The sequence below is a fragment of the Anolis sagrei genome, chromosome 4 (genome assembly GCF_037176765.1).
Source record: "Anolis sagrei isolate rAnoSag1 chromosome 4, rAnoSag1.mat, whole genome shotgun sequence".
Classification (NCBI taxonomy): domain Eukaryota; kingdom Metazoa; phylum Chordata; class Lepidosauria; order Squamata; family Dactyloidae; genus Anolis; species Anolis sagrei.
In genome coordinates, this window is record NC_090024.1 from 203374190 (window position 1) to 203662547 (window position 288358).

Consider the following 288358-nt stretch of genomic DNA (forward strand, 5'->3'; position numbering starts at 1 on the left):
TTGGAACTTCTTTTGCAACTTTTCCAATGAATCCACACATGTTTTGTTTAGGGATGCAACCAATGGTTTTTTCGCTAACAGATTTTGAGTTGTGGGAAAGTGGCAGAATTTTTTTCTCCTTCACTTGTTTGATGAGGCCCAGCACACCTTGCGGAGGAGGGGGACTCACCCTTCTCCACACCTGGCGGGCCAGATAAATGTCCACATGTGGCACACGGGCCATAGTTTGAGGACCCCTGGTTTGAGGATTGGGTTAGGACTCTGGGATATCAGTGCCTTCCCAGAATAGGATAACCCCCCAGCACCATGTCCCAGAAGTACTTTATTAGAGTTAAGACTCTCTGTACATTGCACTTGCCCAGAATTCCAATATACCACTGTCACATCCAGCACTTTTACCTGTACCCATCATTGGCCCGGCCTGTTTTTAATGTATAATAGTGTAATGTTTTTGTCATTGCTTATGTTTTACTTTTTGCTTTGTATTGTATTGTTATTGTTTGCTGTTGTTGTGTTGAGGCCTTGGCCTCTGTAAGCCGCATTGAGACCTTCGGGAGATGCCAGCGGGGTACAAATAAAGCTTAATAATAATAATAATAATAATAATAATAATAATTTGAATATCCATTCAGTCATAGAAACCCACAACATAAACTTCAGAAATCACATTCTCTCAGCCTTAGAGGAAGGCACTAGCAAACCTTCTTTGTATAAATCTGGCCAAGAAACCCCATAAGATAGGTCACCATGTATCCGGTTCCATTTGGAACCACACAGCAAAAGACAACAAAATTAGAATTTGGCTTTGGCTATTGTGCTAATTGATTGAGTTGTTTTTGTTATTTATTGGCAAGTCATATTTGATTAGGGTGACCCTATGAATGAGAGATATCTATGAGCCAGGTCACCGACAGCCCTGCTCAGGTTTTTCATGATACCTCCAATGCATGTAGCTTGGGAAGGAGGGCCAAACTGAAATTTGGCTAATGGAACCCATAGTAGCCCTTGTTTTCTAACTTTTTCCACCAGTTAATCATTGTGCATAGCTGGGAAAGTGTTGCCTATCCTTTTCACTTCTCAGATCCTTAAATGAGATGTGCCAAAGTACTTTGTGCCCCTATGATAAATATACATTGAAGCAAAAGTAGGCAGAGGCCTCATTTAATATAGACTATGTGTGATTTAGGGGATTTTAAAAACTAACCCAACTTCAGATTTCACTGTAGTGGCAGCTGATGCCTTCTAAAGCAGTATGGATATGAACTGACTTCAGGTTTTACCTGAACTTTAAAGGAATTATCCAAAGTGCTTGTTCCACTGTACGTTGGGGACAAAGTTAGCACTTTGGAAGAGTGGATTCACCAACAACATGAAAGCCAGCAATCCTGCCTTCTATTTTTGTTTGCTTGAATCTAAGTAAAACATGTAGGATGTCTGTGTGCTAAATAAACCTGACTGACTTCCAAGAAATGGGAGAAAGAACCTTTGCAGTTTAGCTGGGACAAAACCTAGTTTTGAAATCTATCACATCTGATTTCAAACCGTGTGAAAATAGTTAACTTTAAGTACTGAAGATTCGAATAGTAAAAACAGTTATTGGGAACAATGCAGGATGTATGATCATGTTATTATAGTAGGATTTTATACATGGCTACTCACAAGTTATCCCATCTGACATCAATGGGATTTGCTTTCCTGAAAATATAAGATTTCAGCTTAATCTTGAGCCCCTTCTACACTGCCATATAATTCAGATTATCAAAGCAGATAATCCACATTATTTGCTTTGAACTGGATTATATTATTATATATATTGTATGTATATATATCTTGTAAGCCACTCTGAGACCCTTTGGGGTGAGAAGGGCAGCATATAAATGTCGTAAATAAATAAATAAATAAATATTATCCAGTTCAAATAAGATAATTTGGATTTTATATGGCAGTGTAGTCTTGGTCTTGAGGGCTAGTATGGTGCAGTGATTTGACTGCTGGAATAGGTCTCTAGGAGAAAAGGGTTCAAATTCCTGCTCAGACAAAGGAATCCACTGGGAAATATTTGGGCCAGTCACACTTTAAGCAAGTCACACTATGCACTGTCTCAGAGAAAGACAATGAGAATAAATCTTGCCAAGAAAATAACATGGTAGGTTTTCCTAAAAGTCACAATAAATAAGAAACATGACTTGAAAGTACACCACAACAACTTGGTTAAGCAGTCTTTGGTAATAACATTTCTCATAGGCACATCACACAGAGTATATGCTTCAACCCACCATTGTTATTTCCATCATACATTAGAAATCTCTCTGTGCATTTTGGGCAATTTTTCCTATGTCAAATACCAACAATATATCATCTTGTAAAAATTGCCCTTAAGATCATAACATGATGTAAAGTTTATTCCCCTTGACCACATTTCCTACCATTGTTCCAATTATATATTTTACCCAAAATCTAGTCTCTGACCTATTCCTCTTTCAACTCTATTTTTAACAAAAGTTTACACATCTTACTAACCAGATGTTTATCATCCATACTATGCATAACAGCAATTCAAATTCAATTGTTCCGTTTATGCCATCTATGGGTCAATACTGACCCAGAGTACACTGGTATGTTCTGTGGCTACAGTGTTTATGGGTGCATGGATATTTTGTAATTCTGTGCCAGAATTTTTAAAAAGTATTATGGGTTGTCAAGAAGTGGAAGATAGATGCATGCCCCTTAGTCTCCTCCTCCTCATTTATCGGAAACAGTACCTATATTTATTTTGAAGGTTATGTTCTGTTTTGGGAAAATATCTGACACTCAGAGACCCACAGAATAGATCCCTATTGTTCATGTTAATTAACAACTTTAGATTAAGCCAGCAGAGCCCTTAATGGCACCACACTGTTTATGAGTTTAATATCCCTTGTACTATTCAAACAAACTTCTGCAAGATGAATTCCAGCCCGGAGGGAAAGAAAACACACAGATATATGTTATCTTTGATAAATGGAAGAATTAGAAATCTAGTAAGTTGGCTGCTGGCAGCTTGACTTGATCTCTAGAAATATGTTAAGGAAGTATCTGCCCCTCCCTACTGCACACATTCATTTTGCAACACCTAATTCTGGATGGTAAGATACCCAGTTTTAATGGAAAGCAGAAATGAGATTGGATTAATGTTTCAAATACTTGCAAGAATTCTTGTGCTTGTTCCACTGTTGGTGATTTTAAAGGCTGAGTATTCCAGAACTCCAGAATCAGCAACAGTACAACTGTTTGCAAATGAGCTCCAGTCCTTATATGCCCTGTACCTTAAAGAAATCCAGACTTTTGCCCACAAGTAGTGAAGCAAATATGCATAATTTGATGCAAGCCATTATATTAACAGTAAGAGATGCTTTAACACTTTAGATTATATTTGGTGCAGTATGTGCTATAGCAATGAAGTTCCAAAATGTAGTAGCAAAGTAGCATTATGGTTAGATGGGCAATCCTCCTTTTTCCTCATGAGCCTCCTTGGGTTCCTTCCCCCTTTCCTGGAGAGCAAAGCTATGTGTATCATAGCCTGTACTGTACTCCTATGAACTGGAAGACTCTATGGATTAGAAGTGCAAGTAGGTTTCAACTGCTAGTTTGCATATGAAATAGGCATATCAGAAGGTACCCTATCTCTTTGCCTTGTAGCTGTCCAAATAATAGCAAAGTGGAAATGGATTGAACCAGTTCTGGGCACCACAGGTTAAGAAAGATGTTGTCAAGGTGGAAGGTATCCAAGGAGGGCAAACAGGATGTCAGGTCAGGAAACCAAGTCCTATGAGAAAAGCCTTAGGGATCTGGGGTGTGTATAGCTTGGAGAAGATTGAGAAGGAATATGATAACCTTCAAATATCTCAAGGGATGTCATGTAGAAGAAGGATAAGCTTGTTTTCCATTATTCCAAAGACTATAACACAAACCAATGGATTCATGTGGGTAACAATGTTGATGCATGGAATGCTATGTGTATAAAGATGCCTGCCTTTTCCATACTTGGTATGCTTGCACACTTTGAGCCTTTGTTGCCATGTGAGCGTCCCTTCTGCTGATTGAATAAAAACTTCTGCTGTTTGACTTCATGCTGGTTAGATCCTGATTTCTCATTTTGGAACATTCACAGTTAATGAAACTTGCCAGGTTATTTCCCTTGGTATCCACAGGGAAGCTAAACTTCAATTTTTCCAAGGATGGCAGCCTTGAAGTGACTGGCTTGACTCTGAAGGAGCTGGGGGTGGTGACGGCTGACAGGGAGCTCTGCTGTGGGCTGGTCCATGGGGTCACAAGAGTCTGAAGCAACTGAACAAATAAACAACAAGAACTTGCTGACTCACATACACATGGCTTTGTTTTCACTGGGGATGCATGGGTTACCTTTCTCTCTCTAACCTTTTGCTATTAAGAACTTACGAGCAAGCATCCAACCTTTAAAGAGCCTGGCATGGTATTTTTTTAAAATTAACTTAATCATTAGGAATACCACAATTTCAATATACCATCACTTGATTTTTCCTGTCATTTCTCCTTCACAGTAATCCTGGCTTTTGAAACTGCACTACTACTAGTTTTAAAATTATATTTTCCCTTTTTGTTCTACCAACTACAGTAAGCTCTGGTGCCTAGTAGGTTTTGGACTTCTGCGATTGAGAGTAAGAAGATTGGGAGGGAAAGGATAGGATCCCAGAGAAGGGTGTCTGGCTTAAGAACGATGTCTCCTCTACAGATACATAGGGAGGAGAGGTGATGTGAAAGATCATAGTTAAATACTTAAATAATAAGTACTTAAATAACAACAGTTATAATTAAAAACAAATAATATATATAATGAGAATTGATGAATGCTCTTCATGTTCATACCAAACAGCTGCTACCTCTTTATCTCATCTTGATTTAAACGGATGGAAAAAGTATGGTGTAAGACTGAGGACTGGAGTTTAGCCAGAAAACCTGAGTTGAAATCGCATTGAGTCATACAGCTCACTGGGTACTCCTTAAGTAGTCCAAATCTCTCATTCTAACCTACCCTTTCCCAACCTAATGGCTTCCAGATGCCTTACCTGCCAACTCCCACATACTTTAATCACTGACCATATTAGATGAAGTTGAGAGGAGATGAAGTCCAAAATAGCTAGAGGGAATCATATTAGGGGATGGCTATTTTATGGTATGTTAGAGCTCACTTTTTGCTTTTAATATGGAAATTTGAGCCTTATTTTTAAAGGGGACCCACTGAAATCAATGGTTTTTCATGAAGACATAACTAACATAAGCCTAGCAAGATAAATAATATTTGCAGATTTTCTTATCCTCCATTAGACATTTTACCAGAAAGCAATTGGACTTCATTAATTTTTCACCCTGTTATGAGAGAAAAGAGCAGCACCCTCTCTCCTATTTGTTTACTTTTATGCAAACATTGCCTTTATATAAAATACGTTTTTGCACAAAAAAGCTTTTTCGTATTAAAAAAAACTTTACAAAATTTTCCTAGAGAAGTCCTGAGATGTGAGAAATATACCAAAATTGCTCAAACATTCCAGTAAGCATTCCTGGTGCAAAAATATTGATCTACTTTGTGAGAATTAAAATGAAATATGCGTGACTTACCTCTCTATGAAACCCCAATGATTTCAGTAGGTCTACTCTATTTACATATAAATGTTTGTATCATTTTCCAGTGACCTATATTAAATATATATCAAGAACAATAATTAACAGAAGGAGAAAAACAGACAAGTGGATAAAACAAACCACAGACATGAGTATTTAATCTAGAATATATATTCTTAGAATGTAGCAAAAAGAAAAAATGTTACAATGTCAGTGCAGAAACATTACCAACTACAAAGATAAGTTAGAGACCAACAACAGAAACAAAGTGTGATATATAATGTAGACCTGGGACTCCAACACAATCACTTTTCTTCTCCCATGTGTTTTAAAAATTTCTTTTGTCTGATGAATATGCTAGCAGAGCTTTGAAAGTTTGCTTTGTGCATTTTGGTTGGTCAATATTGCTTTTTTGTTAATCTGTCTGAAAGTTAAAATGAAGTATAGAAACAATATTTTGGAGCAGGCCTTCCCATGGAAGTATACCATAAATTATCAACAATATTGTTAAAATTGCATAACATTAGGTGAGGGATATAATATGATGACAGAAAAAAGTCATGGAGAAAATCATAGGAAGCCCTGGTAAAAAAGTGAGTGAAGTTCAGCTAACATTAATAAATAAGGGTATCAAACAGATTTCTTAGGGCCCTCCAGAAAGAAAGCCCTATACTTTCTCTTGTTTCTTATCTTTGAAGCTCTCTTCTTTGATTAAATAATTTTGGCACTCTCACTTCACAGCCATAGGCAGGCCTAAAAACTTTCCTGGATTTTGTATAAATTTGTTGCAGGTTCTCATTTATTTTTATCTTGTTACGTTTTTTATAGTAATCCTGATACCCTTTTAATTCAGTTTGTGTAGTGTTGTCAGGATCAAAACTGGAGAAGGATCCTAGACCTTTAATGGTTATGCAGAAGCAGGGATTTTAGCAGATTTTGCTCCAAGGACATTTGCCTGGCCTCCGCCCTAAACTTTAAACTTAAGGTCACCCTGAGTCTGAAACAACTTGAAAACACACAACAACAATCCTAATAGACTAGACTAATCAGCCAAAAGCAGGCCCACACTTAACATTGACATACTGGTAAGTTTATGTTGTTTAAAATTGTTCATTTAAAATATAGTATTGTTGTTTCATATATATTTTTTGCACTACAAATGATATGTGTAGTGTGCATAGGAATTCATTCATGTTTTTACCCAAACTATAGTCTGGGCCCCCAACAGTCTGAGGGACTGTGAACCAGCCCTCTTTTTAAAAAGTTTGAGGATCCCTGCTATAAATCACCAGCAGGCGTCTTGAGGATACATTCACACATACATTCTCTAGGGCTGGGTAACAACGGAAAAATTTGCTTCTAAAATCGATTCGTTTTTTGGGGGTTTTTGCGTTTCGTTATTTAAAATAATTACAAAATTTTCCTTTTAAAAAGTTTGATATTTACAAAATTTCGTAAATGTGAAAAAAATTACAAAACATTAACGAATCGATTTCCGAAACAATAACGAATTGATTCGTTAATGGTGGACGCGACCGCGAAATACGCTAAAAAACCTCCAAAAACTTCTGAAGCTTCCCTCTCCCTCTGTTCTTGACTGTTGGTGTGATATTATAATTTTTTTTCACTAATTAAACAAAAAACTTGCCCCAGACATGCGGAAATAATAACGAAACGACCTCAGAACAATAACAAAACGAATACAATAACGAAATACGAAGCATTTACAAAACGTGTTTAAAAATTCTTTTTTTAAAAAAAATTGCTCCAGAATGGTTCGTTATCGTTTTGTAATTAAAAAAATAACGAATTATTAACGAATTACGAATTAACGAAACGAAACCGCCCAGCCCTAACATTCTCCCTATCATCCAGTGTCACTCAGTCTGCTATACTATGAGTAAAACAGCTGTTTTAGTGTTGCATGGAACAAAATGTGGGTGCAACAGTTCTGGCATCACTGAAATGCACTCTGCATTTATTCATAGGTGCTTTCTGACTGCTTATGAAACATATTTCAGAGCTGATTTCTGGCACATAGCATAAAATATATACACATCACATAGTACATATATTAAAATCCATAGTGCAAGGATTAAAATACAATACAATTGCATATATTAAAATACAATTTCGAAATTTGCCTTTTAATATTGACTTGGCAGGAAGAGATAGACCTTCAGTTTCTGTCTTGAATGCTGAATGACTGAACCATTCGGTTGTTAAACAGGTGAACCATTGGATTGGCCTTCCTAGTGTTTAGAAAGAATCACCATCATGTCATTTGGACATGGTTGTTTTTGTGAGGTTGCGTATGCAGAAATGCAGTATCTATTTGATTGATAGAAAGGAGACTAGAAATTCATATATCTGAAGATAGATACCGCATATACTTTCCAACTGTCTCTTTTTCAGGTTTATATGCCCAGCTGTTTCCTAAAGGACTTGGGTTTCTAGTCTCCTTTCTATTTTTGCTAACCCCCTTTTGATATGTTTCATTTAATTCTATATATTAATTAAAGCAGACTGCTTTCCTTCCTAATCTATGCTATTACCACACTATGAATATGATCATAACTATGATCATAACTCTGATGGTGTGCTTTTGGGGAATGCAGTTCAGTAGGCTTGTCAAGCTGGGCTTTTAGGGACTACACAAACAATGCAGTAAGGGGATGGTAGCATCTCAACATGACTTCTTTCAATATGAAACAGTTATAGAAGGAAAATGAAGAGGGAGTCTTCTAAGGAAGTGTGCTGCCTGTGGGTCCCATTCTTGCTTTTATAGTTAAACGATTTATTGTTGACAGTTGAAATGTCAGTCTTTTGAATGAAGAGTAGGAGGAAAGGGGATGGGGCAGCATAATTGCCCAGGCATTATTCTTCTAAATGACAGATCACAGATGGATTCTTGGAGGGCTAGCCAAGACCAATAGATTACTCCATGGTTTAAATTCTTATTTTTTAATGAAGAAGAACAACAACAAAGCGACCACCAGTGATCGGAGTCCCAGTAGCTATGTAAGGGCTGCTACTTTGCTGAGATTTTGCCCTTAGCTTAAATGTTTGACAAGGGCTTTATAAATGAATTGGAGAGGTGGTTTATATTTCATTAATGAGGCAGATAGTGGTTAATTACCAAAGTGGCGTAAACAATCCACTAACCCAATCTGGCAGGAAGGGTCACTTATGTAGAGATGATCCAGCTGGACGGAACAGGGATTTCATTAACTGTTTCAATACCAAAATGAAGATGTTTTGTCCCCCATCTATAACACCAAGTACATTGACTAGGTTTAATGGATGTGGGTTGACATTAAAAAACAAAACTTATATAATAAACTCAGATTCCAATTCCATCTTGGGGGCACACATCCCATTCTCTGAGTTTCCTATTCCATTGTAGGTTCTTGCACATGGCTTGACCAATATATTCTTGGCCCTCTTACTGTTTACCTACTGGCTACAAAACTGTTTGACACATGTGAAGTGGTAACATTCTCTCAATTTGTAGATTAGGGATGTGGCAAAGCTCTGAAAATAAAGACAATTATCTTTGGAGACCAGCATCCACATTTGCTCTAACCATTTATTGGCTTAATGGAAATATTCAAAGGGTTTTGGCTCTCCTTGATACAAGATCAAAGGTGACTGTAATTCACGGAAACCACCAGCGTAAAGCTATCTCTCTCTCTCTATATATATATGGAGATGGAAAGAACATGCCACAAGGAGGCAAGTAATGTTGGCTTTAGGAAACTCAGCTCCTTTTGAGGCAAATGTATTGATCTCTCATGTTGTTGAATATATTGTTGGAATTGATTTGCAACAAGGGTGTGAATTTCTTAACCTGATGAGACTTTGCCTCTGGGACTTAAGCTATAATACTGAAGGCTAAGCAGATATCTCTATGAATTTTCTTGTTGTTTCAGAGAAAGTGAGTAAGTGGGAAATGAAAAACCTTTCCTAATTCAATTAGGACAGCAGAGCCCCATAGAAAATATATTATGTAGAATACTGATAGACAACTTGTGTCCCTCCAGATGTTGCTGGGTGTCAGTCCATCATTGGCCATGCTTGCTATAGAAATTGAAGTTCAACAATATGCGGAGGACCAATTGTTGCCCAAAGAGCCAGTGTGATGTAGTTGTTTGAGCATTGGATTATGATAATGGAGACAAGGGTTCAAATCCCCATTCAGCCATGGAAACCCCCTAGATAACCCTAGGCAGGTCACACTCTCTCAGAAGAAGACACAGGCAAACCCCCTCTGAACAACCTTTACCAAGAAAACTCTATGATAGGTTCACGTTAGGGTCACTGTAAATCAGAAACAGCTTGAAGACACACATGAAGAATAATGTTGTCCATATTGACCTAAAGAATGTTCAATATATATGGTGTACACAAAATAAAAACCTCAGTGAAAATACATTTTGATATTAAAAGGATAATAAACATTAAGAACAATAAAAATACAGTCCCCTAATTTTTAGCAAGTCATTAATCAAAACGGTTATAAGAACTAAAACCAAGGGTACAAAAATGAACATACTAAAACTATTGACCAAGACTTTCAATTATTTAAAAATATTTCTAGGGCTACTTAAGAGGGAATATGGAGGGGGATAAACCTATTGTATGAGTGAAGGGTTTCTGTTAGGGCCAATCATTGAGAAAGTTCTATGTACTTTTCCTGTCAGCCTCTCTACCTGTCCTGGCAGGCACTCAAATACGCCTCCAGACAGCAGCTGATCTGAATGTTCCAGTCAGGTTCAACAGGACATACATGGCCCTCTGTTGTTTAATTAAAAGCAATGCTTTGGATTGCCACAGAACGGAACAGGTGGACAGTGAAATGGATGCAGAACTGGCGTAGTACTATGGCCTTAAAATTTTACCCCTAGTGCCTTCTCTATCAGATGAGGCTTCCAAGGCAAACCCCAGAACAGGCTGTTGCAGTAGTCTATGGTGTGCTTCTAGATGTGGTGTTCTCCCATCACTAATAAAAATACATTGTGCAGCTATTCTTCCTTTTTTCATTAGTGTTTTGGGGAATAAGAGGAAGAAAAAAAGACAGAAACATTAGGGAGAAATATATAGGGAGGCTACTAGTAAAAGACAATGTTGCCTGGGCTATTTGTAAAGTCCATTGAGCAAGATGATTCTGTGATAAAGAATTAGAATTAACCCAAGACATGAGTATTATTGCATTTATTTATTTATTTATTGCATTTTCTTTTAAAAGGAACAGGATGGCATATGTAGCTTTCCCATTTTTTCTCCTCTTACAGCAGCCTTGTGATAAGAGTTAGGTTTAACCACAAACAACCACAAACCATTGTGTTTTTGTGATTGAAAGTAGTTGCGACTCAGGTCCCTCATATTCTCATCTGGTATGTTAACCACTTCACCAAACTGTTTCATGTTACAAAATGACTGCCATTTGCCTTTCTGTTAACCAGAATGGACAATCTGTACTAATAATGTGCAACGTTGTCAGTATATGAAGCAATTCCAATGAGGAAACAGCAAACTCTAAAGCAGTGCAATAGAAAAGTTTAGAAAGTTGGCTGGAGAGCCTGTTGGGAAAATGTGACGTGTGGGTCCTAATGGCCCCTGTCCCTGATGATTCAGTTATTATTTGATTTATGTGGTCTTGCAGCTGCCCTTGCTTTGACCCTCAGGACGGCTGTGTGGGAAGTTTGTGTCTCTCAGATATAGTGAAGCGCTCACTGCTCTGCAAAGTGTTTGGAGCCAAACTGAACGAAAGACACTGATAAATAAGGAATAGGATATCTCGGCTCTAGATGTACAGTAAAGAGAAAATATAAGACAGCTTTGTGAGACTAATCTGAGTAAGTATTACTTGTTCTTTTGTAAATGTATGACTATTTCACTGTGGCACGATGATAAAAGTTATGTCATGCTTGTCATTTGATTTTCAAAATGCAATACTAATTATAGTGAAATGCTCTGCTATTTTATTCTTTTTAAATCTTTATTTTATTTTAATTGAATTTATCTGCTCTTTAAAATGTTAGCACACAAACAGAACTTTCAACTATACAGTACCTGCTTACAGTAGGTACATAGTAAACATATTTCCTTTTATCATGTGCAGGATAATAGAATCTATTATATTTGTATAAATTGTAGGCCATATCAGAACTTATTTACCTGTGAAAGGCATTAAAAAAGTAATAGCGGTGCGTCCATGTGGACATCTAGTTCTAGCTTTTTTGAACACCCAGTGGAGGTGACTGGATATATTCAACTGAATCAGTGGACAGCATGATTCCCATCCCTGTTTCAACGCCTCCTGCAAGTTACTACAAACCAGAAATAAAAGTAATCCTATAACATATATATTTTGTAATTTCAGATCCATTTTATTTTAAAGCATTTTTTCTAACCTTTGATCATTGCTATAGAGGTGTTTCTTCTTTCTAATCAGGTATTTTCTGCTGGAGGATAACTTTAAAAATTGCTAGAATTTGGATGCGTCTATACAGGCATGTAGCCAGGGGGAGGGGGCTTGGGGGGCTTCAGCCCCCCCCCCCCCACTCGAAATTCTCATGGTGGTTCATGAAAAGGCCTTCCTGGTGCATTATTTAAACTGTTATGTTTATTCATATCATGATCTGATCACCATACTCAATATATCCCATATGCATGAGGGTATTGGGGTAACGATACAAAAGGTTTGCTAGGGTATACCCCTCTTTCACTCAGACTCAGCCCCCCCCCCCCGAAACAAACTCAGCCCCCCTCCCCCCCCCCGAATCAAAATCCTGGCTACGGGCCTGCGTCTATTTGTAGCTCTAAACAGACTTTGTCCTTTTAAAAAAGCCCTCAAAACAAAAAACCAAAATTATTCGCAGCATAGTTTGAATGACAAGACATAATCTCTGAACAGAAAAATGGACAACCAGTAACAATTTTAAAATGCCCTTGCCGATGAGATCCGTTTGAATAATATGGCACAATCCACTTTACTTGAGAATTTAATCAATTTTGCAATGTATACCAAATTTCAAAATCATAATGTTTTATAGATGAGAGATTTGTTAGTTAAATAATATGATATTTGCATAGGATTGGCACTCTTTGGGTTGTAAACAAATGAAGTTCACCTTCTTGAATAAAAGTTATTTGGCCAAATGTGGTATTAGGCCCGATAGAAGTAGCGTGTTAATAAATAAAAGGAAGAGGGAAGGAGAAATAGGGGACTGTGTCTCCAATATCTAAACTCAAGCATGGGTTGATTTGAGTTTTACAGAATTGATTCGTTGAAATCAGTGGGACTGAAACAATAATTCTGATCAAATTCACTGTAATTTTAAAACAGTTATATGCCGTCCATTAAATCATTTCCTCAACCTATCCACTATTAAAAATGGCAGGGGTTCCCTCTTTTCCTTTGCTATATACACAGGGATGCAGTCTTTTGAGACCCCTTGCTGCTTTGCTTTTAACATGGGCTTGAGCTCTACATAAAAATGTTATCAGCTTAATTGGCCACTAAGAAAGCTAGTATCTCTCACTATAGATTCTATGCATTTGCCTGTCATGCACTAGTTTTTGAAATAGAGTATGTTAATACATTAATAGCTGATCCTTTTAAATTAAAATAGAAAGCCATTTTTTTTTAAAAAAAGGTTTGATAAATAATGATTTATAGAACCTACTAATAGAAAGTAGAAGAGGATGTGGCTTTTAAATAGTGTTGGCAAACTTCTAGCTTTTTCAGATTCTGTGAAACTAATCAAATAAAATAGAGCTGTAGATTTCATTTATTTCATAAATTTAGGCAGAACTGTTTCTAAGGGTCTACACAAAGAACTTTTAAATAGGTTATAGTAATAGGATTCAGTAGCTCTTCCCCTAGTAAGGACTTGCAAATAGCAATTACTTTGAGATCTCAAAAATAAAAAGACACTAATTGATCCTTTATCCATTTTATATACAGTACTGTGTATTTTGGAGCCCCCGGTGGCGCAGTGGGTTAAAGCACTGAGCTGCTGAGCTTGTTGATCGAAAGGTCGCAGGTTCGATTCCGGGGAGCGGCATGAGCTTCCGCTATCAGCCCTAGCTTCTGCCAAACTAGCAGTTCGAAAACATGCAAATGTGAGTAGATCAATAGGTACCGCTCTGGCGGGAAGGTAACGGCGCTCCATGCAGTCATGCCGGCCACATGACCTTGGAGGTGTCTACGGACAACACTGGCTCTTCGGCTTAGAAATGGAGATGAGCACCACACCCCAGAGTCAGACATGACTGGACTTAATGTCAGGGGACTACCTTTACCTTACTGTGTATTTCATTTGCGATGTTTAAATTTCACTTGCTTATACTGGCCAACCCTCCTCTGAAAGAATGTCTAGTTTGCTGCCTCTTTCACAAACTATGATACCTGAAAGGAGTGGTAGAAAACGTGTTTCAGTAAAAGAATTAAGTGCATCCTACAGTGGTATATACACTAAAATGGTTTTGCATCCTGTTGGGATCCTGTTATTCCATTTGCTCTAGGATCAATCGGCACAAAGATCTGTATATTTTTAGTGTAGCTTATTTGTATCCAGTATGATGAATTGACATGCTTGTTCTCAGTAAAGGCAACTATCTGAAAGTATCCTTATATCGTATAAAATGTTTATGAATGCAGACAGTTGCGTAAAATTTAGCAATTGAAATGGGATTTTTGAGATGGAGTTGGAATACTATATTTGTTGTTGAATGTCTTCAAGTAGTTCCCAGCACACTCACAGCATTTGTTCAGAGGGGGGTTAGTTTCCATGGTTGGAAACTAACCCCCAGAGTCATAACTCAGTGTTCAAACCACTACACCACACTGGCTAGTTAAACATGAGAGATATTTAAACATGATAAAATAGCATAAAACCCTTATGTAAGTTATCCTGTGTGGCAATCATGCATAACTGTAGTTTGCAGGGAGTGTACAAGCATACTTGCAAACTATGAACCACTGTACAGATGAAATTTGTTTTGTGTTTGCCTCACATGTCAGTCAACACAAAGGATAGCCTATTTCCATCTATTGTCTAGGTATAATTGTTTTGGTAGAAATTTTGTCGCAATTGAGGTAGAATTTAGCTTCATTGAGGTCATGGCCCAGTTGGTGCCTCTGCTACAGCTTTATTTAGTACTTTCATTTTTTATTTCAGTAATTTACAAAGCCATTTTCCGCCAAGACAGTCCTTAAAGCAGTATATAACAACATAATATATTGTATGTATATATACCTTGTAAGCCGCTCTGAGTCCCCTTCGGGGTGAGAAGAGCAGCATATAAATGTCGTAAATAAATAAATAAATAATAAAACTCATAAGTTCACAATACATTAAGCAAAAACCACTTGGTTCAAAAACAATAATAATTAGCTTTAATATATTGTCGAAGGCTTTCATGGCCGGAATCACTGGGTTGTGGTAGGTTTTTTCGGGCTATATGGCCATGTTCTAGAGGCATTCTCTCCTGACGTTTCGCCTGCATCTATGGCAAGAATGACTACCTCTGAGGATGCTTGCCATAGATGCAGGCCAAACATCAGGAGATAATGCCTCTAGAACATGGCCATATAGCCCGAAAAAACCTACAACAACCCAATTAGCATTAATATTTTTAGGATACAAGTTTGTTGCTTTGGGGATGATTACATATTTATTTACTAAATATTTGAATCACAGATGAAGGTTTCCTCTGATAGTATCAATAGGAAATGTGGAACATAATCATGTCCTCATTAGTTAATGTTGGGCCACATTCTGTGGAATCCATGGAATTTATTATTATTTATTATTTATTATCAGCAATTTTTGTGGATCTGGAGCTGAAGAAAAGGCTAGGTCAGGATCCAAATCAAGATTCAAATAGTCATGTATCCAAATCTGGTGACTTTGCTGTAACCTTATTTTCTTTCCCAGGATATGAGTGCACTATAGAAATGCGAGAAGACTTTCAGCTTAAATTCCTAAAATTCTCTCTGGTCAAAAAATTTCCCTTTTGACACTACTGTCAAAATATTTACGATAAATGTTAATGTACAGTCATTTCAAACATTTGGAAGCGCTCCCTGGGGGGTCTCCTTCAAGACCTATGCTCTACATTGTGTAATAGCTAGAACAAACATCACATTTTTTGCCATTAATTACATGTTGCCAACTGAGTGATTTCTTTGTTGAAGTTTAAAAAGAATGCCTGCTGAATAACTGTGCCGAGTTTGAGGTTGCATGTTCAGGTTTCATCTTTCAAAGTTCATCACTACTGCATTTATTGAATTAGGATATTATTAATTTTACACCTTTTTCATAATATATGAAGCTCTTATTATTTACTGAATTTGGAATGCAGCCTTTAAGTTGGAGAGGAAACTGTTATTTTGTATTCCATGTAGCCCAGGGATGAGTATCATCAAGCTCTCCAGATTTTGTTGTACAGAGCTTCCAGCAGCCCTAGCCAATGGTCAGATCGGTGGTTTGAATCTGGGGAGAGTGGGTTGAGCTCCCTTTGTCAGCTCCAGGTCTCCATGTGGGGGCATGAGAAAAGCCTCCCACAAGGATGGTAAAACATTAAACATCCGGGTGTTCCCTGGTCAACGTCCTTGCAGACGCCCAATTCTCTCACACCAGAAGTGACTTGCAGTTTCTCAAGTCGCTCCTGACATGAAAAAACAAACAGACATTCAACTTACCCTCTGAAATGCTTCCTCAAAGCATTTTTGAGGTGAACATATTACATTTTGTCTTGGAGAATAAGTACTTAGGCAGCAATATTTGGCAAAAGTCAGATTCTTAAGATAGTTGCCTCTGTGGAGTGGCCCAGCAAAGAGTATAAACAATGTGCTTGGGGAACAAGAAACATATGAGCAAAAATGCAGTTCACAGAAGGCAATGTCCCACAATCTTCATTTGATAGATTTAAGTACCATGTCGAAATCCAGGTGAATTAAGAGGGATAAAGAAAGGCCAATAGAAGAGTCTTTTTTCTTTTAGAAACAAACTTAAACCAGCTACTTGTGTACTCATCCTGGGATAGATGATAAATTAGACCTGAACCCAAACTGAAAACATGGACCATAAGCCAATATTTAAGTGCCAACCACCAAGCTCTTGTTGACAGGGAATTTCCCCAGATTCTACCAGCAAGATGCAAGTTGGGACACACCTAGAGAACTGGAAAAGGAGCCTCAAAAACATTGCCTGCTGCTTGTCTAACTTAGATGTTAAACCCCCCAGTCCAAAAACTGGAAGCATATATCAGCTGGGAAGCTGTCTTGGCGTTTAATAGCAGATGGTATATACCAACCCCATTGGTAAAGCTAAAATGCAATGGCTGATCTGCTCACTGGTGCTTTCTGAGAAACAGAAGATGCATGAGTGGACCAGAACACTCTGTGATGGAATCTCATCATGCATCTCTACAGTCATGGAAGACAGTTTAATCATTCAATTTTAAAATCAGTGGGTTTTCTCAGTACATAGCATAAAATATATTTTATATTGAGCTAGGCTAGCATGATTCAACTTGTATATAGTGTGCAGAATGGCAGTTCTGGTTTATGTGCCACTTTTGTAGGGAAATCCTGCACAGAAGAGGAAGTAAAGGATTTGGTGAGAGACTGCATTGTTCCCTAGGTTTTTTTTAATGTTGTTAGCACATCTGTTAAAGAAAATGTAATGTAAGCAATTCTCAAACTGTTATGGAAATTTGAATTAAAGTACTTAAACTGTTTTTAAAATACATGACTATAGATTAAAATATGTGGACTTTGTACGTGCCCAGTTAAACAATTGATCTCATTGATAATGGTTTCATGATTCATCAAGGCACTTCTATTTGGAACAAATATTTACAAGTAAAGATAGCATGAGGCAGCATTCTTTCTATGCCATACCTTTTCATCTTTTGCTACTTTGTACTGGAAAAGCAAATAGGACATCTGTGTGAGCATTGGTTGTGAACATGACAGAAACATGTATCTGTTTGGGAATGCGTAAACAACAGTTTTATGTGCCATGAGTAAGCTTCTCAACTTTTGCAGTTGTTTTAATAAAATCAAGAGTTTTAAGGAAGTTTTTACATTCCAATTCCCTTGAAATTATATTAAAACTAGAGGGCTGGCACCAAATAATTGTTGGATTAGTTTGGGTCAGTAAGTGGATTTTGGCTCCCACTGACAGTTTTCAAAATAATGGTTATTCTTTAACATTAACAGGATGCAGTGACAAAAGGTTTTGTAGGAAATTAAACACTAATCAGTGTAGTATCAGCTGCTCCCACAGACCCAAGCAATAATAGCCAAAGTTACAATTAGCAAAATATACTCATTATATAGTTTCTATGCTACTGAAAGGGAGCCCCCGGTGGCGCAGTGGATTAAAGCGCTGAGCTGCTGAGCTTGTTGACCGAAAGGTCGCAGGTTCGATTCCGGGGAGCGGCATGAGCTTCCGCTGTCAGCCCTAGCTTCTGCCAACCTAGCAGTTCAAAAACATGCAAATGTGAGTAGATCAATAGGTACCGCTCCAGGTGGGAAGGTAACGGCGCTCCATGCAGTCATGCTGGCTACATGTAGCCAATGAGCCCAAATGTGGTACTGATAACTGAAAGATTGGCGAGAAAACCTTTCGATCCTGCACATTAGGTAGTTTGAGAAGCATTGCTTAAAATGAGAGATCAAGAAAGAGAATTATGTAGTCCTAAAAATGTTGCTGGATTACAAGTCCAAGCACCTCTATCCTGCTTTATCAATGACGAGGAATATTGGGATCAGTCTCACAATATCTGGATGGCCATATGATTCTTACTCCTGCTATAATCATTGTAACTGCTTCTTTTAATAATGCTGACTTGGCGAACCTCTTTAGCATTACTGACTGACTTCCTTACCTTTTTTGGCATTTGGACCCTTGTGACTTGAGCAATGTCAAACTGATGGTTAGTTACCTTCTCAATCCCTGTGAAGTTTTCCTTTTTTCCCAGAAAAACTAGAGCACAGAACTTTTTAGTGCCTAAAGAAACTGTACATTTTGTGTCATGCCACCATGTCAACTCAGTCAGCACTAGAGGCTTTGTCATAAAGCTGAACAGAAAACAGAACAGAAAGGTTATGCAAGATGACGACTGGTCTGTTAAAGCAAGATGATTATAGCAACCTACTTTTTCATATGGAAGAATATTAAGTTTTCCCTCATCAGAAATAAAAGTAGTCACAGATACTATTGTAAAAAGATCCAGCATGGATTTAGTGTTAAATAATGACTCTGGAGACAGGATTTGAATCCCCATTTGGGCATGGAAACCCACTGGGAGACTTTGGGCAAGTCCCACTGTTCCAACTTCAGAGGCAAACTCCCATCTTAACAAATCTTGCCAAATAAAACTCCATGATAGGGCTGCCTTGGGGTTGTCATAAGTCAGAAATAACTTGAAGTCACACAACAACACTTTTTAAACATTGGATTGGGAGGAGGCAATTTCCTCTTATATCCAGAGATATTTTCTGCAATTTTTGAGGTGAGTTGAAAGGTTTCAGTGGGAAGAAAAAAGTGCCACTTTCACTTCTGTTCACTTTTACGGTTTTGTACCCAGAACTCCAGCACTCTTCCTTCTTTATAAATTAAAATGTACAGAATACACAAATAGCCCCATTTTAAACATCTTGCTTTAATTGATTTTTTAATGAAGAGTTCAATAATAAATATAAACACTAAGTTACAATTACAATCTTTTCAGAATGTAAATATTGTTTTGCACCATTTCTATTTTCAGGATGCTTTAAATCTCTTAATTATTTTCAGCAACCATGCTTACTTTACTGCTTTTATTAAACAACACACACATACATACAACTGCAGAGCTTTAGTGCAAAATTAGTAATTTGTAATGGTGCTAGACTTAGTTATGTGTCCTTAGAGCAAGATTTCCCCTTTACCCACCCTTTTACTGCATAAACTGAGATAGTGGAGGAGACTTTCTATGGAGGGACTGCTGATTTTGTATGTCTGGAAGATGGTAAGCCATTAGTCACACTAATTAATGAAATGTCAAATGAGAAAGTATATGGAAAGGTGAGATGTATTAAGAAGAGATACAATTATGATTTTATAATTAATGTCAAGGCAAATACAATACAATCATGTTCTTGGTTATTTTCATTAGCACCAATATGATATGGGATGTTGTAATCATGTGAAAACTATGGTGTTTTTTTTATTTAGGGATATTTCTAATGAAATCTCTGAAGTTTTTTCTCCTCTCATAAACTGCTTCAGACAGCCAGCTCTTGCTTCATGAAGAATAAAAATAACTAGCAGTGTTTCTCTTCTTTAGGTTTGCTCTTTGGATGAACAGAGCACTTTAGCTGAATGAAGCAGTGGGAACTGGAGCAGAACATGGCAAACGGTTTTATGACAGTACCTGATGGGTACTGCCTTAGTGAACAAATTCAGTATTATGGTGAGTCAAACATAAGAGAGAGAAAATCAATGTGTATGCAAGAAAGTTTGTAATGTCTTTCTTAAAGTTATTATGCTGAATGCCTTGCCTACAGCTATTATGTACTTCACAGTAAATCACAATGTTTCTTTTTAATAATCTTTTCTTGAATGTTTAAGGCATGCCCTTTTGATGTCTTGGGCTTCCCACCTTTCTCCCATTCAGAAATACTGTACTCTCTGTTCAAATGCTTGGCAGTGGTTCTCAACCTGTGGGTCCCCAGGTTGAGAACTATAATCCATTCCCCCAATAATCTGGAAGACTGTGAACTGGCCCTCTGTTTGAAAAGTTTGTGGACTCCTGCACTAGACAGTAACTCCCTTCAAAGTTAGAGGGACTCAAATAGTAAATACACACATTGAAATTTCTAATAATAGCATCAAATATTCACTGGAGGCAAAGCCCTCCATGACAAGCAATAGTGTCTGCAGAGCAGTCTCTGGAACCACCCTGCCCTACAAAAACAACTACTATATATTTCCATTCTAGCCAGTCAAACTGGCAGAAACCAGATGAAAAGCACCTGAAATGTTGAACCAATATTATCCTTATCAGACATTTGGACTACCTATATCATTTATTAATCAGCACTTTTGTTTTTGTTTATAGAAGTTATTTACTGCACAAATGTATTCTTCTTTGATTCTTCTGTTATTTATGTTTGATCCAAAAGCAGTTTTGTATGTAGGTATTTTTGGCGGTTACATTTTGTTCATAAAGGCCTTGGTTTGCAGTTCATTTCATATGGCTGTTTACAAGAATTTGTGCTTTTTCCTTCCTCGTTCTTTTTTCTTTCTGTGCTGTGTCTTTGCAAAATAATAGTGTGGGAGTACTTTGTTTTACTAATTTTAAGTAACCTACGAGTTAGTATAGGAGTATCTTCAGAGTGGAATATCCTTCAGTTAGAAACAAATATGTGACTAACTGAATGAATGAATAAATAAAATAAATCTATTATTCAGAGATGTTAGATCCAAAATTAATATCCCATTTGTGTGATTTTTTTCCTAGATGTGTTGCCAGAACACATTGGTTATCCTCTGCAAGATCTTGACTGCCAGCCTGCTTCTTACTGTCAGTATTCATCGGTTCAGTTTCCTCCCATGTTACAGGCACAATCTCCTCAGACGCATTACAGTGTACACAACTTGGACTCTCCGTATAGTGATGGGCAATACATCATCAGCAATTGTGAACTCAGTAAGCCTTCCTGCATGGGTGCTCACGATGGGGGAGGATATTCTGGACAAAAGCGACCTAGGCTTAGTCATTCAGCCTTGCGAATAAAGGGCCAGGAGGAACTCTGTGTGGTTTGTGGAGACAAAGCGTCTGGATATCATTACAATGCACTTACCTGTGAAGGCTGCAAAGGTAACTGGAAAATAATTGTGATTATGATTGGGTGCTCCTGTTTGAAAGGCTTGAAAATAGAACACTGATTGTCTAAATATTGGTTATTTGAAACCAAGGAGACAAACAGAGGTTTATGTGCAGGAGTCCTGGAATTACTGATAAAGTGCATGTGTTTGTGTGGGGCTCAAGATTAACAAACAGTTTAATATGAATTTTGCATATTTATATGTACATTTTTTGCAAAATAGCAGTAACACAGAATACAGTGATTAATATTACTAACTAAAGCAACCAACAATGTGACTATCTTGAAGACAATGGCAAAATAATGAATGAAACTATAAAATTGTTCAAACCATAACATATATCAAGAGCAAAACATATAAGACCCTATTAAATGAATGCAAAGATAGCTGTAAACCGGGGGGGGGGGGGGGGGGATTCAATTACACAGGAGCCTTTATGGTACTGATCTTTGGTACCTAGCCATTTGGGTAAGCATAAGCATCTTAGCACTCCCTGACAGTGTTGTTGGATTTTCTTGGCAAGATTTGTTCTGAGGAGTTTTTACATTTGTCAGAGGAAAAGAGACTGTGACTTGCCCAAGATCACCCAGTGAGTTTCCATTGCCTACTGAAGATTTGAACCCTGGTATCTACTAAAGCCACTATACCATGCTGACAGTATCTCTATAGAATTGCTTCTGGAAACTAGAGAATTTCAGCTGATGAGGCTGCTGGAGTTTCAATGTTTGGGAACATAAGTGCTAAGAGAGATGGCAGGTTCTCTCTTGTATTCCTCCTTTTCTCTCTGTAAATGAGGAAGGACGCCCGCCTGTCTGTCCACTTAACCCGGCTCCTGTTGCTCCTCTGATCCACCACAGGTCTTCTTCCACTCTTGTTTTTGCTGGCTAAGCCAAAGTGAACATGCAGGCAGCTACTTGTGCTGCACAGCCTTTGCAGTAATATATAATTTTATCATTTATAATGATATCTAATTTTATAAATATTTATTTATTTATAGTAAATGCAATAAATAAATAAAGATATGCAACATTTCTGGCTTATTATAATTTATGCTTTTATCAACAATACATAATATTGTGGGATTGATGATGATAATTTTATTTTTGTATCCCGCCACCATCTCCTCAAAGGGACTCAGGGCAGCTTACATTGGGACCAAGCACAATTAAAAACATCACACAATAAAACAAGAAAATACATATAAAAACATCATAAAACATAACCATCATAACTAACAATCAGTGGCTGAGCACAGTGGACATGTTCAGAACTGAAGGGCTAGAATACATTTGGGGACAACCTTTCTTAACATGGTCACAGCCTTCCTCTGCTCTGTCAATATTGTCTTGCTTCGTTCTCAGGCCTGCTCCTAGATAATTGAGTATATGATTACAGACTAAAAACTGGGTAGAGACAACAGGAAGTGAGAGAAATCTATACCTAGGAAGGGACATTCACTCCTGAAAGAATTATCTAGGGAAAAGGTATCTTAACTGAATCTTTCTCACCAATTCTCGTTTCCACAACATACCAAATTTTTCAAAGTTCTGTTATCACCGAAACAGAAAGTAAGGTGAAATCTTCTGAACAGGGACACAGACAGTAAAACAAACACCACAGAGGTGTTAACCCTTCCCTATGCTATCCAAAGGATGGTACATAAAACCTTCCAGCAGTATGTAGAAGAATGAGGAAATGCTCCATCAAAGGACCCGGTGTCACAAGTGGATGGTGAAGCGGCAGCTCCCCCTGTGGCCAGAATTGAGCATAACCCCATGAAGCTGGAAAAGCTGGGATGTTAAATTGCCTCTGTGTCTGTCTATATATGTCGTATGTCTAAATGGCATTGAATGTTTGCCATGTATATGTGCATTGTAATCCGCTCTGAGTCCCCTGTGGGGTGAGAGGGGCGGAATATAAATAGTGTAATATATATAGACCCTGGTGGCACAGTGGATTAAAGTACTGAGCTGCTGAGCTGGTTGACCAAAAGGTCGTAGGTTCGATTCTGGGGAGCGGCGTGAGCTTCCGCTGTCAGCCCTAGCTTCTGCCAACCTAGCAGTTCAAAAACATGCAAATGTGAGTAGGTCAATAGGTATCGCTGCGGCGGGAAAGTAACGGCGCTCCATGCAGTTATGCCGGCCACATGATCTTGGAGGTGTCTATGGACCATGCCGTCTTTTCGACTTAGAAATGGAGATGAGCACCACACCCCAGAGTCAGACATGACTGAATGTCAGGGGACAACCTTTTACCTTATATGGCTGGAGTAACACCTAAAAAATGTCCCTGTTCTGACTTACATACAAATTCAAGAACAGATCTACATAACCTATCTTTTTCATAACTTGGGGACTGCCTGTATTTTGATATATTCTTCTTCAATTATTTATTATGTCTGTGTAAATAATAGTCTTTGCCAGTTAAGATAAGAACCCTGCTGGGGAAAAATGTGTGGTTTCTTCTTATTTTTATTCTCATAATTCCAAATTATATTAATCGCTAGGATTTTTTCGACGCAGCATTACGAAAAATGCAATCTACAGATGCAAGAATGGTGGTCACTGTGAAATGGACATGTATATGAGAAGAAAATGTCAGGAGTGCCGCCTAAAGAAATGTAAAGCTGTAGGCATGCTAGCTGAATGTAAGTGCCTATATTATAATAACCTTCTCTCAGACATGCTGCTCAGCTAAGGAAATTTCCTACTAACTAAATAGTTCCCCTCCTCTTTTGGAAGTTTTAGCCAAGATCTCTTCCCTAATCTTTATAAAGATTTGTTTGCTATATTTGTTAAACACACAGATTTCTGTAGCTGTTTTTAAAGACAGGATGATATTAATATAAGTAAAAAAATACAAATATACAAGATCACCATAATACGCAGTATATTATATTGACACAGAATTGTAAAAATGATATAGATATGAAAAGTAAAACCAGAATAAACTAAAACAGATCTTTCTTGAATATAGTGGCATTTATATTCAGATGTTCTGGGTATTAGTATTTTTGTGTTTGATAGTAGGCTACATTCATGCTGATCTAATTAGATCTTGCCTTTGAGAAGACAACTATGGGATTGCACTTTAACACAGCCTCAGTAGTGAGAAGGTTGATTATGAAATAATCTTGCTGAAATAAAGTTGTTTTTGACGTAACACATGCTTGCAGCACTGACTCCATAACTAAAGAAGCTCTTAATGAAGCAGCATCTGCTTTTGGAGGGCCTTCCATGGGAGTTACCTTCCATGTGAGTGTTTTTTTTTTCAGAGCAAAATCATCATTGGGAGAATAGTTAAGGAAAGCTGGATTCTACTCCAGCCAATCCTAATGTAGCTGTCAGTGTTGGCCTACAACAGGCAAGGGAAATAGGAGCTTCCTTCATAATCTTTACTGAGCATGCATGAACTGCAGAAGAGAGAACTACAGATGAACCTGCCTCACCAGCTACTCCCAACATATTCATAAAGGAAAGCTCTCTTAAATCTAGGCACCAGATCAAATCATACAAAAAGTAGAGTCTGGTGAAAACATTATGGATGCATTTTAGTGGAAGTTTTCAAGTCGTTTCTAGTTTAAAATATATCTTTTATGAATGCTTCCCTAACCTTGCTGTTTTATTTCACAGGTTCATATTATTGGTTTTGATTTTTTTTTCATGGTGTAGAAACGTATCCATTTCTGTTATCTATTATTTCTGCTTCTGGTACTAAATTTAAGGTTAAAAAAGTAACACCCTAAAACATTTCTTTTTTATTAACCAAGATATGCCTGTATTTTACATTTTATAGGTCTGTTAACAGAAGTGCAATGTAAATCAAAGCGTCTCAGAAAAAAGACTACCTTGCTTTGTAACATAAAAATGGAAGATGAAGGAATGGACAGCAAACATGTATCCTCTACAACCAAACCATTAAAAGTAAGGCCACACTTCATATTTTAATAATTACATTTGAATACTGGTATTTCCTTGACATTTATGCCTATCCTTCTTTCAAAGCCACAGGAGAGAATGGAATTTACTCCTGGGGAGTATGAGCTCATTGAACATATTTTGGCTGCCCATCAAAAATGCACAATTCCATTGGAGGAAGCAAGGAAGTTTGTATGTGTTTATAAAATATAGTATATAATCAGCAAGACTTTTTTTTTTTATAAATATGGCATTTTGATTTTTAATATCTTTCTAATCCTTAGTATTTTAATTAGCTACAGGAAACTTCTAGTCCGGAACAGAATTTTCTACATCTTTCAGAAAGGGCTATGGTTCATGTCCAGGTACTTGTAGATTTTACAAAAAGACTCCCAGGTAATATATTCCATAATGAATTTTATAAAATGATTTTACTAATTTGATTAGCATAACAGATTGTATGCTTTTTATCTTACTCTAAATCTGTGCATCTAGTCTGTTAATTTTTATATCTTTAAAATACTGAAGTGAAATTTGATACATGTGTCTGGGGCTCAGTTCTACGGGATTCTGAGTAGAGTTTTGTGAGTTCCAACATTTGTTTTTAAAACAGAGGCAAATGCACCATAAAGTGTGTTTTAAGAGTTCCTTTGAACACTATACCAAGTGAATGCGTATTGATGTTCAGAATATTGAGATCTGTCTCAAGCATATGCATTAGCTGGGGTTTAGCTACAAGTATTAAATAACTGCTTCACTGGTGAGTTGTCCTTCCCCTCCCAGGACGCTTGTGCCCCGTTTTGTGCTGGTCAGTGACCGTACCTGTACTTGTACAAGTGTGAACAAAGTGATGGCCTTTTCTCTCTGAATAAAAATTCGGATCCTTAAAAATTAATTTGTTCTTAATTGCCCAAATCACTAGAATTGGACAGTGACATGATGCAAAGAATTCACATCTTATGTTCTTTAGAACTATCATATTTGTACCCATACCTTTTTGTATGGGTGCCTAAACTAAATCTGCAATGCTAGAAAATTTTCACAATATGAAATGAACTAAAATTATACAGGGCAAATTGCTGCCTAACTTTCAAACTTTAATACAGGATTATGCCTATATTTTTGTAGACTCACTTTAAAAAGCTTGTTTCACAGAAGAGCTACCATAAGTCAAATTCCAAATGTATACCCACTATTGAAAGGACTGATGTAATTTCTGTTGCCTTTCTGTTTCTTCATAGGGTTTGAAAGCTTAGCTAATGATGATCAGATAGCCTTGTTGAAAGGCTCAACAATTGAAGCAATGTTTTTACGCTCTGCCCAGATCTATAATGAACAAGGAATTGAATGTCAGCCATCATTCATGCAAAGTAAGTTATAGTATTCACAGTTTAAATAATGTCTTAGAAATCAGTTTACTTCATGCCTGTCATGAGGCAAGTTATTTCCTGCCAGACAGACTTTCCCAACTACTGCATACTTTCTCAGGATAAATGCTTCTCTCACATCACTTTGGTAAATGACAGAATTTTATGATATTAGAAAATATATATCTCCATGATAAGATTTTTTAGAGTTAAGTTATGGACTTTCATTTCCCTTATTCTAGGTCATGTAAAATTTTCTGACCATGCTATATGCGGTCAAGATAAAAGTACTTACTCCATAGAAATGTCTCGTACTGAAGAAAGTCCAACATCTACCAGTACAACAGGTAATGGGGACTTCCAGAGTGTGATTGTCTTTGTTGTTATTGTATGCACCCAAGTCCTTTCTGACTTATAAAGAACCTATCATGGGGTTTTCTGGGGTTGAGAGAATGTGACTTTCCCAAGGTCACCCAGTGGGTTTCATGGCTGATCAAGGTTTCAAATCCTAGTTTCCAGAGTTGTAATACAATGCTCAAATCAACCTACCACACTGACCCCAGTGATTTAATGATAGACTAAATGTAGTCTATATTTCTCTCTTTCAGAGTATATGTATTTAGTCAATCATTACATCACTGAATAAAAATAATCTTGGAAAGTTTAAAAATCTCATAAAAATGCTAGATTTATAGGTTTTTAATAGCAAGTTATCTGTCTGCATCTACACAGGTGCATCTACACAGCAGAATTAATGCAGTTCAACAGCACTTTAATTGCCATGGCTCAATGCTATGCTATGGATTGGTGGGAGCGGTGGTTTGATGAGGAGCCAGCACTCTTTAGCAGAGAAGGCTAAAGACCTTGTAAAACTACTATACCTCTATTGATTTCCATTGAGCTATATAAGTTAAGGTGCAGATAGTAAAGGTAAATGTTTCTCTTGTGCAGATAGTAAAGGCAAATATTTCCCCTGACATTAAGTCTAGTAATGTCCGACTCTTGGGGGTGGTGCTCATCTCCATTTCTAAGCCAAACAGCCACTGTTGTTCGTAGACACTTCCAAGGGTGATGTGACCAGCATGACTGCATGGAGCACTGTTACCTTCCCGCAGAAGTGGTATCTATTTATCTACTCACATTGGCATGTTTTTGAACTGCTAGGTTGGTAAAGGCTGGGCCTAACAGCGGGAGCTCACCCCACTCCCCGGATTCGAACCCCTGGATTTCAGTCAGCAAGTTCAGCAGCTCAGTGGTTTAACCAGCTGTGCCACCAGGGGGCACACAGTGCAGATATACTCTATGATATTGGTGATTTTGAAGCAGATCACTGCTTGGATTTAGCATGATTTATTTTACATAAAACGTATAGGTAAAAATAAACCAATATTAAATCATAAAACTATAATTTGAGATTTTTTTTCTTTCTTCTTTGGCAGGTATTACTGAGGAGTTTATCACTGCACTCTTTTACTTCTACAGAAGCATGGGAGAACTAAACGTTACTGAGACAGAATATGCGTTGCTTGTGGCAACTACTGTGTTTTTTTCAGGTATAATAAGCACCTTTATATACGCTCTGATTTAAAATACTAAAAGTGAACATGTTGTGAACAAGATGAAGTCATGTGTATCACAAGTAGACATAACTAGCAAAAGTGTATTTGACAAAGCGAATGCATCCAAAAGAATGAATTACAGCAATTTTGGCATAATAAATAGCAGCATACAGTGCCTATTATATATGCTATATGTTAAAATACTGCAAGGGAATACTTTCAAATAAAGCTGTCTGTATTGAGATCTGTCACAAATATGATGATAATTGTAATAGTTCAAATATCTTTTCATTTATTTCAATTGTTGATAATTGAATTTCTCAGAATAATGTAATATATAAAAATCAAAAATTTACAAGCAACAATACATTATTGGTTATTGCTGTTTGTGGACTTGGTGTTTTGTTGTATTTTGCTGCACAGCCAACAGTTATCTCTGAATATTTTTTCAAAATAGTATAGTTATTAGGTCTTAACTTGTACCATCAGTTGGGATGAAATGTCAATTATTCTTGCTTGATTAAATATTTGCAGCAGGCAATCTGTTATATTCATGCATAAAATAGATTACTACTCATGCAAATGGCAGACTTTTGAGAAATCTATACCACTAGGACAAGCATGTTTTTCTCATACTAAGCATGTTTTAATTTATATAAGAAGGCAATCTTAATCACCAGATGTTGCTTGGTATAAGAGGTTAGGATATGTTTGATTGAGAGGTTAAGAGCTGTCTCTCTGCTAGCAGAGAGGAAGTACCATGCTGTCTGAAAGCTCAGCGTAAAATGAAAAATATCACCAGGAGACAAAATAATTGTGAAAATGCCCCCAAATCTTCTGAAAGCAGACTGGTGTAGAGATTGATTTTTAAATGTTCTATAGATGGAATCATGCGTGTGTGTGTGAGAAAAATATGTATGTATTTTCTGGGATGATGGGAGTTACGGTTCACCCATATCCAAAGACAATTGTGAACCCCACCATAATGAATCCGGACCAAACTTGGCACCCCACCCCCCACCCCCCATGACCGACTTTAAGTACTGCTGTGGTTTTGGGGCGGGGACTGATCTGGGACGATGGCAGTTGGAGTTAACCCACATCCAGAGACCACCGCGAACCCCACTGATGATGGATCTGGATCACACATACCCATCATGCCTAACTTTAACTGTTAGTGGTGTTTTGGCGAGGGGGGGGGGTGAGGGTGGGCGGGATGATGGGAGTGGTAGTTTACCCCATAAACTTATGCATTTTCTAATGGTGCAATTAATAAAATCCAAAAAGATACAATGGCATTTTCTAATAAATAGCATTACAAATTACCTGACCCAGGCATCTAATCATGCACTGTTTTAAATATGGCCTCAGAAGCCATTGACAAGACTCAGATGTGGCCAAACTTGTGAAATGTTATTTTTCATGTTTTTCAGATCGTCCACTCCTAAAAAACAAGGACCATGTGGATAAACTCCAGGAACCCTTCTTAGGAATTTTGTACAAGTATTCAAAAATCTTTCACCCTGATGAGCCACAACACTTTGCCCGTCTCATAGGGCGTCTCACTGAACTCAGGACCCTCAATCATAACCACTCAGAAGTACTAGTAACTTGGAGAACAAGGGATCCTAAGCCAACCTCTTTACTTTGTGAAATCTGGGACTTGCACTAAATAGTTTACCTAAAATGTTCTAATACTGTGTTTTTCTAAAACATGCTATTTCTCTGTTCTTGTATTTCTTGTATTTTTAAAAATCTCATTTATGTTAAATGGCTACAGACTCTTTTAAGTATGCTGTGTTGTGATCAATACAAATATTGTTATATTCCAAAAACATACAGTTCTGTTTTTATGCTGTTGAAAAGGTAAAAATGGGCACAATTTATCTTTACCACATTATCGCCAAAACTGAGAAGGTAAGTGGAAGATGTTTAAGATGTTATGGTTCTGGAAGTTCTGAAAAGTAGTTTTATTTCACTAAGACCAACGAATAGAAAAAGGTTAGCAGCTGAAAACTCATATATAAACAGCAGTACATCAGAAAAGCAAGGGACTCGGTTGGTCACTAATATGTTTAATTTTTTTACAGTTCTTACAGTTTTTTACAGTTACAAGTTTAGAGTGAAACTGGAAACATTGAATCCATAGCAGAAGTTGATAGTGCTGATCACATGCATATATAATCTCTAAACCTGTCATTACATGACAAACATCCTGCCTTTTTTTTGCCAAAGTTGTGTATTCCAAAGCAATTACATACTAGAAATTGTACTAGACATTATTAGCAGTACTTCATTTCCAGATAACTCTAATTAAGGAACAAATGTGTGAAATTATGGATTAGATAATTGAAACTCTATATTACAAAAGAAATAAAATATATAGCCAACAATATTGTAACAATTACTTAGTTTCTGGTGAACTAACACATGGTCTTAATAGTCAATGACTATGGTTTTCTTAGAAGATATGCCCAATATAGATAAATACTTTCATTTCAGCAACAAATCAAATTCTAATAACTAGCAGTGCATGGTATTACCCTTTCCATTTATTTATCAGTTCACTTGAATGAACAAGACTAAAACTTTTAATGCAGTTTCTGTATTTCTTGAATTAAATCTTCCCATTAAGACTCAAGATTCACTGGAGATGCATAACACATTGAACTTTACTGCATGCTCTCTCCACACCCTGCAAGCCACTAAACTAGATATCCAATAAATACCTAAACAAATATTCAAGGAAAGGATGCACAATATATGTTATTTATAATTTGCCATTTCAAGATTACCATGTTTCCATGGCTATCTTTACACAGCTACAGTGTGTATTGGACTCAAATAATGACTATGTTTATTCATGACTCAACTTTTCTATAGTTCTGTTAAAATTTAAATGATCTGGTCTTCAGTTGCAATTGCAACCAACATTTCCAATGGATTTCAAAAGAATATGTGATAAATAAGCTTCAAAATTTTAGTTGCAGTTGCTCATTCAGTTTTGTATGAATGAGTCATGATAATATTTTGTGATAAATTAACAGCCAGTTTATATCTTACTATTATTTTCTGGGTGAAACAAAAACCCAGAAATTACTATACTGTCTTTAGTTCAAGCACGTTTGTAAAAAAAATGTGCCTTAAAATGTGTTGAAGTTTTTATATCTGTTATCTTCGTATTTAATGATTTTCCCCTTCTACATCTGAACTTTATTGTAGTGCAAATGGCATATATGAACATATAGCTATTATTTTAATACATAAAAACATATTGTGTCTAGGACTGCATTTCCAAATGGTGTATATTTAATAAATGCACTCTCAATTTTGTCCTTTGTGGCAAAGAAGCTGATTTTGTTTGTATAATGATAACAAAGATCTTTATTCCTGGTTTATGAATGCATGCTTCCAATATGATAGTACTTTTTTTATATAGCACATCACTAGAACAGTGGCGTAGTGGGTGAAATTGCTGAGCTGCTGAACTTGCTGAGCAAAAGGACAACAGTTCAAATCTGGGGACCGGGGACAGCTCCCGCTGTTATTCCCGGCTTCTGCCAACCTAGCAGTTAGAAAATATGCATATGTTAGTAGATCAACAGGTACCACTTTGGTGGGAAGGTAACGGCGCTCCATGCAGTCATGCTGGCCACATGACCTTGGAGGCATCTATGGACAACGCTGGCTCTTCGGCTTAGAAATGGAGATGAGCACCACCCCCCAGTCAGACATGGCTGGACTTAATGTCAGGGGAAAACCTTTACCTTAGAACAATGAACAACAGAATAAAGTTGGGAGAGGCCTTGTGAGTCATCCAGTCCAACCTCCTGCCAGGAAGCAGGGAAATCGCACTCAAAGTACCCCCAACAGATGGCCATCCAGCCATTTCTTGAAACCAGAGCATTCCAAACATTTTAAAGCTCTTTTTAGATGTGCCTTACTAGCAAACCAGAGGTGAGAACAGCCTCTTTTAAGAGATATGGACATATACATAAACTGTAATAACAAAATGCATGAGGACACAGATATATGATTTGTAAGGTAATAACATATATTTCCAAGATCTTTGGAATACATGAGTAAAGGATACTAATCAGCACTTTGGCTGCACAAAAATGCACGTGACATGGTATGTCTTATTTCACATAGACTCAGATATTTCTCCCTAGGTTTACGAGGCACACCTACACACTGCAGCCATACACCAACGCATGGCGATGCAATTTGGAAATCTCTGCTTGAAACCTTTTGGAAAGAGCACCTCATCTGCAGGTTTCTTTCTATACAGCGGAAGGAGAGTTCCATTCCTCAAAACTTTTACCTAATTTCTATTTTTCTGGAAATAGGAACATGCAGCCTTCACAAGGTCTTACCTAACACAGCATCACTAAAATCTGAAATGCCTCTTTTTCAGAAATGGGCCCTCCAAGTGTTTTGGATTTCAACTCCCACAATTCCTAACAGCCTCAGGCCCTTTCATTTCCCTCCTCAGCTGCTTATGGAAGGAAAAGGAAGCCGCAGTTCAGTGTCTTCCAAATAGCCCAGTCTTCTGTAATGATGACGGAACAGGCACGGGCAAACTTTGGCCCTCCAGATGTTTTGGACTTCAACTCCCACAATTCCTAACAGCCCAAGGCTTAAACGGCTTGGGGAGGGGGGAGGAAAGGGCCTTAGGCTGTTAGGCATTGTGGGAGTTGAAATCCAAAACACCTGAAGGGCCAAAGTTTGCACATGCCTGCTCTATTTGCTCTCCATGCCCCTAACTGCAGCTGATATATGAAACCTAAGTCACCCAGTCTTCTGTGATGATGATAGAACAGGCATGGGCAAACTTTGGCCCTCCAGGTGTTTTGAACTTCAACTCCCACAATTCCTAACAGCCTTAGGCTTAAGTAGCTGGGGGAAAAAAAGGAAAGGGCCTGAGGCTGTTAGGAATTGTGGGAGTTGAAGTCCAAAACACCTGAAGGGCCAAAGTTTGCCCATGTCTGCTCTATTTGCTTTCCATGGCCCTAATTGCAGCTGATACATGAAATCTATGATGAATTATTTTGCCTATGAAAACTGTGGATTTTATCCTCTTTGTAGTGGCGCCCTGGTTCAGCCAAGTACAGATTTCTTTCACTTTTATCAGCTCATTTATGGACTTTTGAGATGATGTGTGGTTTTAAATGTTTCCCTCTGGGGATTATGACCTCTCTGGTGTGTATCTTTAGCAATCCTGTTTATTTCATTAGCTCGGGAGCTCATCCTCCGAAAAATCTCAAAAGTTGGGTATTTGGATGCACCTGCACTGTAGAGTTCGTCCAGCCCGACAGCACTTTATTAACCGACATGGCACAATGCTAGGAAACTCTGGGAGCTGTAGTCTTACAAGGTCTGTAGCTAAACTACAACTCCCATGATTCTACAGCATTGAGGCATGACAGTTAAAAGTGCTGTCAAACTGCATTCCTTGTGTAAATGTATTGTGTGAATGTGCCTGACTTTTTTGGGGGGGGGAGGGGGATCCTTCCCTCAGAGTGGCGCTCTCTTTCTCCTTCCCTCGCGCGCGCACACCCCCCTCCCCCGTGCGCGCGCTTTCAAAAGACCAGGCGACCGTTAAATTCCGTTGGGAGCCAGGCTTTCGCCTCGAGCTCTTTCCCGCCTCTTTCCCCCTTTGGCTCTTTAGCCTCCCCTCTCCTACTTTCCTGCCAAAGCGTCGCGCGCTCCCCCCCCCCCCTTTCCAGCCGAAATAATAACGGCTAGCGAGGGCGCGCGTGCACAAAGGTGCTCGCTCGCTCCTGACGCCCCCTCCCTTTCCCAATAACAATACATATATTATATATATCTCTGTCTTAGACGAAATGGAGCTCGCTTTTACGTTCTCTTTATCAGCTGAATTATAAGGTGACAGAGGTAGCCTTCCCCATCTCTCCTTTCTTGTGGAAAGTGGTGCTGACAGTTCAAATCCAGGCACCACAAAGTCACCAAAAAACAAACAAACATTATGTCTGGCTTCTTACACCAATAAAAAAGCGGCTTGAGAGTTCTCTGGGGAGGTCGAATTAATACAGCTCGAACTGCCAGGGCTCCATCCTAGGGAACTGTGGGATCTATAGTTTGCTGAAGCCCCAGCCTCTTTGCCAGAGAAGCCTAAAAAGACCTTGTAAGATAACAGTTCCCATTACTCTGTGGTCATTCAGCCATGACAGCGAAAATGGTGTCAAACGGCTCTCATTCCACAATAAATGCAGATCTGGGCTGTTTCCTGTGAACACTTCCCTATGGCAAAAATGGAGTTGTTCAGGGAAACATGTCAGTTGAGATTTAAACAGCGGGATTAAGAATGGGAAATGCAAGAGTGTTACATGTGGAAAAAGCAGCCCATACCATAGTGTTCAGAGATGTTCCCACAATGACCATATGTCCTGATTTACTACCATATTAGCCCATTTCTATAGTAGGCTTATGTTTACAGAAAATGCTGATTATTCAAGAACACAGTGCTGCAGAGAGGAAGTTACTTTTCAAAGATAACAGTACATTCGGACAAAACCATATAACCCAGAATATCAAGACAAAACATCCCCCAATATCTGCTTTGTACTGGGTTATCTGTGGGCCCTTCCACATAGCCATATAACCCAGAATACCAAGGCAGAAAATCCCACATTGTCTACTTTGAACTGGGATATATGACAGCAGGCATGTAGCCGGGGAGGTGGGGGGTGGGGGGGGGGTGGGGCTGTAGGGGCTTCAGCCCCCCCCCCGAAATTCTCATGGTGGTCCGCGAGAAGGCCTTACTGGTACATTATTTAAACTGTTATGTTTATTAATATCATGATCTGATCACCATTCTCAATATATCTCATATGTATGGGGGTATTGGGGTAACCATACAAAAGGTTTGCTAGGGTAGGCCCTCTTTCACCCAGACTCAGCCCCCCCCCCCAAATAAAACTCAGCCCCCCCCCCCCCCAAATCAAAATCCTGGCTACGGGCCTGTATGACAGTGTGGATTCAGATAACCCAGTTCAAAGCAGATCTTGTAGGATTTTCTGTCATGATATTCTGAGTTATATGGCTGTGTGGGGAGGCCCTGAGTCCTCACTGCCATATATCCCAGTTCAAAACAGACAATGTGAGATTTTATTCAGCTGTGTGGAAGGGGCCCCAGACATCTATATTCATATTGTCAGTATCCTTGGGATCAAAATGTAAAAAGGTGCTTTTATAAGTTTACTTATAGGTTCACACATTATTTTCAATAAAAATATTTTAAACATTTTTCCAGACAAAGAACTTTTCATGACAGCAATTACGTTTCACATATTTATTTATTTATTTGCATTATTTTTATTCTGCTTTCCTCCAGATATAGGGACTCAAGCTGGCCAACAACATGATATGAAGTAGACTTTTATCACACTTTTGTTTTTTAAAAGAAACTGTAATTTTAATTGAATTTTAAAAGTTTTTATGAAGTAATTTTTTTTTTTACATTTTATCATAATGTGTTAGTTTTATTATCTCCGAAAGCTATCTTGGGCCCCATTCTTGGAGAAACACAGCACACTAAATAAATAACTGATATAAAAAATAGAAGGAACGCGCAATTGGTTTTCTTTTAAAATATTACAGGATTTGGTGGAATAAAGGAAACAACTGAAGAAGTGGTGGAAAAAACAAGAATATGTTATGAATGGGGGACAACATTCACTAAAGCCTCCGAAAAATTTAGTGAAGGAATGAAATAGGGTGATGATGCCATTAAAATCTTCCTCTGAAAGCAGTTGTGTAATGAAAACAACAGATTGTTATTGTTTATTGTTGCTTGTATACTTTATGACATGTTTATATATGGTCAATAATCTACTAGTTTTACATTTTAGATAACAATAACAAGAAAAGAAAACAAAGAGGTAGTTGATACATACAATTTATTCAGTCACACTTGCATTGCTTTCAGTTACACTTGCTTGGATTGCAGCTTCATTCACATTCAATGAATAGCTGTTGTCAGAGTATGAAATAGGGATTGTAACACTTTATACAAATGAAGATTAGGTGATATCATGAACAAATTTCATCCTTCAAAGTTGCAATATTGGATTAGTGACTTCAATCAAAGACACTTAAGAAGTTATGCCCAGATTTAAAATTATTCTCTGCACCTGTTTCTTTGGACCTCATCACATTAGAGTATGAATCCACTTTAATTCCATTTTCTGCCTGCTGCAGAATTCTGGGGTTTTAGTTTAGGGAGGGGCCTTTAACAGCCTCACTAAACTACAAACCCCAAAATTCTGCAGGAGGTAGAGACCGGATTCAAAATGGATTCATTCTCTAGTGTGATGAAATACTTAGTGATGCCAAGAGGTATTTGCACATAGGAATCATGAAGTTTTTCAGATGTTGGGCTGCACTTTTCATCAGACCTAGTCAGCCCATCCAAATTTAGGAACTGCACTTCAATGCATCTGATAGGCTGCTTAATTACAGGACTCTGTGGACTCTAGACCTAGGGCCCTTCCACACAGCCATATAACCCAGGCAGAAAATCCCACAATATCTACTTTGAACTGGGTTATCCGAGTCCACACTGCCATATATTCCAGTTCAAAGCAGAAAATGTGGGATTTAATTCAGCTGTGTAGAAGGGGCCATAAAATGTAGCAAAGGCAATTATATAGTGTTTTGGAGTCGTGTTAATTATGCTCAGAGGGGCATTATCTCCTGCCCAAAGGACCATAAAAACACAATCAGAGTAAACAATAATGACTCCAGGGTTTACTCATGAGGTAAATGTCAGCATTTTTCTGTCCAGTAAGCAGCACTGGCTGTCTGTAGTGCGGGCATTGGATAGGTAGGTGGTAGCTACTTGTCTCTTGTGTGCCAGTGATCAGAAAGGAGGAGTCCTTTGGCAGACTTTAAGGACCACAGCCATGCGCCATTTCAGTAAATTATTGAAGTCTTCTCAAAAGCAGTGAGTTGAGTAAATCAGGCACTGCTTACTTTGGCAATTCAGTATGCTCCCCTTCTCAGTCAATATGTGATATTTGGAGAGCTTTACTATCTTATGCCATAGGGCTATTTTAAGAATTATTTAGTTAAGCAGTTTACATTAGTGGGTTGTTGTAGGTTTTTCCGGGCTATATGGCCATGTTCTGGTGGCAATTTTTCTCCTGACGTTTCGCCTGCATCTATGGCAAGCATCCTCAGAGGTAGTGAGGTCTGTTGGAAGAAGGAAAAATGGGTTTATATATCTGTGGAATGACCAGGGTGAGACAAAGGACTTTAGTCTGCTGGGGCTAGCTGTGAATGTTTCAGCTGATCACCTTGATTTGCATTCAATGGCTTGGAAGCGCCTGGGGGGAATCTTTTGTTGAGAGTGATTTTATGTGCCTGTTTGTTTCCTCTCTGTTGTTTTGCTGTTGTAATTTTTGAGTTTTTTTAATACTGGTAGCCAGATTTTGTTCATTTTCATGGTTTCTTCCTTTCTGTTGAAATTGTCCACATGCTTGTGGATTTCAATGGCTTCTCTGTGTAGCCTGACATGGTGGTTGTGAGAGTGGTCCAGCACTTCTGTGTTCTCAAATAATATGCTGTGTCCAGGTTGGTTCATCAGGTGCTCTGCTATGGCTGATTTCTCTGGTTGGAGTAGTTTGCAGTGCCTTTCATGTTCCTTGATGCGTGTCTGGGCGCTGCGTTTGGTGGTCCCTATGTAGACTTGTCCACAGCTGCATGGTACACGGTAGACTCCTGCAGAGGTGAGAGGATCCCTCTTGTCCTTTGCTGAACGGAGCATTTGTTGGATTTTCTTGGTGGGTCTGTAAGTGGTTTGTATGTTGTGTTTCCTCATCAGTTTCCCTATGCGGTCAGTGGTTCCCTTGATGTATGGCAAGAACACTTTTCCTCTGGGTGGATCTTCATCTTTACTCTCGTGGTTTGTTCTCGGTTTTGCAGCTCTTCTGATGTCTGAGGTGGAGTATCCATTGGCCTGTAGAGCCCAGTTTAGGTGGTTCAGTTCATCTTACATGTTTACATTAGCCTGGACAGTCTGAATAGGCATAATACTTTGAATGTTTGAACTGAAATGTTTAAACTGTTGGTACTGAAATGTTGATTCTTCTGTCTTTATTACATCAGAAAATGGAAGAGGAGAAATCATACAAATTTAAATTATTTCTACCTCCAAAATTGAATAATGCCCAGGTATCTGCTGTCAAACCTCAAACACATACACGAGATGGGGAATATTATCAGGTAAAGAAAAAAGTTTTAAAATGTAGCTAATGTTTAATATCACATCCCCCGTGATAGTCTTAACTGGTGAACTGTTGCCAATATAGTGTGAGAATTAGGTGGATCTATAATTGATTGATTGGCAGAACCTAAAGTGTCTTCACCAATTGTTGCTCTTCATCTTGGAGAAAAGAGACTAGTGAGATGCCTACAGGTTCAGTCTTGAGTAACCCCTTTATAAATCACTTGGGGAGATTTCTATTACCCCAGAGGACAGGGTCACAATTCAGAACGATCCAGACAAATTGAAAAGCCAAAACTAACAAAATGAATTTCAGGATGAAGGAATCTAGGCAGGATTCAGAATACAGAAATACAGTGAAAATGATTTAAAAATCTTAGAAGAACACCTGCTAAAGAAGAATCAACAATGTGATAGGAATGTCATGTAGGGAAAGGAGCCGACATACTCTGCTCCAAAAATTAGAACAGAAACCAATAGAACAGAAACCCACCTAAACATTGGGAAGAAACTTTTCCGTTTAAGAGCTGTTCAACAGTAGAATGGTTTGCTTTGGGGAGTGATGGACTCGCCATCTTTTGAGGTTCTTAAACAGAGGTCAGAAGACCATCTTTCAGGACTGATGCAGCTGTGTATTCCTTCATAACAGGAGTTTGACCAAATGGCCCTAGTGATCCTGCCCAATCTTAAAATTCTATGATTCTATGCTCAATATTTCGAGACTGAAAATAGTTTTTCTTATAATAGTGACCTGTGATAGAAGAGTTTCTGAGCTCAGATTCCTTTCATCACAGAAGAGGAGATATATATTTCTTCTAGGTAGAACTAATTTCCACTTAATGTTTAATTCAGTGTTTAATTGGCCACAAAAATGTCTCCTTCCACTCTTTGGCTCTACTTCCTTAGGAGATTATTGCTCTGATTAAGCCACTACTCACAGTCTTTACCAAACTTGCTTTACTGATATGATGCTACGGGGGTGCAATTTTGTAATGATTCTCATTGTACCTAGGTATCTTTTATGGATGTGGTGATGAATTAGAGATGGGTGAAGGAAGAAGTTCTGTTGGTCAATAGAATAGCCACCGTTGGTTTGGAACAATGGATTCTTGAATGTTGTACAAACTTATAAAGGATCATCATTCCATCTTAAAGTATGCTCTTGGACTCAGTGCTGTTCTTGAAGTACCAAGTTGCTGATGTGACTTTGCTTTATTAGACTATGTACCTGCTGCAACCTACTTGGGAAAGACAAATCTGGATATAGTGTCTGGTGCTTTTGTTTAGACACTTTAATAATATTTCAGTTAGACAACTGTAATACATTTTACTTGGTTCTGCCGATGAAAAGCAATTGAAAATTCTAGTTAGTGAAAAATGTAGCATCCGTAGTATTATCTTCTGTGTACTACAGAGACCATATACCATTGGTCTTCAACCCACTGTTCTGTTCTCAGTTTGTTTTTGAGTAATAATGACAAGAATGTTAATTGTTTGGAAGGGGGTTGTGGCCAGAAAAGCCATGTATAAATGCTTAGAATAAATAGTAAGTCCTAATAATTTCATATATATTTTTATACCACTATTTGATTCCTTCCCCAGAATTTTAACATGGGAACTGAAGATGATTATAACTTGCCATTTGGGATGAATAGTACTTCAAAATATATAGATCTCACAGGTAGGTAATAGGTATTAAACATGGGAATACAACAAATTGTTAAAAGTCACTGTACATGGTTTTTACAGTATTTAATACCGAACCTCTACAGTTGGCCCTCCATGTTTGTGAGTTGCACTATTGAGAATTTGATTGTTTGCATATTTGATTAATATATTCTCTCAGTCTAGGTCAGGGGTCCTCAAACCTTTTAAACGGAGGGCCAGGTCACATCCCTCAGACTGTTGGAGGGCCGGATTATAATTTGAAAAAAGCATGAATGAATTCCTATGCACACTGCACATAATCTTATTTGTAGTGCAAAAAACACTTTAAAACAATACAATAATTAAAATGAAGAATAATTTTAACAAATATATACTTATTAGTATTTCAATGGGAAGTGTGGACCTGCTTTTGGCTTTTTTTTTGTTGTGTCAGGAGCAACTTGAGAAACTGCAAGTCGCTTCTGTTGTGAGAGAATTGGCCGTCTGCAAGGACGTTGCCCAGGGGATGCCTGGATGTTTTGATGTTTTATCATCCTTCTGGGAGGCTTCTCTTATGTCTCCTCATGGGGAGCTGGAGCCGATAGACGGAGCTCATCCATGTTCTCCCCAGATTCGAACCTGCGACCTGTCAGTCTTCAGTCCTGCCGGCACAGGGGTTTAACCCACTGCGCCACCGGGGGCACCTTTTGGCTGATGAGATAAGATTCTTGTTGTTGTTGCCGTGTCCTTTCAAGTCGTTTACAGACTTAGGTTGACCCTGGGCTGGATAAATGACCTTGGAGGGCCATATCCGGCCTTAGTTTGGGGGACCCCTGGTCTAGGTCCTTTAGCACCCCTGGGCCTTAGTTTGAGGACCCCTGGTCTAGGTTCTTTAGCACAACTCTGTGGTCAACTGCTACCAGGGGTCATAATGGAAGACATAAAGATTCCTGGAGAGAACACCTCCTTAGTAAGTCCTCTTCTGTTGTCATTTTCTGATGGAAGTTGACCATAGACTTTTGCTAGAAGACTTAGAGATTCCTAGAAAGGTGTTTTTTCAGGTTAAAAATAGTATTTGCATTGTTTTCATTTTTGAGGAAGCCCTGAACCACCTAATTTCCATGAAAATGGAGAGCCTATTATAGTATTAAAATGGTATGTTCCCCTGTACATTTGATAAATAAGAATTCAATATATCTATTTTATATTTATTTTGTAATCTATAATACTTGGATGAATATGTGCATAGAAATAAAATTTGTTAAAAGCAAAGTAATTCAGTTGTGGTTTTGTGATATCATGCATGCTTTCTTATTAGTTGTACCAGCGTAATCCATTTATGTATATTGAAATAAGCAATATGAAATTTTACTTTTTTCTAGAACCAGTTTCACAGAACATGAAACTTGTACCTGTGATTGATCAAGAGGTCAGTTAAGTATTTCTCTGATTAAACATACCCAAGAATTTATTACTAGCACTATAAATATACATTTAAATTACACTAGTTTCACTTCTTTTTTATTTTGAAGGCGTTTCTTTTCAATATTAGAAAAAAATGTCCTAGTTCTTCAGTCAGATTCTAGGAGCAATTTGTGAACTGTTCTAAGTGAACAACAATACTGCAACTTGGTGCACATGAAACAAACAACAACAGGGATCTATTTCTTATATATTTAATCTAGGACATGATCACTGTGTGAACATCTCAGGTACACATTGCAGACTATACTATGTAGTCTGTGATTTTCTGTATTCAAAATACAAATTATTGCACTTTGTCATAATTGCATACAGACTGCTCATGGTTGTCTTTTGAAATAGAGCAAAACAGTATTGTGGCTAACTCAAAGCAAGATGCAGTCCCCAGAAGTGTTCTATCTAGTTTTGGTTATTGGTAGTCTTATTAAGAATGATAACAATGTTTCAGATTGAAAGGGCTCAGGGAGCTTCCAGACCAATTTGAAAGGTAAAGCAGATGACACACAGATCCCTACTAACAAGGCAGGTGATGCAGAAGAAAGTGATCCAGGTTTGTCCCAGAGTCAAACAGCAATCCAGATTCAAAAAAAAAAAAAGAAAAAAAGAAAAAGTAAGGTGCCTTATACAGTCCTCGAGTTACAAATATCCAACTTGTATAGGACTCCTAGTTATAAATGGAGGTGAGATAATAAGAAGTGAGAGGAAATCTACTCTTAGGAAGGGAAATTCACTCCTATTAGAGTTATCATGGGAAAAGATGTCTCCACTGAAGCTTTATCACCAATCCTTGTTTCCAAAACAACTCCATATTTTCAAAATCCAGTTGTCACAGGGACAGAAAGTGAGGTGAAATCTTCTGAACAGGGTCACAGAAAGTAAAACACACATTACTGGGATGTTAACCATTCTCTGTGAAAGCCAAAACACACACACACACACTTAGCTGGTGTTTACACTTAAAATGTACCTGTTCTGGCATAAATACACATTCCGTTTAAGTACAAACATACAGAAGGTATCTTGTTCATAACCTGAGGACTGCCAATCCCGAGTTAGATTATTGGTCCATTTAGCCAATTATTGTCAATTCTAACTGACAACAACTCCCTAGTAATTCAGACAGGATCTCTGGTATTCCTTGGTCTTTTGTCCAAGTACAAATAAGACCAAAACCATCTTAGTTTGTAAAGTCAGTGTTTTGGATAGTATGATGGCAGATAATCAAGTTCAAAAAGCAATACAAGACTCAAGAACCTACCCCTGGACACCACTGAGACCATTTTCCAGCCATTTTTCTCTATATGTGTATCTTTTGGTGTGCTTTGGGAAGGTATGGAAGACCTTGCAAGGTGTGGGGAAGAAAAAGGCTGCAGCTTTAAGTGGGTTTGGCCTTTCTGCAGAAAAAAAGGCTTGAAAATTGGTCCCCAAATTAAATTTTGATGAGCCTGGGGACTAAAGAGGGTTCCTGAGGATTTCCAAGGGTAACACTTGGGGGCCACTTTGCCCCATTCTTGAAACAGAGGAAGTGGGTTCTGGAATGAGATAAAAACTTGCTTCACTAAAAACTTAATAGTTGAAAGTTTTTCATGTGAAATAAATTGTTATCCAATTTTTTAATTCAATTGCATTTGAGGTGAAATTATTGAAATTGCTTTATTAGAACATGGATACAGTGAATGAACTTTATTCAAGACTTTACAAAGAAGCTGAAAAAATCAAGAGATGGAAAATCACTGTAGAATATGAAGTCAAGGAAAAGGAAAGAAAATTACAAGAAAATAGAAAGATTATAGAAGCCCTACGCAAAGCCATTCAAGAATTACAGGTAAATATTTACTGCATTTTGAAATGTATAATTTTTGAAATACAAGAATAATGAATTACAGCTCAGGCTTTCTAACATATCAGTTTCTATAAGGTTTTGAAAAGAAACTATTTAATCATTTCTTTGTTGGGGGGAATAAATCAGGACTGAGAATAGAATGTGTGCTTACCTTATACCCATTCAGTCTCCATACTCATTTGGGATCAGGTGATTTGAATTCAGAGTCACTTATTTCTAAGTGAAAGAAGCGACTTGATAGTATGAACAATGGACAAAAACCTCCTACTCCCAATAATATCTTAATTGATGCATTGTACACTTTTGTGAATATGAATGGATGGGTGTGAATGGTATAACAGTTTTGTGCCCCTAATAAACGAGAGCACATTCTTAAACTGGACTTCTGTGGAATTAAAAGTTATTTATATATTTATATCTCACTTTTCTCCCAATAATAGGAATGAAGACTTGTACTTAGTATTCACACCTCATAAAGCTATTCTAAGATTAATATGAAATAACTCCAATTTTACCAAGCTGCAAATATTTGGATTAATAACTATTTGCATAAAATTGGGAACAAAAAATAGAAACAAGAATAGCATCTAAAATCCTCCTTAATTTTTAAACATATAAAATATATTTTCATTCCAGTTTTTATCTTATAAAATAAATGGCAAAACAGTAGGTGCCCTTCTTCCTCCTACCAACTTCTTCCTCCAACCAAAACAGTGGGGTACAAGAAGAGTACTGCAGTTCTTTATGCAAATAATTGATTTGACAGGAAGAAAATGTGTTCATGACATAGCTGTCTTTTGCCAATGTTTTTGGGCATGTTTCACATGCTGAAACACAGTTGCACAAATGAATTTCATTCAGATTTTCAACCATATTACATATTATATTATATCTAAATTGCTTCTCGCTTGGTCATTACTATAAATAATCTTGTATAAGTATTCTTTTCTGGAGGTTTTTAAGCAGAGGCTGGATGGTCATCTGTCATAAGTACTTTGATTCTGTGTTTCTACATGGCAGGGCATTGAACTAGATGTCCTTTGTGGGCTCTTCCTTAGGTCATTGTTGCTGCTGCTGCCTGGCTTACTCTAGAGTAAGTGGCACGAAGGAGGAAGAGGAGGGGGCTGGAGGAGATGCCTTCCTTGCATGAGAGATGGAGGTAGCACTGCAGCAGCAGCAAAAAATGACCCAAGGCAGCAGCTCCAAGAGCTGAGGAGGAGGGAGGAGGAGCCACCATATACTCTCCAAGGCATTTGAAGGAGGTTTCCCACTTCCAGATAAGGAAGAGGGATGACCTCTTGGAAGAGGAGAGAAAATAAGGGTTTACTTTTTTTGTTTGCTGAGGGATGAATAAAAAAGGTTAAACTGTGCTCACGAAAAGCAGATAAGCAGATTCTTTCATTTCAAGCTAATTTTCGTTTGGGACGGGGTGTGTGTGTGTTCCTGTTTTAGACTCTGGCCTGAAATAAAAGTAACAAAAGAAACAATGAAATGGGAGAAAAGAGTACCACACACACCTCTAGTGCTTACACTGACCTGTGAATAAGTTGCCCCAGGTTTTTGGAGTCAATTTTTGTTTAAAATCCCTAGACATATACAAGAATATATGCAGTTAATAAAATGCACATTGTTAATACATGCCATTTCTAGACTGCATGAAAATCTCAAGCTCATTCATGAATGTTTTTGTTAAAAAATTTTGAATCCTGGCTTTTAATTTTGGATGTTTGCTTTTAGTTTTTTATAATTTGCAAGTTGAAGATATAAATCAAGTTCATGATACTGCTCTCGTGTGAGAAACACACATGTGAAAAGATGACATTTTGACCATTACAGAGTTATTGTTCATTCAAAACTATTTATGTATGATTATTTTTTATACATTTAGTTTGAAAATGAAAAGCTAAGCCTAAAACTAGAAGATAAAATACATGAACATAAAGATCTTCTAAAAGAGTAAGTTTACCGTTGCAGAACAATATACATAATCTATAATTTTATAGGCAAGTGGTTTCTCAAATGCTCAATGGTCCATAAATTTGAAGATGTGGTATTAGAATGTTTCATCTGGAACACCTTTATGTTTTCATAATTATATGGAATCTGATATGTCAACAGTTAAAACATGAGTAAATTGTGCTCTGATAAGACATTGTAACTAAATGGAATTGCCCTCACTTGCACACAATGCATTTAATGAGCCATGGAGTTTAATGATTATTTCTGCTATCGTGTTTATATATTTTTGTACCAGTAAGACCAGGGGAGATACTTGACTTCATACTGTAGACTTTGTATTGTTATAAAATTCAGTTGAAATAATTCCCTTTTTGGGATTTCACATATAGATTAATTTTCTTTGTAAATGGAGCCCCCGGTGGCGCAGTGGGTTAAAGCACTGAGCTGCTGAGCTTGTTGATCGAAAGGTTGCAGGTTCGATTCCGGGGAGCTTCTGCCAACCTAGCAGTTCGAAAAGATGCAAATGTGAGTAGATCAATAGGTACCGCTCCGGCGAGAAGGTAACGGCGCTCCATGCAGTCATGCCGGCCACATGACCTTGGAGGTGGCTACGGACAATGCTGGCTCTTCGGCTTAGAAATGGAGATGAGCACCACACCCCAGAGTCAGACATGACTGGACTTAATGTCAGGGGACTACCTTTACCTTTATCTTAAGATATGAAATAGTATTATAATTTATAATAGTAATAGTATTTATAATAGTAATATAATTAATTTTCTTCCAGAAACAATACAACAAGACATTTCTGTGACTTGCTCAAAGAAAGGTTTATGCAGTCAGTGGAGAAATCCAACAAATGTAAATATCTTTGAATAGTGTTTATATAGTTGGTAGTTATTTGTATTATCGTGGCATCATTATCATCTAAAAGAGTATACAGTGCAAAGGGCTTTTTTTAGGAAGTTGTATAATATTTTCATAAACTATGTTGTTTCTCATTTCTCCAGGAATTACAGTAATTCCTTGTTGTCCGTTAGCAAAGAATTCAATCTATTAATTTTAAAAATATGAATGAGGAAATGTTGTTTTGGTTCAGTCAAACTAGTTGGGAGCATTGCTACTTAGTTACATTGCTCTTCTGGAATCCAGTTTAAGAGCTAGAACAGGCATGGGCAATCTTTGGCCCTTCGGGGTTTTTGGACTTTAACTCCCACAATTCCTAACAGCTGGTAAGCTGGCCATGATTTCTCGGAATTGTCTGTACTCTTTTGCCCATGCCTGAGCTAGCAGATGGATCAAGCAAAAGAAGTTTGTTAAGTCCCCTTCTGCCACCATGCAAAGCTTTGGCAAGGACCTGCAATAGAGGCTCAGTTCTAATTGTCACGGCCTCACACTCTCAGAGGATAATAGAAAGGCCATCCTCCTTGTGTCCTAGTCAAAAGCTGAATAAACCACATTCACTTAACCGGCTTGCTGGCTCTTAAAAATAGCATGGATGGCGTTTGCAATTTTTACAGTAAGATTACATAGTATTAGTGAATACAGAGCAGTTATGAATCATAACTCTAGGAAGCTCTTAGCATTCTGAGTTGTTGTGAGTCTTAGGTGTAAAAATATAGTGTCTGAAAATGCACCAATAGTTGAGAAATTACATTGGAATGATAAATATTTTTCTGCATTGCCATTTTGTCACTTTTTAATCAAAATTTGTTACTTATCAATATGCTTTGTCAGTTCCATTGTCAATTTTGTTTTAGATGAACAAGAACGAGAAGAAACCAGACAAATGTATGTGGATCTTAACAATAACATTGAGGTAATATTCCACATGCAGGAAGCAGCATTTTTCTGGTCCTTCTATTCTGCACAAAATACTTGTTGTCACCTATTTCTGTACAGAAAATGTTTTATGCACAAAACAATTAGGTGTTCTGTGCTGTAAATGAGTGCATTCCAAAACATCCCAAGACTTTATTTGCGCCAAATACACAAGCTTTATTGATAGTAAATACTACAGCAGATAAATACTACAGCAGATAAATTTTAGCAGGGAACCATCCACCCTCTTTCACTGATGGGGCTCAGCATTCTTTCACAGCCATAAGAACTTCACCCATAAGAAATGAATTCTACACAGACAACCCCCAGCTAGAAATTAATTTCCCCATAGCTGGCTATATGGGACCTCTGGGCTGTTGTGCAGGCCAATAGAAAATGGACTCTTAACAGTTCTATAGTGAAGAGGCAAACTAAGAAAATCAGTGTGCAAACATTGTGTTAACAGGTGTCGAAGAGGGAATTCGTACCCCCAGTCTGTTCTCAGTCGTCATATCTTTTCCCAGACTCAAACTTCCAAGATTATATATATATATATTCCACATTTAGGCCATAAAAAGTAAATGCACTAGTATGGGGGATAGTTAGTTAAGCAATTTTTTAAACTTTGTAGTGGATCATTTTATTTGTTTCCTTAATAATTTTTTCCAATAAGCCTGCACCAATTTGCAAGACCACCACACATGGAAAAACACCCCTTTCTTTATTTTACACCTCCAACAGAATCGTGATTGCGAATTATCTATTTTGACTAGGAGAGCTGGGGTTGTATAGCACCTGTAGAACAGTTTATATAATTGTCTCTAATTGAAAATGCAACTGAAAATTTGAAACCTTTGTTCCACAGGTATTCCCATTTATCAAGATCTATATTTCTCTCTAGATCTTTTGCCCATGAAATTATGGAGGCTTTTACTCTGTTGTCTTCCAGGTTATATAGCGTAAGATATATTTATACAATCTAGATATTAAACCTTCCCCCCCCTTTTTCTAATATAGTCCCAAGTTCAGATTTTTTTTGAGGTAACCTTTTCATCTTTTTAAAACCTTTTGTATAATTGGTGATACTGGAACCAGTCTTTAATGCCAAGTTCTTCTTTTCCCCCTCTGTGCCCATTGGCTGTTTAGTCTGATAAGAAATTCACCATATGTCCTTATTTAATTCTGGTGGGTCTCACAATGGCTTCTAATGGTCTCAGCCACAGGGGTGTTTTCAGTTCCATGCTTAACTTGTATCTGTTCCAGACATCTATATAAAGCTTCTTCTGATTATATATTTGTTAAAATCCTTATTTAGTTAAAATCCTTATTTTCTCCAAGTAACCCCATCTTACATGATCAAATGCTTTTTCCTCATCCAGAAAGAATAATACCAGATCTTTATTGGAGACACTCCCTTCTACCGCCAGCATGTTCAGAATTGTTCTGACATTCTGACTCAAATGTCTGTCTGATAGGACATCCCGCTTGGTCCTTATGAATAATCTTTGCTAGCACTTGTTTAAATCTACTAGCCAGAATTGTGGCAAATAATTTATAGTCACAACTCAGTAATGAAATAGGTCTATAATTTTTAATTTGGTCCAAATCCTTATCTGATTTTGGGATTAGTATTATTGGGCATTTCCCCCCAAGATTCTGATATCTCTCCTTTTTCCAAAACCTTATTCACTACTGGCACATATATTGGTATTTTATAGTAGAGTGCTGAAAGGTCATCCGGATCATGGTCTTTATATGGTCTAAGCTTATCTATTGTTTACATTAATTCATCCAATGAGATTAATTTATCTAGACTGGCTTTCATTGCTTCTGTTAGCCTTGTAATCTGAGTCTCATTTACAAATTGTGGGGTTTTGCCTATATCTTCCTGTTCTTTTTTATATAACTTTGAATAATGATTTTGAATGCCTTCCAAATTTGCTGCAGAAGTTAAGCCTATTGTACAGGATTTTCCTCTCAATGCCATTAGCAATTGGCAAATTGTATTGCTGGTGTAGGTTTTTCAATTCTTCAGAAAATTTCCCTTTCACCCCCTCTGTTTTCCTCCAGCTCTACTTCCTTTCCTCTAATCTTGGATAACAGCTCTAGTTGTGCTTTATTATTACCTTTATACCAGATCAAATTTTGCTGAAGTAATACCCCTCTTATTATAATTTTCTCAGCTTCCCAGACCACTTTCTCTGTTAGGTTGTCTTTAGTGTTCTCTTTCAGGTAGCGTTTTTTTCTGTTCTAATTTTGTCCCTGTGAGTTTTTATCCTCAGGATATAGTTGTTCGTTCTTTATGCAGCCTTACTACTGCTTTCACCTCATAATTTCAGTTAGAATCAGATTGTGGTCTGCAAATACCCTTGATAGGATCTCTACCCTTTCTGTCCTACAGATGATGGCTTTTGTATCAAATACCATATCAATTTGAGAAGCAAAAGAGTGTCTGTGAGAATAAATTGTAAATTCCCTCCTAATTGGGTTGAGGGTTCTCCAAATACATGTTCCATGGATGTATTTTTCTCATAAAGGGCCCTGGTAGTTTACATTCTTTCTTATCTTTTTTGGTTCTGTTACTCCTGTCTAGCTTTGTGTCCATAACTCCATTAAAGTTGCCTATCCAAATCATATATGCTTCACCATTTTCAGCTAATATACCTGTAAGTAACTTGTAGAATTCACTTTTTTTTGTATTGGGGACATAGATTCCAACTAGAAGAACCATTTTGTCCTGGATGAGGATCTTAATTATTAGAATCCTACCCTCCTTATCCGAGAAGATTACTTAAGGGTTCAAACTTTTCTTAATTTAGAATATGATTCCATTGGGTTATATATATATATATATATATATATATATATATATATATAATTACATGAGGTGAATAACCTGCCCAATTTTTCTTGTTTTAGCAAATAGGTGTTTTTTCCTATTATGTGAGATTCCACTAAGCAGGCTATGTCAGACTTAACTTTCTTCAAAAAATGGAACACTTTCTTGTGTTTAGACCCACTATTTAAACCATTCGAGTTACAGGAAATAATATTCAGGAATTTGGTGCACATTTTACCAATATCCTGCCTCCCCCCACCCCCTCCCAAGGCTCGTCTCCACCCTGAGATAAACTTAAGATGTATACATAAATATCATTCTCAAACCCAGTCTATTCTTTCTCAGTTTCTTCCTCCACAGCTTCTCCCTCTTCTTCCACATCATCTTTCTCCTCCTCAGGGTCCTTATCTTCTTCTGCCTGGAGCTGCCGAGTTTACCACAAGTTCTCTTTCTTGTTTCGTTGTCCTTGTCTTTCTTGTCTCTCTTCTCCTGACTGGGGTTTTTCTTCTGTTGGAATTATTGTTGAACATAGGTTCAACATGAGTCAGCAGTGCGATACTGCATCAAAGAAGGCAAATGCTATTTTAGCGTGTTTCCAGGCAGTATTAAAATCTGTGCCAAAATGGATTTAAAAACCCATTTTGGCACATATTCCTATCACCACTCTTCCCAAAAAACCCGGGCTTTTCAGAGGTTGGGGGTGGCTATATGCCACCTTGATTAAAATACGGATGGCATGCAGCCACCCCGAAGCATCCCAATTTCTCCCTAAAAATAAAACCAAACATACCTGCCCACTATAACTTTGCTCCTTGCATCTTCATGAAAAATCCCTCCCTGGCCTCCCCCTCTCCTGGCATGTCATTTCCTTGCACCAGGAGGGCACGGGGAGCAAATTTATGGCAGCCAGGTAAGTTTTATTTAATTTTAGGGGAAAATTTGGAGTTTGTGGAGGGGGGAGGGGGTGGGTGCTATCTCAATCTTTTGGGCTCCATGAGTCCAAAAAACCAAGATGGCTGTGTGGATTCGGCCCAGGAATTGTGTGATGTGGTCCACAGGCCCAATCCTCACAGCATCCACACCGATCCGGATCTTAAGATCTGGATCTTACCAGATATTTAATTAATTCATTTTTACCAGAGCCGGGGATATGGGCCTGTCTGGACAGGTCCTCAGTTTGCATTAATAGAAACTAGACCCCATCCACATTGATCATGCAGTGCAGTTTAAAACTAGTTTTGAGGAAAGTGGTTTTGCTGTGCAAATGATTACATAGAAAATCCTGGAACTGGATGTAGGCCCAGATGGTCATTCCACAGGCCACAAAGCACTAGTGCACATTAAGGGCTTTCTTTTGGATACTTTTGTGGAAGTTTATTGTACAAGCTTCAAATTACATTAAATTGCCAGCATAGATGGGGCCATAGTTTACAAGATGAGGAAAGTGCTAATCCCAATGTATTCTATGCTGGTCAGGAGTTCTGTGTTCAGTACTGACACCTCATTTTAAGACGTATATAGACAAAAGAACTATGGACAGAAGTTTGCAACACTGTTCAGGAGGTGGCAACAAAGTGCGTCCCAAAGAAAAAGAAAACAAAGAAGGCAAGATGGTTGTCTGCGGAGAGGCTGAAAGTAGCCCAAGAAAGAAGGAAAAGCAAAAGGAAACAGTGATAGAAAGAGATATGCCCAATTAAATGCACAATTCCAGAGGTTAGCCAGAAGAGATAGGAAACTATTTTAAAACAAGCAATGCATGGAAGTGGAAGAAGACAATAGAATAGGAAGGAAGAGAGTCCTCTTCCAGAAAATTAGAAATATCAGAGGTAAATTTCAGTTGAAAATTGGTATGATCAAAAACAAAAATGGCAAGGACCTAACAGAAGCTGAAGAGATCATGAGAAAGTGGCAAGACTATACAGAAGATCTGTATAGGAAGGATAATAATATCGAAGATAGCTTTAATGGTGAGGTGAGTGAATTACAACCAGACATCCTGAGGAGTGAGGTTGAATGGGCCTTAAGAAGCATTGCTAATAACAAGCAGCAGGAGACGACAAGATCCCAGCTAAATTGTTTAAAATTTTGAAAGATGATGCTGTCAAGGTGATGCATGCCATATGCCAGCGAATATGGAAAACACAAGAATGGCCTTCAGATTGGAAAAAAATCAACTTACCAAAAGAGGGAAATGCTAAAGAATGCCCAAACTTTCGTACAGTGGCACTTATTTCCCATGCCAGTAAGGTAATGCTCAAGATCCTGCAGGGTACACTCCACCAATACATGGAGCGAGAGTTGCCAGATGTCTGTCTATCTATCTATCTATCTATCTATCTATCTATCTATCTATCTATTTCTGTTTTATTGGCTGGTCTAAAGCCTTTGGCTATGTAGATCATAATAAATAGTGGGAAGTTCTTGACAGAATGGGGATACTAAATCACCTAGTCTGTGTCCTTTTTTTTTTTTTGTCGTGTCAGGAGAGACTTGAGAATCTGCAAGTCACTTCTGGTATGAGAGAATTGGCCGTCTGCAAGGACGTTGCCCAGGTGACGCCTGGATGATTTGATGTTTTATCATCCTTGTGGGAGGCATCTCTCATGTCCCCGCATGAGGAGCTGGAGCTGGTAGAGGGAGCTCATCCACCTCTCCCCGGATTCGAACCTGCGATCTGTCTGTCTTCAGTCCTGCCGGTACAGGGGTTTAACCCACTGCACCACCGGGGGCTCCATGTCTGTGTCCTGAGGAATCTGTATAACGACCAAGTAGCAACAGTAAGAACAGACCACGGAACAACAGACTGGTTCAAGATTGGGAAAGTTGTACAGCAGCGATATACACTCTCACCTGACCTACTCAACTTGCATGCAGAACACATTATGCAACGTGTGGGGCTTGATGAATCCAAGGCTGGAGTTTAAATTGCTGGAAGAAACATTAACAACCATAGATATGCAGATGATACCACTATGATGGCTGAAAGTGTGGAGGAACCGAGGAGCCTTATAACCAAGGTGAAAGAAGAAAGTACAAAACCTGGGTTGTAGTTAAACAGTAAAATAAACCCCAAGATTATGTCAACCAGACTGACTGATAACTGGGAAATAGAGGGAGAAAACGTGGAAAAAGTGACAGACTTTGTATTTCTTGGTGCAAAGATTACTGCAGACAGAGTGTAACTAGGAAATCAGAAGACATTTACTTATTGGGAGGAGAACAGTGACTAATCTTGATAAAATAATGAAGAGTAGAGACATCACACTGGCAATGAAGATCCACATAGTTAAAGCAATGGTATTCCCCTAGTAACCTGTGGATGCAAGAGCTGGACCATGAGGAAGGCTGAGCAAAGGAAGATAGACGCTTTTGAACTGTGGTGCTGGAGGAAAATTCTGAGAGTGCCTTGGACCACAAGAAGATCAAACCAGTCCATACTCCAGCAAAAAAAGTCCAACTGTTCGCTGGAGGGAAGGATATTAAAGGCAAAGATGAAGCACTTTGGCCACATAATGTGAAGACAGGAAATCTTGGAGAAGATAATGATGCTGGGGAAAATGACAGAAAAAAGGAAGAGGGGCCGAACAAAGGGCAAGATGGATGGATGTTATCCTTGAAGTGACTGGCTTGACCTTGAAGGAGCTGGGTGTGGTGGCAGCCGACAGGGAGTTCTGGCGTGGGGTGGTCCATGAGGTCACAAAGAGTTGAAAGTGACTGAACGAATAAACAACAATAGACAGGTTGGAGTGGATTTAGAAAAGGACAATAAGGATAAAGATGTATGGAGAACAAAAAATATGAATTGAGGTTGAATGAGCTTGGTGAAGAGAAGACTGATGGGTGACACAATTGTGCTTTTTAAATACCTCAAGGGTTGAAACAAAGGAGTGAGTGCAAGCTTGTTCTGTGCTGCATCAGTGGATAGAACTAGGGCTAATGATTTTAAGCTAAAGGAAAGAATATTTCAATTTGATATTCGAAGGCAATGGAACCAATGTCTAGGACAGTGATGGACAACCTTTTGAGCTTGGTGTGTCAAAATTTGCCAAAAACCTGACCATAACTTGGGTGGGGTGTCAACTTCGAGAAAAAATTAACGTAATTTTGCAATATTTATAGTTTAAATAAGAAAAATGTATATTCCATGTTGAGTTATGGAGTGAACAATGCTCAAACATGCAGATGTTAAATTTGTAGAGCCTTTTACAAATTTAAGGATGGAATTAGATTGGCTCTTATAAGGTGTGCTTCTCGGTATGCGGCCGCATGTGGCCGCGTGTCATCAAAAATAGCCATGTGTGTCAGTGCTGACACACGTGTCATAGGTTCACCATCACGGGTCTAGGAAGACATCAGAGATCACATCTACCTTGTTACAATAACATGTGTTACTTTTCCCAACATTTCAGTGCGGAAAGGAATCCGGTAATTACATTGAATCTGGATATTCAAAGGAAGAATAGTTCTAGATATCTAAAGAAGCTCCAGATAGTCAGGTCCATTCTTACTTTCCTCAAATGGTTCACTTCTGTTCATTCATACTTCCACATTGTGGTTCTTCGTCAGCACCAGAAGTTTATTAATTTTGCCACCAGTATTTGTATGTAATAATGCAACATATTTATCATATTTTCCACAGCATCATGGCTGTTTATGAAATACTGTAAAATGTTATTCAAGACACTGCCATTAGCCATTTGGTTGATTGATTGGTTGTTGATGATATCTACAAAGAAAATGTTTTATTTAGACTTTCACAGAACACTGCCATTACTTCACGATTTAAGTTTTCAGGCCAATGCCAAAAAGTCAGATCTTTATCCTATTCAACAATTTCACTGACGGGAGTTCTTTGGGACACAAAATTGGGATGGGCATTTTTCTTCTGGGACAGTGTGGAGAAGTTGCATTCTTGGGCATGATTGGTACCCAGGAATTCTCATCATATCACTCACTGAATTTGAAGCTTACTTGATTTTATAGTAACAGACACCACACACATTCGATTTTGACTTCTATCAAATTGTTTGTATTGGACTACAATCCTGCTTCTTTGACTGAATGCAAAATGCTTAGAGCACATCCTGTCATCTTTTGGACATTCCCAGGGTGAACAAACTATACGAATCAACTCAGTTATGCCATTCTGTTTACTAGTAATAGTTACTATAGATGCATCATCATATGGATGAGAGAGCACTGTGATTAATTTCCCATTGTGGTCAACTGTGAATCGCACGTATGGTAATTCCTATGCCTGCGCAGAACAGCTTTCGGAACCTTCTAGAGCAGTGGTTCTCATCCAGATGTTTTTGGCCTACAACTCCCAGAAATCCCAGCCAGTTACCAGCTGTTAGGATTTCTGGGAGTTGAAGGACAAAAACGTCTGGGGACCCCAGGTTGAGAACCACTGTTGTAGAGAGTTATTAAACATTTTTGTCGGTAGCCCCACCCACTTTCCCCCATAAGTATAAGTAGCCAGTGGGAGGGTCTACAGCCTCCAGTTCTCTTCATCCGTCGCCAAAGCATCAGCGAGAAAACCTTCACTCAGACTAGCTTCCCTTTATTGTTTTTTGGCTTGACTCAGACTGCCTGACTTGACTTCTTCTTTGGCCCGGACTATATGTGGACTTGCCTAAATATTTGTCCTTTCTGTCTTGGCTTTGATCTTTCCCTTTTTGACGCGGACTGTTTTTGACCTGTCCTTGCTGTGCCCTGTTTGTCTTTCATTATGCTGGCAACAACGTCTTTCAAGCATTGTGCCAACTGTCCTATCTATTATCCTGACTATGATGGACATTCCTTATGCCTTTGTCTTGGAGAGGGACATCTGTTCCAAGCGCGTGCAGTCTATCAGGCATTTACGCCGCAGACAAAGAAGTATTGGGAGTCTAGATTAAGGCTGCATTATATGAGCGGGCTCTTCTGCCAGCAGCCCCCTCTAAACATCTCCTTGGGCCTTCCGGGCCTTGAAGGGGCTTAAACTAACCTAATTGGCGGCTAAAGTGACAGGGCCTCCTAAAAAAAAGGCAAAAAAGGCCAAGGCCAAGGATTGTCAAGATGGCGGATGGCCGTTATTGCAGTGCTCGAGTCCTGGAAAAGGGCGGGAAGTGCTCCCTCCGAGCCTTTTCAGGCTCCTTTGCAAGTTTCTCCTCACTGAAAGGAGAAGGCGGGCCCCCTCTAGTGGCCTCAGAGCTGCAACTGCAGCATGTGTTCGATCCACCACAGGCAATCAGAAGCAGTCTGTGTCTGTTCTTCATACATTTCGCTGATTATAGGACGTATATGGGAGCCTCCAACTCTTCTTGTGGGTTAAAGTTGCTTAATACTTTTATCCCCGCCACTTAGAGGAGCAAGGATTTGCCAGAGCATTCCAACAAGATATTGTAGTTCTGGCAAAGCTGTTAAAACTTGACAAATCACTCAGCTAACTACATGGAAGCTTGTCACAGCCACTACTTCTTTGCATATATGCCTGGCTCTAATCTTCAGGACTCTCACTGAAAGTATGCCAGCACCAAGGATCTGCCTATGCACAATGATGGTCTTCTGTGCTGGATATCTCACAAGTGGGACTCCCTTTTTCTCTTCCTACCAGCAGGGACTGAGGTGGGTGCCTATTGACCCCTTCTGCCAAAGATCATTCCATGCAACAGCAAGCTTTACTGTACAAGTCAAAACACCTTTACCCAGAAGCAGAGCCATCCCCCTCAGGGATCCCAACAGAGTAAAGGAAGGCAACAGGGCAATTTCAAATGGCGTTTAAGCCACGCCTAGACTGCACGTCATGGAGCGCCTAACACTGTACCTCATAATGCCCTTCAGAGTTTATTATTTATTTATTTACTTTATTTCTATCCCGCTCTTCTCACCCATTTAGGGGACTCAGAGTTCATATTTCTTTCCACTTGAGAGTATTTGAAGTTTCACCTGCTAAGCTTACCTTCCCAAAACTGGGCCCTAAGTATTATTGGGAGTGGATATACTGTTGAATCCAGCAGGTAAGCAGCTGTACGGTGGTCATACTGATCACCTGTTTCTCCCCCTGTTGTGGGAAAGGGGCAGTACTAGTCCTTTACCCTACCACAACCATTTTTCTCTCATTATTTCTGGTCCCCAAATGGAATGGTGGATCTTGTCCCATCTCACGTTTGAGTTCAGGAAGGTACCAACCTTCATCATTCTTCCTTTGCTGAAGAAAAGTATGTGGTTTAAAAACCTTGACCTACCTTCTCTCCTTGATCAACCATGGGTAACATGATAGAGAGCTCTGCATCCCATTTAGTGTTCTACCTTCTGGGATATCAGCTGCCCCTCCCCTCCAAAAAAAGGTGGCAACTTGCTTTTAAATATTGTAGGAGTTGATTTTGCCTGATTTTAAGAACCCAACCACACCACTAGACTGGAGTTTGCACCTCTTTGATGTTTGTAGGGTTTTAACTTTTTATATTGACAGGACTGCAGGGGTGAGGAAATCCCCTAGATAGTTTGTCAAATACCTGAATGATGCCAGTGGCCTCCTGGTGTCTCCTTAGCATTTGTCTTCATGGATTGTGTCGGCAATCTGCTTGTCGTATCAACTGGCTGGAAGAGATCCACCTCAACAGCTATGAGGCAATTTCACGAGATCGATGTCTATGTCTGTGGCCTTCATGAGGGGCATTCCGCGGGACGCTCTGTGCCATGCCACCACCTCCACTTACCTTTGTGTCCCACTACAAACTGGATATGTTCTCCAGGAGAGATGCTTTGTTTGGAAGGGCAGTCCTCTTCTCTGCGGTGGCATGACGCCCACCATCCAAGTTTAGTAGCTTGCTAGTCTACCATATGTACAATTCACAGTTGACCACGATGGGAAAATATAGGTTGCTTACCTGTAACCCGTAGTTTCCCGTGTGGTCACCTGTGAATTCACATATCCCTGTCCATCCTCCCTGCTTGTCATGCCTCCTCCTCCTGTCTGTGTTTTGCGGTGGAAGAGAACTGGAGGCTGTAGCCTCTCCCATTGGCTACTTATACTCAAGGGGAGAGTGGGCGGGACTACCACCAAAAATGTTTAATAACTCTCTAGAATGTTCCAAAATCTATTCTGTGCAGGTGCAGGAATTACCATATGTGTGAATTCACAGGTGACCACTTGGGAAACTACGGTTACAGGTAAGCAACCTATATTTCAGAGTTCATGGCCACAGGTCTCAAGTGAAACTTAGATGCACAGAAATGCTCTTTAGATTCATACAACTATAAAAGCATGCTATGAAGCTATCCAAGTAATATGAGGATCTTTTATTTAAACAAAAATGGTGGTACTCATTAGTCCTTTTCTTGGATCTTACCACTTTTCTTTGGGACTGGTTTCTTCTTTATCATATTCATATCATTGTGTAAACAATTCTTCTCCAAAGTGGAAACTGGGAGAAACTTAATGGTGGGAGGGAGGACTTCCTTGGACTAGTGCCCTTTTCTATCAGTTTCCTCTTCTTTCACTCCAATCTTCATAGACATAGATCAAATGTAATTGTCATGGCTTTATATTGCCCCCCCCCCCCCGCCAACAAATTTCACAGAACTACTTTACCTATCACAAGGGAGAATTCCTGCACCTGTCATCACTTCTAGACCTTCACATACATCATTTGTTGCCAGACCACTCAGGCTGACAGCTTGAAGGATCAATCTTAAATATTTATTTAAGTGCACATTGTGTTTTAGGGCATCAAATTGTTGCTTGTATATAAAGCCACCTTGAATCTCCTCCGGGGTGAGAAAGGCGGGGTAAAAATGTTGTAAATAAATAAATCAATAATCTTGTTTAACTCTAGATGTCTTACAAATTCTGAACATTTGCATTCCTTCTCATAAAAGTTCCTACATCTACAAGTGGAAAAAGTTTTTGGATTTTGCAGCAGTACAGTTGCTATTATTTTATCCACTCATGTATCTATGCTTCTTGAGTTTGATGATTCTCAAGCAGCAAGGTTTCATGTTTTTATCATTCTGACTTTCATCATACCACTCGACCTGGCCCAGCTAATGTGTGTATGTGATTTATGGCCTGTTACTGAATATTCCAATTCAATTATTTGGATTCTATGTATTGTCGAAGGCTTTCATGGCTGGAATCACTCAGTTCTTGTGGGTTTTTTTGGGCTATATGGCCATGTTCTAGAGGCATTTCTCCTGACGTTTCGCCTGCATCTATGGCAGGCATCCTCAGAGGTGACCTCACCTCTGAGGATGCCTGCCATAGATGCAGGCGAAACATCAGGAGAAATGCCTCTAGAACATGGCCATATAGCCCGAAAAAACCCACAAGAACTATTTGGATTCTGTTTGGATTTACAACTTTTTACATTGTTGGATATCGGACACCTCTTCTTGCCACAGTTCCTGTAGTTTTGTCACCTTGGACTGATTCAGTGTGAGAGTAGGACAGCCATGTGGTCTTAGCCACTCATGTTTCTTCATTATTACTGTTTTGACACTGGAGCTTTGGCAAATGCTTGGACTACGTTCTTTTGCTTCTTATCAAGGCCCAACCCACCATCATTATTAAGTCACAGAGACCTAAAAAAAACCCCAGACTATTTCCTTGTAACTCTTCAAGTGGACACATGTAGTCCCACACAACTACCCTTCTCCCCTTTTCTCAGATCCCAGGTTGCTCTCTTGTTGTACTTGGGGAACTGAGGAGAAGAATACAATTGGCAGAACAGAGGATAGGCTGAGGGGAAGAATAGGAATAGGGCAGTTTTCCTATCAAAGCTGCTCAGCTCTCGAACATTCAATTTCTGGCTCTGCTTAGGCCCAAGATCCATTTGCATTGTTCCCCTCTCTAGCGACATGCTACATATGTTGGTCCTCCATAATAACCCTATCTGCTCTTTCAAAAAGATAAGCTTGATTCTTCCTGATATATTGGCATGCCTCTCTTAACAGGTCTTTGACAAACAAGCTCCTTTTTACAAAGACTTTTTACACAAGCTTTTCCTCTTAGCCTCCTCTCTAGAAGGAAGGTTCTTTTAGCATTGTCAGCATTGGGAAGATGATGAAGGTGGGCTTTTGTATTTTTTTGTTTCCAAATATTTATTTGCATCTTTCAGAGAATGATACAGGCCTTTGAGGAACTTCGTGTACAAGCAGAGAACTCCAGATTGGAAATGTATTTCAAATGTGAGAATTTAAAGTTATAATATATGCATTGTATTCAGTAGATTACCACTTTGTTCCACTGTTACAGAATAGAAAAAGCCTAACAATGGCTGATATGAACTGATAAATAATTTGAATAATTATTTTACCTGTTTTCCTGATTGGTCCTATATGACACCCATTTTAAACCCCCTGAAATGGCTAAAAGTGACAAGAAAATGGTATTTAAAAGATAACCAGTAAGGTTGTAGGTTATTTGGTCTAGAATATCTAAGTGTTATTAATATTTTGCAAGCTTTATTTGGTATGTTTTAAACACGTCTAAATAAAAATTGGAGAATCACTTGTATTTTGTACATATTATTCCAGCCTTCTTTTACCATTCTTAGACAGAATCATGTTTGGATTTCAGAAACATTAATTGCCTGCCCTGGCATTCCTGGAAAATTTTAATTTTTTAAGGGCAGCTCCCAAATGGTCATCCTTCTGTGTTTTCTGTTTTTGTTTTTCCTAATTGTTTTGCTATGTTGCTTCAATTAGCATTATGTTTAGTATAAGAATTTTTAAAAAGTTGTGATTTAATTATTATTTTCTTTTAATTCTGGGAAGTAAAAGAAGAAGCAGAAAATATCGCACAGCTTGAAAAAGAACACAGAAGAGAGATGCTTGCCTTGGAAAAACAGGTTTTTACTGTTACTAATATCTGTAGCATCTACAGGTGAATATTCCTTATCCAAAATCCAAATTCTCCTGTCACATGAGTGACTAAGATAATAACACCTTTGCTTTCTGATGTACACACTTTGTTTCATGCATAACATTATTTCTAAAAATAATTGTGCATAAAATTACCATTTGTATAAGGTGTATATAAAATATAAATGAAATTTGTGTTTAAACCTGGGTCCTATCTCCAAGATATCTCATTATGTATATGAAAATATCCCAGTATCTGAAATCCAAAACATTTCTGGTCCCAAGCATTTTGGATAAGAGATATTCAACCCATATATATTATTTGCAGTAACACAACAAGGTCCACAATCCATCTTGTGGCAATATCTTTCTTCATCGTGGTGTCTGTGAAAACACACATATGGTATTTCCTATGCCTGCGCAAACAATTCGGAATCTTCTAGAGCTCTAGATACATTTTTGGTAGTAGCCCCGCCCACACTCCGCAGGAGGTATATAGCCAGTGGGAGGGGCTATTGCCTCAGTTCTTTTGTTCGCCGCTTCTGTAGTAGCTATGAAATCTCTCTATTTTTTGACTAGCCAATTTGTACTTTTTGATCTATTATTGATTATAATTTTTATCTATTAACTATTTTTAGTCTGATAATGTTTTGATCTGGACTGCTGACTATGCTATATATCAGGTCGATATTGGCATCTACCACCTTTTTTGAGATTGTTTAGCCTGTGACGGAAAAATTGCCAGACGGACATGCTACGTGTCTCCTTTGCCTGGGAAGGGCCTCGCGGTTCAGGCTTGCCAGGTGTGCCTTTCCCCTCAAGCTCGCTAGAACTGTGAGTCTGGGCTTTAGCTCTCTTGCATGAGCAGGCTCTTTTCCCCCTCACTCTACTGAGGAAAATGCTGGCTTTGGAACAGTCCTTTTTTCTCATAATGCTGGTGCAGCCTTGAAGGGCCTCTTACCCTCAACAGGAGGTCTGACTCCACCTAGTCAGCCTCCTTGATCAGACTAAAGGCTAAGAAAACCAAGTCCTCCCAACTCCCGCTATCCCAAGGCACCTCCACTGCCTACCGGACTGGGAAAGGCCTCCAAGTGAGCCAACAGCCAGAAAAACCTAAAAGGGAAGGTGATTCAGTCTGTGGCCTTGAAAATGCCAGCGCTGCCCCTGGTAACTGTTCCTCTTGTGGCTCAAAGGTACTTCCCTGTCCCTTGCCGCTCTTGGAGGAAGTGGGAGTGTGGAGGTGTAGTTTCTGCCCAGGCTGCCCCTTGAGACAGGGAGCGCCCTGGCCCCCTGGTGATCACGGCTTGCTGCTGCTGGGAAAGGACTGTGCCTCGGCATCAGCTGCCTCCTTTCCACTGCCGGCGGGCCATAGTGTTGCAGCAGTTGACCTCGTTCCTCACACGCTTGCCACCTGCAGGAGAGGAGCATGCTTTGTTGGCTGGCCTAGCACTGTGGCAGCAGCCCTCTTCCCACCACTGGGAGGGGACTTGCTTGGCCATGAGCATTCTCCCGCTAGCTGGTGGCCCAGGTGCTGCAGAGCCTATTGACTGGTTTGGCTCCCTCAGGAGCAAGGGCAGAGCAGCCCAGTACTGCCCCCTGCCTCTCTACATCCCTCGGGAGCAAGGGCAGAGTGGCTTGGCCACACCTCTTCCCCTCTCCTTCCTTTGGGAGCAAGGGCAGAGTGGCTTGGTACTACCCTTTGCCCCTCTGCCTCCCTTAGAGCAATGGCAATGTGAAAGCAGTCACTCCCCAAATTGCTGATAAAAAGTGCCCTAACTCTGCTCTTGCTGGCTGATGTTGCAGTGGCCTTGCCTCCCCCAAGGGAGGTACGCACACACAGATGTCTCCATCTGTCTTGCCTGTATAGAGTGGGTCGGCATTGACTGCCCGGCACTAACATTGATGGCCTGGAGGGCTCTGAGCTCATTTTGCTGTCCGAGGATTGCTTGCTCTGCATTCCCTCAGTGGAGGTCCCTCAATGACAGCGACCCTGGGACCTGGCCACCAGTATTGGCTGCTGGCACTGCCATTCCCATCTGTGCTGGAGCCATGCACCTGAGGCATCGGTCCCATGGGCGCTCTCCATCCCACTGCCCCCATCAGAACCATATAGGGCAGTTCCATATGGAGTGGCACACCCGGGACATCAATCCTGTGGTGTCAGAGCTTGAGCTTCTCTTCTTTGAGCTCAAGGAGGAGTTGGTCCTGAGGCTCCTCCCATGAGTGGAGGCCCATAAGCCAAATGGACACAAGGTGGCACATGCCCCTCTCCCACTATAGGGAGATGCCGTATGGGAGTCCTTAGTTCCCTCCGAATCAGGGTGGTCTTTAACATTGTACCCCCCACCCCTTATTTATGGGTCTTCTGCCCCAATGCCTCCCACTCTAATGGCTGCCCCAATGCCTCCCATTCTAATGTCTGCCCTTATGCCTCTCACCCTAGAGGCAGCTTCCACTTCCATGGCTACTGCTGCCACCTTTATGGCTGTTCCTCAGGTTACTGCTTCAGAGGTGCCCTCTATGGCTCCTTCTATGGAACTGCACCAAGATCTAGCTTCTCAGCTCAACCAGACCTCGCTCCACCCAGTGGTGGATTCTAACACTGACTATGACTCTTTGGAAAGCACCCCAGAAACTCTGGTTATTCCAAATGAACCGGAGTTACCCTTTCCTGATGAAGCCACTTTTTCTGCCTTGATGGTGTGTATGGCAAGGGCTTTGTTCCTGCCCATGGCTAAAGCACCTGCTCTGGTTGATGAGCACATCTTTCTTTCGGAACAACAACATTCACCAGCACCTCCTCTTATTATTATTATAATTATATATTATATATTATTATTTCATTTTTATCTCGCTTTTCTCCCATGGATGGGATTCAGTATTCACCTACAGTATTGCCCATGCTGTGCCCTTTCTTCTGCAGCTTGCTAGGTCACTGGATTTGCAGCTACTAGGTCACTGGATCTGTGTCCAAGTGAATAGACTCTCGTTATTGAGTTGACCTCGCTTCTGCTGATTAGGTGATTAGGTGGCTTAATATGGTATGTGTGCCATATCTTAGACATATTTAATGTTTATATGTTTACTAGCTTAGATACTCGCCAATGACCAGGTTAGATATTTGGTAATTTGTAACACTATTTATTTCAAACAGTCATTGTTTTTGGATTTTATTAATGGGCCCATTAAGAAAATACATAAGGATGTGGGTGGACTACAGCTCACATCATGCCAGGTTAATCTTCCTCAAACCCCATCAGTACTTAAAGTTGATCATGTTGGGTATGTGGTCAAGATCCATCATTGGTGGGGTTCACAGTGCTCTTTGGATATGAGTATACTGCAACTCCCATCATGCTGAGTAAATCCCTCCAAACCCCTTCAGTAGGTTCTGTTGGTCATGGGAGGGGTGTGTGTGCCAATTTGGTCAAGACCTGTCATTGGTGGGGTTCACAGTGCTCTCTGGATTCAGGGTGATGTACAAGTCCCATCATGCCGGGTCAGTCGCCCCAAAACCCCTGCAGTATGTTCTGTTGGTCATTGGGGGGAGGGGGGTAGTCTGTGTGCCAATTTTGATCTAGATGCAAAGTGAACTACTCTCCTGCCATGCTGGGTCAGTCTTCCCCAAACCCTTCAGTATATTGTGTTGGTCATGGGGGAATCTATGTGTCAAGTGTGGTCCAGATCTGTCATTGGTGAGGTTCACAGTGCTCTCTGGATGCAGTGGGAACTATAACTCCCATCATGTTGCACCAGTCCCCTCAAACTCCTCCAGTATGTTCTGTTTGTCATGGGAGTTCTGTGTTTGGTCCAGATTTATTTATTTATTTATTTACTTTACTTTACTTTATTTGTATACCGCTCTTCTCAGCCCTTAGGCAACTCAGAGCGGTTTACAACAATTTAGGTATAAACAATACAAAATCATTAAGCATTTAAAAGCAATAGTGTCACAAATCATTAAACATCAATATCAATACATCACTACATCAATATAACAAATCCAGGTCTCATCAATGAAATCAGAATCCAAACTCGTTATCCGATATTCCATGTTCCGATAGCCAGTCAATCAATCACACTGCTTAATCGAATGCCTGTTCAAACAGCCAGGCCTTTACTTTCCTCCGGAATGCCAGCAAGGAGGGGGTCGATCATCATCAGTGGGGGGTCACAGGGCTCTCTGGAAGTGGTAGCTAATAGGAAATCATCTACAAACATACACTGTTACTTACATCCTTTCACTTTTATTAGATACATATTTATTTATATTTATATATGTCAATTTTTCATGTTATTAGGTATCACTATTGACAATGCAAAATGGAGAAAAAGATGACAAAATGAAGTACATAAACATTAACTTACAGGAATCAAGAGAGCAAATTGCTGAATTAGAAGTAGTAAGAAGTAAGTGTTTTTATAACTCTACTCCAAATAGCATTTTAAGTATAGAAAACGTGATGCCTGCTAGCTGAAATGGTTTGGATAGTGACAGGTTAGGGAAGAGATCCAGAGGTTTAGCATAGTGGTATGGCTCCTATGGTTAGTAGCTTGTTAATCTCAGTCACAAAAACCATGAAGAATGACAGGTTGTTTATAACTATAGCTCCTCAATTAGTCATCTGTCAACTCACAAACAGCCCCACTTACCCTCCCCTCATTGTGTTCTGCTTCTCTTAGATTCTTGGGCTGCTGCATTTGCAGCCAGGGAACTACAGTTACAGGCAAGCAATCTGATCTTGCCCTTGGAACCTGATAATAATTTTCCTTAGCTGAGATGTTGTTATGCTATGCACAGCTATCTTTTACATAAATGTACCGGTAGATCCAGTTCTATTTTGCATATACCATTAGCTTTGGCTCATCCTTGGTTACACTAAGAATCTGCTCTGTTAGTCAGGGGAGATATAAATATGCTACTTTGCAAAGTGGGGGAATGTCCAGAGGTTTTAAAGCAGAAAATGAATGGCCATCCATCAAGGGTGCTTTGATTATGTTTTCCTAAATGGCAGGGGTTGGATGGCCCTTGTCGGCTCTTCCAACTCTGATTCTATGATATACCAAAAAGACCACACTAATTTGAAGAACAAAAATCTTGTGCAGACTGTGATGTATGCTTTACAAGTCTTGTAAAAATATCTGAAAATATTGTATGTTTAATACTTAAAATTTAGAACAACAAGATGAGATGTTGAAAGAAGCACAATTAAATAAACAGTCCTTGTTGACAGAACTGGAAGAAACTAAAAATTCTTTGAAAAAGACAGAGGTATGATTTTGGATTTTTTTTTTTGTAAATCTAGTAGAAGTACCCAGGTTTAGAACTGTTGGAATCTAAAGTTAAGTCTAGGATAATGATTATTCCAAAAGCCTTCTAAGCCACTTTACTTGATATATGCCCTACCTGACTCACCAGCTGGGCCAAATTGCAGCATGGTGCTGCTGGCTGCCCACCATCTTGCCTCCTTCCTTTGCCACTGTATCCCTTTCCCAGCAAGCTGTGCATTGTGTGCTTGCTTTGGAAGAGGAGAAAACGGCCAGCCAATTGGTTTAAACCATCTGGCTTGTGCTGATTGATATGTGGGAGGAAAACTTGAGGGAGAACATTCTCCCTCTGGTCTGCCTCTTGAGTATTTATTCTAGACCCACCTGTTCCTCTGCTCAGTAGCCTTTGAGCTCTCACCCCACCCACTCATCACTGTATTTTAACTCTATATTGTCTTGTTTTTTTATGGTTTGCTCTGTCACAACTTGAGGGTGGTTGGCATAGCCCCTGAATCCTTTCTTGATGCTTGGTCCTGTCTATTCGTAGACCTTGGAGTTATGGCCCTGTTTCGTGTTGTGCACTTGGCTGTGCAGATGGGCCTGGACCTGAGCAGGGCCTCCCCCTCCTGCTGCACTAATTGGGAGGGGGAGGGGGGTTGGATAGAGGCCATACACAGTGTGGCGATCTCTAGCCGCTTGTGTGGAATTCTTGTCATCAGTACAGCACTCAGGATTACTGATGTTGGATCAAAGACCCATATTAAAATTCAAAACAATTATAAACATCAACATTAAAACATCAGTTGTGTCCTTTGTTATCCCCAAAAGTACATCCCTTGTGGTTATTTGTGTCTTGTGTTTTTGCTGGATGGTGGGAGAGGTAGCCCTGCACATACAATTTCACTTATTCCAGGTTCTTCAAATGACTAAAGGGAGCAGGAGGGGCTCCTATTGCCTGATAAGTTAGGAGAGGGAAATAAAGAGAGGGGAAGAATGAATGAGAACCAGGATGTATGAGAAGAAAGATCTAGAGTGATTAAATGTGTTTCCTCTCTAGTGATCACAGAAAGTTACACAAGTTTGTCACCTACTGCTTAAAGATGATAATCCTTTATAGGCTATAGAAAAAATAATGATAATTATTCAGATAAAATCCGCCCAGAATAATTATTTAGTGCAGACTCCTAATGTCCTTTTAACATTTCACAGCCTTGGAGTTAAGTTGGAAAAAGACAATCACACACACAGTTTCTTTTTTATTGTTGATAAAATAAAATACAAATTAAATGATAACATGCAAATTGTTATAGATAATTTAATCTGACTTGTAGACATTTGTCACAATATGTATGTTGGATAAATTTAACATTACTCTTTATTTTGATTAGGATAATTGCAGGACTTTAGAAACTGAGTTGCAAACTGCAATGAAAACGTTAATTCAAGTCACTGAACAAAAGGAAGTAACAATAGAAGAGCTCAAAGAAACTAAAATTCTTCATGCATCAGATATTGATGAACTACAAAGCAAAGTTTTAAACTTAAATGAATTGCTAGAGAAAGAACAAAAGAGGTAAAATAGTTCTAGTTATAAAAAAGAAAATGTAACACTGATAAAATGTGTTTATAGAATCAGGCAGAATGTGTAGAGTGGGGAACATGTAGCTCTCAAAATATGGCTGTACTGCAGTGCTCATTACCTATAATCAGTGTAATCATTGCACTTAGAATCCAACAGTTTCCATCATTTGGAAATAATTTGGAGTCCATTGTTCATTGCATTTTCTGCTTGTAGGAACTTGACTAGATCCAACTCTGTGCATCTGAAGTCCTCTTCATATTGAGGGAAAGTTTCTCAAAAGATTTGAGAACATATGCCACTCCAGACATTATTAGAATATATCTCCCTAGCTGTATTGACTAGGATCCATGGGAGCTGCAATCCAGGACCATCTAGAAGGCCACATATTCCCCACTATGCCTTTATTTCTGCAACAAATAGCAATTTTGAGGCATATGACAAACGAGAGGGATAATACTTAGCTCGGTGCAGCATGAGACTTGGCAAATCATAACTTCTAGCTTCTCATCAGTTAGGAATTACTTAATCACAATTGAGGCTCTTAAACTGCTCAGTTTTTTTTTTAAAGGAAATAGTTATTCCCTGTCGTGGTCCCTGTGAATCGTACATGTGGTATTTCCTGTGCCTGCGCAGAGCAATTCGGAACCTTCTAGAAAGATAAAATGATAGATTTAAATCAAGCCCGCCCACTCCCCTCCGGCCCCATAAATAGCCAGTGGGTGGGTCCTAGCCTCTCACTTCTCTTATGCCGCAGAGCAGCTCTGGAACACAGGAGGCACGACAGAGGGGAGGATGGGCAGGATTGTACGAATTCACAGGTGACCACTCAGGGAACTACGGTTACAGGTAAGCAACCTATAATTCTCTGTCGTGGTCCCTGTGAATTGTATATGTGGTAGACTTACAAGCTGATGGAAGAGGATGGTGGGCGTCATGCCACTGCTGAGAAAAGGACTGCCCTTCCAAACATCGCATCTCTCTTGGATGTGACGTCCATCTTGTAGTGCGACACAAAGGTGAGAGGAGATGACCAGGTCGCTGCTCGGCAGATTGCATCCAAGGAAACACCTCTCATGAAGGCCACCAACGTGGAAACTGCCCTCGTGGAATGACCTCTCAGCTGGGACGGAGGATCCCTGCGTGCCATCTGGTATGCCAGGCGGATTGCAGAAACGATCCACGAGGAAAGACGCTGGGGCAAAACTGCAAGGCCACTGGCATCCCTCCGGTACTTGACGAACAGCCTGGTTGACTTCCAGAACAGCGCAATCCTGTCAAGATAAAACGCCAATGCCCTACAAACATCAAGTGGGTGCAAATTTTTCTCCAATGAACTAACAGGGCTTTGAAAAAATGCCGGGAGAACTATCTCCTGTGACAGATGAAAACGTGACGCTACCTTAGGCAAAAAGGAAATGTCCGTACGGAGCACCACTTTATCTTTATGAAACCTCAGGTACGGAGCATCATGCCTCAAGGCACAAAGTTCGCTAGCACGGTGGGCCGAGGTTATGGCCACCAAGAAGGCGACTTTCCCCGATAAATAAGAGACATCTACTGTCGCTAAAGGCTCAAAGGGGGGGGGGGCTCATGAGTGAGGATAGCACTAGTTCTAAATCCCAACTCGGAGTTATGGGAGCAACCGGAGGTTTTACATTATTAACCCCTCTGAGAAACAGTTTAACACGAGGATCCGAAAAACAGGAGGGAAGGCCAGCCTTCCTCTGGAACCAGGAAATTGCCGCTAAGTAACATTGTCTTTTCAGGCAATGCCCATATTGCTTTACATGTGCCCTACCTCTGTGGCACACCTACACTGAAGAATTAATGTTGCTTGAGGAAAAAGAAGTGGGGAAAGGCAAGCAGATCGGCTTGAGCTGGGCCAGCCACAAGAAGCGGGGGGAAAGAAGAGAAGGAAGGAATTTCCTCCACTTGCTTTCCCCCGCTTCTTGTCCCTCTGCCTCGGCTTCAGCTGGGCCAGGGACAAGAAGTGGGGAAAAGCAAGCAGAGGAAATTCTTTCCTTCTCTGCTTTTCCCTCCTCTTCTTGTGACTGGTCCAGCTCAAACCAAGGCAGATGGACAAGAAGTGGGGAAAAGCAGAGAAGGAAGGAAGAAAATAACCTTGGGAGAAAACTGAACAATACAGAATATTTCTGAATAAAAGGTAAGTGGCTCAAATTTGGATTTGCCCCTCCCACTTTTCTTGCATGGTTCGAAACTGCTTCAGAAGGCAAAATTTGGAAGTTTTTTTTAACAACTTTTCGGATCTTCCGAACAATTCTATCCGGTACTAGTTTCCACAGGTGTTCTAAGGTTGTACAGGGGGCACCTAGTTCAAGATCCTGCTTCTAACAGAGGTTTGCTTTTAGGAGAGCTCCTATACAATCTGGAACAACTATAGGAAAACAGGCTGTAAAACTGAGAGTGGTTCACCATTACCATGGCAACAGATCCATTAGTCACCCTTATAAACTTATATTCCCCTTCATGTTTATAGGCATTTGACATTTATTTAGTTTATTTATTATAAACTCATACTTTGAATATTTCAATTATTTTAATAGACAGAAAGAACTGAAGGATGCATCAGATATTTTGGTTTTGGAGCTTCAAAAGAAAGCAGATGAACTAGGTATGTTATTCCAAAAACGTTGAAACTTTAAAACAATTAATCATTGCAGTGCTAGTTCTAGTACCTTAATATCCATATGTTGCAACAACAACAAGAACAACAAATGGTGGCCCACCTCTGTACATATTGTGATCTTGATGAGATATGCACTAGGATATTTTCCTCAAATGACATCATTCTCATTTAGGAAAATCAATGCTGTCTTGATTTGGTCTATAACAGATAGATTTAATGTAGTAAAGTTAATATTTGCTACATTAAGATTTGATGCAGTAAAGTTAATACTTTACTGCATAATAATTTGAAGAAAACGGTACTCTCTAACTTGACACTTTCCAAAACTCCAGATGTACCATTGAAACTGGTATACCAAGTTGCTTTAAAGGTGATTTAATAGTGGCAATTGTTTTTACTGCTACATATCTTCATTACAATTCTGACATCCTAGTAATTATACCTTTTGATTTGGTAAACAAGTAGAACATTTTATGAATACCCTTTAAAATGTAATGTAAGTAATATGTGTGTGTGAATTTATTATTTTATATTATACATATTTGCATTCATTGCAGAAGTGGTGACCAACCTGAAAAATGTTAAAGAAAAACAAGTTGAAGAAATGGCAGCAGCACTGGTAAGGTATAATTTTTCATTTCAGAGTAAATCTCACTGTTCTTAATGGATAACTGCATAGGGTTACTGTATTACTGGGCAAGATCATAGCCTGGGGGAGGTTTATAAGTTCAACCCCCCCCCCCCCCCCACCAAATCAGGTTAAAATACTGATTTATTCATGCATTTTAACTGGTTAACTAAGTCTATGAGAAGCAAAAATTGGTCACTTCCACTATGTCAACTATTACTGCTATTGCAATATAAATTGGTGGAAAGGTAGTGTGAATAAATGACCAAAAACTGATTGAGATAGTACTTGCAGTTCTGAAGGAACTATAATTTTGATGTCATGCACGTTTAATCAACATTTTTGACAAGAAGATGGTGCAACTGACATCAGAATCAGACTCCTCAGGCTAAGCTCCATCAGAAAAACTTAAGTTTAAATACAATTTACAGTGTTTCCAGGTATATAACAACTATGATCACTAGTGCTTCCTTTAAAAGTTTATACTTTAATTTCTCCTAAACTATCAAGTAGTTTTTTAATAACTAGATACCAGATTAAAGGTGTTTTATTTAGTTTCTAAAAATGTAATATGTGTGGGTCATAGATCTTGATTTTTAGATATTCCAATTTTAAGTGAAAATATATGTATAAGAGATCTTTCAAAATTCTGATTTCCCATCGTGGTCAACTGTGAATCGCACATATGGTAATCTCTGCACCTGCGCAGAGCAGCTTTTGGAACCTTCTAGACATTTTATAAAAAACATTTTTGGTGGAAGCTCCACCCACCTTCCCCTCTTGGTATAAGTAGCCTGTTGGCGGAGCTACTGCCCTCAGTTCTCTTCATCCGATAGCAGCAGCTAGAGAACCTTTGTCTTGACTAGCATATTTTTACTATTGTGTTTTGACTCGGACTGCCTGTTTTTCCTGACTTATGTGCTTTGACCTGCACTGTTCAACTTTTCTAACGTTTGTGTGTTGAGCTGGACTGCCTGACTTTCGCTGATGTCCCCTTTCTTGACCCGGACTGTTCTTGACCTCTCTGTGTGTGGTAATATGTCGACAACGACTTATTTTAAACATTGCACTAATTGCCCCAATAACTATCATGATGGCGATGGGCATTCCCTTTGTGTCCTTTGCCTGGGAGAGGGGCACCTGTCGCAAATGTGTGTGATTTGCCAATCTTTTACCCCGCAGATGCTGAAGAACAGAGAATATAGGCTCAAAGCAGCCTTATATGAAAGAGATCTGCTGCCTCCGATCCCTCCCCAGCACCTTCCAAGGCCCTCGGATCTATCAAGAGGGTTGTCCCTACCTCCTTCGGCAGCTACACAAGCTGTGGGCCCAATGGAAAAGAACACCAAAAAGGCTAAGCCCAAGGCCAGCCAAGATGGCGGAGAGCCTTCTTCTCAGCGCTTGAGTCCTGTAAGAAAGGCGCGAAAGTCCTTCTCAACGGCGCTTCAAGCCGCGGTGCAAGTTTCACCAAGGCACAATTGGAGAGCAAGCTCCCCTTGCTGGCCGTAGAGTCAAACTTGTCTGTAGTTGAAACTCCCAATGCACAGACTACGCATGCACACGGCCCAATCTCGGGCGAGGGAGAGGCCAGCACGCCTTCCATGCTGGCTCTGGCGGTGTCGGTGCTGCTGGAGGCTCCCTTTGTGGAGGGGGGGGGTGAGTGTCTTGTGGAGGGCTCCCAGATGGGTCCGCCTCCACCAAGGCTCCTAGCCCACACCAAGGGCTGCAGAATATTTGTGTAGAACCCCGCCGATCTCAGTGCAGGAGCTCTCAGTGGAGGTGGCTGAGTCAGGGAGCACCCTGATGCCAGCCATCAGGCTTGAGCACAGGCACCAATTCCACTGGGCCCGAGCCTGCTTTTCAGGGCAGGGAGCGCCCCAGCATGCACAATGCCAATTCTGCCAAGCCCAAGCGAGGCAGAGAATTGGGAGCGCTCTAGTACCAGCCTTTGGGCATGAGCGCAGAGCGACATCAATTCTGCGGGCCAGAGCATGCCTTTCAAGGTACGGCGCCTCAGGCATGAGCCTCTGCAATTAAGTGGCACTCCATCGTTCCTGCGACACTGCCACTTGGAGAGGGGAGCGTGCCGATCTTGGCCTCCCTGGTTGCCATTGAGCTCTCGGTACCGGCTTCTGAGCCCTCTCCCGCCAGATACTGGTGCTGGAGTTGAAGGGCAGAACATCCTGCCACCAGGGCTCGATATCAGCCCTGCTGTCGGGTGATATCCTTCCCTTCAACAACCTTCCCTTCACCAGTGAGGCACTTCAAGCCCATCTTTCCCCACTAGCTCACAAATGGGTAAGCAGCAGCACCACATATCTACAAGCTTGGATATTGGTTGGGCTCATACATGTGGAGGGCCAACTCTGCATGGATTCAGAGTCCACACACATGGATGGCCAACTGAAAATTAGTTGGAGTGTTTCTGTGACCCACCCTGAGCCCCTTCAAGGAGATGGTGGCGGGGTACAAATAAAGTTATTATTTACTGTTATTGTGCTAATACACACTGTATCAGGCTTCCCTTGATATAATGGGCTCCCTCTAGTTAAGGCTAGCAGCTGGACTTAGCCCAATGGTCTTTCCCTTCGGCTTAGAGAAGGCTTGCAGACAGTATGGTCCTTTAAGCATGACCACTCTTCTCCAGTCCTAATTTTAGGATAGTAAGACTCCCTTTAAATGTATGCATGTGACTATATATCCTTTCTCTTGTTCTGCCTATTCTTAAGAGGCATGTTATATTTAAATGCTATTGCTGCTGATTATATTCTGCTTAATGCTATTAACAATATCCTCCCTGTGATGTCACATGACATTGTTCCCAGGCTGCTGATTTTGCCTATGATATCTCAGCCTTGATCGGTAATGCTGTCACATAAAATTATATGCAACTGCTCTGTTTCTATTACCCTGGAAGGTGTACATGTGTATTAGAATGATGATATGTTTACACATCTCCATTTATTACTATTGTTGTTTTTCAAGCTAGATATGCCATATCTTCAGCACTTCTATTTATAGTTTTGCTGTCTCACGTGATGTATTCTGTAAATGGATGGCACATTGGCCTCACTGTTTGCCAAAGTATTGCCATACAGCGTTTTTTGTATTTTCAATTTTATAGCATTGCCCACCATGCCCTTCTTGTTTAAAGCTACAGACAATGCGGTCACTGTTGCCCATTTTTGCTCTAAATTATTTAGCCGCTTGTGCTTCTTTCTCATGTTGGGCCTTTGAGCATTCTTTTGACAACCTCCTGTGTAGACCATGTTGTTGGATTTAGGCTGCCTGCCTTTGCCTCAGTCTGGCAGAGGTTAACCCCAGAGGCCTGGTGCTAAGGACTATCAGCTCATGTCACCTGCCTTCTCTACATGTTGGGGAGAGGTCCAGGCCTTGTTACAGAAAGGCTGATCGCCTACTGGTATCCATTAGTGCTCTTCTCTTGCACTTTCTTCGGTTACTTCTGACTGCCTAAGAGGGATGGTGGCTAATGTGCTATCCTGAACCTAAGAAACATCAACTGATACATCCATTCTCCCAAGTCTTGGATGATATCGCTTTCTACTATTCTTTCCCTGTCATTAATGATGCTTCGTTTGCCAAAACTGATTTGAGGGACCACTCCTTTGTTTGATGCATGGCGGTTTGGTCTCATGACTGTTTTTTGTGCTTTCCCCAAGTGTAGGGTTGCCATGGTAGCCCATTTTCACTTCAGTGACATTACACCTATCTATGTATTCATAACTGACTACTGGCAACTAAATCGAAGCTTCTACTTCCTTCTCATATCTGGTCTACATGGTTTTTCCTCATATGACTTTAACTACAACCACAACCCTTCATGCAGGGTCCTATTCTGGCCCATACAGGCATGTTTTTCTGTTTGTTTGATTACCTCGGTTATGATCCTCACAACCACTTTGGTGGTCGGACCATCAAGCAACATCTGTACAGTTTGTCCTTCAGACCATGGAATATTCCTAGAATTCTAACTGTGGATTCCTTACTTTGGATTTGGGGATACACATTCGAAGGGCCTTGATGCCCGAGGGACCTGGCCCAGGATGAAGGCTGCCAGACAATTAAATTCCTTTGAAAAGCTACTAGTTGAACCCGGTGTGAAGTTACTCGAACCATCGATGTTGGGGCTCATAGCCCCCACAGGTAACATTACCACATTCTGATAAGCAGCAAGTAAGGTGAGACATACTCTCCGCTTCTAGCATTTACCTTTCATCTATGAAACTGGTGCATCTTTCCTCCTTGAGATGCTCCGGGGTGAGCCGATGCACCTCTCCAATTACTCAGATCTCCTCACGCCCCAGGAGAGTTGAAGCCCCCATTCTGATGTACATCGTCTAGACTGACAATTTGATGGATATGGCTGATCAGTGAGGCTGAACCCGTCTACCTCTTGGCACAGCTACTGAGGACTATCTTGGAGACAGCCCAAAGAGCCTACTAAGCTCTGTCATTTAAATTGGACCTGGTTTTAGCCTTTTGCCTCCCTAGTGAGGTTGATCCAGTTTTGACCTTGATTTTTCTGATTTTGTTTCACAAGGAGTCTGAGGCGACTGAACGAATAAACAACAAATTTGTTGTATCTATCCTAGGTGCAGGCCTTTTCCCCTTCCTCTTTGCAATGCTACCTTGTGGCCATATCCTGTTTTAGGAGGACACTGGATTCTTCCATCATGTTCTTGGACCTCTGTTAGTCTATTTCATCGAGAGCTGAGGAATAGGAATGTTCTGTTGCCCTCTTGGCCCCGTCTTCGAGCTTGGAGGTAGTGCTTTCTGGTTAACTAAGTTTCAACTTGGGGTTCCTGACCTTACGGATATGTCCTATCTCATGGAAATGACTTATTGGTACCATTGTTTTGCCGTGTCATATGAAGGAGCTTTCCATGCTCTCTTGGCACGTAATATGAGCGAGCTTTGGGCAGATGAGCCCTATTATGACTTACTATGACAAGATCATGTCACTTATTGATGCAACATTCTGCCCAAGATAGCCTTCCATTCCTAGTTTTCTCCAAGATCGTCCCTGTTGGGTTGGTCACTACACTTTGTGCCTTTTTATATAGAACATCAGGACTCATAAAATCTCCTAGGCTGTTTCTAAGGGACCAGGAGGATGCCAGTGGCCTCCTGGTGCTCCCGCAAAAATGGTCTTTGGATCATGTTGTGATTTATCTGGCTTACCAGTTGAATGGTTGCAATTCACCTGGGTAGGTTTAGGATCACCCCACTGGATCTGTGGGAACTTCCACTGCCCTTCTGAAGGACTTTCTTCTGAAGACCTCTGTCGAACAGATGCTTCAACTATTCCATGTGCCTTCATCTTGCACAACAAGGTTGATGCCCACTATGGTAAAGGTGTAGCCTTTGGCAGGGCCATCTTTTTCTCTTCTGTGAAGGGTCATTCCACGAAGTTGACATCCACTTCTACTGCCTTCATGAGGGGCTTGCAGCTGGATGTGGTTTGCCATGCTGCCACATGGTCCACACCGCTTAGCTTCGTGTCCCACTATAAATTGGATGTCTCCTCCAAGAAGGATGCTTCATTTGGAAGGGCAGTCCTCTTCTCTGTGGTGGCATGACACCCAGCAGCCAAGGTTTATAGCTCGCTAGTCTACCATATGTGCGATTCACAGTTGACCACGATGGGAAAATATAGGTTGCTTACCTGTAACCGTAGTTTCCCAAGTGGTCACCTGTGAATTCGCACATCCCTGCCTATCCTCCCCTCGATTGTCATGCCCTGCATTCCACTGCATTTTGCAGCGGAAGAGAACTGAGGGCAGTAGCTCCGCCCACAGGCTACTTATACCAAGAGGGGTAGGTGGGCAGAGCTTCCGCCAAAAATGTTTTTTATAAAATGTCTAGAAGGTTCTGAAAGCTGCTCTGCGCAGAGATTACCATATGTGCGAATTCACAGGTAACCACTCGGGAAACTGTGGTTACAGGTAAGCAACCTATATTTCTATCAACATTTTTGTCAAATTTGAACACAATTGTAGATTTTATTTTGTAGTTTCATTTGTATTTTACTCCATGTAAAATACAAAGTTTTCGAAATATTATTTAGAAACACCTGAAAGTTGTCACATCACTGCTCTCTTGCTCTCTCTTACGTCTGCCTTCTTGCTCCTTCCACTGTGGTATAAAAGGAAACCATGAAAGCATTGTGGGTCATTCCAAACACAGCTGTCTTACTGTGCAATTATCTGCCAATTGAGTTGTTTTTCTGAGACTTAAACTCCTGTTAGTTGCTGCTAATGTTTCTTTTCATCCACCTGACTCTAGAATATGCTTAAACATTTTTGAGTTCATGGCAAAAAAGAAAAAGTCAAATATTGAAGACCAAGAAGGCAGCAGATTGAGAAAATTGCAGCAGCTGGTACTGATGAAGACCTCAGAACATGCACACCTGGATTGCAGGTGGACACTGAAGAAACTGAAGTGTCTACCACTGGTTCATCTAATCCAAACCCTACCAAAGAAACCATAGAACAGGAGCAAAGACAAGAAGCTATGTCATTGTTAGACATTTGACTTTTATGAATAAAACTGTTTCTGATGGCCAAGTAAAAGCTCGATTAGTGCAAAATCCACAGACTCCATCACCATGATATATATTTCTTGTACATAAGAAGAGGCAGCTAAGTTTTCAAGCCAAAAGAAATAAGAAAAAAACAGGAAAATAGAAAGAAACTTCTGTCAAGATATTGACACACTGATGGAACAGTTTGACCTGTGGTGTAGAAAATGAAAAAAAGACTACAGAAAAACCATCAAATGTACTGGTAGCATATCTTGTCTGTGATAGACAGTTTTTTTTCTTAATGTAAAGAAACAAATGAAAGGTCATTTTCAGCTCTTAAACATTTGAAAATATACATAAGAAGTACAACAGGGCAAGACATACTGACTGCACTTGCATTCTTCACTACCTACTGAAGTTTATTGATGGAGCCTGATTTCTGTCAAAGTGTATTGACACATTTCCAACAGACATTGTAGTATTCTTTTGTAACCCCTAAATTACCAAAGTTTGGAAACTTTGTAGCTAAAATTGCAATTTGATTTAATTAAGTCTACATAAAATATAAAATGAGTCATATAATTTAAATTATTTTGTGTTATGGACCTACTCTTCATGATTTGCTAAAAAAAGAATGATCTGAAACCCACCCACCCCTGCCCCCAATTTTTCTTTTTGCTATGGGCCTGTTACAGGGGTTAACAAAGTGCAGGCTTCTAGATGTGCTCAAATACAAGCCTAGCCAATGGTGAGTAATACTTGAGGGTGCAGTTTGGCAATATCTGGAGGATTACATTTTGCCCACATCTGCTATACTAACCTCATGTTGCATTGCAGTCAAAATGTTTGTTTCTCCCATAGTAATCTGTAATTCTACAAATTAATAAATTCATTTTTAACATTGCTTTTAAATATAGTTAATACATTTTTGTATACGATTGTGTTTCTCCATCATGGCCAACTGTGAATCGCACATATGGTAGTTTCTGTGCCTGAGCAGACAACTTTGGAACCATCTAGATAAAATTATAAACATTTTTGGTGGTAGCCCCACTCACTCTCCCCTTGAGAATATATGTAGTCAGTGGGAGGGGTGACTGCTCCAGTTCTTTTGATCTGCCACTCTGATTGTGTTTATCTTTATACTTTAGGAAAGTTCAAATGAAATTCAAAAAGATTTAAAGCATAAATTAGAGAGTACACAATCTCAACTTAACCTTTTAATGAAGGAAATGGAAAGCAGAAATTCTCATGACTCTACAGTGCAGGTTAGATGGTTCTGTTTTCTACTTTCATTTGAAACACAGATAGAAAGCACAGTATATTCAAGGATGCTTCCAGATGAATCTTTTGCTTTGCAATCTCAGCCTATCATTCTTGAAAGATTATGGGAGGTCCAGATGTTGTTAGAGAAAAATTATATATTAAGAGGGAAAAAAAGAAATACCAGTAGTTTCCCCTCATGGTCAGCTGTGATTAGCACATGTGGTATATTCCTGTGCTCACGCAGGCAGGAACAGAGAAATCTCGAGACCAATTTGACAGTTAGCATAGCCCCGCCCACCTTCCCCGGCATATAAATAGCCCTTGGGAGGGTACGGTCAGTTCTTCCTATCCGCCGCTAAAAGCAGCAAGGGAAAAGAGACCAAATCTAAATAATTCATAAATAACTTTAGTAGCTCTAGTCATGGCTACTACTTCCTTTAAGAAGTGTGTGTTGTGTCCAAACAAATATTCGGACAACAACGCACACTCTAATTGCCTAATATACCTGGGAGAAGAGCACTTCTCCCAGGCATGCACCATTTGTAAAGCCTTCACACCGCAAACAAGAAAAAATAGAGAACTGCTCCTAAAAGCAGCATTATACGAACAGGCTTTATTGCCTGCAAAGCCAAGGGAAATAAACCTTCCACAGGCGGGCCTCATGGAAAAGAACATCGAAAAGAATGAATCAGCAGTAAAGAAAATAAAATAATTAAAACTAAGAAGATTGAATAAACCAAATAAAGAAAAATAAGCCGCAAGACCCCTCAAGAGGGGGAGATGCGGCCCCGCAAAGCCAAGCGCCAAACAAAATGGCACCTCTGGCAAACCCAGAGGAAATAATGAAAACAAATGAAGGGGCGACCCTTCAAGTACTTACCGATGCCTACTCTAAAGAGGCCCCGTCAACACCAAAGGAGGCTGTATCAGAAGCCTCGGCAACTCCTCCTGTTCTGGCTCGTTACATGAGCAATAGCCTGGAGTCAATATTGGAGGCCCCGTCCTTTACACCACCTCCTATTAGACCTCCACAAATGAGCCCAAGATGCGCTCGACATCGAGCTCCTTCCAGGCACTCAGTAAGACCTGGGAGACGTTGACATCGGAGCCACTCGACATCGAGGAGTTCAAGCTTCTCCTCCAGCTCCTCCCCCTCAAGAACCAGGAAGCATTACCAACGGCAGTGGAGCCAAAGGAGCCAAAGAAGCACATCTCATTCATCCTCCAGGTGGATGAATAAGCAGTGCCTGACTCCTCAGGCTTTTATAAACCAAGGAGGTTTTTGGCAAATAGCGCCCAATGGGCTAATGGTTTTTTGTGGAGCCCCAATGCCTATGCAATGGCCACCCACAACCGACCTTAATGTAAATAATCAAACAAATTCAGAGGCTTTACCAATAAAGCAATTAAAACCAAAAAAAGCCTAAGAAAGCAGCTATGCAAACTTCTGAGCCAGTGAGTACACAAAGCCAAATGCCAGCAGATATACAAACTGAAATAATTCAATTAGAAGAATCAGAATCCTCTGATGAAAGTTCAAATAATCTAGAGGACATACAAGAAACAGAGCATGATACTCTGTTGAAACATACACAGGAGATGAAGAAAACCATCCAAATCTATGGTTTCCCACGACAGGGATACTTTCCACAAAAGCCCTGTTGGCAGACATCGCCTCCATACTATAGAAGAAATACCGGTAATTTCTATGGATGACAACAACGACAACGCACACCCCAAAACAACAAACCATATATGCAATGAAAGCAATCCTATGGGACAAAGAATAGATTCCAGCCTTATCAGAATAAACCCAAACGCACAGGGGGGAAATAAACAGCATTTTTGACACTCTCCTCCCAGGCGAAGAAAATTTGAAATTGCCTGATGTGTTAATTCCCACTGTTTTTAACCCAGGTTGTTTTTTCCCTGTTCCCAGAACTTCAAATGTTGTAAACCCAGAGTTTCCTTATTTTGGAGCACATTTAGCCTCCTTGTATGTTTGGTCAAAAATTACTACTGATACTTGGGTCCTCCAAATTGTGAATGATGGTTATTTAATTTAATTTGACAATCTACCACCAGTGGGCTACTTAAGAGTCACATCTCCATCTCCTCCACTTGTAGAGGAGATAAAGATCCTACTCTCCAAGGGAGCAATATGTCCAATTCCACCATCAGCATATGGACAATGTTTTTTCTCTAGATATTTCCTAGTGTCCAAGAGGGGAGGCAGGCAATGTCCAATACTGGATCTACGGGGTGTGAACAAATTTATAAGTACTAAGAAATTTCATATGGTGTCTCTTAAGACAATTCTTCCTTTATTAAATAAAAAAGTGTCATTTGCAATGGTGGATTTGAAAGACGCTTATTTCCACGTCTCAATTAATGTAGAACACCGTAGATTCCTAGCCTTTATGGTCGGGTGACAGGCATACCATTTCAATGTGTTGCCATTTGGCTTAGCAACTGCACCAAGAATCTTTACAAAGTGTATGGCCACTGTGGCGGCTTACCTCCACACAGCTGGAATAATAGTATATCCATATATTGATGATTGGTTATAGTTGCAAATTCCAGAGAAGTATTGGTATCACACACCAGCAAAACATTGTCTTTTCTCCAGTCCTTAGGTCTAATAGTGAACTGGGAGAAATCCAATCTCATCCCAACAAGAAGAATACAATTCATTGGAGCAATACTGGACTCAGAGGCACAAAAGGCATACTTACCCAACGATCGTTTCGAGAAACTGCAAACCCTAGTGCTACAGGCAGTAAAACAAGACTACATAAGAGCCAAGCAGATTCAAATAATATTAGGACACATGGCATCTACTACTGCAGTGACTCCACACGCAAGACTGCATCTCAGACCTCTACAGTCTTGGTTCCTGTCAGTCTTCAACCCATTATCACACAAGTCCAATATGCACCTCTCACTACCTATAGAACAACGCAATTACCTACTTTGTTGGTCGGAACACCGCAATGTTTGTGCAGGCCTACCATTTCAACAACTCAGACCATCCAAGATCCTAACCATAGATTCTTCCCTCAAGGAATGGGGAGCGCATGTAGATGGCGTAACAACCCAGGGTACATGGTCAACTACAGAAGCCACTTATCACATAAATCTACTAGAGTTACTGGCAATAGAAAAGGCACTAAAGTCATTCGAATAAATTCTCACAAATCATGTCGTCCAGTTAGTAACGGACAACACCATGGTAATGTTCTACATAAACAAACAGGGAAGAACACACTCACCCAAGCTATTGACAATAACGCTCAGAGTTTGGAATGGGTGCATAGAGAGGGGTATTCACCTATTAGCAGTCCATCTACCAGAAGAACAGAACATATTAGCAGACTTCCTGAATAGAAACCCTCTTGCCCACCACGAGTGGACTCTGAACAGGGAGGTGACAACTCTGCTTTTTCGTGCCTGGGGCAAACCAGAGATAGACCTTTTTGCATCAGTAGAGAACAATCAATGCCATCTGTTCTGCACCTGAGTCTACCGGAACTCAGTACCCAATTGCCTGGGCGACTCATTTTTGATGCACTGGGGGAAACACAGGATTTATGCATTTCCCCCCTTTCCCTTCATACTACGAGTAGTGTTGAAATTGCTCCAAGATCAGGCACAGGGCATCTTAATTACTCCATGGTGGCCGAGACAGCCATGGTTTTTCCTGGTTCTTCAAACCATTACCAAAGAAAGAGGACCTCCTGTCAGAACAGAACAGTCTTGTTCTATACCCAGACGTTCACAACCTAAAACTGACAGCATGGCGAGTATTCCCAACCCAGACCACAGATCTTATCTCTCTAAGCCAGTGAGAATGATTATAGAAGTGGCCCAGAGGCAATCGACAAAAAGATCATATGTCTATAAGTGGTCTAGATTTTCTAGATTTGCCCTAGAGAAAGGAGTGTAACCTATAGCAGCCCCAATTCCCCTTATTCTGGATTTCTTAGCACATCTGTTGGACTCAGGCTTATCTTAGTCCTCCTTGAAGTGTTACCTGGCAGCCTTATCCTGGTTTAGAAGGAAAGCGAATTTGCCATTATGCTTTAGTGACCCGCTAGTGTCCCTTTTTATGTAACCTCCAGTAACACCGATCGCCCCACCTTCGAGCCTAGAAGTAGTGCTCGCGGCCTTGACCAACCCCACCCCCTTTGAGCCTCTTGCAACAGTAAATATGACCTATTTATCATGGAAGACGGCGTTTTTAGTTGTGATTACATCGGCTTGCAGGGCGGAGAAGTTATGTGCTCTAAGGTGTGACCCTATATGAGGATTCACAAGGACAAGATAGTTTTAAGAACTGACATAGCGTTTCTTCCTAAGGCGGCAAGTAAGTTTCACATGTCGCAAGAAATAGTGTTACCAGCGTTTTTTCAAAACCCAGTCTCTCCTTTGGAAAAGAGATTGCACTTATTGGGTGTGTGTAGGACAATGGTTTATTATGTTGATAGGACTGCGGGTTATAGGAAATCCCCAAAACTCTTCCTGAAGTACAGAAAGGATACCATTGGCCTTCCTGTATCTTCGCAGAGAATCTCCTCATGGATTGTTTCCACAATTCGAATTGCTTACTGTTTGTGTGGGAAAGACTTACCTTCACAGATTAGAGCTCACTCTACGAGAGCTGTGGCGACATCAATGGCATTTATGAAAAGGATCCCACTTGATTTGATCTGTAAAGCAGCGACCTGGTCCAAACCAACAACCTTTGTGAAGTATAACAAACTGGATGTTGTGTCAAAGAAGGACACAGCTTTTGGCAGGGCAGTGTTGTTTTAATCTGTGGCATGATGCCCGCCATCCAAGGTTAGCAGCTTGCTAGTGTACCACATGTGCAAATCACAGCTGACCACAAGGGGAAAATATAGGTTGTTTACCCGTAAATATATTTTCCCAAGTGGTCACCTATGAATTTGCACAACCCGCCCATCCTCTCCGCTTTTTGTTAAAGGTCATGCCTCAGGACTTCTGGCTGCGTTTTTTTTGCAGCGGAAGAACTGACCGTAGCCCCTCCCAAGGGCTATTTATATGGACGTGGAAGGTGGGCGGGGCTACGCTAACTGTCAAATTGGTCTCTAGATTTTTCCATTGTTGCCTGCGCGAGCGCAGGAGTATACCACATGTGCAAATTCACAGGTGACTACTCGGGAAACTGTTTACTGGTAAGCAACCTATATTTATACAATAACTTTCAATTGTAGCTAGTAGGAGCCGTCGTTCTGAAAGCATCTTAGTTGTTTCACAAGATGCTAAGGAGAAATGTATGTACTTTTAAGAAAATTATTTTGGGATGGTACTACAAGACTTTTGTTGCCTCTTATTGGTCTCACACTGTTATTGAACATTTTCTAAACTTTACAGTGTATACAGTGAGCCACTTGAAAAATTACATGATGTAATTTAAACCCTGTTCTACACATAAAATGTATCTTTCATGCAAAGCTGTTTTAATTCTTTCATAGTTTGAGGGATCACTTAATGATATCCAAGAGTAACCTTGTTTTGAGTGCCCCCCCAGCCCCACGAGACTGATCTCTATTGAAATATGATGAATATTATTCTTTGTTACGTCAATGTCCTTTGTGGTCCATTAAAAATATAAAATATACCAGTGACTGAGGCATATATAAACAACTAATAATATAAACAACTAAAAATAATAATGCAGGAATTGTTGTTTAACTGTGAATTGATGCTATTTTGTTTTACGACTGTTATGTGATGCGGGCATCAAATTGTGCCTTTGCTTTTGTAAGCCGCCCTGAGTCCCCTTCGGGGTGAGAAGGGCGGGGTAGAAGAAACCGAAATAATAAACTAATCCAAAGAAATTATATACATCTCAGGATTATCACTAGTGTTTCTTCTTGTAGTGTCTGGGAAATTGCACATATGAATTTTGTCTGTGCATGCATGGTGCAGTTCGAAACCTTCTAGATCTCTAAAATGAAACATGTTTGTGGTAGCCCCACTCTCCCCATGAAATACAAGTAGCCATGGACAGGGCTGAGCCTCAGTTCCTTTTTCCACTGCTGATTGCAGCTAAGAACCTCTCTACTATCTGTACTCTCTAGCCATTGTGCTACGTTTGCTGTCCTAATCAGGGTTTTGTTTTTTTTAACTCGAACTCCTAACAAACTTTCTGGCTTTTCTCTCCTCACCACCCAACTTTGACTTTCTGCCCCATGACTCAGAACGGACACCAGTTGTAGGCTAGTTGCTGTTATGGCCTCTACCCTCCTCTACAAAAAAGCCACTGCCTGCAGGGCTATGCTCCTCAACGCAGATGGCCACAGCATGCATGTCCCTGCTTTGTCTGTGGGAAGGCCACATTACCTAGGCCTGTGCTATCTGCCAGGTCTTTATCCCACAGGTGCAGAGGAAGACCCGCTTGCAGGTGCTCTCTTACAAATGAGCCTTGGTGCTGCTGGCCACACTCCCAGCAAAGCCACCAGAGCCATCTGCTGCCGAGGACCTGATGGCACAATACACCAATCATTCTCCCTTCTCGTAATGTCCTTCCTCTTGGATCACGGTGACTATTCTCCTGGCCTATCAACTTGCTGGCTGTCAACCACCACAGGAAGTCAAGGCCCATTCAGTCAGGATTATGGTCGCATTGCAAGCCTTTCTGCATGGAGTCCCTTTAGATGAAATCTCCCAGGCAGCAATGTGGTCCACTCTCATCACATTTGCCAGACATTGCAAATGGGATGCCTTGTCCAGAAAGGAAACTGCTCTTGGCAGAGCTGTACTTTCTCTTCACTGGCACGAGTAGCTTGCCAGTCACCAATATGTGCAATTTCACAGACACTACAAAGAAGAAGAAGTTGCTTACCTTTAACTGTGTTTCTTCAAGTGGTGATCTGTGAAATTTGCACATCCTTGCCCATCCTCCCTGCTGTTATCATGCCTCTTCTGCTGGTTTATCAGTTGCCAACTGAGGCTCAGCCCTGCCCACAGCTACTTATACTCCATAGGGAGAGTGGGCAGGGTAACCTCCAAAATGTTTCATTTTAGAGATCTAGAAGGTTCTGAACTGCACCACGCATACACAGAGAAACCCATACGGGTGAATTTCACAGATCACCACTTGAAGAAAGATAGTTACAGATACTCATTCTTTTACTTTATCTGTGTTCAGTCTTGGGTCATTTTTGACACTGTACAGTGCAACTTGCAGGAACATACTAGTAAAGGCACCCTACTGTCTGAAGAAGGATCCTAGCATCCAATTGTGAACAAGCAATTGTGAACATTAAAGGTAAAGAATTATCCAAATTTGGCTCTGTGCCATCTGATTTCCCCTCGCCACAAACACTCACTTTATCACACAAACATTCTCGTTTCATTACTTTACGATATTAGTATAATAATTCCATTGTTTCCTAAAGTGTTTCACAATAACAAAACTGGATTTGTATTTAATAATTCTGCCCTCACAATAATAGTTCCCTTATAGGGTATTGTGACTCTGGAACCTATCATTTCTAAATGTTCTTGTTCTGATTGCCATCACATTTCACGTATCACATTCTAGAGTTTTATTTTTTTTTAAAAAAAAACAATCCAAATGCAATCTGGTGGAAATATTCCATTATAGATTAACTTCAAATTTTGTTCTTTTATACATCACTACCCTAATTTTAAACAGGAGCAACTCCAAAAGCTTTTAGATGGAAAACATGTTCTTGAGAGCAATATTGAGAAATTACAAGAAAGAGAAAAAGAACTAAAGCATATTGTTCAGGTCAAAGAGGTATGTAGAATGTTATTTACATATTGAAATACAAACTGCATTTAAGTCTCTTACTTAAATCACCTGCATTTTCCAATATGCTTACAATCCTAAATATAGAACCAACTCTTTCATCAGACAAGCCTAGCCATTTCCCATTCTCACCACCACTTTGAATCTTGTTGGTTGCCACTCAGTTTTTCAAGGGCTAGCCCAGGCATGGGCAAGCTTTGGCCCTCCAGGTGTTTTGGACTTCAACTCCCACAATTCCTAACAGCCTACCAACTGTTTGGAATTGTTGGAGTTGAAGTCCAAAACACCCAGAGGGCTGAAGCTTGCCTATGCCTGGGCTAGACACTGTGGCTTGCACAGGTTGTCTCCCAGGACACTTCATCAGAAGGACAGACATTTTCTGTTGCTTGCCTTCCTTGTGGTGTCAGTGGACTTTTTCATTCTATATCAGGCAGTGAGACACTGTGGGCAACCACTACCTGGATTCTTCAAAATCAAAGGAGTATAAGTTTGGATGAGTGAAAAACAAATTACAATTCAGCACAGATTACAATCCAGCAGAGGGGGCTGTTGAGGTAGAGTTGAAATCCTTTTTGATGAGTGAATGTTACCCTAACTTGTAATGAGAAAATGTGACAATTTTTTGTTTTTAATATTTAAATATTAACACGTACCCAGAAAGTTTCAGAACAATATGATTTATAGGAGTCATGTAGAAAGAAGTTCATTTTAATAGGACAGCCATATTGTTTGTTTCTTAGAAACAATGAAGAATAAGTATACATGTATACATTAAATCTACAGAAAGAAATACATAATTTGGAAGTGCAGTTATCTGGTGCACTGGAAAATAATGAAAATTGCTTACAGCAGCTTACATCAATGAAAGCAGAGCTTGAAAATGAAAGGTATGTTTAAAATAGTATAGTTGTATTTTAAGATAAGCCATGTTGTTTATGAAAGCTGTTTCATTTTTTTTGTTATAATGTTTATTGTGCAGTTTTTTCTGTGATACATAATTTAAAAAAAAAGAGAGAGAGAAAAAAAAAGAAACAGCCTAAAAGATCCCCGTGCCGCCCCCACCTGTCTCCTCCCTCCTCCTCCCTCCCCCCCCCCCCCCCCCATGTGAAGGACTTCCCAAAGTCTTCAAAGAGAACCTTCCCCTTCTGGTATGGTTCTCATCCAAATTTCTTTCATTTTTCCGGCGTTGTCTCCATCTGTTAATTTCCTTCAGAGACTGGAAATGTCTATTATCATAGTCAGTTTTTCCCTTTTAATGAAGTCTTCAAGACCTCCCCAATTTGTCCTCTTCGTAATGTTGTTAAGACGCTGAGATAAACAGTCCATTTGTACTATGTCCAGTATTTTTATAAACCAGTCTTCTAATGTTGGGGTTTCCTTCTGTTTCCACATTTTGGCAAGTTGAATTCTGGCTGCTGTGCTCATCAGGAAGAAGACTTTGTCTTGATTTTTATTGAATTTGGGATAGGATATACCTAATAAATACATTTCTGGGAGTTGTGGAAAATTTGTTTTTAGAATTTTTTGTGTTGCTAAATGTATTTCTCTCCAGTACTTCCTGATTCTTTTACATCCCCACCATTGATGGTAGTATGTCCCTATTTCTTTTTGGCACTTCCAGCATTTGTTTGATATTGATTTACTAAACTTTGCAATTTTCTCTGGGGAATAGTGCCACCTGAAAAACATTTTGTGCCAATTTTCTTTTAGGTCCGTAGCTACCGTATATTTTAACTTTGTGTTCCAAATTTCCTCCCATTGTTTTGTAAGTATGTTGTGACCCAAGTCTTTTGCCCATTTTACCTGACAGTCCTTAATTTGCTCTTCTTCGGTTGCCCACCCCAGTAACTGCTTATATATTATTCTGATTAATTTCTTCTCCTTCTGCATTACTATGTCCCAGATATTTTGTTCCTGGCAGAATCCTTGCTTCTCATCATCTTTAAAACTTCGGTATAGTTGGTGATATTGCATCCATGTAAAATTGGTGTGTTGTTGTTTAATCTCCTCTATCGTTTTTATGGTTAAGTGTTTCTCAGCTGTGGTTTTTAAAATTTGTTTGTATGTCAACCAATTATCTCTCCCTAGTTCTTTTTTATGTTTCGCTTCTATTGGCGAGATCCATAGTGGTACTTTAGTAAATAGTCTTGACTTATACTTCTCCCAAGTTTTGATTATGGCCGCCCTTATGTAGTGATTATTGAAATTTTTTTCTACTTTTCTCTTATCGTACCACAAGTACCCATGCCAGCCAAATCTTAGGTCGAAGCCCTCTAAGGTTAGTAATTTTTCATTTTTTAATGTTGACCACTCTTTTATTGCCAGTAAATTACAGGCTTCGTAATATAATTTGAGATCCGGGAGGCCTAATCCTCCCCGCTTTCTTTCATCTGTGAGTATTTTAAAGTTAATGTGTGCTTTTTTGTTTTTCCATATAAATTTAATTAAATCTGTGTTCCATTTTTTGAACATGTAATCATTCCTTATAATTGGCAAGGTTTGAAAAAGAAAAAGGAGCTTAGGTAAAATATCCATCTTAATTGTTGCTATTCTGCCTAGCAAGGAGAGGTTTTGGTGTTTCCACCTGTCCAAATCTTTTTGTACGCCTTTCCAGAGTGTCTCGTAATTGTTTTTTAAGAGATTTATGTTGTTTGGGGTTATGATCACCCCCAAATATTTTACTTTATTTTCTATTTTTAGGCCTGATTTTTCCTGGAGTAGTTCTTTAGATTCCTTATTCATGTTTTTAACTAGCATCTTGGTCTTTTGCTTGTTAAGTTTGAAACCGGCTAATTTCCCAAAAGTTTGAATTTTTTCTAACCAACCGTTTATGTTTGTTAAGGGGTCTTCTACAATGCATACCACGTCATCCGCGTATACTTTAAGTTTGTATTGTTGATTCCGAATTTTTATTCCTTGTAATTTCTGGTCGTCGTTTATGTTCTTTATCAGCGTTTCCATTACTAATATAAATAATAGTGGGGAAAGGGGGCAACCTTGACGTGTTCCTTGACTTATTTGTATTGGTGTTTTAGATTCCTGCCCATTAATGATTAGTGTAGCTTCCTGTCTGGTGTAAATGGCTTCTACTGCGTTTCTGAAATTTTGGCCCATATCCAATTCTTTAATTAGTAGTTTTAAGTAATCCCAGTTTATTTTATCAAACGCTTTCTCCGCGTCGATAAATAATAAAGCCAATTGTTTTTCATTATGTCTTTCGTAGTATTCGATGGTGTCTATGATTGTCCTTGTATTATCCTTTAACTGTCTATTTGGTAGAAAACCTGTTTGTTCTTGTGAAATCCAATTCTTTAGAAAAGTTTTTAATCTTTCGGCCATTATACTTGTAAATATTTTATAATCATTGTTTAGTAATGATATAGGGCGGAAATTTTTGATATCTGTTTGGTCTGTACCTTCTTTATGTATCAGGCTTATATTTGCTTTTTCCCAAGATTTAGGGATTATTTTGTTTTCTAATATATTATTTAATATCTGTAATAGTAGTGGGCCTAATTCATTTCTGAATTTTTTGTAGAAAATAGCAGTGAAGCCATCTGGGCCTGGGGCTTTATTATTTTTCATTTTTTGTATTGCTGCATCTATTTCTGCTGTTGTGATAGGTCCGTTTATTAAGTCTCTTTGTTCATCTGATAGCCTGGGAAGTTTTGATTGACATATGTATTTGGTGATCTCTTCTTTAGAGATATTACTTGCTTTATACAGTTCTTTATAAAATTTAGTAAACTTATTTATAATCTCATTGCCCTCAGTGTAGATCTTCCCTTCCGATTGTATCTTAGTTATGAGCTGTTTTTGTTTGCGTTCTTTTAATTTTTTCGCCAACCACTTGCCCACTTTGTTAGCATTTTGGAAGTAGTTTACTTTCATATATTTCATTTGTGTGTCCAGTTTTTCAGTTTCTAGTAATGCTAGTTTTTTTTTAGTATCTCTAAATTTAGTTTTGTTTTTTTATCATTGGGTTTAGATTTTAGAATTTGCTCCCCCTTCTCTAATTCCTCCCAGATTTTTTTGATTTCTTTATTTTTAAGTGACTTTTAAATAGATTCTTGTTGTATTAGATAACCCCTCATTACGGCCTTCATAGCCTCCCATTGTGTAGTTTTCGAAGTTTCATCGCCTTTGTTTAGTTGTAAGTATTCCACTAGTAATTTCCTGTTTTTTTCTACGTCTTTTTCTGCTGTCAGTAGGTGGTCTTTAAGTCTCCATCTGAAAGAGGTTTCTCTTCCTCTGATTGTTATCTCTAGAGCGCAGTGATCAGAGTGGACTCTGGCTATCGTTTTTATGTCTTTTATTCTTAAGCCTAGGGATTTAGTGGCCCACGCCATATCTATACGGGACCACGTTTGGTGTCTTCCCGAATAGTAGGTGTAGTCTATCTCAGGGCCTTTAATGTGTCTCCACACATCTATCAGATTTAAGTCCTCTAAATGCTTCAAGAATTTTTTTGGTAGTTGGCTAGATTGTTTAGATTGACTAGATTTATTCCTATCTTGGTTTTTTTTCTTTTTGGATTTTGATTTATCTAGGTCCGAATTCACTACGCCGTTAAAGTCTCCTAGCAGCAGGAGCTCATCATATTCATGATTGTCTATCGTTCTTTTTAGTTCTTTCATATATTTTAATTTGGGACCATTGGGGAAATAACTATTACAAACAAGAATGCTTTGATTATTTATTTCGATTTTTATTCCCACGAATCTGCCTTCAATGTCTTTTAGAATTAATTTTGGATTCAACCACTCTTTGGCGTAAATTACCACCCCCCTTTTCTTCTCATTTCCCGAAGAATAGAAGTATTTGCCTAATTTCTTGTTTTCAAGGTGCTTCACATGTTTTCCTGCTATATGCGTTTCCTGTAATGCTATGACGTCGTAGTTCTTTTGTTTTAAATTGTTGAAAACTTTTTTTCTCTTGCTTTGGGAGTTCAAGCCATTGGAATTATTCGAGTATATTTTAATGTTTTTATTCATTATTGTTTTCTTGCATCTCCCATTGTGTAATCTCCTGCGGAAGCAACAATTTGTAATTGTCAGGAGAGAATTCTCTTAGCCTTTTATTTTCTCTTTCTTTATGTTCCATCTTGGCTTTGTCATCTATGTTGAATTCTTCCTCATCCTCTCCTTCGGGTCCTTTTCCTTTCTTAGATATAATTGTATTCTCTTTGGCTTGTTCCTCGGTTTTGTTACCTTGAAATTTTCTTTGTGCATATTCTTCTTTCGGGTTTTTTATATGGTCATTGTAGAAGGCTCTGGCTTTATCTTCAGAATTTAGCCAGAACCTTGTGTCATTTAATGTCACTGTTATTCCCTCTATTTTCTCCCATCTGAATTTTATTTTTTTTGATAAGTTCTTCTGTCAGAAAGGCGTATTTCCTACGTTTGGTTAGAGTTTGTTGTGTGACTTCCTTCATTATTATTATTCTTTTATCCTTGTAGAAAATCGGTTTTCTGGCATTTTCTTTCAGAATTTCATCCCGAGTACTTTTTCTACAGAAGCTTACCACTATGTCTCTGGGAGTCTTGTTTTTTTTTGCGTATCCAGAGGGTACCCGGTATGTTCTATCTACGTCTTGTCCGATAATTTCGTCACTTACATTGAGGAGCTCCGCCAATAAATTGATTATTGTCCCTTTTAGATTTTCTCCTTTTTCTTCCTCTAAATTTCTTATTCTTAATTGATATTCAAGCTCTCTATTTTCCAGAAGATCGATTCGCTGTTGAAATTTTTGGTTCATATCTTCCAATTTGTTTATTTTGTATTCCCATTTTCCTTGTGATTTAATTATTTTTTGGTTTTCTTTCTTCACATTATCTACATCCATTCGTAGTTTGCTTATATCTTCTTTTAAGTCTGTCTTTATTTTTTGGATTTCTTTTTGTAATTCTTGATGCTGTGTGTCTTGTTTAGTGGATAAGCTTTTAATTTCTGCAAGGATTACTTTAAGTATCGATTCCTCTGAAATTGAGTCTTTTTTTGTTTGTGTTGGAGTTTGTGGTTGCGGCTTAGTGGCTTGCGTTGCCTTTCCTTTTGGGTTTGTTGTTGCCATATCTCTCACTCCTTGTATCTTTGCTTACTGTCCTTCTTCTCAAAATCTGTTGTCCTTTTTTGTTTCCTGTTCTTTTGTCCCTTTGCTTGTGCTCTGCAGCTCCTTCTTCTTTCCTATTGCCTTTTGTCCTTGTTCTCTCTGTATTCTGTCGTTGATCTCTCTTCTTCCTCTTATTCTGTGTAGTCTTCCTCTTCCTTACTAATTTGTTAATTTATTTGTTTCTATATTTGTGTGTATGTGTGTGTGTGTTTTTGATTAATTAATTTTTAATATTTATTATTTTATTTTTATTATTATTATTTTTTATTGTTATTGTTGTTTTATTTTCTTATTACTAATTGCTGTTAATATTTCGATTTATTTTTATTTGTTTTAGGAGTCTTTATTTGTTCAGTTCCCCTCTTCTCGCTATTTTCTATATGTTTTTAGCTCTATGGTCTTCTTCTTCCTTCTCTGAATTTGCAACTCACGTTTGACTTCTCGCGAGATTTGCTTCTTCTCCCTCTTCTCGCGATGAGTCTACAGGCACTCTTTCTGCGTGCGCATGCGCGTCTGCGTGCGCATGCGCGCCGCTGCTCCACGAGGCGTCCTTCTCCTCCTCTTCTTCTCCCCACCCTTGTCGCCTGCTTTTGTGTTTGTTTTGATTGTCGCTTGGCCTTGATCACAAGGCCAGACTCCTTTGGTGGCTCCTTTCCACTTGGCACATATCCAGCGTTTTCAAGGTCAGTTTTAGGCTTTCTTTTCCCTTTGTCTTTCTCTTTCTTTGTTTGGGGGGAGGAGCGGGAAGTGGGGGGGGGGTTTCACAATTTGCCTTATACCGTTTAAAATTAAGTCAGTTTGCTTTAATTAATTGTTGTTTTGTTAATTTTAGCCTCTGGATTTAATTTTAGCCTTTTTCCAATCAGTTTCAGTCTCAATCTGATCCAGAAGCGGTTCTCGTTTGGGTCTTCTTCTATTCTGAGAAGTCTATATTGAGTTTCAGGCAGTTCTTCTTCTATCCCTATCTCCCCGTCCTTCTCCGGATCCTCCTGTTTCTCTTCTTATGGACCACAGCCCGCTGTACCTGGGGGCTTGGAAGGGACCTCAGGGCGTCTCTTCGAGGCGTCCTTTGGTATCCACTCCTGTTTAAGCCCCTCTGTCGGTTATGCTGTCCCTTTGTAGGGAGGGAGCTCACTGCTTTGGCTCTACCCAGTTGTGGAATCTGCCGCTTCTTTATATATATTATTATTGATCTTCTCCCAGTCCGATGCTGTTGTCAGCTGAGTTAGACAGTTTCGGTATTTCCAGTTGGAGAAGTCTTTGTCCTTATCTTTCTTTCCCGCTTTCTCCTTCCCTCTTTCCTCTTTCTTTCTTTCTCTCCCCCCCCCTTTTCCCCCCTTCTTTACCTGTTTATCTTCTGTGTTGATTATTTGGGGTTTGGGGTTTTCAGTAGTTTCATCGTTCTCCGTTGCTCTCTATCTTCAATAACTTGTTAGGATTTCTCCAGTCACTGAATGAGTCCGGTTGTTTGGGATGCCATCAACGTCGGCTGTATACTTTGAAGACTATGCTTTGTTTGAAATATGTCTGTCTTCTCTTCTTTCACTCTTCTTTCTAATTTTTATGTTGGCGGCTATGGAGGTATTCTGGATGCCCTCCGGCATCCGCCATGGAGATGAGTCGGCCCCTGCCGTGCCACGTTACCGGGTGTTTTTGGGAACCTCCTTGAGGGGGGAACCTCTTAAACACCGTCGGCCGTCTGCACTATGGGGTCCTGTCCTCTGGGGTCTCAGACCACCCACTAGAGAGAGGGAAATGCCCCTCAGACTCGTCAAACCTGGCAATCTCTAGCTGAGAGCAGCTGAGATGCGTCCTCCACCATTCAGCCACCAACCGGAAGTCGAAAGCTGTTTCATTTGATGCTTTGTTTTTATATGGAATCTAGCCAAAATTGTCATGCAAAGTATATAGATTAAATATGTGACTGATTCAATATACTGATCTAACAACAAAGTTTTTGTTCCTGATTCTTAACAAAACTGAAACACATGATAAAAAAAAGGATGACCCAAACAACTACCGTCCGGTCAGCCTCACGTCGATACCAGGCAAGATTCTGGAAATGATTGTTAAGGAAGCGGTCTGCAAACACTTAGAAACAAATGCAGTCATCGCTAATAGTCAACATGGATTTATCAAAAACAAGTCATGCCAGACTAATCTGATCTCTTTCTTCGATAGAGCTACAAGCTGGGTAGATGCGGGGAATGCCGTGGATGTAGCGTACCTGGATTTCAGTAAGGCCTTCGACAAGGTCCCTCATGACCTTCTGGCAAGGAAACTAGTCTAATGTGGGCTAGGCAAAACTACGGTGAGGTGGATCTGTAATTGGTTAAGTGGACGAACACAGAGAGTGCTCACTAATGCTTCCTCTTCATCTTGGAAAGAAGTGACGAGCGGAGTGCCGCAGGGTTCCGTCCTGGGCCCGGTCCTGTTCAACATCTTTATTAATGACTTAGATGAAGGGCTAGAAGGCATGATCATCAAGTTTGCAGACCACACCAAATTGGGAGGGATAACCAATAGTCCAGAGGACAGGAGCAGAATTCAAAATGATCTTGACAGATTAGAGAGATGGGCCAAAACTAACAAAATGAAGTTCAACAGTGACAAATGCAAGATACTCCACTTTGGCAGAAAAAATGAAATGCAAAGATACAGAATGGGGGACGCCTGGCTCGAGAGCAGTACGTGTGAAAAAGATCTTGGAGTCCTCGTGGACAACAAGTTAAACATGAGCCAACAATGTGATGTGGCGGCAAAAAAAGCCAATGGGATTTTGGCCTGCATCAATAGGAGCATAGTGTCTAGATCTAAGGAAGTAATGCTACCCCTCTATTCTGCTTTGGTTAGACCACATCTGGAATATTGTGTCCAATTCTGGGCACCACAATTCAAGAGAGATATTGACAAGCTGGAATGTGTCCAGAGGAGGGCGACTAAAATGATCAAGGGTCTGGAGAACAAGCCCTATGAGGAACGGCTTAGGGAACTGGGCATGTTTAGCCTGAAGAAGAGAAGGCTGAGAGGAGATATGATAGCCATGTATAAATATGTGAGAGGAAGCCACAGGGAGGAGGGAGCAAGCTTGTTTTCTGCTTCCTTGGAGACTAGGACGCGGAACAATGGCTTCAAACTACAAGAGAGGAGATTCCATCTGAACATTAGGAAGAACTTCCTGACTGTGAGAGCCGTTCAGCAGTGGAACTCTCTGCCCCGGAGTGTGGTGGAGGCTCCTTCTTTGGAAGCTTTTAAGCAGAGGCTGGATGGCCATTTGTCAGGGGTGATTTGAATGCAATATTCCTGCTTCTTGGCAGGGGGTTGGACTGGATGGCCCATGAGGTCTCTTCCAACTCTTTGATTCTATGATTCTATGATTCTATGACCACGACCGCCTTTATGAGAGGAGTGCCATTGGAGGTCATCTGCCGAGCAGCCATTTGGACGAATCCTCTGTCGTTCGTGTCTCACTACAAGTTGGACGTTGCCTCCAAGAGAGATGCTGAGTTCGGCAGGGCGGTGCTGTTTTCGGCGGTGGCATGACTCCCACCATCCACGGTCAGTAGCTCGCTAATCTACCAAATGTACGATTCGCAGTGACTACGACAGGAAATTATAAGTTTCTTACCTGTAACTGTAGTTTCCTGAGTAGTCATCTGCGAATGCGTACATACCCGCCCTTCCTCGCCTCAGGTGTCATGCTGCGCCTTCCAGCTGCTTTGTGGCGGAAGAGAACTGCCGGCTGGCCCCGCCCACGGGCTATTTATACCAGGGGAACGTGTGCGTGGCCAGGGGTCTAACTGTCAGTTTACACCTCATGTTTTACTTTTTAAAAAAAAATAATTGAAAAATGTAAAACATATATTTTCAAGATTATTTTTTTTATCAGATCAAAGAATCAGCAACTAGATATGAATTCGAGCAAACTCTTGTGGAACAATGAAAACATCACATCAGAAAAAAACAATTTACTTAATGAACTTAAAAAGCTTCGAGAAAATCTCAAGGTAAGTTTTGAATTTCTTGGTTTTTATTTTAATTTAAAAACATTATTTTTACGTTTTTATTTTTTACTATCATATCAATTCTTGGCCTTTTGGCTAAGATCAAGTGTAGTAGTTGCACTTTACAGTGCAGTATTTCAAATAGGCTATGACATTACTGCTGCTAGACTGAATTTGTGACACTGATTTTATGTTGTTGGTTTTTCAATTTATCCATAGTATCTGCTTAACAGAATTGGTTATTGTAGCATTGGCTGGAAGGCCCTCCTCTTATTTACCTTAGTAAATGAATAGTTCATCTGCAATACTCATTTATCCTTTATTCATTCTCCTTAGCACTGTATTTTTAAAAGTATTACCCCCTTTCTTTTTGAAGACTTTGACCCTCTTTGCTGTCTTGTCTTGCATGACCTTCAAAGTCCTTTCTAGAAGGAACATTGTAGGTGGAGAAAGGATTTCTCATCCAATAGCTACTACTTGCATTTTCTCTGCTTAGGCAAGGGACACATCCAGATTTGCTCTATTTTAGAGGTTTTAACTCTCATGGACTTTGTAATTGCATTTACTGCCAATGGCTACATTGGTGGAAATGTAATGTTCATGTTACCAATGAGGTGGCACAGAATAAACCTTTTCTCAGTGTCAGTATTGATTTGTAAAAATTAACACTTATAAAACTATTTCCACAATCACAAACAAGATGACTTTATCTTCATATATCAAATAAATTGTCACATTTATATATTATTTTTACTCTAATATAATGCACCATTAATTGTAATGGACACCTCAATTTTGAAGGTGTGCGTTACAAAAAAGGGATTTGTAATATAATGCACCCTTGGAACAGCTGAAAGGCAAGGGAAGGCCTGAGGGAGGGGTGTATCTTTGCAAATGATCTCCTTCACAAGCCTTTCAACCCCCCCCCCCCAACTTGGTTCTGAAAGTCTTGTAAAGGAGGCCAGTTGAGAATTATGCATGGCTGGCGAGTTCACCAGCCTGTTTTACACAGGGGCATAGCTTCAGCCTGATTGAAGGGCTCAATGGATTTGTGTGCTTGATTCTAAAGCATCATCAAATCTAATGAACACCTCAATTTTGACTTTGTAATTTAGTTTTTAAGAGGTGTGTGTTAAACTCATGTAAATATGGTACTTCAAGACTGATATCAACATCACTTGTCCCAGAACTGGTACCTTGAGTATCCAGCAAAAATACACCAAGTACTTATTGACTCTCAGCAGTTCCTATAGTGCTTTCAGCAACTGCAGTAAGGGATACAACCTGCTTTCCTCAGACAACCCACCTTCCTCCCCTCTATTGCAAATCTGGCTCTTCTGCATGTGATGCCTTACAGAACCATAGAGGAAAACATTTAGCATACTGGAGTTCACAGTGAGAATAGGAAGGGTGGAGTTCTGACCAAAGCTATTCAGATCTGCAACATTTCATTTGCATCTTTACACAGGTGTAATGTATGTGTGAAGATATAAACACTTGAAGAACCAGTTACAAAAAAGCACCTTTCCCTGATACATGATATTTTGATGTCTTTGATGTGCATAAATGCAGAATATTTTTATTCTGTCTTTTAATAACAATAAACTGAAAAAGATGGCCAGTGAACACTTCAACCTGTTGGCCTTACTGAGATGTAAGTCTTGTTTAAGCTCAGTAATGCTTACTTTCAAAGATGTGTGTATAGTATTGCAGAGATCAATAAAATAGATTTCCTTCACTGTAGGGAGCTGTCCAAATGATCACACAATGGTTTATGATCATTTAAGTATTAAGCACTTTATACTACTACGCATTCTGAGTAAGAGATCAGTTGTATTTTTTTTTCAGAATCAGAAAAAGATGGAAGAAAAAGCTGAAAAGCAAATAGAAAACCTGAAAAAAATGAACACTAACTTAAGGCAAGAAGGAATGTGAATATTTCAGTTTAGAATGTTCCACACTAGCAATGGTAATTGGAGTAGAACCATGTTGCTATGTAGTGTAAAAGGTAAATGAAATAAATTATTCTGAAGTGGGATGAAGGAGCAATCCATAGCTAGTTGTTTCTTCCATGACACCAGCTGAACAAGGAAACAATTCCAAATTCTAAAAATATTTCTTCCATTTACACACCTCTCTCTTCAACAGTTCATATTTTCCCGCCTTGCCAACAAGTCATGGCTTTTCTTTCTTTATATACATTTAACAATGGCTTAAATATTTAGGGAATTAACAATGTCTAGCAAGTTAATGAAGAAAAAAAGCCCCCTGTTTTGAATGATGACAGAGAGGTATCCTTTTTGCTGAGAGAAAGAAAAATCAAGTAGAGAAGGAATTGGTGCCCAGATCCATCTCCATGAATACAAGTATGTACATAATAACACATGAAAATAACAACAATTATGACAATGAGATTCAAGTAGCTGTTGAGTGGCATGCTAATGAACAACATTCAGAGTCAATTTTGAAGGAATTATTCATTTTCATTTAGCAAAAATGAAAGGAGTGAATCCTGTAACAACACAAATTTGGTGTTTAAAGTACTAAAAAAAATGAAACTTATAGGGTTAGGAAATCAAAATAGATAAAAGTAAAGAATAAGTTGTATTGGGATTTAATGGAGCAAACTACAGGAAAATACAGCTTGAATGAAGGTTGTTAGCATTAACATTACTCCATGGTATCATTCTGGATTTATTGATTTTACACAAAGAGAATGGCAGAAGTGAGAAAACTGCCAGCCATAACAAGCTGCCCAATCAAATTTGTAGGTTGGCATTGTGATTGGCATTGATGACAATTTCATAGGCCAAACATTCTCAATGCCAACAGAAAAAGAGACATTTTAAATTGAAGCCATGAAATAAACACACAAGAACAATATCTAAATTGAGTTCCTGTGAGTTTTCCGGGCTGAGTGACCATATTCCAGAAGCATTTTCTCCTGACTTTTCACCTGCATCTGTGACCGGCATCTTCAAAGGTTTGTTGGAGGTGAGGCAAGTGGAGTGTGTATATATCTGTGGAATGTCCAGGGCAGGAGAAAGAACCCTTGTTTCTGTAAAGCAAGTGTTAATGTTGCAATTAGCAGCTTGAATAGCACTGCTGGACACAGAGAGAATGCTACTGGAACATGGCTATACAGCCCGAAAAAATCCACAACAACCCAGTGATTCTGGCCATGAAAGTCTTCAACAGCACAATGTCTAAATCACCTTACCTCATTTATACAAAATCAAATGTAGGTTCTCCATTATGGTCACTGTGAATCACACATATGGTAATTCCTGTGCCTGCGTAGACAGCTTCGGAATCTTCTAGAAATAGACACTTTTAGGCAGTAGCCCTGCCCACTCTCCCCATAAGAGTATATATAGCCACTGGGAGGGGCTACTGCCTCAGTTCTCTTCATCTTCCGCTCGCAGCAGCTAGGGATCTTCGATTTGACTTTCTCTTTCTTTGGACTGCCCTTTTGTAAATTGACTCGGACTTACTCTCGCTTGCTGGACTTCTCCAATCCTGTGCTTGGACTGTCTGATCTACGTGACTCCCTCTCGTTGGATTCGGTCTGTTGCGTGTTTCCTCCTGTCTGTTACCTCAAAATATCAGTGACCATCTCTTTTACTAAGTGTATCTCTTGCGCTGCTAAAATTCCCGATAATTATGGCCATTCTGCCTGTTTACTATGTCTGGGAGAGGGGCACCTCTCTCAATCTGCTGCATTTGTATGGGTTTCCCCCTCCAAACCAGGAAAAATTAGGAGTCCAGGCTTAAAGTGGCTCTGTATAAACAGGCCCGCCTGCCTCCTCCTGCTCCAGCCAAGGGCTCCGGCAATCAGCCTTCAGGCATTTCCGATCTGGTGCCATTAAAGGAGACCAACTTACCTTTGGCTACCTCTTCTATGGCGGAGCCCACAGCAGCTCGTAAAAAGAAAGTGAAGAAAGCTGAGCTACTTGAGCCCTCTTGTGGCTGCAACAGGCCCTTGGAGAAGCTCAGGCTGCCTGATATGGTGGGAGCAAGTGCTGCTGGAGCTTCTCCACCCTTGGAGGTGGTGGCTGCTTCAGCGCCGGTAAAGGGAGCCCCTCCTTCCCCATTTGGTGAGGCTCAACTACAGCTACCCATGGAAATGCAAGTTGCTGGAGCTGCACAGCCACAGGTCTCAGCAGCTATGCATGCCCTATCTATACAGGCTGCTCGGGATCTCCCAGGCACACCTCCCATGCTAACCCTGTGTATCCCAGAGGCACATGATTTGGGTATGGATGCTTCGCTGTTGGCCCCGCCTCCTCCATCTGGCCCTTTCCTGCCTGCATTAGCAGGCTCGCTGGTGTATCCGTGCCTCTCATGGGCATGCCCTCCCTCCCACTGCTTGGTGTTGAGGAGTGCCTCCAGCTCCACCTCCTATCTTCCCCCCCCCTCAGGAAACAGGAGGCTGCACCATCAGGGCTGGGCATTTGGACATTGCCCCCATTCCTCCTCCCAATGGGGGGATTATTTCAATGGCCCGCATCTGAACATCCCATCTGTGCCCCCCATGCAGGGAAGTTTTTGACATGTGACCCACAGGGTCAGTATTGTGATTTTGGCCCTTCTATTCCACCCTCCCATCACCTCAAGGGGTGGGGCTGGCTGCAACTTTCCTCTCACCATTGGCTATGATACCTAGGGCTCTGTCAGCCACAGTATCAGCAGCGCCACATGCTGCTCAGTTAAAAAACATTCAGCCTGCTGTGCAGACCTCATTGGATGTGCAGCCATCACCTCTCCCAGCTGGATCAACACTCCAGGCTCCTGCCATGACACCACCTGTGCCCCTCCTCAGCACACACTGTTCAGTTGGAGGGATCTGATTCCTCAGAGTCTTCCTCTCCTTTGGAGTAGAATCTACATTTAATGGATGTTCATAGGGCATTAGCCTTTTATGTCACGAGGACTTCAGAAATTATGAAATCTCCTAGGTTATTTTTGAAATATCGGAAGGATGTCAGTGGCCTTCCTGTGTCCTCACAATGTTCTTCCTGGATTGTTTCGGCAATTCAGCTGGCGCATCATCTGGCAGGCTGAGACCCACTTACACAGGTCAAAGGCCACTCCACAAGATCGGTGGCTACATCTATGGCTTTCTTGAGGGGCATTTCGCTGAATGCTATTTCTATGCTGTGGCTTGGACAATGCCACTCACTTTCGTCTCTCATTATAAACTGGATGCTTCCTCCAAGAGAGGTGCTGCATTTCAAAGGGCAGCCCTATTCTTTCCGGTAGCATGGTGCCCACCAACCAAGGTTAGTAGCTCACTAGTCTACCATATGTGTGATTCACAGTGACCACGATGAAGAAATATAGGTTGCTTACCTGTAACCATGCTTCTTCAAGTGTTCACCTGTGAATTCGCACATTCCCGCCAATCCTCCCTGCTATTGTCATACCTCGGTTTTTCTGGCTGTTACTTGCGGCAGAATCCCCTTTCGCTATATATACTCTATGGGTAGAGTGGGCGGGGCTAGCTCCTAAAAGTGCCTAAATATTTCTAGAAGATTCCGAAGCTGTCTGTGCAGGCGCAGGAATTACCATATGTACAAATTCACCACTCAGAGAAACATGGTTATAGGTAAGCAACCTATACTTCAAGGTACTAGAATTAATGCAGAAGAATTCACATCACCAGTATAGCCTCAACAAATTCATAATTACATTAGATAACACTTTAATAGAGCTAATAAAAGCTAAAACAAGAATGCAATCACTGTTCAACAACCCAAATATTTTAATGCAAAGTAATCAAGCAATTTGATTAATTGGATTCTTTTTTCTGCACAATCTAATTTAGAACCAATGAATTTTAATTCAGATCAGAAAAGAACATGTTATATATTCATCAGAATTTACTAATATGTAGGGAATAAATTCATCCAAATTATAGGGAGCAAAACAGAAGAAAATCAAATATTCAAAACTAGAAGAAGAGGAGTCCATTAATGAGTGGGATTTAGAGAAATCTAGAAAGCGGAGAAATAAATTTACACATATGTTAGATATTAATAGTGTGTCCAATAAATGCATAGCATTTTCTTCAGAGGAGGCTTAAGGTTTATGGTCAGAAATATAGGATGGAAAAAATGGGGATTGGAGATTATTTATTTATTTATTTATTGTATTTATACCCCACCCTTCTCAACCCTGAAGGGGACTCAAGGTGGCTTACATATATAGTCTATGGCCGTTATTATTATTATTATTATTAAACTTTATTTGTACCCCGCTAGCATCTCCCAAAGGATTCGATGCGGCTTACACAGGCCGAGGCCTCAAACAGCACAACATAACAATACAATCAAGCAAATCAAACAATTAAAACAAAATAAAGCAAAATAAACAACAGGCACAATACATTAAAACACAATAAAACTGGGCCGGGCCATAAGGTGGGTACAAGGATTAAAAGTGCTGATTTGACAGGAGGTGTATAAAGGGTTTCTAGGGCAAGTGCGATGTGCGGTGTGCAGCAATCATTGGTTCTAGTAAAGTGCTTGTGGGACTCGGTGGTGGAGATTTCCTAATCTGGGAAGGCGCATCGGAAAAGCCAGGTTTTTAAGTTCTTTCTGAAGACAGCCAATGAAGGGGTCTGTCTAAGGTCTTTGGGGAGGGTGTTCCAGAGTTAGGGGGCCACTACGGAAAAGGCCCTGTCCCACGTCCCCACCAAGCGTGCTTGCGACGCCGGTGGGATCACGAGCAGGGCCTCTCCAGATGACCGAAGAGAACACGTGGGTTCGTAGATAGAAATGCAGTCACGCATTTCTATCTACGTAGGTTCCAATTTCCAATTGTAGGTTCCAATTTTCTTATTACACTGATAGATTATTCATTGAATGCTTGGTTGAACATCCATGTTTTTAGCCTTTCCCTAAAGGTCAGGAGGGAGGGAGGTGATCTAATTTCACTCAGGAGGGAGTTCCACAGCCAAGGGGCCACCACTGAGAAGGCCCTATCTAATGTCCCTGCCAACTGGGCAATATGTTTGGACAGGTAAACTGGGCAGGAACCGTTTAGGACTTTGTAGGCTAAAGCCAGCACTTTGAATTGTGCTTTGTAGCAGACTGGCAGCCAATAGAGCTCACACAACAGGAGGGATGTCCTCTCTCTTTATGCCGCTCCAATGAGCAGCCTGGCTGCCTCCCATTGGACTACTTGAAACTTCCGAACAGTTTTCAAAGGCAACCCCATGTAAAGTGAATTGTAGTAGTCTATTCGGGATGTAACAAAAGCGTGGACCACTGTGGCCAAGTCTGGTTTCCCAAGGTACAGGTGCAACTGGTGCACAAGTTTTAATTGTGCAAAAGCTCCCCTGGCCACCATGAGACCTGGAGTTCCAGGCTCAGGGATGAGCCCAGAATAACTCCCAAGCTGCAACCCCTGTCTTCAGGGGGAGTGTAACCCCATCCAGCATAGGCTGTTACCCTATATCCTGTTTGGCCAGGAGTACTTCTGTCTTGTCTGGATTCAATTTCTATTTGTCACAGCTGCCAAGTTCAGGACCTGAACAGCCTCCTTAGTAGCAGGTGGAAAGGAGTAATAGAGTTGTATGTCATTTGCACATTCTGTTTTCCGTTCCCGAGTTGAGTGTATTGTAACTGCTTCGGACAGATGCTTCACCAGGTCATTTCTGATAGCAAAGCCAACTCCATATATCCTTCATTCTTCTTCAGGCAGTTTCTTCCATAAGAAGGTGTAGCCTCCTTTTTCTTCCTTCAGCTGTCCTGCTCTCTGGGTCTCTTGAAGTGCTGCTATGTTGATGTTAAAGCTCTCCATCTTCCTTGCAATAATAGCAGTCCTGCATTCAGGGTGTTCACTGTCTGTGTTGTCCAACAATTTCTGTACATTCTAAAGTTCATCTTTCTTTTTTGGCCACAAAGTTGTAAACCTTCTGGATGCGGCAGTCCAGTCAGTGATAAGAGAGACAGACTATGTTTAGGGCACCTTTTCTACCCACCCCCCTTTCCAGGTATGCGGTGAACAATGTGGATTTTAAAAAGGGCTGCTCAGTCGTGGATACAGCTGTCGAACTACTGAACTGCCTCAGACCTTGAGGTAGAGTGACTAAATCTATATCCATCATCCATGTGCCAGTCTGTGACTAGGGGCTTCCATATTTCACAGTCCTTTCCCTGTCGCCACTTGCTGATTGCCATGGGACTCTTGTTGGTTTGGTTTTATTTTTCTTGAAAGACACCTGTGCTTGAACTTTATTTATGTTTGGAGATCAGTGTACATTCAATCAACACACAGTTTTCACAGAATGAGGGTCCCATTCAGTGGCACGATTAACATGACAATTTTTTGTCGTGTCAGGAGTGACTTGAGAAACTAAGTTGCTTCTGGTGTGAAACAATTGGCCGTCTGCAAGGACGTTGCCCAGGGGACACCTGGATGTTTTTTGATGTGTTACCATCCTTTTGGGAGGCTTCTCTCGTGTCCCTGCATAACGAGCTGGAGCTGATAGAGGGAGCTCATCCACACTCTCCCTGGATCTGAACCTGCGACCTGTCAGTCTTCAGTCCTGCCGGCACAGGGGTTTAACCCACTGCGCCACCAGGGGCTCCAGAACACAATGATGATGGCTTCTTATCTGTTGCAGCCATCTTTCACCTTCACAGCCATTGCAACATATACCAAGTTATCGTCAGCCTGCTCCGCCATTGAGGTCTTCAGATTGTGATTGGTCTGGTTCCTCCCCTATGGCCCCGCCACCCAGAGACACACCCTGGGAACACGCAAGTCCCCTCACTATGACCAGGTGACAATCCATCAATGGGGATTGAAGTGTGTCAACCAGCCAATAGACTTGTCTACATTTTGTTTGAATCCAATACATCTTTTACAAAAAGATATTCTTTAGATGTGATAAGTGTTGTGACTGTTACTACAAAGAAAAATGCTATTTAATGATAAGGGGCTTTATTTCATTTCACCCAAGGACTTTGAGTTACAAGAAATCAAAGGTAATCATATCAAAATGGCTGAAAAGGTGTATTCATTTGTGTTATTACTATTCTCACATCCCAAGGCCTCCGTATGTATGAACACATGTTAGTAGATCTATGATGACAACAACAGCAATTAGAGTAATGGCATCTTTGAAAAATGTGTGTAGTGTGGCAGAATGAAAAGAAACACCCGTGTTAATGAGGCATTATAAGCTGGATGAATAGAGACAAATAGAATTGGAAGCCCTGTCCTGTAACTAGTAGTTCAAGGTGATAACAGCCATTCCCGCCTTTAAAGAGTGAAACTTGAGTAGATACTTGTGGCTTGTGCCCTCAGCCAGCTTGAGAATGAAAGGTTGATAACTGCTATGGGTGATCATTCTAGGATAATTGAAGAAAAACTCCATAGTGCCCCCCCCCCCCCCCCCAAAAAACCCTTCTTCTTCAAACTATCCTATTCTATATTATCACTGAGTCTTAAAAAGCTATAATGGTAAAGAAGGATATGTAATTACAGAGTTGAGGAAGGGGAAAAAAATGGAAGAAATGCCTGTAGAACTTGGAACTCATGTGAAGGAATAACCTAGCTTTAGATTGCTTCTTTAGCCACCCTAGAATGGTAAATCACAGGGTCCTTCCAGAAAGGCTCAATATCCCAGGATCTGATCCCAGGTTTTCTGCTTTAAACTGGATTATATGAGTCCACACTGCCAGATAATCTGGGATAAAGAGAAAACCTGGGATCAGATCCTAGGATATAGGGCTTGCCTGGAGGGTCCATAGTATGGATCCATCTCTCATTTCCATCACAACAGTTTCATTATTTGAGGAAGTCTGTGATTCACCAAGCAACCTATATGAGGTCTGGGGTGTGGGCTCAGTAAGTGGGGGCGGCTTGGGTAGCCATGTATAGCCTTCTAGGGTCCCTTGCATGCTGTGCTAGACCAATGGGAGCAATCAGCCAATGAATTTGAACCACCAAAGTTGAGTTCATTGGTTGGCACTTGGTCAATGGGTATCAGCCTTATTGGTTTGAATTCATTCGCTGAACTGCCAGCAAGAATGGAGGAGGTATTTCTACTCCAGTTTTGCACCTGAGTATAAATTAGGTTGCTTAAGGCAGGCTTGGGCAGTTTGCTTTTGGCGACATCACACTCTCACCCTGATTGCGGTTGTTTTCTGTTCTTGAATGTATTCTGATTGTATATGCTATTGTTTTGTATGTAGAACCTATATAGTATTGTTGTATATGTTTATATGCATATGTAAAGTGACATGGTATGCAATAATGTAATCTGGGGAGGGTGGGGGGAGTGCAGTTAGCATGAAGCCTGGGTTGGAAGTTTCAGTGTCTTGTTGGCATTAGTAAAACATTCAGGGATGTAGGTTGAGTAAGGTCTGACCTGGGCTCAGGGCGGCAGGGAAGTCCATGATGGGAGTCAATGCTATCCGGTGGTTTCTGGTAGTGGGTTGGAATAGTTATAGGCCCATTGATCAATAAGCAGATTTGTTGATGCCTGGATATGGGGCCCATTAAGTTGTGGCCTGGTTTTTCCAAACAAATGGTAAATGAAAAAAATATGTGAAACCTGGTTGCATTTGGACACACAATAAGCCAACCAACCTAGATCTCCAAAAGATGTCCCTATTCTTGAAAGGAGCCTGGAAAACTGCTGCTTGAAGGCTTCCCACTCCCTTTCCTGGAAGTATCCCTCATTTGAAGTGGCTTGGTAAAACAAGAGAGAAGACAATTGCTGGCCTTTTTGGGGACAATTTGGAAAGAAAATGGGTATGAGGGGAGGTTGGAAGGGTGATGGGAAGTGCTACCCACCTCTGAATGATTAGTTTCCCAGAGTAACTGAGATACACCATAATGATGGTTGTCTTTACCTTTTGTTCACTGTAATTCTTTTTCAGCTGCAACTTAGTAATACTATTTATTTGTTAATTTAATATATAGCAGTGAACTGGAATGTGTAAAAGAGGAGATGAAGCAGAAGAATGAAGAAGCAAAAAATAAACTTCATGAAACTGGAGAAAATGTATGATGTTGCTCCTTAATAAGACCTAAAAAGTATTTATATATATTATTGCCAAGTGACAGAAAACCACCATCTTCCTCAGAGACCCATGTGTGTTTTCATAGGTTTCCAAGAGACTGATGGACAGCAGTCATGATGGGCAGACCTTTATAACTGTAGGCTTCTCTCTGATTCATCTGGAGGAGATATACTTGATACTGTTCCAGTAGTCTGTATTCAGTTTATCTCCAGCTGCTTATGCTTCATTTCAAGATAATTTGACTGACATATTTATGTTGTCTGAATAATTAGCTGTTTGCTGATCACGGAATCATAGAATAATAGCGTTGGAAGAGACCAAATGGGCCATCTACTGTAGGAAAAGCACAATCAAAGCACCCCCAACAATTGCTATGCAACTTTTTAAAAGGCTTCAAGGAAAGATTTTCTGTCAAACTTTGAGCCAAACTTTGAGCCGGACTAGATCCCTTCCAGTCCAGCTACCATGGGGGGCATGGGACAGAGACTGTGCTGGTCTCCATCACGGATCACCTTCGATGCCAGCTTGACCAGGGCGGGTCAGCACTGCTTGTGTTATTGGATCTCACAGCAGCATTTGACACAGTCGACCACAATCTTTTGACCCACCGCCTTGCTGCTGTTGGAGTCAGGGGGACAGTTTTAAATTGGCTGTCCTCCTTTCTTCACAACTGTGGACAGCGAGTGGAGAGGGGAGGCCTGGTCTCTGAGAGGTCCCCTCTATCTTGTGGGGTTCCTCAGGGGGCCATTCTCTCTCCTCTGTTGTTTAACATCTATATGTGATCACTTGCTCAGCTGGTTCGAGGTTTTGGGCTTGAGTGTTACCAGTACGCTGATGACACTCAGCTTGAGCTGAACATGCTTTAAAAAAACCAGCCCTGATTAAAACCAGTCTTTAGCATATGCCATTTTCACATTTAAATTCATTAAAATCATAGCAACATTAAAATAGTTTAAAAAGTACTGTTGCAGATAGTACATGATTCTCTCCCCCCATTTTATGCATGCACACACACACACACACACACACACACACACACTATACTATTTGGTTATAATTAGTCATGGGCCTGTGTTTTCATTTTTTTAAATATAGAAAATTGATTAATTTTGCAAATTTAAATATGAAAACAGTAGGGTTTGTACACATGTTATTATATATTATGACTTTCATGTGAAAAGCAATGAATGGGTTTTATTCTAAACTATGGTAGGAGGGGGGCCCCCGGTGGCGCAGTGGGTTAAAGCACGGCGCTCCATGCGGTCATACTGGCCACATGACCTTGGAGGTGTCTATGGACAACGCTGGCTCTTCAGCTTAGAAATGGAGATGAGCACCACACCCCAGAGTCAGACATGACTGGACTTAATGTCAGGGGACAACCTTTACCCTATGGTAGGAGGAGATGAAATTTAAATCAAAATATTTGTGTGTGTGTGTGTGTTTTTATAGCTGAGTGAGATATGTGTCAGATTCTATACTTTTTTTCAGATTAGAACAATTGAAAATGAACTTTTAAAGAAAGAAAAGCAGTTGAAAACATCAGATAATAAGGTATAAGAACATAAAATAAATATACAAAACATGACATGTAATGATTTATATGATTTCTCCATGCTATTTCAATATTTGAGATACAACCCTTTTATAAAATATATTATTGACATTATTTTGTTCAAACTATTTAGTTTAGTCTTTGCCAGGTCATACATTTGGTAGTTCTAATTATTAGTGCTAAATGGTGGCTCATAATTATGAAAATTATTATGTGCTTCCATAGTTCAAGTCCTTGTGGATGAATCGAATAAGTTGAAGGAGCCATGGTGGTGCAATGGGTTAAACCCTTGTGCTGCTGTCCTGAAGGAAAAGGCAAAGAGACGTGCTGAGCAGTCTTGCTGGCCACACAACCAGGAGGTGACAACACGGGATCCTAGCTTGAAATGGAGAAAACACCTCCCCAGAGCCAGAGATGAGCACTGCCTCCAGAAGCCAGAAATGAAAGGAGAAGCTTCTGCCTTTGTTTATGTGTCTTATATATAACTAGCTGTACCCTGCCACGTGTTGCTGTGGCCTATAGTAAGAATTTTCGAAGTAGAGGTAGATATCTGGACTATTATGAAAGAGAGGTACCTACCTATTCCTTCCCCTCTTTTTCTTCCCCTTCCCCTTTCTCTCCTTTCTTCCTTCTCTACCTCTTTCTTTCATTCCTTATTTCACTCTTTGGTTTCATCCTTCCTCCTCTCTTTCCTTCCCTCCCTCCCCCGTTCTCTACTTCTTCCTTTGTCTCATGTCTTCCTTTACTGTTTTCTTGCTTCTTTCACTTTTTATTTCCTTTTCCCTTCCTTCCTTCTTTACCTCTTTCTTGCCTTTCCTTTCATTTCTACTTTATCTTCTTCCTTCCTTCGGTACCTCTTTCTTTCCTTCCTTCTCTCCTTCCTTCCTTCCCTCCTTCCCTCCCTACTTCTCTTCTGTCTGGTAGAGTCCCTTCTAACTGTATTCTAGGAGTCTATTTAATATAGTAACATATAGTAGTAACATATTATATAGTAATAGATATAACAGTAATATATATACTATAATATAATATTTATGTATTATATAGCAGTATATATAATAGTAATATATATAGTATTGTAATTATATATATGCATATATGTATTTTCCCTACGTGTTTGTGCTGTGAATGCGCACTAATGGTACTCTCTCTGCGCATGCGCAGTCTCATCCGGAATCTTCAGTTGAAATTTAAAAGAAAAAGCGGTTGGCCCCGCGCACACTCCCCAAGATAGCATAAATAGCCCGCGGCAGGCCAACCGCCTCCAGATCTCTTCATCCGCGCCTTACAGCAGCAAGCCGGATCTTCCTTCCGTTCAGAACGGCTAACTTTCACATATCCAATTATAGCGGATACAGTGCAACCCAGAACAATCGGAATGCTTCAACAAAATTCCAATATAACCGTAGGCAGAGCTTTGCTGCAAAGCCTAGGTACCAACCATATAACCAGAATAAGGCTAAGACTGCGGGAAATCCCAGGCATCGTCTTTGACGATCCATCTGTTTCTGTCCCGCAACAGTTAGGCTCTTTTCAACCTGAGCCTTCAGAACTAGTTGAGTGAGGAGAATGTTTTGGCGGACACGCTAAGCAGGACACCCATTTCGAGCCACGAGTGGTCTCTCAGTCAAGAGGAACTCAATATGATCTTCGGGATCTGGGGGGTCCCGAAAATAGACCTGTTCGCGTCGAGGGAGAACGCGAAATGTCCCCTCTTTTGTGCACGCAGAAGAGCCAATCTAGCGCAGGGATGTCTGGGGGATGCATTCCTTCTCAAGTGGTCAGGAAATTTCCTTTACGCGTTTCCTCCGTTTCCCCTGTTAGCGAAGGTCCTTTCGAAGTTAAAGAGAGACAGAGGGAACTGTATTCTAGTGACACCATGGTGGCCTCGTCAACCATGGTTCTCAGTTCTTCTCGGAATGTCCAACGGGAAGTACAGACGTCTGTCGAGCAGGACAGACCTCCTGACCTTACAGGACGGAAGGGTTTGCTACCCGGACGTTCACGTGCTGAGGCTCACTGCCTGGAGGATTGCCCCAGATCATTAGATTTTACCTTAGGTTTGTCTAGTCCAGTTAGGGCTATTTTAGATGCGGCACAAAAACCGTCTACTAAACGTTCTTATGTTTATAAGTGGGCTCGTTACACAAAGTATATGTTAAGTAGGGGCTGCGACCCTGTTAGAGCTCCAGTTTCAGTAGTGTTAGACTTTTTGATTTCATTATCTGACTTAGGTTTGTCTATCTCATCATTAAAGTGTTACCTCGCAGCCATCTCATGGTACAGAAGGAAAGAAGGGCTGCCTTCCCTTTTTGGGGAATATTTAGTTAAACTTTTCCTCAAAGGCTACGGGAATGTCAAACCAGCAGTTTCCCCTGTTATTCCCTCATGGAGTTTGGAGATCGTGCTATCATCTCTTCAAAGTGCGCCTTACGAGCCTATGGCCACGTGTGATATCTCTCATCTTTCCTGGAAAACTTCCTTTCTGGTGGCAATAACGTCGGCTCGGCGCGTTAGCGAACTTTGCGCACTTAGATCAGATGAGCCATATCTCTGATTCCACAGGGATAAGGTAGTGCTCCGTACAGACATTGCCTTTCTTCCCAAGGTAACATCATATTTTCATATGTCACAGGAGATTGTTTTGCCATCCTTCTTCCAGAACCCAGACTCCCCTTTGGAGCGTAGTCTCCATTTGCTTGATGTCCGAAGGGCGTTGGCGTTCTACCTTAGTAGAACTAAAGACATAAGAAAAACTCCTAAGTTATTTGTGAAGTATAGGAAAGACTCTTGCGGTTCTCCTGTGTCATCGCAGCGTCTATCCTCATGGATAGTTTCTACAATCAAGTTGGCTTACCAAAAATCTGGACGTGAGATTCCATCTGCAGTGAAAGGACATTCCACAAGAGCAGTATCTACTACGGCAGCATTTTGGAAAGGTGTGCCCTTGGACGCCATTTGTCGAGCTGCCACATGGTCGACGCCGCTGACTTTTGTTTCACATTATAAGCTTGATTTGATGGCAAAGAAGGATGCGGCGTTCGGTCGAGCAGTGCTTTTTTCTGCGGTGGCATGACTCCCGCCATCCAAGGTGGGTAGCTCGCTAGTCTTATACCATTAGTGCGCATTCACAGCACAAACACGTAGGGAAAATGAGAGGTTGCTTACCTGTAACCGTAGTTTCCCTAGTGTTGTGCTGTGAATTCGCACGGCCCCGCCCATCCTCCCCGCAGTTTGTCATGCCTCCTCCTTCTGGCTGCTTTGGCGGCGGAAGAGATCTGGAGGCGGTTGGCCTGCCGCGGGCTATTTATGCTATCTTGGGGAGTGTGCGCGGGGCCAACCGCTTTTTCTTTTAAATTTCAACTGAAGATTCCGGATGAGACTGCGCATGCGCAGAGAGAGTACCATTAGTGCGAATTCACAGCACAACACTAGGGAAACTACGGTTACAGGTAAGCAACCTCTCATATACATAGAGATAGAGAGATAGACAGGATATAGATATATACCACCAACCAGTGATCCTGTATCCATCCATATCTGTGTGTGTGCGTGTCTACACTGCCATAGAATCCAATCCTAAGTAGATAATCTGGATTTTACATGGCAGTGTGGAAGGGGTGACTTTGAGTGCATCTAGGCTGTAGATTTAATAAACAAGGATGAAGCTGGTGAGGGGGGTGGGGGAGAAAAGGGAAGGAAAGAAAAGGAGGAAGGGAAGGGAGAAAAGGAGTAAGGAGTAATGGAGAAAAGGAAAGGGAGGGAGGAAGGAGGGAAGGGAGGGAAGGGAAAGAATTAAAGGAAGGAGAAGGAAGGAAAGTACAGAAAGGAAGGAGGGAGGGTGGAGGGAGGGAAGGGGGCGTTGGTGTGGATGAGAGAATGAGGAGGAGGAGGAGGAGGAGAAATTGTTCATCCGGAGAGCACTGTGAACCCAAACAAAGATGGATCGGGACCAAACTTGGGAGGAATCCTCAATATGCCCAAAGGCGAATTCTGGTGGAAATTGGGGGAAATTTGACCTTGGGAGCTGCTTGGATGTCCAGCTCACCTGGAACTGAACTGGGCTCACCCCTTCCTTCCTTCCTTCCTTCCTTCCTTCGTCCCCAGCACACTCTGCTATATTAGGGGCGGGGCTTACTGGAGCCCCTTGATGGCGGCACCCAAGGGGGGAGCTGAAGACGAAGGAAGAAGGGAAGGAGGAATGATAGAAGGGAGGGAGGAAAGGAAAGAGGAAAGAGAGAAGGAAAGAGGTGAAGAATGAGGGAAAGAGGGAGAGAGGAGAGGAGGCAGGGAAGGCATGAAGGGAGAAAATGGGGAAAGAAAGAAGGAAGGGAGAGAAGGAGGAGGGAGAGAGCCAAGGCTGACTCCAGGCCATTGCCAGCACAGGCTCCACCACGTGGAGCTCTCCTGTGTGTGCGTGTGCACCCCACCCACCCCCGTCCCAGTACGCATGCCCAGTGGTATCTTATCCTTTTTTAGGATTTGTAAGTTCTTTTTTTGTTTTTTATTATTGATGGTCACACCTTGTATGGTGAGGAGTTTTGTTCCCAAATTTGGTGGGTATTGGCCCAGCGGTTCTTTTGTTTTTAAGCCACTCATTACGACATGAGCATACATATATATATATATATATATATATATATATATATATATATATATAGATTGTAAAGGCATTAAATGTTTGGCTATGTGTGTAAATGCTGTAATCTGCTCTGAGTCCCCTGTGGAGAAGGGCGAATATAAATAAAGTGTTTAAATAATAATAATAATAATAATAATAATAATAATAATATATGATAAAGGCATCATATCATGTTTGATCTTGGGAGATAAACCAGTATTAGGTTAGTATTTGGATGAGAAACTGTCAGTGAATACCAGGTGCTATAGACTATTTCAGAAGAACTGTCAAAATCATTTCTGAGAGTATAATTTGCCTAGGAAAAGCTTATGAAATTCATGCTTAAATACCACTGAGTTCAAATTTGACACAGGTAACCTAGACTACACTGTTTCAGGGTTATACAAATGAGCAAGATTACAGACATCAACTCTGGAAGAATTAGTAAATGTTCTTAAAATGTCGGCTGTCTTATTAGAATCATAACAACTAAAATTAATATTGTGATGCATTAATAATATATATTCTAAAACTCTTTAGATTAATAGTTTAAAGAAGCAAATTGAATCAAAAGCGAAGATTGTTGAAGAACTTCATCAAGAAGTAAGCACTGCTTTAGATTTATAGGTATAGATATAACAATAGTTGTTATAGTGCCTATAATGAATCGATACTAAGGTTTGCTTCCATTAAAAATGAAAATGTTTATTATTTTTCAAAAAGGCAACTAAATGTAAGTCATAAAATAGAAAGGAATCACGGGAACAGAGGAAATCCACTTCTGATGACATAAATTACTCCATGCTTTAAGCCAAAATTCTAGTATACTGGAACTAATTCTCCAAGGGAAGAATGTCAGAAGGAGCAACAAAAAGTCACCTGATAGTACATGGCAAAGCTGTTTTCCTATCATGGTCATTGACAATTATAGGTGAAAATATAAACTTGCACAAGGCATGCAGAAGCTTGATGAGAAGAGTCACAGTTTCTAATAATGCAGGATGGTCTGTATGTATCTTTAGAATGGAATTCCTCTCTCTCCCCATCTCCTGTCTTGATTGAGACATACAAAATTAAAATGCAAAGTTATTAACATATCAAGTCAACAATTTTAAGTGCTTCCTTTATACCAAACCAGAAGTTTGAAGTACGTTATCAGTTTTCTAGCATCATAAAATACTGAATACTGGGTAAAGATAAACTTCAGTAACACTTTCTGTTGTTAACAGATTAAGGTTTTGCGAAGGAAAATTGGAACAGAAAGCAAACAAACCAGTATTAATGAAGAAAAGGTAGGAAGAAATGTTAATCTTCCTTGTACCAAAATATTGTGAATTAAAAGACTGAAAATTGGGTAAATAAGAATTCGAAGGTATTAATATTGAAGTCTGCCAAGATCTGTCCATTTAGAGTTGTGGTTTTATTCTTCTCACATGGCCTGGGCTATTTATTTGTAGCCTAACAGTTCTTTCAACAGACATGGAGATGACTCACTGTGGGAGTTTTTCCCTCTTCCATTGGCAGAGGAACTACATAAGCTGTGGCATGTATATTTTAAAGCTTTTCTTCTGCATTTGGGTAAGGTAAACACAAGTCCTCAAGCAGAAGCAGTCAAACTGTTAGAGTACTCACAATGGCCCTTTATTGCCAACATGTCACAGAAAGATCTAACAGCCTCTGATCTCCCTCCTCTCTTTCCTTCTTGGTGTAGTTCCTTTTTTATCTTCCTCCAGCCCCACCCCTCACACGCACCCTTGATCCATGGCTTGTGTCTCTTCCCACTAAATTAAGGGGAAGACCAAGAGTGAGACCCTCTGCCTTCCTCACACTCTTACACTCACTCTGTTCTAACTTTCTAGTAGAATATGGAGCCATTATATTGTAAAGAGACCCACTGTATTTGAGGATGCATGATCCACAGATTCAACCTAGTTTCAGAGTGCTGTTGCTACTAACTATGTCCCTGAAAAAGCTTCTCAACACCCTGCATCTGGCAGCTGTGGCATCCCTACTCTGTGTATCCACATGCAGTCCTCGAATATATCTTCCATGGATTGGGCCTGGGAGGGTGGGGGCGGTCATACTGTACAAAGGTTTCCATTGGGTTAGGAAGTACCAGAATACAGAAGGCTTTGATTCTTACACAAATACACTGTGCTTTGCCTAAAAAAATCCCATCCCATTCAACAAATGTTATAGAAACATGGCAGCAGATATGCTTCTTCCTATGAGATTTCCACCAATAGTTTAGTCCTGATTTGCTCAAGTTCTATTAATGTTTTCTTTTAGAACAAAAAAGAAGAAGAGGAAGCCACCTTAGTATAAACCTATGGTGCTTTTGTTATCTTGTGGCAAGAAAGATTATTACTTGTTTTTATTCTTTGAAGATTTTCCTAGTTTATCAATGCTTCCTGTTTACTTCAGATGCAAAACTACATTGGAGGCCCACTTCTCTTTCAGTTCATGCATGTGAAAACCCAAAATTTGATGGGACAGCTGGAATTCACAATACATAGACATATATTGGACAAAGGGATGGGGGAACCTAAGTGGTGCCTTGGCAAGACTTGTAACTCTTGAGTTGGGCAAAGTACTGAACAAAATATCTTTGTTGTTTAAAGGTGAAAAAATTACAGCTGGAACTTGAAAATATAAATGAATTACATAAAGAAACAATTTACAGCTACAAAAATGAAATTGAGATAGCAAGGGAAACTGAAGAAAAGCTTCTTAAAGAGGTGGATTTTTTTAAAGATTTGAATTTGCATATATTTAAATATGAACCATTGTTATTTATATTATTCATATATGTTTACTAGCAATCCTCTTGTCAGTCTTTCTTTGTTAGACTTTGATTTGTATTATTCAGAGTAAGTTGAAGAAATAAAACCTAAAAAAAATCTGGCTTTGAAACATTAAAAGCACACACTATTTCATGTGACAACCTGTTAGAGCTAGTTTTGGGAAAGTAAGGGAGTTGAAACAGTTCTCACAGATGTATGGATTTCCCCCCCAAATCATTATAGTCTCAGATTGCAAGATGGGAGAAGAAGACAGCATAGAATCAAATCCTTAGAAAGACAACTGGCTGGTTCTTCAGAGAGGATTTTATCAAACTAATGAAGCAGGGATAATGTAACTACATTTTTTAAATTGGGAGATATGAGACAAACCCACCCAAAGAAAGGAAATAAATCTTACTCTTATTTATACGATATGTAAGAGTAGTTTTGTTCACAAACACTTGTGCACAATCAAAACAATTTCATTTTCTTGAAGAAAGGCGAGAAAAGAAAGAATATTAGATTGTACCAGAGAGTTGAAGCAAACACATAGAAAGGCTCTTATCACATATGCCTCATGAAGGATAGGTAGGGGATAGAAGTGGGCAGATGAGATCCCAGACAACACAGGAAGGGTATGTTATATGGGAAGACAGCAGATGTGAACAAACACAAATAAATAGGAAGTTACCATAAGCACGCTGTGACTCTTCATCTAGAAAGTGACATGCAATATAACTACCCCTGAATATAAGCATCCATTGCTGGATTTAGAACAAATGAGGCCCTGTGGTAGTTAAGTCATGAGGCCCCTTGCTTGGGCCTGATGGAGTATAAGTAAATTTCCTGCTTTGTGGCACACTTCAGTCATCTATTTCTCTCTAGATATTCAAAATTCATTCTAAAATCTTGGTCTCCCCTTTTTCTGAGCAATGTAGTGGAGAATGCCTTTACCCAGATTCTGATGTTTGAACAACAGATCACCAAGCTTCATAGAAATCTTGTCCATGAGAACCAAGCCAGTATTTCTAGCCCTTCACATCACATTCAAAAACAGCCAGTTTGATGAGCCTTCAAACAAAGAAAGCAATCAACCATGAAGGAATCATCTAAAGAGATGTTTCCTGTTATAGCCTTTTCTATAATAAAGACTTCTGGTTAAATATATTTCTAAAACAGATATTTCTAAAGTATTTAGGCCTGCCACAAAATCAGCTTCCATTCCCCTGTGAAATATACTATAATTTTGATGAATCCAAGATACAACAGAATGGAGTATATTTTCTGCCAGCAGGGACAAATTGAAGTTACAGTGGATGTTCTTTGTAAAAAGTAAGAAATTTAACAATATATCTCACAAAAATAAAATTTCTTCTTTGTGGTTTCTGTGAATCACACAAGCCAGTATTCTGCACCAGTGCAGACCACCCAGTTGTGTGAATTCACAGATGACCACTTGAAAAAACACAGTTACGAGTAAGAAACCTGTCCATTCATGCAGGCTGCCAAGGATGACATTAAATGTCTACTGATAGACATTCCTATTGATTCCTTTTTTTCAGGGGCTTAAGGACCGAAAAATCTGTCCTTAAGGAAAAGCCATTAGGTAGCACACCAGCTATATCCTTCACATTATCCTCTATTATTCCGTCTTCTGGGAAGAGGATCAAAACTCAAACTCATTAAAATTATGCAGAGCTCTTCTGGTCATCAAAGGGAGATGCATTCATTGAAGATCCAACATTAGATTTAATTCATTTCTTTGCTGAATTTTAATTGACTAATAACTGATACATGCACAGTTGGCTGGATTTTGAAATGAAGTTCTTGCATTTATTTATTTATTTAAAACATTTATATTCCACCCTTCTCACCCCGCAGGGGACTCAGGGCGGAGCACAACATATACGGCAAACATACAATGCCAGGACATTGAATGTTTGTATTCAGATCTAACCTACCATCATATCTTGTCAGCAGGTCTCATGTTTTAGAAGTTACATACTTGAGGAGAACAAACCACGAAAGCAGCTCCTTGTTACCTGGTTTTTCATCTATATAGAGCTTAAACAAATGCTTCTTTCAGTCTAACCTCCAGGTGCAGTTTAAGTACAACTCTACAAGCCTTTGCCTTTCCTCCATTTCATAAAAACCAGGATCCAACTTGCTTAAATTACATAAATTCCATAGGAAGGTGTGAAGAGTATTACTTATGAACACATTATTATTAACAATTCTGTCTTGAACATATGTTGTAAGTTCTACTATATTCAGTCAACTCTCCTTCCATATGTCTAGCCCTGTTCATTATAACATGACTAAATTGCACAAGTAGTTACTGTATATTACATAGTAATCCTGTTTCATTTGATGATAAATAATTGTTGAATATAAATAAAATAATTCATACACATTTGAATTCACTTATGCTATTAACAGCTAGAAGCAATTAAATTGGTGGCTGATGAGGCAACGACAATGCAGAAAGAAATAGACATTCGATGTCAGCACAAAATTGCTGAAATGGTGGCACTTATGGAAAAGCATAAGGTAAAGATAGTTTCTTGTTTGTGTGTTCAGTGACTAGAACTAACAGATAAAAATGACACAAGGACAGAGCTGTATAGATAGGTGGTCTTGCTTGCTTTTGCTGCAGTAATCACCATTTTTAGGGAATGTTTTCACATACCTCAAGTTTGATAAGTCGCTCCTGGGTATCCAGGCGATTTCCGGTTTCATACTGTGGAATAAAATAGGATAACCTGATTCTACGCAACATTTGGAAGAATTGGGGAATGCTCTGGAGCTTCCCGCATTTCAGGGTGTATCTGAACAGCGTGTCTGGTTCTGATTCAGAATTGGCCCCACTATTCACATGGGTCAGTGTCACATCTCACTTTCCCCACACTTCCTGGTTTGGGAAAAAAAGAAAGAAATGGAGCTTACCTTTATTGTAGTTTATCATTGTTGTGGGGGCCATCTTTGGGTACAATGTATTGTTGAAGGCTTTCATGGCCGGAATCACTGGGTTGTTGTAGGTTTTTCAGGCTGTACAGCCATGTTCTACAAGCATTCTCTACTGACGTTTCGCCTGCATCTGTGGCAGGCATCCTTAGAGGTTGTGAGGTCTGTTGGAAATTAGGAAAATTGGATTTATATATATCTGTGGAAAGTCCAGGGTGGGAGAAATAACTCTTGTCTACTGGAGCTCAGTGTGAATGTTTCAGTTGGCCACCTTGATTAGCATTTGATGGCCTGACAGTTTTTAGGTGTGACTTGTTACTGCCTGGGAAAATCCTTTCTTGAGAGGTGATTGGATGTTCCTGACGACTCTCTGGAATGGGTCTTGGGGGCACGGTTTTGTCGTGGCTCCGATCCTTCCTGGAGGGTCGATCCCAGATGGTGAAGCTGGGAGACACCTGCTCGGACCCCTGGCCTTTGACCTGTGGGGTCCCGCAAGGCTCCATTCTGTCTCCCATGCTTTTAAACATCTACATGAAACCGCTGGGAGAGGTCATCCAGAGTTTTGGAGTTAGGTGCCACCTCTACGCAGATGACACACAACTCTACTACTCTTTCCCACCCAATTCCAAGGAGGCCTCTCAGGTGCTGGACGAGTGCCTGGCTGCTGTGTCTATCTGGATGAGGAGGAACAAGCTGAAGATCAATCCCAACAAGACAGAGGTCCTCCTGGTCGATCGTAAACCTGACCGGGGTATAGGGTGGCAACCTGTGCTGGACGGGGTTACACTCCCCCTGAAGCCACAGGTCCGCAGTTTGGGAGTCCTCTTGGATTCATCGCTTACGCTTGAGGCTCAGGCGTCGGCGGTGTCCGGGAGGGCTTTCGCACAATTGAGACTCGTGCGCCAACTGCAACCGTACCTCGCGAAGGCTGATCTGGCCGGGGTGGTCCATGCCTTGGTCACCTCCAGATTGGATTACTGCAATGCGCTCTACGTGGGGCTGTCCTTGAAAACGGCTCGGAAGTTCCAACTGGTTTAACGAGCAGCCGCCAGGATGTTAACTGGGGCCCTTTACAGAGAGAGGTCAACCCTCCTGTTCAAGGAGCTCCACTGGCTGCCGTTTATTTTCCGAGCCCAATTTAAGGTGCAGGTGCTTACCTACAAAGCCCTGAATGGTTTGGGACCATCCTACCTGCGTGGCCGCATCTCCATCTACGAACCGACGCGGTCACTTCGGTCATCTGGAGAGGCCCTGCTCGTGATCCCGCCTGCGTTGCAAGGGCATTTGGTGGGGACACGAGACAGGGCCTTTTCCGTGGTGGCCCCCCGACTCTGGAACACCCTCCCCAAAGATCTTAGACAGGCCCCTACATTGGCAGTCTTCAGAAAGAGCTTGAAGACCTGGCTGTTCTGATGTGCCTTCCTGGATTAGAAGATCTCCAATACCAAGTCCCACAAGCATTTTACTAGAACTAAGATTGCTGCACACCGCACACTGCACTTGCCCTATAATGCCTTATATACCTCCCGTCACATCAGCACTTTTAATCTTGTACCCATTACTCTGGCCCGGCCCAGTTTTATTGTGTCTTAGTGTATTGTTATTGCCTGTTGTTTATATTGCTTTAATTATTTTGAATTTGCCTTAGGTTTTGTATTGTTGTATTGTGTGTTGAGTCCTTGGCCTTTGTAAGCCGCATCGAGTCCTTCGGGAGATGCTAGCGGGGTACAAATAAAGTTTATTAATAATAATAATAATAATAATAACTGTCTGGAGTTCCCGTGTGTTTGAGTTTTGTTCTTTATTTACTTTTATAATTTTATAGTATTTTAATACTGGTAGCCATATTTTGTTCATTTTCATGGTTTCTTCCTTTCTGTTGAAATTGTCCACATGCTTGTGGATTTAAATGGCTTCTCTGTGTAGCCTGACATGGTAGTCATTAGAGTGGTCCAGCATTTCTGTGTTCTCAAATAATACGCTATGTCCAGGTTGGTTTATTAGGTGCTCTGCTATGGCTGACTTCTCTGGTTGAAGTAATCTGCAGTGCCTTTCATGTTCCTTGATTTGTGTTTGGGCGCTGCGTTTGGTAGTCCCTATGTAGAGTTGTCCACAGCTGCATGGTACATGGTAGACTCCTGCAGAGGTGAGAGGATCCCTCTTGTCCTTTGCTGAACGTAGCATTTGTTGGATTTTCTTGGTGGGTCTGTAAGTGGTTTGTATGTTGTGTTTCCTCATCAGTTTCCCTATGCGGTCAGTGGTTCCCTTGATGTATGGCAAGAACACCTTTCCTTTGGGTGGATCTTTGTCTTTACTTTCGTGGCTTGTTCTCGGTCTTGCAGCTCTTCTGATGTCTGAGGTGGAGTATCCATTGGCCTGTAAAGCCCAGTTTAGGTGGTTCAGTTCATCCTGGAGGAGGTGGGATTCGCAGATTCTTTTTGCACGGTCTACCAGGGCTTTAATGGTGCTTGGGTGATGGTTGGAGTTTTTATGTAGGTATCTATCTGTGTGTGTAGGTTTTCTGTAAACTGTGTGACACAATTATTGATCTGGTTTGCGGATAACTACGACATCTAGAAAAGGCAGTTTTCCTTCATTTTCTTTTTCCATGGTGAATTGGATGTTTGGGTGGATGCTGTTAAGGTGGTCCAGGAACCTGTTTAGTTCTTCTTCTCCATGGCTCTAAATTGTGAAGGTGTCATCCATATATCTGAACCATATAGTGGGTTTTTTGTTGCTTTTTCCAGGGCTTGTTTTTCAAAATGTTCCACGTAGAAATCTGCTATGACTGGGCTGAGAGGGCTCCCCATAGCTACTCCATCTTTCTATTCATAGAATTCATTGTCCCACTGGGTACCTTTGTCAATGTCAGCAAATACACCCACATGACTTAAAGAGGGGAGACAATAAAAAATGACAAAGGTAAGTGTGGCTGTACAGCGGGCATAAATTGAATTTTCTATTTTACTTTTGATGTTTGAATGAGGTTATGGTTACTGTTATCCGCATGAGGTGATGAATACTACCAAAGAATGACTCTTTAGTAGTTTCCTCTGTCTGTGGAATGCCCTTCCACTATGGAATGCCTGGTATTCACATTAGTAACATTTAGATTCTCTTTCAACAAGCAATCAGTCCATATTATTCATTTTCATTATTATGTTTTATGTTGCATTTTAACATTGTAGTTTGTTGCAAGTTAGATAGTATAGTAAACTTTCAGTTAACCAAAACTCAAGCTACTGGAACTTTCAAACAATCTGTAAAAACATCCAAAGAAATAATACTTTTAATAAAAATTGAAATCTTTTACAATACAGTATAATTGTGCTACATTAAATGTATCTGTATTTCTCTTTATTTGCTTTTGATTTATGATATGGTATATTATATTATGGAGTATAGTATTAGTTAGATCTATTAATAATAGTAACTCTCAAGCAACCAGAAACTACATTTATCTTGCGTCCACGAATCCCCGTGGGTACTGGTTAACTGAGAGTCTACTGTATATAAGCACCTTAAATAAATGGTGCATTTGAAGTGTAGTTAATATTTCATATTGTCATCATAACCGTTTTTTCACATTGCATTCATTTGAAGGATGCATATAGAGACGTATTTTAAAACTGAAAAAGACAAAATCAATTGCCATGTTTATAGTGAACATGGTTATTTAGTTAGTTTTTAATAATTTAATAATAGTTTAATAGTTTCCCACTATTAGGAGTGTGTAGGTTTTACAAAATAAATTTCTTAAAAGTCAGATTGTTTTCTTCAGGGAACTCAGCTACTCCCATCCTCTTATATACAAAGAAAATAAACTTACCATATTTTGCAAGATACACACTAAGTGGAATATTTTATGTTTACATGTTTATGTTTCTGACCATCTCTTCAATACAGCGCCAATATGATAAAACAGTTGAAGAAAAGGACACAGAATTAGAATACTTTAAAACAAAAGAACAAGAGCTATCATCTGCAATAAAATCACTGGTAAAAAATATCTTCTTATTTCTTTTCATTCACTGATGTGGCTCCTGTACAATCAATAATAAAAATTTCTGTATTTTATTGTGTTTCACTGCCTTGCATATCTCCAGTAGATAAATTCTAGTGTTAATCAGTGATGATTAATGGTAATTGTTTGATTTTGAGATAATGTTCTCTGTTAAATGTTGGTGTATCTTTTATTACTTCTAGGCAAAATTAAAATTATGTGGCTAGTCAACTACCTGGACCTGAGCCATCTAGGGCTTTGAAGGTCATAACCAGTACTTTGAACTGTGCAGCAAGTGGAGCAGCTGCAACTGGGGGGTTGTCCACTCCCTGTAACCAGGCCAGTTAGCAACCTGGTTGCAGCTCTTTGGAACAGCTGAAGTTTCTGAACACTCTTCAGAGGCAGCCGCACATTGAGCGTGTTGCAGTAATCCAGACAGGATGTAACTAATGCCACTGTGACCAGATCTGGCTTCTCAAGAAATGGGTTCAGTTGGCACACACGTTTTAATTATGCAAAGGCCCTCCTGGCCACTGCAGATCCTTGGGCCTCCAGGTTCAATGCTGAGTCCAGGATGACCCCCAAAATTCGGACCTTCAGGGTCTTCAGGGGGAGTGTAACATTATGCAGCGCAGGCTGGATCCCTATACCTGAGCTGCCTTCTGACTGACCAAAAGCACCTCTGTCTTATCTGGATCAAGTTTCAATTAGTTTGTCCTCATCCAGTTCATTACTGATGACAGTCATTGGTTTGAGGCAGTGGTTCTCAATCTGTGAGTCCCCAAGTGTTTTGGCCTGCAACTCCCAGAAATCCCAGTCAGTTTACCAGTTGTTAGGATTTCTGGGAGTTGAAGGCCAAAACATCTGGGGAACCACAGGTTGAAAACCACTGGTTTCAGGTCAGGACAGCTTCCTTGGCTTTACGTGGGAAGGAGTAGTAGAGTTGGGTGTCACCTGTATATAGGTGGCACTGTACTCCAAAAATCCGAATGACCTCTCCCAGTGGTTTCATGTATATATTAAAATAGCATGAGATACAAAACAGAACCATAGGAATCCTACAGGAGAACGGATAGGGGTTTGAACAAAGTCCCCCAGCATCACCTTCTGGGTACAGTCCTCCAGGAAGGAACGGAACCACTGTGAAACAGTTCCTCCTAGTCCCATCTCAGCGAGATGGTCCAGAAGGATACCATGGTCAAGGGTATAAAAAACCACTGAGATGTCCAGGAGAATCAATAGGGACATACTCCCCCTGTCTAGTTCTTTGTGTAGGTCACCCACCAAGGTAACCAAAGCTGTATCCATTCCATAGCAAGGCCTGTAACCAGATTAAAATGGGTCTAGATCAGTGGTTCTCAATCTGTGGGTCCCCAGATATTTTGGCCTTCAACTCCCAGGTAATCCCAACAGCGGGTAAACTGGCTGGGATTTCTGAGAATTGTAGGCCAAAACATCTGGTTCAGGGATGGCTTTTTAAATATAGGTCTCACAACTGACTCTTTTAGGCAAGTTGGAATTTTGCCTTGTTCCAAGGATGCATTGACCACCACCTTCACCCACTCTGCCAGTCCCCCCTCTGGCCTGTTTGATTAGTCAAGAAGAGCAAGGATCTAGAATCCAGTACTTTTCTCTCTCCTCTAATCCCATAGGGAATATGTACAGGAAATATAAAGAGGACTGTGGTGCTGAATTGAATTCCATTATTTAGCTTTTGTCAAAGGAAGGTGTCTTATTTCACTGTCTATCAGCAAAGAGATAGGTTGAAATATATGTTCCTACTACATGGCACTTTTATTTCAGTATAAGCTCAAAAACTGAAATACATATGAGATTGCAAACATAACCACTTTATTTTTTGAACTATTTAATTTACACTTTATGTTCACTTTCAGCAAAGAGAGCTTTCTTGCAAAGAAAATGAACTTTCTTCACTTCAAGATCAGCTTAAAAATGAAATAGAAGAGAAGGTATGTCTTCTGGTTTTATATTTAATTTTCAGTACATATGAGTAGTTCTGTGAAGGTTGTTTCATGTCTTCCATATTCAGAGAAATGTAAAAACAAAAATAACTAAGTGAGACTGTAGGAAGTGGAATTTCATATTCAGTGACAATGTGTTTCAAGGATGGACTTCAAGCTGTCTGGAACATCATTCCAGATAGGACCACCACAGGCCTAGCTATCAAGGTCTGTCACTTTCCTGCTACACACAACTACAGCACTATACTTTTGGTAATAATATATACCTTCAAATTGTCAGTACTGCCATGGAACATGCATAGCACCACAATATGCCAACATTTTCATATCTGTCCATGGACAATGCTTCCTTAATTTCTGCATTGAGAAACATCTCCTCTATCTGATGATATTGATATCTTAATAATTTGAACATGGAAGGATTCACCCAAGACATTCCACCAGAACCCCAACAGCTTCCACCCTACTATCAGTCTCATCCTGGAACAATTAACAGAACAAGTCCAGGCTATATGGCCATGTTCTAGAAGCATTCTCTCCTGACGTTTCGCCTGCATCTATGGCAAGCATCCTCAGAGGTAGTGACTCACTAAATGTTTGCAGAAATTCAAGGTGTTTGTTATTCATTTGTTCAAACGTTTCCGACTCTTCATGATCTCATGGACCAGCCGACGCCAGAGCTCCCTGTCGGTTGTCACCACCCCCAGCTCCTTCAAGGTCAATCTAGTCACTTCAAGGATGCCATCCATCCATCGTGCCCTTGGTCGACCCTCTTCCTTTTCCCTTCCATTTCCCCCAGGATAATTGTCTTCTCTAAGCTTTCCTTTCTTCTCATGATGTGGCCAAAGTACTTCATCTTTACCTCTACTATCCTTCCCTCCAATGAGCAGCAGTCGGGCTTTATTTCCTGAAGTATGGACTGGTTGGATCTTCTGGCAGTCTAAGGCACTCTCAGAACTTTCCTCCAGCACCACAGTTCAAAAGCATCTATCTTCCTTTGCTCAGCCTTCCCTAAGGTCCAGCTCTCACATCTGTAGAGAGCTTTAACTATGCGGATCTTTGTTGCCAGTGTGAAGTCTCTATTCTTCACTATTTCATCAGGATTGGACATTGAGTAGCCCAAGAAAGGAGGAAAACAAAAGTAAACAGTGATAGGAGGAGATATGCCCAATTAAATGCACAATTCCAGATGTTAACCAGAAGAGATAAGGAACTATTTTTAAACAAGCAATAAATGGAAGTGGAAGAAGACAACAGAATAGGAAGGACAAGAGACCTCTTCCAGAAAATTAGAAACATTGGAGGTAAATTTCAGGCAAAAATTGGCATGATATGAAACAAAGATGGCAGGGACCTAACAGAAGCTGAAAAGATCAAGAGAAGGTGGCGAGACTATACAGAAGATCTGTATAGGAAGGATAACAATATCGAGGATGAGTGAATTAAAACCAGACATCCTGAGGAGTGAGGTTGAATGGGCCTTAAGAAACATTACTAACAAGGCAGCAGGAGATGATGGGATCCCAGCTGAACTATTTAAAATTTTGAAAGATGATGCTGTCAAGGTGATGCATGCCATATGCCAGCAAATATGGAAAACACAAGAATGGCCACCAGACTGGGAAAAAATCAACATATCCCCATACCAAAAAAGGGAAATGCTAAAGACTGCTCAAACTTTCGTACAGTGGCCCTTATTTCTCATGCCATTAAGGTATTGCTCAAGATCCTGCAAGGAAGACTCCAGCAATACATGGAACGAGAGTTGCCAGATATACAAGCTGGGTTCGGAAAAGGTAGAGGAACAAGATACCAAATTGCCAATATCTGCTGGATAATGGAGAAAGGCAGGGAGTTTCAGGAAAACATCTATTTCTGTATTATTGACTATTCTAAAGCCTTTGACTGTGTGAATCATAATAAATTGTGGCAAGTTCTTGGTGGTATGGGTATACCAAATCACCTTGTCTCTCTCCTGCTGAATCTCAAAGTGTTTACAGATACATATAACTTCACCTCTGAGCTGCTATGGAAGCCAATTTAACACATTTTAAACATAGCTGCTCCCTTGCTGTCTTCTGTGAATCAGATTAATAAGTTAGAACAACACAATTGAAAGTAGTAACATTTTCTAGTACTATTCATTTGTAAGGATTTTGTTTTTCCTCTCATTGTTTTTGAGTTTTTTTCTCTCACTTGACTTATAGAAAGCGCAAACATCCACTCTTGAGACACCTAAACACAGCTTGAATTCTCAGCCACTTCATGTATCTCAGAATTCGAAATCTACTAATGTGAATGAATTGGAATATACACAGAAGTCTTCATGGACTCCAGCCAAGGTTGGTTTCTTAATATATTTGAATTATCCATTAATTTTTAATAAGGTAATAGTTCAGAATTCATTTTCAGATTCCTATCTATGCCAATACTTTGTATACAATACAAATGGATTTATTTTAAAACAAGGAAAATGTCCTTGTGCTTATTACTGTCAATATTCATGTTTGAGAAACAATTTTTGGACAAAATATTAAGCAAAAAACAAACAAACAAAAAAACTCCATATCCACACAAGTGAAATATTTAGTTCTAACTTTGATGCTGGTGCTATCAGAACACATGATATCCCACTACTTTCCAAATGAATGCTATTCTTTTAAATAGCTGAGGTCTTTAAGACCATAAAAAAAAAAAAAACCCTATTTACCCTGCATTTTCTAGTAGAAGCAACTTCTTTACAAGTGTGACCTTTACTCTGAATCCGGAATTGAAAGGTATATGGGAGTAGGAACCCCAGTGGTGCAGTGGGTTAAACCACTGAGCTGCCGAACTTGCTGATCAAAAACTTGCAGGTTTGAATCCGGGGAACGGTGTGAGCTCTCACTGTTAGCCCCAGCTTCTGCCAACCTTGCAGTTTGAAAACATGCAAATGTGAGTAGATCATAGGTACCACTCCGGCGGGAAGGTAACAGCGTTCCATGCAGTCATGCCAGCCACATGACCTTGGAGGTGTCTATGGACAACGCCGGCTCTTCAGCTTAGAAATGGAGATGAGCACCAACCCCCAGAATCAGACACAACTGGACTTAATGTCAGGGGAAAACCTTTACCCTTTACCTATGGGGGTAGGATGGCAGGACAAATTAGTGGGTATTTACCTGGGCTGAGAAGGCATGATGTTAAAAAAATGCATATAGGTTTAATGGAAAACTAGCAGGGCTTCTGAAACATTAAATATATGCATGAGTGGAAGATGGGTAAAGTTCAGGGTAGGAAGAGTCTCAAACTTGTGTTGACAATCTTTTTTAGTTCAGTGTACTTCAAATAAACAACCTTTGGGAGAAATGTTTTATTTTCTCCACAGCTTTATCAAGCATCATGCCAATGCAATGAGCTAACCAGCACTGTACTTTCTGTACATATTGACTATAATATTTCACACGAGGATCTTTGAACAAGCGTTTCTAGTTATAACACTGAGAATTTTACTATAACAAATTGTTTTAACTATCTTTATTTCACCAAGATTTACACTGTGAAGACACCTACAAAATCTAAATTGCAAAGAGAAAGCACCAATCAATGCTCAGAAGACAGAAGAAAGAAAAAGAGAAGAGTTCTGTTAGAAATGGATACACGGTCAGATAGTTCTGAAAATGACCTTCTGGTACTTATCTGAAAATAAAATTCACCTTGCTATTTAAAAGATGTCATATAGTAACTGAAAATAATGTTGGCTAAATATATCTGATATTTGCATATTTATGACTTTATGTTGAAGCAGTATCAGTTTTTCCATTTTTCTTCATTTCTTATTTAATATAGCTATAATATGATTATTTCTACAATATAAAAGTCAGCATGTTATTGTGGTTTGATTAGTGGACTAGAATATTGAGAGACCACGGTTTGAATCCTGGCTTGGTCATGGAAATCTTGGGTGACTCTAGACAAGTAACACCCTCTCAGCCTCAGATGAAAGTAAGGGCAAATCTCCCTCTGAACAAATTCTGCTAAGATTCTCAAGATGATATAGTGCAATAACCCGCAATGACTGGGTTTAACCTCCACATTAATAAACAATATCATCAGGAGCTTCTGCTTCAGAATTAATATAAATATAGCCTTGCTGAATCAGATTAAATTCATTTTTTTTCTACAGTGGTAGCCAACCCTTCTGTAGCATGAAATGATCGAAATATCTATTATACAGCATCCTCAATAATCTGCCATAAACTTTTCTGTGGTTGCCTAATAAGTTCCCTGTCATAGTTAACTGTGAATACGCACATATGATATTTCTGCGCCTGTGCAGACCAGCTTTGGAACCTTCTGGAAGATAAAAGTAGACATTTTTACCCCTGCCTCGCCCTGCCCCTCGAGTATATATAGCCCATGGGCAAGGCTAGGCCTCCAGTTCTCTTCATCCATCGCTCTAGCAGCAGCTCTTGAACCTTCGTTCCTGACTAGCTTCTATTGGACTGCCTTCTTTTGTACCTGACTGTGGACTCCCTAAGTATCTCTTATTTCTCCTGTCTAATTTAGCCCTGAAAACTATGGGAATGCAGTCCAGGCACTGGAGGTAATGGGTTTACCCCGCACCTTCCAAGAAGGTGCGGAATAAACCCGCTATTAAATTAATTTGCTATAAATCAGGGGTTTCCTGGTTTGTGGTGGATTAATTCTGGTTTGTCCAGAATGTCGTCTGGACAGCCCCCTTTTATTGCGGAAGTTTCTGTATTAAAGGAGCTGTCTAGATCTGCCCAGAGAAATACCATTTTAGGTTCATAGGGGAGAATATGTAACAAAAATATTGTTAAAGATTTGCATAGTATTTTTTCCTGTTCCCTGCACACTGAATGAAATGCTCCTCAAGTTAATGGCTTTTACATTTGCTTCCCAGGCACCATAAGGATTGTAGTTTGAATTAGCTTGCATTAAATGGTTTTCCACAGTTTGGTATAATACAAAATGAAAGAAAGGTCTCTGTGGATTTTACTAATTTTTAATTTTTTTTCCAGTGTCTTGTGTCAAAGGAAGATAGGTTTCAGCAACTGTATAAAGATTATCCACCAGCACCTCATGTCAGGACCCCAATTCCAATGACACCAGAAAAGGTATCTTCTCACATTTGCTGTGTGCTGTGAATCTCAATGGTCTTAACAAAATTAACTAAAGCTTCCTTTTTGTATATAGGTTCAAACTCCATCTAGCATCAAAACCCCTGGATCCTTAGTGAAGCTTGCTGCTATAAAAAAGATGCGAGAGTCGGGATGGTCTGCAATCTCCAAAATGGACAGAAAAAACAAACTGAAAGAAGCTGAAAAGCTTTTTTCATAAACTAAAAATATACTACTGTTATGTAACTAATAGGCTTGCTTATTACTTTATTTAAATTTAACATTGCCTTTGTTAAAGTATTGAACCCTTCAGTAATTCAGATGTAAAAAAGAGTTTATGGCCTGATCCATCCTCTGCAGCTAGCATATGTGGTGGGGAAAAGTCAGGTTCAATAAAGCCCTCTTTCCTCCCACTTCCTCCCTTCTTTGTTTTAACACACTGGTCTCTTTTGCACCAGGTCCTGAAAAGAAGAAAGATGCCTGTAAATTTTTAGATAGCACTATAGTTGAAACAGTGTGTAGCCCACAGGGCACCAGCACTGGAGGAATAATGAAATAGGATTCCAGTGAAATCGATGTCAGTTTTCTCACCACATGAGCAATGGCAGTATATATTAATAAAAACAGGGAAAACCTGACAAAGTTTTTAGAGTTAGCAAAAATACAATTTTATTAGTTTTAGTAAAGTTTTATGTTACTTATTTAAGCACAATACACGGAGACCAGAATTATTCATCATTAGAGCAATTAAATCATTTTTATTCAATCTTTATTATTACAACAATAACATAATAAATTACAATAAAGAAAAATATTCACAATAGCAAGGAGATCTAACATAGCTGATAAAATAATTAAATTAGTACTGTGGTTTTCTGGGGGGTCAATTCTGTGTATGAATAAATCTGGATCTAGTAAAATATTGTGCACAAGCAGTCACTAAGTTGCAAAGAATTATTAACTATTCTTGTATAACTTGTAAATGTTTCTTTGTTTTAATAAACATCTTTGTGAGTTCTATTTTCTGATTTTTTTCAAACTGACATCACAGTGGGTTAATTTTGCCACTTTGAAGGATCTGTGTCCCATCCATTATAAATCTCCTGGTGTTTTCTGAAATGTTTCATAAGCTGGGAAAATGTCCTGTTCTTTTTCTCCTGACAGAAATTCCAATTTGAGTTGTCCTGGTTGAACACTAAATGGTAAATAATCATTTGTAAGTTCATCATCTTCATTCACCATGTTGGGATTATATATTCTTGGTGCATCATACAGTCCTCCTGATATAACCAGTACATCCTCTGGAATTGCATATCTTTCTGCTGTGAAAAGTTTGGGAAAATATATTATTGGGGAAAGAAAATAAATCTAAACAACCTCAAGGCTCAAAATTCTTTCTTGTATAGTGTAAAACTGGATTTACAAAATATCGAGTAAGGCAGTGACCACAACAATTTTTTAAAAGTGTTGCTATCAAGATAACTAGTTTGACTATGTTCCAAATCCCACTTTACTTTTCACATTTCTGTCATCCAATTAGCAGTCTTCAGCACTTACCAAAAAGCTCTCAACTGTTACAGTATGCCATGTGCTCCATTGGATTTCCATCTGAAAATATGGAATAATTTCATGCTTCTACATATAGGTCTTTTGATAAAAATTATCTACTAACCTGTTTCAGAAGAAGTATCATAAAGTGGATGGTGGGAATATTGATCTCTTCTCTTTCTAAATTTATTGAAAATATAAACAGTGAATCCTAGGATTGTTAGTGCAAGAAGAATGGCAAAACTGATTGTTAAGATGGCTTCTGAATTCTTCAAACGACCACCTCCTGCTGAAATGAAAGAATACAGACACATTCCTCTCACATAGATTTGCTAGTCAGGCTCTGAGGTTTCCTAAAACCAAGGATGACTGCAGGTAATATCATTAACTGTGATGCATTAGATAACACCCATAGCAGCTCACAGTTTGACATTCAAACTCTGGCCCCATCTACTCTGTCATATAATCCAGTTTCAGAATGCAGATTAACTGCATTGAACTGGATTATATGTCAGTGTAGACCTGTATAATCCAGTTCAATGCAGTTCAGTCTGCATTATATGAATCTACACTAACCATTATAACGCAGTTCAACTGGATTATTTGGCAGCGTCGATGTTATCTCTCACACACATACACACATCCTGCACCCAATTTTCCTGTTTAGAAATTCATACAGGAAGCTAAAAGGACTGCTCCCAGATCAAGTTGAAATAAGAGGATTTTTCCTTCTATGTGAAATGGAATAAATAACACTTAGTGTAGCCTACTCACTTCTAGCCAGAAGGTGAATGTAAAACAGATATGATATTAAGCCCTTGTACTGCATAGACCGAGAGGGGTAGAGGAAGCTAACTCAGTAAATGCATAACTGTCAAGATTTGTAAGTTACTCAACATTTCTGTAAGTGATAACCAGTGTCTCATGTCTAACCACAGGTGTCATTGTAATTGGGATGTGAGGGCCAGTTTGATTGTAGAAACTAGGGGTTAGTTTGAGGGTTGATGGATGAAGAGAGAGAGTTTGTTGTATATACTGTAAATACTGTACTGGTATTTGAAGAAAGAAAACCCTTCTATTTGGAAAGAAAAGCTTTGTGTCTGTGTTCTTGTTTCAGAGGAGACCACTTCACAGCAAGCAGGTATTTGGCTCCCTAACAGGAGTGAAGAGCTCTTCTGCTGTGTATCAGATAATTTAATGTTGTTTGAACCCCTGCCAATAACCCCATGTAGAGTCTTTGCAAGTAGCAACAACAAAACCTTGAAAATAGTTGTTGCTCCCCTACCTGAGCTGGAAATATGCATACAGCCCTGTCCTCTGCAAACTGGCATGGTGTAGTGGTTTGGGCACTGGACTACACCTGGAGACCGGATTTCAAATTCCTCCGTGTTAATGAAAACCTACTGGGCAAGTCACATTCAGCTTCAAAGAAAAGCAAAGACAAGCATCCTCTCAACAAATCTTGTCAAGAAGACTCTGTGATAGTGGCACTTTAGGGTTGTCATAAGAAATGACTTGAAAGCACAGAACAACAACTTTTTCTCTAATCTGGAACAGTGCCCATCAAAACTGGTGAATTTGTAATCTTCCCTCCCACCTGGAGATGACTCCTAAAAACTTGTGACTCAAGCCAGGTCCTGAGATTTGGCAACTTGTACATCATTTTTAGAAGCTCACTATGCAAAAATGGTTGAAAATAGTGATAGATATTTTAACCTTAGTCTCATGTTAATGTGGCCCTAACTGTCATGTGAAAATGTCTTTAGAGATCAAGCTCAGACAACAACACCGTCATCATAGTTATTTCCACATTCTAACAAATAAATGGAGTACAGGAAATGAGATTATTTAACTTCACATAATTCATTCCCAAAGATCTCAATAAAATATTGTTATTGAAAGGAGTTAATGATGATTTGCTTTGAATTTCGTGTGAGAATTATCAATAATCAAAGCCCAGATCTCTTGAATCTCCTTGGTACTTCCATTTATATGGTTATGTTAGAGGCACAATGAGCCGCGGTGGCACAATGGGTTAAACCTTTGTGCCGACTGAACTGCTGACCTGGAGGCTGGTTCAAATACATGAGATGGCGTGAGCTCCAGCTTCCCATGCAGGGACTTGAGAGAAGCCTCCCACAAGATGGTAAAACATCCGGGCATCCCTGGGCAACGTCCTTGCAGATAGCCAATTCTCTCACACCAGAAGCGACTTGAACTTTCTTAAGTTGCTTCTGACACACACAAAAAAATTAGAGACCCAAACTGTCACCTTGATGGGCATATACATTTACATAAGTTTTCCTTATTCATATTTCTTTTTTGGGGGCACTGTGGGGTTCATATTTCCTTCCTCCATTCACGATGCTCAAAAAAGGTAACATTTTTTACATAGTGAACAATCTCTGAAGACCCCTGCACAGCCACCATGTGCTACAGGGGAGCAAACAGGACCAGAGAAGTATCTGTTCATATCTCCAGAATCAGATGTGCCATTATCTCTGAAATATGTTGGGGTCCTGTGGGTGTCTCGAACTGCTCTAATCATTTCATGTCTGGCACTGGGACCTACTATGCTATAATGAGCCATACACCATAGGCCACATTCTATTGTCTCCCTGGCGTAGTATAAATACCCACATGTGAACATAGGCTATGGCAGCATTATGTAACATCCATGCAGAATAGCAACACTGCACAACATATGTCAAAGACAAGGCTCAAACAAAGATGTTTCTGTGCAACTTTGCCTCTGCCATTATCAACAGGAAACATCCATTATGCAATGACTTTTTGACCCTGCATGCTTAGCATGACTTATGTGTGAATTTATCTCCAAGTGAATTCAAGCCATAACGTCCACGTTTCCATCATTACTTTTTGACATAGGAATCTCCAGATTAATTCAGTCTGTGATTATTATTATTATTATTTTTGCTCCTGTACTGAATTGGGCCAATCTTGTTTTATCAAAGACTGGTACTAATTAGTCTAAATTGTTCGAATTTGCTTTAGAATTTGGTAGAATTGGTTGTAGAGTCTTATCAAATATATAATTTATCCATCATTACCTTGAAACTTATTTGATGAAACCGAAGCCAGAAGCTTGCTACTGATTAATGGCATACTTGTTGAAACTTGGGCTATCAAACTCGATGTTATAGCTGAAGTTGTTGCTTTGGGATCTTCAACAGTGGATTGATACACAGAATTACTAAAGAATGATTCAGCAGGAAATGTTGTCACCTTTTTGGTTTCAGCAATGGTATCTGATGAACTGTTTCTTTCTGTACTAGGAGAGTGAGTGCTTTGTGATAAATAAGATAACATTGTGGAAACACTGGTAGTATTCGCAGTTATGGTATATATATTCCAGTTGGTACTTGTGTTATGCAAGGCAGTGTTGTCTGCTTCTTTAGTGGTTATTGTAGGCATTTCAGTCCTTTCAGAAGTAGCAGCATGTCTTGCTTCATGAGTAGTCATTGTGGTTTGCATATATTTAGCCTTTAGTAGCAAGTAACCTGTAACATGAAGGGGAACCGTCTTATGGCAAAAGCTAAAAAACTTGGACTTTATCACATGAAGCAATTACAGTTGTATTATCACTGATAGCAGATACGTTCGTACTAAGTTGAAAACAGTTGATATTGAATATGTCTTCATTAGAATAATTGTGCTGATTTGCCAGTTGGTGATCCTATGATTGTATTTCCTTGCACCCTCATAGCCCCACCTTCCCATGCTTAAAAGTAACAAAATGCAAATATAAAATAAAAGGAAAACAGTCAAGGAGAGGAGGAGAATGCTGCACCCTGACATTACTTTTACTGCTAGTATACTGACACAGAAACAGAGGGGACCCATTGCACCAAGTAGGTGACAAGGACATTGTGGCATTGGAAGCAATTGATGGGTTTTACCTGCTAATAGTTAGGGATGAGAGACAAACATGCAGCAAGAAGCACAGGGCATTTTGCAATGGGGGCCATCACTTTGCCTACCTCATGCAGTAAAGTCCAAGCACAGTATCTTTTTCCAACCATTACTAGTCCTTTGATCTTTGATTCCTTTATTGCCACACATACCTGATTTCAGTTTAGAAAGGCACACGGGACCTCCATTACATTGCCACATGAGTGCAATGAGTTGTTTCTTGTGTGTGTACATGTTAGCTGTATCAGTTTATGTCTAGTCACACAACCACAGCAGCGGTAGCTTTAAAAAATCCACCACCCATACACATATTATTAGCACTCACTTATTTGTTTAATCAAGTATTTCTCAGTTTTCTTGTCATGTGGTCTTCCCACCTGTATAGAATAATAGAATCATAGAGTTGGAAGCGACCTCATGGGCCATCCAGTCCAACCCCCAGCCAAGAAGCAAGAAAATTGCATTCAAAGCATCCCCGACAGATGTACTTTGTAGAGTGAAGCCAGTAGAAAAGAGGGAAGTGAAATACTGACCTGTGAATATGTGCAACTATATGTATACAATCACCCCCCCCACCACCACCACTGAGCATTGCCTTTCCTGGATGCTGATACAAACAAGGGAATTATCCTTACACGGCAAGAGCCACCTAACCAAGATGACCACCCACCAACTTGCCCCCATCCTCCCACCAGGAGGGTGCTTTTAGCAGAGGCAGCAGAGAAAGGAAGAAGGACAAACATGAAAGGAAAGTGGCAAAGGGGAAGAATAGTGTCAACTTCTGGAAAAAAAGGAGGGACAACTATGGGAAAAGAAAATGGTGCTCTGTAAGCCCTAATAGTCTGTGGCATTCCCTCAATAACCCAACCGCTTTTCAGGTGCTTGAAAAAGCAGATGCCAAAACAATCATACCACCAGCAAACTTCTACCCTAGAGTATCATCAGAAGCATCTACCAGAAAGATGAATGGTATAAGCCTAATTCTTACTTAGTCTTCAGGATGCCTGGTAGAAAACTAGGAAGTTGAGACCCTTGAAATCTTATTCAGAAGGAGAGGCCTCCAGCTTTTTAGGCAGAAGAGTAATAAGACACTATTTTCCTTTAAGAGACTTTATTGGTCACTGACAAGAAGGCAGTGATATAAGTATTTCTGGGTTCATAAATAAAAACCTGAATCTGGAAACTAAAAACAATACTGATCTTAGTATCAGTTTGTTGTTCGAAATGGTGATCAAAGGAGGGTGAAATGCACTACTGCTTGGTGACCTTTGGCAGACAACCAGAATGAGGAAGTAACCTATCACATTTTTCATACTGGCCATGCTGACCTTTGGCTTCAAGGGTGCTCACTATTTTCATATGGACTTTACAGATTACCATTATCACCTCCCAAGAAGCAGACCTCAATGGAAAAAAAACATGTATTTGAATGTCCTAGTGACTTAAGGCAAAGCCATCAATTTCATAAACTTTTCTTATGTAAGCAATCATTTGAAGTGATTTTGCCAGTCATAGCGTAAAATAAACCAAAACCTCTTCTCCGCCGGCTCCCAGCTTCTGGATCTCCATGTGATGAAGTCCTAAAAGTTTCTCAGAAATGTCACATCAAGGGGTGGAGTGGAAAGTTGCTTCAGTACAGAGAAATATGCCTTTGTGGAAACTGATCAGATGTGATATGTGGCCATTCTTTCTGCTCTAATTCTAATATCTAACTTGAAAAGATCAGCCTAATACCAAACACAGCTTAAAGTTGGGAAGAAATCAGTGAAAGCAACATCCTAATTTTGGTTCAACTTATTCCTGCTTCTTAAGAGTATTTTCAACTCTGAATAGTGGCCCAGAAAATAAAAATTATTTACAGTAACAGAAATCTGAATCAGATATATTAGAACTCACCAAGGAAGGCTGAGGTGGTTGAGCTTACTGGCAGTTACTCCAAGTAATCGATACTCTGCCTTAGCATGTTTCTGTGTATTTAATAACTGGAGGAACTGTTTGCTCGAGGGCTGGGCAAAGCATAAAGAGATCCCTATGGCAACAGGTGAAACCATAAAAAGGTTCACAGATTAGTCACGTTGAACAATAACTGGTTGGGTTGGGCTCACCTGTCATTTGAGTACAGCTGGGAAACATAACAGGAAATAATGCTTCATATTATAAGGCAGCAATTCAGTGCAAGATGAAAAGTGTGTCCAGTAAAAGAGATTCTATAACTTTACTGAAAAATGTTATTATAAAAGCACCCCCTTTGTGCTTGAAATAGTTTCCCTCCCAAGAATTGTATTAAAAACATTCTGATTTTGATCAGAGTGCTGTCTTTTCTTTAAAAAGAGGAAGGAAGGGAGTGGGAAATTCAGGACTGCTGCTAGGATCTGGATCTACACGTTAAAAAATTTTGGTGCTAAAATTGGCACTACTGCTTTATGCTGGATTTTAGATAATTGTGTGTTTTTATGTGGTACTGTTTGGTTTTATTTTCTTTATCTTTCTGTTGGTTTTATTGTGTTTTCATTATGGAGTTATTTTGTATTATAGATTTTTAATTTGCATGCTGACAAAAGAACGGCTCCTATTGACGTATAATTTTTTAAAAAACCACATCAAACACACAATGCTTGAATAACACTATGTAACAAATTTTGGGGGGAAAATCTGTTCCAGGTTTGAAAGTGTTATTCCTGTTTACTTGTGCAGTACTTACTTTGAAAGTAGTTGTTATACTCCAGAAACTTCGTTTTTGTGACTGCCACAAACTGTTGAATTGGTTGAGAGATATTCATTGAAAAACTATGTGCTGCAGGATATCTCACAAAAACACATTTTTTGCAGTTTAATAAACCTTTTCCATGTTTTTATGATAGAACCAATTAGAAAATGACATTTATAAGTGAGGAACAAAACATGTGTTAGATATTGTAATAGGAATGTTCAAAACATCCACGAGACATTCAAAACAAAATTAAATCCATGATCTGGAGATCTCTATTTCAGAATTCTAAATATTCCTCCCTAAATGCCATCTAAGTGCCATAAGTTGTTGCCTTGGACTCATAGGTGGCATTATATTTTCATTCACCATCAATTTCGTCATCCCAGAATATGCTTCCATGATGCAATTGTTATTTTCATGGACTAGAGAAGCTAGTTCAGCCCCTTCTGTTATTTTGTGCGTATCAACACAAAATCTACACTCAGTCTTAAGAAATCACTCCCACAATTCTACCTCTGCAGTATTAATGTTTTCTGTGACTAATTGTTCGAAAAACAGTGGATTTTATGGTAAAAATCCTCCAAGTTACTGACCCACCTTTAGCATATATAAGAACTCAACAAATTGGCTGAAATCATCAAGGAGCTGTAAATACTGTTTTGTGATAAACATCCCAAGTGAATGATTAATTTGTAATCTAGAAAGCTAGTAGCATATACAACAGTCCTTCTTTTTGTACAAAACTACTCCTTCTTGAATCTTAAGAGCAACACAATTTCAGTCTGAGAATGCAGCAATTCAGTTTTAGAAAAATAAACAGGCTGGGTGTTGAAAGGTTATAGGGCTTGACCAGTCCACTGTATCCTTTTTTCCTGTTTCATGCTAGAATCAAGAAAATATTTTTTGTGGATTGGATGCTGGCTCTGGAACCAGATCAAACAGTAGATCGCCGGGATATATAGAATCATTTATATGCAAAAGTTTCCAGGTAGGTTTAATAGACATGCATAGATAACATTGCCCTTTCTGGGTTGTTGTAGGTTTTTCCGGGCTATATGGCCATGTTCTGGAGGCAATTTTTCTCCTGATGTTTCACCTGCATCTATGGCAAGCATCCTCAGAGGTAGTGAGGTCTGTTGGAAGTAGGAAAAATGGGTTTATATATCTGTGGAATGACCAGGGTGAGACAAAGGACTTTTGTTTGCTGGGGCTAGCTGTGAATGTTTCAGCTGATCACCTTGATTTGCATTCAATGGCTTGGAAGCGCCTGGGGGGAATCTTTTGTTGCTGTTGCTGTTGTTGTTGATCTGGTTTGCGGATGACTAGGACATTTAGAAAAGGCAGTCTTCCTTCATTTTCTTTTTCCATGGTGAATTGGATGTTTGGGTGGATGCTGTTAAGATGTTCCAGGAACCTGTTGAGTTCTTCTTCTCCATGGCTCCAAATAGTGAAGGTGTCATCCATAGCTACTCCATCTTTCTGTTCATAGAACTCATTGTCCCACTGAAAGTAGCTGGTGGTGAGGCAATGGTGAAACAGATCTGTGATGTCTTCTGGGAAAGATGGAGTAGCTATGGGGAGCTCTCTCAGCCCGGTCATAGCTAATTTCTACATGGAACACTTTGAAAAACAAGCCCTTGAAACAGCAACCAAAAAGCCCACTATATGGTTCAGATACGTGGATGACACCTTCACCATTTGGAGCCATGGAGAAGAAGAACTCAACAGGTTCCTGGAACATCTTAACAGCATCCACCCAAACATCCAATTCACCATGGAAAAAGAAAATGAAGGAAGACTGCCTTTTCTAAATGTCCTAGTCATCCGCAAACCAGATCAACAACTGGGTCACACCGTTTACAGAAAACCCACACACACAGATAGATATCTACATAAAAACTCCAACCATCACCCAAGTCAAAAAAGAAGCACAATTAAAGCCTTGGCAGACCATGCAAAAAGAATCTGCGAACCCCACCTCCTCCAAGATGAATTGAACCACCTAAACTGGGCTCTACAGGCCAATGGATACTCCACCTCAGACATCAAAAGAGCTGCAAAACCGAGAACAAACCACGAGAGTAAAGATGAAGATCTACCCAGAGGAAAAGTGTTCTTGCCATACATCAAGGGAACCACTGACCGCATAGGGAAACTGATGAGGAAACACAACATACAAACCACTTACAGACCCACCAAGAAAATCCAACAAATGCTACGTTCAGCAAAGGACAAGAGGGATCCTCTCACCTCTGCAGGAGTCTACCATGTACCATGCAGCTGTGGACAAGTCTACATAGGGACCACCAAACGCAGCGCCCAGACACTCATCAAGGAACATGAAAGGCACTGCAAACTTCTCCAACCAGAGAAATCAGCCATAGCAGAGCACCTGATGAACCAACCTGGACACAGCATATTATTTGAGAACACAGAAGTGCTGGACCACTCTCACAACCACCATGTCAGACTACACAGAGAAGCCATTGAAATCCACAAGCATGTGGACAATTTCAACAGAAAGGAAGAAACCATGAAAATGAACAAAATCTGGCTACAGTATTAAAAAACTCAAAAATTACAGCAGCAAAACAACAGAGGGGAAACAAACAGGCACATGAAATCACTCTCAACAAAAGATTCCCCCCAGGCGCTTCCAAGCCATTGAATGCAAATCAAGGTGATCAGCTGAAACATTCACAGCTAGCCCCAGCAAACAAAAGTCCTTTGTCTCACCCTGGTCATTCCACGGATATATAAACCCATTTTTCCTACTTCCAACAGACCTCACTACCTCTGAGGATGCTTGCCATAGATGCAGGCGAAACGTCAGGAGAAAAATTGCCACCAGAACATGGCCATATAGCCCGGAAAAATCTACAACAACCCAGTGATTCCGGCCATGAAAGCCTTCGACAATACATTGCCCTTTCTGTTTCTACTGTTTCAATAATTTCCATTTCCTATTGGTCTTCCTCCTCCTCATTTCCTTGGGATAACTTCCCAAACTTAACAGTAAAAAAGTAAAAGAAAAAAGAAAAGGAAGAAAATAAAACAAAACAATGAAGATAATTAGTTAATAGAAATAAACAAGTGAAAAGATTTTTTTTAATTACTTGGGAAAGTTTTTTGATTGGAAACAACTCTTGTGATAAAGTTGTTCTTGGAATGGTGTTAAAAATAAAGCTAGAAAGTTTAGGTTCCTTTCATTCCAAGTAGAAGCAAGAAAACATATTACAGCTGGATTCCTCCCATGTGTTCCTGTGTTCTTAGAAATAAGGTGTTAAAAACAGGAACAAGGAGATTCCACCCCCCCCCCCCAATCAATTAGAAAACATAATTTTCAAATGAAGAAATATTTTGTCATAATTTAGAGTAGATTTTTTTAAAGTTTGTATGACATGCTCCGAACAACTGTTTTTTGTCCTTCATCCATCGTATTTGAGATTATTTCCAGAGCCCAAGCAATTTTCAAAGAATTTCTTATTGAATTTCAATTTTTCTGTTGAAATTATTCATGAGTAAAAACTTTGTTATTACTTAAAACCTTGACAAGGATATTGAGGCAAACATGATGTGAAAAACCAAGTACAATCCTGGGGTAAATACAGAATTGCAAATGCTGTATTTCTTCCATTCTAAGGTGCACTTTCACCCCTCTCCCATAAGCATCTCTAAAAACAAAGATAGATTTATCTTTAGAAGTCAGATTTTGCTGTGGTGGTACATGCCTTGTTCACATCCTTTTTGGACAACAGTAACTCGCTCTACATGGAGCTGCCTTTGAAAAGTGCTCAGAAATGTCAGCTGGTCCATAGACAGTAGCCAGATTGCTAACTGCGTCTGGCTACAGGGAGCATACAACTCCTCTGTTGCAAGAAAAGAAGAAGAAGAAGAAGAAGAAGAAGAAGAAGAAGAAGAAGAAGAAGAAGAACTTTATTTTTCTACCCCACCTCCATCTCCTTAAAGGGACTCAGGGCGGCTTACATGGGGCCAAGCCCAAGGCAGAATAAATTAAAAGCAAAACAATAACAATTAAGACAACATAAAACAGCAGAAAATCAGTGTAACAATAATGACAAGCAACAGCAGTAATATCAGACTAATTTTGGAGCGGGGGGGGGGGGGGGAAGACCACTATGCAAGCTGGTTAAAGAATAAGGTGGTTCAATAAGGTGGATAATAATGTATAATAGCATAAGAAATATCATGAAAACAGAGTAAAAATTAACAGGATCAGAATCAATTCAATGTAACATAGGAAATAAGATTAAATGACAATTCAGGTTACAATACATGTCATTTGTCATAGGAGTCGTCAATCGAAAGCATAACAAAACATCCATGTCTTTAATTCCTTATGGAATATGGCTAGGGAGGGTGTCAGCCTAATCTCCCTGGGGAGGGAATTCCAGAGACGGGGGCCACCACCAAGAATGCCCTCTCTCTTGTCCCCACTAACCACACCTGAGACAGGGGCGGGAGCGAGAGAAAAGCATCCCCAGAAGATCTTAAGGACCGTGAGGGCTCGTAAAGGAGGAGGCAGTCATGCAGATAGACAGGTCCTGAACCGTTTAAGGCTTTATAGGTGATAACCTGCACCTTGAATTGGGATCGGAAACTTATCGGCAGCCAGGGGAGCTGTTTAAACAGGAGGCTTGACCGCTCCTGTTAACAACTTGCTCCAGTTAACAATCTGGCCACCAACCTTTGCACCAGCTGTAGTTTCCAAACCGTCTCAAGGACAGCCCTACGTAGAGTGTATTACAGTAGTCCAATAGAGGTATGGTTGCAGCTGGCGCACAAGTTTTAACTGTGTAAAGGCCCTCCCAGCCACCGTCAATACCTGAGCATCAAGCAACAGCGCTGAGTCTAGGAGGACCCCCAGACTGTGAACTTATGTCTTCAGGGGGAGTGTAACCCCATCAAACACAGGTTGCCACTCTATACCCCGTTCGGCCGAGTGACTGACCTGGAGGACCTCTGTCTTGTCAGGATTCAATTTCAACCTGTTGGCTCTCATCCAGCCCATCACAGAGGCCAGGCACTGGTCCAGGACCCAAAGGGCTTCCTTGGATTTTGGTGGAAAGGAGTAGCAGAGTTGGGTTTCATCTGCATAGAGATGGCAACAAACTCTGGATGACCTTGCCCAGCGGTTTCATGTAGATATTAAAAAACATGGGGTTTGCAACAGTTCCACTGGCTGCCAACACATTTCCGAGCCCAATTCAAAGTACTGGATTTGACCTATATGGCTCCGGTTCAGGTTATCTGAAGGATCAAATCTTTTTCTATGAATCTGGGAGATATCTACGATCTGCTGGGGTGGACTTTCTCTCTGTTCTATCACCCACTCAAGTGTGCTTGGCTGTAACACAGGACAGGATCTTTTGATGGCTGCCCCCAGACTATGGAACTCCCTCCCAAGAGAGTCCAGGATGGCCCCATCCCTGCTGACCTTCTGCAAGTAGGTCATTTGGGGAGGTGTGGGTGGGATTGGAGGTGGGGACTGAAAGTTTTAAAGGCTATTTTAAGTGCATTTTAATTATATTTTAATGTTTTTACCACACTGTTACTATTTAATTTTTTAATTTTTTATTGCGCTTTTAAAACTTGACCAAGTATGGGATTGTTAGCCGCCTTGAGTCCTCACAGAAAGAAAGATAATAATAATAATAATAATAATAATAATAATTTGTACTGTTATCTCATTGTCCAAACGCTATGGCAGAGTGCCTGTTGGAACACACAATTGTTGCATGCCAGAATTTGCTCCAAAAAAACTCCACATGTTGTAACATTATCATGGCCCACTTCGGTGACCTCATTAGGGGCTATCTCTCAGTGTTGACTGTGAAGTCCCAGGGCCTGGGATGCACTGGATTATTGTGGACTCATTGCCAGAGTCAGAACAGAAGCTTGCTTGTACTTACTGTTTGATTTCCTAATGCTCTTCCTACTTCCACTAAGTAAGACTCTTGCCTTCTCTATAAAGGAGATCTCAGAGGAATCATGAAGAAGATTTGGAGGCTTTGGAGGCTTTTAAGCAGAGGCCAGATGGCCATCTGTCGGGGGTGCTTTGTATGTGATTTTCCTGCTTCTTGGAAGGGAGTTAGACTGGATGACCCACGAGGTCTCTTCCAACTGTATGATTCTAAGATGAGTTGTTTCTTCAGGGGGATCAGTTGTGCAACCGCACCACTTGTATGCATTCCCTGCTGAAAGGATTATTCTGCCTGTGCTTAATCATTTATTATTTATCTATTTACTGTATTTGTATACTGCCTTTCTCAGCCAATTGGCGACTCAAGGAGGTTTCCAACAAATCAGTATACATAAAACATAATATAGATAAAAAACATTAAATAGTATAAGACATCAAAAGCAATAAAAACAACATCATCAGCATCTCATTATTCTCAAGCATTGTCCAATTCCATTGTCAGGTCATTCGATTTCCTATATTAGCTTCTCTGTATTTGTAAACGCTTGCTCGAATAGCCACATTTTAACTTGCCTCCGAAACGTCAAGAGGGAGGGAGCAGATCTGATCTCCCTAGGGAGGGCGTTCCATAGCCAAGGGGCCGCCACTGAGAAGCCCTGTCTCTTGTCCCCACCAAACGTGCTTGTGACAAAGGCGGGACCGAAAGCAGGGCCTCCCCAGATGATCTTAGAGTCCTCAGTGGTTCATAGGGGGAGATACGTTCGGACAGGTAAGTTGAGCCAGAACCGTTTAGGGCTTTATAGGCTAAAGCCAGCACTTTGAATTGGGCTCGGTAGCAAACTGGCAGCCAGTGGAGCTGCCGCAACAAGGGGCTTGTATGCTCCCAGAGCGCCGCCCCTGTTAACAACCTGGCTGCCGTTCTATCACTTATTTTATATACCATGGTGGCAGCCACAAATGGAACTAAGCTGGAAAGGCTGAAATAGGGATGATAAAGGTGATATGCAAGACACCTGCCAAAGCTCTAACCTTGCTTTAGAACCATCCTGAGTGAGCAACAGTTATAGATAAAGAGCAACAATTATGGACAAAATGACCTGTCTTTCTAAAGTAATCTCTGATATATATTAAAGATCCAATTTCTTGTAATTATTTGGAAAATGTGTTTGATTTTCATAAAGTGCTGTACAGAAAGAACATACATTATACTTTGGATTTATACATCGAAGCATAAGCCCATATTATTTCTTTGCTCTGAAAAAATAACCTGAAACAAAGCTTATAAAATCTTGGTCTGCCAGTGTAATGTTGCAGCTAATCCCGGAAGCCTGAGATCATTTCAATTAATTATGAGAGATCAGAACTAAACAATAACATTGATATGAGTTGCTCTGGCTGTCTTTTTATATGGCCTTTCAAATTCATCAGGAGAGGGGGAAATAAGCTTTTATTAACTCTATAGGACCAATGGTATTCACCCCAAATCCTGCTTCTACATAATTCTAGTACAATCCCTCATCTATTTTGCATCTGGCCATCCCACCATCTGTTCACAAGGGATGCCAGATGTGTTTCTGTTTCTTTTCTGCTCAACTGATTTTATATCCCTTTAACAACATATTCCCAATAATATCATATTTGTACAACATATGTGATGTCATAAACTTTCCACTACTTAAATAGTCATCTTTTGTATTTTGGTAACATTATTTATCATTGAGGCACATCCAGTGCCTTATTGTTTGGGCCCCTGAGATTATTTTCTAACAACAACACAGCAATTGCAGCTTTCATTTCATGAAAGTGTAAATTGCTGATGTCAGCGAGCTAGATGTTTTGGTTAAAAGAAAGGTTAGAGATGAATTATTGACTTTTAAACTAGCTAACTAGCATTGAACAAAGCTTCTAGAGTTCAGTGGCAGCTGGGCAAGTCATATAACCAACAAGGCAGCTAGATAACTTTAGACTGAACAGATATGAAACTGTACTGTGTTATTTAGACATGGACCCTGGAACAATGAGGTAGATGAGATAAAAGTTCTCCTAAGAGTAGTTGGGCCACCAAACATCTGTATTTTCACCCCCCCCCCCCCACAGAGATGATCAATCAGAAGTGTAATAAATTATCAATTTCAGTTTTTAAAAATTAAGACAGACATGATATTTTGGCCCTCTAAGAATAACAAGCGCTGCATGCAACCTATAATGTAAGCAACACTGAACTCATGAAGGAGGCTATTAAGCACACATTGTGAGAGTAAGAGACTGCATATTTAATGATGATTGTATGGTTGAGAGAAGTTTGCATGTGTGGGAGAAATAACCTGCCCTCTCCCTCACGGTTCCTTCAGACATCATATGATAGCTTTTCTGATAGCATAGCTGAATATTCTAAGTCAAAGCAATATATATTGTAGTCTGGCTTGTCTTCAATGATCCTAGGAAACATCTATGGTCTAATCTGTGCTCACAGGGCCAACTTCCACTTAATAGAGCCAGTGTTGGTGCAGTGGACCAGGACCACAATTTACAATTACTACTTATCTCAAAGGGTGGGTGAAACGGGAGAACACGGAATGGGGGCAGTAAAGGTGGCTGCCTGATGGTGCCACCCTTGAGTCATGTTGGAAGAAAAGTACAATTCCCCATTTCTGTATATATGTATTAGACAACTATTCTGGTATGCTGGTTTGAGTGGTGCACTAGGACTGTGGAAGACCAAGGTTCAAATTTACACAAAGACACAATGGGTGACTTTGGCCCAGTCATGTTCTCTCAGCTTAAGAGGAAGGCAATGACAAATTCATCTGAATAAACCTTGCCACAAAAACATCATGATATGCTGTAAATCAGAGTTGACTTGAAAATACACAACAACATGTGTGTATCTGAATAAATACTTTAATTTTTAAATCATCAAATAATGGGCTTGTCCAAATTGTCCCAAAGCCCCGGGATTTAGCAGGAGATATGGGTATACTGATTTTTTTTTTAAAAAAAATCAAATGTCCTTCTAGTCCTGGTCCATCGGAGGTCCATCCCTAGGAGCAGATACAATTTTTTTAAAATCTAGGGTGGGAGAAGTATGCTTTTTTAAAATTGGAGTTTCTGATTTAGAGTAAAGTACCATGTCTGGCTTCATTGTTTCCCATTCCCTGTGACTTCTGGCCAGATGTGATGACATATTGAATTGAGACATTACATTTGACACAGGTTCTCCTCTAAGCTTTGTTTCTATCAGTGTATGGAGAAGGAGAAGGGAAAGGGCTGAAGCTTCAGAATATATCAGGTTTGCGAAGTTGGTCATGGAATGCTCATCCAAATCCTTGGAATTGGATGGGCCAGTCAGGATGAGCCACCAAGAAGATATTTCTCAGTCTACTTTGTGTAGGCACAGTTTAAGCAAGTGCAATTGTTGTCTACAATGATTTCAAAATAAGGAAAGAAGACTGAGCCACGTATCAGCTCTTCTAATCTTTTCCTTTATGAATATGCTTTTCTAAACATTATTCAAACATTTCCAGCTGGGATGTGATAGTGACCATAAGGGATTTGCCAATCTAAGCATGTTATGCATAACACATAAACATTTTATCAAGTAAGTCAGCAGCTCATCCAAATTTACAATTAGCTCATCAGTGACGTACCAGTCAGAATCACTGGTAGTTGATAAAATTTACACACAAATGAGCTGATTAATATTATAAAGTGTGTTTACAGTTGAGGGCTGCACATAATGTACAATAGTATTTTACCTACAGATAATATTTTGGCCTGAAGAATCTGGCAATTTCCTATGTACGTCATATGAGAACAGCCTACTGTTGTCTGTCAAGAATTCTGAGAAGCCCTTGTGGTATTTTTCTAGATGTCACCTCCATCAAGAAGGATGAGTTATTGGTTGAGTTCTGTATCTTTCAGCTCTGATGATCCCATAAAGTATATTATGGAATCAGGGAAAGTGCTGAGCAAAATAAACACATACAAAATCCCATCTGCTGCATGGTTCCAGAGACATGGTAGTCATCCACTTCTACATTCCCCCAAAAGAACAAATTTACAATTGAACCCACCTGTGAAGCTGGAGAACAATTAGGTATCATGATATGGGTAGGTATTTAAGTCGAAACAAACACCAGAAGCAAGGAAGCTAGCCAACCTCAACAGTCCAAAGTCAGTGATTCCAGATACAATAATCCTTGGAAAACAACAGAATATCCAGAAGTCTGCTCCAAAGTCAGAAAGACAAAGTGCAAACAAACCAAGACACCAATGCAGAGTTCCAGAAGTCGAAGTCAAAAGTTCTTTGATAACAAACTGGGAAGTAGCAGAGTCGGGTTTTAGATCAAGAGCAAAGAGGCATTTGATTCAACCAGAGAATGATGTTGCCTGCAGTAAAAGAGTCATTTGATTACTGCAAGATCTCAGATCCTGCTTGATTAACAAGAGTTTTTCAGTTAATCTCTGAGACTTGCAGAGACCTAACTGCTCTAACCAATGCTCTAGAGGTGTTTGGGTATGTTGAACTCTTCTGTAGTTTGCTGAGCTGTGCTTGCTTCAGCTCCCTCTACAGGGACTTGCACAGATTGCTGTGGCATGTTTGTTTCAGCTGAGGATCCATCTTCAGGTTGGTTAGTATCCCTGTGTCAAAGATCCACCACTGTTTCACCACCCAGAAGCGGGTTCCTGGCAGAGCCTTCCTGGTAATGTCGCTTCTGGTGATCACATGTCTAGGCACCCTGTTGTGACCTCACCAGAAGCCATTTCACCAGCAAGGCTCTCTTGGGGATTTGCTTCTGACTAACAAAGCAGACTAACGGCGCTCCATGCAGTCATGCTGGCCACATGATCTTGGAGGTGTCTACGGACAATGCTGGTTCTTCGGCTTAGAAATGGAGATGAGCACCACACCCCAGAGTCAGTCATGACTGGACTTAATGTCAGGGGACTACCTTTACCTTTACCTTTAACAAAGCAGAGGTGGCAGGCAGGACACCAGAGCAGATGTACAGTTGGCCTGGCCAGTTGTGTGGACTGCAAACAGTTCCAGGGCACTTCCTCATCAGTATATGTGGACTCCCCATTGTGTATTTGAGACAGGTGTAAAGCAGAATGCACACAGTATATAAATTGGTCTCTCTAGTTTTAAAGGAGTTTCATTAATTGTCCATAATTGTCTGAGCCCATTTCCAAAGTTCATGCTTTGCAACCTTAGGAGTTAGATATAATCCGAAAGTAATCTACTTTCATATCAACTTGCCTGTGCTATATGTTCAATTTTTTGTGTGTTCCTTCTTGGGTTGAAATATAGCAGGAGGTCAACTAAGAGGGCTTTCTCTGCAATAGTGCCTGGTTATGGGATGGAATTCATTGGTAAGTTTATTTGGTGCCAGTCTATCTTTCCCCTTTCCCCACCATAAGACTATATAATACTGGGTGGGCTGTTAGACCAACAGACACTAAAGTGCTTTACTATAATATAATTAGTGACTGAAGTATTAACAGCATGTAGATCAAAAACTGTTTCTTGCACGGTCACCAAGTAACTGAATCTGTAGTTACTGCACAGTTGGAAATCTGTGGACAGATGGTTTTTAGTGTGATTGTACTGTCCTTCATGTGTCTATCAACCCTTGTCATGAAATTCAAATTTCTTGCCCTGTTTATGCACTCAAGGCATGTTGGTACCAAAAGCATAACAGAAACTATGCAACCTATGTTGTAATAGACTCCATGAGCCCTTATACAAAGAGTACCTGCAATGTATGGAGGTTCGGTATGATAAACATGCAACTAGCATAGCTCCCAGTCAGACAATATGGCCAGAGCTACCTATAAAGCTTGTCCATTTTTTCCAAATTGGTTACGATTTGTCTTGCCTGATTGTCAGACAACAAGTTGCATACAGCTTATTGTACGTCCCCAAACATAATTCAGAAATACATTCATTGGTTTTTCTAGTAGCTTTGATTTGTGTCCATTCCTGTTTCCTGACATATATTTTCTGAACTATAAGGGTGCTTCTTCAATCCACATATACATTTTTTATTTGATAGCAAATTAAGAATTAGCATGAATTTAATTAGCAGTGAGATTCAGCTGCTAGGCAGGGATATTATATTCTGCTTATTCCAATCTCATTTCCTTAGTGGTCAAGTATGAATCTTCAGTAGATGTTACGGAGATTAAGAGAAGTAATTAATACAATTATATAAACAGGTAGATCAGCCAAGAGGATATAAATGCACTCTGAGCTTGGATTAGGCTTCTTGCCTCTGCAATACATTCAATGCATACTCAGGTTCCTGCATGAAGGGAAAGAGCTGGCTGCCAAGAGGTTGGTCCGTCTTTCCATGATCCAGCATCACTGCAAGGCTAATAGGTGAGTAACTGGGTAGAATCACAGATTTTGTGTATATTTGTGACTGCATATGTCCAGCTTTTAGTAAATTGTGATCTCCATTTCATATCAGGTTTATTAAGTATTTTTCCCAGGGAACATAATGTGTTTGGGTAGGTGACCATTTCAGCCAGTGGGGATCATTATATTATTAGTGCTTTCGGTGTGTCAGAATTTGATTTGCCACTCTTAGTAAGATGCCTCTTTTCTTAAACATTGGTTTTACTAGATCATAAGTTCCAAATCCTGAACACTTCTTTGATCTAGAATATCTCTATTAGCAGTATATTATATTGAGAGCGTTAGCTACAGAAGATAGAATCAAGATCAAAACAAAAGAGGCTAGAACAAGAGAAAATGCATACAAAGTTCTATATTTAGATGCAAAATCTCCAAGGTAGATTTAGAGAACTGGAGAGTCTTCATTTGGGAGCAGTACATAAGAAAAGGACCCAAGCATCAGGAGCAGATGTATGGAGCATGAGAGCAATGGGGTTGCTTTAAAAAATAATGGTGTCATATTCTGTGTGCAACATTTGAAGAAAGACATGTATCAACTGGCACACATTCAGACGAAGCCAGACAGAACAGTGAGAGAACTTGTTATCAAATTCTATGAGAAATGGATGAAAGAACTGGAAATATTCAGCATGAAGGGAAGATGTGAAAACTGTCTTCAAATATCCTTCATGGTGTCATGCAGAATGGGAAGCAGACTCTGATGCCCCAGCAGACAAAGCTAAAGTAATGGAAACAATTAGCTGAACTCCAATGCAAAGGTTAGGAAACGTTTCTTAACTATAACTCATAGTTTTATGGGAAAGGTAGAGGATGAATGGAGGGATAGATTAATAAAGAGAGAGAGGGAGAGATTTCATGGTGGAACAGCCTTCCTTTGGAGATGTAAAGTTCTTTTTCATGGACAATTGTTTAAATAGAGGATTGATGGACATGTATCTGGGATGCTGTAGTTACAGTCTTCATAGAGCAGATAGTTTGATCAAATGACTTCCAAGGTTATTTCTAACTCCACATTTCTTTAACCACATGAAAGTTTAGGCTTCTTTGTACAGTATAAAGAAAAAATGCACAACTTTGCTTGCTTCTTTGTTTAAAAAAGGAAAGAACGAAGAAAGACTTTTATTTCGAAAGCTTGAATTTTGAGGATCAAGTGCAATTTTTCAACATTGCCAATGTGCAGACTCATGATGATGGAAACAGAAAAAGAAAGAAAGAGCAGCCTGACATAGAGATTCTTTGTATTATGACAAGTTAAACAAAGAAGCATCCCAAAAGAAAAAAAAAAACACTTAGAGAATGAATCCACTTTAAATCTGGTTTCTGCCTCCTGTAGAATTCTGGGTTTGTAGTTAAGTGAGGCTGTTAAAGGCTCCTCCCTAAACTACAAATTCTGTGATGAAGTCCAAGCTTTCCCCATACAGATTTTCACCTTCACTGATGTATGTATTAGGAAGGATACCTGGAGGAAGTTAATCATTTGGACATCCCAACCTTATGATTAATGCCAAAGGTCCTATTTTTGGACTGACCAGCAAAAGCCATTAGCCAGAAAGGAGGAAGGGTACTAGAAGGAGGACTTTGTTAGTGGTGGCCCCACATCTATGGGACATCTAGATCGCCAATGGAGACAGGTATAGCTTCATTGCTTCTGCTTTTTTAAAAAATCTGTAAAATACAAAATTACTTTCATATCTTCAATGTTAATGCACCAAGTGTAAGATGCACACTAATTTCAGTAGCACCAACAGAAAAAAGCTTTATGCATATTAAAAATACCCATGATTCTAAGATGAACCCCATTTTTAATGTAGGAAAAAAGAGCATCAAGTCAGATTGCATTCGATAATTTAATATTTTGTGTCTCTCTGTGTTTAAATTGTGCTTATATTTTCATGTTTTATAAGTTTATAAATTTCCTTGTGAGTGCAGTGTGACCTAGCCGATGGCCTAAAAACCTTTGAATAGAGAAGCAGGAATGTCAAACATTGGCATTTTGAATTATCGGTATTTGGGGGATGGAGACAGGAAAGCCACATCATGAGTGTACCAGATCACTATATAGGGAGCAATCTATTTTTACCCCACAATCACAATAACTAATGCATATTTGCTTTGTCTTTACATCCAGCATGAATCCTGCTCTTTTAATCGCTCTCCCCTTCTTCTTTGCCCTCACTTTGGGGCAGAGCATGTCCTTTTGCATCCCTGTTGATTATGTCATCCATGTGGAGAAGAGGGAGTGTGCCTACTGTCTGGCTATCAACACGACCATCTGTGAAGGATTCTGCATGACCAGGGTACATTATTGCAATATGCTGATCAGTTATTTCTGATAATATTTACTTTGTCTCCTGTTGTGAACTGATGCTTTTTCTTTAATAAGCATAATGAATTGTTGCCTTTGTAAACCCCCTTGAGTCGCCTGTGGGCTGAGAAGGGCAGTATACAAATACAATAAATAAATAAATAAATAACGGGGAGGAGGGGAATAAAAATATGACATCATGGGATAACTTTTGTAACCACACAATATTTATAAGAATCATAATCATTGCCCATACTTGACAAAATTAGAACCTTAGCTGTTGCCTATGTAGAGCAAGAATTATGGTTCTTATTTTTTCAAGAAGCACCTAAAGATGCAGTCCCAGATCTAACCAAAATACAGCCAGCTCCTTCTGTCTGGCTCTCAAAAAAAGTAAGGTGAGACTCAAACAGATCACAGCAGATCCAGAGGGAGAAAAGAGGGAAACTAAACTCATGAGAAATCATTATATGAGTCACTCTAGAACAGCTTTGAAAAAGAAATTTGGGAGTCATTGTGCATATCAGAAGGAAGCAAATGCCATTAACAGGGAGTTATAACAGAAAAGTAAGGAGGAAATAAGTACAGTAAGTAGCTCAGGAGCTGTAAAGAGATGTGTTAGCCGACAGTTATAGACTAAGCAGATGAACTAGGTAATATAAAGAACAAGAAACTAAAGGCCTGTTAAATCCAGTGTAGAAAATACAAAAAATGTGGTAAAAACTTTTTAGAGATTTGAAATTGGTCCCAGAAGACCAATCTATTGTAAGACTTTCACACCCAGTCCACAGTGGTCTGTCCTTTTACATTCCAAAAATCTATTTTTGTTGATCAGAATGTATTCCAAGAGTCCACTACCCCCTTTTTAATGAGATTCATGAAAGTTGGAGTCACTTTCAATCCAGTTAATGAATTTTACCACTGCATTGGATTATGTGGGATTTCTTTTGTACTGTTAGTTGTCAAGCAGCTAATGCAGGTTAGAGTTTCATCTCATAGGAGAATGAATACATAGATTGTTGTTCCTGGTCTAAAGAAACAATCACTGCTGAGCTGGCACACAAAGGAAGTGAGATGGGATGGAACTGTGGCTCAGAAAAAACAAACTAAGTTACAGAATTAATAAGGCATAAAGGTGAGAAATGATTGCTCTAGCACAAATAAATAAATAAATAAATAAATCTGGAGTAAATGAGATGTAAAATAACAAGAAGAAAATATTGATAATTATTATGTCATGGCAGCAGAGTAAATTGGGGGGGACGGACCATATGTTCAAAGATTGTTCTTGGGTATGTCTGACCAAAGGGCCAAAACTTCTGTAGAAGCGTGCCTGGCTAAAAGATAAAATATATAAAGGAAAAATAAGAAAATCACTTTATCAATGAGGTTTTGGAAAAAAAAAAAGTAAATGTCCAGCCAGCAATGGGGCATAGGCTCTTTGTTCAGCTAGAAAAAGAAGTATGGAATATAATGATCAATGAACTGTAAAACTGTTAGGAGAAATTAAAAGATAGTTGAGGGATTAGATGGTAAAGCAGAAAGAGACAGGATGAATGATCTTTTAAAAACACCAAGGAGAAATTGGTGCCTGACTCTGATGCCAGATCTGTGTTGATAACCATTAACAGAGGCCCCACATGAACCACTGGAGGGATTGTATACTTTTTATTTGTTTGCTATGAAGTAAAGGATACGGTTAAACTTTGAGAAATGGTAAAGTACAATATTTATTTATTTATTTACTTTATTTGGATACCGCTGTTCTCAGCCCTTAGGCGACTCACAGCGGTTAACAACAGAACAGCAAAAATTCAATGCTACAATAACACGGTATAAAAACAGTTAACATCATAACACATTATACAATAATATAAGATTAACAACAATAACCATTCACTAGCGTCTCATCACTAAAAACATGATCCAGGTCCGTCATCCATTGTTCCATTCCTATGTTCATTACACTCATTGCACTGACTATTTGAACGCCTGCTCAAACAACCAGGTCTTCACTTTTTTGCGGAATACCATTAATGGTGGAGCTAGTCTAATATCCGTGGGAAGGGCGTTCCACAGCCGAGGGGCCACCATCGAGAAGGCCCTATCCCTCGTCCCCGCCAGCCGTGCCTGTGAGGCAATATACATCTTCTACATAGCTAGGTCCCAAATGGTAAGTGCAACAAATGTCCTCTTGAAATTCTAGAAAGGCTCTGTTACTCATTGCACACAATTCTGATTTTTTTTAAAAAGAGGACAGTACGGATCTCATTTCTGACACATGGTGCAGGCCCCCTTTAACAATGGAAGGGTTTTTTGTGCTTTAATGTGATGTTCTTGAACTCACATCCTGCTCCCTAGTTTCCCCAATACTGTGTTTTTGCCAGGATTCATTGACCATTCCTCCCTCATTACTGGTTTCAGGTCTTCCACTGCTGTTTCCCTGGCAAAGCATCCACTGACTCTGGTGTTGGCTTGCTGTGGCATCAGAACAAGGTGCCCAGCCACATGTGATCAGTGTTGGGGGTGGTTTGCTTGATCCACCTCAGTGTCTCTGCTATCACATTCTTCCTAATCACATATGGCTGGGTGTGTCATTCTGAGGCCAGAGGAATACCATCACAAGTGGGACTCTAAGGAGAAAGAAAAATTAATGGTCTCCCCTGCCTCCACCACTGATTTGCCAGGAATTCAGTGGCAGCTCCAGGGAGAAGGGGACAACAACATGGCACTGAATTAGATTTTGGACAGGGGAATTGTGTGAACAACAAGATTACTTCGAATTACTTTATTGCCAATAGTGTGGTGCTGCTATGGGGCAAAATACTGGTTTACACCCAGATAATTTTTCGTAGTGTACATGAGCCCTTGGATGCTGAGTACTTTTTTGTTTTTGTTTTTATATACATAAGTTGGGAATATGGTTATTCAGAAGTTCTAGACCACAATTCCCACAGTTTCTTACCACTGACCATGCTGAAAGCAGCTGGTAGGAGTTGTAGGCAAAAACATCCAGACATTATTTGTCTTCAAATAAGACCCAAACCACAGTATTCAGATAAATCTTTTCAGGTAAGAGTCCCTGACAATCAAAACAGTTTATTAGGATTTCATCCTCGTTGCCCTTTCCACTATTGATCACACCAGGTAATCAAGATGGGAGATGAACTGAAGGCCATACATTCATCAGGAATGTGGATGTACTCAATCTTGACTTAGGGTGCTCCTAGAGAGATGACACTGTGCAACTACTGCATCTTTCTCTCCTTAGTATGTGTGTGTGTATGTATACACACACATTCACATACACTAATGAAAAAGCATGGGAGTATTACGTGGGAGTGTTACCAGTAGAAAATTATGTATGGCTCTTCTGCCTCTACCCCATGAGAGAGCTAGTGCTATTGCATGAGAAAAATCCTCTTGTGACAAAAAGAAATATCCTTGTGATAAACGGCCTTTCTTGCTTCAGCTCCACAATAATTAAAATGTGAGTCAAGTTAGGGGACATGTAATTGAGAAATTGCTTTCTGTGCATTAAAGGAATGATTTCAAACAAACATAGGTTTCAAAAACCAGCATGGTAAAGTGGTTTCGGGATTGGACTAGGAGTCTTGGAGAGCAGGGTTCAAAGCCCCTCTAAACCCACTGAAACACTCAGCTTCAGAGGAAATCAATAACAATCCTCCTCTCCATATATCTTGCCAAGAAAACTAGAGATAATACTGCCAGACAGTACATGGCAGCAACAGGTTTAAATGAAAGTGCAGAGAGAGCTGGAATATCTTTTACATTCTCTTACAGGATAGCAATGGTAAGAAGCTGCTGCCCAGAAGTGCCCTGACCCAGGACGTGTGTACCTACAAGGACATGGTGTACAGGACCGTGATGATCCCTGGCTGTCAGCATCATGCTGTTTCCTACTATACCTATCCTGTGGCACTGAGCTGCAAGTGTGGGAAATGCAATACTGACTATACTGACTGCATCCAGGAGGCAAGCCACACTGAGTACTGCACTGTCTCCCAGCAGTCATATAACCCATGAAGCCCTGGAAAGTCCTCTCCCCTGCCCTACACTCTGTGACACAATGCAAATTATTGTCAGCCAAGAATAAGATAACATTGAATATTGTTCTGTCAAATTTTCAAAAATGAAACAAAATTGGCTACTTTTTTGAGAAAAAATATTGCAATATTGTAAATATTGCAAATTGTATTGTAAATATTGCAAATTCCCATATTATTGTCCTTTATGCCATTGCTTAGTTATAAACACCAGCACTGCCACATCATGTTACCAGACAGTAATGCTGATGGCAGCCAAGACTACTGTGATATCAAGATTACATAATGACCATTGGTAGCCAAGAGAATGTTTCCATTAAATGCAACATACTAGTTAAATCTCATGTTATGTAATACATTAGTTCAGAATTTCACAATGCACTTAGTTTTCTTTGGTACAAAGTCTAATAAAGTATATTCTAATAAAAAGCTAGCATTTGCTTAAAATATGCTACTTGTGTTCATTTGTAAGTTGTATTTATACTAGTTTAAGGTATATCTAGCTGAGAGGAAGAAAGGGTTTATGCTTTTCAAAAGGATGCTTGTCAAGATAAGAGCCAAAACTTTATTCCTCTGAAACATTCTGATAGGAATCAAATTGAAAAATGTTCTTCATGGCTTTTGAGTTCTAGCCCATTTCGCTTTCATTTGGGTTGTCTACAGAATCTACTTTACTAGCAAGTTTTCAAAACCTTAACATGGACTAGTCAGGGGGAGAAAATCACGGTTGTAATCACCTTATGCCCCTTCACATAATTCTTCATAACAATCTGTTTGCAGATTGGCTGGTATATTGTTAAGTGGCATACAGAGGTGCAAGTCTCCCTTATGCATTTGAGTCTATTTTGGGCCTTGTGGAGATTGTAATTTTTGACCAATGCCTTTTAAACCACTGCAGCGACATCCTCTCCATTATTTCATGGTTGCTGAATAATTACATGCCAGATATCCCTGTAGCCAGATATAGAGTTATAATAATTGCTTGATGGGGTATTTCAGAAATCTGGCTTTACTTGAATTAACCTAACAAGTTAATTCAAGTAAAGCCAGGATGTATTTTTTTCAGGATGTGAATGTGGATAGAGACAGCCAGCATGGTGTAGTGGTAACATCTGGACTAGGATGCTGGAGAACAGCATTCAGATCCCCCACTCAACATGAGAACCACCATGTTGGACAAGTCACACTCTCAGAGAAAGTTTGCAATCTTTCTCTGAATAAATCTTGTCAAGGAAACCCTGTGTGGGTGTGTGTGATTCCATACTTTGGAATCACTTTGAAGACACATGGTAATACAAATAGAAGGGAAATTTTATTTATTTATTATATTTATATCCTGCCATTCTCGACCCCGAGGGGGACTCAAGGAAGCTTACAGCATAGGCAATTCTTCAATGCCTTAAAAACAATATACATCCAACATACAATTAAATAAACATTTCAATTAAAAATGTAAATGAGATTAAGCACATTAAAACATATAAAAGGACACTGAAGATACTGAAATAACCTGACTTACATCCAGTCCTAGTCATGATAAATATAAAAGAATATTTCAAAAAGGGACAATAAAGACAAAACATGCAGAGAATTGTATTAGTTTGAGCCTTTTTATTATGCCAGGGTAAGGGCAAAAATATGATAATTTTTGAACTGTTTACATAAATTTGAGTGTTCTGAAATCAGCTTAGAATTCTTCACAAAAGACCACATTGGCACTTTCCCTTGAAGATAGTCTCTGAGATGAGCCCAATAACAAAGAAATTCTGTAGTTCATTATGAACAATAAAAGCAGTAATAAAGTTACCAAAACACATCAATGTTACAACCAACAAAAGAAAACTGCATAGCAGTGTGGCTGAACAGTATCTACAATAAGGAGATAAACCCTCCAATACTCAGGAGAGCTATAATGTTCTGAAGAGCATTTCCGAGAACCTTTGCACTCGTAGCTCTCTCCATATACAAAACTTTGGGAGTAGCTACCTCATTGTCTTTTCATACAACATACATGTTGTTCTTAAGTTACTTTGCAGCCTGTCACCAAAGGAACCAATTTTTAAAATCTATATAAAGTCATAAAAATGGATGTATAAAAAGTTAAAAATATTGTTCCCTAATTTACATTTGGTAAATGAAACAGCAGAGATTATTTTATTAAATAATACGTTAGTATATTACAAGTCTGTATGCAGGATGGATTGACAACATTTATAAAACCCCAAATACAATTGCTCAGTTTGTTTCTCATGAATTCCAAAAGATTTGGCCCACAATAACTGGGTAGCATTTCTCTTCTTGTTCCATTTATACATTGAAAAAGTATTAATTCTCCCTCATCCTCATGGCTAGGCTCAATAAAAGAAGCCACAGTTTCCTTCTCAGAGGCTTCAGTCCCTCAGCTCCAAAACTACTTACACTTACAGGTGTCTGCCCTACTACCATAATTCTGATTTTAAAATTCCAACGTTGCTGCCAGGAAACAACCGAGCATAGGCACATTGCCTGCAAAATCTGGCAACACTGAAAAAGGCCTAAAAGAGTCACCTTTGTGTCCAAATTTCCCAAAAGAAAAAATATTGGTAAGTCAACCTGAGCTGCCATAGTTTTCTCCTGGTCATTCTTGTGGAACTATGCATTTATGTTCGATGAATGAGACTAGTTTAGGGGGAAAGTCTTCTGTATTGGTATAGATCTATAAGAAACTCTCCAAGGCCAATGAAGTAAATAACTTGGGCTATGCCGAAGAGAGGTGCAATGACCAGTGCTCTGCACCCAGCCCCCTTCAGAAAGGCGGAGGGACCCTCCTTCATCCATATCTTCCTGTAAGATTGAGACAAAAAGACAAAGAACCATTTTGAATTACAAAACTCTGCCACAAATTTACCACAAATAACCCCAACATTACTGTGTCCATATATCAAATATTTTTCCAGATATCTTAAATGCATGCCCTTGCCATGAGAATGAACAAACAATCCCCTCCTGCAGCTGTAATTCATTTATCTCATCCAATAAAAATAAGTCTTTCAGAAATGTCAGCAATTTTAATAGATTTACTGCCATTTAAGATTTTAATCACACCATATAAAAACTGATGAAAATTGGTTCTACAGTGTTTCCTCACTATTTTGCGGGTTGCTTTTTGCGGACCCACTGTTTTGTGGTTAATGTATAAATATTAAAATAAATATAGCGTCCCTACTTCGCAGATTTTCACTTATCACGGGTGGTCCTGGAATGTAACACCCATGATAAGTGAAGAAACACTGTATATGACAACACTTTAGCTCATGACTCTTTGACAGCTGCTTTCTATGGTTGCCTTAACTATGTTATGTTAAATGGTCAAGTAATACAATATAATTATCTTGAATGCTCAATTAACACACAATGTTTGTTAAGATTTTTTATGCTTTACCTTGCACAATCAATAATTCCGTTATAGTTTTCCTCATTTCTTCCCTTGCCCATTGATTGGAGACGAGTCTTTATTACTGCAAAACATAAGTATTGATAATTGATAATTAAGACTAATGCAAGCAACTTTCAGAACATATATCTACAACACATTGGACTTCTTGTTTTAACTACTGAACTGCTATGTTATGCTAGAACCTTCTCTGCAAAAAAGCCCACAAAGATAACAGTAATTGCCAAGAAGGTTATATTCCCCTATTATTTAACGTTACTACTGTACAGTGAAGGACAAACCACTGTGAACTATTCATAGACTTAGAACATCTCTTACCATCACAAGGGTTGACTGAGACAGCTGCCACCGAGCCAGCCATGCAACCAGCAAGAAAAGAATGGATGAAAGGGGCCCTTTCCTCCATGGAATCCTGTTCTGCCTTGTTCAGATGGGCAAACAGTGGGAAATAGATGACAGAGAATGGGACATCCCTAGAAGACAGGAGTAATTCCGTTTTTAAAAAGCTGCATGAAAAATTGTCTCTAGAAATAAGAAAGTTAAGGAAGATGCACCATCCTCACCTCAGCAAGGTGGCTCCAAGGCCCTTGTAGAGTCCTTTAATACCCTGAGTGTGCAGAAGCTCAGCTGCTATCTGGGTGGCAGATATCCTCCTTGGAAACACTGCGGGTCCTACATTGTACGCTCTCGTCTGAACAGGGCTGACAGCGACAAGTTTGCATCCGGGAACTGGACAAGGAGCCCTGCTCACAAGCTGCTGAGATGCTGAAACAAAATTAGAAAATGTGTCAAGGTCACAGAATATCTAAAAATTCTGTTTTGGCTCTCCTTCATCCCGCAGCCCAGACAAGTGCTAGGTGTATTTTAAAGCAGAGTACCTAAAGGTATGATGTATGGAAATCCCTTTATCTCAAGCATACAGATTTCTCTAAAATATAACATCTCTCTGGACATTCTACGTTTACACGATTATGGACCATGAAAGTAAGACACACCTGTTTACTGCTGAGTATGCACTAGGTCATATGTGTCAAACTCAAGGCAGCAGGCCAAATTAGGAACACCATGTAATTTTATATGGCCCTCCAGAGGTTGGACTATAATTCCTATATTAGACATCCTCATTAGACATAACTAGAGCTGATACAGTGACACCTGGAAGGCTGCAGTCTGTTCTGTTTAGTCAGGATAGTGGACTTTGGATTTAGATACAAGGCTTGTGGATATGAGTCTGATTTTAACACATTCTTTAACTTTTCCCTAATTTCAAAGCCACAAGTGCTGTTTGGTTGCAATTCTCATTATCCCCAGGCCAGAAGGTGAATAGTCAAAAGTGACTGGAGCTGTTGTTTAATAATATCTAGGCACCAAAACTGGAAAATTATGTTAAAAATTATAATTGACCCCGTTTTCATGAATTCAGTGGCCCATTGAAGACAATCATAAGGCTAATGTAACCCTTGATTATAATGATTTTGACATCCCTGTACTAGATGAAGGCAAGAACTGAAAAGGTGCCCTGTGATTTGGAAACTTGGGCAATCAGAAGTCTAAAAAATTGGGAGAGCAAAGTAGGTGCCCTCTTTTTAATGTGGGAAGAGTTGGCAAAAGCTCCAATTCCTGTTATTGTAAATGGTTGTGCAACACATTATTTTCTGTCACCACAACCTGTAACAGGATAGCTAGAGATGATGGTGGGAGAATACGCTACCAACATCCATAGCCTCTATCTGATACAGACAATATCAGAAACCAATTTCTCATTTTTTAGTCTTATGCAGACTTTCCTCACAGATCATACACAGTATAACTAGTTTCCTAACTAGCCAATTAAATCAAGCTGTGTGTATGCCTGGTAAGGACGCAATTATTTTGTTGCATAATCTATCACTAACTTGTCTTAAACCTAAGCCAAAATGAACATTTTTCTTCAGTTCATGAAATGCACTATTATATACGAATATGATGTATAAATACCCAAGAACCATTCTCAGTCAGGAGTATGAAATCTGTAGAAATGCAGAAAGTATAGTTACCTAGCCTTCCAGCATCTTGTAACTGGATTTTCAGCATTTCCATGGGAGTAGTGACAACGACCTGACAAAAACCAGCACCACAACCTGCCATCATCTCTTTCGATAAGGACAGGGATACACTGTAAAAAAAGGCAAAAGATATGTTGCACATATTACATTCATATAAATGTTATAACCATATTTTCACAAATATCCAAAACAAGTAAATATAGCTCTTAAGGTCTTCAGCTTACAAAGTATTCATATTATAAAACATATCCCCCCAAAAACAATCACATATATTACATTAACCGAAAAACTAAAATACTAAAAATTAAAATAAGTTTTCCAGTGTGTGTGACTACAGAAATGGTAGTATGATTTTGCCTCTCCCTATTCTGTATGCCTTTTTTCTCCTGTCTCCCATTTCAATGTCTTGGATAGATTTATGACTGATGCAGATCTCTAAAGGCAAAAATGATGCAGGAGCAAAGAGAACGGGGGTGTTTTTTTGCCAATAATTCCTGCAGTACAAGATGTCTGCCATTTTACAAACAGGCTTTAATGAAAGTGAGTGTGAATACACGCTGCAATAATGAATTTCTGCAACTATCTAAAATGAACTTTGATAGTAGTGAAGGTTTGCATAGAGGATTTTAGTTTTCATTTGTAGCTTTATCTACAAATGGTGTGCAAGAATAAATCAAGTACACAAAAGATTAAAACAAGGCTTTAAACAAGTGTGAAATCTGAACTTTTAACTTACGTAAGATATAAATGAGACTGCTCTAGCGTCTCAAGTAACATACCCTTCCTTGGCAAGAAGGTGCCTAAAATAGTCATTAGCAGCCAGTTTGATAGCCTTCTCCGGTGTTACAAGGGTCAGATTTACTGCTGCACCTAAAAATAAACAGACTTACACTTAACAAAAATGCAAATGTCTTTGTTTTAAAGTATGGAACATAATTAACAATTCAGTGACAAACTAGGTATTGATTATCCATAAGAACTGATAGAAAGGATACTACTGATACACTTCCAATGAAGGAGAAACCTGTGTTGCTTTAGAAATATACTGATTATGTTCACATAGGCCCCTTCTATACTGCCCTATAATCCAGATTATGAAAGCAAATAATCCACATTATCTGCTTCGAACTAGATTATATGAGTCTACACTGCCATATAATCCAGTTCAAAGCAGATAATCTGGATTTTATATGGTAGTGTAGAAGGGGGCATAATCAATTCAAATCAATGGTTGAGGGTAACTATAAAACTTGTACATAATTTATGGAGTCTGCAAAAACAGGCAGGAGACCATATTTATTTATTAAATTTGCATACTGCTTTGAGCGAACATGAACATAAATGTTGCAGTCATGAGATGTTTTATTCTTTAATTATGTTCCAGTTCTGGGATCCAAAAATATGTCAGAAAAACTGAAACAAAGATTCACTGTATCTAATTCTATTATTTCTTTTTTAAATTGCTGAGCTATGAACAAGACACTTCTAGAGATATGTACTGAGAAATAAGTGAGGGAAATAGACCGGTTTGCTATCCAGAAAATAGATTTAGGAGTACAGATGGAATCCCTCTTCCTGACTTTTGGAAATGTAGGGTGTTACAGTCAAAATGAACGCAATCACAATCATATTACTGGGTTAGTTATAACCAAATAAGAAGCATTACTTTAAAAAGACTTACCTCTATACATTCCAAAATAGCCTTCTGAATGTAACGTTTTGATTAGACAGTCAAACCTGAAGATGGCACAATTAACACACTATGAATTTCTGGACACATCTATTAGTTTTTTTTTAATCTACTTAGCTAATCAGCAATATTATATTCACATTACAGTATAGATTGGTTTAAATATTACATCATTGCAGCAACTGAAACATAGCATATGTCTGCACATTATCCTGAACTTTATCACTTCCAGACATCAAAAGTATCATTTTGTAATAAACCTGTTATTTGCATGCCTTCCATCCATGCTGGATATTTTTTATCATAGCAATAATTACAAAACCATCCCATTGTAATGGAATACTGACTCCCTATTTTCCAAACTTCTAAAGCTTTTTATAACTATTTACAGAAGGTAAAAGAGCCATCCAAACATGTCACCATATGTAGCCAACTGAGTGTCGAGTGTTGAAAAGCCCCACAATTATAAAAATTTGAACTAAATCTGAAATTATTGAATGAACCAAGTGTGAAAAATAAAACACAAAAAAATTATAAAGGGGCTTTAGGAAATAATTTCTGCCACAAGCTTTTATCAATTTGGATTTTTTTAAACTTCCAAAACCCACTTACATGCTTTTGTAAACTTGGTGTCCACTTCTCTGATTCTGTAGCCTGGTTTTAACCAGATCTATTGGAAAGATACAAGTAACTCCAATGATCCCTGCAGCTCCTCCATTGATGAGTTTAGCTGGCAAACTAAAAAGAGAGCAAAATTAATTTAATTGTATCATACCAAGCAAAATTCTTTCAAAGGTATTGTGCATCACATAGAGCTTCAACTTTGTCTCAAGACAAATTCCCATTCACTTGAGAATGGGAATCACTGAAATTCAGGCATTACATCCAAAGCTAAGAATTATATATTTTATTAATTAAGACACTGTAAAACCTTCCTACACATTCATGGATAGCAGGTCAAGTCACAAGTATAATTAGATATGTGAAATGATCTAATTGTCATTAATTGCCATTTTGTGGGGCCTCTTGTTTTCTTCACTCAATCTACATAGAATCAAGCTACCAGATTCCGATTATATCTCAACCCATAAAATATGCAGAATTTGGATTGACCAAAGAAGAAATGTAATTTTAAGTCTCAATAAGAGCAGGCCTTTGAACTTTGTTATTACACCCTGCTTCCATTTCAAGGCTGAAATAAGAACTAGCATCCTTATTCTTAATATATTTTTCCTTGCCTTTGCCAATACACTTTCTTTCCTACTTTGAATCCTTTCTCAGAATCTGTGATTCCGTCCTTCCCCAAAAAAGAGTTTTGGTCCATCAAAGAGCCATGGGTTAAAATACTAACAGATACTTGTTAATTTTTTTCCAGCCTTCAATTTTGTAGCTACTTCAACACACATTTTCTTCCTTCACTTTTTACGATTTTGTGTTTTCTAAAAGATTTACAACAATATAAGCTGAAATGCTAAAGAAAAAACACAGATTTAATGCATTCATTGGCATTTGTTGTCTAAATTGTTCTCCAAATCTATGGTACGAGTCTCACTGTTGGAACTGATGCTCACTATAGACTAAATCCAGTGTTATTCCAATAGTACGGACTTTCCAAAATCAATGGCACTTACACAAATCATGATTATCAAAACTCATTCATTTCATTCCATCTAATCTTATTGCAAATTGTATGAGTTCTAACCCCAATACTTTGAAAATTTTGCACTTGACACATACCTAATTTGTTTCTCAGCCATCTTCTTTGGGATCAAAGGAGAAAAGTGCTCCAAACTCTTTTTGGTCAGAAAATATAGCAAGCTGCCAATGGTGGGAAGTTGGTTCTTTGACGAGACAGTTCTGTCTAATCTCTGTGGAGTGAAACGATGCTTTAATATTCATCAACTCCTCTATAAATAACCTACTACTCTCTCATTGGCTGTTTGAATATACAAGAATTTCAAGCAGCTGACAGCTTCTCAAATTCAGTATGACAAATCAGAATACCCTCTTAGCACTACTATTACACTAAGTGTCATCATCTGTTAATAATATCTAGATTATTAATTTATGCCAAAAGAAAAAAAAATCAACTGAAATAAATTACTTTTGATAATGGATCAGAATGATCAATAAACTACGAAATTATATGGAAGATGGCACATTTTTGGTGAGATGCCGAGAAGGACAACACTACATGCTCTAAGGTGGATCCAGAATTTGACTTCCTTTGCTCATGGCATAGGGTTCTGCCCAATTTGGGGGGATACTGTCTGCCTTCACAATATTCAACAGTCTTTTCAGGAGGCTGGAGATGCACGAAGTAGGAAATTCTATTTCTGCTTGACCAGCAATACATGTCTAAACTCTTATCCAACATGATATTTTCCATCAAAACACCGGTTGCAAACAGACTAGGACCATTTACGATACCCCACTCAAGTGAAGTGCAAGACTTGAATAAACACATTTAGGATGGCATTTTATGGCCTCAATGTTTCCCTTTACCATTAAAACAAATAGGGAAACAATGGCAACACCAATTAGTTGGATTACTTGCCAATGGAAAGAAAATTAACACCTTCTTGTAGGTTTATTACATCCCAAGTTTTCTTCTCTTTTGATCACATTTTTTGTACTAGAAATAATGGAAAATTATTGGTGACATGGATTATGGGTCTGAATGAGTCTGAATTAATGAATATGTCAGACTAATGCCAACATTACAGGATTACCAGGCAAGTCATTGGGAATTCCCTGTGCCACGATGAGGCATGAGCTCGTGTTGCCACGTAAAGCAACAAACCATCAAGAAGTGTAGATCACTCTTGGGGATAAAGTTTCCACTGCTTGCATCAGAGAAGGGTGCTCCGCACAAAGGATGAGATATTATTAGCTTAACATCTGATGAGACATGGAGAGAGACATGAATAATAAAGCCCACGGGGAAATTTTAGTGGGAATATTGCAATGTATCTAATAACAAGAAATCCCCTTAAATCTATACTGTTGTCTCTCCAGAAGGTGGATATGATCACCATGAGTTCTGTGTGTGTGCATCTTCAAGTTGCCCTGTTGACATATACTGACCAGATGAATTTAATAGGGTTTCCTTAGGCAAGGAATACTAAGGCGTGATTTGCCAGCTCCTCCCTGATGAAATACAGTATACAGAATCTGATATTTATGGGCAATTCCCCATCCAAGGACAAGGCAAGGCTAATTTTGCTTACATTACAATAGCAGATAGGATCTTTAAAGTGGGAAATCCTTATGACAAAATTGTTTAGAGTTCTGGGTTGCTGGAAGTTTTCCGGGGTGTATGAGCATGTTCCAGAAGCATTTTCTCCTGACGTTTCACCTGCATCTATGGCAGGCATTCTCAGAGGTTGTGAGGTCTGTTGGAAACTAGGAAAATTGAGTGTGTGTGTGTGTGTGGAATGTCCAGGGTGGGAGAAACAACTCCAGTCTTTTGGAGCTAAGTGTGAATGTTTCAACTGGCCACCTTGATTAGCATTTGATGGCCTAGCAGTCTTCAAAGTGTTGCTTCTTACTGCCTGGGGGAATCCTTTGTTGAGAGCTGTCCCTGATTGTTTCTTGTCTAGAACTCCCCTGTCTTTATTTACTTTTATGATTTTACAGTTTTTTAGTACTGGTAGTCAGACCTTGTTCATTTTCATGGTTTCTTCCTAATCTGACTACCAATATTAAAAAACTCTAAAATCATAACAGTAAATAAAGACAGGGGAGCTGCAGACAAGAAACAATCAGAATTCTGGCCATGAAAGCCTTCGACAACATAATGTTTAGAGTTCATTAATCTTAAATTTGAAGGTTTGCTGGTATTAAAATTACACTTTTGTTAATTAAAAAACACAGTTCAAATCTGAATCTGTGAAATCCTGAAATGCGTGCTTGCTTTGTCTGAATGCTGGTGGGCTAGATCACATAAGTCCCTTTCACAGAAAAACAGTCTTAACATGCATCTACACATTAGAATTAATGTACTTTGACACCACTATAACTGCCATGACTCAATATTGTGGAACCCTGGGCTTTGTAGTTTAGTGAGGCACCAGCACTCTGACAGAGAAAGGCCAAAGACCTTGTAAAACTACAACTCCCATGATTCCACAGCATTGATCCATGGTATTTCAAGTAGCTAATTCTCCAGAGGACAGAATCAGAATTCAAAATCACCTTAACAGATTAGAGACATGCCCAAAAACTTAACAAAATGAATTTCAAAAAGGACAAATGTAAGATACTACACTTAGGCAGAAAAAAATGAAATGCAAAAATACAGATGGGTGATGCCTGGCTTGACAACAGTCCATGTGAAAAAGATATTGGAGTCTTCATGGACAAGTTGAACATGGGACAACAATGTGATGCAGCAGCTAAAAGGGGCAATGGGAATCTGGGCTGCATCTAGATCAACACTATTCTGCTTTGGTTACAACTCACTTGGAATACTGTGTCAAATTTTGGACACCACAATTCAAAAGAGATGTTGACAAGCTGGAAGGTGTCCAGAAGATGGCAACTAAAATAATCAAAGGTCTGGAGACCATGGATCCCTTTGAGGAGCATCTTGAAGAGACGGGCATGTTTAACCTGCAGAAGAGAAGGTTTTGAGGAGACATGATAGCCATGTATAAATATGTGAAAGGGTGTCATAAGGAAGAGGGAGCAGACTTATTTTCTTCTGCCCTGGAAACTAGGACTCAGAGCAGTAGGTTCAAATTACAGGAGAGGAGATTCCAATTGAACATTAGGAAGAACTTCCTGACTGTGGGAGCTGTTCAGAAGTGGAACTCTCTGCCTAGGAGCATGGTGGAAGTTCCTTACTTGAAAGCTTTTAAACAGAGGTTGGATGGCCATCTGTCAAGGGCACTTTGATTGTGCTTTTCCTGGATGGCAGGCAGTTGGACTAGATGGCCCATGTGGTCTCTTCCAACTCTATTATTCTATGATTCTATGTTAAATGCTCCTCCCTAAAGTACAAACCCAAGAATTCTGCAGGAGGCAGCAACCGGATTTAAAGTGCATTAATTCTCTAGTGTGATGAGGTCTTAAGATTTTAAATGCTGTAGCAATACATTAATTCTACAATGTAGATGCACACTTAGTTCTGAGTTGCCAACAACTCCACACCACAGAAAAGGGGAATAAGGATATTAAACATGTAAATATACATGAAATTTCATTTCTCAAGCAAAAAGAGGTTATAGAAGCACCAAAGGTTGGAGGTGCTGGTAACTTCTAGCAACATGTTATTAGTTGTCTTTTTGCTGGGGCTGTAGCTAAGGCTGTGGGTAGGGCTGTAGGCAGTAGGGTGGTGACAGGAGGCAATGATAATAATGGTATCTTGTTCCAGCCTTCCTCTCTGCTATCTTCAATATTCCCTTTCACTGGGCTGCAACTGGAGACTCCCACAAAACTCTGCCTGGCAAGTCCTTATACACTCTGAAGGCCACACTAAAGCTGACACTTCTCTGGCAGGTCTCCTGATCTTTAAGAGCAGCATGCCCGAAGACAGTTCTTGATATAAGAGAACTCCTTTCTGCAGAATCTTTCTGGCAGGAAAGTCTGCCCAAATGACAATTCCCAATCCCTTTTTGGGGAGGGCTGTGTGTCTCTAATACCCAGGGTATTCAGTCCTCATTTTTTCAAAGCTTCCCTTCCTATTCATATTTTCCTGGAAGTATGTCTCAGTCAGCTTAGAAACACAACATTATAGAGTTGGAAGAGACCTTGTGGGCCATCCAGTCCAACCCCCTGCCAAGAAGCAGGAAAATGGAATTCAAAGCACCCCCGACAGATAGCTGAAATCAGACAGGCGCCCTCCCTTATGGCCTTCCGTAAGGGCCTGAAAACATGGCTCTTCGAGAAGGCCTTCAATTGAGTGCTATGCTATCGGAATGACGACCGGAATGGACTACGACTATGAGATTGATTATGACCCCAAAATAAGACGAAGCGGATTTTTAGCTTAATTAGATGTTTGTATTAGTAAGATGTTGTATTGTGGTCTTGACTCTTTGTAAATTGTTGTTTTTCTATGTTTTGTACACCGCCACGAGTCGCCCTAGGGCTGAGAGCGGCGGTTAACAAGTGCAAATAATAAATAAATAAATAAATAAATAATAGCCATCCAGCCTCTGTTAAAAAGCCTTCAAAGAAGTAGCCTCCACCACACTCCAGGGCAGAGAGTTCCACTGCTGAACAGCTCTCACTGTCAGAAATTTCTTCCTAATGTTCAGATCTCCTTTCCTGTAGTTTGAAGCCATTGTTCCACGTGCTAGTCTCCAGGAAAGCAGAAAACAAGCTTGCTCCCTCCTCCCTATGACTTCCCCTCACATATTTATATATGGCCCTCATCATGTCTGATTACTTCTGAACCAGGATGGTATAGTGCTGTGAGTGCTGGACTGTGACTCAGAGACCAAGGCATGAATTCTGTTCATAGAATCACAGAGTTGGAAGAGACTTCATGGGCCATCCAGTCCAACACCCTGCCAAGAAGCAGGAAGATTGCATTAAAAGCACCCCCCCCCGACAGATGACCATCCAGCCTCTGTTTAAAAGCTTCCAAAGAAGGAGCCTCCACCATGCTCCAGGGCAGAGAGTTCCACTGCTGAACGGCAACCTGCTGGGTGACTTTGGGAACATCACATTCTCTCAGCCTCAGAGGAAGCCAAAGGCAAATGCATTTTGCTAAAAAAAACACACACACACAAGATAAAGGGTTGCTAGGAGATGCAAAAGACTTGAAGGCACACAACAAAGACACGTCGTTTTTGAACAGATATGGAATGGGTGGCAAAGCAGCAACCGCTCTCTCTACCTTTATTATTGGGGTGCATCTATGCCTTTGCACTAATGCAGTTTGACACCACTTTAACTGCGTCTCAGTGCTGTGGAATCTTGGGAGCTATAGTTTTACAAGGGATTGAGTGTTGCTGCCTGGCCACACGACAACTGCCATAGCCCTGAGCCCTGGCAGTTGGAGTGCTGCACTGTCAAAGTGCTTCAATTCTACAGTGCAGATGGACCCTAAGAGGCACGGAACGGCGTCGGCGCCCTCCTTGGGGGCAACTGGCGGCCACCGGTTTTCGATACCAGATTCCTCTCGTTGCAGAGCAGCCCCCCCGTTGCTTTTCCATTGACTCACCCGCTGAGCTTCAGGCTGAGGCAGGCTTCCATTGACGCACAGCAGCTGCAAAGACGCCTTCAGCCCGGGGATCTCCGCTCGAGCCCGCGTTGACCAAAGGCGCGTTCCGATTGGCCAGGGCCGCTAGGGCTCTCAGCCAATGGCGGGAGGGAGCTCTCTGGGCGTTCCCCACGCTCGCGCTTCTTCCTTGTGCAGCCTTGGACAGGACAGTAGCCTTCCCAATCCCTGGCCAAATGAGAATTTCTAGGTAACTTAATTCTCGTTTCAATTTTGAACTCCAAGGAATGGATAATGCGCGCTCATACTGATATTGCTTGAGTTGCAACTCTCATTAGACCCTCTCCCATTGTTACTATACTATATCCCAGACATGGGAGATATACAAATATACATATATATATATATATATATATATATAAATACACACACACACATATATAATTACACTATACTGTAATAGATACATACATATATACATACATACATACAGTATAATAATATATAATACTAAAATTGTGGTGTGTTAATATTATAATATATGGTATACACATATAATACTAATATTATGTAATACAGTATAATAATAATACAATATAATTTTATATTTCATATAACATGTCATATTTCTAATAATATTACAATATAGTGTTATAGTACAATGTAATATATAATACTAATATTGTGCTGTGCTAATAATATAATATATTGAATATATATATAAACGGTTCTGGGCCAACTTAGCTGTCCTAATGCATCTCCTCTTATGAACCAGCGGGTGTTAAGATCATCTGGGTAGGTCCTGCTCTTGGTCCTGCCTGCATCACAAGTACATTTGGCTGGGGCGAGAGACAGGACCTTCTCAGTGGTGGCCCCTCAGCTGTGGAACGCCCTTCCTACAGATTTAGGTCGGCCCCCTCCTTGTTGACATTTCGGAGGAAAGTGAAAACGTGGTTGTTTGAACAGGCATTTGAATAGGCAGTGTAATGAACATAGGGATATGGAACAATTGGATGATGAGACTGGATCTTGATTTTAACTATGAGATGCTAATGAGATGTTTTAATGATTTAAATTGACTGTTTATTATGCTACTGTTTTAATTGTTTTTAACTGTTTTATGATGTTTTTGAGCATTGAATTTTGCTATTGTTAACTGCTCTGAGTCGCCTGAGAGCTAAGAAGAGCGGTATACAAATATAGTAAATAAATAAATAAATAAATAAATAAATATAACGTAATAAAATATAATATTAATAATATAATATAATAATTTTATATTTCATATTACAGGTAATATTACTAATAATATTACCATATATATAATACTAATATTGTTCTGTGTTAATATATAATACTAATATTGTTCTGTGGCTGTTAGGAATTGTGGGAGTCCAAAACACCTGGAGGGTCCAAGTTTGCCCATGCCTCATATAGATGCAGCCTCAGTCATGGAAGCAGCACTAAACACCTTCAGAAAAATAAAATCAATAAAAGTCAGCAGATTGGAATTGCAGATCAAAATGGCTCAAACTTAAGAGCTTTTAGTGCACCTGTGGAACTAATACAGTTTGACATCACTTTACCTACCATAGCTCAATGCTATGGAATCACGGGAATTGTAGTTTTACAAGGACGGTACCCCTCCATGCCAAGGAGGACTGGTGCCTCCCAAAGCTATAAATCCCAGGATTCCCTGAGCTCCCCAAGTCAGAGAAATTGCAATTTGTGATGCAGGATGTGCAGATTTGGCCTGGACTTACACCTTGGAACCATGTCAGATAGGCTGTGCTTTGCCTTTCCAACCAGCCATTGGTTTTGAGAGAGACTGCTTGAAAAAAATTCTTCTGCCTGATGTATTCAGACACATGTGAGAGATACTGACTTGTGCAGCCAACACAATGTACAGAATTAGCTCTCGGGATGCTGCCAAGATGGTGTCTCTTAGATCTAGCAATCAAGAAGCAGGTCTCTTGTCCTTTCCTTTGGCAGTTTTACAAGGCCTTTATCCTTCCCTGCCAAAGAGGGTTGGTGCTCCATTAAATGACACATCCCAGCCATCTGTAGCATTGAGTCAAGGCAGTTACAATTTAGGGGCTACGATGTTTAGTATTCCAGTGGATTGGGCTGTCTGGGGATTCAATTTATGCATGTGATACTGGCTTCCCTGAATAGAAATGACTCGGCCATAATAATCTCTACTCTGGTAAGGTGCTGTTTTGACTACTGCAGTGCACTACTGCAGTGCTATCCTAGAAGATAGCTACGCCTGCTACCCCACTGTTTAATGAGCTCCATTGGTTGCTGTCAGGCCTGTAGGTTTTTTTTAACCTTAATTTTTAAGGTTAAAAAAAAAACCCCTGGCTTACTCATGAATTTTAACTGGTTAACCAAATCCTCATGCTAAGTCTATGAGACACAAAAAATTAAGAGTCCCTCCAGAACTGCAAGCACTATCTCAAGCAAATATTGACAATTTATTCACACTGTCATTACTTGCAGCAATAGCCGATGTAGCAAAGCAACCAAGTTGGGGGGGGGGGGTGTTGAATGCTCTCATTAAGGAGGCCAGAATTGGTGGAGGTGGTTGGCAGGGGCAGAGCTGCAGGCTATTGAAGGCTGCTCTGCCCCCTGCGGTGCTCTTTCCTTCAGCGTGACCCTACCCCCCCCAATTTTCAATCCCCCCCCCCCCCCCAAAATTTCAACCTTCCCCGATTTTTTTTTTCTGGCTACGGCCCTGGTTGTCGTTCATCTTCCGGTCCCAATTCAAAGTGCAGGCTATCATCTACAAAGCCCTGAATGGTTTGGGACCCGCCTACCTTCGTGACCACATCTCCTACCATAAACCTGCATGATCTCTCCGGTCCTCTGGGAAGGCCCTCCTTTCACCCCCACCTTAATCACAAATACAATGTGTGGAGACGAGGGAGTGAGCCTTCTCAACTGTGGCCCCTCAAATTTGTAACTCGCTACCCTGGCAGCTTTTAAGAAAGACCTAAAAACTTGGCTCTTCCGATGTGCCTTTGGTGAGTGAACATATATTCCATATTTTGTCTGTTCCAACTACAGTTTCCATCCTCATGATGCACTTTCCCCCGTCCTCAATGAAGGTCTAATCCCATTGTTCGTTCCTGTTGAGCTCCTCCTCCAGAAACACATTCTCCTACTACTTATCTCATCCAGGGTTTTATCAATTTTATTCTAGTGCATTTGGCCCGCACACTCTGTTCTATTTCTCTATCATGTTATTTTGTAACTGTTGATTTTATTTTGTTATTTCATGTATTTCATCTTGATGTTATTTTTGCTTCTTTGTATTTTATTTTGCTGTACTGTAATTTTGGGCTTGGCCTCATGTTAGCTGCCCCGAGTCTCCTTCGGGGAGATGGTGGTAGGGTACGCTGCTGCTGCTGATGCCGCCGCCGCCACTTCTTCTTCTTCTTCTTCTTCTTCTTCTTCTTCTTCTTCTTCTTCTTAAGATTATGTGACAGGAACACTTGAAATGACTTTAACTAGTTGATAGTGCACTTCTGGTCAGTTCAAGGTGCTGATAATGATGTTCAAACTGTTAAATGGATTCGGATTTCAGTACTTGGGTTCGAGCAGTACGTTATGTGGAACATGGGCTTTCTCTGCTGTTGCATTCTAGCTATGGAATACCTTCTTGCTATTGCTGGCAGTTCCTTTAAACATTAACTCTGTTTTCTAATTTTTCCTTCATGTTCTTTTTCAGGGACCCATCTTTTTGTCCTGATTTTTAGTTTACCCTAACTCATTTGGGTTCTTTTATTTATTGATTTTTCATTGTTTCTTACAGCTTGATACTTTTACTGATATATGGTGCCAACTTTAGAGAAATGTTATTGGAAAGGCCACCCAACTTTCTTTTCTATATTTGGCAATGTAAATAGTGTGCGACATGTTGGCTAACAAAAAGAAGCATCCCACTGTTTTTTATTTTTGGTTATTTTTATTAGATTTTTTGCTTCAACTTCAGTAAACAAAGGCTGATAAAAGAAATGCATCCAGAAAGCAGGCCACGCTTGAACATGTTTCAGTAATAGAACAACTACTAACAACATATACAGCCAGGGGAAATAACTAGATGACAGTGAACATAGTTGATTTCCCATAGTAAACATGTGATGCTATCAGATGCCAGGCACACTAGGATGGACTATTTTTATTTACATTACCATGGACGTGCGAACAAATAATGGGCCTTTCTTCACAAACTCTACAATGTAAGTTTTAAGGTGTACAAATAAGAGTTTAGCACATACCTTTCAACAGAAAACAAACTAATTTTTTTATAAAATATTATTCTTTTCCCCAGGTGAAGTGAAATGGGACTGGAAAGAGGCCTGGTGATTTTGTGCTGCTGTATCTGTCAGCTTTGGCCTGATTTCTGCAGGTTTGTCAGGACTTTCCAATAATGGTGCGCATCCTCTGGAAGATAGTGGAAAATTTGGAATTCTTTATGGTTGTTGCTATGCTTAGTGAAAACACCCGTATTTACATTAATCAAGACAGAGCATCTATAATGTACCGATACAGGACAAAAGTAGAAGATGCTTGCTCTCCCAATAAGAGTTTTCTATATGCATTTTAAGGGGCCCTAAATCTGTGTACCACCCCACAAAAGTGGCATTCAATTACTTGGTAGGATCACAGTGTAGAAACAGACCACGTATGCTGCATTTGATTTGGAGAAATGCTGCTCAATTAGCAAAGATGTGAATGCATCACTGTAATCACGGCCTTGTCTTGAGATATTTTCAGACTGCTGCTTGCTTACTGATATAGGTAGATTCAATAGTGTCCAGTTTCCATAGAATCATACAGTTGGAAGAGACCACATTGGCCGTCCAGTCCTACCCACACAATCAAAGCACCCTCAAAAGATCACCTCCTAGCCTCTGCTTTAAAATTTCTGGAAAAGGAGACTCCTTTTCACAAATGTTCTTTACCAGTTTTTGTGAATAGACTAAGGATCTCAGGCTTCAGCCAAAGAAGCAGCAGCACAATAAGGGGGTTTATATCCACAAGAAACCAAGGTAGCTTATTAGTAGTCATAATGCTTCCTAACAGCATCATTACTGGTTTAGTAAACCTGAAGGCGAACTGGTCTGATTATTTGGACATGTCATGAACCACTTTCAGCAAAGCCTGGCATGATGGTTTTGATATGCCAACTCATGTGTAATAAAGCAAGAAATTTAGAAAAAAAATAGCATGTTAATTGCACATAGTTAGTTAAACATTGTAGAAAAATGCAAATTTTATGAAAGAATAAACAGTTCCAGCAAGGACTGCTATTTTAGGTACAATGTACTTCAAATGTAACTCAAGAGTCAAGGGACTCCTCACTAATATGGCATTACGGGAGACTACAGTGAGATGGAAAGGCTACAGCTGTGGAAGTTTTTTCAAGGCACTGAAAGACAATATATGTATACTGAATTTTCAGACACATGGATGTAAACAATTGGTGCCATTGCATTTCTGACCTGTAATTCCAAACACATACTTTGAGGACAGGTATAATAATCACATGCATAGAAATAAACACAACAAGATTTAGGATCGTTTGAATCCACTAGAAAATAATGCAGTTCAAGTTTGAGTTTAATTAAAAAAACTGTTTGTAGAACTGGCTCTCAGTCCTGTTTATATATTTTTAAAAGGCACTTAGAGGTAAAGAAGGGAATAAGAACATCAGAAGACTTTTGGGAAAACAAATGTGATTTTTCCTAGCTTAGGAATTTGAATGGAGCCAGGGATGAAAGACAGCAAGGCCAACATGTTGTCATTACTCTGAAGCCACATAAATAAAAGAATGGCATGTGTGCATATGTGTTTCTGCAGCTCCAATTCCAATAGCAGTGGGCGTGTACATAGCCCCATCTGCCAATATGGATACCACATCCCCACCCTTGGTTTGCAACCCACAGCTTGGTTATCAGCACTGTTCACCAGGCCAGGGTGAGGTCTGCAAAGGACACAGTCATTTCATAGAAATTTCATACTGAAAGCTAATCAGAAGCCAACCTGCAGCCATTTCTATCCTGGAATTGCCAAACCTTTGCTCTGGCATTATCTTTTTCTAGTTAGTGTATATGTGTGAAGTGAATGTATTTCTTTTTTTCACTGAGAAATGTAACCTCCAAAACAGAACAGATTACATCTCACTTGTCTCATGGCCTAAAATAAGGCAAGGACAGAAAGCACAGAAGAGAAAGGGAAAAGTAATGAACACAAAAATAGACATGTAGCATAATATGGGGAAAACATTGCTTACACTGGCCCTTGTCATCTAGGTAGAAAAGGATCAGCATCATTTTAAAGCATCCAGGGAAGCTGAATTTTGTAGTCTAGAACTCTGCAAAATGGATGGGCCTTTGCTGATTTGGTAGAGTTTGTATGTGGCAAATGAAAGGTCAGAATAGAGTAAAAGAGGAGGCAGGGGCTGAAGCAAAGCTAAGGATGGTATTATCGGATAATTTTTAGAAAGTCCTCAGAAGTTCACAACCTCTGAAGACGCCTGCCATAGATGCAGGCGAAACGTCAGGAGAGAATGCTTCTAGAATGCTTCTAGAATATGGCCATACAGCCCAAAAAAACCTACAACAACCCTGCTCAGAAGCTGCTGATTTTGTCAATCTGACTTGCTGTTTTTACTTTTAGGAAAACTTGGTTTCATTTAAAAGCTACTAGAGGAGATAATCTTTTTCTTAGGGCAAATTCTGGACACTAGAATGGAAAAGGTAAATAGTTTTGGAATTTACTTAGAATGGGCTCCTTTGTTCTCCTGATTTTCCTCCAAAATTAAAATTTCAAATACATGTCTTTTCAAGTGGAAAACTGATAGAACTTCCAACAGAAACCAAAATCTTCATTTTAATATATAACCATACTGCTGATGACTTTTGAACAACAGCCCTCTTACTCACAGATTTTATCCAGCTGTTTCTGAGCCCTTTTCATCAGCAAATTTCAACTATTTGTGTAATAAAGAAAAGTCCACTTCTTGAATAAACTAAAGTCATGCCTCAGTCATTTAGGCTCACAGTAATATCTTTGGCACACCACAAGCTCAGTCTTGGTATAAGAAGCTGCAGACACTAAATATTCCTCTTGTTGAAATAGGGTGAATTGGTCTCAAGATGCCCCATAAGGCTGTGGCCTGCTTCTGTTGTTTGAAATATATTACTGAGAGTCTAGATATTTGATGGAGATTGAGCTACAGAGTCAGATAACATGTACAACCAAAGTATTGGTGTCATTATGTCTGGAAAGAAGGAAGGAGTAGACTGCATACAGCTGGGAGCTTTTGTAGCTCTAAACAAATACACACAGAGAGAGATATGCACAAGCATACTTGGGTATCCATTGCACTTCAAAAGAAGGCCCTGCTGTAACAAACTTTGCCTGAGGTCTCCTAAGCTTATGTTTTAATGGAACACATGCATGGATTGCAGTATTTGTTAGGAAACTAGTATGGTTTGCTGAAATATTCTTTTAGGTGGCCTGCTCCCATTTGAAACATAGCAGTGTATCAGAAGAAGATAGAACAGAGGTCCCCACTCTGAACATGACAGCCTATCAGAGAAATGACAGGTTTTTTTACAGGTCCCAAGGGTGTACCTCCCATAGAAATTAATGGAAAGATCCTCTTGATTGTAACGTATTAGGATGGCACCATAAATGACTTCCTTCTGGCCAGCTACAGTGATTCCATCAGGTTATTTTCCCACTAGGAACATTTTAGTATAAATAAATAGAAACACTACAAAGCACAGTTGCAAACTGTAAACTCACTCCTGAGGTATTTCAAGCATACAGTGTAAATTCTACAGTTTTACCCACAACGCACCTGGAGCAGTAATAGTATGATCATCCTAGATGAAATGCCCTACAGTAGCTCTAGCTTCTATTCTTTGTGCAGGCCAGAGAGTCCACCGGGGACCCCTTATATTGCCTCCTTTCTCAAAAATAGAATGTGCCAAATAAATTAATATATTCCAAGGAGTAGAGTTGTATAGGATTACAGGCTTGTTTCCAGCAAATTTAACTTCAGCCTAATTAATTATATCTAGTTCATTGCAGACTATGGATAGAAGTCAGATGGGGTATTTTGTTTGTTAAAAAAGATTTGCTTCTCCATAAATTATCAACCAAGAAGAGTCCATTTGGAAATGGTTTGAGTTTGAGTATGCTGCACCCAAGTGTGTGTGTGTATGTATATATATATATATATATATATATATATATATATAGTGGAAATATGCATGCAAATATGGTTCACCCACAAAACATACCTACAGTCATACTGAGTACTGTATATACAGATGTTTGTGCAGCCGCACCATGTGCATCTGTGTGCCAAAACAAACACACATGCACTTGAATGTAGAGATACAGGCACAGTTCACTCACACACATGTGCAAAGTCTTACTTCAAAGAAATTTTAGTTTCAGGTGCTGCCACTGCCTTCAGCAATGCCTTGTTAAGCTTGTCCTACTTGCTCACTTCAGATTTCATGGTCTTAATTTTTTAGAATGCAAATGACGCAAATTCTCAGGCTAACTATACGTCCCCTTTTCTCTGTCAGTTGGTTAACACCGCTAATTAAAAATGGATTACAGTTGTTAAGCTGAGCAAGCAAGCGCTTCTTGCAGGTTCCGTCAGGAAGCCTTCCAATCCATGGGATGAAAGCAATGCTATGCAGTGACAGTTCTAGAGCATGTCTCTTGTGTTACGGATTGCACAGCAGAGAACCATACTGAAGACCATGCCAAAGATCTAAAAGATAAGAAACAAAAAGTTAAATTAGATGCTCAAAAATGGTTGCAATTTTTGTCCAGTTTGTCTGCCATACCTACCATCTTAATTGCATTTGTACATCAAAAATTAAAGCTGCACTTCACAATCAAAGATGAGAATCATGCAGGCAACAGGATGCTTCGAGGTTTTGGTCTAGTTTGGTCACCTTTATTTGAGTTCTTCCCCTTGTCCCAGGGAGGACTAATCCTCCAAGCCAATTTTACATGGAAGGGCTTGAACGTCCCTGGTCAGGAAAAATTATTCCCAGTCCCCTAGAACTTTCTTAACTCTGCACTAGTGTCTTCATTCCGATCTCTGCCAGATTCTTTTGGCTGATGCACAACATTCTACTTGGATTCTGCTCCTCTCTGTTACAAGTCTTTCCTGCAACCTCTGTCTTCAATCATCAAGTCATTGCACAATGTGTAATGTGAAGCAGGACTCAAGGGATATAATTTTTACGGGGGAAGGAATTATCATATGTTCAGGCACCTGACTTTGAGATGGTCCAATCTAAATGTGCCATTACTTATGTGAAATCAATGAACATGCACATGCTTCTAATACAAATAGCTTCCTGAAAGAAGAAACAGAACTGCAGCCATAATGTGTCAAGAGAGGGAAGACCCTTGACCAGCTGCTGCTAAAAGTATCAGGTTGCAAGGAAAATATTCCCCACCATTCCAAAACTGTTACTTGAGCCCCATAGCCTACTTCCCCAGCTAGATAGAAGTGGCATCTTCCACAAAGGCATGGTTTACTGTGTGAGTATGTCCCGTGTTCATCATTTTGCTAATTTGCAAAAATAAATTTCTTAATTCAAATATGTGACCTGAGATCTGATTTTCAACAGGGAGTGAATTGAGGTTTTTTTTTTTGCAAGCAGCATTCTAAGATTTAGCAGGATTTGACTGAATTAATATGGACAGAATCAGCTGAGGTTTAACGTACAGATATAGTCACCCATTATGCCTTTTCAGTAGTGTTCTCCCATGTGAAAGCCTTAGAAAGAGTGGGTCTTTTCAATAAAAAACAATAGGAACAGTAACAACAATGACACTGTGATCATCCCTTATCTGAAATTCTTGGGACCAGAAGATTTTTTGATTTTGTTTGGATTTTTCAATACTTGTATTTTATATACATAAATAATTGAATATCTTGATGATGGGAACCAAGTCTAACTCAGAATTTATTTATGTTTCATATACATTGTATACACATTGCCTGAAAGTTCATATCATATTTTTTTAAAAAATTGAGCATGATGCATAACCAGAAAGCAAAGGTGTTACTATCTTAGCTGCCCATGTGGACAATTTTGGATCTTGTAGTATTCCAGATTTTAGAATCAGGATAAGGGATGCTCAACCTATACTATCATTAGACAATGGCTTACTGTGATTCCAGCAATTCCAATCCCCACAATGCCAAGCAGATGAAGCTTTGAGTCAATGAAACTTTCAATTTCAACCAGACAGTTCTGTTAAAGATATAAAGACAACAGAGTAAGTCCTAAACAGTCATTTCTATTTTTTTTAAACATCAGTCTTTACAATCATCTTCGCCTGTGGCAATCATGGGGGGAAAATCAATTTTGTGCAGCCCTTTTGCACTTTCTGCCTCAGGCTTTAAAAATAATGTCAATCATACCTGTAGTGACTCCCACACATGGCACACCAGGGCTGGCTCTCTAGCCATTCTTATCCCCAATGTTGTTGCTTCAGTGAAAATGCAGTCCTTGGCTATGCTCAAACTGTGTGATGGGATCTAGTTGAAAGATATGGGACCCCCTTGTACACATCACCATCAAAACACTGCCTTGAGTGCTGTGGCCCCTTATGTTGGTACAATTATCCAAAATATATGGAATGTATATCCAAACACACCTCAATTCTTTACCCAACAAATCTGAGCAGTTTCTCAGTTTCTTATCACTAACTAGAGCTGCTGGGAGCTGCCCTACAAAAACATCTGTAAAGTGATAGGTTTCCTATGTTTAGTTCTAAACAAAAAATAATGCAATGTGTGTTCAGTGCTGGTCTTTTCATCATTTCTTTTGTGAAATCTAAAATAAAATCTCTTGGCTACTAAACAAACCTGAATCATCCAGGTAATTCTGTTCTGTTCAACTGGCTAGAACAAGAATGACAATTGTGGATGGCTAGGGCTCTGTATTAGCCCATCAGGACATCTTGGAGGGATGATATGAATTATGGGATGCCACTGAATTTCACTTACGATCAAATTAGACAAAGGATTCACAGAGTGAAAATGCAATAAACGTTTGGGCTTCCTTACTGAATTAAGTCCTAGATTGATTAGATTGCTTTAGGCTTGCTATCTCTCTCGATGTCTCTAATACTAAACCAGTCACAGGATGTGGATCACAAGTGTAGACCAGCCAAGTCACAGGTATTTAACAAAGAAAGGAGAAGGGACAAACTAGTGTCGTACAAATCACAGTGGGCATAAATGCTCAGACACTTCTATAGAAAGGCAGATGAATGCACAAAAATGGACCAACGTGACACACAAAATGTTATACTATATGCACAAATTGTATACCTTATACACAGGCTAGGTGTATAAGGTATATACGACACGATTTACTGTTTTAAACATACTAAATAGCAATGGTGTACAAAACTGCACTATATGAGTTCAAGTTTTTCCTTCTATGTAGCTGTCTTCATGAAACCCACAAACTCCCAACCAAACCAAGCAACTAGATTGAATACCCTCACCCTATAAATCCCTAGTTGTAGAGGAATTTGTCGGATGTACAGAGCATCCATTTCTGGTTGGCAGAAACGACTGATTCTTAAAAGTCATTCCTTTTGGCAAATCCTCAATGGCATCTCAAATAACTAATGGTAAGAAGAAAAAACTTGTGCCAAGTGGCTCCTGTCCAAAGCATATTATTTGTCTGTATACGCCCACATCTTACCAGTTTCTCTAACTCACATTGCTGATCCCATTCCACAGCTATTTTCTGCTACAGTGTCAGATTTACATGCCTGTTTAGAAGAACTTACTTTGGGAAGTTCAATATCTTTTGGACAAGTAGATTTCACTAGAACGTCAGTCTCTTTCCCACAGCATTGAAGCTGCAAAGAAAAGAAAAGAAAAGAAAAAAGAAAAGAAAACTCTTAATGTTATTACTTTCAAATGTCAAAATACTGTCCCAGGATAAAAAAGAAAAAAAAAACACAACAGTACAAATGTAAACATTAAAGGCAGGTGTCTGAAATCAAAGATCAGAAGAGGCAGATTCCAGATATACTGGAACTAACCACAGGCAAGTTTCAGGAAAGATAACGTGAGAATCTGCATGGCTGGAAAAGCCAAGAAGATTGCTCTCTGGAACCATGAGATTAAATCTCTCTTTGCTCTCAGCATGGCATTGACAGTGATCAGAGTTGTAATTCTGCAAAACTGGAAGAAATCAAGTTAGGCTGCTCAAAGGAATAGCATCAGCCAAAGCACTAAAATATATGAGGAATGACTTCAACAACACCAAATCATAGGATTGCCTGCATTTTAAAATAGGAATAATAATATTTTGAAAAATTAATATTTTGAAAACTAATGTTTCTACACCAAAGAGCTGTGTTTGCAAATGGGTACTCACTGCTTTGTGCATCTGGATAAGTGACTGGTTCTTCCCCGAATCACTGATATATTCGTTATAAGCTTCCTCATAGATAGCCTGGACCTCTTCAATAGCCTGTAGGGAATCAGACACATAACCTTAATAAGATAACAATATAAGACAATAATACAAGGGAACCTTTGGAGGTTCTGTAATATGCAGCTTCTTTACTTTCAGGATGCTTTCAGTATATTTTCAGACTATGGTGGCTAGGAATGACTGCACTTGTAGTTCAACAATGTGGGAAGGATATGCTCTACCACTTCAGAATAAACTAACAGAAAAGAAGGCAAAGGAACAGAAAAGACTACAGTTCTAGGAAGGGACCAAAACTGTAGATTTGGGGAATAACATACTTACTACACATTACAGATGGGGCATCTGTGTAGGAAAAGGAGACGTCTTTCCACCCTGTGGTTTTAAGATCACCAGATTTTCTCCCCAAAATAAAAACCAAATCTTTGTAGTCACGATTGGCAGCAAATCTGCTTTTGGCACCAAAACACCCAGAAGGTCAAAGTTTGCCCATGCCTGTTCCAGAATCTTTCTCTCTGGCAAACATCTCACTCACCGTTTTCTTGCCAAGAAAAGCAAAAACTCCTGCAGTGACTTCAGCAGCAAAAATCACCAGTAAACACGTGAAGAACTATATCAAAAAAATAAAAGGATAAAGGATAAAAGATTTAGTTTGTCTTGCATATTTAATGTTCACCCTAAATATGGTTATAAATACATTACATAGTTTAAACAAACCCCAAATCACCAAAAATGGCAAATAGTCTCATAATCTTGACCATTAGGGGGGAAAAAAACCTTTTGTTCTCTCATATAAAAGAACAAAATAACGAAAGATGTACAACAATTACTTTTGAACCGTTGACATTTGGATTTCTTACTATGTTCAAAATAGGAATTCTAGTTTCAAGGTGGTTCACCCACCAGGATATTAAACCATGAAAGCATGGTTAGTAAAATAACACTAACATATTTATTTATTTATTTACTATATTTATATCCCGCTCTTCTCAACCCTGAAGGGGACTCAGAGCAGCTTACAGACAATGGCCAAATTCAATGCTGCATTATAAACAAATAATAATTATAATATACAAATTATAAAAAAAATTAAACATATAAATGCAATAAAACAGATTACAACATCTGGTTTAGAAAGAATGAAAACTCTGGTTTTTTTTTTAAAGAACAGAACTGAAGTGTCAAAATTGAAGTGTGAATAGACGAAGAAAAGAGAGAAGTACAAGTTCAGCATCCAGAATTTCAAAATTGTTCACATGACTGTCTGTGATAGTTATACCTTTGCATCCTGATGGTTCAATCTACACATTTTTTTTCCTGTGTGCACAAAATTATTTAAAATATTGTGTAGAAAGTAATATTTGGCTATGTGCCTAAGGTGTGTATGGAATATAAATGAATTTCATGCTTAGATTTGAGTTCCATCTCCAAGATATCTCATTTTATAGGTGTAAATATTCTAAAATCCCCCCAAAACATAGACTCAGAAATATGGACCAATTCTGGTCCTATACCTTTTTTCTGGCATTATAATTTTTTAAAAGATTGACAATATTATTTCAGGTGGAAAAACCCTTCAATGTTTTATATCTCATTTAGGTGTATTACTCACTGCTCCAAGTAGGCATTGAGATTCCCGTGCAGCTCCACAGCACCCAAAAAATCCCACTGTCATCATCAGGGCACCTGCTCCCACCAGCACATAGAGTCCTGCAGAAAAGTACCAAGTTATAGAGTCAAAATGAAAGAAGATAGCATTCTATACAGCTATTTTCCAGGCTTTGAGACTCCATTATATGGCAGTGTAGACTCATATACAAGCAGTCCGCAAGTTATGGACAAGATAGTTTCTGTAGGTTTGTTCTTAAGTTGAATGTATTTGTAAGTCAGAACAGGTGGATTTTTAAGTGTAACTCCAGCCAAATATTTAAATATTTATCCAAATCCCCCCCCCCATATGAATGTGTGTGTGTATGTGTGTGTGTGTGTGTATATAGAAGGGGGGGGGGGGAGAGGAGGTTTGAATAAATATTTAAATGTGTGTGTCACACCCCGGAGTCAGACACGACTGGACTTCATGTCACCTTTGCTTATATATATGTTTGGATAGCCTGGGGAAGGATTAATACCCCCATGGCATTTGTTTTGCTGTCTGTGTCCCTGTTCAGAAGATTTTGCCTTTTTGTAGTAATTGGATTTTGAACAATTTGGCTTGTGGAAATAAGGGTTGGTAATAAAGCTCCTGTGGAGCCACCTTTTCTCCCATGATAACTCTTCCAACAGTAAGTTTCCCTTCCAAGGAGTAGTTTTCTCGCACTTCCTGTTGTCTCATTCATGTTCTTAACTATGAGTCATTTGTAAATTTGTAACCTGGGGACTGTCTGTAACACAGTTCAATGTAGTTAAATGTCATTATGAAACTGCATGCTATGGCAGTATAGATGGGGGCATTCATCCCCAAATTGGACTAGTCCATATAAATCCCTTTTGTTAATAGCTAGATTAGAACTAAATTTCACATGCAATCTAAATTCTTAAGGAAACCAGTATTAGGAACTGTACTCTTGTACATATAGACACAGTTAGGAAGGGAAATGGTGCATAGCCAATCTTGTTCTTTCTATAGGCTGCTTAAGTATGGAAGCATGCTCTTGTTAAAGATGTACACTAGGTCAAGTACATCAAGCTGAGGATTTCATGTAAATCCCATCTACACTGGCCATTTAATGCAGTTCAATACTAGCAAGCTTCAAATTGTGGCAGCTAGACAGTGCATGAAAGAAAGCCCTTGATGCACATTCAACTCTGTGGTTTCTGTAATCACCATCCACATCTCACATTTCAGGATTTCCTGTGTAATCGTCTGGACAGAGAAACTCCTCTCTTCAAAGTTGGTTTGAAACTGACCTAAATGGTCTGTGTAGATGTGCCCTTAGTCCCGAGGCAGTAGACCTACACAAAGGCTACCCACTGGTCCTTTACAGAGGCCAGTTAGGGGATAGCTTTGCAAATACCGAACTTTGGGGCACAGGGGGATTTCCTTACAGGTCAATGGACATTTGAGATGCAGGACTATGCTACTGTGGATTAGGCAGCAGGAATTCTGATGCTTTATGAGAGAGAAATCTCAACTCCAAATGCTAAGAATGGGTCAGGGAGAACCGTGGAAGATGATCCCATACCGTGTCATATACCACCACGGATCCAAATTAAGGCTTCTTGAGAACAAGGACTAGTATTACCAGAATGTTGGCTCTACTCCCAGGAAGTCACTATGAGAGGCAGGCAGCTTTGGAGGTGGGACTACTATCCTTCCCCATCTCCAGTCTTCTCCAAAATATAGCTCTCAATCAGTCTGTCAGTCGGCTGAAGTCTAGCGGGGACCCTTTGCACTCCTGTCCTTGACACTTCTCACATTGAAAAACAAAAGTAACAATGTTCAGTTGCACCTTCTGGGGGTATAACTGGACATTTGAAAAATAGTCCCAATTTAAGGTCTAAGTTGTCCTTAAAAAGTTTCATGGCCTATGAAAAGTTGCCTCCTGCTGTTCTAAATGAAGCCATAAAAAGGATTGCTCTGAATTAAACCAAGCATAAATGGCTAACTCCATAGCATTTACCTCTGTAATTCTTTTCCCAGACAAGGAGATAGGTAAGTACTAGTAATTTTGTGCCTGTTCAGTAATAAAGATATAACTACATTTTGACAAAAGTTATTTTCACTCTTTTTTGTGCAACTATTACTAAAATTTCTCTTATAATTAATGGTGGGCATGCTGAATGGCATGGGAGAAAATCATACCATTTAAACGTTGGTTTGACCTTTCCATTTTATTCTAAGGTACGGAAAAGTGCCAAAGAAATAGTGCATGGGAATATTCTAGTAAATATTGTGATGTAGATTGGAAATAAAAATACATTAAAATTAGTTACAATATAAATAGAAGCAAAACAAAACTATTCAAAACTGTATATTTGAAAAGAAGACTTAAACATTTTGCAACCAATTTATCCCTCCATTCGTTTTCATAACTCAAATACAAAAGACTACTCTTAGGGCGCTTACAGCATCAAAATGTGGGGAAAATAAGGGGAGCAAAAAATCGCAGTCCTGTCAGTCCCGGTAAATGGGCCTCCGCTGCCCTGGCACTTTTGTTTGTAGTGGATTTTAGAAATGCGCACGATGGACTGGGGACGTTGACAATATGGATGGATGGATGGATGGAGTGGGGGACACATCCAGCGGAAGATTAATTTTTATAATTGACGCTCTAAGATGCGGTGGAATAGTTGCAGAGAGTTTTCATGGGAATTGCTTTCCTATTGTGCTTCCATTTAATTGACTGTGTGCCCATGGCTCCATTTGTTTAATGTCCTGATCAGCTGTTTTGGGATTTTAAAATGCGCTCATACACTGGACCAGTCCACACCAAGATGTGGGAATGAAGTCACATATTTTCCTTGACTGCAGGGATATACATGCGAATATGCACATTTTTCAATTGTTAATCTGAATCAGTATGCATTTTCCTTAAACATCATTTACCCCCCCCCCCCTTTTATCTTGGTTTCTTTCACATTTTAGGGCCTGTGTGGAAGGGCCCTTAGTGAGTATACATGGGTGCCACACTCCCCAACTGTTCTGATTTGGCACAGACAGTCCCAATTAATTTTTCTCACCCCACTGTTTCAACTGCTTTTCAAATGTCCCAGTTTTTCTCTCTTCCTCCCACTTTCTCCTGTTTTCAGCTTATTTTAACTGCTGCAAATTGAGTTCAAAGTAAAAAAAAACATAGCTTACACACATTTAACTCAATGCCTTTCTTAGCTTATGTGTTATTCTTCATTAATAGGTTTCATCATTTTTAATTTTTTTTATTATTATAAGCACAGGTAGAATAATGTCAATTTCAGTAACCTTTTCATAGTACAAATAGCCCAATTTTCTTAACATTACTGATTTCACATTTATCTTCCACAAATGTCTCCCCGCTCCTTCCCTCCGCTCCTCCCTCCATCCAGGAGCAGTATTTTTCTTCATTCAAATTTTATTTTAATTGCTCAATTGTGGAGAGTGTGTGATTCAGTTCTTTGTATTTTTCTTTTCCTTTTACTCTATCTAGGTTCTCTGGTTCTCCTTTCAAGGATATAATCCTAGAGCATAAAATCTGCTAAATATCCAAACTATTTTTTACTCCCCACTTTCTATGTTTTTTCCAACCTAACATCATAGTTGCTTGGACAGCAACTGTCATATATTTTATAATTTCATCCCAGTCTTCAATATTGTCCTTCCTGGGTGAAAATTTCTTTTTTATTCAACTCCAGTTTAGGGCATAAATAGTTTTCATCATCTAACGACACAGTAATGTGACTTGGCATATATGTCTGTTTCCATCTGTTACATGTTTGAATGTTTGTTGTATCTCCATTGCCAAAGGTTGTCAAAGAATGGCATAAGAGGCCTAAACAACAACAAATACAAACCTCAGGGATTAATGAAAAAAGTATAAGAATATATTGGCAGAATCATTACATGGCCCAACAAAACCCCCATTTTTTGTGACTTGGTTTTTAGGCCTGTTTCTAAGGTTATTTGGGGCACTGATTTAGGAAATTGCACTGGACAGACCACATCAACTCTACCTTCTTAGATATGCTTATCATGATTTTCTGTGTATGAGCAGGTGCACACTGGTGGATGTCGTATGTTCTGCATCTCAAAAACTAGAGCTGTTATGGAGAAACTGATTCCATTTTTGAAATTAGCATGTCAAATATACTTAGAAGGTGGTCTAACATTTCAGGTTCCAAAATGTGTGTTGGCTAGTGTTATGAGTATTTTAAAAAACAACTCACACTCACACAAGGACTCAAACTTGGAAGATCTGCTGATGCACAGAATTGAAAGAGAGCAGAAATGTCCAAAAAAGTGCAATATGTGGTTTTCAGAAATATGGTGAGATTATATAAACAGTTTGTTATTTAACTTGTCTAAAAAGACCATCACTATAAAAATCTTTAGCAATCGATATGATGACACTTCAAATGCTAGTAAGTGCTCTTCAGGAAAAACAATGCCTACTCTGCTGCTTTCTAGAGTCACATAGGAATAAATAACGGATAACAAAGTGGCAAATAGCACATGCCTAATAATCTAGTTTAAGTCTCAGTTCTGAGGCCCCCTTTAATTGTAAACTTCAAGACATTTCTAAATAAGAAGTTCTTATTACAGCTGGACCACCGGTTTATGTATTCATAGATTTAACCATCCATGGCTTGAAAATGTTTTATTTTTTTATCCAAAAAGCAAACCTTGATTTTGCTGTTTTATATAAAGGGCATTTATATCAAACTATTGCATATAATGGGATGTGAGCATCCATATATTTTGTTATCTAGGAGAGTTCTGCAACCAAACCTCAGTGGATAGCAATGGCTCACTGTATCTTGCTGTTAGTCATGCTTAATGAGATTTTGAAGGCACACAGTCAAAGGGTGAAAGGTTTACTACGGTTTGGACATGACCTTTGGAATGCTGGAATGCAAAGCCAAGGCTGTTCCACAAGAGGGCAGAACAGACCCATGAGACGGCACTATGTGAAGGCCTTGTGAAGAGTTTACTTTCAAGCATTTTTATATATAAACATTTTTTATTGCTTCCGTGTTAAAAACTATCAAAAGAAACAAAGAAAGGGAAAAAGAAAAGAGAAAAAAGGCTAAAGCAGCTGCTATAAATCACCCAATTTCTGTTCCTTTAAAATGTACACAGGAAAACACGGGAATAGATGTACTGTAGCTGTCTTACATAGAATCTATATCATTGGTTTGTTTTCCCTGAGTGATAGCTGCTTTTTAAATTTCCAAGCTGCAGTAAGATCTTTGCCAGTCATAATCCTCTTCCTTTGCATTCAAGTTTCTAAAAGCTTATCCTATATTACTGAGCTAGACATTTCTTACAATGGAAACCTTTCCACTTTTACATCACTGCCTTTTCATACATTTGGAGAGTCATTCATTCAAACCCCAGCCATGGCAAACCAGGATCCCAAGTGATGTCCAACTCATATTCTGTCATCTTAATTTATTAGCTGAAATTTGCAGAAGGCAGACAATATAGGGCCCTTCTACACATGCCCCCAAACCTGGAAGTAACCGAGATAAAAAGGTGGGTATGGGTGGCTAAACAATGTTTTGCGAAAGTGCGGGTGGCATCAGGGTAACAGTTGAAAAGCATGTGTTAAAAAGGTGTGCATAAAACCCGGATCTGCCCCCAGAATGTGCACCTTCACATGACTATATATCTCTGCAGTCATGCAAAACATGTGATTTCTTTCCCTTCCCCTTGTGTGGACTGCACCAATGTACATGCACATTTTAAAGCATGAAACAGCTGATTGGCCTGACAAAAAATTGAGCCACAGAAACACAGGTGGCTAAAAGCAAACACAATTGCAAAGCAACTAGAACTCTCTGCAACCATTCATTTATTTAGATCTTTAACATATTAAACAGAGATTGAATTAACAGTTGGGCAAAGAGAGAGAATAAGAAATCTGCTTGTGTTGACATTTGGATCTCTGCATGTGTGCATGTGAGGTCCAGAGAGATTTTTTAAAAAACTTCTGCTGGATGTCCCCTGTTTGCTTTCCATCTTGATCCACCTCAAACAAAGGTGTGGGAATGGCGGGGGACCAGTTCCCAGGACTGACAGGTGTATGTGTGTGGCCTTGTTGTCAGGTCCTGGGATTTTTGCCCTGAATCCCTTTGGGGAGAAAGGTTAGTCTATAAATAAAGATTATTTATTTATTATTTGAAACACAACAAGATGAGTCCACAGCAGACACTCTGCTGGCTGTTGGATTGGATCACACATCGGACACTTCCCAAGTGTCTAGGACTGTGTGATGTATTATTATTATTATTATTATTATTATTATTATTATTTAACCCACTTTTAAAACCCGCATTTTTGCACTGTCTTGAAGACCACATGGCAAACTATGGCTTGCTGCAAACAAGGGTTGGAAGTTACACATGGACAGAAAAGAATGTGTGAAACAAACATTTAGTCAGCTTGATGTTGCCTGAAAATTCCGATGATCAGGTATTTATCCTGCAGAGTTTGTAGTTTCCAAATAAGGAAAATAATTGTTGTGGATGTCATTAGTGTACCAGAGGGAGTGGCTTCAGATTTGGGAATTTTCAGAGTAGGATGAATGATTTCATCTGGCAGAGCACGAGGGAAATGGATGGGTATCTAGGGTGTTCTGGGTCTGCCTAATGCTATAGCATTCCAAAAAGTAAGAGGTTGTGGATGCGTGTTTGAATGAGCTCTGTTGCAAGTCCCATCTAAGATTTCTAAAAGATGAGGAGGTTTTAAACAATTAACCATATATTTTCTTTCATTTTATTATCAAGCCATTAAGCCACCCAGTATATGCCTTGGCCGATCACATTGACTCTGTTGAAGGAGTGGGTCATTTTGTCCAACCTTCCGCTCAGCTTGCTGCCTAAACAATGGAGCATTTGGTTATCCCTGGCTTAAACATACAAGAGTTAAAAAAACAGTTATGGACTAAGATGACCTTATCTTGTTTGAGTAATGTTGGGTGGATATGTGTGTCAATGAGTGCTTTTAAATCTTTCTCATTCATATTTTCCAGTTGATGTCAGCATCAAGGGGAGGGGGGATGTTGTACCAGGCTCTGCTAGATCTTTGCAAGGGCTCAACCCTCTTGAACAGGAATGTGACAAGGAAAACTTTTCACCCTCCACAGCTTACATAGCACTCAGTCTTCCACATGATTATGTGTTCAGCAAGGGAGGTGAAATGTGCTTCCGCCAAACATGCCTTAAAGGGAAGCTTTTCCTGAAGATGACAGTTTAGCTCAATGAATTACACAAATGAAATGGCAAAGGTTACTGAAACTAGGGCCAATTGCCTGACAGTGAAGGCTTCTTGGAGTGGCCATAACTTGGCATCATGCCTCAAGACATCATGGCATACTGAGTTAAAGAGATCAGATAACAGTGTAGGGAAACTGAAGGCAGGGATGATGGCAGAGATGAGACAGAAGCTTCTTTGATAAGGGATGCAGTTTTTCCAGCCAAGTAATAGGATTGGCAGCAAACACCAATTCTGTACATTAATCTCACAGTGCTGTTCTAATTAAAGGAATAATTATTTCCAAGAAAGCTCCACTCTGGCTCTGAATCATACACACTCAAGGCACTGTCCTCTCTTCCCTTTACTTCATCTCTCATGAAGAACCTCCTGACCCTAAGGGCCCTTCCAGACAAGCCCTGTATCCCAGGATATGATCCCAGGTTTTCTGCATTAAACTGGATGATATGAGTCCCCAATGGCAGATAATATGGGATAAACAGAAAATCTGGGATCAGATCCTGGGATATAGGGCCTGTCTGGAAGGGCTTTAAGAACTGCCTCAAAGTGTGGTGGAAGCTCCTTCTTTGGGGATTTTTAAACAGAGGCTGGACGACCATCTGTCAGGGGTATTTTGTGCTCTTCCTGCATTGCAGGGGGCTGGACTAGATGGCCTTTGTGGTCTCTTCCAACTCTGATTCTATGATTTATGCCTGGAAGCAATGCTTGAATCACACCAGCTCCCAAGCTTGTTCCTGTCTCCCATTCCTGAATCAAATTACTATGAGATCTAGGGTGGCTGGATGATCCAACACTGTGGGAATATGGTCCAGCAGTAAAGTAGGTGAGTTCCCTCTTAATTTGGAGTAGTAGGTCTTCTCCAACTATAGAAGAAGTCAACGAAGAGTAACAGAATTCCTTTTGAGCTTGGTGGAGGTGGCAGCAACAGCCTCTCAAGATGGCTTTGCACCTGGTAACAAGGAAAATGGGTATTTTGTGTGATGGCCATTGATGAACAGGGTCATTGTCTCAAGTGGTGAATGCTTATAGAATGGTAGGAGAGGCCTTTGCAGCTGCAAAGCAGGCAAGGCATTGTTGCACTTGGGAATAAGACCGGGCTCTGCTCCATCAAGCTTGTTTCTTCCCTGCTTCAGTGCCCTCTTTCGAAGCTGACGTGCAAACCTTAAGCTAGGACCTTGCTCATAGTTAACCTCAGAGGAAGTTTACTAGTTTCTGCAGCCAGCCATGTAACGTGCTAGAAACCCCAGAGCACCAACATCACACTTGATAATGATGTAACTCCTTTCTAGCACAGCTGTTGACTGCTACTATTGTAAAAAAGCTCAAGTTGGGAAGAGACAAAACTCTGCTATAGAAAGAGCTTGTGGCCAGAGCCTGGCACATTCAGACCCCTCTCTCTCACACACATCACATTCATTCTCTCTAGCATACAGTATCATCTTTATGCATTTTTGGAGGGAAATACTCACAAAAATCTCTAATGGAATTCCATTGACAGAAGAGAAAATGGGAGTATGGTCCATGCCAGAAAACATCCTTCATTTCAGTTCTATTGGGCTTATTAATATTACTTTCATATGCCACAATTTCCCCATTGATGTAAGAGACATTTATCAGAATTAAATGTTCATAGAATTAATGCAGTTTGACATCATGCAGCCGCATTGCATATGGAGCTGCAATGGCATTGGGAGAAATGGGCAGGCACCCATAAAGTAAAAATAGCATGACGTTGTCCATTCCAGCAGGTTACTGATCCAAGCAGATATTTCCAAATTCTGGTAATCCTTCACTTTGGTCAGATTTAATGTTATGCCATTAGCACTACTGCAGGGTAAGTTTGCAGATGTCCCCTAGCGTGAGCAAGTATGCCCACGCGGTTTGGAGGAAGTGAAAACTGCAGACATGCCCTATTACACTGTCATTTCTCTAGAGGTATTCAATCTGCTTTTATTACTCCTACTGTACCGAAGACCCCCATCAGAAATGATGAATATCATTTAAAACATCTAATAGAGGATAGGGAGTCATGGGCAACTTTTAGAGTGGTAAAGGTTTGTGCTGCAGCTATAAAATTAAGGGCACTTCCAGACTGTGCCAAAACCCATGCCAAAGTGGATTACTTATACCCACTTTGGCATGAGTTCCTGTCCCAACTTCTACATCCATACTCCAGGCTTTCCAGAGGGGTGGGGGTGTGTGTGGCTACAAGCCATCCCAAGACAAATTGGTATAGCATGAAGCCACCCTGAAGCCTCTAATTTAGCCCCAAAACCTTACAAAAAGTGTCCTTGACCAACGTAACTTCTCTCTTCACATCCCCCTGGCACCAGAAAATGATGTCTGAGAAGACAGAAACAGCGAGGAGGGAAATCCCTCCACCTCGGGCATCATTTTCTCACATGGGGAGAGAACTTATGGTGGTCAGAGACATTTTTAGTAAGTTTTTGGAATAATGGGGGGGGGGGTGGGGGTGGGGATAGACACCCTCCTACACCTTTGGGCTCCAGGAGCCCAAAAGGTGTGAGATGGCATTGGAGACTGACCCCCTGGGCACCCCAGGAGTGAGACTCCAGCAGCCCAATACCCTATTAGACCCAGGCCTTTCAGGAAGCCCCTGATCTAATGGGATATCTAATTAATTCAAAACAAACCTCAATTTGTTCTGAATTAATTCATTTTTAGCAGAGGCATTATTTGAACACCTCCAGTAAAAACTGAGACAGTTTCCGGTTTTGGGGCCTAAGGAGGCAGATTGCAGATGATTTTAGTGGATAATGTTTTAACCTTTGCATTTAAATACCAATATCCATAATTTTTAATTAAGTGTCATATATGAAGCTGATTAGGACGGTTGCATTTCCTGGACTTTCTGATGGTAATGTTTTAAACTCCTGGTCTCTGACCATATAATAAAATGTATTCATTCACCATACAGTTAAACTGCAATATCTCAATGCTATGGAATCACAGGAATCTTAGTCCTTTAGTCTTCTCTGCTGAAAAGCGTTGGTGCTTCACTAAAACTACAAATCCCAGGATTCTGTAGCACTGAGCCTGGCAATTAAAATGGTGGCAATCCAAAATACAACTCTCATTTTATTTATTTATTTGATTCATAATTGCATTTAAGTTGAGAAAAACCATCAAAATTGGATAAAAGCAAAACAAAAGGGGCAAAAAAAGCCAATTGTGTAAAAAGGCAACAAACATCAAGACAGCAGGAATAATTCAGCAGAGCAGCCTTGATTGTTCAGTGCCTGTTTTAACTATCATTTTATGTCTTCTGTTTTCTCATGGCAAGGCTGTCTTTTGCCAGAAGCTGGCTATGCATGGAGAGAAATGTAATCAGTATCTTAAAAGTCGTAAAACACTAATTTTCCCCCTCTCAACAAAAAGCAAGTTTTAATTGTCAGGAATTGAAAAATGTAGGTAACAAGAATGCTGGATGTGTTTAGGGGGGCATAAAGAGGACTCCCTCTGAATTCTACTTAGCTAGAAATTAAGGGAAATTAAGGTCCATCTATTTTGTGTAGCAAATCCAGAGAGTAAACAACTCAAGATAATTAGAAACAATAATTAGACAATTTTCCTTGCTTCCCCTTTTCTCTCGTAACTCTTTGGCAGTAAAAAGGAATCTTTTTTTTTGAAGCAGTGTATGAAAGCTTTTAATGAGATCAGAGCATAATGATAACAAAATATTGTGCACGTATTGTACTGAACATGAGCACTTATTCCTTTCCTGCTGCCTATATATGCTAACAATTTACAGTCAGTCATCCACATTTGTGAGTTTGATTTTTGCCAATTTGATTACTCATGGAATTGAGTAATATAGTCTCTTTTTTAATTTAATTTTTTTATTTACATACATGAACAGCTTACAGTGTAAAGGGAACACACCTCACTACCTCTGAGGATGCTTGCCATATATGCAGGCGAAACGTCAGGAGAAAATGCCTCTAGAACATGGCCATATAGCCCAGAAAACCTACAACAACCTGGAACACAAAAGGTTATTCTGAATTAATTCATTTTTACAGGGGCATTATTTGGACTGTCTGGATGGGCCTTCAGAGAATTAACCCAGAAGAATACTGTCACTGGTAGTGATGAAAGTTACTGAATGGTCCAGGAGACCTATCAGGGACACTTTTATCCACCCAGATCTTGAGACAATACACTAAAGTGACCACGTCTTCCTCTGCTTCATAATCACAGTGGAAGCCAAACTGTAATGGACCTGGATAACCCATTTTCTCCAGGAATCCCTGAACCAGAGAAGCTGTACTTGCCTAAATATTGAAGCAGTCCAGACTGCTTCAATTACCCCATATTGAAGACTTCGGGGGCCTTTTCTTTTTTGATCATGATGCAAAGCATTCTCCGTCCTCCTTTTTTTCCAATTGGCCATTCTTCCATTTATAAATCAGGAAAGCAGGAATCTAGCACACATAGATTCCTGCTTTCTATGTGTGCTAGATTCCTGCTTTCTTGAATTCTGCCTAATCCTTGGATTCTAAAAACTGAAAAATGTTGCATTGCAAGCTGGGCCAAAGTAATAAAAAAAGATCTGAGTAAATTTTATCTACCAAATGTAGTACAAATTGTTCACAGGGAGTGACCACGTGCTGCATGTTTTCCTCTTGGGAATCAGAATGTGACAGGCCATCTTGAAACCATTGTGCTTGTTCTCTTGAAACTATTGTGCTGGACAGCTCTGAGTAGACACAATGCCGGGAAAGAAATACAAGAGAACTTACAATTAAACTTACTTATCCTTCCTTAAGGAGAATGTAATACTAAGGCATTCAGAACACCATGCCAACACAGCTTTATTTATTTATTTATCATTTAATTCATACATCATCCAATATATTGGTGCCAACATTTAACTAGTGGTCTTCGGGGACACTATTGACTATATTTGTGACTGCATACAATATTTTTTTTTAAAAAAAAATTAAATAGTGTCATTGGTTCTGGGAATGGTGAGGGTAAATCAGAACCTAGGGATATAGATCTGGTCCATGACTTGCATCCACTCACACCTCAGTTATGGCAGTAAGAGCTTTAAGCTAAAACATGCGGATATGACACTCTCACAACAAAGGCCTTCTCTGAAATTGAATTTATCCCTCTACCTGAAAGAAGTTGTCCACATTTGAGAATGTATTGTATGAGGTAGGTAGAGCAGAAGTGCAGCATGGTAACAGGGTCTTACATTTGCCGCCTTTACTCCTCAAGTTAAATTTTTGGAAAAGGGCAATGTACAATGATGTAATGCTACAATGCTATGACAACATGGTGTGTTATATTTCAGGAAAGGGCACCCTTATGTGTGTGTTTCAAACAATATGAGAAGAAATGGAGATAATGTCTTGGAGGAGACAGTGGGTGGGCGGTGAGAAGTGCTTTTTGTGATACATTGTTAGCATAGAGGGATGCTGCAATCTTGCAATGGTTCTGAAGTTGAGTTGGAAAGAAAACAGTTCCATTTGAATATCATTTGTGCTGATGTAGCAACTATATTGGAGGCTCTTGTGATAAGGCTCTTGGTGTAGACATTATATGAATGGTATGAGTCATATAAGGCCGTTTCCTATGTAATCCATGGAGGGTCTTCTTGCTCTGTCAAATCCAATATGTCCATCAAGAAATAATTAGTGGAGGGATGGATGGAGAGGGAGAGTAATTACCATGGTCTGGATTGTGTATCATCCATTATTTTTATGTGGCAGCTTTTATAGCACTGAACCAGGTAGAGTGGCCCCATTTGCTTAATATTCCGGGCATCATTCCAAAAAATAGATTAAAATGATATATAACAGTCCAACAGTTATATTAGAAATAAGCTTTAATTGACAGATGTAGTTATAGTTGTAAAAAATACAAGACAGATTCAATTGTTATCCCTTCTGTTTGCTTTCACAACAGTACCATCAGCTACTCCAATTAGATTGAAGCCAAAATGCAAAAAGAAAAAAGGTAGCACAACACACACACACACCTTCCACACACAATGCAATGAAAATCAAGAAGACCACACAGGCAGGTTGTGGTATCAGCCATTCTGCACTTTTCCCCTTTATATAAAAAGCTTTGATAACTCTTTATTATGGAAACAAGATAGGCTATTCCTAAGTTAACAAAGTATGGCAAATCTATTCATGGGCAGAAATTTTGGTCGGAGTTATATAACACGGAGAGGAGCAGTTTGACGTTTCAATAAACTTTTTATCCAAAACTAACAATATGCATATGTGAAGTGAAAAAACTAGGTAAGATAAGCCACACATAATGAAACCGCACCACAACATTTTGAATCTCCCAGAAACTACCGTGTTTGAAATGATCTTCCAAAATTCAACTAACAATGAAGGTTCTTTTAACCAGCTTCCACCTTCCTTATGTTCTATTCTGATGACCAAACTGACAGGTGTATGCTTTTTTTAACATTATGAGGCAGGATTGTCTGCTTTTTCAGTTTCTTTGTTTTGCTGCTCATGCAAAGGGATTTTGATGGCAGAGGCTGCTTACTTTACCTATTGTAGGCAGGCACATAGAGTTACAGAAATAATGGCTACAATAACCCAAGCTTATTGCATAATTTACTGCAGATATTCTCCTGAAACCCAGTTCTGAAAGTCTATGGTTTCCAGCCCTCATTCACCATATTCCTCATGCTAATAAATGCCCAGACAGACAGTATGATCAAAACAGAGGGATTGAAAGGGGGGGGGGGGGTAAAGACTTTGTGTAAAAGAGCTTCTTTATCAGAGGATTTGTTGACTGAATTATGCCCTTAACCGATTTCAAATATTTATTTCCATTGCCATTTCGCATGTAAAAATGAAAGAAGGCAAGCTTTTCATCAATTTTTCAGGGCATTTTCAGCTGCAATCTTTTTGTGCCCTCCACCCTCCCTAAGTGAACTCTATTTTCAATTAAGAACTTTGTCTCCTTGTGAAAAATTAATGGAAATTCGAGCAAATGGCCAGATTTCAAAAATGTGTGGTCTGACCATGGCAGCATAGTATCTACCAAGTAATTATAAAAGCCAAAGGAACAAAATAACATGATTTGATATAGCTGAGACATGCAATGTAATTATAGCATTGACTATCACTATATTTAACATTTAAAGATGGCCCAGTATAAAATAATGATTGATGCTATCTGACCCCATAGTCACCAAAGAAGGGGCATATGATGGACATGTTAATGATTGGAAACATCCGGAGGTTAGAACCACTTCCTTTTTTCTGTACTGTTTAATAAAAGTTCAGAGATATTGCCCATCTTGAAAAACAATACTTGGTGCTTGACCATATAAGCATATTGGGCGGGAGGGGAGTAGATTTTCTGGATATAGTTCTTAACAGACTGAGCAGGCCCTGAACAGAAAGAAGAATTCTTTTTGCTTTCACTTCGTATGTAAAATGTTTTCATATAGGAACCAGAGGTTTTTGTGCACTCTGAAGATAATTTCTGCATTTTTCTTGATTCAGCAACAAATCTACTTCTGTCCTATAATCAAACCTGTGCTGCCAGAACTGTTCCTTTTACTGGGTTTGAAAACTTTTATTAAATAAAATCACCTTTCACTTTACATTAATAGGCCAGGTACTGCTAGCAAACAAGACAAATGTGTGCATCAAGGAAATTTTAAATGTATTCTACTAAATACAAAAGGAGAATAAACTGTGTGCACCAATTAATGGAATATATACTGTAAAAAACTAAACTTGAAACAACACAGGTATATTGACCAATGGTATATGTATAGTTCGACTCTCAAAACTTCCATACAATACTTTACAATAATATTATAGGTTCATCATGTGAATTATCCACCTGTTGTGTACAATGGTACAAATGCTCATTATTCTATAAGTTTTGCCATATTCATGCCTTTAAAATATGAAAAAAGAAAACAGCATTAGGAAGGTGACAAGCTCATCATTGAAATAAACTGGAAGCCAAGCATGGGCTGGAATTCATCAAGGCAGTTACAAATGTGTAACCTTGAGTTACACATTCATAACTGGTTCATATTAATATTTCCTATATATTCATCACTTTAGATAACATGTAGGGACCAAATTTCCCAGTCTCCACTTACTAGGCAGCTGTTGGTGTGAGTGACAAGGGTCAGTTCCCCTGTTGATTGGGAAGCATTTCTTCCTCTTGCTTGTACTCTGTGCTGTAAGGTGAAATTGTGACAAGGACCCAGCTTCGGCCTGTTGCAACGGAGATTGCTCATGGGAGGGAGTGGAAACTCAAGCCAGATGACCCCGATCACTCACAGCAGTTGTTGTCCAGTAGTGGGAATATGTATGCATGTGTGCTGGGTTAGGAAACACTTCTTAGCTATGTAACTAAGGTAGCTAAGTAGATGATGATGGAGCATCCACACCATATTTTGTTAAGATGCCTTTGGATTTTAAAACTGAGCTTCCAAGGTAGATGGTAAGAACTAGAATTAGAATACTATCTAGGATATCATGTCATGATCCCTGGGAGGGCATTCAAAACAGCTAAAGAATGTAGACAAGGAAAGGGGAGGGAAAAAAGTTTCAAAAGTAATTATCAGCTTGTGAGGCACCACCTGATACAACAGATTTCTCAATATTGCAATGTATATAATGTATACATTATACATTGGAGCCAGGACAGATTATAAAAATGAAGCCATCAATTAGCCAACTGCTTCTTTTATTCTTTTGAGAATGTTCCTGCATTAAAATATAAGCGATCATTTTGAGTGATTTGAAAAGTCTGCCTGCAAGGAGTATGTAGGAAGTACAAAACAGGCAGCACTGATGCTAAAACAACTGAGCACTAGTCCACTAAGTACCATTTGCTTGTAAATTTAGAGCAGTGGTTCTCAAAGTGTGCTCCGTGGAGCCCTTGGGGATCCCCCACAATTGTACTGCTTAATATATGTGCTCAGCATGCATAATATGGAAGCCATAGATTTCTAGCATAGAGTAATGAAGGTAGCTTGATTATATGACTGTTTGTAGTAGATGAAACACAACTTGAATACTGCCCTCCTGCCCACTTAACACACACACAAAAAACCCCACCACCACCACCAAAATTCCTCCCTCCCATTTTTTTCAGACACCAAAGTGGACTTCTATCTACATTCCCATTTGTTTTTTGTGACTTTTGGCATTCCACGTGTATACTAGGACAGAAAATTGGCCTGGCTATCCCAAAATTGCCCGCTTCTGTTATCTTGAGGAATGTGTTAGTGCATGCTTCAAAACAGGACATTTGCTTAAAGCCCAGGCACATTTCTTGTTGTGGTACTCCACCACATTTTTTGACAGTTTTTCAAACATCCTATGTATTTTGTACACATGTGCCTTTCTTCTATGCCCGCTCTTATCAGAATTTGTACTGCATACTGTGAATAGCAGATTTCCCATCCCTCTTTCAATTATTTTGGTATTTGAAATGAATTCTCAGCATAGTTGTATGTGCCTAAGTTCTAGCATTCTTCCTGTCTTGCAGGCTAGGTTTTATTTGCCTTTCATGGCTTGGTTAAGAAGGGATTAATCAAGTGCCATTTTACCCAGAAGTTAATTTTAAAAACTTGATAGGGAAGAAGAGTTAAAGTAGAACTGATCACGCGGAAGCAAGAGGCAACTTACTCTTGTTATAGCTGGGTTGTTTGTGTAGGCAGGCACCCACCTCCACAGTGGATATTTCTCAATATCCTTCTGGGGCAGACATGACTTCATATCCTTAAAGCAGACATTGTCCCCGAAACAAACAGCGGCATTACAGCTTCTACTAAGGAAAGACCTAGTCACTGAGGTTCCAGCCACAGCAACTTTGGCACCTACAAATGGGTGCCAAAGTTGCTATAAATGCTTACCATGAGAGTATTTTTGCCACATTAACACAATAGCTGGCATAAACAGAGAAAGCAATGAAGCTACCAAGTCTGTAAAGAAGAGGTACTTGCATTACAGTCGCTGTTCCTTATACTGCTGCTCTAGTAGAAAGTGTTGCATTTATTAAAGAGAGCCTTGATGATATCTATAGTGCCTTCTCTCTCTTGTTCAATGCCAGGAACTGTCCCTCCTTCCCAGCAAGTCAGACCTCTTGCAAATATGCCAGATGTCAATGAAATTGAATATTCAGGCCAATTAGAAACACTGCTGCCAAAGGTTCTGGCAGGCCACACTGGCGCTGGCCCTGCAATGACCTCGTACAATTGTCAAGATATGGAGAAGACCACCCCATCTCTTGAGCCTCTGTCTGCTTCATACAGTTTCCAATGGCTTTCACTGACCATACTTTAAGTCTTAAAAAAATTAAGTGAGGAAGGGTCTTTGCCCTGTCAAAATGCTCTAAACCAATGCTACTTAAAGTCCATGAACAACGCAACAATGATGTTGACTGATTGCATGGGCACATTTCAGAGAAGAAAAAAACAATTGCAGTCAGTGGGAACAAATATGATTCTGGTCCATAGCATACTGAAAAAAAAACCCAACAACTTGCTGGTCCCTTCAAATATATTAAGAACCATTGTAATCATCCCATAGGCACCTCTTAGCCCCAGGCAACCATTGCTGAAGTAAATGTCTCTCTACTAGAACAGCAGGAGCACATAATTCTGCACAACAGGAAGTATTGCATAGTTTTCTATGTGCAGCACTTGTCACAACAATCTTTTCTGTACAGATATTAAAATCACTGGAGATCTGTCTTTCATAGTTAGCCAATTTCACTAGCAGTATCCTGGATTAGTATAATCCCTGGAGAGAGATAGACATTATTATATATGTTGCTGGGGAACAAGAGCAGGAGAGAATTGTTGCATTTATGTCAACCTTGTGGATTTCTTATATGCCATTCAATATAGGAGCTTTTATCAGTTTTCAGCCAGGCAACCCTAACTATGAAGACTGAAATAAAGCTCATGTGCCTGAGCTTCTGTTGGCAGGCATGAGAACACCCAAGCCTTGGCTATATATAGCCAATTTGGCTAGATCTCTCTGCACCACTGCCATTTGCGTTTGTTTATACTCCCCAAGAATTTGCTCACACCCAGATGGCAGGTGGAGAGAGGGTGCCGAGATCAAACAGCTTGGTTTCCATGCTATTAGATATGTATTTCCTGCCTGCCTGGCTCCTATGTACAATATATTTAATGCAAACGGATGGGGAATTTCAGCCCACCTGGCAGCGCCCTGCACCTTCTTCCAGTGCAGACGCCTGAACTGTTAGTACAGCTGTCTGCTGTTGTCATGGGGATGGAACCAATGAGTGGAAAAGATGAGTTGAGGCCCAGCTTGGAAAAAGGGCAGAGAAAGCTTGCTTACGGGACTGTCTGAACAGCAGGCACAAACCAACTGGATGGAAAGTACAAGGCTGTAATTATCAATTATTGCAAAGTCAAAAATACTACAGATCCAGGAAAAATCCCTCCACAAATACACAAGAAACAAAAAGCAGTGAACAAGTCCACAGTTCCAACCAACCACATTAATTCTGGATGGGCCAACATGAACAGTAGCGGCAACTAGCCACAACTAAGACTTTCCCATGTTTGTTTCTCTCTTTATATTCCAGCACGGTCTCTGATGTACTATTTCACTCCTTTTGGTTTGCTTCCCCTGTGATGCTCTCATACACTTCAATGACTGAGCAAAGAAAATAAGGAAACCTCCTTATATTAAATTAAAAACAGTTTGATGATGGCATAAGAGTGATCATGTTTTCTCTCAGGGAATCCAATAGCATATTTGACAATGGCCTGAACTCAACTCACTGAATCAACTGCTGAAATACAAGTCAACATCTGCATGTATTCCCTTGATTCAAATGCACATCCTCCAGCCTTTCACAACATCAGAGTGTGGCCAGGATGACAAGAAGTCATTAATGATTCCATAACACTGAGTTATTAATTGCATTCTGTATGTAAATCAGGGTGTATTTTTCCAATGAAATCAAGTAAACACCATGGGATGAGACTGGGAGATATATTTTTTAATCAACCTGCCTTTTGGTGAATAAAATATGAAATTGTCCAAATGACATGTGCATATTAGGGAAGAAAGTTATAGACTACAGGCGAATGAGAAATGTACATGATGTTGGCATCAAAGGAAGGAGACATGTACATTTAAAATGTATGTTGGATTTGTGTTTTATGAGTAATACACATAAAATGCATGGATTCTAAAATGGGCATATATGTAATGCAGAAATGGGATGAAATCAACTTATTTGTGGATATCCAACAAACTGTTCAGTGGACTTTGCTCACACTGAGCAAAATCTTCCATTCCTACTTTGTACAATGAGAAAAATCAAAGACTTAAAGATAGTACGATCCCTGGTTTTATAGATAAGTGGTTCTCAACCTGTGGTCCCCAGATGTTTCTTGTCATACAACTCCCAGGAATCCCTGTCAGTTTACCAGCTGTTAGGATTTCTGGGAGTTGAAGGCCAAAAACATCTGGGAACCCTAGGTTGAGAACCACTGTTATAGATTAAATCAGGGGTGTAACTATGAAATTGATAGATTTTTGTTCATGGATCTACATGAAGTCATAGGGAGGAGAGAGCAAGCGTGTTTTCTGCTAGCCTGGAGACCAGGATGCGGAACAATGGCTTCAAACTACAGGAGATTCCACCTGAGCATTAAAAGAACTTCCTAACTGTGAGAGCTGTTCAGCAGTGGAACTCTCTGCCCTGGACTTTGGAGGTTTTTAAACAGAGGCTGGATGGCAATCTGTTGGAGGTACTTTCAATGTGAATTTCCTGCTTCTTGGCAGGCGGTTGGACTGGATCATCCACGATCTCCCTTCCAACTCTATGATTATATGATTCTATTAATAGCACTATCATGCTAAAAAATGGTTGCTTTTTGGATAAAACTAAATCTCTTGCTGTTTTGAAAAAAACAACAACAACAACTTGCCCAATGGGCAGAGGCGGCCCTAGGTAATTTTCAATGGTAAGCGAACAGTATTTTACCCCCCCCCCCCCCAAACCAATCACTGATATATATTTTCTGTTCATCATGGGAGTTCTGTGTGTCATATTTGGTTCAGTTCCATCATTGGTGGAGTTCAGAATGCTCTTTGATTGTAGGTGAACTATACATCCCAGTAACTACAACTCGCATATGTCAAGGTCTATTTTCCTCCAAGAGTGCCCCTGGGCAAAATCAACTGTACTGCAAATGCTTACTTTGCGTAATGGGTTGAGCTGCCCCTGCCAATGGGCCTCCTAGTTCTTTACATCTCAGTTGTCCCAAAAAAACAGACACAAATACAAAGTGCACCTCATTCTAGACCAGTGGTTCTCAACCTGTGGGTCCACAGATGTTTTGGCTTTCAACTCCCAGAAATCCTAACAGCTGGTAAACTGGCTGGGATATCTGGGAGTTGTTGGCCAAAACACCTGGGGACCCACAGGTTGAGAACCACTAATCTAGACTATCTTATATCTGGGGTCTAGCTCAAGAAAGTCTTATCGGAGATGAGTCTAAACAAAAGCACCTTGTTTCTGAAAAGGTCTTGGAAAGTGTTTGTACCTTGAAACCAAGTGTTTAATTACTTGAGCTGTTGCACACCATCCACCCAGAGACAATGCCCAAAGAAGGCAACGGCTTGCTCTCCTTGAAGGAGCCTGGCTGAGCAAAGCCAGAAATTATCTGTAAGGCTGCCAATGTAAACAACCACGAAGAAGGATACTTAATGTAACTGAACAGATTTACATCTCCCTGTCACATTGATTATCTGATTCCTTCTCTTTCACCAAGCTCCTGAGCAGCTGCCCCAGCAAAGAGAACAAATATAAACCGCAAAAGCCTCTCAGACTGCAAAAGTGCAGCTGTCAGCTTCAAGGGGCCACTGAACCCAACACAGAGCCCCTCTGCTCTTTTAAAGGAGTATGCCTTCGTGAAGAGTATTAAAAAACACAGAGCTGGGAAAATGGCTCTGATTGCCATCCATGCAAACAGTCAGAGGATGGATGGGAAGGTAGAACTCTTTACATGCAAGTACTTGTGTTGATAAATCTCTTACTCCACTAGCAGAGTTACCCAGTAAACTGCATCTACAGCTTCTATCTTTCAATATAATGCATCCTAGACTACAGGAACAGGAACACCCTGCCAGAAAGTGATGGTATGGTATCAAGAACTGTCCAAAGCTACCAGGACACAAGGGATTAACAACTTCCGAACTTCCAACTGTGGTTAGTCTTCAACTCCCATCAACCCAAGCAACATGACAGGAATAATGAGAGCTATAGTCCAACTACTTCTTGGGGGGCCAAGGATTTACCACTGCTGCATGAGGACTACAACTTTATTTCCCCATGGTTTTCAGCCCATCCCTTGCTAAGCTGCTCTAACACACCACCTCAAGAAACACTAGTCATGATCCATAATCAACATGGACATTTTAATCCGATCTGTACTCAGGCCCAAGAAGATTTGGCCATTACTACAGCAATTATCACTTAACTTGAATCAGACATGTAGTCCAGGAACCTCAATGTGCAGAGCTATTATTATAGTGCAGAAGAGCATGGGTAAATTCACTTCACTGTTTCAAGGGGAGAAAAAAAAACATGAGATGGTGTCTATCTGCAAAAATGCTTTCTGCCAAATGCCCTCTAGTTGATGTCCTATTTAACAGTATTCTGTGAAATTGTTTACTATTGCATCCCACTGCACATTAAATAGAAACCATAACAACCATGACACTGAAATCAAAATGGAACATGGAATTATTATTCTTGTACATGTCTGGACATACAGATGGTTTTTATAGAAACACCAGTCTCAATCTAGGAGAGATATGACTGCCTATTTACCTGTTAATTCCTTTACAAAGAAAGCCAGTCACTCTGCAAGTCAAAAATCCCACCTTTTGTTTGAAAATTTCCTGGCTTACCCATTTTCTTTTTAGTTAATGTCTTTGTTACCAAAAGGGATAGAAATACTGCAAAATTCTGGGCATCTAATTCCCTCCATCCTACCGAGAAATCCTTTTAGTGTTTAATTGGCAGGTCTTTCTTAGTTGCGGCTTGGGAGTTCCCAGCCAATGCATCAGGCACCCATCTTTGCTGTCTTTTACGGAATCTAATCTTATTACTGAATTTTATTGGCACCGCTGTAATGAAAACTGGTTTATTATTTATGGATTTGAGTTGATTTTTAATTTTTTGTATTGTGTTATATTCTTTATTGTTTTAATATATTCTGATCTACTTCAAGCATCCCATGAGCAGAAGTGTTCTAAAAAGTAAGCATTAACTATATGAAATGACCTAAAAGGGTCTCACTTGAGCTCTAAATAGTCTGGTTACCATTTCTCAATTCTTGCACACTCAAGAACAAAAAGATTATCGGGAGGGATGCCTTCAAGTTCATTTTCATTAGCCTGGGGTATGAGAGGTGTACTTTTACAGGCTCTCTAGCCTTCTCTGCCAAAGAGTGTTGGTGCCCACAAATCCCAGGATTCCATAGCACTGAGCCATGACAAACTGCATTAATTCTGCAATATAGATGTATTCTTAAGCAAAAACAAACACATTGCCTATTTGCACTAAGAGACACTGGCGTTGCTAACTTCCAGCATCTACTTGTTAGCACTGAATACTTGATTCAGTCAACACATGGTATTGTTTCCACAACACTGAGCTTGATATTACACAGATGTGCAGTTTCTTGACTCTTGGGAACCAACTCTTCCAAATCCTCCTTCTCCTGATATTGCTGTTGAAAGAAAGGAGGTGGCTATTGAGCAGGCTAAGTTGAGATACTGGTCAGAGAACATCACAAGAGTTTTGGGGGATTCTACAGCAGTGAGCCATTAAAAGCAGACCATTTTCGGTTGGGGTGTGCGTGTGTGGGTGGGGGGAGGTTTGATCACTATTTAAACATAACTTACCCATATAAAAGTATTCTGGGGACTTTTCATCAGTTGCTAAATCTCTTATTACATTTCCAAACCGCAGCCACAGCCCAAATGCGACGACAGCTGAACCTGCCAACTGAAAAAACAAAATAAAATCCAGAAGGTTAACAGCTAAAAGGAAATAATAATGGTTCCAGAAAATTTGTAAACAAACAACTCTTTATTACATCCTGGAAACTCCCAAGGTAGATGATGCTGAGGTCCCACCCATTTCCTAAAATAAAAATATTGCTATTGGCATTAACACAATATGAGCTGTACACAAACCTATTAAAACTACAGTGCTAACAAGGATGTGCACAGACGTATTGACAGGTGTTCTCACTGTTTTATTTAAGATGTGTACAGTCCTTTTAACAGATTAAACTGATGAAAGCCACTTCTATGCATTGCAACTATAGCTGGCTGGACACAGTGCTGACGGGATGAAAACAATCATACATTTTTTCCTACTCCTGAAACAGTTTTCTCAATATTTGAAAAATTGATGCATGCATTTTTTTTTCTTTAAGAGAGAATAAATTAACTGAATAAATGTGCATGCAATCCTTTGGGGAAAAAACCTAACAAACTAACAGTGAAGGTGGAAATGGAAGATATCTTTCTGAATCAGTGCTGAATTTGCTAGCCAATATAACTGTAAAAGAAGAGCCAGTGCTCCATCGAAACTTGAATTAAGCCCTTGGAGATAGCAATGCCTGAATGACCTCTCAGCCATGGAAACTCACTGGATATCTAGAATCATAGAGTTGGAAGAGGCTCTAAGGAGCCATCCAGTCCAAACCGATCCTGCCATACAAGAATGCACAGTAAAAGCTTTCCTGATGGATGGTCATTCAGCCTCTGTTAAAAAAACTCTGAGGCAGCATATCCCGCCATCAAACAATTTTTATCATTATGGATTTTTTCCTCATGTATAGATTGAATCTGCTATTCTCCGAGGAAGGTAATGGCAAACTGCCTCCAAATAAACTTTTCCAAGAAAGCTCCATGATTGGTTTGCCTTTAGATTGCCATACATTGAAAACGATTTGGAAGCACATAGCAATTGTCAATTGTCAATAATAGGAGTACTCTAAGCTTGTGGGGGAAAGACATGGTGAGTTTTGCCACTATGGGTATATGGACCTCACAGCTAGATACAAAATATGATGCTAATTGCTATAAATAACCTCATATTGTGTCAATATTGTGCAGTTAGAGGCTGCATTTTCTTTGGCACTTGAACCTGAGACTTGTTAAAGAAATAAACTTTTTGTGATTTCTTCTTTGTATGGTGCTCAAAAGCTCTTTACCCATGATTTATAAGTAGCCAATCCTTTTTTCTTTCAATAGAGCCTCTTTCTCAGGCAAGCAACCAAAAGCTATGGTTACTTCCATTTGTACTAAGAGCATTTACCAACTACTTAAAGTGCTCCAGCCCATCACTAACACAACAAGCCTATAAACATGTGACCAAAAGCTATATTAGATTTCTAGATTTTCAATTTTCTAGATTAGAATTCGCTTAATCTTCAGTCCACAATAAATAGCAGTTTGCTTCCCTAATGATGAGGGCTTGAATATGTCTTACAGGACTGCCTGCTTTCAATCCAAAGGCTCATACTCTCTAATGCTTCACATATGTAAATCAGGGCATGCCTGGACAAACAATATCAGCATGTGGCCAAGATGATAAAAGTTATTAATAGGAAGAACACACAAGCTAGGAGAGGCTGCTGCAGTTTGCTTTTGTCTGAATCTACTGGAACGGGCCAATTGCTGTCCCCTTTTGTCCTCACCATCCCCCGAATTAAGGGCACAGTATACTTTTGCGTTTTCAAACTCAGTTTGCAACAACTGAGGTAAGCTGAGGACAAAAGGGGAAATTGAGAAGATGTAAAAGCAGTTGAAAATGTGAGACCATAGAGGATGAATTGGGGCTGTTTCAGCCAAATCGGGACAGCTGGAGCGTATGGAGGTTTGGTATCAGTTGAATGTTAGCTTACCAGCCCATTTATTTTACTTATTGATTTGATTTATGCCCAGCCTGGAGCTCCCAGTGGTACAATGGGTTAAATCCTTGTGTTGGCAGGACTGCTGACCGAAAAGTTGGTGGTTCGAATCCGGGGAGCAGAGTGAGCTCCCATCTGTCAGATTCAGCTTATTATGCAGGGACATGAGAGAAGCCTCCCATATGATGGTAAAACACGTGGGTATCCCCTGGGCAATGTCCTTGCAGGCGGCCAATTCTCTTATACCAGAAGCAACTTGCGGTTTCTCAAGTTGCTCCTGACATGAAAAAAAAGCCCAGCGTGCATCTTAAAGTGATACAAAAAAAATTACAACAATTTAATTTTCTTAATTAAAACAATTAAAATGTATCAATGGGAAAAAAACCCTTGCAACGGATCTAAACACCCTTCTAATAAAAGACGTCATCACATTAGAATGAGGATTTGCCATGCATCGTGGTGAATCTGTGGGGTCTCGCCAGAGGGCATGGAGAACCTGTCGCTCCATGCCCCAAATTACCTGACTTACATGGACCCCCATTGTTCAAAGACAACACAGGAACCTTTTGGTGTTGCTGCAGCAGCGGCATATGCCACTTCCTTTCCTTTTTCACCATGGAACCTAACCAGAAGTCCTTGTGCATCATGTAATGTGCTCTATGGAGAAAGGGGAGAAGAAGTGGCATACGACAGATAAATCAGCCCATCCGATGAGGTCATAAGTCCAACTCTCCTGTCAAATATGTGTTTGAATAAAATAATATCTCAAACAAACAGTATGAGTGCTCAAAAGTAGAGCATATGATTTCCAATAGATGGTCCTAGGTTTGACCAGCAGCATCTCCAGATGGGACAAAGAAAGGCTTCTGCCTGAAATCTTGGAAACCATTGCTAGTCAGAATTGATAATATTGTGTTAGGTGAATCGATGATTTAACCCAGAATATAACAGAATTGAGCCATGGCATTTAAAGTGGTATCAAACTGTACTCATTCCACAGTGTAGGTGCAACCCAAGAAAACACACCAAAGTAAAAGAAACCAATTTATGCCCCCACCAAATAAGGAGGAGGAAAATATTAATAACATTCATTTTTTCCCTTGGTCGAAGAGGATTAATTTCTCTTGTAGGCAAGACTAGGCACTTTGACAGTCACAAAGGCCTGATACAGATAATGAGCCTCCTCTAATCAATTTGGAGTGGGGGTGGAGAAGCAAACAGTTTTTCTCTTCTGGCAAAGAGCAATTGAACAAGGGACAATAGCCCCTGCTTGCAAGGCCACACAACACAGAGCTTTGTATCGCTACAGTTGGGCTCCCAGCTGCAGCGAAGTGTCACCAGCCTCCCAACTTTGTATTCATCTTTATGAGGAGTAAAAACATCACCCTCTAGTGGAGGGATAGGCAGGCTTGTGGGTTTTCTTTGCACATTGGTATCTTTAGGTTGGGGCATTAGATTTTGCATGTTTTAAAAAGGCAATGACTTGTCAGTTATAGGGAGACGCACTTGTGGAGTTTGCGGTCTTATGTTCTGAAAGAACTTGCTGGAGTTTGAATGCTCTACACATTTTCATAGGATGGGGGGGAATGCAAGTGTTGCACTGTACCCCAGGCAGCAAAGTCTCTGGACTCCAAAACAAACTGATAGAGAAGACAAAGGATTGCAGGTTAGGAACAGGGCACTCCTAATTGGTTAAATTTCACCTCTTTTTTGGCTACTTCTTCATCTTGATTAATAAAAAGGGATGACTTCTCTCCTCCACAATTCCAAAAATGCGGGAGTTGGGAAAGGAATGCTATTTCCTTTTCTGGAAAAAAACAGTTTTATTCTCCCTCTCCTAGTGGCAAAGAATGGAAAAATGTATACCCATAACCACACGGAACTGATCAACTTTCCTATTCCACCTGTTAGAAACGAGTCAGAGACCTCTGTCATCTCCTGAAAGGAAAAGTTCCCACAAAACATTTCCTTGGGGAGAAGACCACATTTCCTCTCTAGGAATCGAGTGGGTGCATCTATACTGTAGAAATAGTACAGTTTGATTCCACTTGAAGGCTGAGCGAAGGAAGATAGATGCTTTTGAACTGTGGTGCTGGAGGAAAGTGCTGAGAGTGCCTTGGACCGCAAGAAGATCCAACCAGTCCATACTTCAGGAAATAAAGCCCGGCTGCTCATTGGAGGGAAGGATAGTAGAGGCAAAGATGAAGGACTTTGGCCACATCATGAGAAGAAAGAAAGCTTAGAGAAGACAATGATGCTGAGGAAAATGGAAGGAAAAAGGAAGAGGGGCCGACCAAGGGCAAGATGAATGGATGGCATCCTTGAAGTGACTGGATTGACCTTGAAGGATCTGGGGGTGGTGACGGCCGACAGAGAGATCTGGTGTGGGCTGGTCCATGAGATCACGAAGAGTTGGAAATGACTGAATGAATGAACAACAACAAAACTGACATTACTCAGTGTCATGGAATACTGGGATTTGCAGTTTGGTGAGACACCAGCACTCTGGTAGTGACGTATGGGTGTGTCTGTACATCATGTGAACAGAGAATTTATCTTTTCTGTCACCTCAAGTGGAAACATTGACTATTACTCAATGATGCAACAGATTACAAAGGTCCCTGGACCAGCCTACCCCCCCCCCTTCTCTACTATTTATTTTGTCTGAAAATCCTAGTTTTCCAATATGTTTGTTTTGCTTGCGGGGTTAGATTGTCCTGGTGGCCAGATGCCCAAATATACTCCTGGCCTTGTTTCAGAAGCAGTGATTGGGCTGCAATAAATTCCTTTAACAGTATTTCCTCACAGGTTGCTATGGTTCTTTCAGGCTCTGTACTGAGATGCTGTTCTACTGCATAAAAGATGACTACATCTTGAAGGTGTAAGGTACACACTCGGGCCATTGGTCTTTTGGTAATTGGCAAGGTCTTTGGGAATCTTTCCCACAGAAAGCTGCAAATGAAATGCAGAAGATATGTTGTTTACAGAATTGGGCTTTGTCAAGCAACTGAAAATCTTCTCAGACTTGACAGGGGAATGAGTGGCTTATTCAGCTGCCCGTTGCTTAACTCCACCAACCAACAAAGGCCCTCACAGGAGCCTAGAAAGGCAAAAACAAACAGTCCTTGTAAGTAGTGCTGGCTGCCAGAACCCATAGGCAAGATGCAGCTCAATCGGCCACAACACATTCCTTCTCCCTCTTTCAGCATGGTCCTTTCCTTGCAAGAGTTCTCGGGCAGAAGGGAGACTCCCCTTGCTTTGAAGAGTCATTTCATTCACTGAAATGGAGACTGCCCTGAAATAGTTGGAAAGCAAGGGAGGGCTCTATGCATTCAGACACTGCAATTAACCCTGTTGCATTGCGACCGCTGCTTTCAGGTAGGGAGAGAAACAAAATCCCAAACCCTGTGCCAATTTTCAAAGTGGCCTGTTGCAGCAAAAACAGGAGATTTCTGTAGCACTTTAAATATTGACTATGTTGTTCTTCAAAGTGCTCAGGGCTATATGACTTTTTGTGCAGTTGTTTGGGATGCTTTTGCTAAACTGTTAGAAATGTGCACACATGTGCACAATAATTCTTCAGATTATCTTTCCATCTCCTGGATCTATGCTACTAGATTTTAACTATCTGATGAAGTGAGATACATAATCTAAGATGAACTGCAAATGGATGTAAATGCCTGCACACATGCACAAAATGCCAGGTTAACTCTCTCCAGTATTTATTTATTTACAGTATTTATTTATTTACGCCCCCCGTGGCGCAGTGGGTTAAAGCGCTGAGCTGCTGAGCTTGTTGATCGAAAGGTCGCAGGTTCGATTCCGGGGAGCGGCGTGAGCTTCCGCTGTCAGCCCTAGCTTCTGCCAACCTAGCAGTTCGAAAACATGCAAATGTGAGTAGATCAATAGGTACCGCTCCGGCGGGAAGGTAACGGCGCTCCATGTAGTCATGCCAGCCACATTACCTTGGAGGTGTCTACGGACAACGCTGGCTCTTAGGCTTAGAAATGGAGATGAGCACCACACCCCAGAGTCAGACATGACTGGACTTAATGTCAGGGGACTACCTTTACCTTTACCTACAGTATTTATATACCGCATTTCTCATCTCTGGGGGGACTCAAAGCGGTTTACACATAAATAATGGCAAGATTCAATGCCTTACGTTGGGCACCAATACAATGCCAATACAAACAATTAAAACAGTAAAACCACAATTAAACATAAATCACAATTAAAACAATTAATGATGCATGGTTGCTGTCATTGCATACCTTCAAAGTATTTCCAATTGATAGGATGCCTTCTTTATTGTGCCATAAGATTTTCATGTTTAAAATACATTATTATCAACAAAAGAAAGGAGTCACTTTCCATTTTCTCTAGCTTTTCTGAGATACTTATTAATGAAATATTTGAATTAAAGCAAAGGCTCCACATGGTGCTTTAGAAAGTCAAATGACAATAGCAACAGTAAACTCCAAAAACAGAATTAGAGTAACCATACACCTAAAAACAAGTTGAAAAATCCCAATCCTTAAGATCTATTTAAAACCAGGAGAAGAGTTGTTGTTCTCCTTAATTCCCAGTTATCTGTACAATATCCTATCCAACCTAACAATTATTGTGGTTCCAGGAAGCAACCTACTCTAAGGAGACAGAAATTGCCAATGGCAAAGAAATCCCTTTACATCATCACACAGCTGAATAGAAATAAACATTCCCCTCTGGCAGTTTCACCTAAGCGTGCACTCCCAGAGAGGCTGGGTAGATGGCACAGAGCCGAGAAAGAGAGCCAAGTGCCTTCTTCAGCTGCCAAGAGCAATTTCACAGACCCTGCTGGACTGTTCTACGGTTCTGCAAAGGATAAACCTATGTGCACAGTAGGCAAGAGAGTGGAGGCACCTGGGAGATGTCACATCCCAAAGAAAAGATCATTCAAAAGGGGAAAGTATCCTTTCATTAAAAACACACACCTTGCAATGGTGAGAACTGTGAGCTCTCTTTGCATCCCCAGGCACTGCAGCTCAGCAAGCAACAGAGACAACATAAGGGGGCTGCCAAGATAATACTATGTATTTATTTTATGCATTTCTGCTATAATATAGGAAACAAACAATTGTAGGTCATAAAGCAAACTGTACGTTTGTTCTCTTAAAGTCTTTCCTGGGATCGAATAATCAAACATCTTCCTAACTGTAAGACCTATACAGTAGAACATGCTAGATTTTCCTTCATTGGGTCAGTTGGACGGCCATCTGTTCAAGATGTTTCAGCTATTGATTTCCTGCAATTGTAGATGAAGTTTGTGGTCCCATTCAACTGTATAATTTAGTAATATCCAGAGTCCCTACATGAAAAAGTAAAGGTTTCCCCTGAAATTAAGTCTAGTTGTGTCTGACTCTGGAGGTGGTGCTCATCTCCATTTCTAAGTCGAAGAGCTGGTGTTGCCCATAGACACCTCCAAAGTCATGTGGCCATCATGACTGGATAGAGTGCCGTTACCTTCCCATAACAGTACCTATTGATCTACTCACATTTACATGTTTTTGGACTGCTGTTAGGCAGAAGCAGCCTAATAGTGGGAGCTCACCCCGCTCCCCGGATTCGAACCGCCAACTTTTTGGTCAGCAAGTTCAGAAGCTCAGTAGTTTAACCCTCTGCGCCACCAGTGTAGGACAGAATAAAGGAAATGCAACAAAACTTGTACAATAAGTTGACAAAACCAAATGGCTGTTGGTCAGTTGATAATTTCACTGTAGGTCTGTCATGGGAGAAAGGGAAGAGACTCATGAGAGCAATTAACCTAACTGGAAGAACAGATTACATAGGTCACACACATAACAGGTGCATCCAGCCATGAACATCTGATGTATTTCTAAATAATATGAAATCCAGCCATATTATAGAGACCCTATCAGGATTCAAAGCACTTCACACACATCAGGAAGCACTATGAAGTGCTGTAATTTGGACCAATGTTACTAAGGCCATATTTAGGATAGGTGGCTGAATCTGAACAAAGATGATTTGTGTAATACTGCTGAATGGAGTTTTCCCTAACCTGGCACTTCCTGCTGGTGTCAGAAGACAATCCCCGTTATTTTGCTTTGGTTGGAATGATGGACACTGTAGTCCAACACTGTGGTCAAGTGGAGAATCAAACCCTGGTCTTTAGTGCCATAGTCCAACACTCAAATCACTGGCTCTCTGAGAAATTGGGGTGGGGGGATACTTTAAATAAAAGAATGGATGAATAAACTTTGAAGCAGGGGCTTTCTTTCTGATGGTGGGCACAAGGGCAGCCTTAAGTAGGGTGCCCACGAGGGAGGAGAGGCCAGCTGTGGGCTCTCCTGCCAGGAGGCGTGGCCGGCAGCTGATAGGGCCATCTATCTAAACCGCGGGAACTTTCCCGCTGGGTGAGGGGGCTTCTGGGAAGAAGAAGCCCCCCTCAGGCCAAATGGCGGGGGGGGGGGGAACACCCCACACCGCAACCTCCACGGCCTGGTAAGTCAGGCCATGCCATTTCATGGAACAATGGAAATAATTGTGTGAGCAAGGCAGGGTGATCCTGTAGGTAATCTGGACCCAAACCATGTAGGATTTAAAGGTCAAAACCAACACCTTCTACTTTGCCCAGGAACTTACTTAGGTGATCCCTCGTTGTCCAAGTAGGATTGTCTTCCAAGATCAGTGTATTGGCGGTGGGTACATAGGTGACTATGGAGCCCTGTTCTTGATCTGCATCTTCTCCCACAGTGAGGGCATTGGTTTCCAGGTTGAAGGCGGTCCCAGTCGGGGTTGGCTTGATGCGTCTTCCTCTTGGCACGTTTCTCTCTTTCGCCCTCCATTCGTGCCTCTTCAAATTCTACAGTACTGCTGGTCACAGCTGACCTCCAGCTGGAGTGCTCAAGGGCCAGGGCTTCCCGGTTCTCAGTGTCTATGCCAGAGTTTTTAAGGTTGGCTCTGAGCCCATCTTTAAATCTCTTTTCCTGTCCTCCAACATTCTGTTTTCCGTTCTTGAGTTCAGAGTAGAGCAACTGCTTTGGGAGATGGTGGTCGGGCATCTGGACAACGTGGCCAGTCCAGCAGAGTTGATGGTGGAGGACCATTGCTTCATGCTGGTGGTCTTTGCTTCTTCCAGCACACTGACGTTTGTCTGCTTGTATTCCTGAGATTTGCAGGATTTTCCGGAGACAGCGCTGATGGAATCGTTTGCCCAGGAACTAATTGGCAGCCAGTGGAGTGACTTTAGGATAAGTGTAATATGCTCACACCTAGATGTTGCTGTAACCAGTCTGGCTGCCGTATTTTGAACTAGCTGGAGTTCCTACTCTTGTACAAAGTGCAAGAATAGGAAAAAAAGACATGCTGCCATGTCATTTCTATAGCGGGTTTTCCTAAAAGAACAACAGACATTGAGAAAGAAAGATGCTTCATTATCCCAATACATTCTGATTATTTATGACTGGTACATATTTCTGACTAGTACTAAAGATGTCACATAATACTCTTTGGTTGACCTAGTTTCCAGTGTCCAAGTCTGTGAGGTACGTGAGAAGGACCCATTCCTATGATAATGCACCAAAGGATTTTGGGACCACAGAAGTGGTGAAACTTATGACTCTGATTTCACTGAGCTTGTTGAAATGGAAAATCAAGAAATGTTTTAATGTCAGTCATCTGACAAAAACCACATTGATGCGCAACAGAAAGGTCATTCTCACCCTTCACAGAACAACTTCACATTCACTGAAAAGTCATCTGACAAAAACCACATCAATGTCCAGTAGAAAGATCATTTCTTACTTCTCATACATCACCCTCACATTCACACCTATCAATAACACTGGGTAACAAGTTGAAAACAATTCTGTTCCTGGTTTGAAACTGTTATTTCCTGTTTGGTTGTGCGGTACTTAGTTATATTTTCAGCCAAAGAGTTGGCTGAAGTCGTAACCTACATACCTGCCTCCTAGGATACTTCACACTACACAATTGCAGCACCGTGATTCTGCTTTAACTGCCATGGTTCTATCTTAAAGAGTCTTGGGTTTGCATTCAGAGAATGGCATGGCAAACCTCTTCTGGACAAATCCTGCCTGGCCATGCTCCAGAAGTATTCTCTCCTGATGTTTCACCCACATCTATGGCAGGCATTCTCAGAGGTTGCGAGGTTTGTTGGAGACTAGGCAAGTGAGGTTTATATATTTGTGGAATGTCCAGGGTGGGAGAAAAAAAATGTGAATATTGCAATTGGCTACCTTGATTCACATTTATAGCTTCAAAGCCTGACTGATTGCTGCCTGGGGATCCTTTGTTGGGAGGTGTTAGCTGGCCCTGTTTGATTCTTGTCTGAAATCCCCCCCCCTTTTTAATGTTATTTTTTATTTATTGTCCTGATTTTAGAGTTTTTAATACTGGTAGCCAGATTTTGTTCTAACTTTAAAATCAAGACAGTAAATAAAGCAAATCCACAGGGAGCAATCAGTCAGGCTTTGAAGCTACAAGGCCATTTAATGCTAATCAAGCTGGCCAATTGCAACAGTCACATTTGCCTCAAACAGAAAAAAGTTCTTTCTCCCACCCTGGACATTCCACAGATATGTAAACCTCAGTTACCTAGCTTCCAACAAACTTCACAACCTCTGAGAATGCCTGCCGTAGAAGTGGGAGAATTATCAGGAGAGAATGCTTTTGGAACATGGCTATACAACCTGGAAAACTCACAGCAACCCAGTGATTCTGGCCACGGAGGCCTTTGACAACACATGGGACAGCCATTCTTAGCATAGAAATAGCATCCTACATCTATTCTCAATGTAAATGTCAAGATGAAATCTCTGTCAATACAAAAGACAGCAGTACAACTAAATTTTAATGAATATACAGCAATTAATATGCAATCATTTAAAAGCTAAACATTCAGTTCTCTGCCTGGATTGAGAAATATGTCAGTTTTTCTTTCTCCTATTTTTTGGTCCCATTTATGAAGAAATTCACAAATTTTCCTATGTTATTCCCAATATCCCAAACTCAATCAACACGCTTGTACTCTCTGCCATGCACAAGTACAGTGCTATGTGGCTTGTGCACGAGCCACTGTTTCTACACTGTTTATTGGTATTTAAAGTGTCAAATTGACTAAGGATGTGAATCTTCATTAAATTCATTCTCATGGAGAAGAATGAGTAATATTACATATTTTTTCATCACCGAGAGAAAGTCATCTATAATTGCACACTTTTCAAAGACAATTTCAGGTCTGGCACATATTCTGGTCAAAAACAAATATTAGTTTTCCTGCACAAAAAAGAAGAAGAAATAAGTGATTATCTGCACAGGAAACTTGAGCAAGAAACACTATCACATGCATTTGTCATGAGTTCTGCCTGTCTAAAATTCATAAGTCAGGATTTCCTGACACTTCAGAAATCCAATTTATCAACTATTTCTAAATATTTTAAAATCATCTTTCCATTCCTATTGATATGCTGATGGCTTGTAGGAATCACATACAACAATATGTCTCAAGAAACATTCATGTAGCTCTGAGACACCAGGGAAAAAGTTGCTTATTACAGAATTTCATTATTTTCATATACTGTATATGCGCACTGGGTGCGCCGCGGGTCAAACCGCTGAGCTGCTAAACTCTCTGACAAAAAGGTTGGCAGTTTGAATTCGGGGAGTTGGGTGAGTTTCTGCAGTTAGACCCAGCTTCTGCCAACCTAGCAGTTTGAAAAAAATGCAAGTGTGAGTAGATCAATAGGTAACGCTTCTGCAGGAAGGTAATGGCACTCCATGCAGTCATGCTTGTCACATGACCTTGGAGGTGTCTACAGACAATGCTGGCTCTTCAGCTTAGAAATGGAGATGAGCACCACCCCCAGAGTCGGTCACGACTAAACTTAACGTCCGGAGAAACCTTTATCTTTTATATTAAATCTATATCACAGCAAACTGTAGTTCTTTGAAAGCTAGGCTATGATTCTGGAGACCAAGGTTCAAATCCCTGTGCAGTCAAGGAAACCCAATGGATCACCTTGGGCAAGTGACACTCTCTCAGCCTCAGGGGAAGAATTCCTTATGATCGAATCTTGCAAAGAAAAACCTCATGACCTTTGGGTTGTCAAAGGCACACAATAACAGTTATTCAAAGTTGTACAGATATTTTGTTATCATGATAAATGTCAAGGATTTCATTTAGGCTCGTGAGACAGTAAATGCAACTTGTCAGCTATGAAAATGCAAGATCACAGTACTCAGGATATTGATACTGAAAGATAAGTCATGCAGATTCGCTGTCAGTTTCCTGTGACCTGCTTCAAGTAATGTTCCCCTTTGACAACTGCTTGCTTCAAAGGGCTGTTGCTGGAAACCTTTGCTTTGCACAGACATGTGTAATGTTACCCTCTTTGCCCTTGTGTCCTAAAGCTAGAGGCAACTTAAACAAATTGCGAGCTAGAGAACTTGGTACAGCAGCATTTGGGTAATCAGTTCTTTTTTCCAAGTAACCCCATTTTATTATTGGGGCTTCATTTCAGTTGTAACAAATAAATAATTTAGATTTTTTTTCATGTCAGGAGCTACTTGAGAAACTGCAAGCTGCAACCAGCGTGAGAGAATTGAGCATCTGCAAGGGTATTGCAGACCCCTGGATGTTTGATGTTTTGCCATCATTGTGGGAGGCTTCTCTCATGTTACCACATGGTGAGCTGGAGCTGACAGAGGGAGCTCAACCCACTCTCCTCAGATTTGAACCACTGACCTCTTGGTCAGCAGTCCTGACAGCACAAGGGTTTAACCCATTTTGCCACTCTGGGTTCCATATAATGTAGATAATTTACTTTGGTGAAATACTGGAAGTATTTGAGTCGTAGTTCTAGGGGAAATGCAGGGTGGAAATGAAGTGATAGATTAGTTGAAATTGGAAAAACCTCCAAATATCCCCATGTTTCCTGCAGGGAATGGTAAAACCAGATTAACAATTATACAAGCCCAACATAATAGTAAATAATTGAATTGGCAGACTATTGTATTAAGCCAGTGGTTCTCAATCTGTGGGTCCCCCACCCAGGTGTTTTGGCCTGCAACTCCTAGAAATCCCAGGCAGTTTACCAGCTGTTAGGATTTCTGGGAGTTGATGGCTAGAACATCTGGGGGGGGGGGGGGGGGACGACACCATAGGTTGAGAACCACTATATTATGCTATGGCTGGGGAATCCAGAAAATGTGCCATGGAATCCGTTTGTACCAGGTTTCACCTTTTCCAAAGAGAAGATATTTTTGTGACCTGACCCAACAAGATCTGTGACCATGTGGAAAAATCCCATCCTTAAAATTTATGGAAATATTTCTCTGTATTCCTGTGTAAAAAGATTGTATTTCTTGTGAAAGTGGTGGATGATGATGGATGAAACAATAAAGAAGTGCGAAGTAGCATGAACATGTCTAAAAGTCTAAAGAATCTAAAAACATGGCTCTTAGACAGGTCTTTGATCTTGAATAATCCATGGCCAATGTGATGAATCATTGATAGTACTGGCCCGCACTTTGATTGATTGTTATGACAGATAGCTGGCTGGCAGATCCCACTGCATTTTAGGAATTTTATAATTTTCAAATTTTAACAATTTTATTAATTAAATTTTTATGCACTGTTATTATACCTGTTATTAAAGCACCTCAAGTCGCTTCCGGGCTGAGAGGGGCTAGAAGTATACAAGTATAGCAAATAAATAATACTTATGTCATTGTATAGATACTTATGCATTGTTGTCTGCATGTGGACTTGGAGTGCTTCTGTGAGCCACCCCCGAGTCCCTTTGAGGAGATGGTGGCAAGGTACAAATTATTATTATTATTATTATTATTATTATTATTATTTGTGTATGTTTTTATGTACAAATGTGGGTTATAAATCAGAATATTTTGTAGAAAATGCATTACTCTTTTGTCTATTATTTCCCTTCCACAATCCACTAGTACGAAAAAAGTCCTTAAAAGAACTTTTTGGAATTGATGACAGCACCTGACCAGCTGAAACAGATGTGGGACAGGCACAATTCTTTAACATTCCTTATAATAAAAGCACAGAGAGGTGGCACTTAACTGTTACCAAGGTTTATTTGGCATAAACTTTTCTGGGCTGCACCCTAGTTCATCAGATGAAGCTTCCTTGATGAAGTTGACTTATATCCCTAATATTGTATGCCAAATAAAACCTGTTAGCCTTTAAGATACTGCAGGACATGCTGTCTTTGCTGAAATGAGTTAACATGGCTACATCACTGGGGATTTCTCCTAAGGTTTTGCAAAATATTCTCTCCCAAATGCCATTTTAAAACTCTTTTCTTATATAACTTGCAAAGGAACGCTTGCTTCTGAAGCACCTCATATTCCTGGTGACAGTCTCCGCTGAGATGGAGTCAACACTAAAATGACTGAACTGGATCCAGTCATTGTTCAAGAGATAAAAAGCTGTGCTTATGTGATGATGCAATAACACAGCTTGTTGGCAGAACATCATGAGGCAGATCGATCCCAAGACTCGCTCTTTCTTTTCGCCTTTCTTTCTTTCTTTCTTTCTTTCTTTCTTTCTTTCTTTCTTTCTTTCTCTCTCTCTCTCTTTCATCTCCCAACCCACTCATTACCAAACCCGAAATGTGGTCAGACCCAAGGCTTCCTGCAGAGACATGCTGCTTCTACCAAGTGCTTAAATGGTCTGATAACAATCTTCTCAGCACTCATTCAGCAAAGGAACATAAACCGTAGAAGCTCAATGCTCAGAACTGGCCTTAGAAAAAGGATCATATTTGCACAGTCTAGAAAAGGATGCCCCATTGTCCTCCTATTCAAATACCCCTCATTACATAACTGCTCCCTTGGACTCAAAACATTGTTACTCACCCACCCATTTTCCCAAATAGCAAAAGGCCCGGGATCAGAAAGACAGCATATAGTTACATTTGGATGAGACAGTGCCAGAGAGGGGGGTTATAGTACATTTACAATATCTCTTAACAAAAGTACATCTTAATAAAAGTCTGCTCTTGACTATGAACTGGAATTTACACATGAAGTCAAGAATCTCAAACACCTAGGAACACTTGACTATAAAGACAATCTCAGTGATAAACACAAAGCATTAAAAATTCCTCTGAAAACCTTCCTGGATGATAGAGGAACTTTAGAATATACCATAGTGGGCAAATGAAGAACCTATTATTACTCCTAAAATGACTTTTTATTTTATTGTTTTGACATAAAGCCTTCAGTCAAGGCTAGACTTACTATTAGAAAGAATGATGCAATTGTCTCAGAGACTAAATTTGGGATGTCATAAAAAGGCAGCTGGTTATTCAGTTTGCAACTAGCACTGATAGGCATGTCATCAGAATAAGGGGAAATCAAACAAAAGGCAGGAGTGGTTGCACAATATTTGCTATTTACTACAACCAGGCCCGTAGCCAGGATTTTGATTTGGGGGGGAGCTGAGTTTGATTCTGGGGGGGGGGGGGCTTAGTCTAGGTGAAAGAGGGCATCGTTGCCCTAATACCCCCATGCATATGGGATATATTGAGAATGGTGATCAGATCATGATATTAATAAACATAACAGTTTAAATAATGTACCAGTAAGGCCTTCTCGCGGACCACCATGAGAATTTCGGGGGTGGGGTTGAAGCCCCTATAACCCCCCCCCCCCCCCGGCTACATGCCCGACTACAACACCATACATTATAGACTGGAGCAAAGTGCAATATATCTCAACATAATGCCATATGAATGTGAATGTACGCTGTAGTTGTTTCTTAAATTTTATGATGTTTATATCTATTATTGATGTAATTTGATTGTTGTTTATATGATTTTAATATGTTGTAAGCCCCTTTGGGTTCCATGAGGGAGAAAAGCGGGATACAAATAAAGATAGTATTGTTGTTGTTGTTGTTGTTGTTGTTGTTATTATTATTATTATTATTTGATGCATAACAAGATTAGTACACAGCAAACAAGATCACTATGCTGGCTGATGTATTGGATCACATGTCGGACACTTCCCAAGTGCCTAGGACTGTGTGATGTATCGGTGAACAATGTGTGCAGATCCGAGTAGGGTGGCCTGATCACCACTGAGACCACCTTTACTGGCCTGTGCCAGAGTCTTTGCAGTTCTATCTTTAAATACTCATATCATGTAAGCGTTTCCAGTTCTTGTCAATCCTGCTGTCACCAGGGATTGCAACATCGATGAACCATACTAATTTTTCCCTCCATAATTATGAAGTCAGTAGTATTATGCTCCAAAACTCTGTCAGTCTGAATTCAGAAATCCCAGACTAGTTTGATGTGTTCATTTTCTGTAATTTTTTCAGGCTTGTGATCCCACCAGTTCTTTCTTGCAGGCAGGTGGTATTTGTGGCACATGTTCCAAGGGATCATCTGAGCAATGGTGTTATGCCTCTGCTTGTAGTCCATCTGTGCAATCTTCTTGCAGCAGTTGAATATGTGATCCATCATTTTGTCTGGTTCCTTGCAGAGTCTGTCATTGGCTTTTCTGGCTTTGATGACATTGGTTCTAATGGCTTGGTCTTGGGCTGCAAGAATCAGGCCCGTCTCCTTTTTCAAAGTTCATTTTGTGAGCTACATCAATGTTTTTTCCTTGTCAAAATAGGTTCTCAATTTTTCCCAGGAACTGTCCACAGAGAGCCTTCTTTTGCCAGTTTTCTCTTCTGCTCTGTAATGTATTTTTACGATATTCTCTCTTTGTCTTTTGCAATTTAAGTAGTTTTATGCTAATGACTTCGATCAATGTTGGTTTTTTACTGCCTTTCAAATAATCTGCCAGTGCATGTTTCTCTTTTACCATTTGTTTCTCTGCCTCTTGATTTTCCAGGCAGGTAAAGTCTGTCAACATCACTACGCAGATGTAATGAGTAGTGGATTGTCATCAGTTTTCTTGTTTTTCTGTCCAGTTCATCCAGCTCTGCTTATTTATTTATTTATTTAGGGCATTTGTATCCCATCCTTTCTTGACTTCCACAGAGGGACTCAGGGCGGCTCCAGTTCACAGCAGTGTATCTGATGACGGGGATGGCCCAGGTGTTGATTGTAGCCTTGATCGTATTTCTGCCATTTAATTTGCTTTTCGGAATTTTTCTGACCCTTTGGACATATTCTTTGCTGACTACATTTTTCACATGTCCATACTTGATATTGTCCAGCTGTAGTATGCTCAGATATTTATAGGTTTCAGGCTGTTTGCACTTTATGATTTGACCATTTGGCATCTCTATGACCTCGCTGTGAGTAATTTTCCCTTTCTTTAATGGCACTGTGGCACATTTGTCTAGCTCGAACTCCATACTGATGCCAGTGCTGAAGATTCTGACTGTGTTGGTCAGTAAATGGATTTCAGTTGTTGTTGTTGTTGTTGTTGTTGTTGTTGTTGTTATTATTATTATTATTATTATTGAGCTCAGAACTGCTGATGAAGAAAAACATACTCAGGTGCTACTTCCTTCATACTAGTCTACAACTTTTGGGAGGTTTTTTTTTTTTAAAAGCAGAGTTCTTAACATCACACAGAAGGTGCTTTTAGTAATGGATTCACCATGAATACTAGTGGTTCTTTCTTATTTATGATGCCAATTTCATCACATAATAGCCACACGTTCCCTCTTTTTTCTGGAGCCCAAAGCAGTGGGAGGGCACCCACCCCCTATTTCACCACAAAAATCTTACCCTCCTCCACCCTCATCACCTGATACATAAGAGACAGTTTCGTCATTGTTTTCCTACTTTTATCTTTTAATATTTTCTTATATTATCATACCCCCTATTCTGCTCCTGTCTGCTTCAGTTATCTCCAGCTTGAGCAGTGAACAACATTGTTTTAGAACCTTTGGCTGTTTGCTCGCATTACTTTTGTTGCTTATGCCACCTCTTACTCCTTGTTGCTCAGACTTATCTCTGTTACTTTGAAAGCAACACCCACTGCTGAGGAGTATTGAACTAAACTAAAACTAAAACTCCACAAATTGAAAACAGAGAGAATCCCAAAACAGAAAACGGAAAACTCCACACCGGGAATTACAACACTTCTGTAAACTTGCTTTTTCCTCTCCTCCTCTCAAGCCACGCTGGTCCTTTAATTAAGGTGCTCCAAAGATAAAGACATTTTACTTCCCTGTCCTAAGACTGTACTGCAGACATGGAAAAGGTGCACACAGTTAGATAAAGTTAGTGCACAGGAATCCACAAAAGGAACTGAATTTGGAAGGGGAGCAACTGCCTTGTGCTGTGAGGACAATGGTTCTGACCAGGCAGGGGTACAGGGGAACTTGGGTCTTTCCTCCACTGAGTTTAGTGAAGTGCATTCCCCTTCTTGTGATAAGAGGACACAGACAAAGATCCTGGCATATTTCACTCCAATTGCAGAGCCAGTCAATAGTAGAGCAATCCCAGACTCTGACTATGCAGGAGATTGGACTTTGAACCATGGTCAATTTGCATTGGATACATCATTTTTGCATGTCAGGAGAACTCTCAGGAGGGGCCTGTGTTGCTGGCAAGCCCCTTGGGTAAAGTGTTTTTGGGAAAATGGGGGGCCTTTGGTTGACCTGGGATGGTATCTACCCACTCCTCGAGGAAAAATCCAGGACACTCCTCGAGGAAAAATCTGGGATTGTGGGGGACAGGACAGAAATCCAGGAGGAACTGGGTTAAAAAACCCAGTTCTTCCCAGGTTTTGGACCTATCTGGAAGGCCCCTGAGGGTGCATCATTTAATGTTGACCTTTCGAATAAGTATAAAAGCCTCATAATGAGGCAGCGCATCCCACTATTAATCCTAGAAAAAAAGGAGGCAGAAAATTAATTCCCATTAGGCTTTGGAATCATTAGAGTGTTAAAAATCAGAGAGTGCAATTACTGTATGCTGTGCTCTTCTTCCCTATAGTGATTAACAACTTATTCCATAATGATACTGAAAATTCCCATTAGATTGTTTAAAATTCACAAATTCTCTGGCCAAGAACTACAGTACTAATGGGAAAGGTAAGAGCAAAATGGGCACAATCTTGGAATGTCTGCTGGCAGCCATAACACACAACATATTACTGGTACATCATGAGGCCATCTCAGCGCAGACCAAACTCCTTCTTCCCTGTAGTACCAAATGGAATGAATTAAACATGCACCAAAGTAGTTATATGATAACATTAGCATTACTGTGAGAAACCATCAGTGTGTGCACTGAAATTGCAGAGTGGGTAGATTTGGGGGCTTTGGTGATGGCCAGAGAACTGAGAAATGGCCCACTTTGGAAGCAGTAAGGTATTCATGAGAAGTCAGTTAGTTGATTAACCATTACCAATATGATCAAGAGTAACATTCATAAATAAAAATGTCATCTCCCAATGGAAAGGAATTCCAGAAGAATTCTCACAGACAACATCTTACTTCAACAGGTGTGTGAAGTGGAATGTAGTAGGTATAGAGATACAGTTTTGGTTGGTACTTTTTCTGCTGGCATAGTTCTTTGTCCTGGCCCTGTAGTGACATTCAATCTGTAATTCAGCTATCTTCAACATGTATTTTAACCCACGGGTCAAATGGGATATTAAGAGAAACCCATAGCCCTCTCCCACAGTGGAATTTCTTCAGAGATGCACATCTCTGGATACAGACCCATAAATAGAAACATATTTACCCTCCAGTAACTTTCCTGTTTACCTCCCAGCATAGTGTAGTGGTTTAAGCATTTGGACTATGTGTTGTCAAAAGCTTTCATGGCTGAATCACTGGGTTGCTGTAAGTTTTTCAGGCTGTATGTCCATGTTCCAGAAGCATTCTCTCCTGACGTTTCACCTGCATCTATGGCAGGCATCCTCAGCGGTTGTGACTTCACAACCTCTGAGGATGCCTGCCATAGATGCAGGTGAAACATCAGGAGAGAATGCTTCTGGAACATGGCATACAGCCTGAAAAACTTACAGCAACCCATTTGGACTATGACTCTGGATACTAGTGTTCTATTTCCCACTTGGACATGGAAACTCACTGGGTGATCTTGGGAGAGTCATGCATCCTCAGCCCCAACCTTAGGGTCATCATAAATTGGAAACAAGCTAAAAGCACAACATTAATTAATAATAAAACAAAACATGCTAAATGCAGGTAGGTAAGAAAAATACAAATATACATTATCAACCATTTATGCATAACTGCACAAGAAATGTGTTGTTACCCCAGATTACTATGTCTTAAAATCTTGTGGGAAGGCACATCTCCCAGCAGCAACAGGTCAACACAGAAGACTGAGTTGGGAAGCCAGCAGAAGTGGACAGCTTGGTTTTATTGGCCACTTAGGGCGAATTCCTGCTCCACAACCACTTGGGCCTGGAAACTACCCCAGTCCCAAGTGGTGGTGTCAATGTAATGGACAATGTAGCAGGATTCTTCTGGGTAACAGACAAGTGGAAGGGTAGCTAGCCTTTGATTACTTTTTCAGAGCTTTCTACCTAGATACTCGCTGGAACACCTCAGCAAGCGAGAGTCCAAAAGTGGCAGGCTCAAACCCAGAACCTCAACCAATGGCTGATATCAAATGAGAGACTCCCCCTTGGGCACACAGAAGACTGGGCGACTTGGAAGGCGCTGAACAGACTGCTCTCTGACACCACAAGATACAGAGCCAACCTCAAGAAATGGGGCTACATGCGAGTGTGGAGAGGAGCAAACCACTGACCACCTGCTGCAATGCAACCTGAGCCTTGCCACATGCACAATGGAGGACCTTCTTGCAGCAACACCAGAAGCACTCCAAGTGGCTAGCTACTGGTCAAAAGACATTTAATCAACTACTTAAACTCACAAATTTTGTATTTTGTCTGTTTGTTTGTTTGCTTTGTTCAGTTAGAAATGTAATATAATTGACTGGTTGCCCTGACACGACAAATAAAAATACCTAGATACGAGTATAGAAAGTTACCATCTTCAGCAAGGGGAAGCAGTCATCTGAGAGGCAGAGGTGTGTATGAGTACTCACAAAGTGTAGGACTCCAAGGGAAATGGTCTTTCTCTTGAATTGATGAAAGGGACTAGCCCTAAGCCTGTAATGTAATGAGGCCTTTGAAGTGTTAATGTGTTCTTCTAACTGTCAGCAAAGCATTCCTGGGCTATATTGTACAACATAGCTGTATGGGCTTCAAGGAACAGGAAGGATTTAGTGTTCCTCCCCCTGAAGAGTACATCACTCTTCTCCACAAAGGAATGAGGATGCCAGCTTTGCAATATTTTAATGCCAGATCATAGAGTTGGAAGAGACCGCTTGGCCATCCAAGTCCAACCCCTGCCAAGAAGTAAGAAAATTGCATTCAAAACACTTCCGACAGATGCTTTAAATGGGCCTATGAGGAACTGTTTCACTGCTTTAGCTGCCTCTGAAGGGTTTTATCCTGAGAATTTTGGTTTTAGTTTAATTCTCTACAACTTCTTTGTCCAGAAGGATAAAGGCTGTTCAAATATATTTTAAATAAATAACAAAAACCAGTGGAACATATGCGAAGTAAATTTTCAAACTTATCAGCTATTAAAACAAAGTAGAGAAGTACTATGTAGCGATGGAGTGAGCAGCAAGAAAGAGGTTGTGAGACAACAATGGCCAACTCCATTAAATTTTTTTTTTGTGAATTTGCCAAAACTCTGTTGCATTATCAAAGGAAATAGGTGGTTCCAAACTGCCCCTTTTGCCTCTGGGTTCTACTGATTTCTCACCAGCTCCTATCATCCTGTTATCGCTTGCTTGGGGATTTAGTGCCATTGTTAAAATGAATAGCACAATGTTGCTTTCACCATTGGAAATACATAGCAGTACCCACCCAATGCAGCAAGGAAATGGTATTAAATAGAAAGGAAAATGTTGACTTGATTTTAATCACATGGAGAATAAGTTCAAGATAAATAAGGCAAAAGAAAATATCTGCTTACATGAAAGATGCTTCAAACAGTACATTTCACTGTCATTGTTGCCACACAGTAAGATTTCATATCTACAGCAGCTTTGCACCTGTAAAATCTAGTATTAACTATTCAGGTTTATATGGATCAAAAGTACCTAAGGATAAAGACAGACACAATTCCCTCCTCTGTTATTTTTTTTAAAAGAAATTGAGCTATTTTGAAAGCACAGTTTCCAGACAGGGAGGGGATTTGCTCTTTTGGAGGAGCCAGCTCTGCACAGTGTGGACTGGCTGGCACAATATGATGCAACCAGGAAACAGCTACCCAGATTTCCAAAGCAGCTTTGCTCTTTTTAAAAGGGGATTCTAGAACTTTTCATCAAATGTTTTCCAAGATTTGGATTTTCAACTAAAAAAAGTGACTTTTTAAAAATAAAATAAAAATGAAACATGACTCAAAGAAGGCTGGTAAGACTAACAGGTGAGTTAGCAATTGATTCACTGGTATTGCATTGTATATCTTTAATTTTTGCTGCATTGTCCACATTGACTCTTTTCTTTTACATTGGTTCTGTCTTCACTCCTAATGTCTCCTGTGTAAATAAACTAATGAAATGTAAATAAGGAAACAGGTAAAAATCCAAATGTTACTATCAGTCAATGTAGAGCTACTGAATCAATAGGAACTGAATGCCAACACTTTTGTAAATTCCCTTGATTCCGATAATTAACTTTACTTGGAACTAACAACTGGATTTATGCCAGAATCTTTACTATTTAAACAAGAACAATGCAGACAAAGTGTATACAATTTCCACTACTTCCAACAGTTTTCCTTAGCAGCCACAATTTCTCATTAGTTTTCTGAGCTACAATTTCAGAGGAGGAGGAGGAGGAATCTTGTCCTTCCTAGTGGGAGGTAGCCCAGGCCAAGGTTCACATAGGATTTTTCACATAATCATAGAGGTGGAGGGGGGCTCATGGGCCATGGAGTCCAACCCCCTGATTAGTGTTGGTTTTTCAACCAGAGCAGTTGTTATCCAACCTCATTTTGAAGATGCCTGGAGAAGACATCTCTCTATCCTACCATCTATCTACTGCTAAACCACTTTCACTAGTTTCTTCTACAGTAAATAAATAATACTCTCTGTCCCATGCTCTCGTTGATAGTCCTTGAGCTTTAAAGAATGCAATCATGTCATCCCTCAGTCTTCTTTTCACCAAACCAAATGTCCAGCTCCTTCAATCTTTCTCTGGGGACCCTCAAACATAGGTCGCATTGTCTCCCTGCCCTAGAGCCTCAAATACATCATAATAAGCCTCTATTCCAATGCATTTCCAGAGCGTAAATTCAAATTAGCTCAGAGACTTTCTCTTGAATTGACACAAAGGGGACTGAGATACTTATCTAGGACCTCTTTCCCGTTTTTTATGCCCTAGAACTGAATTAAGATAACTCCAGAAGGTCCCAAATTTTGAGATGGGAGAAGTTTCAGAGCTGTTGTTGGATTGCCCTAGTCAGTATAACCAATTGTGAGGAATGTTGGGAACTGTAGTTTAACAAGATCTGGGAGGCCACAGAATTCCTCTCCCTACTTTAAAGAGAGATTGATTTCTAAGATTGAAGTCTAGGCAAAGTTACAGAAGAATCAACATGGGGACGTGTACCTCCCTAGGGGCCATTTTTATGCAGCTCTGGAAATGTGCTCATGTTAAAAGAGACCCATAGTGTTCCTTAAGAATTCTTCTTTTTTCTTCCCTCTAGATTACAGATCAGCTGCCATGCCTAGGCACTGCGGGCCACTGAGCTCTGGAAAAAGTGTGTTGATAGCAAAACAATGTCAAGGATAAACAAATGTGCCCCATTGTGGTTGTTTATTTCCTTCACTGTTTCTATGGTTTCACTGACAGGCTATTTTCTTTTACTGGCTGGTTGGTGTGGGTATTCGGATCTGGGAGATGTGTTATACTAGCAATTTAAAGTGATGTTTGTTCTTCAGGAATTTAGAGATAGAACATTTCTGATTTCATGGAAAAATTCTGATCAGTATGCAGCAAAGTAGAGAACTCTTGTGAGCTCAACAAAAAAAATCTAAGAAGTTTAATTCAAAATATTAACAATGATAAAGAACAAACCATGCTCATTACATTGCCTAAAATGCACTTGGTCTCAGTGACCATTTTTTTTACCATGAGATCAAAGATGCTAAAATGAAAAGCTACCTCTGAGAAAGAAGATCACAGCTCTGCAGGCAGGCTATTAGGCAAAAGAGTGAACTACCTTCATAAAGCTATAGCTGATTCTAAAAGAATAACTTTGGAAACTTAAAAAAAACAACAAATAACAAATTAACACAGTTAATGAATTATCCCACTAAGCCAAACAGTGATGTCTCATTGTTAATTAGCAATAAGCTTCCAATCTTATCACACTAACTACATTTCCCAGATAAAATTAGGCCTTGGGCTTTTCTTACGGAAAAAAGACAAGTCTTTGCTAGCTATAATATTAAAATCCAACTCCAGTCATCTAGCACTGTATTTTTAGAGCTGACAGACTTTCTCTTGAGGGATTGCTCCTTGCCAATTCTTTGCAGCCCTCCTTGGGACCATGCATTGTCTTGGCCAGTTAATGATGAGGAGGTGGGAGACTAGTATCAAAAAGGTGTGATTACTGGAGCCGGGGGAGGGAGGATAAAATTACTGGGTTCAGTCACTTTTAAAGGGTATTATTTCCAAAGGTATTATATGTTTCTTACAAACTACTGGTTTTCAACCTTTGGTGTTCCAGATATTTATAACTGCCAGAATCCCTGGTTATTGTCCATGATAGCAGAACCTTCTGGGAGTTCAAGTTCTAGTTTTTGTGGACTCAAGCCTACAACTTCAAATGTCTTCATGCAAATGATTAGAAATCAATATGGAAAGCACATTCATGTGGCAAATGTGACATACAGCACAAATCACACTGCAAGTGAAAGAACTATTCCATAAGCATAAGCTGGATGCAAAATGAGCAATGGATGGAGTTGCAATAAAACATAATGTAAATAGAAGATAATGTGGTTCAAAAGACAATAAATGCTCCAGGTAACCCTCCCAATGCTTATTGGTAAAAATAGTTGAAATGGAATATTAATTACAATTACTGTATGCTCAGTGCCTAGGTTTAAGCAACTTTTTGACCAAATTTCCTTCCTATTTTGTACTGTTACCTTTTGTTTACATTCATATTTGTTACAATTCTGCTCACTGCACATTTTGCAGGTTGTTTGTGGCTATTTCATCTATGTTATGTTAATACCCTCCTTCTGTTTACCCAGTACTTCTTTCACTTGTAGCTAGATAGACATTTGTGTTGTTGTATACATTCAATTTGTTACAGTTATCATGTGGGTGTGCTTTCCACATTGAGTTATGTTATACCCCCCCCCCCCCGATCTGTTCCTCTAGCATTTGTGTTGTGCTTGTTTTTTTGATGGCTGTTGTTTTGTGTTATTTGGATTGGAAATCCCAGCAGCCCCAACTCAGCATGGCCAATTGTGAAGGTATCTGGGATTCACAGTTCAGCAGAATCCGGAGGGGAACAGGATTCCCATTTCCATCAAAAACCAAGCACATTGTTCAGCAACAGAATCATTTCCCTTGATGCCATTCAAGCAAGGAATCTTGGAACAGCCATTTTAACCACATCAAAGGGAATGGGGATCAACAAGATTACAACTGGTATTACCTCCCATTGCAGCCATGACTTCCATATCCATCTATTTTTTATTACGCTCTTTAGTAATTCTGTTAAGAGCACTTGTCTCCCTAACCAATCAACCAAAAAGCGAGAGGTGACAGAGCCTTTAACCTGTATTTTCTCACTTATGCCTGAACTATGAGATTTGATTGTCAAAAACATAGTTTTATAATCCTGTGTGTCAGAACTTAATATAGATTTGCTGCTCTTCTGCTATATGAATACATTTTTAATAGACTACAGCTGCTTGCTCTCTTTAATAGTCGGAAAGCCACTTGGTCGCTCACTGAAATATTCTGCTTTTCCAGTGTTAGGAGGGGAAAAGGGTTTGCCCCAGAGGAACATGTTGATATTGATCTGTTCATTTTTCTTACCTTTTGTGATGTACAGGTTCAGGAGAAAATAGTCAGCATAACAACATTTCATATGAGCTAGCATCACAATACATTACACTTCTGAAGATAATATATATTGCACTGAATTATGAAATTGCTGCACATAACTTGAAAATCTAGCTGTGGGTTAATGGGACACCTCCATGAGAAAAGCATGGTCAAAGGATGGATCTCTACAATCTGTACAATTAACTTTTTGTTCAAATGCACATGAGGATCATGATGTATATTCCCCTAGGGAAGCCAGCCACAGAGCTACAAAACTTTATAAAATGGCTAGGTTTTCTAACAAATGCTGATTGATCTGTGCTATTTAAAACACATAGTGGTTTCTTCTTAACTGGTTTCCCACAATGGAAAGGAAACAGAACACAACGCTCTTCTTTTAAAACCACATCATGATCATGTGCTTATTGGAAGCATTTGCACATTTGTGCCATTATGGGGTTCAGCCTCTTTTTCCTGGCATGATTTGAAACAGTCCTGCTTTGCTTGTGATTCTAGCAAGCAAGTATGACCTAAACCAAAAGGCAAAATAAAGGTGAGGAGCATTTTTATGAGAAGCAGAAACCCACACCTTTCCTGATAACCAAATCAGTTTCAAAGAACAACAGAAAATGACATGCAGATGGAGACACCAATAAAAGTAACTCATCCACTTTGAGCAGTGATTCCCAACCTGTGGTCCATGGACCTCCAATGGTCTGCAAGAACGAAAAAATGATCCATGACCCCACCATTACTACACCGCTGCCTCGAAACTATGCATCAACAAGAGCAACTGGTCTCATGAAACCCTCTTATAGTGCTGAGGCAATGGGGATGTTGTGAGGGGAGAGGCTTACTACTTATGAAAGATTACTACATCAGCTCTAGATTATTAAATATTGTTTTCTGTGGGCAAACAGATGGCGACTACTGGATAGCATATATTCTGCATCAGAAATTAGAGCTGATGTGGTCTATCCAATGCAATGTTCTGAATCACCACCCCAAATCACCAAACCAAATCTAAAGTTGACCAAAAACTGTTTTATAACACTTTTGGTACTAATGTTGGAGAATGGTCCCTGGCCAAAGTGGTCCCTGGCCAAAGTGGTCCCTGGTCAAAAAAGAGTTGGGAACCACTGACTTAGAGTGTGGGGGAAAATGAATGATAGTCCTCAAAAAACTCTACTACATTCTGGGAGATGAAGTCAAAATGAAAATGTCCAAACATTGCATGGAACATAACTATTCCAATCTCTGAATAGGCATTGGAGGGTTTGATAAAACTGTATGCTTTCATGGCCGGAATCACTGGGTTGTTGTAGGTTTTTTTGGGCTATATGGCCATGTTCTAGAGGCATTCTCTCCTGACGTTTCCCCTGCATCTATGGCAAGCATCCTCAGAGGTAGTGACCTCACTACCTCTGAGGATGCTTGCCATAGATGCAGGAGAAACGGCAGGAGATAATGCTGCTAGAACATGGCCATATAGCCTGAAAAATCCTACAACAGCCCACTGTACCCCTTATTTCATTCTCTGCCCATTTGGTGCCCTCAAGACTAGATAATAATTTCCATTATTCTTGATCTTTAGCTGTACTCACTAGGGTGGATGACCACTATAATAGCAAACACCTGGAGAACTGTAGATTGGGAAAGGGTGACCAGTATTTGGCCCTCTGTGGCCTCCAAATGTCATGTAAACCACTGGGTAGGTTGGCTTGGTCTGATGGGACCTTCAGTCCAAGAATATCTGGAGGATTTCACAGTTTCCCAGCTATGCCATAGCACACTAAATGAGACAAATGACACTAAATGATACGACTTCCCTTGCACACTAAATACATCAGGGATCAGTTACATTATCTTCCATCTCCTAACAGGAGCATCTGTCAACAGGGCATCTCTCAGTGCAGAACGACAAGCAGAAAGAAAGGCAAGAAAGGTGGGCAGCCTCAAAACAAAGTTCCAACATGAAGGGGAAGCTTTGTTTTTCCTTCCCAAAATCCTGCCCATCTTCATCATTTGTTAAGGCACCAAGGGGACTTCTAGGCTCCCCTGCTTTCAGATCAGAGGGAAGCACAGCAGAGTGGAGGTGAGGTGAGCATCTTTTATTTCCTCCTCTCTCTTGTTTGGATTTTCACCACTTACAGCCCAAAGGGATTTGCAGTATAGCTGATCCCTTGTCTGCAAGCTTTAAGAGAGGCAAAAGCACTCAGGCAGAGGGTTGCAACTATATTGTAGAAATGATGTAGTTTGACAGGACTTAAACCGCCAGGGCTCAAAGCGGTGGGATCAGGGGAGTTGGGAGTTTGGTGAGGCACCAGCACTGCTTGGCAGAGAAGACTAATGATGACTCCAACCCCATTGATTGCATCCCCTTGAGTGGTGTCCAACACAGAGTAGCTGCACCCTGGGACTCCAAGGCTGAATGGTCGGGCGCCCCAAAGGCACGGTTTCCCAGGCTGCCCCTCCGCCCATGGAGCTCCCCTCCAGCATCCTCTTTCCCTTGGCCCCCACCCCCTCCCTCCTTTCCAGCCCCTTGAAAGAGACTGACCCAGAAGATGAAGTTGAAAACGAAGAGCAGGAACTTGATGCAGCGCACCCCTCCTTGCACTCGCCCCATGGCTGCCGGCGGCGGGTTGCTTCTTGGGCTCCTTGCACAGGCTCCAAGGAGGCAAAAGCGCCGGCGTCGCTCACAAGCGCCTTCCTGATGCTGCTTCTTCTCCTTCGCCTCCTCCTCCTCCTGCTGCTGATTCTTCTCTCCGGGAGGGGGAAGAGGGAGGGGGCGGGGAGGGCGGAGCGCGCGGGGAGGAGGGGGAGGAGGAGGCAGGTGCCAGGCGGGGTGGGCGCTACACCGAAGAATTGGGGCAGTTTGACACCGCTTTTGCCGTCATGGCTCAAGGCGAAGGGAATCTGGGCTTTGGAGCTTGGGGAAGCACCAGCGCTCTTTGGCAGACAAGGCTGAAGAGCTTGTCAAACTGCAACTCCCAATTCTTCCATAGCATTGTGCCAGGATGGCTAAAGTGGTGCCAGGCTGCATTTATTCTACAGTGTAAATGCACCCAGGTTCAGCCTTATAGTTCCATCTCCTTCCCCAGTCTGAACTTGGAATCATAGAATTGGAAGAGACCTCATGGGCCATCCAGTCCAACCCCCTGCCAAGAAGCAGGAAAATTGCATTCAAAGCACCCCTGACAGATGGCCATCCAGCTTCTGTTTAAAAGCTTCCAAAGAAGGAGACCCCACTATACTCTGGGGCACTACATGCCATGTATTGCCGTCTGGCACTACTTTAACCATGTTCTGTCACAGGAATGGGTAAACTTGGGCCCTCCAGGTCTATTGGACTTCAACCCACACCATTCCTAACAGCCTGAGGCCTCTTCCTTTCCCCCCTCAGCCACTTAAGTCACTGAGGGGGAAAAGGCCTGAGGCTGTTAGGAATGGTGGGAGTTGAAATCCAAAATACCTGGAGGGTCCAAGTTCTGTTCTGTCATTATCGTCGTCATTGTTATCGTCGTCTCGGGTTGCAGAATCAGAGTTGGAATAGACTCCAAGGGCCACCCAGTCCAACCTCATGCAGAAAAACACAAAGCACTCCTGACAGATGGCCAGCCAGTCTCTGTTTAAAAGCCTCCAAAGATGGAGATCCCACTCCACTCCACTCCAAGGTTGAGCATCTCTTATCCTGAATGTCAAAATTCTCCAAAGTTCAAAATTGTCCCCATAGAGGGCTGAGAGAGTGACAGTGTTGCTCTCTGATGTACATAAACTTTGTGCCATGCACAGATATATTTAAGAATGTGTACATTTTTAGATTAAGTATTTAGATCGGGATCCCATCTCAACAATACTTCATTGCATAGTAAAGGTAAAGATTTCCCCTTGACATTAAGTCTAGTTATGTCTGACACTGAGGAATGGTGCTCATCTCCATTTCTAAGCCGGCGTTGTCCGTAGATGCCTCCAAGGTCATGTGGCCAGCATGACTGTATGGAGCACCATTACTTTCCTGCAGAAGTGGTACCTATTGATCAACTCACATTTGCATGTTTTCGAACGGCTAGGTTGGCAGAAGCTGGGAAGGCTACATGTTTGTCTCATGTACAACATGAAAAAGTTACTTTATGTCCTTGTACTAATTTCAAAACATTGGTCTATCTACCTTGTTATCATTGATATAGACTAGCAGCATTTCCACGGGGGATTTTCTTTTAGCCCTGGGAAGGAATCAATATCATATACATATTAAAAAATTGGTCCATCTAGATCAGTAATAAAATGATTGGCAGCAGTGTCCCAGAGGTGTTATTTTCCAAGACACTCAGAGAAGCTTGAATTTGAATCTATGACCATTTCCATTCAAAGCATGTGCTCTACTGCTAAGCAAAGGTCTTTAGCATGAAAAGCTCTGGAATGAGATAAGCTGGGTCTTTGAGATAAACTTTGCAATGTGGAGCAATACTATTTTTGGGATGCAAGGTATGTGTGTGTTCCTCTGGGTGAAAGGATCCATTCATTTCATAGGAAAAATGGATCCCAATAGAAAGCCAAGAAGATACCCAAAGAGATACATACTTGCAAGCCATTGTAAAAAGGAGTTATGTTTTTTTAAGAGATGAGGGGGGTCTTTAGAAATTCACAGTCCCCTCTTTGGCTTTCCAGACTATGGATGAATATTTCAGCTGAATTCCCCTCTTATAAACCTGCAGAGAAGATGTGGTTTCCTTAAGTCCATGAATGTGAATCACAGGCAGGAGAGGGCTGTCCTCAAGCTCTGTGCATCAGCTGCAGTATGAACACTTCTCTGCCCTAAACAGTGACTCTAGTGCTTTCTCCCAAATTGCCAGTTTCTAAGGAAGGACTGACTCGTATCCCAAATAAGGCAATGTGTCTAAATTAGAAACTGTCCCCACTGAAGGCATGGCAGAGGCCCAAAGTGAGAGCCAGCCCCATACCTCTCCTGTTACAAACAAAACCTCAGGATCACCAACACACCACTTTGCTGTGTTTCCTAAGCCACACCTCCTGGGAAAGCCCTGGGTATATCCTCAAAGGCTGCTTGTGCTGGGCTGTGGGTGGGTGGGGAACCTCGGCTGGGTTGTCAGCTTGACTTGTCCGCACCCGTGGAGGCAAGAATGTTGCCCCTGGCTGTGTTGTTCTGTTGTGTTTTGTTTTCCATTCGTTGTCAGGGAGCTGAGAATTCGAGACAGAAGCCCTTTTTGGAAAAGTCCTCTTTTAGTTCCCTGGCTTTGGAGAACCTAAGGGGAAAAGATATAGCCAGTTTTCTGGGCATACTCTGGGTGACAGAATCCAATTTCTGCAGCAATTTAATTCTGTAACAATCCACATCCCTTGGCAAATAGCAGGACTGTCTGGAAGAACTAAGGTGAAACAAGGGACAATTCTATATAGAGGTATCTTGTGATATCCCTTCACCAGGATGAGAGTTTCAAATCAAAGTGGGATTATTGTTTGTATTCTGCATGGGTGAACCAATCTTACAACAAATCTGCTTCCAGTCTTTATACTTTCACAGTGTTGCCTGAAGTTTCCATGTTCAGTCCCACTCCTTCCAGTTCTGTTTCCCCTAAAAAATCTTATCAGTCAAAAGTTGAAAGGCTCCTTGCAGGAGTGGTCTTACCATCAGACAGGTCAAAGCAACTACATCTTGAGCATCTTTTTATTTGGAATGCCAAATTTCAAAATTCTCCAAAATTCTCCACATAATTTTGAGATAATGACACCTTTGCTTTCTGGTGCTTCAGTGTCTACAATCTTGGTTTCGTGCAAAAACAAATTGATTAAAATATTCTATAAAATTACCCCCGGGCATGTGTATATCTCTATGAAACATCAATAACAAAAAAAAAAAAATTAGCAACAACAATAACAAAATAAAAAACAATAGTAAACATCAATAACAACAAAAAAACAATAGAAACAACAATAATAAAAGCTTACATGATATGAGGTTTTAAAGATAGAACAGCAAAGACTCTGGAACACGCCATTAAAGTGGTCCCAGTGGTGATCAGCACACTGGGTGCAGTGCCTAAAGAACTCGGCCTGCACTTAAAAACAATTGGTGCTGACAAAATTACTGTCTGTCAGCTGCAAAAGGCCACCCTACTTGGATGTGCATGCATTATTCGCCGATACATCACACAGTCCTAGACACTTGGGAAGTGTTCAACATGTGATCAAATACAAAAACCAGCATAGTGATTTTGGTTGCTGTGTACTAATCTTGTTATGTATCAAATAATAATAATAATAATAATAATAATAATAATAATAATTTTATATCTTACTCACCTCTCCCTGTGGCTCAAGGGGGGTTACAACACAATTAAAAACATGAACATTGCAATTTTTTTTAAACAAATATACATATTTCTATAGGAGATCCACATTTAAACTGCATTTCTAAATGGATTTTGTGTTTAGACTTGGGTCCTATCTCAAAGATATCTCATTGTGTACATGTGTGCAAACAGAGCTATTCCAAAATCTGGGGGAAAATTGAAATCCAAAACACTTCTCGTCCCAAGCATTTTGGATAAGGGATACTCATGGTGGAGCTTAAAGACTGGCAAATTGTTCATATTCTCACACTGATGGACTTGCCTCCAGCCTGCCTCACTGTGCTGCTATTGCTCCATACAGGCCATTTCCTTTTCTCATTTTGCGTCACTCTTGCATCTTTCTACACTATGACCCTCTTCACTTCCTTCTTCACTTCCTTCACCCTGTGTCACTCCTCTCGATGGGCCTTTCCTCTCGAGCGGCTTGCTTCACCTTTGTTCTGATTTATACCATTGCTGTGATACTGAGATTTGTAAACCTGCCTTTTGTGCTTCAGTTTTCTCCTTATTATAGTGATCCTCCAAGCTATAGCTTTCCTGCACAAGATGACCCACTAGTTCCACCCTCACAAATTTTACCTACCCTTTCTCCTTCACACATTACCCAGGTATAGCAGTATTGCACCATTTAAATTGCCATAGCAGTATCCAATTGAATCTTGGAGTTCGTAACATGATGAAGAACTAGAATGCTCTGATCTTCAATTCTAAATGCCAGAGAGAGTGAGAAACGAGATGGCTCAGGGTCATGGGGTAAAACTTGGTGAAGCTTATCTGTTAAAAACCCCACTGTAAACAATAAGTTGAACCTGGGATACACATTTTATAGGCAGCACCCAAATTTGGCAGGTTGGTGGGGCACCCCTTGCATCACAGCTTTTTCCATTTGGTAGATTTTTCTAGTCCTCTTGTAGCATTTTAAAGGGTCTGGAGGAGCTATTGCTGGAAGAAGGGAGTGAGGAATCCACTTCCACCAACTATGTTGTATGCGCTTAAGTTTTGATTCAACCTGAGAGAGTCTGCCCCTCTCCCCAACAGACTCTTCAGCATTAGAGTTCAAATTTAATGATTCCACTGGGAGAATATTAAGATTATGCTCATGTCATTCAAAATGCGCTGCTAAAGGACAGTTCTATGGATTCCAATAAATTAACATTAAATTCGCCCAGATCAAAGCAAAGCTGAACTTTCCCTTAATGTCAAAGTGACCCAACCAAGGCTACTGTACGTTAGACATATGATTAGAAAAGATGATAATGCTTGGTAAAATGGAAGATAGTTGGAAAAAGAGGAAGACTGCATTACAAATGGATTGATTCAATGAAAGAAACCATGGCCCTGAGTTTGCAAGATTTGAGCAGGACTGTTGATGACAGGATGCCTTGAAGGTCTTTCATTCATAGGGTCATCATAAGTTGAAGCTGACTTGATGGCAACAAGAACTTTCCTGTAAGGTAGGAAACACTGTTTCTCCACAAAACGTCCCTTGTTTACACAGTGAACTGGTTTTGTAAGCATACAGTCAGCATTGTCTAGTGGCTTGAGTATAGACCAGAGTACTAGGAGAGCAGTGCTTGTATCCTCACTCAATCATGCAGACTCATTAGGTGACCATGGGCAATCAAGAGTCCTTCAGACTTAGAGAAAGGAAACAGCAATGAATAATGCTTGACTTTAAGTGCTGAGTTAGGTAAGCCATATGTGATAGCCAACTTGGAGGCACTTAACAACAATAACATTAGTAGAGGGGAAGGATATTGCTGTTAACAAGTGATGCCTCTTTTCTAAACTGATTACTTAATGTCCTTTCCTCTGACTTGGAAGTTAAGACACAATTTCTCTCTGTTAGTCTGAATGCCTTTTCCAATTGCTTAGTGTACTGCACGCCTGGAAAATAAACCTTTTGCATATAATAGGATGTTGGTGGTAAAAAAAGAAGGCCCTGCTTTATAAGCCCTATAGTGATAAGGAATTATGGGTATCCCAAGCTTGTACTGTTGTCAAACCAGGTGTCACCCATCTATGCATTTCATTTTTATTACCTAAGTTTTATTACCATGCGTTTTTCTCTGTTTAAATTCATTTTGTTAGTTTGGGCCAGGCTCTCTAATCTGTTAAAGTCATTTTGTATTCTGATCCTGTCCTCTGGGGTATCAGCTATTCTCCCAATTTGGTGTCATCTGCAAACTAGATAAGCATGCCATCTATGCCTTTGATCTGTCAGAGAGGTGATAGCAGAAGCGGAAGCAAGCACATATCCTGTTAAAGATATTTCAGCCCCTTTTAATATAGTGTGATCCAGAATTCAAAAGTTGTGGGTTTAAGTTGTGGCTAAAAGTCACTTGTGATTCTAAGTAGAAAATAAAATAGTTCATTCACTTTAATTCAACAGTGATACAAAGCAAATCAGAACAGTTGATCTCACCAAAGTGTAACATACACTTCCTTCAGTGAGTCTTCTTCTTTCTACAATGACAGGAAATAAACATAGTAAATAGTTCAGTTTCTGTCTACTTTGTTGAACATAGGATGCCCTTGGTTTGTAGTTTAGATAAGCAGTCTTTCTTGGCCTTGACTTATGCTTCAGTTTCCAGCTTCCAAACGCTGCATGTCAGTTCCCAGCAGCAAAAACAACCACCTGCTGCTTCCAGCTCCACCAAGCTACCGGCACTAAAACAAAGCCAAGCAAATGCAAAGCTGAACAACCGCAAACTCAGTGCCTTTTTAAAAATACAGTAAGCAGATAACACACGCAACTAAGCCATAACAGCTGCTTTGGTGTTGTAATAGAACTTTGCTATTACTTAGCAGAAAGCTGTTAGTAAACTGTTAGTAGCAACACAATCATCATTCATAAAAAAGTACTGAGGCCAGGACAGAACTCTGTGGCTCCCCACTGGTCACTTCTCTCTAAGATGAAGAGGAGCTATTGGTAAGCACTCTTTGTGTTTGGCCAGTTAAATTATTTCCCCTGCTTGGAGGCAATTAAAAATACCCCTAGTTAGCACCGAGGTATCCTTCCATCCTGGAAATGGATCCAGGAGCTGCACATTACTTAATGTAAACCTTCAAAGGCTTTACTGAAATCAAAATATATTGTATCCACAGCATGCCCTTCAATTACCAAGTCTGTAACTGTACAAAAAAGAAAATAGAGAAAAAAATAAGGCTTGTCTGGTATGACTTGTTTTTGAGACTTTTAGTGAGTATGGTATTTCTTTTTAAGTGCTTATATACTGTCTGTTAAATAATCTGCTGTAGAATCTTTTTTTGATATTGATGTCAGACTGACTGGTTTGTAATTCTCCCTTTTCTCATTTTGAAGATGGGGACTTCTGTTCTGCAGGAATTCTCTGAAATGATTGCCAATGTCAATGAAATTACATCTGCCAGTTCATTTAATACCCTTGGGTGTCGTTTGTTTGGCCCTAGTGAGTGGAGTAGCCAGGTGTCACTGTATTGCCTTTTCCTCTCTTGTGTGTTGCATTTCCCTTACTGCATGACCTGTCCCATTTTCCCTAGGCCAGTGGTTCTCAACCTGTGGGTCCCCAGGTGTTTTGGCCTTCAACTCCTAGAAATTCTAACAGCTAGTAAACTGGCTGGGAATTCTGGGAGTTGTAGGTCAAAACATCTGGGAACCCACAGGTTGAGAACCACTACTCCAGGCTAAACACTTTTTTCCCTTTTGGGAGAAAACTTAGGCAAAGAAGGTGTTGAGGAGTTTTGCCTTTTCTGTCCCCCTTTAACATTTCATCATCTTCTCCATTCAGCGGTCCTACCATTTCCTTGTACTTCCTTTTGTCATAAACACAAACAAAAATGTCCTTTTATTGTTTTCATGTGTGTATTTGTTACTGGACAGACAGTTATTTTTCCATGGGCTTTGAGTTTAGGCTTTTTCTTTTGGGCCACCAATGCTGCCATGAGCTGTCAGCTTCAAGGCGCTGAATTGCTCCTTTCCTCCAGCACAAGGCAAAACTGCCTTTAAATGAAGAACTGTGGTGACAACCAACCCAGTGTTTCTTTTCCCTGTGCGGTGCTTTGCCAAGTTTTTTGCCTGGGCTGTTTTCCCAATTTCCAAGGGAGAGATTGTCAGGCTTGTCCAACTCAAACACCGCTGCGAAGCAGGGAACCCTCCAAATAGAAAGATGGAAAAAAAAAGATCCCCTTCTTGTCCCCTTCCCATTCTGAAGTATTTACTGTTAGCACATTCCGTTGATAAGTCCCGATATTTATAGACTGCATTTCACTAAAGCTTGGACCCTTGGTCTAATTTTAAACATCACATTTTTAAAGTCATACCAGGGTAGTATTCTTTGTTACAGTGAAGTGTAAGTTGCAGTTTGGAATTGTTGAAGCAAACAGTCCCCCTTTTTTAGTGCAGGCAACTTAGGCTTCAGTTTTAATTATTACTGTGTTTGAAACTATTATCATGGGTGCATGTATATAGCTTTGTGCTCGGAGTTTTCCCACAAAAAATCAATCAATCTGTCTATTGCATTTTATTTTGTTGTATCAGCACAAAGGTGTTTAATAAAGATATGGGACAGAGTAATCTCGGTAGCTGGTCTCAGTCTGTAGGCCCCATTTCTGCTCTTTCCATAGATTCACAAATAACTTTTTTATTTGGGCAGACTTTCTGCTGTTAGTGGTTGTGACAGAAGGATCTTGTAATGCAGTGTGTTGTAGTTTCATCTTTTACTATGTTTAAAATTGTTCTTTTGTGAAAGAAGCCAATGAAATAATAAAAAGGTACAACAAGTGGAATTTATAAATTATTTCTAGAAGAAGAACAGAAACAAGATCATCTTAGAGAACTATGGGAACAAGACTTAGGAAAAACTTTAAATATTCAAGAATGGAAAAGAATATGTCCATAAGAATTAAGGAAAACTATTATAAAATAATTTTGAGGTGGTATTTAACCCCAGTTAGACTAAATCAAATAGACAAGAAATATGGTAACCAATGTTGGAGAGGATGACAGGAAGTAGGTTCATATATACATATGTGGTGGCCTTGCATTTTTTTTAAAAAAACTGGGAAATAGTTTTTAACGAAATAAGGGCAATAATAAAAATAGAGATAAAAATGTACCAGAAATAGCATTGTTATCAATATATGACAAGACGAACTTACACAAGAAGAAAAAGAATTGACCTCTATTTATTATCAAAGTTTTATTTATGTATCTGTATGCTTTTCCTATCCACACCAATGCACAAATCTACACACACACATTTACGGTTGGGTGTTATAATGCTGTTGTTACTCATCCTGGGTTATTTTATATTGGTGTGGAAATAATAAATGAATAAACACTTCCTTTTATATAGCAAAATATAAGATTTTCTCAAATAAATCAAAGATATGGGTGCTATTTATTAAGGGAGGTCCATACACATGAGCACACACATGCAGTGTGTTCCAGTTGTCCTTTCTTTGTTACGACCTCATCATCTAATCTGGTACTATCCCATAATTCACTAATCTGGGGAGTACTATGTTGAAAAAGAATGATTAACTGCCTTGAATAGTGTATGTATATGTGTGTGTGCATGGTTGGTAGAAGCTGGGGCTAACAACAGGAGCTCACCCCACTCTGTGGATTCTAACCACTGACCTTTTGGTCAGCAAGTTCTACAGCTCAGTGGTTTAACCCACTGCACCACCGCTGTGCCACTACTGCCTCTCTACTCAAGCATAAATAGGTATTTAGGATAATCTAAGGGGGAGGGAAGGATACTAGAGACAAAGTTGAAGTACTTTGGCCACATCATGAGGAGACAGCAAAGCCTGGAGAAGACAATTATGCTGGGGAAAGTGGAAGGCAAAAGTAAGAGGGGCTGACCAAGGCCAAGATGGATGGATGGCATCCTTGAAGTGACTGGACTGACCTTGAAGGAGCTGGGGGTGGTGACGGCTGACAGGGAGCTCTGGCGTGGACTGGTCCATGAGGTCACGAAGAGTCGGAGACAACTGAACGAATGAACAACAAGGGGGTATCGCTCTGCAAGATCATAATTGCACAGTTGTCAGTCTTTCTATCTATCTGAAATTGCAGTAGAAGTGAAAATCTTCCACATTAGTGTAGATGCATTTATCTCTGGTAATAAATGTCAAAATGGAGCATGCAAACATTTGTGTCTCCTTGATGAAGTGATCAAATGTACATCTTTCTCAATGTCTAACCACATCACTGATTAACACAAGCAACATTATTTGCAGGGAATGTTTGGAATGTAAGGTCAGATCTACCAATATGTTATGAGCAAGGTATGATCAGAAAAGGATTTTGAAGATCAGAAATTATCTTATCTGTGTATTGGTTAAATTCATATGCCACCTTTTCCTCCAAAAGAAATGGCATTCATGGTGGCTAACAACAACACTGAAATAAAAACAAATACAATGAAAACATAAAAACAGATTTAGTTGAGTCTATTTTTTCAAAGTTATTGACATCAAGTTGGCCTTCTCACTGAGAAGTCCTCTTACATCATGTATTCTCAAGAGTCTGGGAATAGCAATCCAAATAAATAACTTGTCCAGACTTTGGTAAAGAAGATAGACAGATAGTTTTGCCATGTTTAGGAAATGAAGGAACATTACGCGGCAGGGGGATGGAATTGATGATCTCTTTGTGATCCCTTCCAACACTATTCCATGAACAGTGGCAGCTTTCTTCACCGATCACAGCTTTTCAGAGGGCACCCCAGCTTCTCCAATTAGGAAAGAACAAGCTGTCCTGCCTGCCCCATGCATTTGGTTCCTGCTGCTTCTTTTATTGAGAGCTGCCAACATGCTCTCTGTTACAGATTCCAGTGCAAAAGGACAAGCAGAAGCCGCCAAGCGGAAACCAACTCAAGGCGAATTTACAATAGCCAATAGCAACCTTGTCCCTATGCAACACTGTGCCCTAAACACAATTACACCATCAGACTCTGGGTTGTAAAACTTGTTTCTAAAGTTGGTTTTTAATTGAGGGTGGGGGGTGAGATATACAGTCAACCCTCTATAACGATTGGCTTTATATCCATAGATTCAGCTGTCCACAGCTTGAAAATATTTTCGCTCCTTGATTTTGCCGAGGGGCAACATTTTACTGGCCTGTTGTATATACAGGCATTTCCCGAGTTACAAACATCCAGCTTACAAATGACTCAAAATTACAAATGGGGGTTTAAAAACAGGAAGTGAGAGAAATCTATCCCTAAGAGGGAAATTTACTCCTGGAAGAGTTATCATGGGGAAAAGGAATCTCTACTGAAGCTTTATCACCAATCTTTGTTTCCACAACAAACCACATTTTCCAAAATCCAATTCTCACAGGAACAGATATGACCTCATCACATGGGGCTAGATTTGGCAGCAAACACCAATCTAGTCCCATCATCCATGGAGGCAGCCGGTTCCAATCATACAACTCTGTGCCAGCTCCATGGATAAAGGAATGTGGAACCGGCATGCTGCTACCACCCTAGCAACACAGGAAGCTTCCTACATTGCCCTTCCTTCAGTGGGAGAATTTGCGTGCTCCATGCATGCACCACACTTTCTTCTGTGTGAAGAGTTGCCGGAGGAGACCAGCAAAGTGGGGTGAGTAGTGGTGGTTTCAAAATGTCCAGTGGTGAACTGGAGCACTGTTGAGAGCTGCTGCTAAAGATATAATGAGGTGAAAAGTGTGGTGAAATCATCTGAACAGGAATACAGAGAGCAAAACAAACAAAACTGGCTGAGAGGAGATATGATAACCATGTATAAATATGTGAGAGGAAGCCACAGGGAGGAGGGAGCAAGCTTGTTTTCTGCTTCCTTGGAGACTAGGACGCGGAACAATGGCTTCAAACTACAAGAAAGGAGATTCCATCTGAACATTAGGAAGAACTTCCTGACTGTGAGAGCCGTTCAGCAGTGGAACTCTCTGCCCCGGAGTGTGGTGGATGGCCATCTGTCAGGGGTGATTTGAATGCAATATTCCTACTTCTTGGCAGGGGGTTGGACTGGATGGCCCATGAGGTCTCTTCCAACTCTTTGATTCTATGATTCTATGATTCTACGAAAACACCCTTCCCTATGCTATCCAAAGCTTATATATATATCCAAATCATTCATATCTATATCTATATCTATATTTATATATATGCCATCCAAAGCTTGCACACTCACACACACACACAGGATATCCAAGTAAGGCTACAAGATAAAACTTCCATGGATTATAGCATAGGTATTACATTATTTTTCCACATAATCACCATTCAGTTCAATACATTTTGTCATCTGTGTGACAAGTTTTTTGATGCCTGTGTCATAGAAGTCTCCCACTGCCTTTTTCAGGTAATTTCTCACTTCAATTTTTCACCTTATCATCATCGGAAAAATGTTTTCCACCCAGATGTTCCTTCAATTTAGGGAACAAATGATTGTCACGGGTGCGAGATCAGGGCTGTGAGGGCTTAAAACATCCAAACCAAATGAAGTCAACAACTCTTGTGTTGCATGAGAGGTGTACGGAAGTGCATTGTCATGAAGGAGACAGCCAGAAGAGAAACAGAATGAAGACACTCATCTCTAACCATCACAATGCCAGTTGATAAGCTACTGACAACTGGCACTGTTCATTCGCTTCCACTGCCTTCCCACTACACAGCAGTGATACCAACTTCCCCCATGAAAATTCCCTGTGAGAGCTACATGCCTTGCAACCTTACTCTCTGGAGGATAACTCACACACATATACACACAGAGGCTTTGGATAGCATAGGGAAGGGTTAAGATTTATTATTGTTATTATTTGTTTTCTTGTCTGTGCCCCTGTTCAGAAGATTTCACTGCACTTTCTGTCCCTGTGAGAATTGGATTTTGAAAAATTTGGCTTGTTGCGGAAACAAGGATTACACTTGAAAATGTACCTGTTCTGACTTACATACAAATTCAACTTAAGTACAAACCGATAGAATCTATCTGCTTCGGAACTTGGAGACTGTCTGTAGTTGGACTTTAGCATCTATAGATTTTGGTATCCTTGAAAGGTCCTGAAACTAAAGCTTACGATACTGAGGGTGCACCGTATTTAAATATGAAGGTATATAAATACTTAAACATTGTTCTAAGAGTGTACATGACCAAAGAAGCATTAATATTTCTGCTGTTGCTACTGCTTGAATCATCCTACTACAATAATGGGAAGGCTGGGTATATGACAGAGAAAATAAAAACAAAAGTAACAACAGTAATTTCCTCTTACATTCTCCCCATCCACAAGTAGTTTCAGGTAGTGTTTATTTCTTCTCTTCTGTTCATAACAATCCTGTGAAATTGGCTAAGCAGACAGAACGTGACTGACGCTGGATCGAATACATTATATGTATTTGGAACTGCATTATATGGTCAGTGTAGACCCAAATAACGCAGTTAAACTGCCTTATATGGGTCTAACTAACCTGAGCCTAGTGCAACCACTGTATAATTATCTAAGCTAGGGATGTGCAGGAACTCTAATTTTCAGAAAGAAATTCAATATGTTCCTGCAATGTAAGCACATGTGTTAGTAATAATCATAAATAAGCTGGTTTTTTTATGAAAGCATTTTTCACAGACACATTTGAGTAGATTCCTTAAGAGCTAACAAACTGAAATTATGAATGAGCTGATTCCAGTTTGGATTATTCCATAGAATGTAGACCAAGTAAAGATATTTTGTGAACTTAGTTTTTGAAGTGACCATAGCTTCAATACACCTGAATTTGAATTCTGGTGGGACTTTCTCCAAGTAGAATAAATATTAATGTTGGCCCCTTCCACAGTGCCATATAAAATCCATAGTATCTGCTTTGAACTGGATATATGGCAGTGTAGACTCATATAATCCAGTTCAAAGCAGATAATCTGTATTATCTGTTTTGATAATCTGTATTATGTGCCAATGTAGAAGAAGCCATAGTTGTAGGGTTCTTTATGCAGTCTTTGCTTGAGTCTGGGCACATCTAGACTGGGCACTGTAAAATTAATGCAGTTTGATAAGAGTTTTAATTGTCATGACTCAGGGCCCATCTACACAAACCTGAAAACCAGTAGAAAGTTAAGTAAAAAGGGTGGCGGTGGCTATATAACACACACCTATAATGTGTGATTGATTACGACAAGGCATGAAAAACACGTGATAAAAAGATTAGCATAAAATCTAATATCAGGTGAAAAATGCACTGTATGTCCCAGTGGCCTCAAAAAAAATGTTCCTTCCAGTACACTGGTGTAGACTGCTCCAGTGCTTATCCTCATTTTAAAATTCTAAAACAGCTAATGGAGGGATGTAAACAGATGGAGCTATGGACACACAGGTGGCTAAATGGAAGCAGGGGAAGAAAGCAATTCCAGTGAGAACTCTCTCCAACCATTCCTTTGTTCTCATTTCCTGTGTATTACTGAAAGGAAACGGAGCTTGAAATTATAGTGGGCAGCAACATGTCAAAAGCAAGTGATCCCAAAGGGAAAAGAGGTCCAAGAGGGCAAACCTGGAGGCCCCAAGAGTGAGGGTGAGGAGAAATGAAAAAAAAATCTGCTTGTGTGTACTTTATTATATCTTTATCAGTGCTGCAACTTTGGCAAAATGCTTATGAGATGCAGCACCTCTCAGAGCATCACTAGGGGAAAAAAATTAAAAGAAAACTTCTGGCAGATGACCTCTATAACTTCTGCAGTTCCTTTCAATTTGCATTAACTAAAATTTTCTGGATACTGTGGGACCGTTTCCCAGGACAGAGAGCTCCATGTGTGGACTCTCCTTCCTTACTCCGGATTAAGTATCTGTCTAGAAGGGCCCTCCATGCTATGGAAACATGGGAAGGCAAGTCTTAAATGATCTTTAGCTTTCTCTGCCAAAAAATGCTGATGCTTCACCAAAGTACAAATCCCAGGATTCCATAGCATTGAGCCATACCAGTTAAAGTGGTTGCAAACCACTGTTAATTCAACAGTGTAGATGTGATCAGATAAGTGATGAAAGAAAGAGTCAAGGTTGAGAAGAAGCACATAGATTTAATACATTAGGATCCCCACAGTCTCATATCAGTTTTCATTAAATATTTCCAGTTCCTTCTGCCTTCAGATTTGTAGTTGGGCCAGCTGAAGAAGCTATTTGCAATAACGTATAGCCTCTCCTTTGCAGTTTCTTATTTTGTTCACATACGTTGTATGAAGAAAATATGTGATTATATTAATATTCCTATCACTTCCAGAAGTGTGTCTTAACAGCCTTGGTCAAAAGCAGTGTTATATTATCCTTGATTCTTGGCTCTTTACACACTATTAGTAGGGCATAGTGAAGATAATCTGATGTGGATTTATTATAATCCTTTAACAATCATATCTTTTCAGAAGCATTTCATGAAGGAGAGTGGTTTGGCCACTTCTGCAAAATTATCTGTCTTAAAGCATATTTACAGGAACATAGCAGGGAGTCATAAGGAGACCAGAGTGACAAAGATTAACCCAGAAATTTCAACATCAAAAAGGCACTTTCTCAATCTCACATGCTTAAATCTTCTCTAGCTCCATAGCCCAGTTTAATCAAGCTCTAAATTTCTCTATGACAACTCCAGGCTTCCTCCTTAAATGTTGTGGTAGGGAAATGTGAATATATGTGCATTATCTTCCTGCAATTTTCCTTCTGCCCTTTGCTATAAAAGCAGCATTTCCTTTTTTTCAAAATTAAGATTTAAATCCTTACAGCTTGTATTTTTTTTCATGGCTGCTGCCTTTTATATATTTTCCAACACTGAAGCACAAAAGAGCTAAAAGGAACGTTCTTATTTGGAAGTAAATCCTATTGAACTTAATGGCTCATACTCTCTAGTAATTGTTCCTAAAATTAAACCTCACCAGAAAATCTTATGCCTATTTATTTAAGGTATAATTTTGTCAAGTGTTCTTACCCCCTAATAGCAAATGTGTTCATGACCACAGTCTTGTGGTCTTCTGTGATGCAAACAGGTTAATAATAATAATAATAATAATAATAATAATCATCATCATCATCATCATTATTTATATCCTGTTTTTCTCCCTCATGGGATCCAAAGTGGCTTACAACATATTAACATATTAAAATATACAACATATTAAAATACTAAGCCTAACTGCTCCGCTAATCAACACTCTTTGACAGAGAAGCGTAAAGTCCTTTTAAAACTACAGCTCCCATGATTCCATAGCATTGAAGCATAGTGTTGGGGCTCAGCAGCAAGATGCTGGGGATTCTACCTCAGAGGATAAGGGGAATGAGGGATTTTTCACTTAGCCTGTGTGTGATCAGGCTGAAAAACAGACAGAAATTCAGGCTATACATCAGCTGCAAAAGAGATAGGGGATGTTTGAGAATCCATTTCTCCTGAAAATCGGTCTTCGGCCTTCAGAAGATGAGGAGTTACTCCAAAATATGAGATTAGACCTTGCAAAGGAAAGGTTAATTAGGAGGTCAGAAAGATTCTGTGAAAAGCAGTCCTTGATACAAAGGTGCCAAAAGCATGATCTCATGGTTTCATGGTCTTGTTAGAGCAGACAACATTGCCTTAAGTTCATGTTTAGCTTTCAAGTTGCCTATGTTCATGGAATAGTTTTATTTTGGAAAAGTTCCTGTTTTGATGCTTATGGAGTAATGCCTATGTTCCTGTTTCATGCTTCCGGGTTTTTGGATTGATGCTTATGCTCTCGACTTAATGGATTTCATGTTACCAAGCCCAATTTAAAGTGCTGGTCTTCGTCTATAAAGCCCTGTCTGAATGCATCTCCTCCTATGAGCCTACTAGAACTTTAAAATCATCTGGGGAGGCCCTGCTCTTAGTCCCATCTTCTTTGCAAGTGCAATTGGCAGGGACAAGAGACAGGACCTTCTCAGTGGTGGTTCATCAGCTGTGGAACTCCCTCCCCAGCGACATCAGACAGGCTCCATCCCTTCTGGCTTTCAAAAAAAGCTAAAGACCTGGCTTTTCATACAAGCATTTGAAGAATAAGTTACTACGGGTTTTGACACAGTCTGAATTAAGGATTTGAGCAAGGTTATCAGATGAATGGGACTCTGCACCTTATATGTTTTTAATTTGTATACTGTTTTATGTGTTTTATTGATTAAATGTTAATCATTTTTAACTGTAGGATATGTTTTTACTGTTTATTGTTGGTTTTACTGGCATTGAATTCTTGCCGGAGCTGTAAGCCACCTTGAGTCCCCTTGGGTGAGAAAGCCGGGGTAAAAAAAATGAAATAAATAAATAAATAAATAAATAAATAAAGACCTTGCCATCATGGATTACTTGTACCTTGCTATTTTGGACTATTTGTATTTTTGAGTATTGCTATTTGATAGCACCTTTTACTGCTTTTTTGGGAATTCCATTTTCCCTTTTGTATATACTTTTTGTAAATAAACAGTAGCAACTTCAGTTTATGGTGCTGGGTGAAAAGGTGCTTCACAGCTAGAGTGCAACACATGGCAGTAAAAGTGGTGTCAAACTGCATTAATTTGATGATGTAAACACAACTTGTAAATACTCCACTGTTTGCCATGAACTCACATGAATGAGAAGAACTCATGATCTGTACAAAATGTGTGAACCCAAAGTAAAAACCAGCAACAACCTTGGGGATAACTGATGTAACCAAGAAGAAATATTCCAGCAATCATTTAATATACATATTTTCTTTAAAAACAACAACAACAGATTCAGTGTACAATAAAGAAAAAACTGCCCCATTCACCTTCCCTTGCATTCCCTTGCATTTAGTTGTTACTGTGCCAGTTAGATCTTTCCTAAATATAAGATATGTGTTAATGTGCCAAAATCGTAATTCAACACATAGCACTACAGATATATTGGTTTGAGCAGCTGGAAATCAGCATGAGCTAAGCTTCCCCAGCAGCTGCCATATGCCAGACTAGCTGTCACGAGCCTAGGCCTCTAATCCAATATTTCCATCCCAGGAGGAGTAACATCCTTTTATCCAGAAATTTACCCCTTGCGTGAAGAAAGCAGAAGCTTCAAAAGGCACCAGTCATTAGCCCTGCTGTAGATTGCTGATAACACAATTTATGGGCAAAATAGGAAAGTAATTTGATAACTTGAGGGAAGATACAAATTAGTAACTTTAACTTTTCCCAAAGTTGTGAAAGTGAGCTATAAAGTTGTGAAGATTACGTGGAAGTGTCTAAAGCAAGTAGCCTGCCTGTCTTTCCAAAATACTCCAAAACATTATAGAACGGTGGAAAAAAAAAAAAACCCAATGTGTAAAATCTAAAAAATGCCTTCAACATGTCCCAGGAGAAGGACATTCCATTCGTTGCCCTGAGAAAAGAGTGATTTTTTAGAACCTTGGATGGAAAAAGACTTTGGGGGGGGGGGGGGGGGGTCAACGACAAATTTTGTAGTTCCTAATTTACATGAAGACTTTCCTTGGATAATAGCATTATATTATATTTGCAAATTAAAAGCAGAAACATTGAGCCCATATTCCTTTCCCTTATACAAATCAACCAATTTTCCTTCTTTCAAATTCCTCTTTCATCCAAGCTTTTAGGAATCAGCCCATTCCTGGGGCACAGAATGGAATGCTCTGCCTTGGGACACGAAAGGATTTTTCTAGATTTTATAAATATTTTTCTTCCACTGTGCTATAATGGAAAGCAGTATGGAAACAGGAAATTAAATAAATCTAGAGAAAGGAAACACTTTCAGTCTGATGCATAGTTGTCATCCCTCTTCATTGGAGAAAAAGTAACTGGTTGTGACTGGAAAAATACTGTTTTCTAAAAGAAAAGTCTCTGTTGTGCAACCCAGCCCTTCATTCCTTACTAGTATGCATGGGACGTGCCATTAATTTGTTTGCATAAATGGAACAGTGTTTGATTTGCAAATGAATTTACAATTGAGAGAACTTTCCATAAAGCCAGGCTTTGTATTTTATTTTATGTGTTGGTGGTGCCACCTGGTGTTAGAACGTATCAATGATAGACAGTCACATAATTTCAGATATCAAGTCACTTTGGTCTTTGACAGAAAGACAGAATGTGTTTTAAAACAAGACTCAAAAGAGAGGGCGGAGGAGAGCAAATGAGAGAGACAAGGGCAAAATGTTAACACATACATCCAATGAGCTAAGATATTATGTGGTGTGAATGGAAATATTCTGTGCTGATCTCCCTTTCAGCACTAGGGATAGGTAGGAAATCTGACCCATTTGCATCTCAATATAGACTTTGTAAATGTAGTAATTCCTGGCCTAAACTTCTAAGGTTTGTGATTAAGTTTACAAATAATGTTTTAAATATATATTTGGTGTATGTGTGCATGTGTGTAGATGGACAAACATGTAGATTTGAAACAATGCATACAGTAATGGGGAGCCCCTGGTGGCACAGCAGGTTAAACTGCTGAGCTGCTGAACTTGCTGATTGAAAGGTCAGTTGTTCGAATCCAGGGAGTGAGGTGAGCTCCTGTTGTTAGCCCCAGCTTCTGCCAACCAAGCAGTTTGAAAACATGCAAATGTGAGTAGATCAATAGGTAACCGTGCTCCATGCAGTCATGACCTTGGAGGCGTCTATGGACAATGCTGGCTCTTTGGCTTAGAAATGGAGATGAGCACCACCCTCCAGAGTCGGATATGACTAGACTTAATGTCAAGGGGAAACCTTTACTTTACCTTTATACAGCAATGAATATATTTGAAAAATTAATACAACATACTTCATTCTGTATGTGGAAAATCAATAAAAGTGCTCCAAAATGTCTAAGATGTTTCATGATTTTCTTTCTATACCCATCTTTTGTTTCTTCAGTGTGTTCAAAATTTTCTCTATAGACATTTCTTTCTTTCTTTGACTCAGGGACCTTTTCTCTTCTCCAGTGGTTGCCTTTACTTGTACTAAACCCTAGCCAACAAAACATGGCAGATGCCATGGATTAATATCGGTGGTGGCTCCTCGGCTGTGGAACACTCTCCCTGTTGAAGTGAGACAGGCGCCCTCCTTGATGGCCTTTCGTAGGGGCCTAAAAACATGGCTCTTCGAGCAGGCCTTCAACTGAGTGTATCTTGGAACGACACTGGAATGAACTAGGACTATGAATTTTGGCTATGACCCCAGGACTTGGCGAAGCAGATTTTTAGTATAAGTATATGTTATGTCGTATTGTCTGGTTTGTATTGTCCTGATTTATTGTACACTGTCTTTTCTGTTGTTGTTCACCGCCCCGAGTCGCCCCCGGGCTGAGAGGGGCGGTCAATAAATGCAAAAAATAAATAAATAAATAAATAAATAATATCAATTTGAAGATGTATGGTGTGTTTTGTTGTCATAATTTTTTGATCTTCTAGTACAGCTAGCTGTACCTGGGCCCAAGCAACAATTTCAGCATTATGCTGAATAACTGGTTATCGCTCAAGATTTTATAGCCTGAGTTGTGTCTCTACTGTTAAGGTCTGGTTTTAAGAATTTGCATATTCTTTTTGTATACTTGCTAGTAATTTCTTTCACTTTCTTATGTTGCATGTCCTCCCCATGTAATATTATACTTGTATTTCCCATCACAATTGAGTCCATCTTCTTCTTCGCATTTATATTCCGCCCTTTACCAAATTAAAGCAAATACAACATAATTAAAATTTATTACATCAGATTAATTCTCATATCTTTTGGTTTTTAACCTACAGAGGGAGCGATAGGGCAAAGGAAGAGTTTGATTGTATTGACAATTTACTTATTAGTAAGAACATGAATGTAAAAGGAATCTCTACTGGAAAAAAATAACAAACAAGAAAAAGAAAGAGTCTAGGGAGGCTATCTGAAGACCTAATACAGATCTTCAGAGGTACTTGTTGGGAATGTGGTGGATCTCTGATTCACATGGATCAGATGTTTAGAGCACAACATTGTTATATCTGGGGCCCCTTCCACACAGTTGAATAAAATTCCACATTTTCTGCTTTGAACTGGGTTATATGGCAGTGTGGAATCAAATAACCCAGTTCAAAGCAGATATTGTGGATTTTCTTCCTTGATATTCTGGGTTATATGGCTGTGTGGAAGGGCCCACAGTCACCCTGTACCGCCGTAATTACAGATATTTTTGGATTTAACCTGAATTTCTACTGTCCAGCTGGTCATTTGCCAGTATGCAGCTGCTCTTCCAACAAACTCAGACTGGTTAGGATAACATACCTGTATGTATAAGCATTTGAAAAATATGCAGAGGGAAGATTTGAGAACTTTGCAGTTGATTAAAACAAAAGTTTGGCTTTCTTATTAGTTTTTAATCAACATCACTATAATTTAGTTGCTCAGGAGGGAAGGGGTGGCTTTCTTTTCTTCATCTATTGTCATTGCTGAGTAGCAACTTAAAAAAGTGCTTTATGTTGACATGAATTAGCTGATATAGGTCACCAAAAGGATCCCAGTCAGGATGCCATTTTTTTTCTTTGCTAGTCTTTACTGTTCCAAAACCCAAAATATCAGTCCCACTTTTGCTTCTCTTCATTATTTTGCTTCTCTCTCTCCAGGAGGTGGCAACAGATGTCCAACTGAAGGGTAGTTGAAAAGCAGAAGTCTTTCCCTTTACTCCAGTTTGCTGATCTGTTGTGATTAGAAGCACATTGGGGAGTATTGCTCTTGCAATGAACAAGCGTCCACCTTGCCAGCTGAGTTCAAACATTGGACTGCTGCACCTTAGCAGCAGTTAGTCGGGGAAGTTCATCACATTAGAGAAAAAATCCACTTAAAATCTTGTTTCTGCCTCCTGCAGAATTCTGGGGTTTTGTAGTTTAGTGAGACTGTTAAAGGCTCCTTCCCTAAATTACAAACCCCAGACTTCTTCAGGAGGCAGAAACCGGATTTTAAGTGGATTTTTTTTCTTTAGTGTGATGAAGCCTAGAATGAATAATTCTTCTGAAGTATGTGATCCTTCAGCACCAATAACAAACTGGCCTAATGTAGCCAATAGCCACCAAGTTATGCTCAACTGGTCAGAGCCAATAGCATATCAAGAGTTGCAGAAACAAAGGGGTCAAACCTATAGGGATGGTGATGGAACCTGTAATGAAATTCACAAGAAACAGATTTTGCCTTTCTGAAGAGATAGCACACCTGCAATGCTTGATCACCTTGTCTCAATGCAATCAGGAGGAAAAGATCTTCTGTCCTTAAGAAGTACAGAAATGTTTACATATATGCCTCTGGAAAATATTGTGTTAAGTTTTGAAAGAGATGGATGAGGATCAAAGAAGTACAGCTAAAAGAGTGAAGCATAGATGCATATAAATGGGTTCATAATTCACCCTGCAGGAAAATGTATATTATTGTACATATTATTCTCTAGCCCATACCCAAATATGTGTTGATATGATGGAGCAGAATTACTCCGCCCTATTTCCTTCCATGTGAGATTTAAGATTCTTGTCTACACTGCTATAAAAGATAGATTAAAAATTGTTTATGAATAGTGCAACTTTGTATGCTGTTGGGTCTCATGGTTGCACAGATCTGTCCTGGTTTCCTGTTTTGATGGTATTGCTTTGTCCTTTCTCTGCTCAAACCTCTTGCCAAGTACCACATTATTTCTCTCTGCGATGTGAAGGCTAAAGAAGAAACAATCTTTTTTTTTTTTTTAAAGTCAAATTCCCCATCTCAAGTAAGCAGTTTTCTTGGAACTTCAGAGTAATCTTAAATTCCAGGCAATCACATAGAAACTTTGGCCCATGCTTTGCCTCTCTGCTTAGATCACCTAACAGGCCCCCATCCATCTGTTTTTGTTGGGTAATAGCTCCCTTCAGCCTTGACTGGATGTGACAGTTTACAGCCTTTGCACTGAGATTTGTGCTAGACACACATAAACCCTCCCTCTTTTCACAGATGAAAACCAGGGAACATGTGGCTAAGCAACATCAGCGTGTGGACAAGATGGCAAAGATTATTAATGAGGAAGAACACACTGGCTAGGAGAGATTGAGTTAAAACAGGCATGGGCAAACTTGGGCCCTCCAGGTGTTTTGGACCAACTCCCACAATTTGTAACAGCCTCAGGTCCTTTCCTTTCCCCCCTCAAATTGTGGGAGTTGAAGTCCAAAACACTTGGAGGGCCCAAGTTTGCACATGCCTGAGTTAGAACTAGCTTATCTGAATTTCCCATCCACTGGCAACTGGTGTGGTGGTATATCCATTTTAGATTTTACTCTGTTTTGAAGATTAAGTTCAGCACTTTGGATGGTTCCTTTAAAGTTAACATAAAACCCAGAACAGACTTGCCATTTTAGAAGCTGCCATTAGTTGTTACTGGAGGCATGAGAGCCTTTGAGTGGAAAATTCTCATTCATACACTACAATATTCCCAGAATAGGGCAGGGATTCTGCTGACACACACTGCAATTTATTTATGTCTGCTTTTTTGTGTGGTTTATTTTAGGTCAAATTATCCCAGTTGCTTTCCCTTTGCATTGGGTTCCAGATATGCTCCTAATGTTGAAGGCACCTGAAACTTGGGATGTAGATAAGAATGTGCTTATATATCTCAAGAAATAATTAAGCACCCCTTCTTTCTCGCTTGACATGCTTCTGCTCAAAATCGCATTTTGTTTGTATGGCTTTGACTGAAAAACAATTCTTGGAAAATTATTATGTGCATTGCCATTTAACATGTAACTGATCCCTAGACAACCTTCTGAATTTTAGTTTACTTGGCATGTGGCTGATTCAAATCACTGGAGCCCTCTGGCGGTTTGGCATGGAACATAACATTAAAAAGTAATGCACTCACTCCTCGTAACTGCTTTATAAAAAGTTTTAAAATTCATAGGCATAAATATCCTGAAGCTAGGAGAGCCCATCCAGTCTTGGAAGCTATGTAGGGTCATACCCCGGTTAGTACTTGGATGAAAGACCACCAAGGAATACCAGATGTTCTAGGCTTAGTCTATATTTCAGAAGAGAGAGTGGCAAATCAGTTCTGAGTGTTCCTTTCCATAGAAAATGCTATGAAATTCATGGGGTTGATATATGTCAACAGAATTTCTGCCTTCCATTTTGAAGAGCAGCTTTTCTAATCAAGGTAGGACTTCAAAACTAACACACATACAAAGCCTAAGTGTATTTGTGATCCCATGAATTTTCATATAAAACAGTAAAAAGATGTAAGAAAACAATTAGATGACATGACTCCAAAGTTATTGGATTGATCTAGAAACTCAGTCCTCATAGAGGCAACTGAACTCTCATTGTGTAGGGCTGGAAAATCCCCTGAAGATACCTAAGTAGTACAAAGCTGGCTTTGTGTCAAGTAAATTCAGTTCTAGGAAGTGAGAGTGACAACTTTCACTCTCTGCTTCTCAGTCACCATTCTCAAGGGAAACATAGTGGAGATTAAGTACACTACCCTCTTGCACATGCTATATGTGACATACATTTTGAAGAAGGCAGTAAAAGGGGAAATTCCTGGATGGTTAGAAGTTCAAAGGTTATATGGCACTCTGCCATGGCTTTAATGAGACATAAACCATCAATTACCTTGTAATTTCCAGTTAGAAAAATCCCCCACTGGTCTTTCATCTTTTATTCGAGTGGGTACTTAATGTGACACTCCCGGCATGCCATGTTTTCAAAATAAGCTTTAAGGAGGTCTTTCTACTTTTTGCCATGCACATGGGGTGGCACAGTAATAAAATGGAGCACACCAGGTTGGGTAGGATGAGGATTCAGAAATATTGTACATAGTCCATGACCCAAGGATGCTCTCGAAGTGTGATGTTCTGTACTTGGTGGAGGCTGCAAGTGGGTTTGCACAGTGAGTCAGGGTTGAGCGACCTCCAGCTTCAGTTGGTAGAAAGTGAGATAGAGAGGAGAGCATCACTCACTTCAATCTCTGGTGCTGCCCATTGCTGGTATGCGGCTCTGATGGGATCATTGCTAAGGGAATACAGCCCTTGGCAGAAATGAAAATTGACTCCCACCCCAAAGAGGGAGTGTCTAACCACAACAGGAGATCTGGTGTATTGCTTTTTTACTTATTGGACCCTTCAGTATTTTGAGAAGGGTGTTCCCACACAATGCTGACAGCACATTTAGATAGCAGGTACACCACTAGAATAGTGCTCCTGTGTGCCTTTAGTCAAAACACAGCTGATAGCATACATTGTGCTATGCACTTACCTGTTGTATATGTTTCTCATGGAAGTTGTAAGCAGCAATGTTTCGCTGTCTGACTCTCATCTTGTTTTTTGTTGATGGATTGATGACAATGTTTATGGCAGCTGCTGATAAAATCTGCAAGTGATATGTTCCGAGTTTCTGTCTATCATGCTGGGTGATCATATATAAAGGGTCTTCTGTTTCTGTTTTGTTGCCTTTGATATTTTCTATTGGCAATTCAAACGTCTGTAAATTTGAGCTGACTGGTTTAAGGGCATACATTTGATTGACTGGCCTTTTCAGGGCCTTCTTCATCTGAACTTTGGGCTCTCCTTTCCACTAAGAGGACTTCAAAAGAGAAAGAAAGAAAGAAAGAATGAAAGAAAGAAAGAAAGAAAGAAAGGGAAGGAAAAGAAAAGAAAACAAAGGAAGGAAGGAAGGAAGGAAGGAAGGAAGGAAAAGAAAGGAAACAACATTGGAAAAATGCTCTTAAGAGCATCCAGGCTTGCTTTTAAGAACTCAGGCAAGCACAAGATTGTTGGTCCTTTTGCAATGGGGTGTGGGAAATGTAATTTCAATCTGATTCCAATATCTAGGCCCTGGCACCCCACATGCCCATTGTCCTTAAAAAAGAGATGGCAACTGTGACCCTCCTGATGTTGTTGAGCTCTAGCGCCCATCATAGCAAGTTCTTAGCTAACATTGCAAGTACCTGGGTTGCTGTAAGTTTTCCGGGCTGTATGGAATATCCACAGATATATAAACCCCACTTGCCTGGTTTCCTACAGAACTCACAACCTCTGATGATGCCTGCCACAGATGTGGGTGAAACATCAGGAGAGAATGCTTCTGGATCATGGCCATACAGCCCAGAAAACTCACAGCTACCCAGTGATTCCAGCCATCAACAACACAGCAAATTCCGTTGGGAGGATCACAATGGCCCTTTTTTGTTATTTATTTTACAACTGCTTTCCTGGTTGTATGGCAAAAGGTAAGCACTGTATTGATTGACAAGTAAATTTTAGAGTTCCATAATCACAGGGGTAGAATTTTGTGCCCCTGTTGATATTATGGCATCGTAACTCCCATAATTTCTATTCTTATGCTATCCTGGGTTTCTGGGACCTTGATATCCAACAACATTTGGAGGGCTAGTTTATTCCCAGCTTCTTTTATGGCAGTAAAAAAACAAAACACCAAATGCTTATTATAGGACCCCAAATATAGCAATTTGCCCATTTTTATATTTATAATTAAATGCATTTCTTAATTGCTCTGCAAGGCTGTATTCTTTCCACAGAGATTTTTTTTTGAAATAAAACAGTAAAATTCAGCATTAGCTTAGAAAAACATCTCAAATGTAAAATGGGTTTAAAACGAAATATTATTTTAAAATTCTGGCAGCATAAAAAAATCTGCAACCCATTTCAATTAAAACACAGAGACCACAAATAGACCCTTAAGCCCTGTAAAGAACCTCCGCCACTGGTAATGAAGCTGCCACCCAATTGTAGAGAGACGCTACCAACTAGTGAGGAAGCGCCTAGGTTTAGGAGAGAGGAGCCATTGATTTGTAAAAGGCTCTGGTATTAAAGGCTCTGTTTGTGTTGTGAGGTAATTTTGGTAGAGTGGGTGCACAGAACGTAAAATTAATGGAGATGAGGCAGTTTTAAAAACCAAAGAGAACAAGTTTATTTTTAAACAAAGCGTATGGTTGCAGTATGAAGATGTTAAGCTTGGCAAATACTTGATGGTTACATGTAACTTGGTTGCGATACAATTCAGACTTTCGATGTTACAACTTATGAACTCTTGCTGTGGTGAAGCGCTTTATTAACCAGTGTTCCCTGCAGTGAATAGTCTCTCTGTTTGATCTATACTTGATCAAATCACAGATCTCCAGTCTTCCCCCGACTAGCGATCCTAACAAGCCTCTGTTAGTTCTTTCTAACTAAAGCAACTAACAAGGTTTTCCCCTTCAGCTTCCTAGCTGAAGAAATCTCTACTATTCACGAACACTAAAACCTGACTCTTCACTTCTTCACTCCTCAAAGTCTAAAAACTGACTCTGCTGCTCTCTCAGAGTCTTCCCCCTGACTGACTCTAACTGTCACTTTTTAAAAACCTTTTCTCTCTAAGCTCCTCCCATCTCCTCTTCTGCCTCGTTTCCATGGTAACACATTTCTCACAGCTAGGCCGCTCCAGCCTTAGGGCAACCAATGCAAACATAAATACAGTTATAAGCATATTATTATAAACACTTCTGTACAAGCCCCCTTTTAAAAAAGTAGTTACAGATAATATTCTTACATTTCTGATATGGAGCCCCTGGTGGCGCAATAGGTTAATCCCTTGTGCCAGCAGGACTGCTGACCGTAAGGTCAGCGGTTCAAATCCGGGGAGTGGGGTGAGCTTCCGTCTTGTCAGTTCCAGCTTCTCATGTGGAGACATTAGAGAAGCTTCCTACAGGATGGTAAAACATCTGGGCATCCCCTGGGCAACGTCCTTGCAGACAGCCAATTCTCTCACATCAGAAGCAACTTGCAGTTTCTCAAGTTGCTCCTGACATGAAAAAAAATCTTATATAACTGGTGATACTTGATTGATACATTTTCTTGCTGGTTTTCAGAATATAAATATAGAATTTCGACACATTTTGAGATTCTCTCTTTCCTACTTTTTACATAGCTAGTTTGTTTTTCTTCATAGCTTCTCTTCCTTCAAGAGGATTTTGTCATTTTGCCTTCTGTTATGCAAGTTTGTCTGGGAGAATAAATTAGAGAAGCAAACTATGTGGAGAAACAAGGCTTAGCACCCTTTTGCTATATTTTGGCTCAGTGTTCTCCCTTTCCCAAGCCATCAACACATTTGGGGAGGAGCTGCATGGCTTGCATTCAGGAGAGTAGACAGCTGTGAGCCGGATGGGAAAAGAGCGTCTCAGTGTAAAGAGGTCCATATGTTTGAAAGAGAGTCAGCTCTGAATTCGTTTATTTGTGCTGTTTCTAAAGTTGGAGACTGAACATCACTGATGGAAACAATGTGAATAAAATACAGAAACTGCTTAGAATTACGTCAGAAAGAGACACCAACACGGAGAGTTTTTTCATTAGAAAAGTAAAAAGTTTCCACCTTCAAATTAGACTTTCAAACGAGACCGTTGGTCTTTTCACCCCTAGTCCCAGCTTGCATGACCAGTAGTTAGATAATGGTGGGATTATTTTATGGGACAGAATAAGAACAGGGTCAGACTAACCCCAAGGAAGATACCAAGAGAGGCATGTAATAATATCTGTCTGGTTATGGAATGGGACAAGACTAGTCTTGGAAATTAACAGTCTCAATAATAATCCTGTTCTAATATCTGATAGGCTGGTGGAACAATACATCATAAAGCAGAAGAAGGTCTTACAAAATGTTTACGTTTGGTTTCATTTATTTATTTGGGATTAATAGAATCCTAGAAATATTTAGTTTCCAAGGAGGCCTTTGAGCTAGGAACACTAAAAAGACTTGGCAAAGATCCACCAAAAACAGGTATGAAAGCCATTGTTTAGAGTTACTAAGTCCTGAGCGAACTATATTCAACACCAAGGAAAAGATAGCTTTCCCCTCTGATGTTATGGCATGCTCAAGACCTTAGATGAGGTTTTCACCTTCCTAATGCCATGACCCTTTAATACAGTTCCTCATGTTGTGGTGACCCCCAACCATAAAATTATTTTAATTGCTACTTCATAACTGTAATTTTGCTACTGTTATGAATTGTAATGTAAATATCTGATATGCAGGATGTATTCTGATTCACTGGACCAAATCTGGCACAAATACCAAATACACATAAATTTGAATACTGGTGGCGTTGTGGAGGGGGGGGGGGGAGGTGTCGTTCCTGAGATTTATAGTTAACCTACAATTAAAGACCATTCTGAACTTCACCAATGATGGAATTGAACCAAATTTGGACAACAGAAAATACTGGAAGGATTCAGTGGACATTGACCTTAAGTTTTGGAGTTGTAGTTCACCTACAGCCAGAGAGCACTGTGGACTCAAACAATGCAGATCTGGACCAAACTTGGCACTAATGCTCAATATGCCCAAATGTGAACACTGGTGGAGTTTGGGGAAAATAGACTTTGCCATTTGGGAGTTGTAGTTGTTGGGATTTATAGTTCACCTACAATCAAAGAGCATTCTGAACCCCATCAATGATAGAATTGGGTCAAACCTTCCACACAGAACCTCCATGACCAACAGAAAATATTGTGTTTTCTGATAGTCTTTGGAGACCCCTCTGACACCCCCTTGCGACCCCCCAGGGGTCTCAACCCCCAGGTTGAGAAACACTGCCTTACATGATCAAGATCTCAGAGATTAGTGTTGCTTGACTTCTCAAAACAGAAGTCTGAATCCTGTTTCTAGAACTGGAGTAGACCTGTTGAATCAAGATGATTTCCATAATGACGACTCACCAATTAATGACCGATTCAACAGGTTTCTCTAGTTGGGACTATAAAGGAAATGCATGTGTACGAAGTTGGTATAAAATATCCTTATATTTTACACATACTTTTGCCATTAAAATCATATATCAGTTAGTTGAATATATATTCTTTCTACAAAACAATGGCAAGGCAGCTAACCATGATAAGGTCAGACAAAATAAATGCAGTATGGCACCTGTATCCACAGGGGATACATTTCAAAACTTTGTGTGGATACATTAAATCACATATAATATTTGTTTAATCATGTCAGAAGCGAATTGGGAATACACTATAATAATAATAATAATAATAATAATAATAATAATAATAATAATATTGAACCCTGTTGAAATGATGGACTTCTGGAAAATCTAGAAAGGGCTTAGAAAGAACATTTGAATGATGGCTCCACAGATAATGCAGTTCATACTGTAAAATAAATGTGTAACAAATGTAAGACACAATTGTTAGTATTGTCAGCATTTACCACACAGTGAGTGCAGCTAAATTGGTGATTCCCATCCTTTTGCTTGACACGATGGAGTGTACCCAAGAACCTTTACCTTTATTCCCAGTTAGTGACACATATGATTGTGTAGGTCCTTGATGACACATTTTATTTCCAGTCATAAAAACTGTTTCAGATTGTGACTAGTCAAAGGGTTCATAACTATTTCCAGCCTTTTTTCTCTGTGATCCTAATGACTGTCTTTGGTGACTAGTTCACAACCTGAACTGTCCTCTTAGTGGCGAACCAGCATAATTTAGCCATCATAAAAGGTCACCAGACAAGAAAGGGTGGTGTATTTGTCATCTTTTGGACTAATACGAGTTGATTCACCACTACTGTGTGTCATAAATTAAATGAGGTCTTTAAAGGAAATCTATATATAATATGAAATTAAAGGTTGGCCTTCCTTTCCCATATTATACTTTAAACGGTTTTGCTGCAGCACCCTTACTATGGGTTTCTGACCTCTTGATGTTCTTGTAGGAATAAAAATCAGAATAGGGTATCATCTTTATGAAAATTACTAAAGGAATCACTCTTCTGATTATATTTTGGAAAAAGGGTCACTGTCATTGGAAAGTTTATTATTAGTGGAAAATTAGCTTCTACCTACTATGTCATGGACACATTTACACCTTCCTGTAAATCTGCTGAGAATTATAAACCATTACACAGCAGCAGAACTATCTGGTACTGAAAACCTCCCAAGCTATTTCCTTAAGTCCACACATATTAATTCCTGTAACCAGTTCAGTTTCCTTTTATTCTGTCAACACTGTGGTCCCAGATGAGTTTGAATTGCAGTCTACTGCCCCAAAACAGAATGCTGTCTCTGTTGTTGTCCATCTTATGTTGAACTGAGGGCAGCAGGAAACTGTTCCAAGGGGCAGTGTGTAGAGAGAGAGAAAGTGACTAAATCCAGGGGTATGCCTCAGTGTCAAGGAAGTTTACTAGACAGGTTTTAAAGTATGCATTTCTGCGGTCCTTCAAAAAAATATGCATGAAGGCTGGAATGTGTAACGGGAGACCTCAGTGGTGAAAGGGAATGCATACTTTCTCATTTCATTTTACTTACATAAGGGGCTAGTGGTACTGTGTGATGTGGTGAAAAATAACAATGCAACTGGAGAGTAGCTACTGGTTCTACCACACTCAGCCATGCCACCCCCTGAGCAGTCAAAGCCTAAAAGTTTAGATTTTAGTTGTTACTGGACATGAATCTTTAGTAAAAATTATTGTGCAAATGAATGGACAATATCAAATTTGAAAACTCTGACCAAAACATGGTAGCTATATTAGTTAGATTGGTTAGCTCTAGGGGTGAGCATATTACACCTGTGCTAAACTCACTCCACTGGTTGCCAATCAGGGCCCTTCCAGACAGGGCCGCTATCCCAGGCACTGTCAGATTTTTACCTAAGGTGCCCAAATGACACCTCAGGTAAAAGCAAAGTAATTTGAGACAATGCAGGTAAAGCCTGCTTTGTTGCAAATTATTTATCTACCACATTAGATCTGGGCCTTTCTAAAAGGCCCAATTCTAATGGGATATGGGCTGTGTGGGGACAGACTACTGGGACTGCTTCCATAATCCTAGTAGTCTGTTCCCACAGCCCAATTCACTTCTTTGGGCCCCATGAGCTCATAAAAGCAAAGAGGGACCCCCCCCCCAAAAAAAAAGCCTAAAAGAAAAGAAAACCTTACTGCACCACCATTAGGCCTCTCTGGAGTCTCCTGGACTATACCAATGATGTGCCAGGAGGTGGCAGAGAAATTGCTCCTGGCCCCACCTGCCTACTGGTGCATCATTGGTATGGTCCAGGAAGCTCCAGAAAGGCTTCATGGTGGCACGGTAAGGTTTTCTTTTCTTTTAAGACTTTTTTTGGGGGGGGGGGGGAGTTGGGTTAGCCCCATTCCAGCATGGTAGTTACCATGCTGGAATGGGAACAGCCCCACTGGAAAGCCCATGTTTGGGGGTTGGTGTGCAGACTTAAGCCTGTGCCAAAGCAAGTTTCTTAAACCCACTCTGGTGCACATTTAAGTTAAGTCTGGAAGCGTCCTTAGTTTCCAGGCAAAGTACAAAATGTTGGGTATAACTTTTAAAGAAGGACATGATGTGGATTCAGGTTATCTACAGGATAACCTTATCCCATATAATCCACTCCTTAGGACACTTAGATCCTCTGGGGGATGTTTATACCAACCAGCTAGAACCTGACTGGCGACTGTCAACCAGAGGACCTTTTCATCAGCCACCCAAGACTGTGGAATGACCTACCAGAAGAGCTCCAAGACACATTTCTTCAGTTGTCTACTCAGTCAACTTCGAAGCATGAATTTTAAATGTATGTTCTGTCACTGTTGTATTTCAGTCTTTGTGCCATGTATTTTACAATGTATATTTTAAAGAAATGTGTTTTAATATGTGCCTTTTATTGTATGCATTTTATGATGATGAATTTTAACTGTGTTGTGCCCTGCCTTGGGCTGTGATAAGAGGAGGGTAACAAATACAAATTATTATTATTATTATTATTATTATTATTATTATTATTCATCTTTCTTCTTTCCTCCACCACAGGAGTGATTTCTCAGTCAGTACACATATTTTTGTTATTCATTCGTTCAGTCGTTTCTGACTCTTTGTGACCTCATGGACCAGCCCACGCCAGAGCTCCCTGTCGGCTGTCACCACCCCAGCTCCTTCAAGGTCAATCCAGTCACTTCAAGGATCCCATCCATCCATCTTGCATAATTGTGCAGGTATTACGAGAACTGTTATTTACTGTTAAATATCTGTGGGAGTTGGTTCCTATCAGAAACAGCTGAGAATCTGCAAAACTCAGCTGTGTTGTTTATTTATATGATTCAAATTAGACTTGAATTTCAGGGAGTTCCTCCAAGGTAGTTGGGTAGATCAATGACGGGGGATTTATGAGGGACGAAAAACAGGAAGAAGGAGAAAGGCCAAAAAATGAGATGTGAAAATGTCTGAGTCTTGCATTTTCTAAAATCTCATTGGCATTTTCTTCCCATGCTGTGAAACTTTGTGTTTTTTCTCCCTGTATGGAAATCCATCTCCATTTTTAGGTATTTCCCCAATGTGTATATACATTTATTCAGTGTACCTAATTTCCTTATTTCTCATTAAAAATGTATTTCTAAGTATATTTTCCAGTGTGTATTATTTTAGCTGATTAAGCCTCTTTTGGCAAATAACTATAAAATTAATTTTATTAGAGAACCAAAAGGTAACCTTAAAGACAATAAATGCGTTAAAATTAATAACATGCCTTTGTGGATTGAATGTCTCTGATTAAATGCAAATTCTAAATTGGCAAGAGATAGAAAAAAATCCCAATGAAATCAGAGGAAAATGAATGTCAAATGTGTGTTTGAGAGAATGAAAGTTATACTTTTTTAAAAGACTAGTTTCATGAGTTTACAGTAAATATCTTTTTTTATTATTATTTTCTGGAAAACCTCTTCTGGTAAGTGAAGTGTTGTCATCTTGGATCATGAAAAAGTGTTCCACTTTGGAGAGTCTGACTCAGTAACAATGAACACTTTTCTTCCTGGGCCTCATCCTAAGATGGAAGCTGCAGGAGGAATTGCCAAAAAACAAAACAAAAAAATCACCCTGGTGCATGAAGGTGAGGCTTTGATGCAGTGTGGCATCACTTTAACTGCCATGGCTCATGGGAGTTATAGTTCAACACAATATTTACCTTTCTCTGCCAAAGCATGTTTGTGTGGGCCTGCTCTACTCTGAATGTTTAGATGAATCAATAAGTTTGAATTCTTTAGACCTCCTGAAAGTCATAACTTTTATGTCTTTATGGTGTATTTCAGTGGTTCTCAACCCATGGGTCACCAGATGTTTTGGCCTTCAACCCACAGAGATCCTAACAGCTGGTAAACTGGCTGGGATTTCTGGGAGTTGCAGGCCAAAACATCTGGTGACCCATGGGTTGAGAACCACTGCCCTAAAGGCACCAGATCCTGTGTAATCTTGGAAGCTAAGCAGGATGAGCTCTTATTAGTACTTGGATGGGAGACTGCCAAGGAATATCAGATGCTATAAGTTATGTTTCAGAGGAAACCACCTGGGGACCCACAAGTTGAGAACCACTGATGTATTTACTATAGAATTAATGCAGTTTGACACCACTTTGCCATAGTTCGATGCTATGGAATCACAGGGCTTGTGGTATTATAAGGCCTTTCTCTGCCAAATAGTGCTGTGCTTCACCAGATACGAATTCCACAATTCCATAGTTTGAGCCAAGGCAGTAAAAGTGGTATTAAACTGCATTAATTCTTCAGTGTAGATGTGGCCCAAATAGACAAGTTGTGGATCAACTTAGTACAGTACTCAAAACAGGATTTTTTCCCCAGATCTCGGACTGAATCAATGCTGAATTTCTTGTTATGTATCCAAGCCATTTTACTTTCATAAGCATGTTAGTCACTCAATTGCTGTTGAAAAAACACCAGCTTTTAGAGAAGTTGCTCACTAACTATCAAGATAGCAGCTTCCATCCAAGAAGTTGTGTTCTCCATGGCATATTACATGTTAAATTATGGGAGGGTGGATGTATTGAGAGTTGGAATAGAGCATTTGAAAGAAGTAAACATCCCACAAATACTTCCATTCCACATGCATTATGTCTCCAACTTGTAGCTAATTGTTATACACATTCAGAATGTCCTTACAAGGGAAACAGACACCACCCAGTAACATACAACAAAATCAAATATTTTTGGCAACACTGTTCAGCTATTACAGTGTCAAAGTGGCTTCAAATGAAAGTGATTTAAGGGCAAACTATGTTGTTAGGACTGCAAAGTGACCGTTTCTGTAAGAGAACTCTCAGAAAAAGCATGCACTTCTTTTCTTACAAACGGATAAGTTAATGTTGGTAAGCAATGTTTTCAATTGTTTATAGGGCACAATAATGTAAGTAAGGAAGCATCCCTGAGGTCAACTCAATCTCTAACTGGTCAGTAAGACTTCTGGGAAAAATGTTACAGAAGAGGGGGACAACAACTTCTGAAGACTGATTTTTGGTTTTATTAGAAGTGGTTGATTAGTTGTTTGGGTGGTTAGTAGTTGGTGTCACCAATGTCTGAGTGGAAAATTGACTCCTAGTGCCCAGAGCTATAGGCCAACATTCAAATCACTAAAGTTATTTATAGCCTTCATTTCCCACAATTCAGAACTCAAAGTGGTTCCCAACTGATAAAAAACACATAGGACTTTATTCCAAACTCCCCCCACCCAGTTTCTAAACACTTAAGAATTCATTGAGAGTGTGATATATGATGGAGTCCTTCCCATGGACGCAGGGGAACTTCCTATCAGCATTCTCGTGCTTCATTAGGGAAACGTTTGAAACAGTCCAAAAAAGAGAGGAAAGAGATTCATCTTATGGACTCAGAAACCAGGATATAACTAGAGAAGATACCCAGAAACACGTGGAATAGGAGCTGTCAAATTTACCTGGGTTGAATTGCTTCAGTGATGTTGTTTAGTAAAGGGCGTTCCTATGGGCAGCCTTCTACCAAACACTGATGTCTCTCTCCCAAAATCCTTCTTCATGAGGCTGGCATAGTAATTTTTTAAAATCAGGTTTCCCCTCAATGTCTGGTATAAGATCAGCTGCTTGCGTCTACTCTAGGGTAGTGGAATTGGAGGGGAAAGTTAATATCCTATAGTTCCACCCCCCCCCCCCCCCAAGGTCTTTCTTTTAAAATGGAGTGGACAGGGATTACACTGGCTCATGGGGTAAATCTGAAAACTGATAATTTTGGTAAAACTGGCAAGAAAAGACAACATATGAAGAGGAATGAGAAATGGAAGGATGTCCTTTATAATGACATGGGACATAATACCATGTTAATATGATGCTTGCCCCGGCTACCGTGGGATAGAGTCCATAGCTAAAAGCTAACAAATGAATTCAAAATAACAAAAAATTGAAACCATCAAACACACGGTGGAACAAACAGAAAAAAGGTATATCATTTAGATGCAATGGATTTTATATAATCAACTATCTGTGAAAATTCTTTGTCTGTGGAAAGAAAGTTGGGGGATGCCATTCTATCTTTCCTGGGAAAAGAGTTCCGGAACCTGGGAGCTGCCACTGAGAAGACCCTTTCTCACGTTCTCACCAGAGATAATTGTAAAGGTGGTGGGACCAAGAGAGGGTCTTCCTAGGAGATCTACAGGATTTATGTGAGTGGACCATATGTGATCTTGGAGGCTCTGATTTCTCTCTTGAAAGACCCTTGCATCCTGGGGGTATTGGAGAGCAATATGGCAGGGTAAGGTAGAATGTCCATAGGTATAAACAGGAATTTAGGAAAGAGGCCTTTGCTTTCTGAGTAAAGAAAATTTCCTAAAGTACCCCATTTCTGGACAGCCCTGGAGTGGGGTAGATGGGGTCTGCTGCTTTGTCACAATGAGCAAATGGGATTGCCCCAGTTCTGTAAGACGTATCATGGTTTTACTGAACTGTAATGTCTTAGAAAGAGATCCGTCACTACTAAGTTAGTTACTGGCAACTCTGCTACATTTTTGTAAAGCTGCAGCTGTACTAAATACTTTTCCTGATTTTGTTTCCTCCATTAAGCTGTTTGTTAGAAAATACGTGAAACAGTAAAGCAACTAATAATCCTTCGCAAACTGCATGGCATTAATGACAGATTAAATAGCTTCATAGTGTATCAGAGTTGAGCTGACTGCATGCGATAGACTTTGAGGGAAAACAGAATACTCCCTTATAAGGCTTCTCTAGACAGACTAACCTAAAAAGACCCCATAGCACAGAGGTCATTAAGACAGCATGAGAAGCTTTTGGAACATAGACATAAAATAAATCCTGTGTATGAATAGCTAACTCATTCTCTAAATGGGGATCATTTGGTAACCAAAATGGCTCCAGCCAAGTATACATACACAGATGTACGCAGACACACAAGGAAAGTATGAGCCTACTAGCTTGGGAAATCCTAGGATTTTAGAGATACAAAAAAACAAAAAACAAAAACCAAAGGATGGAATGCTGATTGAAAATTGAGATAAACATGGAAAAATAGGCAACGCAGGTGTGAGTGGAATTTAGTATCCTAGAAAGGACATGGTTGGTCAGCTGGAATCCCAAAAGATCACTGCCTTCCACACTGTACCACACTCCACTGTAGGATTCCATGCACATGTTATTACTATTAACATTTCTATATGTATAATGTATTATATATGGGATATACTGGGGCAATGCATAATAAATAAGTTTTGGGTTGATGCACAAAATCTTGTCATTAGAACATTGCCACAATAGCCCCATTTACATAAAGGCCAATTATACATGTGCATCTGCAGCCACAAATCTTTGAAAAATTCCTTGCCATCACAGGGTGGCTTTGCTGACATCAACAAAGGTGCTGTGTAACCTAGGAAGGGGGAGGGGAGGATGAGGCAAACCTTGAATTAATGCATGTAAAATCTATTGATATGAAGGGCTATCTGTGGACATGAAGGGCCAACTCCATCAAACCAGAAGTCTCTCCTCATCATCTGTATGAGGTTCAGAGACCTTCAGCCCCCAATGTAGGGTGAAACTAATTAATCAGATTTGACCCTGTGTTAGCAGAAACCGCATAGACTCTACTACTTCAGAGATAGCCCAGGTAAGCCCCATTCCATTTTCCCTGAGCTGCAGGACACAGTGAAAATCGGATGGTGGCAATGGAATGAGTGGACAGCTAGCCTGGTTTGAATTAGAACTTCATCAGATGGTCTTTGGGCTTTGTTTTCATGCACTTAGGAAACAGAGCCCCATAGAAGCCCCATGGAGGCCAACAGAAGACTCAAGGACACTTCTGGTGGGACTCGGGGGTGCTCTGTTTCTTAAGCACAAAGCATGAAGACTGTCTTCACCTGAAGGGTAACACCTGAAGCCAAACTGGAGAAAGTGGAGGAAAGTGGGGAGAAGACAGGGAAAGGCACAGAAAGGACATGTGATGGCTGGCCATCTCAGAAGACAGGGAAAATGGTATGGAATGGGGTAAGATGGTAAGATGGTTCCTTCCACTTTCCCCTGCTCTCCCTCTGCCCTTCTGATGAAGTCCTTAGAAACTTGGCCAGAGCACTCCCCAGCTGCTGATACCATAAGTTGGTGGTCAGAAGCCCCTGGTTCCATTTGGGGTTTGTAGATGGGCCCTAAGTTAATACGCTGGCCCTCCATATCCAGAAGTTCTGTATCCATGGAGTTAACCACCTAAGGCTCAAAAATATATTTTTTAAATCCCAAAAGCAAACCTTGCATTAGGATGATATGTAGGCTTTCATCATTTCACTGATCTCTGCAACATTTTTTTTTTTACTAAGGGACACCATTTTATTATGCCATTATATATAATTGGGGTTGCACATCCATGAATTTTGCTATCAAAGGGAGTCTTGAAACCAGACCCCAGTAGATTTGAAGGCCCATTGTACTTAGTGTTTTGGGAGGAAGACAGAAGAGAATAATTTTCTCAATATTGGTTTGTTATAATTTCATCAGAAGTTGAACTTTGCTCCTTGGTTCCAAACCCAACATTATTGTTGGGTAGCAATACTCAAAACACCAGCAGAAGTAAAACTCCATGAAAATTTCTGGGAACTGAAGGAGGAACTGCTGAAATCACTCACAGTATATCGTAAGTTACCGAATCTCTCCTGTAACTCTTCCATCATTAGGATTAGAGGTATTTTTTCCCAAGCATTTGTAGTATATACATTTCTATAATTCAAAACATGAAATTCACTGATATCTTTTAAAAAAGACATACACAGTTTGGCACCTTAAACAAATGTAATCAGCAGAAGTGTGTAGTTTTTCTTTCAATGTTAGTTTGGAGAATTCCTGGCTGTGGTTCAGCTCCAGAAGAAAACACTCGGGGTACATAGCTACTAGCACGTTCCTCATGAAGGTATGAGAAATATAGAGAGGAAGAGAGAAAACTGAGCTATTTGACAGCACAATGCAAAGGAAAAAACGTTGGGACAAAAGTCACACTACTGATGGGGGACAGTGTGTATGTATACAGTATTTCATTTTAAGCTTGATATGCTTTTACCATCAAAAACTGTCAAATGTGCAAATAAGATATTTATCTTTCTTATATAGACTTAAAGTGCTGTTAGCTTGCTGTCTCAGTAAGAGGAGGCAACTCATCCCATCACTTTTGGGTGAAGTGTTCCCCTTCTTTGAATCTATATAGATAAAAATGCTCTGTGCGTAATGAGTACCTTAAAAACAAAAGAACCAATGAACGAAATCACACCAAATTTGGCAACAAAACATCTCACAACACAAGGAGTGACCATCACTCAAAATTATGATTTTGTCATTTGGGAGTTGTAGTTGCTGGAATTTATAGTTCACCTACAATCCAAGAGCATTCTGAACTCCACCAATGATGGAATTGAACCAAGTGTGGCACAAAGGACTCCCATGACAAACAGAAAACACTAGAAGGGTTTGGTGGGCATTGATCTTGAGTTTTGGAGTTGTAGTTCATCTACATCTAGAGAGCACTGTGGACTCAAACAATGATGGATCTGGACCAAACTTGGCATGAATACTCAATATGCCCAAATAAACACAGATGAAGTCGGGGGAAATAGACCTTGATATTTGGGAGTTGTAGTTACTGGGATTTATTGTTCACCTACAATCAAGAAGCATTTCAAACCCCACCAACGATGGAATTGGGCCAGACATCTCACACAGAACCCCCATGACCAACAGAAAATACTGTGTTTTCTGGTGGTCTTTGGTGACCCCCCCCCCCCCCCCGGGTCTTGACTTCTCAGGTTGAGAAATGCTGCCTTAAGGCCATCCAGTCCAACTCCCTTCACCAGGGCAAGGAAACATAATCAAAGCCCTCCTGACAAAGGGCCATCCAGCCATTCACACACACACACACACACACATATGTATATGATAGATGCCATAGCAAATATTTGAAAGGGGCCTTAAAGAAGGACAATGATATTTTGCATGTTCCAGAGTAGGCAAACCAGACAATCTCCACATCAACACTGGCAAAGAAATGGCAAGAAATACTGTTTACTCACAAGCATAAAGATATTACATATATTAGAAACCAACACTTTCTCATTACTTTATTTTCCAGAACACCAGACTGGGCCACAGCAATGTGTGGCAGAGGATCGCTAGTTAAAGTATATAGAGCTGTGTTTCTCTGGTGGATGCATCTCTCTTTGATGTGTCTTGTGGACTGGGAGATGATATAGAAACACTGAAAACTAACAAACAAACAATCCTACAAATATAAAAATGTTGGCCAGTTTATGATGGTTGCTTGTAATAAACACCTGCAGTTTGACTGTAGAATGAACTAGGGAAATAAATTCACACTGCCCAAAATTAATTTATCACAATTATGTTCAAATTACACTGGGTGGAGCTAAGTGCAATATAACATGACAGGACAGTACAATAATGTATACTGTTTTAATTGTTTATTTATGTTTTGCTTGACTGAGTGTTTTGTTTTTATACGTTGACTGTTTGTACTGTATTTTAACATGTTGGAAGCTGCTTTGGGTCCCCATTGCCGGAGAAAAGCGGCATATAAATAAAGATTTATTTTTCCTGTATTATTAATTAATTGATCATAAATGGACATTTTTCTAAACTATAATATTGATGACTGTAATTCTTTATTGCAGTTGCAGATTCGTAACTTGGAGTTACAGATATAAAAATACATGATATTAATATTAATATTAATAATACACAACCATCTAGAATTGTCTTCATCTGGGCTTCCTAACACTTCCTAACCCATTCTTTTCCATTCATTTTTAAAATATTTTAAAATATTGCTTATGTATACTCAACTCCAGAGTGGGCCTGAAGCATATTTTTCTCATTTTTAAAAGTGCAAATGCAATCTAATTGTTTTGTTAAAGCAAGAGTGGGGATTGCTTAGCCCACCAGATATTGTTGAATTGCATCTCCTGACATTTCTTATTAATTGGTCTGTCTTGGGCTGGTAGAGTTGCATTTCAAAGACCCAGAGAGCTGCTTGGTTCCTATTCCTGCTTTAAAGAGAAGTGTAAAAACACCTATGTAAAGTCCCGCTAGAGGGCACCTGTGGTGTATTCAGTCAAAGACATGGGCACGTGGGAGAAAACTTGATCTTTAGACCCATCAAACAGAATGGCAAATATACATGCAAGCCCCCTCACCATGACAAGGTGACAATCCATCAAGGGGGATTCAGATATCTGCTGAATGTATAGCAAATATGCATTTTCTATGTTTGACATCCAATAATCTTTACAGCAAAACATTGAAAACAAATGCTGGAGTTTTGACAGTATTCAGTAGTTGATACTCAAAGGCATTTAGCAACTGCTAGTATTTAATAGCTGCCCTGTAAGCATTTCATGCCTGCTTATTAGCATAACTGTTGTTTAGCACTTCAGTTCTCTTGATGGTCAAAGTGCAGAGATCTGAAGCATTCGATGCAGTGTTTAAAAGCATGTGTGAGAATTCATGTTGTGTGTGTGAGAAATTAGTACAAGACATAGAGTTCCATTCAGATCTGGAAGTGAAATTTCAAACACGCACAGTTTTATCACTAAAGGTTTGCAGTCAAAATTTAAACGGGAAAAAAGAGGTGTTGACAATTTTTCAGTATTTATGAATATTTGTTTTAAGTTTTGAAAAACAATGGAAATCTATCTGCTTTTGTATCCTGAGATCTCCTGAGAGTATGGTGGATTAAACGAATGCATACATTTCTTTTCTTTTCTTTCTTTTTTTCCTTTTCCTTCCTTTCTTCCTTCCTTCCTTTATTTATTTTTGCTTCTTTTTTTTTATTAAGGATAGAAAGGGGAAACCAAGGGTAGGGGGGGGGGGGGGGTCCAAAAAAAGTGAAAGGGTAGTTTTTCTTATACATGTAAAGTGGGAGAACAATAATATAATAGGAAAGTAGGAAATATATAACGAAAAAATGAGACAAGGGGTAAAAAAAGAGAAAGAGAAAAAAAAGAAACTTGTGTCAAAAATTGGGAATTTTTTAAAAAAAGAAAATGAAAAATGAAAAGGAAAAAAGATCTACTGACTTCCATCTACTTTATTGAATTGTTATTGAAACTGTACCCTCAATAGAAAATATTCAGATAAAGATAAAGACAAAGCTGCAAAGGACGAATGCATACACTGTTAAAACCATTTCACATGTTTAAAATAAAGTAAACGAAAAAAGAAGCAAAACCCACAACCCAACAGGCTAGATCCAAATCAAAGACTTAAGTAAAAAGATAAAATCAACAACAACAACTTTATTTTTACACACTGCTTCCATCCCCCCCAAGGGTCTTGGGGCGGCTTACATTGGAACAAGCCCAGAAAAACACAGATTAAAACATGATGCAATAAAATCAAATCAAAATTAAAATCAAAATAATCAATAAAATAAAATAACACATCATAATAATACAACACAAGCTATAAATTTGTGAGGCCAATATAAGTCCCCTTTGGCATCCAAGATAGGAGCCATCTATTGGAATGCCAAATATCTCCAAATAATGCTTTTTTTGTAATGCTGGGACTTAAGCCCCATCTAAACTGCCATATAATGCAATTTGAAATAGCATTATATGGCAGTGTAGATGGGGCCATAGAGGAACATCTTTTTAGCAATGTTGAGTGTTCAGGAAGGCATATTCAGGGAAAGTTGCTTCCTTTACTAGGAAAGTCCCAATATGCCTGTAGTGACAAGAGTAAATTAATTCCACTGGGCAATTTATTAGCCCTCATCCTACCTCATATTTGTATATGAGAAATTGGCATGTAGGGCCCTACCATACAGACACAGAATGTGGCTCCATACCAGCAGGGTTGGGCTAGGCACGGGCTTGGTTTCCCACCTTCCTTGCACCCCATTCCCCTTCCAGAAAGACAGAAATAATCCCTCCTTACTACCACTGCTTGCTGATCACTCCCTGATTCTTTGTTAGACCCAGGTTATACTACGTGGGGAAAAGAAGATATTGCATGTGTTGCTGTGAGTTTTCTGGGCTGTATGGTCATGTTCCAGAAGCATTCTCTCCTGATGTTTTGCCAACATCTGTGGCAGGCATCTTCAGAGCTTGTGAGGTCTGATATTGCATGTTGAGTTGGAAGAGATCGAGGGCAAAATAAGTATTTGCATTCAGAGAGTAAAACAGCCTGGGAAAAGTCAGTCTCCCTCACCTCTTCCAAAATTCCTTTGCTTTCTGAATGAAAAAGAATCAGAAAGCACTAATCAGACAGCACCAGTAATGGGGATTTTAGGTCATTTTTAGGGAGGGGATTGGGAGTGCTGGGGGAGCAGGAATGCACTTCTATCCCACCTCTCTGGACTGTTTGTGCCTGGAGAATGCAGGATGGCTGTGGGTACACGATTCTAGATCCCTCACTTCCCCAACACTAGGAAAACTCCAGATTTCATCACAAGATTTAAACCTTTCCTGGGACGTCATCATATTAATGCCCTTCCCCATGTAATTCCATTTCACCAGCAATCATGGGCAAAACCCATACCTCGTCCTCCTTCCTCCATCACATGAGGGCATTGGGACAAGGCACGTTGGTGCTCTACTCCTGCCCCCATCAGATGGGGCAAAAGGGCCAAATATCCAAACATGCAGGTAGCTCAGATGGAGCTACCCAAAAGATGGTTTACTTTGCGTTTTTGGCGAGGAAGTGTCTTCTGACGCTTTCTCACAACTTTGGCAATCAATGGGGTGGGGCCATGACCAGTGTCATAGGATGGTGCTTGGCAGACCCTGTCCCTAAAGAGGAGCAAGGGGCCAAAAGCCCCTTGTGTTATAAGGGGGCAGGTGTTATTTTAACCCTTCGTCAAGTGGCACCAAGTGGCTTACCCCAGATTCAATTGCATTAGCCTGTGTATGTAGTATAGATGCATCAGATTAATGCAATCACTACATTGTATTATATAATAGTATAGATAGGGCTATAGAAAATCAGACGTCATGTTTTGCTATATCAGGACTACAGAAGGAGATGTTAGGGAAAATCCTATTGTTGTCCTTACTTACTACAGTCGATGGAATTTACATAAGTCTTGATGTAGCAAGTTCTCATGGAATTATGTCTCCTGGTTTCCTCTGTGAAATGTTGGGAGGACATGGACGTTTAAAAGTCTCTCACAACTGGTGTAACAGATTGATAGGCAAGAATAAATAATCAAGACACTTGTTCCCCATCTGTTAGAAGCAGGAATAAAATCTAAGAAACTGAATGGATCTTTCTGAAGACCGTGCCTTATTCTTGCATGTTTAGAGACAATGTTCTTCCTACTATAAGACATCAGCGTCCTTTTAAGGTTCAGCTCATACTCTAGATGCTGGAGTCCTGGAGTGAATTTCAGGAGTGATGTGACTAATATTGGTATGGTTGTACCCTTTTTGCTTGTTTTGCAGTGTGTGTGTGTGTGTGTGTGTGTGTGTGTGTGTGTGTGTGTTGGAGTATAGCTGAGGCCAGATGTGGCCATGCAGCACAGCTCAAAATTAATTTCAAACAGATGATATTAATACACATTGGTAAAACAAACTTTACACAAGAATGGACTTGAATTGGAGGCAGCCAACATAGGACTGGCTGCATTTCCAACTACACTCTCGTCCCCATGATGGTAAGACAGAAGTCTGTGCTCTGCAAATGTTTCTAATTCACTGCTTTCTTTGCTTGCCAGTTGGAAGGAGAGGAGTGAGACTTTTGGATTACCATTTTAGGCTTCTTGGTCTCCTTGCTTTACGAAAACATTCTTTCCTTTGACCTTTTTAGGCCCAGAACATAGAAAAGCTATTTGGACTACAACTCCAAGAATCCCCACACCAACTTGACCAGTGGCCAGGGAGGTCTGCATGATAACAGTACAAAATCCGATGCTCTTCCATCTGCAACAACAGATGCTCCCCAAACATAGGAAGCTGCTGTATCCACATTAGAAAAGGATTTTAACCCACCCACTGCAATCTACTCATTAGTTACTTTTTGGGGATTATCTGTCCTAATGATTGTGTCAGCTGAAGGGATTCTCAAAGCTGTTCTCCAAAAAGCAATTTTTCCAAGCTCTGGTTCATTTTCACAAACAGCAGTAATTCACAACAGAACTTGGAAAATTAGGTTTTTTTCTTTCCTCAAGCTCTGCTTTATCATCCTAGGAATACTCCAGTGTTTTGTATCACCTGCTCTCTGGTCTTTTTAACTGGAGTCTTCTGGCAGTGAAGCACATCCTCTTACCAGTGTGCTCCCCAGTAGGACGGATCTTCACAACAAATCCTTTATATTGAAAACTATGTACAGAATGTGTACATCCATCATATGTGTCAGGAATAACTGGGGTGTGTGTGTGTGGTTCAGATGGGTACATTTTACTTCTAACATAATACAAAATACAGAATTATTCCACTGTATTGCCCACATAAAATATAAATGGTCCACACTTCACTTTGTTGCATAACCCTTTCATCGTATGAGTGTCCTATACAGCAAAAAACAGCAGTCCTACAAATGAAGATTTTGCATTTGGTACACCTGCTTTGGTTTACAGAACAGCCATCCCATCCTAAGGTTGGTATTTCAGCCGGTTTTAGTTCTCAAACACTTGTTAGCAAATCCAATTTTTATACAGTTCTGCTGGCAGATTCTATTCATTGGTGTTATAATTAACATTGCCTTTGTTGCCCCCAATGCAATAATTCACTGCATAATGTCAAAATACCTAGTGCATCAAGAGGTAGCTGCTTTGCCATCTAGTAAATAAAGACTGCAGAATTGACAATGTTGGAGAGAATTAATGCGGCAGATTGGAGTTACTGGTGAAGAGATGCAACTTGATTGCATTTTCTCAGTATATATTTTAAAGGTTTTTGATTAATTTCACAAGATTGTGACAAAAAATAATCTTACTTTCTGCAAACTCAGACCCCTTCCACACAGCTGAACATTGAACTGGATTATATAGCAGTGTGGACTCAGATAATCCAGTTCAATGCAGATATTGTGGGTTATCTGCCTTGATACTCTGGGCTGTATAGCCATGTGGAAGGGCCCAAATTGCCTCCCAAGAGGACAGGGGAACACGGAGAATTTGTTTACGTGATGTGCAAATCTGGAAACAGAAGGGAAAAGCCCTGTAGGCCACAGAGGATGATGAACTCACTAGGTCAGATGAGTTTTCACAAAGGAAATTCATTATCATGCCAAAAGAATGTAAAATTGAGTACTAGCAATAACCCCCAGAAGCCACAGCTGAACTATACAGCAGGGACTGCTTTGGGAGAGCAGTGAGCTGGCAACAGCCGCAAAGAGGAAATGACACGTGGGAGCTCATTGCGGACAGACTTTCAACACAGCTGAGGTGAAAGTGCAAACCTCAGGACTGGTGAGTTGCTACATAAGACAGACTGGGACTATGATCAGGTATTTCCAGAATATGGAAGCATTCCTTTTTTTGGACTTGCAGATACCACAATAATTATGGAGCCGCAGTCATGTTGACTGGGGGATTCTGAGAATTGGAGTCCAAAAAAGCAACTTCTCCAAGCTCCGGGTATTCCTTCCAGAAGTTGTGGCTGGAATTATACATCGTTTCAAAGAATCATCAGGTTGATCAAATATGAAGAGCCCACCACTCTCCAAGCAGTCTTTTCCATTGTTGAATGGCTACTGACATAAGGATGGTCTTCCCAATGTTTAGGTGGAATCTCTTTTCTTGCAATTTAAATACATTCATGGCCTAGTCTCTAGAGTAGCAGAAAACACTCTTGTTCCATGGCATTGAATCTCTTCCAATATTCCAAGATGGATATCATGTCACCTCTCAATTTTCATATTTCCAGACAGAGCTCTCTAAGGTATTCCTTATTGGTGGCAATCTAAGCATGCCCTAGGAGCCCCCGGTGGCGCAGTGGGTTAAACCCCTATGCCGGCAGGACTGAAGACCGACAGGTCGAGGTTTGAATCCGGAGAGAGGCAGATGACCACCCTCTATCAGCTCTAGCTCTCCATGCGGGGACATGAGGGAAGCCTCCCACAAGGATGGCAAAACATCAAACACCCGGGCGTCCCCTGGGCAACGTCCTTGCAGACAGCCAATTCTCTCACATCAGAAGCAACTTGCAGTTTCTCAAGTTGCTCCTGACATGACAAAAAAAAAGCATGCCCTTGCTGTATTTCTTCTTCCTTGGTTTTTTAGTCCCTTATGGGATTTTAAAAATAAAGTTTTTTGCCCATAATCTATTTTAACTAAGAAGGAACAAACATCTTGAGGGCTAACTTCTGACAGGTGGCCACCCTTCTCCTGACAGACTGAAGCCCTGGGTTTGCTTTGTTTGTAGTACCAATGTGTTGATTTTCCAAAAGAGTTCAAAGAGTTCACAACCTGAGAATAAAACAAAAATCTCATAAAAATGCAAGGCTAAAAGTTTATATACCTGTATCTTAATGCAAGTACCAATGCAGTTAGTCCTTTACTTCTCACTTTGTGAAGTTGGAACAAAATCCCAAATCCACAAAACGTACTTAGGTTCTCTCCCCATTAAATCCCCCCCCCCCCCACTTACCAATAATTGCTAATCAAACTAGATGCTTTAGAAATAAAACACCATAGTGTTGCTTCTAGGTTTTCAAAATTATGGGTCAACACACAAAATTTGGATTGTATTGCACAATTTAAAAATCCATGGCAGTCGTGTTATTGCCAATAATAGCAATACACTGGGGTGAGCACCCTCATTCTGGAAAACCACATAACTGTGGCTTCCCTTATTTCTGCCAGTCTGAAAATTTAAAAAAAATTAAAGAGCAATTTCACAATTTCAGCTAATTTTAAAAATTACAATTTTAAAAATTACAAATAAAACTTAAAATAAAAAAATGCTATCTTGGAAAGGGTAAAGGGAAACAAGTGGGAAAGAAGAATTCGGCCCCCTGACTTCATCCATGTAAGTGTTAGGAATGTGGCATGATCTGTGACTGTCAATGGTTTTCCCATCAATAGCAGAATACAGATTTATCACGGGGAAGAGGCAGACCAGCAATATGAGATAGGCATGGCACCAAAGGTGATAGTTCTGCTTAAAAGCCAGTTTGCCTTCTTCATGAAATTATTCATTTCAAGAAGTTGTGCTCCTTCATTTGATGGAAGATGTTTGGTAGAATATCTTATCTGCCTGGTCTGTGCATTTAGGATTCTGTGTGTTTTGTTTTGTGAATAATCATTGGAAAGGAAAAAGGCTTATTTTGCAAGTTTGATCACTTATCTCTGAGGAAATCCCACTGTGGCAGTAAAATGGGTTAATAATATGAAATATACATATTTCCATTAATATCTAATTTGCCCCTGTGATATCAGGAACAGAATTCCATATCTTTAGAATTGATATGCATATTTTTGGTATGCAATTGCAATGGCAGGATCCATACTGGGAAGGGGCAGATTAATCCTTTCCTCCATTGTGGTTCCAGCATCTAAGCTGCTGTTTGGGTGAAAAAGTCCCTTGGATCACATGGACACTTTCTTCCTGATGCAAACAACACCTGTGGTTCCAATAATGTGCAGGCTTCACCACAGAAGCTATTTACATACCAAGAAATTTACACATTGTTTATATTCTTGCAATTTAAGGACACATATCTATTGTGTCCTTAAATTGCCTGAAATAAGCAATGTCTACTTTCAGGATCACTCAGATGAGAAAATAATTGTGGTGCCAACAGAACATGGAGAAAGCCAGAGAGACTGCCCAGAGCAGGGGTCCTCAAACTTTTTAAACAGAGGGCCAGGTCACAGTCCCTCAAACTGTTGGAGGGCTGGATTATTATTTGAAAAAGCATGAATAAATTCCTATGCACACCACACATATCTTATTTGTAGTGCAAAAACACTTAAAAACAATACAACAATTAAAATGAAGAACAATTTTAACAAATCTAAACTTATTAGTATTTCAGTGGGAAGTGTGGGCCTGCTTTGGCTGATGAGATAGGATTGTTGTTGTTGTTTTGTGCTTTCAAGTCGTTTCAGACTTAGGTTGACCCTGAGCAAGGGCCAGGTAAATGACCTTGGAGGGCCGCATCCGGCCCCCGGGCCTTAGTTTGAGGACCCCTGGCCCAGAGTGTCGTAATTCTAGAATTGGAAGTAGGATCTTTGATAACTGAGTAGCAGCTTAGGCTCTCCTGACATTTTGCTGCTCCATGACCCATAGCTGAATCTCCAAGATTTCAGTTGGTAGGATTTCCATTGTTTATCTACATTTCCCAGTGGTGCAGGATTTCTGATAATCTTTTCCAAAATTCCAAGGGTCATGCAGACACGTCATGGGCTTTCGTCAGTTTCAGAGATATGAGAAACAATCTGACCATGGAGGAGAGGGCAAAACAGAAAGCACTTGAGCCAGGCAAAATAAACATCAAAACATTTCTGACCTAGTTCTTGGATAAGTGGGATAAAAAGAAAGGTCATGGGAGAAGGCTATACCAGGAATCATACTCTGGGGCTCTCCATGTTTCTGAACCATAACCCAACCTCGCTTTCCCCTTTTTTGCAATATTCCCACACTAGAACAACTGCTACACATATCAAGCATCAGGGTACTTCTTGCTGTTTAATGGGTGTAGCAATGGAAGGAGACCTATTTTTCCCCACAACTATATTGCTGGTATAGCATTATCCACTCAAATACATATTCTGATCCCACAAATGAAATTTTCCTTCAGACCTCAAATTTCTAGCATGGCAGATAATGAGACATTAAAAATTGTACACACCCATGCCTCCTATATTTGCCATGTTCACACTTCCATGGCACCTTTGCTTGCCTTTTTTTAGATGCCTAAGCTGTATTGCTAAATGCTCCTTTTTCTAAATGGAATACCAGAAAATTGGGGGAAATTAGGACAGTAGGCAAAATTTCATGGGGGAAAATGCCTTAATTTTGTCCCTCTGTCACAGCAACTCTTTTATTCTTCTAACT

General features: G+C 39.9%; 5 protein-coding genes, 1 long non-coding RNA gene and 1 other non-coding gene across 10 annotated transcripts; 4 read left to right on the forward strand and 3 right to left on the reverse strand.

The window, feature by feature from the left end:
• Positions 1-11158: 11158 nt before the first annotated feature.
• Positions 11159-30109, forward strand: LOC132773336 (bile acid receptor-like). Of its 3 annotated transcripts, none has more exons than XM_060772562.2 (11): positions 11159-11495; positions 19990-20115; positions 21166-21525; positions 24040-24180; positions 25329-25456; positions 25544-25642; positions 25747-25846; positions 26692-26820; positions 27060-27164; positions 28257-28370; positions 29810-30109. In XM_060772562.2, the coding sequence occupies exons 2-11, from the start codon at positions 20025-20027 to the stop codon at positions 30046-30048; spliced, it is 1506 nt and encodes a 501-aa protein (XP_060628545.2). In that variant the 5' UTR covers positions 11159-11495; positions 19990-20024; the 3' UTR covers positions 30049-30109. The 3 variants fall into 3 exon arrangements, with proteins under 3 accessions (XP_060628545.2, XP_060628543.2, XP_067324202.1); XM_060772560.2 differs by having other exon boundaries at positions 11160-11495; positions 25538-25642; XM_067468101.1 differs by lacking the exon at positions 11159-11495 and adding an exon at positions 18022-18158 and having other exon boundaries at positions 25538-25642.
• An 8401-nt stretch (positions 30110-38510) lies between these two features.
• SYCP1 (synaptonemal complex protein 1) lies at positions 38511-131514 on the forward strand. The gene is made up of 31 exons (XM_067467063.1): positions 38511-38624; positions 40228-40306; positions 41655-41701; positions 43415-43579; positions 45486-45553; positions 46344-46417; positions 47317-47375; positions 60320-60389; positions 60978-61051; positions 65366-65474; positions 66242-66336; positions 67721-67905; positions 70479-70546; positions 71119-71180; positions 78885-79001; positions 86687-86791; positions 87587-87690; positions 96802-96919; positions 98765-98835; positions 107858-107939; positions 109450-109512; positions 114675-114737; positions 115364-115426; positions 116756-116872; positions 119357-119467; positions 123788-123880; positions 125780-125854; positions 128074-128208; positions 129396-129536; positions 130891-130986; positions 131066-131514. The coding sequence occupies exons 1-31, from the start codon at positions 38511-38513 to the stop codon at positions 131207-131209; spliced, it is 2967 nt and encodes a 988-aa protein (XP_067323164.1). The 3' UTR covers positions 131210-131514.
• LOC137097035 (U2 spliceosomal RNA) lies at positions 96993-97188 on the forward strand. The gene has a single exon (XR_010909936.1). It is a non-coding gene; the product is annotated as a U2 spliceosomal RNA (small nuclear RNA).
• Positions 131515-131568: 54 nt separating the features above from the next.
• On the reverse strand, positions 131569-138436 carry LOC132772616 (uncharacterized). The gene is made up of 4 exons (XR_009631243.2): positions 138367-138436; positions 135609-136058; positions 132662-132826; positions 131569-132311 (listed from the first exon to the last, which is right to left on the reverse strand). It is a non-coding gene; the product is annotated as an uncharacterized lncRNA (long non-coding RNA).
• A 15238-nt stretch (positions 138437-153674) lies between these two features.
• Positions 153675-157948, forward strand: TSHB (thyroid stimulating hormone subunit beta). Its single transcript, XM_060772559.2, has 2 exons — positions 153675-153842; positions 157655-157948. The coding sequence occupies exons 1-2, from the start codon at positions 153675-153677 to the stop codon at positions 157895-157897; spliced, it is 411 nt and encodes a 136-aa protein (XP_060628542.2). The 3' UTR covers positions 157898-157948.
• A 1270-nt stretch (positions 157949-159218) lies between these two features.
• On the reverse strand, positions 159219-172331 carry LOC132773334 (mitochondrial glutamate carrier 1-like). Of its 2 annotated transcripts, XM_060772557.2 has the most exons (11): positions 172260-172331; positions 169550-169699; positions 166823-166953; positions 165698-165823; positions 165077-165132; positions 164175-164265; positions 163387-163505; positions 161914-162115; positions 161669-161823; positions 161339-161414; positions 159219-160740 (listed from the first exon to the last, which is right to left on the reverse strand). In XM_060772557.2, the coding sequence occupies exons 2-11, from the start codon at positions 169673-169675 to the stop codon at positions 160581-160583; spliced, it is 1242 nt and encodes a 413-aa protein (XP_060628540.2). In that variant the 5' UTR covers positions 169676-169699; positions 172260-172331; the 3' UTR covers positions 159219-160580. The 2 variants fall into 2 exon arrangements, with proteins under 2 accessions (XP_060628540.2, XP_060628541.2); XM_060772558.2 differs by lacking the exon at positions 169550-169699.
• Positions 172332-176206: 3875 nt separating this feature from the next.
• TSPAN2 (tetraspanin 2) lies at positions 176207-238510 on the reverse strand. The gene is made up of 8 exons (XM_060772556.2): positions 238298-238510; positions 209624-209726; positions 186387-186484; positions 185310-185384; positions 184718-184813; positions 184122-184193; positions 182483-182566; positions 176207-181062 (listed from the first exon to the last, which is right to left on the reverse strand). Exons 1-8 carry the CDS (start codon positions 238364-238366, stop codon positions 180997-180999), a joined length of 663 nt encoding a protein of 220 aa, XP_060628539.2. The 5' UTR covers positions 238367-238510; the 3' UTR covers positions 176207-180996.
• Between the last annotated feature and the right edge of the window lie 49848 nt (positions 238511-288358).

Bases quoted from the DNA above. Each gene is read 5' to 3' on its own strand.
- LOC132773336 (XM_060772560.2), top strand. From the start codon at position 20,025: ATGAAGCAGTGGGAACTGGAGCAGAACATGGCAAACGGTTTTATGACA. The intron at 20,116-21,165 runs GTGAGTCAAACA...TTTTTTTCCTAG, and splicing joins TGAACAAATTCAGTATTATG to ATGTGTTGCCAGAACACATT. The intron at 25,457-25,537 runs GTAAGGCCACAC...CTTCTTTCAAAG, and splicing joins CTACAACCAAACCATTAAAA to CCACAGGAGAGAATGGAATT.
- TSPAN2 (XM_060772556.2), bottom strand. From the start codon at position 238,366: ATGGGGCGAGTGCAAGGAGGGGTGCGCTGCATCAAGTTCCTGCTCTTC. The intron at 209,727-238,297 runs GTCAGTCTCTTT...TTGTTTTTTCAG, and splicing joins TTTTCAACTTCATCTTCTGG to TTGGCAGGTTCAGCTGTCGT. The intron at 185,385-186,386 runs GTGAGTAATACA...TTTTTGATATAG, and splicing joins CTCAATGCCTACTTGGAGCA to TTCTTCACGTGTTTACTGGT.
- SYCP1 (XM_067467063.1), top strand. From the start codon at position 38,511: ATGGAAGAGGAGAAATCATACAAATTTAAATTATTTCTACCTCCAAAA. The intron at 40,307-41,654 runs GTAGGTAATAGG...ACTTTTTTCTAG, and splicing joins AAAATATATAGATCTCACAG to AACCAGTTTCACAGAACATG. The intron at 130,987-131,065 runs GTATCTTCTCAC...TTTTGTATATAG, and splicing joins TTCCAATGACACCAGAAAAG to GTTCAAACTCCATCTAGCAT.
- LOC132773334 (XM_060772557.2), bottom strand. From the start codon at position 169,675: ATGCTCCTCAAAGGGATCCATGGTCTCCAGACCTTTGATTATTTTAGT. The intron at 165,133-165,697 runs GTAAGTGGGTTT...TGCCATCTTCAG, and splicing joins CACCAAGTTTACAAAAGCAT to GTTTGACTGTCTAATCAAAA. The intron at 161,415-161,668 runs GTAAGAGATGTT...TATGTTTTGCAG, and splicing joins CTCAGTCAACCCTTGTGATG to TAATAAAGACTCGTCTCCAA.
- TSHB (XM_060772559.2), top strand. From the start codon at position 153,675: ATGAATCCTGCTCTTTTAATCGCTCTCCCCTTCTTCTTTGCCCTCACT. The intron at 153,843-157,654 runs GTACATTATTGC...ATTCTCTTACAG, and splicing joins AAGGATTCTGCATGACCAGG to GATAGCAATGGTAAGAAGCT.